The sequence below is a fragment of the Neodiprion virginianus genome, chromosome 4 (genome assembly GCF_021901495.1).
Source record: "Neodiprion virginianus isolate iyNeoVirg1 chromosome 4, iyNeoVirg1.1, whole genome shotgun sequence".
In the NCBI taxonomy this organism is placed as follows: domain Eukaryota; kingdom Metazoa; phylum Arthropoda; class Insecta; order Hymenoptera; family Diprionidae; genus Neodiprion; species Neodiprion virginianus.
This window is the reverse complement of record NC_060880.1, coordinates 1,015,443-1,303,800: the sequence shown is the minus strand read 5'-3', so window position 1 is coordinate 1,303,800 and position 288,358 is coordinate 1,015,443. Positions and strand designations below refer to the sequence as shown.

The 288,358-nt window shown below is 40.0% G+C and overlaps 14 protein-coding genes and 2 long non-coding RNA genes across 44 annotated transcripts; 8 read left to right on the top strand and 8 right to left on the bottom strand.

Annotated features, from left to right (window-relative positions):
- Positions 1-55,967: 55,967 nt before the first annotated feature.
- LOC124303483 (uncharacterized) lies at positions 55,968-71,392 on the bottom strand. The gene is made up of 5 exons (XR_006907921.1): positions 71,259-71,392; positions 70,510-70,809; positions 67,667-68,259; positions 67,276-67,545; positions 55,968-56,402 (listed from the first exon to the last, which is right to left on the bottom strand). It is a non-coding gene; the product is annotated as an uncharacterized LOC124303483 (long non-coding RNA).
- On the top strand, positions 69,596-73,880 carry LOC124303482 (uncharacterized). 4 transcript variants are annotated; one of them, XM_046760735.1, is made up of 5 exons: positions 69,596-70,415; positions 70,534-70,648; positions 71,304-71,576; positions 71,924-72,014; positions 72,092-73,880. In XM_046760735.1, the coding sequence occupies exons 1-3, from the start codon at positions 69,939-69,941 to the stop codon at positions 71,501-71,503; spliced, it is 792 nt and encodes a 263-aa protein (XP_046616691.1). In that variant the 5' UTR covers positions 69,596-69,938; the 3' UTR covers positions 71,504-71,576; positions 71,924-72,014; positions 72,092-73,880. The 4 variants fall into 4 exon arrangements, with proteins under 4 accessions (XP_046616691.1, XP_046616690.1, XP_046616689.1 ...); XM_046760734.1 differs by having other exon boundaries at positions 70,534-70,681; positions 71,304-71,535; XM_046760733.1 differs by having other exon boundaries at positions 70,534-70,681.
- LOC124303484 (uncharacterized) lies at positions 73,069-74,499 on the bottom strand. The gene is made up of 3 exons (XR_006907922.1): positions 74,343-74,499; positions 74,028-74,134; positions 73,069-73,186 (listed from the first exon to the last, which is right to left on the bottom strand). It is a non-coding gene; the product is annotated as an uncharacterized LOC124303484 (long non-coding RNA).
- A 42-nt stretch (positions 74,500-74,541) lies between these two features.
- Positions 74,542-86,513, top strand: LOC124303479 (PAN2-PAN3 deadenylation complex catalytic subunit PAN2). Of its 3 annotated transcripts, none has more exons than XM_046760726.1 (21): positions 74,542-74,745; positions 76,486-76,673; positions 76,796-76,965; positions 77,056-77,176; positions 77,337-77,533; positions 77,707-77,920; positions 78,065-78,201; positions 78,300-78,446; positions 78,577-78,673; positions 80,247-80,483; positions 80,598-80,843; positions 80,935-81,181; positions 82,218-82,400; positions 82,495-82,661; positions 82,832-83,000; positions 83,139-83,658; positions 83,819-84,036; positions 84,133-84,262; positions 84,369-84,590; positions 84,674-84,935; positions 85,007-86,513. In XM_046760726.1, the coding sequence occupies exons 1-21, from the start codon at positions 74,730-74,732 to the stop codon at positions 85,019-85,021; spliced, it is 3,903 nt and encodes a 1,300-aa protein (XP_046616682.1). In that variant the 5' UTR covers positions 74,542-74,729; the 3' UTR covers positions 85,022-86,513. The 3 variants fall into 3 exon arrangements, with proteins under 3 accessions (XP_046616682.1, XP_046616681.1, XP_046616680.1); XM_046760725.1 differs by having other exon boundaries at positions 74,542-75,073; positions 80,935-81,154; XM_046760724.1 differs by having other exon boundaries at positions 74,542-75,073.
- A 1,253-nt stretch (positions 86,514-87,766) lies between these two features.
- Positions 87,767-135,273, bottom strand: LOC124303478 (integrin alpha-PS2). Of its 2 annotated transcripts, XM_046760722.1 has the most exons (12): positions 134,743-135,273; positions 120,905-121,026; positions 116,781-116,890; positions 107,321-107,441; positions 100,704-100,765; positions 95,620-95,668; positions 95,290-95,364; positions 93,802-93,977; positions 93,436-93,686; positions 91,806-93,321; positions 89,238-91,256; positions 87,767-88,896 (listed from the first exon to the last, which is right to left on the bottom strand). In XM_046760722.1, the coding sequence occupies exons 1-12, from the start codon at positions 134,907-134,909 to the stop codon at positions 88,819-88,821; spliced, it is 4,746 nt and encodes a 1,581-aa protein (XP_046616678.1). In that variant the 5' UTR covers positions 134,910-135,273; the 3' UTR covers positions 87,767-88,818. The 2 variants fall into 2 exon arrangements, with proteins under 2 accessions (XP_046616678.1, XP_046616679.1); XM_046760723.1 differs by lacking the exon at positions 95,290-95,364.
- On the top strand, positions 88,779-137,721 carry LOC124303480 (telomerase Cajal body protein 1). Of its 4 annotated transcripts, XM_046760727.1 has the most exons (9): positions 88,779-88,917; positions 95,853-95,983; positions 98,311-99,004; positions 99,561-99,792; positions 128,432-128,591; positions 136,141-136,613; positions 136,704-136,936; positions 137,123-137,356; positions 137,424-137,721. In XM_046760727.1, exons 3-9 carry the CDS (start codon positions 98,980-98,982, stop codon positions 137,654-137,656), a joined length of 1,590 nt encoding a protein of 529 aa, XP_046616683.1. In that variant the 5' UTR covers positions 88,779-88,917; positions 95,853-95,983; positions 98,311-98,979; the 3' UTR covers positions 137,657-137,721. The 4 variants fall into 4 exon arrangements, with proteins under 4 accessions (XP_046616683.1, XP_046616686.1, XP_046616684.1 ...); XM_046760730.1 differs by lacking the exons at positions 88,779-88,917; positions 95,853-95,983; positions 98,311-99,004 and adding an exon at positions 127,972-128,111 and having other exon boundaries at positions 99,679-99,792; positions 128,378-128,591; XM_046760729.1 differs by lacking the exons at positions 88,779-88,917; positions 95,853-95,983; positions 98,311-99,004; positions 99,561-99,792; positions 128,432-128,591 and adding exons at positions 135,637-135,775; positions 135,870-135,990.
- Positions 137,722-138,309: 588 nt separating this feature from the next.
- On the top strand, positions 138,310-146,623 carry LOC124302703 (ribosome biogenesis protein NOP53). Of its 3 annotated transcripts, none has more exons than XM_046759129.1 (4): positions 138,310-139,196; positions 139,360-139,871; positions 140,004-140,114; positions 141,997-146,623. In XM_046759129.1, the coding sequence occupies exons 1-3, from the start codon at positions 138,435-138,437 to the stop codon at positions 140,077-140,079; spliced, it is 1,350 nt and encodes a 449-aa protein (XP_046615085.1). In that variant the 5' UTR covers positions 138,310-138,434; the 3' UTR covers positions 140,080-140,114; positions 141,997-146,623. The 3 variants fall into 3 exon arrangements, with proteins under 3 accessions (XP_046615085.1, XP_046615084.1, XP_046615083.1); XM_046759128.1 differs by having other exon boundaries at positions 141,992-146,623; XM_046759127.1 differs by lacking the exon at positions 141,997-146,623 and having other exon boundaries at positions 140,004-140,192.
- Positions 140,167-142,976, bottom strand: LOC124302008 (uncharacterized). The gene is made up of 7 exons (XM_046757735.1): positions 142,807-142,976; positions 142,441-142,728; positions 141,963-142,142; positions 141,448-141,826; positions 141,211-141,323; positions 140,879-141,071; positions 140,167-140,754 (listed from the first exon to the last, which is right to left on the bottom strand). The coding sequence occupies exons 1-7, from the start codon at positions 142,974-142,976 to the stop codon at positions 140,392-140,394; spliced, it is 1,686 nt and encodes a 561-aa protein (XP_046613691.1). The 3' UTR covers positions 140,167-140,391.
- LOC124302007 (glutamic acid-rich protein) lies at positions 143,261-145,420 on the bottom strand. The gene is made up of 6 exons (XM_046757734.1): positions 145,337-145,420; positions 144,864-145,155; positions 144,624-144,777; positions 143,942-144,491; positions 143,700-143,837; positions 143,261-143,587 (listed from the first exon to the last, which is right to left on the bottom strand). Exons 1-6 carry the CDS (start codon positions 145,418-145,420, stop codon positions 143,261-143,263), a joined length of 1,545 nt encoding a protein of 514 aa, XP_046613690.1.
- LOC124302701 (protein sel-1 homolog 1) lies at positions 145,748-150,677 on the bottom strand. Its single transcript, XM_046759125.1, has 6 exons — positions 149,722-150,677; positions 149,206-149,453; positions 148,579-149,058; positions 147,534-147,762; positions 147,001-147,407; positions 145,748-146,888 (listed from the first exon to the last, which is right to left on the bottom strand). The coding sequence occupies exons 1-6, from the start codon at positions 150,278-150,280 to the stop codon at positions 146,454-146,456; spliced, it is 2,358 nt and encodes a 785-aa protein (XP_046615081.1). The 5' UTR covers positions 150,281-150,677; the 3' UTR covers positions 145,748-146,453.
- Positions 150,678-150,777: 100 nt separating this feature from the next.
- On the top strand, positions 150,778-152,098 carry LOC124302705 (protein max). 6 transcript variants are annotated; one of them, XM_046759131.1, is made up of 4 exons: positions 150,779-150,957; positions 151,047-151,106; positions 151,322-151,574; positions 151,652-152,098. In XM_046759131.1, exons 1-4 carry the CDS (start codon positions 150,919-150,921, stop codon positions 151,831-151,833), a joined length of 534 nt encoding a protein of 177 aa, XP_046615087.1. In that variant the 5' UTR covers positions 150,779-150,918; the 3' UTR covers positions 151,834-152,098. The 6 variants fall into 6 exon arrangements, with proteins under 6 accessions (XP_046615091.1, XP_046615087.1, XP_046615086.1 ...); XM_046759130.1 differs by having other exon boundaries at positions 151,025-151,106; XM_046759134.1 differs by having other exon boundaries at positions 150,781-150,957; positions 151,322-151,556.
- A 1,231-nt stretch (positions 152,099-153,329) lies between these two features.
- Positions 153,330-157,455, top strand: LOC124302702 (adenylosuccinate synthetase). The gene is made up of 6 exons (XM_046759126.1): positions 153,330-153,759; positions 154,990-155,092; positions 155,620-155,983; positions 156,062-156,454; positions 156,654-156,910; positions 157,136-157,455. Exons 1-6 carry the CDS (start codon positions 153,541-153,543, stop codon positions 157,183-157,185), a joined length of 1,386 nt encoding a protein of 461 aa, XP_046615082.1. The 5' UTR covers positions 153,330-153,540; the 3' UTR covers positions 157,186-157,455.
- LOC124302006 (segmentation polarity homeobox protein engrailed) lies at positions 157,238-159,282 on the bottom strand. Its single transcript, XM_046757733.1, has 2 exons — positions 158,776-159,282; positions 157,238-158,374 (listed from the first exon to the last, which is right to left on the bottom strand). The coding sequence occupies exons 1-2, from the start codon at positions 159,280-159,282 to the stop codon at positions 158,267-158,269; spliced, it is 615 nt and encodes a 204-aa protein (XP_046613689.1). The 3' UTR covers positions 157,238-158,266.
- Positions 159,135-175,423, top strand: LOC124301980 (ABC transporter G family member 3-like). Its single transcript, XM_046757654.1, has 25 exons — positions 159,135-161,051; positions 161,851-162,360; positions 163,162-163,387; positions 163,467-163,777; positions 163,980-164,178; positions 164,249-164,387; positions 164,493-164,823; positions 165,058-165,189; positions 165,255-165,483; positions 166,877-166,982; positions 167,077-167,248; positions 167,334-167,423; positions 170,713-170,857; positions 170,950-170,998; positions 171,109-171,158; positions 171,694-171,833; positions 171,955-172,122; positions 172,248-172,486; positions 172,782-173,021; positions 173,225-173,293; positions 173,437-173,542; positions 173,616-173,843; positions 174,049-174,184; positions 174,393-174,725; positions 175,062-175,423. The coding sequence occupies exons 2-25, from the start codon at positions 162,256-162,258 to the stop codon at positions 175,235-175,237; spliced, it is 4,119 nt and encodes a 1,372-aa protein (XP_046613610.1). The 5' UTR covers positions 159,135-161,051; positions 161,851-162,255; the 3' UTR covers positions 175,238-175,423.
- A 1,195-nt stretch (positions 175,424-176,618) lies between these two features.
- Positions 176,619-277,691, top strand: LOC124302699 (rho GTPase-activating protein 21-A). Of its 13 annotated transcripts, none has more exons than XM_046759112.1 (24): positions 176,619-176,936; positions 198,982-199,031; positions 243,693-243,710; positions 248,657-248,821; positions 249,897-250,136; positions 250,981-252,682; positions 253,166-253,252; positions 253,937-254,131; positions 255,169-255,489; positions 256,550-256,624; positions 257,538-257,655; positions 258,613-258,720; positions 261,520-261,634; positions 262,524-262,607; positions 265,925-266,134; positions 266,775-267,131; positions 267,216-267,380; positions 267,466-267,846; positions 267,990-268,134; positions 268,685-268,809; positions 268,968-269,774; positions 269,914-270,046; positions 273,652-273,872; positions 273,988-277,691. In XM_046759112.1, the coding sequence occupies exons 2-24, from the start codon at positions 198,993-198,995 to the stop codon at positions 275,005-275,007; spliced, it is 6,831 nt and encodes a 2,276-aa protein (XP_046615068.1). In that variant the 5' UTR covers positions 176,619-176,936; positions 198,982-198,992; the 3' UTR covers positions 275,008-277,691. The 13 variants fall into 13 exon arrangements, with proteins under 13 accessions (XP_046615068.1, XP_046615070.1, XP_046615067.1 ...); XM_046759114.1 differs by having other exon boundaries at positions 249,894-250,136; positions 268,739-268,809; XM_046759111.1 differs by having other exon boundaries at positions 249,894-250,136.
- Positions 277,692-278,044: 353 nt separating this feature from the next.
- LOC124301976 (SUN domain-containing protein 1-like) lies at positions 278,045-280,188 on the bottom strand. Its single transcript, XM_046757647.1, has 9 exons — positions 280,150-280,188; positions 279,925-280,087; positions 279,644-279,747; positions 279,450-279,570; positions 279,208-279,339; positions 278,962-279,077; positions 278,707-278,874; positions 278,543-278,635; positions 278,045-278,462 (listed from the first exon to the last, which is right to left on the bottom strand). The coding sequence occupies exons 1-9, from the start codon at positions 280,186-280,188 to the stop codon at positions 278,349-278,351; spliced, it is 1,050 nt and encodes a 349-aa protein (XP_046613603.1). The 3' UTR covers positions 278,045-278,348.
- Between the last annotated feature and the right edge of the window lie 8,170 nt (positions 280,189-288,358).

Below are 288,358 nucleotides of genomic sequence, written 5' to 3'. Positions count from 1 at the left end.
TGATTTTCGGCTTTTCTCATTTTTTACACCCACTCGTCGATTAAACTACACTGTGTGTTCGAAATTTTACTCTATCAAAACTTTATTTTTCCGAACTTTATTCTATCGTAACTTTACTTTTCGGAACTTTGCTCTGTCGCAGCATAAATTTTCGAAATTTCGAGCATTCGGCTTTCCGACCATTCGAAACTCTGTTATTTCTTCAAAGTTTTATTTCTCAACTACAAGTTTCGCCAGCAAATAATTCGAAATTAGGCGCCCTCGGAACTTTTCAAATTCGAAACTTCAACCCCGCCCTCGCGTCGGCGTAAAGTCTTGAGGAATTGATAATGACTTGGACATGTACCTATAGATACGCAGAGTCATTCATAACGAGTATCCGTTTGATCGTGTCACAATTACCGGTCGTACAAATTGCCCGTCAATTTCGCAAATTGCAGGTTTGCAGAATGAAATCTCACAATCTGGAGCCTCGTGCAACAGCGGCGGCGGCGGCGGCGATAAGGAGGAAGGAAGCCCCCGTCAATGGTGTATACATGTATATATATATGTACATAACTAAGTATAGAAACGTCGTTATAAAAGGATCCGGAGCTCGGCCATAATCCCGATCGAACGGTAAACCGATGCCCAACTCACTGTGTCTATTTTCCATTTGTATAATCCACACTCGTAAAGCACGTATCCATACGATACAAGAAGCAGGTATTCATTCAGCGAGAAAGGTTGCGCGCTTAGACATCCGCAGGACAAGGCCGTGATGCAATATCGGTGTAACGATCGTTGTATTCTTTCTCATCGTCACCGACGAGCGTGCGATATAACGAGACGAAATAGAAAGGAAAAAAAAACAACAACCAATTCGAATGATTTACTGAAATCGATCGCTGTGAGCATCTACTTTCCATTTCAATGACTAGATTTGAACTTCATTTTTAACCCTTACTCACCAAATTTCTGTAAAATCACTTATTTGAACATTCTTACTTGAAATTTTTTTTAGAACAAATTAAAAGCTTACTTCAAAGTATCAAGTGATGAACGTAGTCAAAAATTAAATTCAAGTATACTAAAAACAATACAATAGAAGAAAAAAAAATGGCTATATATACAAAAAAAAATGTATAATTTTTTTTATTATTCAATATCAGGGGTTTAAATTTTAACTGACCCGTTTAGGTAATTAAAATTAAAGGAAAAAAAGCATGGGGTGGTCTACACCCCTAGGTAGCAAGTAAGGGTTAAGGGCGAAATAATATAATCTTCATAATTCTCAATCAGTAATTGTTGTAAAGCTCTCTAATTTTTTTTTCGGGGGAAGGGTTCTTTTTGTAACTGTAAGAGGCCTGAATTTGACTGAAAAAAATCAGATCTAGAATTGTGGATCATTTTCAACAGAAATTTGATTGTTGAATTGAAATACCATTGAAATGGACAATTGAATTAATTTTTCATCCTCCATCTCTCTCTCTCTCTTTCTTTTGCTTTGAAGACAGCACAAAGACTACAGTCGAAGCGTAACGCGCGATAGATTTCTCTGGGCGATAAATTATAGAGTCAAAAGAAGGGAAAAAAACAGAAAAAAGAAGAAGAAGGATGAGAAAAAACGGAAGCGGCTGAACCAGAAGCCGCGACAAAGATCGTCAATAACGGGGCAACCATCGATTTGGGTTTGGACCGGTGAGATTCTTCTGACAAAAATGAAGACAAGAAGGAACGTAACTCTTCTTTCTTTGCAACTCGATGGCAGATTAACGTTCGGGGAAAAATGATATTGCGTATATTTTTCGACCGTACGCGTACGATTTTAACGCAATTGGTTCGCGTACCTTGTAACTACGTATAACGACGGCCGTCGAGTTATGGACCGCGAACAAGTGTTCGTTAATGGTTTTTCGCTTATGGTTTAACACCTTGTGCCCATACCGGCTCACAGGTATATATTATATATATATATATATGTATACAGGCCATTCCACGCCAACTCAGCAAACGGTTGATCGTGACATTTTTGAATTACCTCAAGAATTTTTTTTACGCTAGTACGTTCACCGAAAAGCTTCTAAAAAATTTTCACATATTTTTAATCACTCGTCTTTACCCTATGATTTTTCAAACCCATCTCAAAAACACCTCGTTTATTTCTAAGTCTTTAATCATTTTTTCTATTTTCATACTTGTTAAAAATTTATTATAAAAATTTGCAAAAAAATCGAGATTGTATTTTAGAACCAGAAAATCAATTGAAAAAAATCAGTAATCAAATCGGAGATGAGGTACGTATTATCATAGATTTTCGACGGGTATGAAACTAAAGAAAACGATTCAAAACTAGAAAAAAAACGAAGTCCCACTCTGAATCTTGCGTAAAAATATTTCGTTTTAGAAACCAAATGTTTATTTTTTTTTTTCTAGTTTCATAACATCAGTTTGGATGTTTTTAAGGTAGGTTTCAAAAAATCATAGGGTTAAGACAAGTGATTAAAAAAATGTGAAATACAAGGTAGGAAAAATCCTTGGTGAAATTAAAAAATGTCGCTGTCAACCGTTTACTGATTCGGGCTGGAATGGCCCATATACGCGCGTTGAATATACTCGGCAAAGTTATACATTTAAACGGTGCGAAGTTGCCGATCAACGTTCGATCGCTGCCCCGCGGTTCGATCGTGCAATTAAAACTTATACGTTATGACCCCTGGCCTACGTTTCTCGCGTTTTATACTTAATTGGCAACTCCCGACGAGATGAACAGAACAGGCATACAGTGTCTGGGTGACTTCGTGGCGATGATTATTCTTCGCGCTGTAAACCCGCATAGAGTGTTCGCAAAAATAATTCACGAACATAACTCAGCCGGAGTATAATATGATCTGTTATTCATCATATCCGGCAAAATGAAAGCGACCGCATGGACATTTCGTCATCGCGGAACGTGTTAAGGATCCAGGGATGTACAGTCAGGTCTAAAGTCTGTCAAAACGAGAACATGCGCAGCTGAACGAAGGTTCGAAATGTGTAACTTACGAAGCTGATCAAGTTTAATATACCTGTAATATAATTGAAATCGTCCCTGCGAAACGGTAAAAAAAATTTGCAACACTAGAAATGTATTACGAATTACTGATTTTGTAATACAGATAAAGAGCCTCACTGTTCTACTATTATTTCATAACAAAAAAAAAAACAATTTTCACTCGAAAATAAATTCGGCCCCGAAAATTATTCCGGACAGATTTTTTACACAGTTTGTAAAAAAACTATTTGTGCAATCGTTATAATTAAGAGAAAATAAATTTTTTATTCGTCAAAAAGAAAAATATAATATTGTTATTCAAAATTTAAGTCTGGCATAATTTCTGACCTGACTGTAAATATGTCTTACATTATACATCCATTAAGTTATAATCTGGGCCATCGTAAAAGTTCAAATTCATCTTCCTTTTCTCCGTACAATTTTTCAATCCTACTACCGTGCAAAAAGGTCCGTTACGCATTAGTCTTAAATGCGTGAAGATCCGAAATCGAAAAACTAGAACTAAAGCGAGGAAGTTTCGGTATATGTAATGATATATATAAAAAAAAAAAAACAACCCAGTCAAATCAGGCAACAATTCTGAGAAAAGATAGCGAGAGAGAGAGAGAGAGAGAGTGAGAAACAACTAGAATCAGGCCAACTATAAAGCGTCCGGACTACCTGTAACAATGATCATCATCATCATCGCATCGTTATTAATACGATGTGACGTATTATTATGACGGATCACGAGCCGGCGGGATCGAGAAGATCCATATGAATTTTTATTATACCATCGTAGCCCCGCAGCTCCGATCGTCGATTATCGGCATACGCAGCCTAGTTACTCTTTGATCGAAGAGGGCAGAGCCGTTCCGATAGATCGATGACTCTGTAGGTACACCAACGCTGGTAAACAGCTGCGAGATCACTCGGTGACCTCTTGACGATCCGAGGTTGATCGATAGCTTAGTACCGAGCGACCCACGGCTGAGATCCAGCGATCACCGATCGCCCATCAACGATAACCGATCTTCGCCGCTCCGATGCCGGGGGATTTTTTCTTTTTTTCCGCTCTTTGAATAGTCTGCGATACACGCTGTACGTGCAATAATTAACCGGTATGTACGACAACGAATCTGATCTCGAAATAAGAGTGGTAGGGGAAAAGAATTGCGAGTCGATTACATGGATCTCTTATTTTTAATGAATCGGATTGAAAAGTGAAAGGATGTATTTTTTTTTAACGCGTTAATGCATCAGAACTATTTATTAATCGTTGAGAAATTTTTTTTTAAACTCACTGTGTTGCAACGCTGCACCTGATCAATTCGAAATGGTGGATTCGAGGCGAGAGAAAAAGAATTTTTTCGATCTCAACGTTACGGTAACAAGGACCTGTGGTATTTACCTGTCACAGAACCCGCAGCAGTTTCGTTCGCGGTGAAATTATTTCGTAAGAATTAACTAACGACCGCGGAACTGTAAAAGGGAGGGAGGGGGGAAGAAGTTGGTGAAAGAAAATAAAGACAAATAAACACAAATATCATTTGGGTAAAATAAGGCTTGTCGCCGACGAGATCGTTTATATATACGGCAAATATTGGTACACATAGAGAGACGTCGACGGCGGAGGTAAATAATTACGCCTACCTGCCGTCGTCGTCGGGGTAAACTTGACTCTGCATCACCGTCGGAAGCTGAACAGGTAGAGTAGAAAATATTTGGTTACATCACCGTTGGGCACATTTTTAATGTGGATTTAACGTAAACAGGTGGCGAGATCGTATACATTGAATAACAAATGTGAAATAAGTAAATATATAAATATGGGTATGTGTAATTACACGCAATGTCAGATACGCGTGATGTTATAACGTATTCCTGTATTTCATGCATAGAAAATGTATACCGCACTGTTAAATGCACACTGCAATCAAATACGCTACATGAATTATTGTACATTCGTTATACATATATAATCATGCACACACCTTCAAGCATTTCCTAAGAATATAAACACCCCCTATATTTTTTTTAAAAACGACAAAATATATAAACAAACAACGAACAGCCCGCGTTGGGCAATCAACGAGCGGTAAATGTTTACGCGTCAAGCTCTCGAGAAGCGTTTATAACACACGACAAATAACGAATAGGATACGTATTTGAAATTTGTTTGCATACAAGTACCTGCGCATAGTTCGCTTGTAGTAATGACGAGAATTTGTTCGATAATCGTAGTGTAACGATTAAAGGTTCAATTTTAAGCAAAGTTGCATTATTCCAATAATCGATATAATACTTCAATTATCCCAACTATTATCCAAATCATTTTTGTCCCTTGATCAATAGTGGCGTGAAATAAAATCGTCCGGATCCGTGAACATTTTTGTACGTTATAAAGTACAGTATTGATTATTGTTTTTTATACGATTTTTGCACATTAAATAATTGTCAAGTATCATGAAATTGGGGCAAAATTTTCTGAAAAATCGATTTCCGCTATTTGTTTTTCACAACTATTCTCACACCGCGGGAAAAATGGAAATTCCGAGAGAAAAAAAGAACAACTCAATTTCTCAAACATGTCCAAAACATTTCAAAACCGTTCAAAAAGTCTGTCTTTACTCAAATAAAGGCGTTTCGAGTCAATATTTTAATTTGGAAGCCTACGGAATGATTTGTTCGCGAATTTGAGATAGCATCCATGTATAAGGAATAAAGGATATCGAAAAGTTGGGATCGTAAATGATGGGGACGAACGAATTCCCAGAGAGCATTTTCTCCACCCTAAATAAATGTATCCTGATCGCTTCGCCGACCGCGGCGAGGCCCAACGACTTTTTACTCCGACAGCCCATGTAGGGAACGAACGACGAGGACGAGACGGGGACCCCGTCAAGTCCGAGGGGCCCGAAAGGGAGTCGAAGAGAAACCAAGCACGTTGAATCAGACCCTCAAATCCTTCCTTCCTTCTTTCCTTCCGTTCTTCGATCGTTCGACTTGATTTCATTCTGAGACCGTATTTGCAGGATATTGCAATTCGTGGAAAAGGATAAACAGAAGGAGAAACAGTACGATTAAAAAATGTGAACCTTGAACCGAACGTCTGCCAAAGTCACGAATAAATTTTGCGAACATTACGTTCCATGAAAATTATACATAACCTAACCTAACCTGACCAACATCATCAAAAATTGGTACTCCCATTTTCCCAGCTTATCCAACCTCCCGTATTCACACTGATCTCTCATTTTGATCTTGATATTCTTTCACATATTACATGATTTTTCATGTAAACCTATAGATCATCCAATTCTTTGAGTCATCAATTTTACCCTCAATTTGTAATGCTTGTCTTTCAGTTTAAAAACGATAAAATCTAATCTGATACATTTTTATAGAGTTAATAATTGCACGAAGTATAATCGGATGGTAAAATTTCTCTCCAGGCAGTAATTTCGAAATCATCCATAAAGACATGTACACACGTAAAGTATGTACCCGATGCCATTCCTCATCGTAGCGCGGAACGTGCTCCAATTTTGTTCAACGGTTAAGCACCGTAGGTAAACCTATAGGTATGTTAGAGCGTCGATTCATCCATCATCTGAAAAAGTGTGTACATAAGTACACAGCGAGGATATAACTATGCATGTATATAAATCTTACCCACTTCTGTGTATAATATACATGTATATAATGCCCTGCATTGACCGAGACGGAACATTAATAACATTACGGTTAACCGAGATTTTCTATACGATGATCGTCCGTCATCGGAACCTCGATGATCCATGAAGTCTTCCTGTTCCTGACGCACCGGTTTGGTGATATAAATTTTCACCTGATTAATTCACCCGGGATCGAGAATAATTTATATTCAAATCTAGCCGTCACAACTTTGGTGCCACGTGCTTATACATGAAGGAAAAACTTTGTAGAAGCTTCGAGGACCCGAATCGTTGTAAGTATAACCGCAGCGTCGGCTCGTTTTGGGTATAAGAAACGGCTCTGTAGAGAGACTTTTAGTACCTGGTAGATAATTTTTTTAAATTCCAATAAACGGTTTGTTGTAGCTGTATTAACCGACAAACGGAGTCTGTAAGCCATAAGCTCGACTCTTCGAACCTACGGCGGCATCGGGCATGATGAGAGCGGGTTTTTTGAGATAGGTGAAAGAATAAGAGAATAAGAAAAAAAAAGTAAAACGCCACTTTTACGAGTCCTCTCGTTACGATATAAGCTAAGCCTGAAAATTTGTCGACAACGTCGTTTTTCTCGGCTAAAACTCGCGGGTTTACTTTGCTTCACAGTAGGATATGATTGTGATGTAAATTGTATTTGGTTTCGTAGTCTCCGAATGTATTAAATACAGCCGTCGAAAGCATACGGAGAAACGACGATCGAGCATTACAATGGACGAACTTGAGTGTAAAATTTTTCAAAAATCTCCAAGAATCCTCTCGTTTCATCCAGGTAATAAGTAGATTTTACACCACTTATGTATTTACACACGTTACAACAAGCTGCATGTGTCAGAAACCACAGATTCGTGGTACCGTTCAACGTACTATCGTAAGCGCCGATTGAAGAGAGCAAAGAGAAGTCGAGACGAACGATGCGAGGTATATTACAGCCAGCGATGACGGTGTAAAAAGTGTAAGAATAACCGCGCAGGCGAGAGCAAAAAAATTGAAGACAAAAAATCAAGAATATCAATGAGAAATAACCCGTAGAAATGGAGAAGAAGAAGATGAGGAAGAAAGTGCGTGAGAAAGGGCTACCAATCACCTGTGAATTACCTGGGAATAATAATCCCCAGAATCTCGAAGAAGTCAGGGTGTGTCTTTGACGATGAGCGTTGATAATAATGCATACGCATTGACTATTATACAAGCAAGCTGGCAGTCGGTTTCGTGTCATGCTTAGATATCCAGATATTAATTGGTCATTTGTAGTAACTAATGGACAATTTCTACGGATAAAGGTCTATAAACCAAATAGACCCGACGAGGCCCTCACTATACAGTCCTAACTTTGACACCGACTTAATGCCCTCCACTATCCTTACCTCATAGCACCCGGCGCTAAAATATTCCTCAAATTATCTAACAGCCGTCATTCAATCGCCGCAAGGTGTCACGATCACGAATACAATTTAGTTAGTTGCGACTGTAAATTAGGTCCAAGATTCAGCTTTTCGCGTTCTGCTACTGATAGTTTCATTTCCACATATCCTTCGGCGAAATTCTTCCTGCATGGAACCAATGAAATACCTACGTTCCCACACTCTCACATCAAACACCGAGTTCCCGGTGTCTCGATAAATTGGACAGTTTTGATTCATTTCCATACTTCATAACAATGAGAACTCTGGTCTATATTTTGAAACTATCAGGACATGATGTGTAAGATATCGACGATTGAGGATGTAAAACCAAGATCGCACAGTGAAGACTGGAAAATGGAAAAAAATGGATAGATGACAAGACAGACACTTCATGCCCTTGGGGTTAGAAAATAGTACAATCACCATGCTGGACCCGATGGTATAGGTGGCATGTCACCTGTCCTGCACCGGACTTTCCACTTCGGTCACAACCTTGACTAGAAAGCAAGGTGCCGCCGAGTGGCGTTAGAGTGGCCGGGAATCGAGGGAGACATTCACGCTAGTTAATATACGGTCTATTCGGGCGCGTGGCGGACTAGGAGCTTGATCGAAGAGCGAGTATTCATCACCGCGTGGTTATCATTCAGTGGAAGATGAAACCAAGGATAGAAGGGGTTATAATACGTATGTCAGGATTTGTGAAAATCGAAAACCTTTTTTAGAGGCACTCCCGGAGATCGACTGCAGCAGCTTTAAAATTCATTACGTTTGCAAATAAAAAAAAAAACAGAATGAAGTTTAATGCTACTCCAATACGTACATGAATTTTTATATTAATAAATTGAAGTATGTCGTCGTGAAATATTCGTGGAAAATTCCTTTTTGCGGCCTCCTGGCTAGGCATAACCCCATGGATGAATTAAGGGAGAAGGATAAATGAATAACGGCTGCCTCATACGTAGGCACATCCGTTCGTTCCCGGTTCGCCTTCGTCATAAATTTGACGTGAGACATCACGGAGTGTACCTTCATACACACGATGCAACTCTGCCACGTATTATACGCAGAAGGTATAATCGTTTTACAATTGTAAATATTTCGTCGACCATATTATGTATATATACGAGTTGCAGGTTGTTGGTTTACCTCCGTCGAAACTCATCGACTGGATCCCGCTGAGTTCTGGACGGGATCGAGACAAAAATGAAAATAAAGAAATATCAAGAGCTGTGTATGTATGTATGTGTAACCCGTAATTAAACTTGCGGGGAAAAAGCTCGGGGCGCCATCAGGCGATTAAAAAATATTCTCCGCATCGCCTTGAATACTGTGAAGAACTGGCACCGTTTTCGTTACTCGTTCTCTGACATTACCCGCACAATTATCGAAACAACGACCACTTTGTCCCAGTAACTTGGACAATTCCGCCTCTACAATGTCAGTTGTTTCAGCAATAACAAACAAGATCGTACCAACTACGATTATGAAAATATTTCTTCAAGTGTATGATCACCGACATTAGTCACGGTCACTCAATGTTCGACTGAATTTAGCCAACGGAACTTGACCCTAGTGATTATGTCAGTTCAGAATTCGCGACCCAAGAGAATGATTGGAGGAGTAGTTTCGTCGGAAAAGGTGATTGGACCATTCAACGACCTTCTCCGACGAAACTCCTCCTGAAAACTTAGTGATTATGCTGACCATTGACCATGAATGTATATTAACGTCTGAATGTGTATACCAACGATGGTAAGTTAAACGCCATATCATACTCCGTGTCGACGAAACGACAGAACATTGGTACATGCTTCGACGAGGAAAGAGTCAAATGAAACTAACGGATCTCTCTTGAATCTATCATCAACGCGAGCATTATTCTCTAACCAGTAATAAACAGAGAGGTGGGAAGAATCAACCATCGTAATAGACGGGACCCAGTAACCTTGCGAAAGGTCCTTCAGGGTTGGGCATGTAATCTTGGATGGCCTCTGTGAGCGCGTCAGAAGGCGAGGAGTAGAAGAAGAAGAAGAAGAAGAAGAAGAAGAAGAAGAATAAGATGAGTAGCAGGAGAAGGAGAGGAAACTGGCTCGGCAGTGGCCGGTGGCCGGTTCGCTCTGCTCGCGTGTTGCCTGCAGCTACCTCAGAGGCAGCTGCAGCCTCCTCTTCGCTCCTTGCCTCGTGGGCTCCTCCGACTCCTTTCGATTCCTCACGGCCTGGGTGCCCCAGGCGCTGCGCTATCCGTGGCCCCAGCCACCCTTCTACCTGACACGGTGCTTCGCCAGTAAGGAAAACTATTGACCCGCACGCCACTGTTTGATTTGTGATCACAGCTCCGAGCCAGCCAGGTTCCTCTCCCAGAACCGCTACTCAATGGCTAAAATACCGGATGGATGAAAAGAATTGTTCGTGAAAATTATATACGTGTTTCCTGTGATATTCGAAATAGTTTTCTTTCATTCGGTTCATCTGAAACGGTTCGGTTGAATTTCTTAACTTGGTCGTCTTGATATTCTTCTTCCTCTACAGATTCCAGTTATTCTCGGTTTAATTAACCAGGACGATGTAATGGAGAGGGTATCGCGTTCACTCGTTGCAGCTGCACGGGCTTCCTGGATGAGAGATCCTGGGGTCACGGAGTCGGAGCAGCGTATATAATAACCTTTCGAAAGAAGCAAGTATGAGCTTATAATCGACGCGATGGTTAGAAGGCGAGCTATAATAAATCCCGTATGGCACGCTGAAAGAAGAAGAGGAAGAAGAAGAAGAGGAAGAAGAGCGGTAGCGGTCAAAATCATCGCGACTGACTCGATCGTCCGGTGTATACCGGGATACCGGTTGCCCGAGGTGCACGACTTTTTAAAATTAAATTCCCCAAGTCAAAGGTCGCCGGCCCGCGCGCACTTCACCGCGCGATCGTGGCCCAAGGCTTATACGCCGCGGCGTATCCTTCAAACGTGCAGCATCTCAGCTAGTATCACATGCATCCGATCCATAGACCAGGCACGGCCGCATCCACACGCTCTGGCTGTCTAGGCGCGACGTGCCGCGGCAGGCATTCCGCCAATTCTCAAGTGCGTAAAAAGTAAACGAATTTCTATACGTTTTTCGAAAATTTATAAGTACGGTTGGATACGTTTACTTGAAGAGGCTACACGCCTGGTATCTCTGAAGCGAAACCTTGAGGTCTTCCGGTCATGCGTTTCATCAAGATTCACATTCCAAAACGTCTGCAAGACTTATATTTCTTTCTAGTTCCTCAAGGAGAGGGGAGAGGGGGGGTTACAGCTTGGCCGTTCTAGAATCGTACGTATATTTGGGAGTTTGTTTTTATAGAAAATGAAAACACTCAGAGAAATTTGAGTTTGAGGGCTCTATTTTTTATAGTTTTAAGAACAATTTCGAATTTTTTCATTGAAATAAATAACAAAATGGCGGCATGGCGCGTACAAGTAGCGAACGACCACGTTTTCAATCCTATGACGGAGATTCCTCGGTCAATTTTTATCCGATCGACTTGACATTTTGACACAATCTTTAAGACTGGTTCATCGATTCGTGATGATGGATAGATTTTTGAATTTTCTACTTATATGCACCATGCCACCTTTTTGTTATTAATTTCAAAGAAGCAATTCCAAAATATTCTTGAAACTATTAATAATAAAGCCCTTAACCTCAAATTGTTCCAAATGTTTTCATTTTCTTCAGAAAAAAACTCTCAGAAACGGGTATGATTTTAGACCGTCCAATCTGTACCCCTCTCCTTAATGCCGAATATACTACATCTTATAACCTGTAAAAGCACAACATTAAAATCGAATACTCGACGTACCTACGGATATGGACTAGGGAGCATAGGACTATAGGCCGTTTCAATACGGCTATCTGTATCTACTGTTGGGCACACGGCATTTCTTGGCGTTAAACGTGCAGTGCCACATCTGTGTACAGTATGTAGATTCGAATAATAAGTTGAGGTAGGTAGGTAGCTATCCCTATCCGTATACCTTGGTTATTTCGCTCTCTTGTACTTTATAAGTGCTGCGCACCTCTCCTCGCGTGCACGTTGACCAGCTGGCGGCTGCATCGCTCTCGGTTATAGGCATCATAATATATACACGTACACGCGCGTTATTCCCTTACGAACCTGCACATTTTTAACCATTCGCTAAACGTTTCTAATTCATTCCTTCACTTTTCACGATTTGGTCTCTGTGTGTGTTCTTTAATTTTGTTAAGTTTTTGTTCTTCTGTATACATGTCTTAATTCGACATTCGTTATCATCGAATCGTATTCCCTTTCATAATTATCATAATAATTCATTTCGCGGGTGATTGAAAATAAGAAAAAATCGCACGTTGGTATTTGAAAATCAGTCAAGAGATCGACCGCGTAACGCATAATATCACGTGTCAGTCACATGCGACTCTATTTTATAATGTTCGTAGAAGGATGTCGGTGGTGCCCACAAGTTTGTACGTCTACCTACCTCATGAATTATACCTTAGCGTCATTCCACTGGAGAACCGCAGCGTTAAACATCTGGCAATCCTCGCATGCGGCGCGGCGGCAGCAGCACCAGAGGCAACTTGTAACGACCCGGCGGGTCGCGAAAGGTCCCTGATTATTATTTACACACATATACCTGCATTGATTCAAGATCTCATATACGTACAAGTAGACGCGCCGCTAGTACCGTGTAATCCCTGAAAGAAGCGGAGAAGCATCGACGCTCTTTCGTTTTCGAATTCACCGCGATATTTATAGAAATATTTATTTATCATCAGGGTAGTAGAATGATTGATAGTCATGTGCAATATATCCTCCAAATGTTTCGTGGTTGTAAGATGATTTTTTGCGACACTGTTCCAACAACAGACGTTCAAAGTTCCGATTTTCACTCCGGGTGAAATTCGAATGTCGAAACTCTTGAGGTTTGGTGATCCAGCGCAAACAGATCCCCAGACACGCGACGCCGGCGTATAAGAGAAGAAGCGAAACAAGAAGTCTGAAGTAAGGACCAAGAAGATGTTGGGATATATCTAGGGCGTGCGGACGAGAGAGCGGCGTCAAGTGGAGTTCCAGTGTTCCACTCGGACGGGTTCAAGTACGCAGAACAGGATAGGTGAAGGTTTCTAGGCGCGCGTCGTTCGGCCGAGGAGTAAGAGGTGGTTAGGAGCAAAGAAATTGACAGGGAGGGCGAGGGGAGGAGAGGCGGAAGAACCGAGAGGAAGGAGCGGGAAAAGGAGAAAAAACGACGTCTCGCGTCGCCTTTGGGTTCTCTTCAATAACCTGTACAGGTACATGAGAAGAGAAGAGACGAGAGGAGAGGAGAGGAGAAGGTGATCGTTCCGATTCCTCTCTCTCTCTCTCTCTCACTCTCTCTCTCTCTCTCTCTCTCTCTCTCTCGATGCGTCGGGTGGGTCGAAGGAAGGATCGTGACGCGAGTACCCTGGCACCTATATCTCCGATCAGTAATTATTGTTGATTAATGATCCAGCCCGGTTCATATCTGGGGTTGCGAGTTATCGCGTACGATGCATAACGCGGCGAAACGACGCTACGCGACGCGACGTCGTTGACCACTCGGTGATTGGGGTACCAGATTAAGTTTTAAGCGCCACCGTTGTACGAGAGACATAGCTTGATATCTCTACCCGGACCATTGACGTCGGAACAGAAACCAGCCGACGTCAGGAATAGGAATTCTTCCTCACTTCGAGAAGCAGTTTTATTGTTAGTTTAAGGTGGCAGAGATCTGAAACGAACCTTTTAGCGCACTGTCGTTTAACCAGCGTCAAGGCTGCGGCAACTGATAAGATCGTCCTGCAAACTGGAATACCTACCTACCCACCAGTTCTAAGGAATTAATTAATTGGATATTAAACGCCAGGCGATGGGCAGAAGGACTACTCGGTAGCCTCGGTAGCCCGGTCGAGATGAAGAAACTGCATGCAGCATAAGGAGGCCCAGGGCGTCGTCTCCTGGGGTCAGTGTATCGGAACCCCACCACTCGCTGATCACCGTAAGCTCTCACCATGCACACCCAGGGATTCGTCCGTCGTAAATAAACCCGTTCCTACAACATTGTGTGTCCCTACATCGACGGTAAATGTTCGCATTTATCGCCATTTCGACGGAGGTTGAAGAAATTCTCAGGTGAAAAAATCTTCTCCGAGTATGTACGACGAATACCATGAATTCGAAATGGTAATATTGATCATCCTTTCACAGGTATATTCCTTCCAAATCAAATTAGAAATCTTAAAAGTTCCGTATTTGGCTCATCGAACATACGGAACCCAAGAGTCGAGAGACTTGGGCGAGGGCAAGGCGCGGCCCTTCACCGAGGCAAAACCGAACCAGCCTGAAGACAAATAGACAAGTCGACAGCGGTGGTGGTAGCCCGGGAAAAGTGCCTCTTACATTGCCCATAGTCGTAGCATGGCTGATTGTGATTCGACACAGCTCTGCTTGATCTGAGAGGATCCATGATAGTGTCGTAGAAAATCTAGAACCTACTTAGATCGATTGAACTGATGAATGGGGATGAAATTTTGGTAACCGAATCGCCCTCGAGATCTGTTCAATGTTGTAAAAGTTGACTGTCGAGCAATTGACGCAAAACGTTTCCTCGTTTACCAACTTTCTATCCAATATGGTTGCGAGTGTAATTCATCATTCTCGTAGTCTTCACAAAAATTTCAGCTTCTGTATATTCTTCTCGTTGTTTATTTTTCTTGTAAACATAACCTGACCGCCGAACAAGACGTGAGGTATCAAGCCCATATATACGTGTATATGAACAGGCAGAGTTGTACGACTGAAATTTCACGTCATCTTCACGTTGATGGCGCGGCGTGTTTGATAGTGATTATATTGAGGACAAAAAGCAAATGAATACGCTCATTTGGTGGCTATCATAAGGTGGGCATGTACCGTAACACAAGGAACGGTATATAATAAGACTAACGCGTGAGTATCTAGTATCTTCTAACAGTTCAGTTCTTGCTGTACGAATGTTACACAGTTTTTGAGGATCTCACATTGACCCGTGCATATAATACGTACCCATTTTATACGCACGTCGTAAATTTTTTGAATTCCTACCCAACCGTGTTACCGACTCGGGTATACAACGTACGTCTGCGTATACGACAAGTCAAACAAAAATCGAGGATCGTAGAAACAGGTACGATCTAACGAACACCGGGAGAAAGGTATACCAATTAAAAAAGTTGTAAAAAATTGTACCGCGATATACCGAAAGAAGATATAGAAATAATGAAATATAGAGTTTTATTCTTTTATGGAATATTATACCCAAAGAAATTTATTACTCCGAGAATTAGGTTGGAGCAACTCGCAGGTATAATATACTAGTAGGTATATCACCTGCTTGTAAAGCGGTTAGAATCTGATAATTGACTCGGTGTTAAAACACCTAAATTACCCAGCTTATAAAACTAGTGATATGAACAGTTACACACAATGCACCCACTCATTCGGTTAGGTGGTAATAAGAAAATCGGGCGAAATACTGTGAGAAAATTAATTCAGAATAAAGAGGTCATCGACAAATTCTAATGTAATATGGAATTGTTACAAGCTACAGTTATAAATAAAAGCATGTCGATTGTGTTACACGTAATGCTCGAAGTGTTTAACAGGAAGGATTGAAAGACTCTCGAGGGGTTTAAGGAGTAGGTAATTGTTGATGGAGGATAACCGTAGAAGCGTGTCAATAATTAATCGGTATAAGATGTAAGATTAATCAATTTAGTTAACACCGCAAGCCCGGCAAGTGTTGTTTCGTATTTGAACGAAGGTGTGCGCAGGTAGAAGAAAGTCGGGGTGGATGGCGTGGGCCTGCCAAGCAGTCTGCATGTTGGCGAGGTGGGTATACGAGATTCCAGTATATCTAACCGAGGTAATTAACCCTATTGAGATCGCAGTTAAGATATCATTGTTCGCGGAGCAATAATTACACATATATATACGAAGCGTCTCCCTCTCTCTCTCTCTCTCCGGCTCTCGAAATAAATAAACAAGTCTCTTTACTCCAACGTCCCCTAATTCCCTTGGCCAATAACCGTTCCACGAAGGGTATACAAACATATGATAACAAAGAAGCGAAGGTATCCTGGTAGGATATATAATATACATAAATTTTCCGATTCCAAGATCACCGAAGCAACAACGAGTCCTTACCTTCCTCCACCCACACTCGTAGGTTATACCTTCAAGCACAACGCGCACCTTCGGTCAGCTCCTACACCGCCTCTCGAATTACCATTAGAAACTAGAATTCGCATTAGCATTAGCATTAACAAGATTAACCCAACCAAGGCCGGAGGTCGAGCGAATGCTATTCGGATCTGCATTTACGTTACTGTGCTCACACTGCGAGTATTAATTGCCGCTGTGTACGTAGGTGCCTTAGAATTTATACATTCGTATACACAAGCGGCACGGTTTTGCATGTTACAAAAACACTTGCGAACAAGTGGAACTTCTTCACGCCGAAAGATTCGATGTAGAAAATTTCCAAACACACGAATGTCCTGGAAACGAGTACATAATATGCGCCCCAAAATTACAGGGTATTCGAAATTGATCTAACCACAATTTGCCGGGCTCGTGATCATGATCCGGCTGCACCAGATTCTCCAGATCAGGTTTTACACCATCGTTATAAACGAGACGGGGGCCGGCAATGGCTATTTGTCAATTACAAGGAGTAGGCATACGGACTCTGCCTACAGCAAGAGCAGAAAATACAATCGAAGAAATTAATTGTGACGGGCTAATAGCGAGATCACAGCTGTGTAAAGCGATATAAATCTTCAAGTAAACAACGAGGATGTCTCCGCGTTGTAAGATTCTTTGGAATTGGATATAAAACTGCGAGCTTTCGCAAGTTCGTGTGAGTCGGCAACCCGAAATGCATGGTAAACGTGAACATTAGTAAATTATTAATTGATAACAAAGGGGCCATTCGAGTATTAACGCTAAAACAGATTTAGGCCATTCGGAGAAACGTTATCAATCGTTACCCGATAGCGGTAGAAATTCCAGGCAAGCGTTGGCTATCAGGAAATTCGAATGCTTGAATATATAATGTATCTAATACTCAATGAATAATGAATTCACGTTTTAGTAAACATGCTAATGTATATCAATAATTAATCGTAATTAATATGTAACAGAGTAGGAAGAAATTGATCAGGATATGATTAAAATAGTCATTTTCAGGTAATGAATCGATTTACCAATAAACTTTTTGAGAAAGCGTTAGCTAACGTTAAAAAACAATAGTCGGCAAAACAAGCAAACGTAATCAATCGTTGTCACTAGGGGGTCGGATGCAAAAGTTACCAAAAAATACATTAGCCAATACTTGAATGGCCACAAAACAGCAAACATCACGCTTGTAGCCAAAATGATCAAACCAACGGGAGGATTAGGTTATACATTACACGATCCTTGTTACGCGGCTAGAGATTCGGAACCTCGTTGACCCGGTGCAGCAGGTGATCGCAATGATTGATTTGATAAATTAAAAAAGAAGAATACAACGCTGGAGTCTAACGATGCTCAGCGAGTGTTAACCGACTGACGGTTACAAGACGTGTAAGAAACACACAATTACGCAACTTTCCAACGGGTGTTAAAAACCCGGTTCGGATCTGAAGTAGAAAAATTTTCAACAACAATACTTCACCTGCAGCCACGTTAGGTATGATGGTTACAGCGAAAAAGTCACGACTCAACTTGGATACTCTTTCAACGATGTTTCGAAACCGCTTCATTCAACTCTTGGCGGTATTGCCGAGGCGAGGCGAGGCGAGGTCACTGCCGGGTAACCAACTGATTCGTTTCTCGATATCACGGTGCTCCAGGCTCCGACTAACTCAGCATCCTCTCTCCTGACCCCAACGACCCGAACGGTGTTGTCTGCAAACCCACCTGCCGCCCACCTCAGTGCCCCGTGACCCAGGGTTTGGAGAATCGAAGACACAAGGAAATGCTTTATCCACTGATCTCTGGACTAACTGGATGGCTGATTAGCGTTCTCGACCTGAGTCGATTAGAAGCAGACAAAATCGACACCAGCGCTTCGATAGCCTCAGTGGAACTAACGAATCACCTGGTTCACTCTGCATGTCATGGCGTTGAAGTGACAGAACCACGTAATTAAAATATGTTTCTCACAGGCTATGTCAGCCACGTGACCCGTTAGTTTATAACTTTGGCCACCGCAGCGCTAGTGTCGGTTTTTGGGACTTGTAGTCATAGGAGTCAGGTATCCAGTCAGTACAGAGATCAGTCGGTTTATCCCTCTTCGTTTCCTTCAACCATCTGTTCTGATAGTGTCATTTCTTTTCTACTCTATACATACCACGAAGTGAGCTGCTAGGCTTGCATATTATGCTTGTCGTTATTCTTGAATGAGACTAACGTTATCGCGTTAGAATAAAGAAAAAATAAATAATACGAGCGTAGCGTAGGATAAGAATTATTAATAATCCCATTCACCTGGTCTTGATATCTCAATTTTACTCCTATCCGAGCCGGGCGACTTGGGTTACAACGTCTTCCTTTGTCCGTGTAAGGTTAAAGTGGACGTGTAAGAACGACGGTGAGATACTCGCCGGTCCGTGTAGGTATAGGTATGCGTTCTCCGGGGTAGAGATACCGAACGGGAACACCTGACAACAACTAATGGTAGCTACCCATCTCACCTGTGCCAGATACAGAATTCGGATACCTATAATACTCCAGCCCCAACCTTCTCTCCAACTGTCCAAGCACACCACCAGAGGATCGATTCCAGTTATAACGAGTCACAAAACAATCGCAAAACGAAGGGTGAGGGTCAAAACTTGGAAGGATCGATATTCGGAGAATGAATTCTGATCAGTGACCCTTTCGAAAGTCAAAATTTCGAACAATTCATCTTTCGTTATTTCATTTTCGCATGTTTGAAATTTCGATATATCAGCCATTCCAAATATCGATGCTTCCAAGTTTTCGACAACCCATCCAAAACGAATCCTGGGCAGAAAATTTCCGAACGACACGTCTGTGCGAAGATTCGTTTCTTAGTTTGATTCATTAATTTTCTACAATCCCATGACACAGCTTATAGGAAGACGTGCCAACCACAATAAGGTAGAAGTCACTAAGCGGATATGAGAAAAATTGTGCAGTTCTACCAGATATGGAATAGGGGGCCAAGTACAGTCACGTAGAGTAAACGACTGCGCACAGTTAGAAACGTGTGGATATTATATGAAACGTGCCCATATCTCGGACTCCGAGAAATAATATAATATGTTGTTCTCACTCATCTGGCCGTTGGTGAAAAAAAAAGCAAAAAGAAACGCGTTCGCAGTGATTTCCGCGCTCCAAGAGTAGCGGCTTAGTATAGTATAGTATATACATTACCCGCGGCCATGTGCCCTGAGTCTCGTTAACATGTATGTGTGTCTGTCTGTACATACACAAGAAGCAGTAAGATCTTAGCTGCAAAGGTCTTTCCTTCAGCGGAAGGGTACTTATATTACCTACCGAGAGAGTTACAACGTCGCCTGGCTATCGACTCGCCTCGAAGAGTTCATAACTTAACTCCTGGTCTAGACTATCCGTTCCCTCTTCAACACTTCTCGACACTGCTGCGGTACCTATTCGTTTTTGTCAAAATCGATGACTCGTTTCTTTTCTGGTAATATATTTTTGAAAAAAAACTCAAGGTCTGATTCGGTCCGAGCTCGTATCAGAAACGCGGTTTTACACAAGCCTGCGAACCCCGGCGTCTTTCCTGCCATGCACTCGAGCACGTTATAAATCAAACATCGAACGATTTACCACAATATATGTATACGGTATGTATAAAGCGTCTGCGACAGTAGGCGATACGTAAGGTACTCTTTCTTACAGAGTACGTACCTACCTATCTAGATCGTAACGCAACGACAAATTGATTGTTAAACGATCTAATGCTGAAATTATGCGGTTGAACTCAATCGCCGCATTACACGCGATGCCAGGCGATCGGCATATTCATTCGATTTAATGATTATGTTCAATGATCTCCGATTATACCGATTATACCCAAGTTATATACCTGAATAGCCATCGATCCTGGCGAGCAGACGTATCGCGCGAAATGAGAAGCAGATTTGTAAAAATGACAGTAATCCGGTTCGATAAATTCCGCCGTTCGTCAGATATGAAATCTGAATCGAACACGGACTATTTGTTCGCAAGAATTATTTCACGACACTGAATTGAAAGAGGTAAAAACTTGAAGAACCAAGTTTCAAACAAGCAGCGATATAATTATTTAAAGTAGAGAATGGAATAATATTAGCGATATTGTTTTCGTCAGCAGTACCTATACATGTATGTACAGTGAGCAGTGAAGTGAAAATTTTCGCAGACTTGGTTTGTAAATCAATCCGATAATCGAGCTGAGAAAAAGATAAGAAATCAGTTGCTCGTAGCGCCTGACAACGGATTATAACTATCTAGATTGATTTTATCTATTTTCATTTAGTTTCGAAAGGTATCTCTGTGCACACGAATGTTGTGCTTACATGTTGCATTATGGGTATAATAACCGTATGACGAGAAGTTACCGCGTCTACCGGCAGAGACAGTTCTCAATGATAATTAATCACAGGTTTAATAACAACGAGGGTTCTCTCACCCGTGTGTGAGTGTCCTTTCATAAAAGTCTCACTCCTATCCATGCGCACGCGATAAAACACACGTGGCATATGCATACATGTATGCGTACGATATCGCACGAACGACACCGATTGGACTCGTGTAACAGTAACGCACGTTCAAGCTTGCCGTGTCTTATGCTACTTATGTATATTCAAATTGATCCCTGCAGGCTGAACGCGTTACAACGACCGATGATGACAAGTTTCGAACGACAATATTGTCCAAATTGCCACGCGCATTAAGGGGTTATATACAGTTAGAAGGCCGAAAAAAGCGAATTTTTCAGATTTTTTTTCTGAGAAAACTTTCAAATTTATTGATCTGAAAATTTGTACACATATTATGCTTTCTTTTAACTGTATTTTAAGACTTACTATTAGTAAAAATATTTATTTGGAAAAGAGCTACAGCTGATCTCCGGGAGCTCCTCTCAAAAAAGACGTTTTGCGGTGATCACTATATCTTTGAACTGGATCCTCAGAAATTAAAAAACCAAACAGATTTCGTTAAAGCAATGTTAAATCTGGTAATTAATCGAAGGAATAAGCAAAATAAATTTTTTTGACAATGTGGCGGTTTCTCAAAAAAAGAATTCGATTTTTGACCAAAATTTCGGCCCTAAATTGTTTATAAAAAAAAATATATTTACCGGTGAGAAAAAATCTTCGATTAATTACTAAAAAATATATTTAAGAAGCTCGTGTTAAAATTTGAGACCAATCGGTTTAGCCGTTTTCGAGTAATGTTGATCACCGACTTTGTAAACACCATTTTGAGAAAAACGCGTTTAAAGTTTGGGGAGAGAAAAATAAAAATTTACCTTTCAGGTATAAAAAAAAACAATAACACACTGTTGCTTTACGCATCTAAATATATTAGAAGGGAACATTTACGATAGGCAGGTGCATAAAAGGGACAGCGTTCCAGGTGAACCCTTTCGCTCCGGCCTTGCACTTTCAAGCACTCTGAAACGCCTTTTCAAATTTGCGTGTAACTTCGGAAATATTCACCGGAACGATATGAAATTTTCTGTGTGTATTCTTAAATATATGTACATTAAGAAAATAAAATAAAAAAAAAATCGATTTTTTGAAAATTCTAACTGTATATAACCCCTTAATGATTACCACCTAAAGTCAGCTTGGACGGTCTAAAATCATACCTATTCTTACGAGTTTTTATTCATTTGGAGCAATTTCAGTTTGAGAGCTTTATTATTCATAATTTCAAGAACGTTTAAGAACTGTTTTCATTAAAATTAATGACAAAAAAAAAAAAAAAACATCGCCCGCATCTCAGATTTTTCTACAAAAACTTTTGTTTCGTTTCGTCAGAAAAATAACATAGCCACCGAAGGATTTAAGGATATGTCAACATTGAAACTCTCAAAAATAGGCTTTTTTCGAAATTTTAACGTTGCCGAGGGAGTATTGAAAAAAAAAAATTCCATCCCAGCCCTTTCGTGCGAGCTGATTTTTTTAGTGAAAAGGTACAATAATCTCGAAAAAGAGGGAAATATAAAGAAGACAATAGCCTTTTTCTGACCCGCCCTAACCTATGTAAAGAAAATGTATTTTTTGAAAATGTTGAAATATAAATTGAACGTCGATATTAGTTATATATATATATTCTGTTTATGTCCATAGGTAAGAGTAGGTATAGTACGTATGTGTGTGTGTGTAGGCTGAGCAATAGCGTACCGGCAGGTAGATCGCCCCAGTGCGTATTGCGGGTTAGCTCTGAACCCAGCGTTTGCTTGACAGCCAATATTTGTATTCAAAGTAATATTAGTAAAGATCCGGGTCTTAATCAAAAATAAACTGCAGTATAAACAAATACCCTGTGTACCTTTTTCATTTTACTTCCACAACCTATATCAGAAAATTTCAATTTTGCCACGCTCCATGAGAGTAGAGTGGGAACCGCCTTGTGCGGTAGAAGAACCAAGTATAAATCATTTAACAATATCGAGGGTGACTAGATTCTGAAATCAAATAAAAATTTAACCGTCGTTTCTTTGTTTTCAAGTAAGAGTATCAGTACACAATGTAAACAAAACTTGTAATCAATGAAATAAAACTTTGTTTTCAGAGCAACGAAATACAGTTGGGCGTAATTTGTCTACCCTAATGAATTAAAAAAAGGGGAAAAAATCTAATCTGTACTCGTATAGTTGTCAAATGAACAGTCGGGTATAGGTATCATACAAATTACGGTCAGTTAGCAGCTTACGTACGTATCTTTACAGTCCGCTAACTTCTTTGGTAGCAACGAAACGCGTGCAGTTTATAAGTAGGTACAAACACATCCTCTACACAGAGAATTGAGGTATCCGAGACATCGACGTATGCGTTTTCTAACCTTACTCAATCACTGCTCTTCACGCGTTATGTATACATGTATATAATGTACTTTGTATATATACACAGTCTATGTAGGTACAAACGGAGTAACGATGATCGTTTTGTAGGCCTCTAAAACCGAGGATCAACAGGTCAGATCCCTTTCTATATGGGATTTCTATTCCATACATTATACGTACACACGAGTATACTGACGTATATAAGTCACGTAGCGATGCTTCAGCTAGCCAGTGACCTGCGCACAAATCCACCTCGTGATGCATATTTTATTTTCAATTTGTACAAATCCAGGCCAGTTGTTTTCTATTGGATTAGCTACGTGTAAGATATTATTCAAGATGCAATATTCGGGTGCGGAAATTTTTCGAAAAAAAAAAAACAATTTTCATCTCTAGCCAAGTATTTGAAAATCAGGACAAACCAATTCATGTCTCGTCACGAGCCATTCTCTCTGAACTTGGTATCTTTTCGCTCTCTCGTACACGCACACAGGAAGATAAAAACGCACTCTCTCTCTCTCTCTTTTCCCCTCACATAGCATCTTTTCCATCAGCAATACGTGCATCTCCGTTTATTTACATCTACCTGTCTTCTCGTTTCATCTCTACAACTACTCGTTAACCGGAGCACGCGAATGACGTCAAGGTAGTCAGTCACCTTCGCGAGCCACTTGAAATAGTCACCGTTTTCTTTCATTATTCTTCTTCTTCTTTTTGTTTTGTCTTTTTTTTCTTTCTCTTGTAGCCTTTCATCCGAAGTATAATATATATATGTGAGAATTTCATACGAGTGATTCGCCTTAATGAATGATTATTACCCTGTCCAACTATTTGGATTAAGCAACAATTATAATAAAGTATAGCAGGTACGAGGATTATCTACGCCGTTGATCGATTTGAATTTTAATTGCCGGATATTCTCATAGAGTGTGAGCATTATACGATCACTAAATAGTCGTGTTTGACCAAACGTTTGATTAAGAATGTTCCTTCTTTTTTTTTCCCCCCGATTTATCATTCCTTTTTTTCCTTCTGCATCTTCTACATGGGATCATCGTACACGCTCGCAGTTTTATTTTCTCGCTTTTTCATGTCAACAATTTTTTTCCCCACTCGTATAACGTATACCTATAATACACACAGAAGAAACCCAGGTGAATTTTCTGTACGCTGATATATGTATACATGTATGTATATTTGTATATGTATAATGTATGTACAGATCTATAATAAATCTATCCGCGATTAGAGTTCGTACAAACTGACTCGTTGCTTTAGCTAGTCTCGAAAGCCTGCAGCCTGCTAGAAAAGAGCAATTTAACCGCGCGATTATTACCGAGTATAACATCTGACGTTAATCGGTTTGCGCTGAAGCGCGGATGTGTAATAGTTCGTGTGGGCTTGAATATAAAAATATACATCATCTAATTGGCCGTTACACTACTATGTATCTATGAGTGAATATCGATATTAATAAATATAAGCTTAAGAAATATTATCTATGGTGCGTAACATCATTGTATATTTATAACAACGGACATGGACAAATTACGTTACTACAATAAAATAAATTTCATGTGCGTATGATTTAGTGATTCGCTAAAGAAAAAAATTCCCCTGCAAATTTCAGCGCGATCCAATAAGATTTAGAAGTGCCGCTTTTGAGTTTTCCTTTTTACAGTGTAATAACGCGTAGAAAAAAAAATGCTTCGCTCAACTCACCGTCAATTTCACGTCGAAATTTAGACGGAAATGAAAAATATCAAGGGACCTTTTTTACAAATTTTTACTTCAACAATTTTTTTGGTCGAAAAATGATATTTTTTTTTTTGCATAATCGTATATATTTGAATTATTTTATTTTTTTAACTGAAAAGGTGTTTTAACTCGCCAAATTTTTTCTCTCTGTTAGAAGTTGGACAGTGATGTCAACAGATGCGGCAACGCAAAAGCCCTCGATTTCGGAGTCGTTCACTACTTATACGCACCATGGCGCTAATTTGTTATTAACTTCAATGAAAAAATTCTAAAATGTTGTTAAAACTATAAACAATAAAGCCCTCATAGTGAGATTGCTTCAAGTGTTTTTTTTTTCTTTAAAAAAAAAACTTCTAAAAATAGATATGATATTAGACCATCCAAGCATTGATAGAGTTGGAACGGAACGCCCCACGCATAATCCGCCCAAATGAATCAAGTAGCAGTCCAGCTGTAGCCTTTCAAAGAATGTGCCGAGCCTCAACCCGGCTAATAATGCCTGCATAGCGACGCACGAATCTCAGCTTGATAGGCACTCGGTATTTGGTTCATCGAGCATCGCTAATGTGCAGAGCGTATTCGTGGGTGTATGAAATACGTAGCTACGAATGTATGGAGGTAGGAGATGAAGCGTATGTATATATATATACATGTATACATATGCATATATACGTATATATATATACACATTATATAGAAATAATCAAACGTTGGTAATAAATAATGGTTTCGCCGAGGCGGCTACCGCCGGTGTCTTATAACTCATCCGAGAGGCCCTCGACCCACGTCTCGTCCTACTGCTCCCGAAGATAGTAATAAATCCGCAAGCGCTGCTATCCGAGGCATTAATTGCATTATAAATTGTCCGTGCCCCCGTATTGAAGAAAAGGCCCCTGCAGAGCACACAATGCCCCCCAAAAAAAGACGCCCCTGATTATGCCCGTATCCACACCGTGCGGACACCAATCGACAACGCGACGGACGAATCAAACTTATTATCTACCGTGCAACGTGTCCTTTTTTATTTCTCGATTTTACTATTACAATTGGTTAATAATGTCCTCTTATGGCAGTGAACTGCAGGTGAAACCGCTTCTACCGTAACGTTCTCAAGCCCGTAATTATATCATAAAATCAAGTGCCGAAAGCAAATAAACTTATGCACCACGTTTCTCAATTATTAATTATATTCGTGTGTATGTAGGTAGCTTTAACGAATCTATCGCCGGGATAAACTAATCTCACAAAAAATATACGATTTGATTATTCCAACCTAAACACCCTCAAGTAAATGTTATTCACGGTTAGAAAAAAAAAATATTCCAGCAGGTCCACTAAAATTTTTGGATTGATTAAAACCATTATTTAATGTATTACTAAGTGAGAAAAAAAAAGTACAAAGTGCAAATTAAATGTTGATGTGACAATTTAAATATTAAAATTACATTAATTGGTGTCAAATTTACCAAGAGAAATGTAACAAATAACATAAATACGTAAGACATTCAGTTTAGTTAAATTTTTCCAACAGTGATATCGAGTAAAGTCTTGGTCAATATGATTGATAAATAAATCATTTCCAATCACGTTGACTTAAAAGTTGAAAAAAAAAAAAAATCTCTTTCCAGTGAGTATCCGATGCACGCATTACCATAATTGTTTAGAAAAAATATTGTAAAATATTTATACAACGTTTCAAAAAACCCGGGTGACATTTATGATAAATATTATGAATCTATTAGGAACCGGATTTCAAATCCGAGCGTACAGTTAGCAAGTATTTTTTCGTTCAATTATATATTGACAAAATACATGAGGATATATCATTTACTAAACAAGTTGTGAAAATTTTTTCTCTCAACATTTTCTATATCTATAGGATAAATTCTAATACAGGTATATTAAAATCAGGTTTTTGAATCCAAGCCAAATATCACTGTTAAAAATGAAACATGAATTTGTCAAAATTTTATATATTCTATTAACGTTTCTGCATTCGCTTTGTTAAATTATGGTTATAATATACAATCATACCCAAGCAAGTTACATCACGCTGAATATATATTTGCTGATTTATAGAAAAATATTAATTGATTAAAACGGTACTGTCAAACGAGATTTTGTAGAACATCTGCAGAATTGCAAATAGAGGAAGTAAGATAAAAAAAACGAAAAGTTGAAACAAGCCAACCGTCAAGAATGAGTTTAAAGATTCAAACCTATAAAAATCTGATTACGAATTCGCTGTTGCAGGTTTACGAAGTCTTCCTGCACTCTGATGTATGCGAGGATCATCAACGACAATATATGTATGCAGGGATACAAGTTGCATAAAATATTGTGTATAATATATGCCGTATAGACGGAGAACACAGGGTATAAAGGATAATCCGTTGCGGAGAGTCGGCGCGGTGAGAAGAGGATGAAGAAAATCAAGGAGCGGCTTGTGGGTTCGAGTTGTAACAATTTGCCGGTAGGTAAATATCCCTCGATCCGAATACATAAAATATCCTACCCAACCCACGAGGAGGATAATTGCAAGATGTATCGAGCATTGAGTAATGCAACGCGTTGGTGGCGGTCTTAAAGAGCGGAGCGGCATGCACGCGGTGCACACGTGGTGCGGGTGCGTGAGTATAAGGAGGAATAAGGCTGACGTAAGGATACATTGGCACAGGCGTAATGTGTGGAACGTACGGTTAGGTATCTATGTATAAAAGACATTACAGCAAGCTATCGAGAGTTCGCGAGGCGCACGAGCTAAGCTGAATGACATCATAATGCCCGTGTAACCTCGGGGCATGAATTCAGCGAGAAGTTCGCTCGCGTACGTGTGTTCAAGAGTTCATTCGATTAGAAGTTATAGCGCGTGAAGCATAGTTGGAAAAACTTCAAGTTCATATAACGCGTTGCCAATGCTAAAATGGGCGTATAAATATTTTTTTTTAATATTTTACTTTATAATCGCCAATCGTTCCGTAGAATTATTTTCAAGCTAAATATTGCAATAAAAAAATACACGTCCTTTTGGTTTTAAATAGCTCTCTAAAGCTAAAAGGGCGGATGAGATTATATAAAAGCTCTTTTGACATTGGCGCCGCGACATATCGACGCGCAAGACATTTCTACTGATCTATGTTTGCGAGCTCGATTGAGAAGATAGATGAATCGAAAATCGATGTATCCCGAGCGGGAATGTTTACCAAACTCAGGGGGTCGATTATGTAATTTCACTTTTGACATTTCCCACCATCCAAGTAATCTGATTGGTTGACTAAGCTTTACAAACTAAGCACAATGCTTGGATGGCCGTAAATGTGAAAAGTAAAATTATATAATCTAGACCCGTACGAGGTCATGCCTGATATTAACCTGACCAGGGCCTGATGACAACCTGACGAGGGCCTCAAACTTCACGTCTTGGTAATTGTAAGGAATGCCTGAGGCCGACCTGACCAGGACCACGTGAGGCACGCCTGATTCCAACTTGATCAGGACCTGATCAAATTTCCACCGGGGATACTTTTTGTTTATGTGATTACGATACGATATAAGCACATTGACTAGGTATTCACCAAATTTCGACACTCGCTCATCAGTTGTAACGGTTTTTCATGTCGGAACGTTCGAAAATATTCAAAAACCTAGGAGAAAGAACATTCGCGAGAGTAACTTAGACATACCGAGGATCAGTGATTCTCACCACATCATCATCATCCATCGCAAAGTATATTTTTCATGAACTGACCCACCAACCTTATCCTTAATCGATGAGGTTCTGCTCTACATGCTCAACTGACGGGAATGAGGAAGTAGAATACGAATATAAGAATAATATGGGAAGAAAAGTATCCTGTAGATACCCAATGCTACGTGCGGAAGAGAATCGTGCGATGCGGTAGTGAGAATAAAACGTCACAGGAATATCACCGTTGGCGTTCATGCATGCGGCAGACTCTAGATTCTGCACTTACGAGATACGCTTCTGGTGCTGCACGCGTTGACCATCCAGCATATAAAGGATACGGAGGACCATCCCTCCTCCTCGTCCTCCCCGTCCTCGCCTGCTTCCAAGTCTCTTTTTCTCCATTACTCTCTTTACTTCGGGCAATATCGTCGAAGAGAAGCTTCTGAGCGACCAGTCGTCCCTCCTCCCTTCGGCTGCAGCATCGCAGACAGCGGGAACTCTGATAAGTTGCGCCATGGCACGGACAAGGATACACGACCGACAGCTCCAACTATCTGGATAAAATGATGAAGTGCTACCGGTACAAACTGCCGACGCTGCCGCATCGCAGGGGCGGCATTATCCTTCTCCACCTCGCTCTTCTTCTTCTTCTTCTTATTCTTATTCTTCTTCGAGCCTTATTGCCGCGCCCGAAAAACGGCTGAGGAATTTCAACCTCGAGTTACAACGCTCAACGAGAAGAGAAAAACTATTCCCCGCAGATCAAGCTACGCAATAATTTCAACGGTGACGGTTAAAAAACACCTCATACAATAACAATTCCTCTACTCTTCAACACTCGCGACGACCTTCAAGTCGTTCTCTACAATATAATTGTACCTATAATTGAAGAGAAGGGTCGGAGCTCCGCGTGGAACGTGGATGAAGAACAAATGGGGCATGGTCGGATTACTACGGATTTTGACACTCACCATTTTGAAGTTTACTTTTGGATACGCGCAGGTGTTCGATTATAGATGTTAGAGGTCGACGACCGCTGCTACTTGTTCCACCCCCGCTGCTCCCAGGGGAGTCTCGCTCCGAACCGTCCGCCAGGTTGTCACGGTTCTGGAAAAGTAAAATGGAATTTCTCGTTTCATCAATGGACCATACTTCACGGACACGACTAACAACGAGGATAAAGTTAGTAAAGTTACCGTAACGATGCACACTGAGAAAAAATCGTTTCGCACTTTGCAACTTTCGGAATATCTGAAATTTAGTAAACGATGATAAACAAAATATACTCTTATTTTGAAAAACGGACTCCTTGAAAGTCATTCTAAAATTGCGCAACAACGATTTGTCCCAGATCTTTCGTTACGTTAACGTTACTAATTTCAGCCTCGTGATTCGCAAGCGTTCAGTTTTCTCTTATCGCCATGCATCGATCTCGAAAAATTGTGGGTATATTTTTCAAGCTCGATATCGACCTGAAATCTTTATTGTTATTTGTATTGTTATTAACGGGTTATATATAACTAGTCAAGAGGCCGAAGAAATCGATTTTTCAAATATTTCTCATCCAGAGACATTTCAATTTATTAATACAAAAATTTATACACATATTGGGGTAACGTTGAACTTCATTCTGATATTTTTTATTTGTAAGACTCATGATTTTTAAAGCGGCTATAGCCGATTTCCGCAAGCACCTCTAAAACAAGGCGTCTTATGATGAGATATTTCTAGACTAGATCATCCGAAATGAAAAAACAAACAATATTTAGCTAATATAAGGTATTACCTAGTCTTCGATCGAAGGAATGAGCAAAATATTAATTTTCAACAAAAAACAGAGTCTTCTCAAAAAAAAAATTCGTTTTTTCATCAAAATTTTAGCCTTAATTTGTCATAAAATACACAATATTTACCAACAAGAAAAAACCTTCGATCAAGGACTGAAAAATATATTCATAAAGCTGGTGTGAAAGTTTGAGACCGATCGGTTCAGCCGTTTTCAAGAAATCTTGTTCACCGACTGTGAAAACATGGTTTTGAGACAAACGCGCGCAAAGTTTCAAAAGCACTTTCAAACACTCCGAGGCGTTTTTCCAAACGTGCGCTTAACTTGGAGAATATTTTCTCGGATCGACATGAAATTTTCTGTGCATATACTCGAATCCATAATACATCCAATACAAAAATGAAATTAAAAAAAAAAATCTGTTTCAAAAAAATCCCGACTAATCGTAAGTATAATAATACCTCTAATGATCCATCGATCCTCGATATAACGTATTCGAATATACGTTCGATCCCGACGCGAAGATGAAATTGAATTTCCTGCCTAGAAGCCGATATGTACCCGTGTCACGTATACCGTAACGTTTATCCGAACACGCGGTTACACGGTCTGTCTCTAACCTAGTAGAGCATCGCTTGGACGAGGAACCCGAAGGCCGCTGCAGCTACCCAACGCACCGCCAGCCCGTCCGCAGCTCGTATAATGCGTGCGTGGCGATAGATAATTTTCCAAGACACCTCCACGGGTAATTACAGCAAATTATACCAACCGATTATGTGCATATTTCACCCGAATAGCTGTAATAAACTTTGGGATTACGCGATTCACGGTTCAGAGGCTCAAGTGACCCGAGATATGAATACGTAATTATATGCGAATCGGCGATACGTCTACCGGGCTTTAACTACTTACCCCGCGGTACATCAATTACATAATACATATATGTATATATATATATATATTTAAAATATTCTACAATTATTCGGAACTTAATTGATCGCCGATAAAACTTTTCCCTGCAATAGCTAATTTTCAACTCGTTCTTTACCACGGTATATGTCAACGGAAGCACACAAGTTGCATCATCGTCAAGAAAATCGAAAGTATACGATCCCAATATTTCTTCTTCCAATTTTTTTCACCTCGTCTCCTCGACGCGAAGAATTCAATTTCACACAATACCGAAGACGGATGGCCCTGCACGTACCGCGAGATAGGTTATACGTACATGTATAACGTTAAGGTGAGTCGGACGAACGAACGGCAGATATATAATTAGAGAGTATAAATCTATACGCTGCGAGCTAGCGGTATATGTATAGTATGTACGCGAGAAGATGTACACAGAAATTGTTATTTATAAGTTTCTATTCACTGCGGGCTAAAAAACAAAACAAATTTATCAGCATACGAGATTGACATACGGATCGTATACCTCGCCACAACCACGGCTGTCACGATAACACCGAGAACGAACTACCGACCGCAACCCCTACGGTACGTAATAATCGTCAAATGCAAGATTATTGAACGAGAGACGAATTCGTCATGGTTACTAAACGAATTCTGCGAAGAGGAAACAACACTAGGTTTTCAATATATCGTCGAGCAAGAAAAGGTGAAAATAGAAAATAAGGTTCTTGTCCAAGGGATTTGATGTACACCTGATTTCAGGATTACAAAGGTTTCAGGAATTTCAATAGATTTATAAAGATTTTAATGATTTCAGACAATTTCAAAAGGTCACAAAAGACCTCGTGGGGTTTCGAAAGATTTCAAAAAATTTCAAAAGATTTCAAGAAATTTCACACGTGATTAATCCCTCGTTCTTATCTAATTAGATAATTGGATACAAGCCGATTCTGAAATTGAAGCTTATAACTTCGAGAACTGTATTTTTCAGGAATTTATCAAGGTACGCTTGTCTTGACTTGAGGAATTTGTCCTGGAATTGTAACAGAATCAACGGTACGACATCGAAGACTCTCCGTATTCGCCGTGGTATAGGAGTAGGTACAACTTAACCTAACCAAACCTAAACTGACGTAAGCCAAACCGAACGAACGAACGACTCTACGAAAAAGAAAAGTGCGAATTATGGGGGGATCGGATCGATTTCCTGTAACACGTAGCGATGTCGTCCAAGGAAGCTTATCGTCTCCTTGCGAGGTCCACCAGCATTGCACTGATTACAGACTGTTATACAGCGTGATGTTAACGTTTAGAATCGTCGGGATTACAAGCACAGCACGAGTATAACGCTACATCTAATACTCGACGAGGCGGTGATCGTGGACTGCAGGATGCTGCAGACCCATACGAACGTGGGCCGCACACTGCAAGACCCCGTTAATAGAATACTTCAATCCATTTCCGAGAGGTCGTTAAGCGGCGTCATTAACGTCGATTACACGCCGCTATACGTATAGGTGACAGATTTTCAATCGAACCGCAACAAGAGTTGGTCATGTCATTGGACGGACATCCCTGCAGCACGCGGATGTCGGACCCAAGGGTTTATCGACTCTGCCGAGGTCATAGAGCTGTAATTACAAACACCATCCAAGAGCCCATCGAGATAGGGTTCAACTCTGCGAGGAACGGAGAACAAGCCAAGCGGCAAAACTGCATCTAGAAGGTATGCTGAAAAAATAACGAGAACTTTCACGTCTTTGGAAATCATTTTTATCACTCGTCTACAACAATATCGTATCCCCTTCAAAACAGTCCCGATTATGCTTATACCGGTAAGATTTCCGTCGAAATGTAGTCGAATAAGAATCTAAAAAAACACACACACAAATATTCTCAACAAGTGACAGAAAGTTTGCACAAAGTTTAAACTAATTCTGAGAGCGTCAGGCTTTTGGTCAGATCAATCCGGCGTGGAATGCCTCATATTCCAACTTTACAGCAGCATTAGGATGTGACCAGTTGACTTGTTCAAAGTTGGTCCGTTGGGACAAATCAGTACCAAGTATGAAAAGCATGCCGAACATTTAAAAAAAATTCCAAATTCCAAAGAGTCCTGAATTGCACGCAGCAACGGTTAATGATTTCAACTTTCAACCACTTCTCCGTCTCGAATGACCATAACTAGATATCCGCGGAGTGATCTTTGACCGGTGACCGTTCACCACTGTAAGTTGCACCGCCGGGTCACGTGGAGAGTTAGCTGGGTCGAGGACATCCGGTGCTGGAGGTATAAATAAATACACACATATAATGCCTACCGCAGAGCGACGCGCGAATAGAGTATAGGTTTGAAGAAACTCCATAGGCATAATAACGTGTATGTATATGTATAGCGTGATATGGTGTATATATCCTTTCATGGCGGCTGCGTATAATATACCTATGTTACACTACGAACTAGTAGCAATTAAAATATCTGCTAATTATGACATGTGCTTACTCGGCACGGGGCAAGGTAGTTACTAATTATTTATGCGCAATTACACATGTGCATCGGGCGTTTTCATTTGTGTGCGCGCATGTGTGTGTATGCGCAAAACTATTGTAACTGCATTAGCATACTATAAAATGCGTACAATAAAAGCAATTTCAACCAATTTATGCAAGTGTGAATATACACGTAGTGGATTGAAATTAAACGACGCTTCACGCGTAATTATTACGTGTATACGGTAGAATTATCTTAATATATATAAATCTCGTGTCACGATGTTTGTCCTCAATGGACTCCTAAACCACTTAACCGATTATAATAAAATACGCACACCATGTGCAGTTCGATCCAACTTGAGAGATAGGATAGTTTAAATCTCAAATTATAGTCGCAATTTTAATTTATTGCTAATTATTTGTCTGTTATTATTCGACAGTCACAATTATCTGTTAACTCCAAATCATTCTAACAGATGTCGATACCTTTCGACTGGGTTGAGTAAGTAATCAATAGATGGCGCTGCTATGGTAAATCTACGAACGTGTCATATAAGCTACATTTTAACAGCATAACTAGCAACCCATCCCGGCTTCGCACGGGCATATAATAATATAATAAAAGAAAATACACAATGTTTACAGTGAGTTTCTAGAAAAATAACATTTATATTATTACTTAATATTATTATATGCCCGTGCGAAGCCGGGATGGGCTGCTAGTGTACATATATATATATATATATGAATACATGAGACAATTTTACGATGAGTAATAAATTGCGCTTTCGACACACAACGTGGCGAGCTGGTACCAATATATTAATTAGCCGGTTGAACGATTTTTTATGTATACATTTGTGTATTGACTAATTGAACTAAACAATCTGTCGTCTAGTCGTACCAGAACAAAATAAAGAGAGAGGGAGAGATGGAACGCAATCGTTCAACGATTCTCTTTATCAAACTTTCACTCTCTTTACGTTCAGTTAATATTCACAACTGGAAAATCCAAGCATCGACTTCCTTCGATTCGATCAAGCCGAGTACAGGAATGTGTAACGTAATATAATATAATATAATATAATGTAATGTAATGTAATGGCGATCAGAGAGAAGAGTAGAGAAAAGCAAAGGAACTCAGGGCTGAATGTACCATAAAAAAGAAAACAAGTCGATGGGTGAGGAAAAACGATGCCAATATCGGCGATCCGCGGTTGCTCGCGGTAATGAGACGATTGGTCACACCTGCGCAGGCACAGAGCTATGCAGGTTACTTCCCCGGTTCGTTCGCGAGTTAGCGCAAATAGGCATAAGTATTATAGATGCACGTGTGTACAACAATATCGTAAGGTGGCTACTACATGCCTAGTTTATACCGCCGCGCCTCTCACCCGACACGATCGACCCGATTCACCTGGAACTATACTATACTATAATATACTCGACGTACTTGCCTACATACAACAATATTTGTACATGCAAGTATACCGATATTCGCGATTACCGCGGCTGCACCATATAAGGGGTTATGCCTGGTCAGGAGACCGAAAATAAGCGATTTTTCAAGGAATTTTCATCAAGAGACACTCCAGTTTATTATTGTAAAAACGTATATGCGTATTGGAGTAGCATTAAACTTCATTATGATACTTTTCATTTGTAAAGATAATAATTTTTAGAGCTGCTATGGCAACTGTACAAAAAGGCGTCTTGTGGTGAGCAAGTTATACGTGGACTGGATCAGCCACCACTGGATCAGTGAGAAAACAAAAAGGGTTTAGTTAATATAAGGTATTATCTGGTCTTTGATCGAAGAAATAAGTGAAATATTAATTTTCAACAAAACGACGGCGTCTCAAAAAAAAAAAAAAAACAATCGATTTCCCATAAAAATTTTCGCCATAGTTTAGTGATAAAATGGAAAACATTTATCAGCGAGAAACAACCTTCAATCAAGCACTGAAAAATATGTTCACAAAGCTCGTGTAAAAATTTGAGCCGATCCTTAAAAAATACCTCAATAATTTTTTTTAGATTTTTAGAACTCATTGTTGAAGCAGGATATCGCTTTTTTGGAGCTGGGGTGAATTTCACCCCGTGTGGCCATTACGCGATTCAACCAAAGTGTGACCAATCATGCTTAATGATTTAACACGCGGATGCACCAAAATTCAATCTGTCACACACCGACTGGAAGAATCGTTAAGCGATCAGCGATCGTGCCGCAACGTAAGGTGAATTTTAATTGGCAAAAATAATAATTGCGAATGATCATGCACTCGAGAAAAGCCATCCGCAATATCGACGTAAAATACAGAATTTGACGGGTATTGGCTGCACCATGTCGTCACGTATTGTTGGCACATTTCTGCTTCTTCCTCTTCTTCTTCTCCTTCCGACAAAAACACGTACCGACATACATACACGTGGCGTGGCGCATGTATGTACGTTTCAAAGAACCAGATGTCGATAATTAACGAGAGGTACCCATTGACGGGTAAGCCTGGACGACGTCTCTGCGTGTCTGATTCTGAGTAGAAAAAGCAAGGCTCAATTACAGCTACTGTTTCTAATAAGTCTCTATTGATGCGGTTCGAGTAGGCACCGCAATATCGACGCTGCAACAACAGTTCCAGGAGCAGTGGCTACACGGTCCACGTGTTCGTTACAGTAACGGTTACGATGTTACGAGGTGAGCTCCGTGGTGTTACTGCCATGGTTACTGGCCGCGAGCGTATAATACCGGCAATTAGATCCTATTCAAAAGCGGCAAAGTCAAGGCTCTTGGCGCTTGCACAATGAAAATTTCTCCGATAAATACATCTTGGCTAGTGCGCGGCTGTATAATGGTGGTCACAAGTATGACCGACCATAATGCTTTTGATTATTACGGGCTCCTAAGTCCTGCCGCCGCAAGAGTCAGCGATATTATATTTTCTTCCGCAACGTTTTATTCACCGCTAATCGTAGGTCTCCAAACATCATCTCATTCACCGGGCCTCCTTGTTTGTTCGGCGATGATCGTGATATGATAAATTAGCTCGCGTACGGTCGTAAATTAAAACGATCTCCGGGCTTCGACAGTTTCATTTCGTTCGTGTTGATTATACCTCTGATTATGCAATATTCAACTTTCAGGTAAAAAATTCAAGATATGCTGCAGACGCTGCTACGTTAATCTCAAAATAACTCGACTACGTTCCAGACGCATCGATGACTTTCTCCTCCCAATTACGCATTCGATCATCCAAAGATATTTAAATTTTTAATTTTTGATATACATACAAAGACATATGTACACAGTTATGTACAAAGTGTTTTTCGGATCAAACGTTATCTCGGCGTCATTTTCTTAAAAAAAAAAAAAGAACTCCTAAAAATAGGTATAATTTCAGACCCTCCAAGCTGTAACCTCTCATTAAATGAAAGGGCACAATGCACAATTAAATGGCTAGCTAAACAATACGAGGAGGCAAAGATATAAGAAAGAGAATATGGAACACGGGCCGAACGATCATATGGGAGGATGGGTTACATCTCTTAGAAATATGATGTTCCAATCAAGTTCCAGCGATGCTGAGCACTAATCACTACCACGCCAGATGCTGGTTGAAACAGTAAAGATTTGTTGATTATTATGAAATCATTAGCCGGTAGGTGGTCCAGCGATTAGTCCGAAACGTGTACGCGGCAGCGCTCTTGTGCCTCGTGTATATAATTAAGGACAGATTACTCTAATACCAAATCGACGAACACACATCCTGCACCTTGAACTTTGCATGCCGAAGAATGCCCGTTAAGTACCATTTAAAATTAGAGAGGATTTTTCTCTCCGACTCATCGAGTCTGCTGAAGCTGGTCAAGGATGCGAATAGAAAGAGGAATAAGATATCGGTGCAAAAGTTAAGAATTGTTTCTCTTACTCCTGCACAAGAACAACAGCTTGAGATAAGGCGAGGATATAACGCAACGGTTTTAGGCACGTAGAATCGACCGCGTGACTTTGCTCTACGTATAAGCATGGAATACACGTTTCATTGAATACTTTACATGAATGTCAAAATGTCAGAGCTGCACACGCTTGGCTAGTTCGCGGAAATATGCAAGTTTATCAGCGCCATACGGAGGGATAGACTCGCGGACATTCTCTCATAAATAATAACACTTTAGCTGTTTTAACCACGCATAGTATACTCATTGCCTCGAGCCTCATTCGTGCTTGAAACCATTCGGATACAGAATGCAACATGCAAGGTAAACGGATTGTTCGGGAGTAATTGACAGTTCCAAGATGGCAAAGAAATATTTCAAGAACGTTTCAAGTCCTTTGGTTCAATTCCCTTTAGCTTGCTAGTTCAATTTCTCTTCAGAAATGAAGGACAGCTTCTATTATTCCCCGATTGACCAACAATACTGAAGAATTAACTTTGCGTAAAGTGAGCTAATTTCTTGAGCTTGGTACATTCATGGTGTCCGGTAAAAAATCCGTAACTAATTCAAGGACATTTCCAGGACCTCAGGGACTTTCAGGAGCACTGGACGCCATGTAGGTACATGGTTGCCACTGAATCGGTTCAAACGCCATTCTTTAAACACGATAAGTTACGTACGACCTGGTGTTACGATATAGTATACCTGCCTATCTGCCTATGTATCGTTTAATTTTTCCTCTCTCGTTTTACTCAATGGTTTCTGTTAAACAGCTGCTCCTGGATACACTCGCGCGGTTGGGAGGAAGTCATACGACTATCCGTATAGGTATGCAACGCCGGTATAAGGGTGGCGAGACCATTAACTCTCTACGGATTCTATTCACAGCCCAGCACATTAATCAAACCACTCTCCACGATCTGTACGACTTATTTGTACCTTCTATTGGTGCTGCTGCTGCCGCTGACTTCCACGGCTACCGTGGTTGAGATTCACTCGTGGATACAGTGCGAAGAAAATGAACGCTCGTTTTCGAAATCCGAATATATGTACAACGTTGAAGTCATGGAGACTACACAAGGAGACCAAACTCAAGTGGGACTTCTCACAGTAATTACACACGTTAGGTTTATTTTTTATACCACCAACGTAGTTAATTTTCCTTTTGCGCCGAAGTGTCATTGGTTGCAGGGATGATCTTCCAATGAGATATTATTGGTACTCAAATTCCTAGCTCCACTGTCTTCGGTGTGTACGGAACGCTAGTGCCATCTTGTTTTAGGCAGATATTTGTTTCCATGGAGTTTGGTCTCCTAGCATGGTTGAAACGTCATAAAGTGATTGTAACTTTTGCCGGGCTTCTGTGTACGTGAATTCAGACAAGCTGTCTGCACGTTCGTGATTGGAAAATGACGCTATCCAACATTGACGAAGATGATACAATCGTCGCTAAATCGCACTGATCTCTTGGCGCGAATGGATGTGCCACAGTAGCCAGGAAGTCGTCGATCTGCGGTGTATTTACGTAAGATCTGAGAGAAATTGATAGAAATAAAGAGAGATGATGCCGCCTAATGTCTGTTCAGCTCAAGTCCACGTGGAAAGAAGGTATATGAAAGCGGCTAAGCTTTGGTCCACATTAATTAACCCGCTCCTCCTAATTGTGCGTCTTATTTATAACATGCTGCGGCCATTTGTCGGTCAGTCCGATCTCTACCCCGAGCTACCATTTCGTATTACCTTTAATGCTGCTGCGGTTGTTTATGCTTAGCGGCTATTATCTGGTCCCGATGCCATGGACGGCGTTTTTATTTATTCCGTTGAACCGAGACGTGCGTATATCAGAAGAAGAGAGAGACTCCAGCAGGGTTTCAGCTAGCTCCAGAAGTCCGGAGCATGCAACCTCCCGCCGAGTTGGCCAATCTCGGAATTCAAACCGATCCATCATATCGTCTATACGTATACCTCTACCTGCAGCTTCATTTTCTCTTAACGCTGATCAAGCCACGTTCGTTACCGTGCTACCGTGCACGCCTAAACTTTTTCTTCTTCAAAGCTTCGACGTGCACCTGATCGGAAAGTGCTATTAAGGGCTTATACCCAGTCGGGATTTTTATATTAATCAATTGAAATGTTTCTTCATGAAAAATCCTTGAATATCGCTTTTTTCCGGCCGCCTGACTGGGTATAACACCTTAAAGTCTTGTACAAACCGAAATCGAAAAATCTGTATTGAATTGAATGACCAGATTTCAGCAATCGTTATACACAGTTCAACGAGACACCGCATCCTACGAATTCGTATAAATATTTCTAGAACCTGATCCGCAGATTTCTCTGTTACCACATCTCACCGTCCACCAAATCTCTATCTTCAAATGAATAGACGCTGAAACTACAGTGTCATACAGGCGCTAAGAAAGAGGTTAAATTTTCTCACTAGTTAGCTAGAATCTCGATCCCTCAAGCATCTGGAGCGTCAAGTAACTCACAGGTACGTACCTGTAAGTTAATCCGGAATAATCCAGTGCTCGGTTGAAGAAATAAAAAAAAAAAAAGAAATGAGAAAAAAAAGTGACGAGCCGTATGGGAGCGAAGAGCGAGCGAAGAGGATAGATAGGATGCAGTGGGCAGGCATCAGGGTCAGCCCTGATGAACCGGCCACGTGAATTACTAATTAGACTCGGTGGCAATTAGTAATTACGGTAGCCCTCCGCTCCTTGGCCTCCCGGCCTCCCGGCACCAATCAGGTGCGCCACGGGAGGGAGGGAGGGGGGGGGGGGGGGGGGGGGAAGGCGCCTCGAGTCGAGCACGGTGTTATCATAAGTCGGGTTTTTCATTGATGGCGAGGTTTGCCCCGTCGCCGCTGAAAGAGGGGAACCGGTCTTATAACACGGGGGCTGAACATTTCTCCGTGCGGCAAGGGCAACGACGGTATAGCTGGAGGTATAAGGTGGGTACAAGTCGGGGAACGAGCCGCTACCGGTCTGCCTCGTACACGCTGCCGCGGAAGCCAATTAAAATGCTAAATATTTAATGCAAACGAGCCATTTTTTGCAATTTTATATTTTAATAAACGGCGTGTTTACAAGCGATCGAGACTGTATTGTAATACGTATATGTATATTCGGTATCTCAGGCTCCGATTTTATTATCATCGTTTTCAACGTCAACATTTTTCATTTTCTTTTTCTTTCTTTATTGTTACGCGGTGTCTAGCGTCAGTGACACGTCAAATTCCATGAGAAAAGTAAACGTTTTCTAAGACTCATTTCAACCTAACATTACCAATAAATTCACTTTTTCATGAAAATTGGTCAAAAAATTTTAAGACATCAAGAGTCTCCTACGTAAGTTAAAATAGTCCAATTTTTCTTTCAGCTCAATTTTGATTAAACTCAATTACCATATATATATATATATATACACACACATATGTGCATGTATCAATGAACACTCCAATCGTATGAAACTAACGGAAGATTAGGATCAGCCATTCTTTCGAAACATGAAGGTAAGAACATCAGTCTGAGGGTATTGACTGTTTTTAGTACTTGTTTCCATTTTTCAATTCTTCATTTCTTAAACACTTCCAAAAATCATATTTTTCGTCGATTATACCCTTTTCACACTAACCCTTGTCTTAAGGAGCGTAATTTTTATGCATTTCAAAGAATCTTACACCAGTGAGGAAGAGAATATGAAAATTCGAGGACACATACATATCCGAATTCCCTGATAATTCCCAGTCTTTCAGATTTCTGTGACAGCTAGACATCCTGGACTTTTACTTCTTCTATTCTAACCTTTTCACATACTTGTACTTTTCTTCAATTTCACGTTTATATTCATCAAAATTTTAGTACGGATCACGAAACGATTCCCCTGCAGCTTGTCAATGTATCTTTATCTTTTTTTTTCTATCTTATTGTAACTCTGACTTCCGTCTTATTACACCGACAACGCAAGAAAAAAAAAAGAAAAGAAAAGTTCGAAATTTTGTCTTAGTTGTTCCGAAAATTCGAGTAAAATTCCCAAGCGTGGATGATACATTTTACACATATGTAATATAATATAAAAATGTATCCGCACGGTAATAACGCGGGATGCAAAAATGAATAAAAGTGATAAATAAAAATCGGGCGAAAGGACGGCAGCAAAAAAAAAGGTACTAAAAAAAAATTGAAAATGAATGAAAAAAAAAAAAATGAATAAATAAAAACAAACTAAAAAATGGCGGTTATTTCAGGGTGCAACAAATGGAGCGGAGGAGAAAGATAGCTCGAGGTGATGCATTGCGGTAAAAGGCGTAAATCAAGCAGCGGCGACTGATTCCAGTGGTTCCAGCCCACGCCTCGCGTTATATCAGGCGAACCGGCATATTTATTACGACCCATACTGGCTAGATTGGAACAGCTACGGAGTACAATTCCCTCTTCTGATCCGCTCTGCGGGCTCGGTTCTCTCTTCCTATACGCCGCATAACGCCGCGGTTTAATCGTAAGCCGAGGCTGCCTAGTGGACCAAGAAATAAAGATTCCGCATCGGGCAGCATGCAGATATCACATACGATCCGTGATCCATGGCCGGATTCACGGTATACGTATGACTATAACGCATATCCCTTGCATTGATAACAGTTATTCGCCTACTACACGGCCTCTCGATACGCAGGAAGAAGAAGGAGAAGAAGAAGAAAAAGAAAAAGCAGGAGGATGATCAATCGCATCGGGAGACCCGTTTGTCGCAAAAAAAGAAAAGACATTCGCGTTTCCATCTATGGATAATTTATTATATAAATCGTGTTACCGTTTCGTTTTTGTTTTTTTCTCTCACTTTTACAACGACACATCGGAGGAGCGATGTCAGAAAAATCCGAACACAGAGGTAACTAAGCACAATAATTATTAGATGCTCTTTGAAAGGTGCTTAATCTAAGTCGAACGAATTTTATCTTTGTTTTATTACAGACAAGTGTGTGAATTGAATTTTAATATTAGCGATTGAAGTAAAGAAGGAATAAGAAAGAAAATAATAATGCAAAGCATCGTTTTATTTTGCTGTCCAACTTTTTTCCATACGATGCAAAATGTCAGATGTAACGATAACATATTGTATGATACAGTATGTACACGTAATTCGTTTATTTTATACATACCAGTCTGCCTAATCGCTGAACCGTATAGACTGACACGATTCAAATTAAAATCGTGTATCAGCCGATATGTTATATACGTAAGGTGCGATATGCGCACGCAAATCCTTGACACTTGGTTTACGTTCGTGAGTTATAATATACATATACGTAAGATTTTGATATCAATAACAATTATAGACAGAGGAAGAAGAAAAACACACACACGCACATCTGACACACAAAGCCAAATTCCAAACGACGAGGATGACAAACATCGGATTATTTCCTTACACAGTCTGTAAGAGTTTAAAATGTCGCGCAAGCTTCAAACTCGTTTCAGGGCAATTATAATCCCCGTTTGTATTATACCTACACTCGACATGTTTTACAGGTAAAAGTTTAGAACGCTTCGGGTCACTCGCACCACTCGACTCGACTTATCGGCTTTTTTGATAACTTATCAAGTATCCTCAATACACATACGTACACCAATACACGCGTCTACGGGTTAGAAATGGTGTCAAACACTCCGCAAACAAACGGGGATAAAAATTCTCGCTACCTACTCTTGCATTCTTCGATCAGTCCGAACTCGAATTTTGTATACTTCGTATACATGCACAATATTATACATGATATAATAACCCGATCGATCAGATCGAGAAAACTCGCAGTGAACGGCAATTATTTATTATGTATTATTATTATTTCAAGTGCACTATATCGGCAGCATTGTTTTTTTTTCTTTCTTTTTGTCGCTTCTGGCTTTTGAGAAAGAAAAATGGGGAAGGGGGGAGATTTTCATGTTTCGGTAGCCGCGTACCGAGTGAGCTCGAACTTGTAACGCGTACACATAGACGTAGGGATCAAGGAAAAGGAAGATCCGAGGGTTTATAAGAGCGGCGCAAATGCGTGTGAAGAAAAATGAGACGGATGAAACGAGAGGGCGCAGAGGGAAGGGCGAGTGAGTTGCGCAATTCGAGCCGGTGACGAGCACTGTTCGAGATAACGAATTGATTGGATGGATTTAATCGTAAAATAGAGGACATGCGAGACACGTGCGTGCAGGTATTCCGGCCTCGACGAGAAAGAAAGACAGAGAGAGAAAGAGAGAGAAAGAGAGGGGGGGGGGCGAGAGCCTTATAGCTCCATTGCCCGAGTAATGAGATACTCCTGGAAATAAACCCGTGCATAGATACACGTGCATAAAAAATAGTCAAAGTAGAAGAAAGACAAAAACAAAATAACAAAAAAAAACCGGATCGCTATATCGTATCTTTATAAATTGTTCGATATAAAATTTTTGGTGGATAAGATTGAATAAATGAAACTTGAGGAATACAATTTACGTACAAAAACAAGAAAGAATTTTCCCGCAAATCATTCTGGCTAAAAGTATGATGTGCAATTTTTCGAACCAATCGAATTTTCAACCTACCACTTTTTCGTGTTGTGATTAAGATTGATAGATCTAACTGTGAAGATACTGATTACCGAATGATTTGTAAAACAATGTCGATTCGTAAGATAGGCTGTATGAAAATACGAATGAGAAATTCACCTATTCGATGGATCGAATTGAGTTTCTTTTTGAGTTTATTTATAGGTTTTGACCCACAATCTTTGCTTATAACTCCAGAAGTGCTAAACCGATTTTGATTCTTGTTTTTTTATGGATAACTCCGACGTTTCGCCAGGTTTTGGACTATATTTGTTTACATGAAGATCAACAGTTTTGAAGATACAACGGTATTCGTGAGCCAAGTGAGAAGGGAGTTACAAACTTTTGCTAACGCTCATTAAACTCTCGAATATAGAGATTGGGTGAAATTAGGTTAGGTTACTTTAGGTCAGGTCACATATCACGATATTCTGCATTCATCTACAACAATATTTTCGGTGAAATGATAATTATTGCAAGTACAAGTTTCAGGTTAACGCGTACTTGTAATACTTAAATACAATATCAGCTGCGCATAATATTCGTAGAGCATAGTGATTAGGAATTAAAATTTGACACCCAGAGAACCCAGACTGAAAATTCGCGTTGACCGGTGTTACATGATGATTTTTAAGATTAGGTACGCTACTCTCGAAGGTCCTGGAATTACTACGGTACGAGGGGGGATGAAAATAGAAATCGTTAAGTGTATAAAGTGCGGGGCATGCAGACAGACAGAGAGAGAGAGAGAGAGAGGCGCAGCCTGCGCCGAGTCGGTAGTCCGGCGTTATTTCGGGAGAGGTCATAGGCTGGGGTCACTCAGCTATCGGCCTGGTCAGCCTCCTACGAATTCTGGCCTCCTGCCAGGGGCTCCGGCCACCACCCACGCCTCGCCGAGCCGCGACCGAATGATCTCTGATATATGCAGCCGGTCAACTATTCAGAACGGTGTATGAGGAAAGAAATGGCGAGAATCTATCTTTCGCGAATTTGGCATTCGCCGGAAGAGAAGACATGTTTTATAACTGCGATGAAAAGGAATTGAATTTCATAAGATCAACGGTTACAACGGTTACACGCAGGTTTGCGATAAAGAAATATTTAGTCTCGGATGCATGGGATGTTTTTGGCGAATGTTATGTTTTCGAGTATGCTGAATCCAAAAATCACTTCCCAGTTTCGGTGAGTAAAAATCGTGTGCAGTTTTTTGGTTCCAGACCTGCGTTAGTAATCTGTAGAATATAAGTTTAAAAATGGGTCCAGGAGTAAGGAAAGAAGAGAGGAAAAGAAGAGATTGTGTCCTGTTCTGAAAAAGAAACGCCACCACTGATGGGTTGTAGGTATAATAATATAAGCACAGGCAGGGCGTACCTACAGAACGTGCCTTTGATCTTTGACAAGTGAGATGAATACCTACGATTCCTGTACCGCACCTACATGTATAACCTGTCTACCTTACGTACACGTGTTAGTTATTTTCGCACACTATGGGCGTTACGGTATAAGTACAGAGCGTAGTGATTAATTATTCGGTATACGTCGACTACGGTGAGGAATAAATAATATAGAGAGAAGCCTCGGAAATGTAGGTCTGATCAAAAGTAAAAATCAATTTTTCGTCAACGTTTCGACCCTTGGTGCGAGCCCGCCTGAGGTCATGTAATTATTCAAACATTTACAGCATAAGCAAAAGAAAATTTCAACGAACATTCTCAAATGGCATTATTAAACCATCAAAAATGCCGTCTCCTTTTTTATTTACTATCGTTTGCGTATTCGTTGAGATTTGCTTTTTACAAATAAATTTTGAAAGATTTCTTTCTGCACACAAGCTTCGAGGTCACGATGATTTTTACATAGGAACAAATGATGTTATAGGTTTCAATTTTCACGAGGATGGTACAAAGTTCGTAAGATTAATGCAGCGAAGCATTTTCTTTTCCTTGTTTGTGAAGAATCGTTATACAACTAACTAGACTCTTTCGAGGTCGTTTTGAAAATGGAAACTAGTGATTTCTCATAACATCGCTAACTTCAACACAGTGAATTTTTATTATCGGTCACAAGTCCACCTTTAACATTATATTGATTTTTCATAACTGGAACAATTAAGATTGAAGAATTTATCATCATTTTCTCGAGCAAGTTTTTTGCGCTTCGCACACCAAAATTTATACAGATATTAATATTGTAAACAAAAAAAAAAAATTCCAACCGCACTGTCATAATATATACAAATTTATACATATATATACATACACACAAACAATGCATCATGTGTGTAACAACGTCTGGTCGAAGTTTGCGCAAAGCAAAGTCAAAGGTAGGTATCGGTGTCGCTTTGGCAAATAGCCATGCAGTGGTGGAAACGGAGGAGGGTGCAGAGGATGAAGGCGGGAGAGGGAGAGACTAAAATGAGCTGAAGATGAAAGAGAGAGAGAGAGAGAGAGAGAGAAGCGTGGGTGACTACGAGCTGACCCGACCTCTCCTCTCTTCTCCCTTTCCGCTCAAAATAGCCCAAACGCCGCCGGAGAAGACGGTTTTCCTTTGACGTCACGATCGTATATGCTAACTATCCGCAAAAACTCCGGCGTGCGGGTTAAATTGGGCATTATCATCAACCTTTTGCTAAGTTTGTCAATGCAAACAAACAAAAAAACAGATATACATATACATATAATATATATATATATGTATGTTCCCTGCGTGGCAAACGAAGGGACAATTTCTTACATCCGTTACTCGATTATCTTTGATATAATTCTGCATTTGAATAATTGCGTTATAAACAAGAGGCTGAATTTAGCAATGTTATCGTAACGGAACATCGAGAAGAAAAATATCATTACTGTAGAATTTTATAACGAAGTTCTAGGAGTTGGATTTTCAAAATATGAGTACGTTTTGCTCGTTATGGCTTGACTAAATTTCGAACGATCATGAAGATGGGAAGTGACGATTTCTTCCCTAAGCATGCATCGTGATAGTAACGTTACTAATTTCAACCTCATTCGTAGATTTCAGTTTCTAATTCTTATCTTGCTAGATGAACATAAATTGATGAAAGAAAGCAACGGTTGCATCATTTCCATCAGTTGTTTCTATACACACTTTATGCATGTAGAGCATTTTGTAATTTTTTTTAAATTTTGTTTATACGAAGAATAAAAGACAGGATGTGAATTTCGATAAACCTAAACGAAAATAACCGGATATAACGTAGAATCTTCAACTTCGTCGATGTGTATTATAGGTGGAAATATACGATGGTATATGTACAAGAAAATATCGTTGACAGTGCAGGCAGCACGAGAATATCGAAAGTCCCGAGGTGCGTTGCACTTGCACTGAATAGGCGAGCATTGCAAATATAAATGGCAAACTTGGTACATGCAGGTGCATGTGTATGTGTATATACATATATATATATGTATTCCTATACCTAGGAAAAATGTTGAAAAGTGGAAATCTTGTCGCGTGCGGCTCTTGGGTATTTAACAACCATCGAATAGGTAATATAGGTATATAGGTATGCGGGTCCGTAAGAAGCTGACGTATTAGGAATTGACTAATTGACTCGGTCTCCTGTCGCAATAGCTGCGTGTCTGTAACCTTATACAACGTAAGACATGCGTGCGCATGTACATATATGCGGCAATCCGCACTGTAACCCCGCAGTACGCGTTTTAATACGGTGGGTGGAAAACTCTTTCCATTGCACAATCCGCGCGGTGTGTATAATAATTAATGTGTAATTAAAACAACACTATATTTGAAATAACCTGCGTTCGCTTTTTTTCTTCTATTTCTCTCAAGTTTTATCAAGCGTATTAAACCAGTTGGCGCAAATTGCAATAGCTGCGTGAAACTTATGAACGATTTGTTGTTAGTTTAGAACGAAATCAAGAAACAGAAGAAGAAGAAGAAGGAAAGGAAAAAGAAGAATCAACTGTCCATCGTCTTGGCAAAAATTCTAGCAGTGTCGCAAAGCTTGATAAAAAGAAAACTCGAGGCAATCGTACAGAGAGAAAGAAATAGTTTGTTTCATCGTTAGAGTAAAAATTCCAGTCTTATTTTCAAAATTCCCCAAGTCTTTTCCGCTATAGTAAATTCCGTGAATTTTCCCGGTTTTCCAGGTTTCTCCCCGTGCGTACGAGCCTTACCGTGTAACGGATAAATTCCTGGCTCACCGGTATCCATTAGAAACGCGTCGCCTCGCTGCACGCGAAGAAGTTGAGAAGATCGAGGAGCATGAGCGGAAGAAGGAAAAGGAAGAGAATAAGAAGAGGATGAGGAAAAGGAGAAAAGAGGAGAGGTCGTCGAGTCCGAGTCCCTCAAAGGCCTCGCCTCACCTATCTATCCATCCATCCATCCATCCATCCATCCAACCATCCATCCATCCATTCATCCATCTATCCATCCATCCGGGCAAGCTTCCTCCCGACGTCCACCAGAGGTATACCAGTAGTGCACCTTTGCACTAGGACGCTAGGCAAGTGAGCATCATTCGAACCAGTTGCGGAGTGTGCATCAGGAGTAAGGCGAGGTCGGGGTGAACGGCCAACGATTTAAAGAGAGGCGATGCGATGCGAGAGCCTCGCCCTTCGCCGCGGAGTCAGGAGTCAGGAGTCCGGACTCCTGATTGCGAGAGTAGCCACCGTCCTCCTCTCGCCCATCTTCCTCGGACTCCGCGCGTCTCGACGCATCGCGTCCACGCGCGTGCAGCACGCACGCATGTTGAACGTCGTCGCGACGTCGTCCCGGATAGATTCATGCGCGAAACTCTAGCCAAGGATGGTGCTGCGTGAAGCGTCGAGTCTTGGAGATCGAACGTTTTTCAGACGACTTGGTGCGTGCTTGAAAAGACTTGCGCGAAGAGTGAGTTGACCCTTTGAGTCAGACGTTATTGCGCTGAAATTTTGTAACGAGATGGTGGTCTGCGGTTCTTGGAATCTGAAATCGGATTTTTTTTAATTCAAGACGGCGGATCCAATACGGTGGACGAAAATTTGCAATTTTATCGAATACGTTCACAGAATGGATTCGCCGTACTGAATTTTCAACATTTGATTTCAGTTTTGTAATCAGCGACCCCGAAAACTTCTGGGCAAAGTTTTTTCTCCGGATTCGATCGAGTTGGAAATTTTCGTCCGCCGTATTGGATCCGCCATCTTGAATTTTTGAAATCCGATTTCAGATTCGTATTCAAGGACACTGTGACTCGAAGGGTTAACGATCGGCAAGTGTAATACTATTCCTTTGTGGATCTTATTACCAAACTAGCAGCTTAAGGTGATAGAATGAAAATTCTATTCGGATGAAAAAATCTCGCTTACAGTTAAGGATATTTGAATGAAGATTGACAATATCTGACCGGACCTGACCTGCCTTAATCTAATCTCTATTTGCAAGAGTTTAGTCAGCTTCCGCACAAGTCTGTGATCCCGTTCCGGCTTGGCTTACAAATATCGTTATATCTCCAAAACTAACAAACGTTGTGGCTGCCCATTGGAGCAAAAGAATCAAATTCGGTCGAAAGTAATACAGACCCATAGTTTTATATGTATGCGTAAAAAAGAAGAAATATAAGGTCGCACATTTGTCACTCGTCAAATTAATGTTAATACTCGTAAGCTGAGATTGATGAAGAATTTCACTTTGCAATTACTCATTTTATTAAAATGAATTTAAAAAGCAACACTCTTCTTTACCACGTTGATGTCATTGAATATTTAATTTTTCACTATTCCACTGATATTGATTTTTTTTTGTTATCTTCCAATGAAACTGTCAATTTGACTATTGCAAGAAAAAGAACATGTTTTGGTTAAATATGTGTAAAAAAAGAAGTTTTTCCGGTAAAACAAACCATCGTGTAATAAATCAAACGCATCTGCTCCAATAAATTGGCATTTTAAAGCGATTTAGATTGAAGAATTCATACGTAAGCTCTTGACTGAGATTGCAGTATTAGTTCTTCAATATTTTTAATTAAGAACATAATAGGAGCTTACCTAGTACGTTAATTTAATAATTAGCTCAACGTTTTACTGTCTCATAATAATTAAATCAACAAAAAGTAATCATTTTTAACTCACCAACTGCCTAAAGTAACGAGTTCTTGAAATTAAGGGTTGTTTGTTTTGATTCGCGTGCGAGAAATTTCATGAATAAATTTGATCTCGTTAAAGTGATTTTGTATAAAAATTTCGAACGATATTACAAGCTTCTCTTATTGAATATTTCAAACACTGGTTTCGAATGATTTCGTATAATGACTTGAAGTGTTATTACGATTATCTGTAACGGTGAATATTAAGATTAAATCGCGATATTACGATTGATTTCACTGAAATATTCCCATTAAAATTTTCATAACAAGGAGACTAATTTCCAAATCGATTACAGTAATTATATCACGCATACCGAAGCTGATCAACAATAAGGATCGATTGAAAAAGCTCCGCGTCGGATTTTTGTCTATGCGACGGAGTTCCTCCACTGAACTTACATTAGTCAAATCTATAACGGGAGGTATATTACATGTTACATCGGTACCTACGAACCTACCGATCGGAAATGCGATCTTTGCGCAAAGAGACAAGCGTACATCTTACGAGAAGCATGAGAAGGTGGAGAGGGAAGGTGAGGCGAGGTGGAGAGAGAAGCAAGGCAAGGTTGAGAAGAGGACGAAGGAAGAAGGTGAAGAGCCTATGTTTTTTTAAAACACGTTTTAAATTCCGCAGCGAATATAATTGAGCAGGTGAACGGTGGGCGGGGAAGAAGCTGGAATTATGCAAATCACGTCAGATCAAAATCATTTCCTCGGGGCGCGCGCGTCTCCTTCTCCTTCTCCTTATCCTCCTTCCACGTCGCAAGAAGGCCGCAAAGCGAGTCGAAAATAAGAAGAAGAAGAAGAAGAAGCCAACCGACTGCAGCCAGCAGCACATACCGATAATACACATGGGCGGATAAGTCTACCGCATACACGGAGACGCAGAAAGACGCAACAAAAAATTGCGTCAAATTTTTTTCGATACTCAGGCAAGACCCGCGATAAGTAGATGTAATAATAAAATAGGTTACGTTATACAACGAAACTGAAACTGCAGGGTGGCCAAAAATGTTTGGGGAAAAACTTTACCTAGTTTTCCCGGATATTTTACCAATTCCAGTAAATTGCTAAAACCTAAATCGTTCAGCTTATTGACTCTGTATTCGTTTCAAATTCAATTCGAATTCGAAAAATAATATAATGTACAAAGAAAAAACGTCAGTTTAAGCAAATTTGTTTACTCGACGAAAAAAATTTAACTTTTGCTACCTTAAAAAATCATTTCTAATTCCCCTGATAAGAATACTGATAATTTTCAGTCGTTTCCGTGACCGAATTAAAAATTCCCAGACAATTCCATTGAATGATGAATTTCCTGACATTTTCAGGTTTCCCAGGACCACCCTGCGAAAATGAAGAAGAAAGAGCGAGGAGGGTTAATTAACTTGTACTCTCCCTTTTCCTCCTACGCAATTGGAAGAAACGTGCGTTGATTTATACAGTGAAAATATAAGATATTCAATTCTGGGGGAAAAATAAAAGAGGTAAGTTGAATTTTGATTTTTTACATCTTAGGTTACATCGTGTGAAAGTTAATTGAATTCCTCGGTAATATGCGAAAGCGTTTGTAACGTTTTTACCTACCGACAAAAAAGAAGTAATGTCAAAAATAAAAATAAACTGAACAATCAACAGCTGTTTTGGCAAATAAGTGACGATACGTGTACTCGGTACACACAGAAATAATACAAGAACGTGAAAAATGCGAATGTCGTGTTTGAGGTGTGCGAGAGACTTGTTCAATAATGTTTTTTTAACAATTTTTTTTTTTTTTTCTTCAAATTTCATCTTTATTTTTCCTCAAGTCGAACGACACGTCGATTACGCGTATGAGAGATAAGTAAATACGACGATACTGCGGCGACGAATGAAGAGAGAAAGAAGATATAACACATATAATGAGTAAGGGAGCATCGGGTTATAATAACTTGTGTCAGCCTAGCCGAGTTTTATCCTGTCTTGAAATATCTGTGACGAGGGCTCTTTGCGAGGATCGGGAAGTCAGAAGAGCGTGTGCCACGCGATTAATAAGACTTGCGAGAAAAGGGAATAAAAAAAAAAAAAAAACGAGATAAAAATAAATGACCGAACTTCGAGAAAGATTCTAGTAAAAAGAAAACGAAAACGAAAAATAGTAACTGTGAAAGATAAAATGGTGAAAGAGAGGAGGAAGAACGAAAAAAAAAAAATCTCTTCGCTTGAATAATCCGCGCGCATTTTTTCAATCGCGCTTCCCTTTTCGTTACTCTTACATGACACATATATATATACACACTTCGCCGACGAGAAATTTAACCAGTGATCGTGTTGGGTTGGCTAACCTGTAATTTTTTTTTTTTTTTTTTTCTTCACTCAAATTAAACGAAACTGTTAAATTCCACGCCGTTGTCTCATTTTCAAACGATGCTGAGATGCCGCTGCACGCAGTACTTTGCGTGCATGCGTGCGTTCGTGCGTGCGTGCCGGAATATTTGAAACAAGATATATAGATAATCTGTGCAAAATTAAGTAAAAAAAACTTTTGGCACGAGCCCTAGCGTGCACTTTCGACCCCTATTAGCCCAAAACGTTTTGCAGATTTTTCATTACAGGTATACGATGCAAGCTGTACACGCAAATTCGTTACGATATATGCATCGACTCTTAATACATACATATGCATATGGGGCATTCCCCACCAACGTCCGACCCTCGCCATTTTTAATGTTGTTTAAAAAATTTTCTGCATTGTCCCAGCTCTGAAATAGTATCCTGAACTTTTTCAGATTTGTTATTCGACTACTCAGTTATTTATAAATGTTTAAACTGATTTTGAAAAGGACCTTTTTTAAAATTCTCAAAAAATTATCGGCAACTGTATTTTCTATTCCAAACAGTTAAAAGATTCAACCCATGATGAGCCAACTTATTCTCACGTTTTTTTTTTTTTTCATCACTTTCAATTTTCTTGGTCAATTGAAACATTGTTCGAACGGTATAAAAATTCCCGAAATATTCTGAAAACTTCTAATTTTCAGTCAAAACATTTCTAGACCGGTTCCATTACGGTACGATTTTTTAGGAATTTTTTGAAAATTTTGATACGGTTTGAGCAATGTTTTAGCTAACCAAAAAAATTCAAAGTGCTAAATAAAAAAACAAAAAAAAATAATAAAAATAATTGAAAAAATAGAAAAAAACTAGGTAGCGCTCTGAATTTTTCGTGAAAATGTTTCATTTCGGAAACCGGTTGTTTTCTTCTCTCGTTTATTAAAAATGAATTTGGGTGTTTTTAAGATGGGTTTAAAAAATGATAGGGTAACGACGAGTGATTGAGAAAATCTGAAAATCTTTTTGAAATCTTTTCAGGTGTCGCACTGACGTGGGATAAATCTTTGATGAAATTAAAAAATGTCACGGTCAACCGTTTACCGATTTGGCGTGGAATGCCCCATGCATACATATGTGTGTATGTATATAGGACCGAGGTACGGTCGACGGTACAGAGGTTAGAGATAAAAGGCCGCGATAAGAAAACGTAGGTGCAGACCCGTATGCCTGTGTGTATAACTCTTAGGTGGGCAGGTGAACCGAAGAGTGCGGAATCGAGTTGTTACCCGTGTTGTACTTATTATCTAATCTTTCGACAGCGCGGAGGAGGAAGGAAGGCAGCGTAGCAGTCGAGTTTGTGGTCGATATGAGCGGAGGCAACGCTGACATAAAAGCCGGATTCTCGGTACTCGATTGCCAGAGTCGTAAAATTAATGATAGTCATTAGGTACCGAATGGATTGATGGCTTATTTATTATGGTAAAAATTAATTCATTTCACCTAACCCGGGGGACGGGTAAAACGGCGCTCCACTCTTGCCAGCGAATCGTCTTTTACTTCCTTCCTGACCACCCTGACCAAGAGTTATACTGCGTTCAAATTACACACTTCCGCAGGAAACGATAATCCGTAATATTCCCTTAGCCTCTTGCGTTTAATTGTTAACAAAGTGCACGTTTTCACTTCGCCTGCGGATCAGTAATTATTACTGAGCTGTGTGAAATCATTTTGCCGTACAAATGCGCGTTCGAAATTATTTCAGCAAGTTGAACGGTAGGGTTGGATTTTATTCGGAAAATATCTAATAACCGGGTGAAAAAAAAACCGCGAGACAAGCATGTAGAAAATTATTAAATATTGATCAATTGGTCAATTTACTAGATTGATTTATCCATTGATAGCTCGAAATTCTTCAATTTTCAAACGATCGATTCGTTCTCTGTATTTTATTATTATACGATGATTCGCCGCACGTGACAACATAAAACAACAGTACACGGATTGAAAATCTAATAGATCATTCTTCCTGATTAATGATATTTTTGTTTTTTTATATTCCCCGCACTAGACGAAATATCGGCAAATGAGAAGATTACACTCAAGTACATTAAATAAACACACTTGGTGGTATAACACCTAGAGGGAATAAGATTAATGATAGGAAATAAAGAGATATTGCTATTCTCCAGTCGTCAATTTTTACCTCTCGTTCGTAATAACGAAAAGTTTTATCGTGTTCCTGGTTTGCAATTCCGAGTGGCAGCAACAAAAAAAAATATGCGAAACTAGATTACGCGCACGTGTAACAATAATTCGACACCGTGTACCTACTTTACCGCACAAGGTGATAAGACGAAGAGATCTCAAACACACGTTACACGTACATATACGGGGTAAATTGCACGATTACACATCGTCGTAAATTCATTGCTAAAGAGCGAGTGAGAACACAATACGTGGACAAGTCGTTAAAATGAATAAGTGCGAGTTTATTTATAAGGATGAAGTTAGCGTAGGTTACCTTAACGATGCATGTTTAGGATACACCGCTAATTCGCATCTTTACAACACTCCGATGATTGGTAAACCATTTTAAACAAGTTATACACTAATTCTGAAAAGCCAGTTGATCCTTGAAAGTAATCCTTAAAAGTGTGCGTACTGAAGTAATAACTTTTTTCACCTGACGTACGCGTTACGTTCACGTTACTAACTTCATCCTCACGATCGTTTCGATCGAGCTTATACCTACTGAAAATATAAAAATAGTGTGAAAACTTACTTATATATGCATTCAGCGTCGAGTTCCGCTATCAGCGCCTGGCACTTCCGCTCTGAGTCGTGTGTTATCTTCCTGACCTCACCGCGACACACATCACTGAACGCGAACGAGCAACGACAAAACGAACCCGACGACTCGCTTTATTGAAAAGCACGTATATTGAAACAAAAAGAAAAAAAGAAAAAAAAAGAAGAAGAAGCACAACACCAAAAAAGGGCACACAAAACCCTCGAAAATATGATTTAATTGTTATCCCGTCGTCGCACTGATTCCTCATCCAAATCGTCGCCTGACGAGCACAGAAACAAACAAAAACCAAAAAAAAAGAATAAAAATAATAAATGTGAAAAAAAAAAAACAACCACTCGCGGTTTAACCCGTCGTCGAGCTTATTCACTGCACTTTCACTGTTAAACGCATACACGCGGCGTGTGAAAAACGCGTGGGGATCGTCGCGTGGAACGAGAGAGACGGACGGATGCCTCGGAGAGAGGGAGAGAGGGAGAGAGGGAGAGAGGGTGAGACGAGACAGGTGTTAAACGGTGTGCGTTGCGTGGCTGGTGCGTGAAGATAGGCAGAGGCGAGCGACACTGCTGACCCGACGACGCGGAACGGAGCGACGCGACGCGACGCGACGCGAGTGATACGCGCTCACCCACCCACCTCTCTGCCTCACCTATGTTTACGCCCGACGACGATGCGATGCCGCTCCTGATCGCGGTGACGATCGTCTATATCCGTCCGACCGCGCACGGGGTGGTTGGAGTCCACGTGTTTCCCTCCCAGCGTCGACATGGAATTCGGCTGGAGTTGACTGAAAAAAAATTATTGCAAATTTAGTGACGCAAGAGTAAGAGTTGTCGAATTACGAAATCAGGTTGCTATTTTGCAAATTTCATCTAGCGACGCAAATTACTATGCATTTGCCTTGTGTTTGGAGTAAAATTTATAAGAAGCATATGCGATACCGTTATTTGAATTTAATACATTTTTTTGTAAATTTGTTGTATTTGTAAATTGAATAAACAGTGAACACGCGGTGAACCGAATAAAACTTTTAATACAGCGTAGGAAGTTCCGTACAGAAATTTTTAACAGTGTTGATAAAACGTTTGGTCACCACGCGTTTTCACAGAACACTTTTGATACTGCAATGTATGTACATACGCCAAAGGTTTTTAGTATCAGCGCTCGGAGGCGATTTGTTTAAACTGTATACTTGGTAGGTAGGGTTATTAATCGGTTTATAAATAAACGCACTCCAGCGTATAATATCGTACACGTTGTCCACGGGCTGAGAGATTTGAGTCGCGTTATACGTATACAATTTTGCAAACGTATATTGTATTTAATTATAGCACTCCAAGTTACAGCCACACGGTATATCCGTTCAACTGATATGCGTTTCATCCAAGGATCGTAAACATTGTTTCCTTTCCTGTTACACATTCCTATTAACGTCCCAGAGAATGAGGATATTTCTCAAGTGAAATCCAACTATATCTATATACCTACTCTGGTATCACTCGAGAATCCAAACGCACAATGTATACATATCATAAAATTCTCTACCTCAAGACTCGATTCCTAGCCGTCGAATTTTCGATCAGGTCTCAGGGTTAATGCGAACGATTAACGGACGACAACTTGTCGCGCATTTTGTATTCGGAGTGAGTAAAAAAAAAATCACTGTGAATTAAGCGTTCCCGGTTCGACGCGGCGCGGCGCTGCTTAACGGCCCGAGGTTGAACTGTCACTGTTTGGGATCGCGGCGTCGATTATAACCTCACATACATATTAGGTATTTTTAGCACAGAGGCGTCGTGCGTGCCGCTCGGTGTCCGCGAAGAGAGCGAACGGCGATAGAAGCGGCAACGGAGAGAGTGAGGGAGGCGGGGGAGGCGAGAAGGGGGCTGATCCCGACGACAAATAAATTCTTCCATCGTTTTATGAGCCTTCGGAATCTAGCTCGCCGACGGAACACGTGTTGTTCCGACGTGAATTCCGGCGATGTTACACGCGCCGCGCCTGGCAAGCGGCAACCCGCGACGCGAAATTATATGGATGCGAAAAAGAACACCTACTTATGGTGACAATTATTTCTACGATTTTGTACGAATTTTTACGAAAATCGGATCATTTCGTACAATTTTTGTACAAAATTCTGAATACGCATAGTTTCTCATTAAAATTTGTAGCTTTTCAGTAAAAATTCGGAGCGGTAGAAATTTTCACTAGAAAATTTGCACCTGGAATTGCAATTTTTACATACCACAATTGTCGTAAGCTAAATTTACAATGGTTAGGCCAGGCTCCGATGCACATGTCAGACACACGAGTATGAAACGTTCTATCTAATAGCCAACCTTCTACTGCCGACGGGTACCGGCGTCAATTCGAAATGGAAAAGCCTGTTATTTATTAATAAATACTATTCGTTGCAATATCAACTCCTGTGGGATTTGATTTGGGCCACACAATTTTGTTCTTCTAATCGTTGTGGAAGGGGGGGAGTCTCTGTATCGCGACCGAAGCTACCGCGGATTTGGATCGAAATTTTAGATTTAAACTACCAATACTCCCCCTCAACGATTATACAAACAAAATTGCGGCAACGAAGATTGTCAACTTCAAATCTTTTACACACATACCTGCAATCTGAACGGACTGTATTGTCGAACGGGTCTTACTCGACGTGAAAACGCGGAAATCTTGACACGATCAAGATGGCGGAGAAAAAACAATTGAATCGGACGTGCCACGTGATCGCGCAGCCATTTTGGATTGCAATTGTTTCTTCGTCCGTTGACCTAATTGTATGACACAGAGTCGAAAAGCGTATTTCAAATTCGACCCCGTACCGGAAATCTAATGCCTTTCGTAACATCCGGTTTCAGTGATTCTGCACTATACGTTTACTCTGCGGAAATCAAATAGAGACAATCGAAGAAAAACAAAGATCACGTTAAGAAAAATTTTGACCAATATACCTTAGCCGGAGCATAATTTCTTACACTGCTAAAATTTACACGTAAATATACGTCAAACAAATAAATATATACACAGGAAAGGATGATTTAGCAAACAGGTATAAACATGCATGCGAGACGCGTACGTATATGTATTGTAAGCATGATATGACACGTATTAAAAGGCACGAGTTTACGGTCGAGTTGTATATATAATAAAAATCACCGCCTACAACCAAGACTTAATTACAAATTAATTCCACCTGATAGATACGCTCCATTAGAGTTAATTCGACGGTACGGGAACTGTCACCATTCGTTAGCGGACACGCGGCAGCCGGCACACCCCGATCTCCGCTTGCTGCCGGGTTCCTTATCTCTCTTTCTCCTACTCAATCTCGTTTTCTTTTCTCACAGTACTCTTTTATTTCTTTTTTCACCCCAGGAGGAAAAATAAGTAATATAAATCTGTGCGGCAGGTTGTCGAAAAAAAGAAGGTTGAAAATCCTCAAGAAGCGATCCAAAAACTAAGGAAAAAAATAAGGCGCGAGGGGGAGGAAGGGGATTGCAAAAAATAACTAGACATCCTTGCTCGACGACTAGCAAACTAGGGAATTGTTTTTTGCAGCGTTTTAAATGTCGTTACAATTTCCCCCCTTCAAGTCCCGGCCCCTCTGGCAAGTAGTAATGGCATAGCCACGGCCAGCCAAGCGTAATGCGCAAAGCGACGAAGACTTGCAGCGTTTTGAAGCTAATTCGCTGCACAATGTCGGAATTGTAATAGTTGTAAATCGCCCCCTGTCTCCCCATTTTTTTTACTCCCAGGCTCGCTCTCTCGGATATTATCGAACACGGACACCGGGTATTTATGCCCATACAGGTCGATGCCGATACGTGGTTTGTACCGCATACGTGCAATCGTCCCTGGCTCTCTGTAGGCCAAGTGACGAGATAACGATGATAGCGCAATCCGACCGCGGCGAAGATTGTGCTCGAAGTTCCATGCGTACATGTGCAACAGGGTGTTCCAAAAAACTAAAAAAAAACCTTGTTTTTCTTACAAACGCGCGTCAAATATGAGCTCTTAATATTGATATTAAAAGATACCTATTTTATTTTTTTCCAATTTCCATTTAAATAACATGTAACACAATATGGGAAAATTTTGGACTCTTTTTCACTCGGTAACGGCTTGACTATCAACTAGCAACGTGTATGACAAAATATTCTCAAATCTTCAGTTTTTTTTTTTTTTTGTTTTTTTACGTGTTATTTATATGAATAGTGGAAATAAATAAAATAAGCTTCTCTAAATACGGGTGCAGGGTGAATTTGCTCGAAATAAATTAAATGGTTGTTTCATTCGTGTTTTGAAAATCAGAGGATCGCCTGAAGCCATGCGGTATTAAATTAGAGCAACCGAAGAAGCAAATGCAAAGAGAAGAATGAGGATTCGAAAACAAAAGTAAAAATTAGCTCCTTGGCCAAATTTATGTTTGTCTACATTCTGACAGTTGAGATTCTTCGGATAAATTAATTTCAATTTCTCTAATTTCCACACACGTGTGTGACCGGTATAGTGTTCGTTTCATTGAAAATACTTCATCCGCACGTTTACGGTACGTATAACCTCGCAAGCTGAACGGGTACGAGGAGTCGTAGCTGCGCAGGGTCGAGTTCTTAATCAAAATGACATGGGAAAGTGTTTGCCTACGGTCACAAGATCACCGTGGGACGTGAGCGATCGATTCATTAACGTCCTGTGGATTGGTTCATATATGATAATTTGTTTAACCGTATACAGACCGGGCCCTATGCCTGTACCTACGTACCCGCAGGTACCTTTATGGGTACGTATAACGATAATATGCGGGGTCCTCGAAACGCTGCAACGAACGAGCCGAGCTGCGCTTCGGCAATCACGAAATATCCGTAATCAAGCAAAAGCGTGTATCGATTTTTTTTTCCAAATCAAAGTAAAAAATAATTTTCCAAATAACGACAAAAAAAAAATGCTTTCAAAGTTTGAGCTCTTAATATTAACGTTAAGAGGTGAATTATCGTGATCTTCTATTTTCCATTTAAATAACATGGTAAAGTTTTTTTTTCCATCTTTGGAAAAATACATAAAAAATACGCAATATTTTTTACTTGAATATTGAAAAAAAAGTATACAAATTTTTTTAATACGGTCCAGTGCGTAGGCCGGAAAGTTTAATAAATATGCAAACTATGCAGCAAGCATGAAAAGCAGAGCGTACGAGAGACCTTTTCCAAATACAAATATCAATGAACATAAGCCTTCCGAGGTTCATAATTTATTTACCCGCACGTTGCATTATATTTTTATAATATGCAGCAAGAGCAATTATTTATGCAATGAATACCTGTAAACGGTGCGAGGATTAATACGTCTGCATAATGCGAGCATTTCTTAAAACCCGTATTAGGCAATTGGAATAATATTAGTTTTCGAAAATTGATCTTACGTATCCGAGCTATATGCCTGTAACAAATTAAGAGAAATAATATTCCTATAATTCATTGATTTTTCATTTGTATGCACATACCTAATTGGGATGGGATTACGAGAAAACCTCATTCCGTTGGACTTGAACGATTATTTTCAGGCTTAATTGTCGTTTTTATTAACGTTGTCGGTTTAACGAAGATTTTGAAACTCGTACAACGATTGCTCAAAAAGCTGCGAGCTGATCGGATGATTCCGTATTTTTTCACCGAATAACTCTGTGAAATAATAAACTTTCTAAAACTTGTTCCCCGATATTTATAATCCCTTCTCTTTAGTTTACCTTTCAATTATATCAAAAATAACGGATATTTCTCGTCGTTCTTTTCACCGGCTAATTGCGGCACGTTGACACACGAATGTAGAATTATTTACCACGAAGTTATTAAGATACCCAATTATCAATTGATCACGAAGCAGATATAAACACACTGTGTATATATATCATACGTCACTGGACGTATACATTATCTGATCGTAACACCTTATATGCGTTGCCGAATCCGCGTTGTGCGAGATTGTAAATTCACCGGGAGGCTGTGCCCACATGGCTACAAATACAACTTGTCAACCGTGTCATATTTAATTTCTTCAAATTAATCGGTTCATCGAGCCGATATAAAAAAATGGACTTCGTCACGAGTGCGTGTGATTTGTATAGGTATAAAATTGCTGCGGTGCATCGGAAAATTCAAGCCATAATTCCTGACAGAGCCGAAATTTTCTGATAGATTTTAAAGCATCGAATTCTCGCATTTGCGGACTAATTTTGATGACAAGAAAATCGCAAAATATATTCACAACAGTGTAAGATATAAACGATGAAAATTTAGGGTAATTCCTGCGTATCATATTTACAATTGGAAAACAAAATCGTCTCAAATGTTTTTGTTTCTTGCATTGAATACAGAAATAATTAGCACGTGTTTTTTTATTTCGCTGTGCAAAATAAGAAAAAAAACCAACGCGTCAATTATATCTGTATTCGATGTAAGAAACAAAAATATTTAAGTCGATTTTTCTGCGATGTAAGTATATTTACTCGTACAATCAAAACGTTCACTCTCTTTAATTCCGTTTCCCGTAATAAAAGCCTCGAACTGGAGAAAATGATCCGAAATGCATGCGTTCGTTACGTCATATATTTACGCTTGCTCGCTGACCGAAAGGTCGCTTGTACGATTGATGTCGAAATAGCAGCAGGTGGATAAAAGGTGCTCATGGCTTTCCTCGGAAACCGAGGCATCCTGTGGAATGGATACGTGAGTGAGTATTTTTCGTACGAGCATCAAGCGGAGGAACGGACGAGCCGAGAGGAGGTCCTGTGTTGTCAAACAGGTTATTCGAAGTGCTTTGGCTGCATATATAAATAAATAATAACCAACGCAGTTGGCCCGATGGAGATGTGAAGATATCGGCTTATCTCAATGTCAATGCTCCTAAGCCTGCTCTGGTTACAGTCATTAGGGTCATTAACATCTGATAGGCGTGGGAGCGGATTCCGGGCCCCTTCGTGGTCCTCCTGCTCTCCTCTTCTCCCCTCTCGGGATCTTACTTCACACAGATTTATCTCTAGGGAGGCGTTCGCCCCCGTGGCTAAGCGGCCGGTATAACTGATCGGGTGCCAAACGTGCGGGAAGTAGTAGAAAAAAAAACAAAAAGTAAAAATACAACCCCGGACAACATATTCAAGGATAATTTCCGTACTCGGCGTTCAGGAGGAATGATGCAGTTGCGTGGAAAAATTTTCATACCGTTTGAATCGGAACCAAATTGAAACTCGACGGATCTGCAGGTTTGGTACATCATTTTAAGGGGTTTTAAGTTTATACCTTGTCAGAAGGCCGAGAGAATCGATTTTTCAAGGATTTTTCATCAAGAAACAGTTCAATTTATGAATATAAAAATTGTTATACGTATAACTCAACGTTGAACTTTATTCTGGTATTTTTTATTTCTATATCATAATGATTTTTAAAACTGCAATAGCCGATCTTCGGGAGCACCCCGAGAAAAAAGCGTCTTGCAGTGAGCGAGATATCTCTAAACTGGATGATACGAAAAAAGTTTCGAAAGCACTTTCAAAATCTCCGGGGCGTCTTTGCAAATGTGCGCGTAACTTCGAGAATATTTGTCGGATCGACATGAAATTTTCTGCGTATATACTTGAATGTAATGTCTACAGTACAAAAATGTAATTAAAAAAAAATTGATCCTTGAAAAATCCTGACATGTATAACCCCGTAAGAAATCACCCAATCTCAACGATTTACGAAATTCACTGTTTACATCGCACAACAGATAAAGAATTTACATACACACGGAATGAAACGAATTGAGATGAAAAATTCTGACCACAGCGCCGGGTTTTCGAACAACTTGAACGTAATGGTGAGAGGCTAAATAAGATAATTAACAGATATAAGTATACACTCAACACCTGAGGTATAAAGTGTAATATTTTAATGCAATAACACCGCAATGAATATCGGTCAGCGATGATTTTTATTAACATACAGATACGATTATTACAGACGTTTATCTATGAACTCACGTTCCGTGTTCTCAGCCATACCGTATTTCACCTCATCGAAAATAATTCGTATATATATATATATATATATATATTCAGCGTAACAACGTAAGATATTTTTGATATCTATATGCATATTCGGTGAGATATCGACAGCTTTATAAACCCAATCGCGTCGCGTTAATTAGAAGGAATGAACGCGGCATGAGACGATTTCACGCATCTCTTATACCCAGATATAATACAAGGCAATACTTTTCGGTTCGATGACCGTGAGTTGAATTTTTCTAACTCTTTCAGATCCTTGGTATTACCGATTAATTATGAGCGAAAGATTACGCGATCAATAACGACTGTTGGACGATCCTAGTTCCGAAAAGAACTTCAATAATTGGCTTCAACTGCTCCGGCACAGGTTTTCAGACGCGTTCGAATCTACGCTGCGATTGCGGAGAGTGTCGAGCTGATCGCGCCAGCTGCTATCGGGTGCGTATAAAAGCGCGAACGCAATTATCAGGATCGTAAATTTCGACGCACCGGAACAGGTTCGAATCACCTTCCAGAGCCGGTGGACTCCTCGATCATCGGCGGGTCCAGCGACCCCTGGAAGAGCGCTCACCGGCTATCGGTGAGATGTGCAAAAACGGGGTTTTCATCGCAAAACCCATTGACGCGTTAATAATATTCGTTTCACGCCGTTAACTTTTACCAATAAAACCGCGCTCATAAATTTCCATTTTATCTTCACGTATATCCGGTACTTGTTACAGTAGTATGTATATACTCCGTTTACAACACATGAATCCTCTGCACCGTTCTCCGTTTTATACTTGCGATGCAAGAAACTGTTCCGCGTCGTTAGGCTATTGGTCGGTTTTTCAAAAGTCTGCCGATACATTTATGATTGTGTGTCAAAAACATATCGACGAAGAAAGATTCGTTGCATAAACATAATTTATGCTTGATTAGGTACACCGGTAAACGTGAATTTCAGTCTTGGTTCTAGAGGTCAAATTTTGATATCTTCTACGTAACTAATAAGTGAAAAAATAGTTGTATTAGATAAAGTTTGTTTTCGTAGAAACTAGAACGGTATTTCAGATTTTAAGAACAGTTACCTATTTTCTCAAACATTTATTGTAAATAACAATTGAACAAACTTCAGTTTTGCATTTAAATCAATGTTATTCAAAAATAATAATTGATAATAGACGACGAATGTAAAGGAATTGATGGACAAAGTTGAAAAATTAATGTTTTTCGTACTTATTCTATATTCGTACGGAATTTCTCGTATCAAACTCGAAACCTAATCTTCCATCACGCTCTCATTAAACCGCCCCTGGAAACGTTAATAGCGACAAAGTCCATCACATCTTGGTGAAAACGTTTTCCTTTTTCTTCCGAATAGGCACCCATACTAGCTATCAACCAAAAACTTCAAGACTTGTTTATCAACGTAAAAAAGACAAAAACAAACTTTATAAGTAACAAATAAAAGTTTTGCTCATTATTCGATGTGTAGAATCAAAATTTAAGAAAACTTTTGTTTTTTTGACCCGTGTTACATATCAAATTGTACAATATTTCCCAGCTGAGGAATCGGATTCCATTATCTTCTAATCCGCAAGCTATCGGATCAATTTTTCAACGCAGTTCAGAAAACTTCCCATCTCGCAATAATAATTGGGATCGTGTCAAGATTGATTTATCACGATCTAGCGAATAGATCGGCAGCGAGTGCGAATTTGACGCGTGCGAATCGGTAAGTCGCGTTACAACGGCAGCTGTTGAGGTCGTGAAGAGTTTAGCGTTTTGCGATACGCATTTCGCATCTCTCGGTTATAGGTGTAACGACTACCAGGCGGTAGCAGGTGCAGCAGTGATTCTTTGCTGCGAGGGAATCCAGCACAGCGGCTGTCAGAATTACGCAAATTGCCGTACAAGAATTCCCGCAGCATTGCAGCGTTGCGGCATTGCAGTGCGTTACAACGGGGGCCGGAGCTTGCAAGCTGCAGCGCCTAAGTGCACCTCGCGCAATTTCAACCTGCCAATATAAGCTGTGCGCAGAGACTGTGGGAGGGGGAGGGGGACGGGCGAGAGGCGGTTGAGCTTCTTGAATCGCTACCGTTTGACGACGCGGTTACGTGATCGCGAAGGCAGGAAGCTGTTGCGGCGCTGCGCCGGCGAACCTGACTGCGGAAAGCATGGAGGCACGGCACGGAAGGCCTTCCGCCTACGTTTTCTTACCACTCCGTGACCGGCGGGGGTCTCGGACTAGTAAACACGGGGAAAGAAAAATATTGTAGATTTTACATAGGTCGCGGTCGATGTATGGACAGCACTTTTTTCGAGATAAATCTTGTACCCACAGCAATTTTGGCAAGATTTACAAATGCAATAATAAGACTTACGAAATCAATAGTAAGTGTCAGAGTGTATGCAACAGGGTGGTTCATTTTGTAACCTTTTATTTTTTTTTAGGTGCCACTCGAATAATTTGTGACAAATACTAGGGAAAAAAATTGTCATAAAACCTGAAGGAGGTAGAAAAATATTTAGAGGCCGCTACCCTATTATTGGAATATTTTTTATTTATTTTCACGCGTACACCTTACGGACTTACATTATATACATTAGTTTATTTATTTTTTTTGATTATCGTCTCTTGGTGCAAGGTGTCCACATAAAAATACATGAAAAATATTTCAGTAATCGGGAGCGTACTCTAAATATTTTCCTACCTCCTTCAGGTTTTACGACAATTTATTTTTCAGTATTTGTCACAAGCTTTTCGAGTAGCAGCTTAACAAAAAAAAAAAAATTAAAAAATGAGTCACCCTAATGTTTGGTTGAATCTACCACAATTGATGTAGCTTTTACTCAAAAAAATTGCTGTACATATATTCACCACAACCGAAGTAGAATCTACATTAGATTTTTTTCCGTGCACTTTACTTCACTTTGATATGCCGAAAGTTGCATTTTCGCAGCTGTTAAGGTTGATGAATTCGTTCATCAGAAGGTCAAGATCTAATTCAACTACATATTGGTGAATAATATGGATTATAGATACATCGTCCAAGTGATCTTGCAGCATCGCGTTAATAATCAAGTAATTGAAGCAAACTTTAATTTTTCGAAACTGAAAATATGCATGAGATGTGGAATTTTGCCCCTACTAAATTTCGAGCACTCTACACCTACCATAGTGATTTTTCCGAGTCCGACGTCGTTGAACAGAAAACGGCCATCTGATAGAGTTATTTAAAGAAAAAAGTCATTCATCTACCAACGCGTCAAAGTATCAGATAAAACATGTTACAGGAGACGCGGATGAAGTGCTTTCAGGTCATAAATTGTTATGGTTGTCAATAATTCTGTGCTATACACACACACGTGCGAAGTGTGGGGATTGTTAACGGTAACCTTATACGTCCATTATACGTGGTCACAAGTTATTGTCGGTTTGTAATACGTTCGTTAGGTACAGAGGTCCACGTGAAGAATGAAGTGCCTCCCTGGCGTGGTGTACTAATTCACGAACCGATGCCTTAATAGAGTTCGTGCCGTGAAAAATTTAGATCGTTATGCGTCAGTGTTATACCGAACCGAGAAACAGGCGTATCATCCTTTTCAGAATAGAATTACCTACCCTCATTTGCGAATATCGTCACTTGAACGGATCTGGATCACACCAAGTTCGGGAGAAACAGGGAGTAACAACTACTGACAATCGGTCCAACGTGGTTGAGATTACAACTGATTCTGGAGGAAGTACAATTGCCCTGTGGTGTACGACTGACGGTGTCCAGTGGTCCTGAAAATATCCTTGAATTTTGCTTGTCCTTCAAGAGTCCTGAAAACTATCCTGGAATTTTTTTTGTCTCCTGGGAACATTCTCTTTTTAACGTCCTTGAATAACCTGAAAATGTTTTGAAAATGTCTTTGAGTTTTTTACTGTAAGCTGGGAAGATTAGAATTGTTAAGTCCGAAAAGAGTGCCTTCAAGGTTTCGAGCAAACCAAAGGTGGTGAACAGACTTACAAATTGGTCAAGAAACTTGATAAATTGGTGAAATTCACGCTCGTCGATGACGAAGGAACGAAGGAGCGATCGAGTGGAGGATGGAAGTGGCTGCGGGTAGGTGTTGAAGAGCGGCGTATGTCACTCGCGGAGTAACTCATGCACCGGCGGACCCTGAGCGTGAGTGCGCGAGTGTGAGCGAATATCGGGTTATGGGTAGAGTCGGCCGGTGTGTTGGTGGCTCTTCGAATGCGAGATCAGCAAATCTAAGATCGTGCAACCGGTGTCCAGTGGCGCGTCCAGGTTCAGGTTGGCGGGGGTACGAGCCACGCCACGCCACGACGACCAAGTGCTGGACCGCGCCGGGTCCAGCGAGTGAAGGATGCTGGGAGGCAGGGGGAAGCGAAAGGTGGAATGCGCGGGTCTCGAAGGAGGAGCTGTCGGCGGTGAAAAATCACACACCGGGGCCACCACTGCCAGCATCTGCTCTACATACGCGGGTTCTCATCCCAAGAAACCTCGAAGACGTGATCTCGAGCACTAGACGCTCCAGAATTCGCATCTCGAACCATTTTCCGTATCTCCTCGATCTCCCCGTTACACGGCCGTGTGTACTGTAAAAAATGACGGTGTTAAAATTGACCAAAACTGGCTGGTGTGGACCACTATATGTAGAACAATTTGTAGTCAATTCAAAATTTCAATGTCAGGTAGTGTCGGATTGATATCAAATAGTCTTGGATCGACACAAAAAAATATTCTATACAAGTCCACACCGCATTTTTTTCTACCGTGTGAATGAAGAGCAGACCAGTCGAGGCCAAATAAAACCTCTTTAAGGGGGTGCTCCAACTCGAACCCGACTCGAAAGGTCAGATGAAAAGCTTCTACCCTCAAGTGGACGAGTTAAAGACGGCGAAGAGCCAGCTGAAGTACAAGACTGTACATGCAGAGGTGCAGGAGGATTGAGAACCTCGAAGAATCGGAGTATGGAGAAGCAGAGCAAGATATATACGTATTCCGGCGGGGCTACCGGTCGGCCTGCAGGTCGGGTCGGTGTTCCCCTGTGTTTCATCTCTACTTTTTATTCGTTTTTGCTGTACCACCGTTTCCTTCCTCCTTTAGCCACCGGCTATTCTCGCGTCCGGCCGATTCGCCTCTCGCTCCCTCGGCTTCGGAGTTGTTGTTCGATTGTTTTATTACTTTTATAAACGACGCCGCCTCGCTCCTCCGACCCGACGCCGCCTCTGCTGAGCAGGCGCTTCCTTTGTTGGCCTGGCCATTGTTGCTCTCGTGGAAAGATGCGAATTTTAATTTGATATTGTCTAATATTATTTATGTATGCACACTAAGGACGGCAGCTTCAAAAGACCCCCTCCTTAAACATACACACACACACACATATCTTTTCGTACACCAAAGGTCCTTCCAAATACTTCTTTACCACCCTTACGGCTGCCCCCGTAATGTCCCATCACTCCCAACGGGTTGCTGGGTACTCAAGACCCATACAGCAACCAAATCTCCCTCTGGCCGAAATAGCTAAGATTTTTTAATTCATGTGGCATTTATCAATTATCCATCAAATCGTCAAACTGTGAATTCCAATTATATGCAAAAACGGTTATCCATTTTCAACGTTCATCATTGAACCTGATCTATTGGACGGAGCTCGGTTCAAATTCGTGCCTTATGGTATATTGTGCTCATTCACTACTCGGATTCAACTCAATCGCACCGTTTTCAATCAGTGGATCGAGTTACTGTTCGTATACCAAGTCAATATCGATCGGTGACAAAACGACGACCATGCATTATCGCCATCGGTGAGGTCACTTTATCAAATTTGAATACTCGACTATCAACGCGTCGAAAGAAATATAATACATGTTCGGAAGATTGGGCGTGCGCAGTAGTGGTCTTCGGGGAATCAATATCAGCCCACATTGCCGAGGAGACCCGCCTCGGCCAGCTGCAGAGTTTGAGGAATAGACGCAACAGTTGTGTTTGAACAACGATGGAAAAGGTGATCGGTGTATTTCGAACAAACGTATCGCGGGCATAAAACGAGCTCGTCTCGCGAAATTGCCGTTCCAGTTTAGTAACAGCGGCTATAACGAGAGCACAACCGTTCGCAGTAACGGCTCATCCATCTCAACAGTGCGATAAAGTCAAGTAAAATTATCCGAAGTGCGCGACTGATGAGGATATTTCGCGAGTGTGTACCTACGCGATATGTAAAATGGAGGGCTGATTAATCACCGGTACCTATTTCGCGATCATTCGGCTAAAGATGATCAGCCGTGTGTCGCTTGGCATAAACGTCGGCATACTCTTAACGCTCTTGATACTTGGCGCGCTGTTTTCACTGCCGCTGAAGCTGCTGCTTGATACGAATCGCGAAACGGGTGGATTTGACGAGCAGGAACGAGGGAGATCCGCTGATGAACTACCGCAAGCGGATTACCGAAGGATGAAGCTCTGCGGGAACCCCGACTACAAATCCCTAGCGAAGTTGGTACACCTCAGCAACTACGATGGAAACTGCACCAAACCAAAGCGTCCTGATGGCGAGAAATCGAGGGGACGATTCGCCGCTGAAAGATACGCCAAAAGATTTGCGGAAGACACGAGCGATCAGCAAAACGTGAGCACTCATCAGAAGAATTCCATCTCCATAGCGGGTCATATCCTCGCTGTCTTGCTGGTCGGTTCGGCGGTTGCTGCGCTGGTCGAAGTTCTGCGAGTTCGTCTTTTTGCGGCAGTCAAGGTGCGCCGGCTGATTTGTCATTATAATTACGATGCAGATCAAAGCAGAGTAAAGAGTAGCAGCAAGTCACGCGACATGTGGCATCCATCCTCACCGTTTTCTTAAATTCCATAACCAGCGTTCCGACGGCGGCGTCGCGACTGTAGCGAGGAAATCATCCCTCGTCGATTTAGCCCAGAGACGAGCCGTTCGCAAGGAGACGGTTCAGGCCCAGAAGTCCTTCGAAATCCAGGGTATGATGCATCGATCCCCGCTTCGTTTGCTCGGTAAATCGCAAGTATAATAGAACGACTATTGCATTAGATATAGTCAACATCCAGTTTCGACCCACTTGTTGCAGAGCGCAGGATACGCTCCGGACGTGCTGAAATATAACTCTCCGAGAAATGAGATTCTGAAACATATTCCGTATCTTCTTATAAACAGTTTGCATAATTGATCAGCAAAAGCTACAGTGGAAAAATAAGAGACATTGACAATCATGTGTTCACTGTTTTTCTAAAACGTGATCCTTCCCGTTTGACCCCAACAAGAGTAAAAAATCTACCGACGTGTTTATAATTACGGCAATGTATTCAACGAATCTTTGACCTCCTTTTGCAATGTGCGGAATATAATATCGTATAGGTGTCATAAATCAGCCACAGTGTATCATTTCGATAGTAATTAAACAAAAAACCAATCGCTTTAACTCCTCGTTCAAGCAGCTCGCCGTTGTATAAATACTTGCGGTGGCATTGAGCAAAGACTGGAATAATACTTCCAGGATTAAAGATATCTTACAGAAAATCGCACCACGTCGTTTTCGTTGGACCAGCGTGACAAAATAACGAACCGATTTACCTGCGCAAACAGCGAAACTCTAGGAACCATAATGTCCTTTTTCAGCTGCCCGGCCACCCCCACTGCTTCGTCGGTCGTCATTTCCAGCTCAGTGCCTGGGTAAGAAGGATCAGGTCCCGATTTCGACAACCGTGAACACGGGCCGGCTGTCTAGAAGACCGTCGTTCGTCATCGACTCGGAAGAGGACGTAACCGTTTTGACGGACACTTCGCGACGTCGTTGTCGTCTGATTAGGCGTCATTGAATTTTTCCGACGTGACGCAGGAAGTCTTCTGTGTGCGTGAGGCCATTGCTGGAGACTATACGCCTTATCGATTGTAATTAATCAGTTCACTTTGCTTACTCGACAGGTTTTGCTATGTAAACAATGTCCGGTTTGATTCTAAAAGTAGGTATACAACGGGGTTTCTGCGTACAGATTTCGAAACCTGCATTTTACAGACATTTTAACCGTTTTATAGCTCAGACACCATTTTCAAACTCCCGTTTCTCTGTTTTCAGAGAGAAAAGAAAATTATGGTAATCACCGCGAAAATGAAAAATTTAGAAGAGCTTGTGTCTGAGCTATAAAGCGGCTGAAATGTCGGCAATATTCCGGTGTTGGAATTTTTACGCAGAATCCCCCTTGTATACCTACTCAGGAAGAAAAAATTGTTCCGTTCAGGATTCCAGCAGACCTTGTTTAGAAGCCCGTATGTACCTACACATCGAGCAAACTACGAGAATTTCAACGCCTGCTTTCTCATCTTGCGCTGGTAAGTGAACAAGGATTTAAACGCCTTTTAAACGGTTCACCATCATTTACGCTTGTACTAACCTCGTCGAGTTTCAGGTGACTAACCACGATTCCCTACATCAAAGACACGCATCATTTACGGACGAAAAACGTTGCTCACGCACAATCAGCCAAGCGGTTGACTCGGAACGATTTCAGGTGAATTATCATGAACGACGAAACAGCTACGGAATCGATTTGTAATTGTCGCTCGTTGGACACGATTTTATCAGTGCTTGTGGTTTAAGTGGTTTTTTTCCTTTCAGAGGATTTACATTATTTTTAAATTGTAACAAATTGTTATTTCTGGCATAATGTAAACCGGATTATGCTATAATCTATTATTTTCAACTAGATGAGAATAGGGAATTAGTGATCTGTTTTTTATACATTGCTGACTCATAGCAACGAATTATCCGTTATCTCTGAATTTGGACTAAGATATGAGCATTGAGGAATCTCGCCAAATTTCGATCCCCGTGTCATAATTTTCGCCATAATTATTCTCGATGTATAAGTGTCTAATATTTGTGTGATACTGCATTGATAGGCAATTACCAAAGTCCACACAAGCCTAGCAAGAATTAAAACAACAGAGGATACTAAAAGAAAAATAGCTGAAAGAAGTACACATTCTGATCGCATTGCGGTTCAATAAACGAGTGCCAATATCCATTAAAACTATGCATAAGAATTTTGCGAGATCAATCTAGAAATATTCATGATATATATGTATGCATAAGTTCTTTTGTGACGCATTTGAATCAACGACTGTACAAACACCGAATAATCTGAAAATTCGTGGTGCTGTTAAAATATACCTTACACAAGTTATACCCATACTTGAACGCGAATGTAGATATAATCAAGGTATTTTCTGATGTAAAATGTTTGTAGCAATTAATGCATCGAACGGAAAGTTCGCTTGCCTTTAAAGCGAACTATCCACAAATAAGTTTATTACTCACTCGACTGTAGGAGTTCGCAGCTGATACGGGAATGGTATACTCGTATTATAGCGAAGATGGTCAGTCCCAAGAGATTTTGAATACGAACAGGCCTGTGTTCGAAATCCGGATGAAAAGAGGATCTCGCAAAGAGTGATACTGATGAGGTCCAGATACAGATGGAGAGAGTGACCAAATCTCGAATCTGTAATGAGTAATGTAGTACATATTATATCGATGTGAAAATGTATTTTATGAGTACTCTAAGTTTCCAACACTCGATATTTACTGTATAATATAAAAATATCTGTTGACATATTATATTTCTACATAGAAGTATACTCTAACTCGACGTATGTACGAAGCTATTTCACGGTTATAACGATGATGAATTTCACCAATGCAGGTACTAGTAACGATTCTTCTGCACATGCAAATGTCCAAAACGCTTTTTACGCAACCTACGACACTATGCTCTAACCATTGTGCGTACGTATATTGTTGTAATCACAACGAAAAGTCAATGTGATGCAGTCCGAATGCCCTGGTGACTACAGACAGCAAATATTACGAGGTTGAAATTAGTAATGTTATCGTAACGAAACATTAGGGAAGCATCACAATTTTCCTTATTTTAGAGTTACTTTGAAGGAACTAAGATTTCGAAATTTGAGAATGTTTTGTTTTATTACGGTTCGATGAATTGCAGACAACTTCAATATCGCTAAATAACCGTTTTTCTCATCATGAACCCATACGATAACGTTACCAACTTCAATATGATCAAATGTTTCCAACTGTAATTTTCTTAAATGTATACATGCTCGTAAACGAATAATATATTACATGAATGTATTTTATCAAGCACGGAATTGAAGAAGACTCTAATTATCCAATAATCGTGAAATGCAAGATCACAATTGTTTGTATTGAGCTGTATAGATACATGTTTTTTTTTCATTCCCGAAAGCAACTGGTTGTACCCGTTCTAAAAGACAAGATTTTCCTTAAATACAAACAATCACCTTACGATTTATTCTACTCACATCGAAACGAGATTTTTCGGTTTCCATTGTTGATCTAACGGCGACTAGTCAAGACCATTTATGAGTGTGTGTTTTGACGAAATAACGACAGCGATTTCATGCATCAGCTTGAAACAAAACAACGCCTTCCTTCTGTACAACCTGACGTTAGGCGCTACACGTGTTGCTCGCGTTGCAAATGTTTAGGAGCAAAGAAACTTAAGAAGCAAAGCTACGTGAAATAAGTACGTGGGCCTGCTTATAACAGACGATGAGAATCGTACGAGGAAGTACGCGTAATCTATTTTCGCGTAAGATCTACTTTTTGTTATTTACCTATCATCCCGTGGCTACATATGAAAGTAAATATTGTCCCTCGACGCGTGCTGAACAAACATCGACAACTTGAAGCACCGAAGTAAATAAGAAATCCAACCGACGCAGGCGCAGTTCGATCGCATGTGAGTCGAGAGGTCGAAGCTAGGTGACGCCACGTACAAGGCTGTACTGCCTGAAGTCGGTTGGCGTTGCCGTTGGTGTTTCTGTAGGTGAAATGAAGGCGCAGAAAAGGTGTTTGTAGCGATGAAGCTGAACGAGAAGAACCAACGGTGAAGAGGGAAACAAACGTCGCGCGTAAAGTGGTCCGAAGTAGGAGAAAAGAGATTGTTAAATAAATGAGAGTGACGTGCGCTAACGAGGTCAAAAACAAACGAAAGATGTGCAATGTCGTGGATAAACTGTAAGCAAGACCATGATCAGTACCGTATTTTAACTATTCCCGTTTAGAAATTATTACCGGAAGTAGGTCGCTCGTTTGTTGCATAGTTGCCAAGGCGACTGACCACCGATGGTGGTCTATTGAATAAATTTAAGTGCGTGCACCGTCAACACCGAAATGTGCTACTGATTCGTTAGCCATTGCGACGAACACGCTTGCCAAACGGGGAGATATCCCCATGATAGAACCTAGAACGCGGCCGAACCGAGGATCGCTATAATGGACTATTCGGTTCTTGGCCACTACGATCCTTCCGTTGAGGTCGTGGCGGGCGACCAGGAGCTGATCTGTGAGTTACGCGCCAATGACGCGGTGTTTTGACAGACGTAGATCCGCACGCACGATTCCAACGACAACATCCACTCTCCGCTTCCCCGATTTCTATCACCCAATTAGCCTCAGCATGCCGCTCTCCGTTACATCCACTCCACTCCACAAATTAGAGACAAGATACTAAATTTTTCTACATTTATACCGAGGTTGAAATTTTCCTCACTCGACGAAGCGATGACAGCGGTCACCTGATCAGCTATTCATTTGTTTTATTCGCTAACTTCACTCAGCTTTGGCTGTGTCACGTACGCGCTCCGGCTTTCTTTTCTAACCGTTTTCATTTTTCTACCCCCGGATGTTCGACCATCTGACCATCTCAGTATCTCACAATAACCTCAAAATGAAGTCTAGCTGGAGCAATTATGTCAATGAACAAACTGTACCTTTAATTCTTAGAGTAAATTGCGTTTTCTCTTGCTCCCATCTTATTGGTTCAATCATATTTCGAAAATTTGGTTTTGGACCGTTTGATTTCGAAATTTGAATCTGTAACGTATTTTTTCATCAGACTGAAGTTTGTAACGGTATTGTAATTATGCATCGTCATATTTCAACTTTAGAGGATTAGAAATTCAGGTAACTGTTAATAGAGCATGAACAAACTCAGATTTCGTAAATTCAACTTCTTCAGTCATTCTAAAGGTACAAAACAGTTATTTTTTGTTTCAACTTTCCGATACGGTAACGTTACTAACTTCAGCCTTGGAACTTTTCACTCTTATTCATTATCTTATTAGATGTTAAGATCTAGCGCTTAATTGACCAGCTTGTACAACTTATATTTGAGAGAAATTTCTCGGTTTAGATACTGTATTGTAATAGGCCCTGGTATTGACTGTTATAAATTTCAATTAATTGCATGCATTATAATATACACGTATTACAAAGATAACAATTCCCTTATTGTAACAAGTATCGTAGACGTAAATGCGTACTGCACAATATCTCCTCCGTTCAATTTCTGTATTTTTTATTCTTTGTTCCTTTGTGAGAGTGATTTATGTAAATTACTGCATGCCGTTTTACAGTGTGTGTGTCATTTACGATTTTATTTATATTTCATTGTTCAGTTCATGGATACTATTTTGTACATAACACTTTTGCATTAAAGAGAAAGGATTTTTTGATCGTTAGTAAGTTAAAAATGACAATACCATTCGCTTTGAGGTTCACTTATCTTTACAGGATAATTCTTACCACAACATTAAACCACAGATAAAGAATTTCACTGATGGCTAGAATTATTGTTAACAAACAATGATGAATCAGATTCATTACTTTCATTTAGAATCATCTTGTTACTTGATAAAATTTAGAAGAATTTCCTCTATTTTGATCTTTGCCAATAACTGTAAACTGAAATTGCAGGGGAAGAATCAAACTATGACTTATCAAGCGAGGGGTTTGTGCCTGCGGCGGAACAGTTTGGCGAGGAATTTGCAGGTGCGGAATTCCAAGAGACTAGAACCTTATTGGCCGATGGAGGTGATAGATTCGGTGTTTCCACCGTCACCTTTGACAATGCCGAAGAACTCATGTGGATGGGAAACCAAGGGGTACAAATTAGTCTGAAGCAATCTATTCTGCCGCAATAAAACGCAGATCTTACACCAATATCCGATTGAATTTCCATGAAGAGAAAAATAATATTAACATATATTTTCAATTACTTATCAAGGGTCACGTGACGTCTTACTATGGGCCTGGCCTCCAGAAATACACGTCGTTTCAAGTGCATGCCTCACAAGAAGTCCGACACATCCATCCGATTGACGAAGGAATCCTTGTGCTCACGCAAAGTATGCTTCGTTGTCAGCTACGGCGTGGCATACCGATATTTACTCACACGTACGTTTACTTTACTGCAATCCTTTGAGCAGCATTTCGGCATTCTTCAGTCTGATCACATTTTTCATTCGAAATGTAATCGTATAACAGGTCCTCAAACATGATAGACATGCAATGCATGCTTCAAACATCACCTGCGAGACTACTTATGGGAGGTCATCAAAAAAAAATTATTGATTTCAATCTCACCAGAGGGAAAGAAACTGGCCTGGTAAGGAAATTTTTGTCAGACGTTTAATAGGCATAGTGGCTTTATCCTCGACAAGTATGCATTTTCTTAGCGTGTGAAGCTTTAAAACTATCCGATATTGACTATGTCTTTTACTTCGGTAGAAAAATTGAATAACGCGAAACTACACTTTGGTTTTTAGGTACACGTCGGCGATCACGGTTGTGCAATATTGAGACAGCACAGCCGTCTTATATGTGCAGGCAATCCTGCTGGGAGAATAGACCTTCGGGATCCAAATACTCTGTCGATAGAACACACTCTAGACACCCACAGTGGCTCACTGAGCGACTTTGATGTACAAGGAAATTATCTAGTTACTTGTGGATTTAGCAATAGGTGAGCCTTTTATTTTCGGAGTAAAGAATCAGTGAAATGTAATTGCATTTCTGCAAGAAGTTAGTTACATAAAAAAAATACGCACTTTACTTCAAGACTAAATACCCCCTTGCATTTCACCAAAGTTGATTCAGAATTTTCACCCACAAATTAATTTTATATTCAATATTTAGCCGCCAGGGTCTCTCGGTAGATAGATTTCTGATGGCTTACGACTTGAGACAAATGCGAGCACTTACTCCCTGCACAACTCTTGTCTATCCTCTCTTACTCAAGTTTCTTCCGAGCTACTCGAGTCGGATTGCTGTTGTGTCGCCCTTGGGACAGATGCAGCTTCTGGATACAATCTACGCCAATGTTCAACCATCCATGACTTGTTTGTACCAAGTAAGTGGGCTAATAGATAGCAACGAATTGTAAAGAAAGAGGCTCGAGGTATTGCAGTTTTATGTGCAAAATATTGCCATGACTGCTAAGAAATGCTTTTTTTTTAGTAGAGAAAAACCCTAAAATTCTATTTCGCGTTTTCAGGTGGCCACTGCCGGTGCTATGGCACTGTCCTTTGACGTGTCATCTACGTCACAATGTCTTTGCTTCGGTGATTCAGCTGGATCGATTCATTTCCTAGCCACCAACACACCTGAACCACAATTCAACACTTTCTCCAGGTGCGTTTGTCACAAATTTATGTGAGATTGAACAATCTGTTGTTCATAACTGTGGTACATCCTGCTTAGCTGCTGTATTTTCATCTTTGCCCGTACAGACCCACCGAGTTTGCTGACCCAGTCGAAACGCTGCAGCCTATCGCATTTGACGACAATGTTACGCCTCTCAGTACGATACCTATGGTGTACTCTGGACAACCTTTGCTAAGCGATTGGTCCGAAGAATATCTCAAAAAAGTTTACAGGTCAGCGTTTAATTATTCTTATAAAAAAAATTGTTTCAGTATCAATTGCCAATTTTTTTATCTTTGCCCTAATAAGGCAACAAATTTGCAAAAATTGTTAACGAGCCTCGTTTTATTTTTTATTTTTCAGAAAAACACCGCCTGTCGATCCAGAAATTTTACGCACAATGAAAATGCAAGGGACTATAGGATACGCGCCGAATCCTCAGGCCTTCCGCAGAAACCAAGTGAGGAAACAATATTCTCCCACACTTCTAAAATATTCTCCTCCATCCGTTGTGAAATTTTCATAAACAAATTCTGACTCCGTAGTTTATATTCTAGACGTCTGTCAATTAAGTTGAAGTTCGCAACTTTCATTAAAGTGATCTCTAATTCCAAAAAATCACTCCAGCACAAATGTGAATGGAAAAAAATACAAGATCGATGAATTACCCTACTGTTCCGAATACAAGCCGAGGTTTTTTCATTGTTGACAGCAGGCGCCAGAATCGTCCTCGTCTTATACGCGGACTCGTCTTATGTGCGAGTAACTCATAAAGACACCCTGAAATACCGTCTCCCAAATGGGGGTCGTCTTATACGTTGAACAATGCAGTATATTGTCGATATTGTGAGGCTGTCGACGTTTTGCTTAGAAAACAAGATTAGTCGGTTTGCTAATGGTCTGGATAGATATTTCCACATTAAAGGAAACTGCAGCCTAAACATTCGGTTTGGTACACTTGAAAGTAGTTAGCCGCTTTTTGCTGAGACAAATGATAAGTATAGGCGATATGAGTGATTTAAACTTTAAGGCTTTATGTTTCAGAATCAATGGTTAGTAGAAATGCTCAAAATCAATACTACTATAAAAATTGAGTAAGACTGATAAGAGTTCGTGATAATTATTATAATAGTTGAGAGCGTGTATTAAAATAGAAACGTGATATTATATTTTCATAAGCTAGTCGATTGCGTTCCACTGACATCAATTCAGTATAAAATTTAATAATTAAATGTAACGATTTATACGCAAAGAGTGAATTTCAAATCACTTTCGATTTCTTGGCAAATCTTGTATTTTTTGTACAATTGCCTTCGATATAATGTAATTATTAATTGACTTTCTCCTTCACACGTCAATACTTATTTACTAATTGTGTGTGACGATTGTGATATTTTTTGTTTCTTTATTGCCTCAGTTGAATTAACATTTTTTTCCCCTTTCTGCACCATGACGTGTACCATGTGTCCAAAGACCATCAATTATTGTTGGTACTCTGCATATAATGCATGATAATTTTCGAATAAATGGGAAAGTTACTTTCCTTGCCAAACGAGAAAAAATGTGAATTACGACAATCATTTATCTTCTCGCATAAGAAACATGAAAAAAAAAAATTGGCATTTAACATGAATGTTCCATACGTGTCTCGTTCCCAGTAATAAATATCTAATTACAAATTACAATACGATCATCCTATAAATTTATAATATATATATTCCATATGTATATATAATGTATATTCAAAGTTGTATTTAATTGAAATAAAGGTTGTATGAGAAACTCATAAAGCCTGATATTAGTAATCTGTCATTGTTAAATTGTTCCCACGTTGTTTTAAAATAAGCGTTATTTATTCTGCATGTAAGGAAAAAATATTGGAAAGAATACATTTCAAAAAGAGATGACAAATTTTGCAACTTTTAGTATACAAAATAACCACGGAGTAATTTCCGTAAACATGAAAGATATATTTTGTTATTGTTAACAAAAGTGAATGGCACTTTGAAAGTAGATAACACCTTTTATTCCAGATCCCCTACAATTTGGAAAAACGACGTGGCGTAGCTAGTAAACTATTCGCAGGGGATTCTCGCGCCAAGGCGGAAGCAGATGGCACGTTTATTGCCATACCTAAACGTTATCGTAAAATTGAAGTGAAATACTCTAGGCTTGGATATGACGAGTTTGATTTTGACCAGTACAATCGCACCAGCTTTTGCGGCTTGGAAGCAACCCTACCAAATAGTTATTGCAATGCTATGCTCCAGGTAAGAGGCTGAAGAATACAAAACAAATTCTTCTGTTTCCTGCTCGTAAATGTTGAAAATATGTACGATTTGTTGAACAATAGATTTGAAGAATATGATTTGTCTCGATTGCAGCTCCTTTACTTCAGCGAACCGGTGAGAATAGCTCTTTTATCGCACTCTTGTCAAAGAGAGTTCTGCCTCTCGTGCGAACTGGGCTTTCTCTTTCACATGTTGGATACGTCTCAGGGCTTTCCTTGTCAGGCTGCAAATTTTCTTAGAGCTTTTAGAACGGTTCCCGAGGCTTCAGCGCTTGGATTGATACTCAGCGATCTGCATCCGGAAGCTAAGAGAAAAACAAGTCTGATACGGCTTATTCAGGTGATCAGAAAGAACCAAGCACAAATGGCTTGGAAACGGTGTACCATTGCCAAAGTCTTTGTGTTTTATAATTTCTTCAATTTTCATCTAGAGCTGGAACAGGTTCATTCTACATCAAATGCACTACGAAATTCTGGAGACACGGAAACGCGTTCAGGAAGAAGAGGAGGCTGCCCGTCTCAAAGCTGGACCTAAAAATCCACCATTTGTTTACAATGAACAGGATTTTCCCAGCATTCTTCAAGATCTGGGTTCTCGATACAGGAGTCATGACGAGGATAGGAAAAAGAGAAGGAAGCAAGAGGAGGATGGTAAATATATGTGGATTACATCGAAAGGTAAACACACAGCTTATGTGTAAACTTTGTCTTTGCACTGGGTAATTTTTGTGTTTATTTTTCTATTATTTCTTCGTTTATTGATTTGAATTTAAATTTATTTTTCTCGAGAATCAAGAATGAGGGAATGTGAGCGATTTAGTTGTATGTAAAAAATACTCTTTTTTAGTCGTGTGTCCATTTATACTAAATTCAGTGCTACCTTCGAATTACACATTGTTATAATTCGAAAATGGAATTGATACTTCTATTATTTGCTACTAATTGGTTTTCCGGTTGCATAATGTATAAAATTCGTCAATCTCATATTTCCTGCATTAATTGTTCATCACATGTAGCATATTTCAAAGATGAATCAAAAGTGAACAGAGAATAAAAACGTCGTATTCATTTTTTTTTATTTTCAAGGTAATTGGACGTGATTATTACGGTGCTTTAGCAATGTGAGAATCCTCTCATAACTGCGTAATTACACATATGTTTACTTCTGTTTTCATAATTTTTTCACTTTGAATGTTAAACTGCTTGTAGTAAACTGATTTCAATTATTTGTACGACAAAATTCACACTCGAGTCAGCTTTTAGATCGTTGTAAAATATTTGCTGAAAGAAATCCCAACTATCCAAGTAAACTTGAATCAGATTTAATTTTCAAATGAGTAAAAACCAATCGATTATTACTTGGAGGTAAGTAAGTTTGCATGCTGTAAAATATATCTGTATGAATACCTGAAACCAAAGTGAGCATATCCTATCTTCAATGCGCTAAAATCAGAGCGGTACGAGGTGCAGTGACTAAAATAATTTGTACTCAAACTGTCTATCTCTTATATCCAGTTTTCGATATCGTCTTGAACACGACTATTTTTCAGCTGCACTTTTCTTCTCATTTTCAAGTACCACATCTGCGAAATCTGTATTTTGTAGCACATTTTATTCTAAATGGTTTCAGAACCTACCTGAGTCACTCTCGATCTACAGTTTCCGAATCAATTTCATTGCGTACGGCTATATTAGTTAAAACTTTTGCGCACAGATACAACGAATTGCAGAAAACCAACAGAAGAAACGGAAATTCGAAACGAAGAAACTGAAATCAGCCAACTATTTGGTTCCGAGCAAATTCATATTCATCGATGCCTAAAGTGCGGACGGGAGGCATCGAAGCGCTCCATCATGCTGTTGTGCAACTTGACTTATCCAGAAATCATAAACCCTCGTAGGTATCTATACTTTACTGGAAAACCCACGTACTGTTCGTTCAGTTATAATATTGCGGTCTTTTCATATCATTGTCATCAATTTTATTGCAGCAGAGGAGATTCCATTCACATCAGTTTTAGGAAGTAGCTTGAGACCGGAGAAAATTACTCCAGCTTGGTGTGACAACTGTCAAAAGTTCACGCCGACGCTGCAAACTAGACAATTGACAAAACTGCCCCAAATTCTGGCTCTTAATTGCGGTTTGGACAGTCAACAGGTGCCTAAATGTTATCATTATAATTTCCCTTGTACATTGAATTCTGAATTGGAATTACTCGTAAGTGATTTGAAAAATCTAAACTCTGTTTATCTGAAAATTTGAATCAACTCTTTTAATACTATCTGATACTAAATATATACTATAAATAAAATACTAAATAATTTCAGGATAAAGCCTTTTGGCAGAACCAAATGGATCTTGTTGTACAGAGAGTCATTAATGGGAAAGATGCTAGCCCAGCTCGCAGTCCGATATCTGTAACCATAAAGCCGTGTCGTTACGGTGCAAACTGTACGAGAATTGGTTGTCGATTCAAACACGCAGGAAAAGATTCAGGTATGTAAAGCAAGATTGAGCAGCATTGACGACTCTCTTATTTATGTTAAAACTACCTTTCCGTCCATTCCTTCTATTTGTAAAATACTCTTTCCACGGCAAAAAACTAATAACGCTTTCCATGTTCTGACTGTGCAGATGCTGTACCACCGCCAGCGACACCACCAACAGCGACAACGCCTGTACCAACGCCACCAAGCCACCTATATTATTCTCACTCATGGGTTCCTCACCATATTGAAATAGCGCTAACTTCAAACGGAGAACTGTCAATAAATAAGCTCGACAAAATAACTACCACTGAACCCAGCCTGACCACCATTAATACTCCTGTACAAAAGTTAGCTGAAAACGGCCAGGGTGACAATGAAGTTGAGACGAGTATACCTGTTTTTGAGAAAACAGTGGAGAGCATGGCGAGCGAGAACCACAAAGCCGAGCTTGAAGGCACCCCGGCTCTCAGCAATAAGTTGGAACCTTCAGCTGTCAGCGGTGTTAAAAAAATACAGTACAGTCTCAGTGCTGTAGTCTGTCACATAGACGACAAAAACGACGAAGACCGAAGAAACATCGTTGCTCTAATACGCGTTGCTCCAAGCTACCACAAACGATCGACTGGCAGTGCAGTGTCTCAGTGGTACATCTTTAATGATTTCTGGTAAGTTGGAGTTATGAATGTTGTATTGTTCGATGCAAGCTTTTTTTCCACAACTCGCGATCTTGATATGAAATGAACTGCTACTTTCCACGCACCTCGTGGCTAATGAATTTGAAGATATTGCATTCTCAGCCGCAGCAACTTTCCTACTACTTTTCAGCATATCTGCAGTGACGCCTCAGGAAGCTGTCTGGTTCAATCTCGATTGGAAAGTACCTTGCGTTCTCCATTACACCACAGAGCCGTTCCCAGAAGTAGCACCCTTTATCAGTCCGCTTACGTCAGACGTGTTTGGTGAGGACAAGTGCATTGCTCGTAGCGGAGGAACGAGGGGTATTACTTTCACACCGTTAACATCAGATGAGATGCCAAAGAAAGGTATGAAGCAGCTGATCCAACAACTATTACTTTTAGTTATAACGGACCGAAAATTCTACCCTACTTACGATTTTAATATGTCATGGTTTCGTTCAGGAGAATTGGTGGCGATAGACGCTGAATTCGTAACTCTAAATCAGGAAGAATCTGAGCTGAGAAGCGACGGGAAAATGTCGACAATCAAACCGAGTCATATGTCCGTTGCACGAATAACTTGTATACGCGGGTACGAACTTATTTTATCTCGATTTTTTCGACTGTTTATGATACTGTTCGATGCTCCATGATTTTGTAATTAAACTTTATTAATCGTTGTTTTTTTTTTCTTCTAGTCAAGGACCATTGGAGGGGACCCCGTTCATAGATGACTACATTAGCACTCAAGAACAAGTAGTTGATTATTTGACAAAGTTCAGTGGAATACAACCGGGAGATTTGGACGCTAATTTCAGCAGTAAGCACTTGACCACGCTGAAATCAACCTATCAAAAATTGCGATTTTTAGTGGACAATGGAATAATATTCGTCGGTCATGGGTTGAAGAACGATTTCAGGTGAGCTGTTGATTCCTAAAATACTTCGAGTTTTATTACAGGTATTGAACGTTCCTGATGAATTAAATAAATACCTTCTACAGGGTAATAAACCTGGTCGTGCCACCGGAACAAGTAATCGACACCGTATTGCTCTTTCATTTACCTCACCATCGTATGGTGTCCCTGCGGTTTCTTACCTGGCATTTCCTTGGTAAGAAAATACAATCGGAAACGCACGATTCAACGGAGGATGCACGCGCTGCCCTAGAGTTGCATCGAAAATATAAAGAGCTTGAGGCACAGGGAAACCTGACGGAAACTCTGAAAGAATTATACAGCGTTGGCACCAAGCTACAATGGAAGGTGAGTTGATCAAATGTATTGATTATTTGCCTCATCTCTCCGATCGGATAATGAACTTGATCGCTGCACAGGTTCCAGATAGCTGATACAGGGATGACGTGATAGACGGGACATGTGAAATCAGACCAAGCAGTGCTCATATCTTTTAACAGTGCGAGACTTTAGGAAAGTCATAAGAAAAAGGGGGAAAAAATATTGTAATTTGGCAAATGCCGAGGTCGTGAATTTTACGTCATTCATTTGTATCCGTTTACTTTTTTTTTTTTAAAAGGGAGTATTTTATTCATAGCCTTGTGCAATTCGGCAATTATTTGTACCAACAATTTTTTTTTTACGGAGATATAAGGTGAGTTTTGAACGAAGTTAAACTTTGTTATTGGTTTTTTTTAGGCATATTGATAATTGACAAATTTTTGAATAGTTTTAATTATACGGGTATTTGATGGTAGTTGCGAACGAGATTGGTTTGCAAAAATGTTCAAACGTAAGTGAATATCCAGGTGTCCATTATTTTTATAACGTATGTGTAGGTATGTAAACGATTTGAACGGAATGAGATTAAAAATTCACGGGAAAACTGCCGTTATTAACAAATTACATAGTCGATACTTCAACTCATCGCTCCTACAATAAAAAGAGAAAAGAAATACATACGATTGTTGTTTAATAATTGGAAGTGAAATAAGTAGTCAAGAAATTCTTGTCAATCGTGGTTGCAAAACATTTCTATAACTGTTAGTTTACTTACCAAATAATACGTGTAATATATTGTCCAATAGCGCCCCAATTTTATTTTGATTTTTTTCAAGAGAAACGCAGTGACATCGTAAAACTGCATTTTAGTACATATATTACATATTTATTTTTGCTTTTGTAATAATGATAATAACTGTTTCGGTTTCAAAACAGTAACGATTAGTAAAATTCCGAAATAGGATTGCAGTAATTGTAAATATATACTTATTACACTGTTTACCAGTTTATTAAAAATACCTAGATCATTTTTTTAATCATAAATTATGTTCCCTAATAGTAAAAATGTTATCGTGAAAACTTCTCTTTTGTTTATCTTTTTCTTTTTTTCAGTTAATTTCGCTCCCTTTAAATTAACCGAATTTTACGTAAACTGTTGTTTATACGCATCTTTATTTCTGGAGTTCAATAATTCGCTCGCTATCCTGTTGAATGTAAAATTACAAGAGCCTGTTTTCTTCGATTGAACAAAGATAAAAATAAGACCAATCAACCGTATCTACAAAAAATAAAAAATGCACATGGTAACGAAATAACATGTATATTTTACAAACTAATGGTATACAAATTGTAGATTACTTTTATAAGAATTTTGACAATGAAAAAAAAAAAACAAAAAATTGGTCAAAGCGTACCTACCATAAAAAACAAAAATACTATACAGTATATTTTCGGATATTTGGATAAATTTACTTATTATTCTTATTCTTATTGTTATTACTATTACGATTTTTACTACCATCATTATTATCATTATTTACCGCTGTGGAACTTACCAATTGTGACAAGTGTGTCACACGTACACTGTGAAGCGACATTTAGAAAGAAAAAAAAAAAAAACCTGTTAATACGTAATGTTAGCGGTAATCGTGCATTTATTTGTTATCGGTATGTCATTATGATTTTCAATAAACAAAAAATCACATTACATCGTGTAATAGATATATATGTATATACCTATATCTTAAAATTATCCGCGTTCTTCCATTTTTTTCGTCAATTGTGGACGAAAACATTGAACGTACAGTATTAAAAGTAAAAATATATAAATAGAGCGAGTTCTGTTGTTCGAACCAACATTTTTGCAACAATTTTCTTCCCATTCGAATAATCGGTTTGTCTATTCATCAAATATTCATCAAAAAATTAGTGGGTGAAAGGTAATGAAACGTGTAATTTTTTTTTTTTGTATTATTAATTATTGTTTTAATAATAACGCTTATTCTGTATTTACATGTATATCTACGGTTCTTTATCGCCAAGAACAAAAACATTGATATTCACTATTATGTGTATATATATATGTATAAGCTATTATTATTGCGTGTAAGTCTAATCATTCCTAATTTTAGTAATGAATTAATAATTTACATACATACACGAGGCGTGTGCCTCTACAGGGTGTCACGTAACTCGCGTATAGGAAGCCCGTAGCAGCGTTTTCCATGAACAATAAGGATAGTAAACTATCAGCGTTCTCAAATAGAGTTTAGCTTAAGCCAAGTAATTTCTTTTCCATTTTTGAACTTCATGTTGGAGTCGTCTTTTTGATTTCCCCAGTTGCATAATCAGCAACGTTAAAAACTACCAACTTTCACACTTTGATTCAATCGGAGGTGAGGAAAAAACGAGTTTTGTTGCATCGTAGAAATTTCAATCAAACTTTACTGTTTTCATTTTTCGTTTAAAACACCGCGACGGGATTACAATACGCGAGTTATACGAGGCACCCTGTATATCTCACAGTAAGTATATCATCATTCGATCATTCGCTATACAAATACGTAATTTTAATAAATTATTATATTATGTTTTATACTCCCCCCAGCTTCTGAGCAAAGGGACTGTGATGCTTTATCAGCAAGACACAATATGTGCGTTCTTATATTTTTAATTTTATTGTTAAGACTTACGAGTATGAGATGCAAAAATAGTGAAATGTTCTTGCCGGTAAATGATACTTAAATTAATACGCGTGCAGAGCGAAATGTCTACAAAATAACAATAATAATAGTAAGTATATACATGTATATTCGATTTCTAAACGTATTTTGATGTTATCTTTTTTCTTTTTAAAAATTTTTAGTTCAATATCCGAGACTACAGCCTGTTTAATAATTACCGAATAATAAAAAAAAACGTTTCTGACTAGAAACTCATATAATATTACATGTAATGAAAAGAGAGCTACAGGAGCTGGAGGGAGTTTCATTGGCAGTACAATAAGTGATTATAAATTGCTACTGAAATTCTCTTTCTCTCATTCTCATCATAGAATTCAAAATTATTTTCGTTCGAATATCAAGGCACTCGTTTCGATTATTGTAAATATCAAAATATATTATTGTAATGTATAAAACAGTCGTTCGTTCGATTAGAGTTCATTGTTTAAAAAAAAAAAATAAGTAAAAAGAACACGATTCACGGTAATTAAATAATAATTTGCAGTGATCAATAGCGGGTGAAATATTCCCTGTGACATTTCATCGTAGTAAAGTGAAACAGTGCGGTATTCAGATCTAGTTCAAAGGCTCGTCGTACGCGTCGACATTAAGTAAAATGACTTGTGAATTGTGTATCCCAGTATTCTAAATTTCGACTCAAGACGGTTCCGAACTCTGCTAAAATTTGAAAATCGACGAATGCGCCATCTCGGAACTTTGGGTTGGCGATCAAATCCGTCAGTGTTGCTCCGACCGGCACGAAGTGACGAACCGTGTTTCTACATATAATGCGTATTTGCGAAAGCTACGGAATTAAAACTACGGGTAAAGGCAAGTGGTGACTGTGATATAGTGTGTCAAGTATCGCGGTGCCAATGGAAGAATGCTTCTCAAAACACGAGTGTAAGATGGGTTGTGTATTGTGAATACCAAGAAGATGCGAGCGTTTGTTTATCCGTAAGAATCGGATTGTTCGCGATTTCTGTTTTGGCCGATCGATCGCGTATTAGTTCACATATTTTACGTGAACTTGAACGGGAACATTCTCCACTTCGCAAGGATGCAAGTGTCGGCGTCACGCGCCGTGTTCCTTGGAAGGCCAAGGACACATATCATCGCAGTTTGGAAAACCATCTTTGGAGGAGTGCTTCGATTAGCGGCGGAGTAAACAATCATTGCTGCGCAGTTTATTGGTCGTAGTTACCGTTTCGCAGCGGCTGCCTCTCGGCTGCGTCGGTCGGCCGGTTTCTCTTGAAGAAGCCACACTGGAAATACACAAATCATAGGTAAGCTCTCATTGCAATAATTATCACGACGATTCTATGTATTTACATAACTGAACTCGGTGTTTCTGCATGCAACTGCAATTTTACTGTACCTAGTTTCGTTATTTATAAACCTTTCAAGATTTCGGGTATCGAGAGAAACTATAAAATATTTCTTACCGTTCACACTACACGCAATTTGAATAGTTTTTAATAGCAATTGTTAAGTTGACGTAGAAAACAAAAAAAAAAAAACGTTTTCACGATTCTTTACTCTGATTACACGATCGAATTAGCTGTTCGAAACGTGACGAGAACGGATTTCGTTGTCATATTCTCACCTTGTAGAGTAGGAAGATGAGTAGCAAGAGAATAATTGCGCCTGCACAAGCCGACAGGACGACAATCCATAATGGTATAACGTCAGGTGCGCTGGGAGAAGCGCTCGGATATACGGTGGTGAATATTTCGTAGCTTTTGTCGATCGGTTTAGCAAGGTCGCCGATGAAGGGTTGACGCGTGACGCGGGCAACGAGCTGAGTGGAGAGTTCGACTTTGTCGTTGAACGCAATTTCCTTGAGCGTTTTAGCCTTGATCCTCGACCGCATGGCGATCCAAACTTCCTCGTTCTTGAGCAACGGCCCAATCGTGCATCGAAGGTTAACGCACTTTGCGGTTTTGCACATCTGAACCCGCCCCTCCTCGATATTCTCAGCTTTGAGCTCAGGCTCGTCGGCCCTGCGATTTCTGCCGGTCCTACGGTGTTCGAATTTCCTGAACTCGGCGATATTCAGGTCGTCAGTCTCCCTCCGGTATCGGCTCCTGATACGTTCGTCGGTTCTGGTGGCGGGGACGTTGTCATCGCTGAATTCACCCTGGTCCTCAAAACCAACTCTCCGCGTTCCGCTAACCACCTTCCGTCCCGAGTCGTAAGTTGACTCGTACGACGACTCCTGTCGCCAGGCGTTACCCTCGGCACCGAAACCTCCACCGTTCCCTGCAGATTCTCCAGTGTGGGTAATCTGCCTCCCGTATGCCCAGTTTCCGGAAACTGATTCCTGCGGGACTCCGCCGCCGATGGTGATGGTCTCCTTTCGCTGGTACGTGTAAGTTCCTGGAATACGGAACTTGCGGCCGTCCGCAAGCACGACGTAGACGAGACCGTCCGTGCCACCTTCCAAGCGACCTTCGCGACTTTGCCACCGGCTATCTTGTTCCTGACTCGAGGTATAGCTCGGGCTTCCACGGCTGTCTAGGAGCTCGAAAACTTCGCCGTTTTTGAACTGGATGTAAGCCTTGCCGTTGGCCACCCTGAACCGACTCTCAAGCTGGACATACTCCATTCCGTTTCTTGTGTTTGTCGCTATAGCCGTGGACTCCCGGTTTATGTTCGAGAAAAACTTTTCCAGTTCCTGGGAAGCCGCGACGTTTGGGATCCTGGAACTCCCCCACTGGCGCTGTTCGCCGTTTTCCGTAATCACTCGTCCCGATGCTCCGGAGAAGTTTTCACGTTCCGAGTTTTCACCGCCCCTTGAATGCTCGCTTCGGTCTTTGTAGGTCGGTGAATATTCCTGTCCGTTGTTCAGATTGATTGTCTCCTCCGTCTCAACCTGTCCTCTGTTTCCACTGTCGTAAATTCCCGTTCTGAAATATCCGTCGCGATTCACGTTTGTCCCGCTAACTTTCTCCTCCGTACCTCGCATGTCGTTCCATCCGTGCTGAAATCCTCCGGAATGGTTGCGCCTAGTGCTGTGACGAGTCTCTGCGTAGGTGATGTCGCCGAATTGATTCCTGTTTTCAATCCCTGGTTCAACAGAGTCCTTGAATCTAGTGCCCTGAATTTGAGTAGCCCCTCCGTTCGACCCCGTGAAAATTTCCATTGACTGACTTCCGCCGCCGGTGACAGAATCGCCTCCAATTGCGAAATTCTTATTGTTACCACTTCCACGAGTTTCCGAGTAAGTAGTTTCGCTCTTGTACTTCTGACCTCTTTCCATTCCCGGTTCCATCGGTTCCTCGAATCTAGTGCCGTGGATCTGAGTCGAACCCTCATTCGACCCCGTGAACACTCCCGTCGACTGACTTCCGCCGCCGTTGAAAGAACGATCTTCAACCGCAAAATTGTTCTGGCCACCGCTTTCGACTTTGTAGTTTTCGGATGCCGTATGGCTCTTCGAGTATCCACCGCTGGTCTGCGTCTGCGAATTCTTCACGACCAGAAGATCGTCGTCAGTCTGACCTTCGTTCTGTTGCCAGCGTCTTTCATCCACCGTAACCTGATTGGTTCTGTCGAAGCTTCCACCGCTCGAGTATCCTCCAACCATACCTGCATACGACTGTCTTCTGCGCTTGTCGTCGAGCTGTGAAGATCGAATTAAAAGCATGACAATCACCTTCGATTTAGGGACGTATAAAAACGTAAAAAGCTTATCCTGTTAACCCTTTCATGCATACATTTTTCCTTGATTGCGATTCACTTGAAAGTTTTCATACATGGGCTTTTGGGATCGTTGATTACGAATCCGAACTCGAAATTTGAAAATTCAAAATAGCGCATCTAATATGGCGGACAAAGAAAAACAACAGGAAGAACAATTTTTTGGTGTGTATTAAGTTTGCGTAAAAATTAGCATTCGGATTTTAATAGTGGATTAGCAGAAAATGCATTTTCTTTTTTTTTTTTTTGTTTACATGTGCTATTTCTTCAGTAAATAAATGAACAAATTTTATATTTTTTGGTGGACTTGGAAATATTTCAGGTACCATGTGGAACGAAAAAAGTAGTCTAATAAATAAAAAGCTGCAAAGAAAAATGTGGCACGTTGAGCGTAATTTAAAGCGTGATTCGAAGGGTTAACCAAACTCCGCAACCCGGCTTACTTCGGTATAATAAGCGAAAGGACACTTACCGTCAGACTAAGGTAATTAGCGTTTGCAGTCGCGCACTCGATCCTTCCAGATGTCTCGGGCTGCTCGAGCAAGTATATGAGTTCTTCACCGGCGAGGGTCTGCGCTGGCCATATCAGGAAGGCCTCCCCCTCAAGAATTTGGGATGGACCGTCGTTTCGTATGGTATAATTGTGCGTAAGAAGCGGTCCGAATTCCAATTCGGTAGTGATGTTTTCCGACGTGTAATTCTCGAAGTTGAAGTACAGGTCCTTGGGCTTGCTCTTACCTTCGATGAAGAGCTCGGTCTGTACCCAAATCGGCATTGTCAAACGGACGGTGTTGTCCGCCCGAGTCCCATCGTCTTCGGGGTTCGTCGTGTTGACGGTCATGTCAAGGTCGTAGCTCAGTTTCATATCCTGAGTGGTTATCGGCTGAAGTATAACTTTGAAGTGGACCAGCTTTTCACTCGGCATTGGGTTACCGATCTCACATTTCAGCGTGTTGTTGTTCTTCAAGTTCGGGGCCGAGCATAGTACCAGTATCTCGTTCTTGTCGATCTGCTCAACTTTAATGTAGTCGATAGCTTTGGGCAACTGCAAATAGTAGGTAGCCTCGAACGCGTCCTCTCCCGTGTTCTGTACCACGATATCGAGTTCGAACCTGTTTCCGGAACCCAGGAGATACTTCTCGACGCTCTTTGTCGCGTACAACTCGAGATTCGGTATGCAGACGTTGTCCTGGCCGCAGCTCTTCATTATCGAGATCGAGTCGGGCTGCGAAGTCGACGCACCGAGCACCGGTCTCAGCTCGGCCAATGGGTTTCGCCTTTCCTCGGCGAAGGTTTGCTGCTCGACTAGGCTGATCCGCATCTCGGCGTCTATCGACGTCAGCTTGTCCCTGATATTCGGAGATACGTAGACGCTGAAATTCTTGCATAACAAATTGTTGCTGCTCAGTTCAAACGACTGATTTATCGAACTCCTCGATTCGTGCTCGATGAAGAAGAGCCGAGGGTTATTCGGCTTCTTCGTGTCTAGGACGTACTCGACGTTGAAACGGAATATCGGTGCCACCCCCCGGCCAGTGTACTTTAGGCAAGCACTTAGCATAAGACAAGACACGGTGGTTCTGTCACTCAGGGTGCATTCTCGATTCTCGAGCGACACGGACTTGGACTGAGAAATGAACTCCACGTAGGCTTCTATCTTGATTACCGGTCGCGAACGGAAAAAGGCTGCGCTGCTGGATTCGTAAGCACCGATGACGATGTCCGGGTAATAGTTGTCGTCCAGGTCCTTACCGCCGGCGATAGAAAACCCGAAGGTCGAGACCGGCCGCTCCATTACCGAGGCGTATATCGCCTGGGAGTACTTCTCCAAAACACCGGTCTTCGAACCGTGATAGATGTAGACCGCACCCCGGCCGTCCGGACCACCGTAAGGAGCGCCAACCGCGAAGTCTTGATAACCGTCGAGATCAATGTCCTTCAGCGAAGCCAGGGATAGTCCGAATCTGCCTCTGTTCTCGACGCCGTCTCTGCGAATTGAGTGAAAATGTTACCGTGCGGTGACAACTGTAGGTGAGGCTGCGCCGTGACTCAAACTCAGACCCGAATAACTTTCAATTCGCGAGGGATTATCTTCTTCTTACCTGGTTTCCGACTCGCTGAACTTCTGAACAGGATCCTCTACCATCCCTTGGTAAAATATGTGAACCCTCCCGGTTTCATAGGTCATCTTCGGGTCGTCTTCTATCGTAAACATAGGCGCTCCGACAACCAGATCGTCCAGGCCGTCTCCGTTTACGTCGCAGGCAATAACCGAGTATCCAAAGTAAGCGCCCATCTGGTCGCCGGTCAAGTTAGCGTGCCAGGTCGTCATATCCGATCTTAGTAGTACAACCTGTGCGCGAAAATCGATTTTAGTCGAAAGATTATTTGAAAGTTTCAATCGGCACGGATCAAGCTGCGGTACCGAGTGTAAAGAAGAACGTCTGAAAATCAACCGTGTATTATACCTTTCCATGTAGATTGTAGCTTCTGGGCATACCAACGGCTGCTCCTTGTTTTCCGTTGCCTTCGAAATCACCCGAAGCGACCGAGTAGCCGAGGTAAGAGTCGTCATCTTCGGGTCCGCTTTCCTTCGTGAATGACACCGGCGGTTCACCTCCCGATCCACTTGAAAATACTTGACCTGGGCAACGATTGTTTCACAGTTATTTTTACATCGGATCACCGTGCTTTTACAGAGTTATTCGCTTTCGTTCGTTGCATAGCCAAGGCAAGCTGACACGAGGCTGAAACTAGCAGTCATAATTATCAGCCAAACGTTCTAACGTTCATTCAAATAAGGTAGTGAAGTCCAACAATCAAAATTTTGTCAAATACCTTGAATTTACGATACTTTAATAGAATTATTAAGGATAAAAGTGAAGCGAATTTTTCTGTTTCCAAACAGCTTAACCCGTTTGGCTGCTAGCTTCAGCTTCGGCGAGCTGACTGCATCTTCGATCGTTTCGCACGTGTTATGTGGCGATTATACCGATCGACGTTGCAGCCTCCAAATTACTGGATAATGTACAAGTGCTCATTCTCATCTAGCATTCAAGCACACTGCACTGCGATTGTATTATAAGCTATATTATGCTCTATAGCTTTTTTAGCCTTCCACGTTTCGCAGCCTCCGAATTCCATTCCACCGCAATCCTTCGTTCCATTTTACTCGAATAGTAAATATAGGTCTAAATGTTGTTGTAGTCGTAATACTACATCGCTCTATGTATATCGGTCAATTTTTAATCGACGGGTGTATTTAATTTCGGAGACTGCGATTTGTCGTCACAACGAGGCAGCCTCTCGTTGCTGTTACAGCCGTACTGATCAGATCACGCTGGAAGCTGTAAAAGCAGCCCGCACCTGTGGGATTGTTATATTTGAACACCCTCGACTCACCTGGCAGTTGTTAAAGAAACAGCGTTTAATAATCTGGTTGAATCGTTAATGAAGTATTAAAAGAACAAAAACTCATTGGGTGGTTAAGAATTAATTTTTTTCAAGTATCCCCCCATCAGCAGGCTTTTCGTTGTTAATATTATATAATAGGCGTGAGTGCGTTATCAATCAATCCCAAATGAAATTTTCGTTATTTCGGTTTTAATAATTATACAATATCTATCGACTTGAGTACTCTGTATTAATTAATCCAAATCACTGCCAAGCAAGTGTCACGGGGACACGTGTTTCGATTGTATCAACATCGTCATAGTAGAGACCGCACCCGGAATAGTTTCGTGTTACTTTCATTTGTTTATACTATTCAAAATTCATCGAGTGTTCATAAGTATGCACAGCTCGTGCGGCGGTCTCCGTTTTGAAGATTTACTGATGCATCGATTCAAGCTGTATAACACGGGTTAATTCGGTTTCAGTATAATTAATATGGCAACTGATTAGGGGCATTGGTGGTAATGCGATTGGGTGGCAGGGCGGCTGGAAGTTCATGGTACCTGCAGATCCGAAGAATCCGCGTCCGGGGGGTAAATATTCAAATTCAGCTTCGCTGGCGATTGAGTACACCTGACCTGAAAATTTTACGTGAAAACATTCTTCAACAATACAATCTGCGCCAGACAATTGCACAAGAATGACACAACATGACAATCAATAGGCAATAATCCCTTCATCTCGATCACAAAAGCCACCGTTATAATGACGATCACCCTTGATACGATTTAAAACGAAATCAAAAAAAAAAAAAACATATTCAGTATGTATCGAGGTGTATGTGTAACATGACCCAACATCCGTGAACACAATTGTTGACAAATCGTATTTACCTTGCCAGTAGTAGCTACCAGGGGCACCAATGAACGCTCTTTTACCATCCTGAAACAGAAGTGAAAAGGACCTCATAAGCTCTGGAATATTACACGCCGATAAACGACTTCCAATTTTTATAGTTTACTAGAATTTTTTACTGGCCATAATGTTTTTGCCCCCCCCTTTTCCTTCAACCGTTTCCAAGCTTCTTATCGTAGAAAGATTTATACTGATTGGATGAGATTTTCAGCTCCGAGGGTCCCCGGTTCACGAGAGATTACGAGAAGACGTGAGGTTACAACGAGGATGGCCGGGGCCAATCGGGTCGAGGGAAGGAAAGATATTGAAAACCGTTCACCCGTAACAATTTCATTACCAAAGGTTAGTTACTCGAATCCTATGACCAAACTATTTTACATCGTTTCGCATTCGGCGTGAGAGAAACACAGTAGACGAGAGTATAGGTATAATTACAAGACTGTGGGGCGATAAGCAGTTTATTTTCTTGAGCATTCACCTATCATTTGTTAAATTTTATTTTCGTTTTTCCTTTTTTCCTTTGTTTTTTCTTCCTTTCTATCGTTGTCTTATTAAATCACGAACGAATCGCTGCGTTCGTTGATGGCCGCCGGTAATGGATCAGTAACGACGCAGTTTCGTCGTTTAGGAAAAATTATCCATTTGTAATGGGCAACAGCTGCCCAAAATTAACCGATAAGTAAACCATTTACTACGCCCTCTTAGTCTTATCGGTAGGCGGCTGAACGATTTAGAAGAAACGAGCCTAGAGTTTCATTTTAAAGGAACATTTCACTTCAAATGATCAATGGTGCGTCATGAACGTACTTTTTTTTTCCAACCGATCAGTCAAAGACTTCTAAATGGTCGATTTAATTGACAAAAAATAAATAAAAAACAAATAATAAACTGCAGTACGCATCTGATACGTATACTCTCGTTTTACATTTTACACACGAATCGTGACAATCATGAGGCCCGTTCAGCGTAATAAAATAATATACGTGAAGAATTTATTGGTCACGCGTCTGGACACAATCGGGCGAATAGTTCTCAGGCTTATTCGGAGCGTAATTCGTATGTGTGTCTAAATACTTACGCAGCCGTGTCTTCGTATACTAGGACGTACGTTAAGGCGCCGGGCGACGTATGAGGGCTTAAATTTATCAGTGTGAGAAAGCGTTCCAAGTGGTGCTAGAAACGGCTGACACGCAGGACAGACCGCAACCCTTTTGCGTTTTTGTCCTCATCGTCGGCGCGGCGGTTTACTAACGTAATTAAACACTGAAATAAGTGTTGCATATACGCGTCGCATGTTGTGCACTGTGTCTATCTCGTCATTGCACGACGTGTGTGCACGTATAGAACGAAGAACACGCAGGTCTGCTACCAAAAAATTGCACAGGTTTTTTTTTACACCGTTTCTTATAGATTTTTACTCACTGAAAGCGGGAAATATACTCAAAAAATTCCATTGCGTTAGGTTTTTTCCTTGAACTCGTGTTTTTAGTTTCGTTTAGCGTGAAACTCCCGTTTAACTCGAAATCTGGTATCCTATTCTCGATTCTAAAAATTCTACGCAAAACCGATTTCTTACTTCCATTTAATACATGTATCAGAGTGAGACTCGAGAATAAATACAAACAGGGAAACGGAAAATGGAAAGCGGAAGCGTCTTCGGAGAAGTATCAAAGAAAAGCAGAAAACGTTTCGTAGGCAAAGAGAACGAACACGAAATGTTAAGTTCACTTCACGAAAAAATTGTCTGTCTAATTTTGTAAGAACTATTGTTTAGTTCATGGTATTGAAACGGTTGTTTATTAATTATTGTTATGCTTTTATACAGTACGCGATGGAGGGAAATGGAAATGATTTTTGGACTCGGCACACTCGAATACATAATTTTTATCCAAAAGATCCCACGCAGCTTAAAATAGAATATTTATTTGCAGACCCGTGAAATTAATCGGACCACGTGTACTTCCAGCATAAGATTGATCGCGATTTTCGCTATACAGATGAGAAAGGAAAAAAAACATTATTACACTCTAGTCGCGGTAGCTCTCGTGGTCTCATGCCTTCGCATCGCTCCTGTCAAACCCTATTCACCGCAAATGTTTCGCGTAGTTTTGTACACGGAAAGGCAGAAGACGTCGTCGTCGCCGTAGGTTGTTGATACCCCACTTGAAGCGAAACAATGAAACGTGGACGCAGGCATAAATTTAGCATGCGCAGCGGCAACAGCCACCAGCAGTCTCTCGAGTATACATATTTGGCTCTGTTATATTTCAATCTGAGTCCCCTTTTTCTCAGATCGGCGCCAGAGTACAACTCACGTGCATGGGTTCGTGCATCTTGTGTATCGCGTACCTTCCACTACTTCTTGCCCACGTATCGTGTATCGTGTATATCGTGTTCCGCGTCTCCTGTTGCTCCGAAGCGCTCACCGAAGACTGGAGCAGACCCGGTGACCGCTATTGTTCCAGTTGCAAATTTTTCTCGTGTAAGCAAGAGGCCCGCAACTCGCCTCCGCGGGGGGTGCAGGTCTTCCCACTCTCGTCCCTCTTCTCCGAGAGTCTACCGTGGCCGCAACGCGTCCCTCTTCAAGTCCGTCGTCCTGATCTCGCCGTTATTCGGACGTCGAAAATATTTTATCTGCGAACGCATTCGAGTCTGCTTCATGATTTCAGGAAACCATCGTCAGCTCTGGGATCCTGCTCCAGTTCCCCTGGATTCCTCCGCTTCGTCCTCTTCTTCTTCTTCTACTTCTCGGTAAGGCCTGGGGTGGATGCATATGCTAAGCGGCGATACCCGAGAAAGAAGAGAATCGGCGCAGCATGAGACGGTTTCATGGCGCCATTTAAGGAGAGGACATTTCGTTCTGTCACCGTTTCGTGTTCCGCTGTGGAGAGACCACCTACGCGCCTCCCGTTTCAGCGTTACGTTCGCCATCTCCAACGGAGGAGACCTTTGTCTCGGTAAGACTGTCCCTCTTTTATCCCTCCTTGTTTCCCTCGGAAACAAAGCGACAATCCAAGCGTCCCGAGGAACCCTTCCTTCCTTCCTTCCCTTACCAGGATGCAACGGAACCAGCTCCTCGGGGTGCACATCGCTGCGATTCGTCACCGGGGTTCGAGGCGAACCTGACTGCGGTCCTCGGCGCGACGTGGCGCAGCAGACACTTTCCCAACGTGCGGCACAAGCTTTGGCGCATATGGCGATGCACCGTGAAAGAACACTTCCGTTATGCCGTGCGGAGAGACGGGTGGCTGGCTGCCTTCCTTATACCCATTACTACGTGGGACTTGGCAAGGGCTTCGGGCTCGTAAATTCCAGTAAATACGACAAGGAGTCTCCGCATGTATCCCGCAATTTCTCCCCGCGGTAGGTATAATGCTTTTCCCTTGCCGTTTCAACTCTCCAATGCGATGTGCATCCGATTGTCTGTATACGTAGGTACACCGACTGCAGTCTCCGACCGTGGTATCACCCATTTGTCGCGAGGCCACGGCGCTGCCATGGATTTCTCGTAAATTCAACCGCCCCCCCGTAACTTTTAAAACCTTGTCGCCGTCCGTACTAGCTGCGCCGGTGCATCTTTATTACCCTGCTTACCGTCACTGAAATTCTACCACGACAATGGTCTCGGCTGATCTCTCCTCGCGGACGTGCCAATCGACTAGTTTCACGTCGGTAGAGGGATTCGCACATCGTGATAAATTATGACTCGATTGCTCGATGCTCTCTCGACGTGACAACCGCGGTAGGTGGGTGTTGGTAAAAATTTTCGGGAAATTCATTTGCAGAGGAACTGTTACTCGTGTCTCATGTTTGACATACTGCCCCGCCAGAAGAAACGATCGAATGGAGTTGGACGTAGTAAGAGAGTCGAATGCTCGTATTAACATTGAATAAGTGTACAGGCCACTGTGTGACTCAGGTGGACGACTTGCCGGACATGCATTAAACATCCCCACTACAACGGACTACTGCAATTCTGAATTATACATCCTCTGTGAGAGATCGCCGGTCCAGGACTCCATTCCTCCCTGCGGATTGCTCCACAACGCAGCTACCGATGGCTTCTTTGGCGGCGGAGATTCTTCGGCAAACGGTCATGGTTACCTCGCCAGGTGCTTGAGCATCCACCACCATCAAATTGGAATTTTAAGGTACTTGGCGACATTTTTTTAGACAAGGTACTGTAACTCTGTACGTGGTGGGAATGACAAGGAAGGTATACCGGTTCGATTTCTCCGATTTGACCCGGGATAACTTCCTTGTGAGTTCAAAAATGAGGAAATTTACGTTGCGAGGAATGAAATTTTGCCGGTTTAATGCCCACGATTTTCTCCACTGCATCTTTGCGCAACACTTCCCAGTGCATGCATCCAACGGATATGAGAATGAAATCGCCGTATCGATCGCGCGGATCGAATCGATCCCGCCGGATAGATCTGTACGGAGATAACCATCCTATCTCTAGCTGCATCGGTAAGCTGCGCACCCTCCAGCTGTAACGCGCTTATGTAAGAGAAGCGAATGAAAAAGTTGATTCTTAGCATATACACTGCAGTACCTACCATGTCTGATCGTTTCACTCGTTTCTCATTTTTTACTCCGTCTCATGCGGTTGCAGCAATCCTCGATTAACCATCGAGTCCTTCTAGATCGTTTTCAAAGCCCAACAGATTTAGCGCTGAATTTCACGGACCTGCATCCTACACGCTCAAAGGAATTGGAATTCCAGTTGCCACTTTTTTTTTTTCCCAAAAATGGAAGAAAAACAAAACCGTTTCGTCAATGTTCGCGATCGAGAAAGAGTGCAGGAAAGTCCCTCGGTCAAAGCCGAGGAGAGTGATAAATTGATGCGTTTAACCGACCAATTAATTGTCCTCTGTCAAACTTGACGTTCTAAACTCGTAGCGACCGTCTTATCGGTTAACAAGGCATTCCCTGATTGATCAAGCGGCGTGTCTAGCCGCTCTAACCCCGCTTCGTCGCGTATTTAACTCGATCGATTTTACCGATCCCCGATCTATGAGGCGATCGTCGAGCGTGTCGCTTCACGTCGTATCCTTACCTTTGAGAGGGCGGCGCCCAATCCAGCTTGACAAGATCCCTGCCTGTGGTAGCCCGTGAGTCCTGTAACGGAAACGGATAATTATTGCATATTATTCCATTAACCGAATTAAGACACGCGCGCACTGAATGCCAGAGTCGGTATTTCACTCCCACGCAATACTGCCTGTGCAGGCGATGTCCTTATCTGACAATGAGAAAAATTTCCCATTTATGAATGATTTTCATTACGTTATAATATTACACCGTTGCCAGTTCGTCGAAATTCACATTCATTGAATTAATTAATCGCTTTCTCTTATCACTCTTGAAAAAAAATTACACAACGTGTAAGTTTTTTCCTGCTGAATGTTTCCTCCTTGATTATAAAACGTAAAGTCGAAGTGATTCGAGACGATGATCTAACTGGTTTTTCTACCGACGTTGCAAACAGGAAGTGGTTTTCCATCCCGAGAAGTCTCAAATTCTGCAATTACTCATTGTCAGTACGGACTTAGCTGCTCGAACGGAAGTCGTGTATTTATTTCCTTTTTCAGTCGACGCACAAGTTACATTTATATTGTAGATATTTATAACAGTACGTTAATGAGGATCGCGTTTCCTTTAGATTTCACTTCACGATTCGCGATTAATTGCCGTTAATTATTAATTACCATTAATACTGCAAGCGTCGAACGTGCCCGAGAATATTACACCTGTAGGGTGTCGTAACTAATATCCCGACATGCAACGTGAGTTATTTAAGCGTTTCAGCGGATTAATGCAGAACATACGATAAGGTGAAAAAATAATTACCCAAATGATTAATTACCGTGATTAGGTAGGTGTATATTTACTTGTGGTATACGGGGTATATTATTACATATACCTATCATACCTCACATACTAAATCCAATGTACGAAACGTGCCCCAGCATCTACCTCCAGTTCTTCACATATATATTTATATATATACCTACTTTTATCTAGGATCTATATTATAAATAGTTCTCTTCTTCCGAAGTGCGCGCTACGGTTTGAAAACAAAATTAATAACCCCTCGAAGCGTGGTCCGAAATACTCGAATTACACAACATTAGGCCAGACAAATTTGATCCTCGATTTTTATCCTCCCCGAAAATTCAAATCATTAAGGCGTTACACCCAGTCAAAAAGCCGAAAAACTGAATTATACAAGAATTTTTCACGAAGAGACGTTACAATTTATTAACATAAAAATTTATATACATATTGGGATAACATTATATATACCTGGACATATATGTACATTATGAAAACGCAATTAAAGAGACAAGAATCGAAGTTTGAAAAATCCGGCAATGGTACGCGTTGTAAATAAATCAAAGTAAAAATTGTAACGTACAAGCGCGTATAACAGAAGCTCCGATCTTGTCACGGACGCCTGAGCAGCTTACAGTGTGTAAGCGTACACGTACGTAAATGCATCCGCGTATTAGGAACCCTCGTATGTGTTATAAACGCGATAGCGTATCCGGTAAGACTGGCCTTTCCGAGCGTGCATAATATGCATTATACACGAGATAAAATATATTTTACACAGCCGCTAACGGATGACCGTGCAGACAGACGTAAAGACGAACGAGCACTCGCAACTCAATGCCGACTCTCTCTGCCTACGGTGCAATAATATCAATCAGAGTGCAGCGTAGAGCACGCTTAATTATTACAAATGTATTAAAAGTCGTGTTTATACTCTAATGCTTCGCCATTGACGCGTCGTGTCTATTATACGGTATAAGAAACGATTGACGTTTATTTTTAGCAATTAGTATGCGTTCCAACGCGTGCATTGATCTTTCTTCGCTTCGATCAATCCCGTTTTCCCCGAGGGAATAATTGATCAGTGTATGTCTGTATATGTATAGCTGGTTTACGGATCGTCCAATGTTTAAAATCTATACTATACATCGATAGAAACGATCTTGGATGGAATATTTGTATGCGTTGAACCGTTTGGTCGGCTGATGATTTTGTCGTATTTAAAACAGATATTGAAAACCTCTCGTCGATTCAATTTCCTTGCTTTTATTTCTGTCTTTAAGTCTTTGAGTCTCCGAAACGAATACACACTTTGATTCCGAGGGAGAAGTTTGAACGCGCAATTAATATAAATCGTTTTATCCCCTTTATATCCGCGGAGCAGCGATTAAACGGTACAAAGTTATTTATAAAAATGTATCTCGTTGCGCCGGGGATAGAATTTCTCGGTGAGAGAAAGAGCTATTCTTGAATTAACGGGACGACAGTAAGGCGATTCCGATTCTGGAACCGGGACGATTCCGTTCCCTCGGGATAAATTTGTTAAACCCCGCGTCTGCAGCAGCCTCGCTCGTAAAGCGCGGTCGAAGTCAGATCAAAGAGTGAGATGGAACTTGCCGTGCAACTCGGAAGTTGCAACTTGACGTTGACCAGAGATTAGCAGGGGGTGAATTACTGCCGCGGCATGCACCTTGCATTACGGCTCGTTTGAGAGATATATCAATCGCGGAAGAAACGCGTGATCCCGAGGGAATGCGAATTATTCACTCAACGCGCGTTTGCCTCGCGATTCGCCATATTCGCGTACAGAGAATAAGAAAGCGGAATGAATGAACTCTCTGATAATTATACGCAGAGGTTCGCGGAGACGACGCGTTAAGTAAAGTTGACTGCGTGAAACGCGAATAAAATTTTCAGGATCGAGATGCACGCGTGTTATTGTATATATAAATATATGCGTCAGTAATATTAATCACTCGAGACGTGGAGTTGCGAAAACGTTGCGTAAGCGGTACAAGTTAAAGGGAGTGCGGGACGAGCTGTGAATTGGTAACCAACACTGATGAATTGTAATTAAAGTACAGGAGCTTGCGCGGTTTTACACTCGCGCGAAAGCTCTGGGTTGAGCCGTTTCAATCGTAATTTTTAAGCGAGATCAAGTGTCTCTGAATGCGACTCCGTAATTAACGCTGTCAACTGTGAAGCGAGAGCTGTCGATCCGACCGCAAGCTCTCGTATTAATTACACGGGCCTGCGAAATGTAACTTTCAATTTCTCCCTTAAATTAATAACGATATTTCTTTACACGGTACGCGAAGATTTATTTTTACGCAAGATATGCATATTTACAGATTTTTTTTTACAACAATTTTTACGAAGAAATAAAATACGATGAATATAAAACTGAATGTTTAGGTTAGGAAGTGAACAGCATTAGTTTTAAACAAGACTTAAGAGACTAGATAAATCAAAAAGAGTTTACGATATCTTTTTTTACTTTCTTCGAAACTCCTGTTCAATATTTTTTTCTTGTATTTTCTATACAAATTAGAAATACAATATTATATTTCAAATATCCTCAACGCGATATGAATTTTTCTTCCGCTTTTACCGTTTTCACACTCATTCGGTTTATTCGTAGAAATTTAATAATCGTAACGACGAATAACTCTCTAAAAATGTCTCTCAACAGATCACTCGGCGGATATTTTTCTCTAGCGATATGTTCGAACCAAAGCCGTGATTTTGATTCGTGCCTCGAGATCAACGCGATATTAATTTTTCGTGACGAAGTAGCGGAAACCGATACCTACGGTGCCTGTATGTAAATAACTCGGAAACTTGTACGGGCTATGAAAGGACAGAAGTGGCGTTACTTTTTTAAATTCATACATAACACAGGCGTAAATCACTGCACACGTGGCATAACGTTGAATTCTACGACCGCGCAAGTCTAGCTTTACCGGATACCGAAGGGATAAAACCAAAGACCGGAAACACGGCTTGCGAACCGTAGTCAAAGGGTGAAAAAAAAAAATTGCACGACTCTGCAGCTTGATCGAAGAAAAAATTGAAAAAATCCTTTTTCCGGACCTCGATGGTTGGAACTTGCGCGAAAAATCTCCGCATCGACGGTGTGCCGATACAGAGACTCGATGCGATGGGTATTCTCCGATTTCCGATTCTCTCTATCGATAGCGATCGAGCCGGATACGCTCGAAGAAAGACGCCAATGCCTATCAATAAGACACACGCATTGAACCGGCGCGTATAATCGTCCGTTCGACCGCACGCAGCGACGCTGAAGGGATCGAGATATTCTTAGTTCTGCAGCATCTTCATCTCCCCATTGTTCCTCGATCCTGGCATCGTTGCGTTATACGTAAACTCTCGGGGGCCGAGTTTAAGTTTCGAAATTGGAATGTTCCGAAAGCGTCTAATTCAGAATTATTTCATATAGGGAAATATGAAGTGAAGGAATCAAATTTTTACGGAGCAACGAAGTTTCGATTGGTCGGAAAGCCGACGGATCAAAGTTCCGGAATGCAAGATTTCGAAAATTCAAGTTTCAATAGAGAAATATTGCGAAAAATAAAGTTTCGATAGAATAAAATTCCGATAATTGAAGTATACCCAGACAGCGTAGTTTACTCAACGCGTGGGCGTAAAAAATCAGGATCGCCAGGATTCCGAACGTAAACGTATCGAAAATCCAAACCAAAGAAAAATCAAAGTGGTGAATATTTCACCAAGCCAGAAATTCACAGAACTGAACATCTTTGATCATTCGGAATTTCGATGTTTCAGATTTTCAAACTTTCTCACTCTCGCACTTTCGGCCAATTCGAAACTTTGATATTTGGTCGCTTCCACGTTTCGCGACAAAAAAAAAATCGGAATTTGCCAATTTCTGAATTTCAACCCCGTACCTAAAACCGCGATCAAAAGCTCCCTACATCGTACGAGGTATCTGGACCATTTCGAGAAGTGACAACGTACCGTGCGTCGTCCGACCCTTCCCAACAAAGAAAACATCCTCCTTCCGCAGCTAGTCCCGAGACTGTTAGAAACAGTCGGCGGTATTAACTCCGGTGTTTTCTGAAGCAGGGTGAAAATTGTGAGGGGGCGGGACGAGGTCGAGTTTCCCGTGACGGTCCCGCGACCTGGGGGGTCCGCGTGGGCCCTGCGTGCAGGGTGAAAGGGCCCGAACGGCTTCCGCGGGGCTGCCGACAGCTGCGGGGCCGCGATCAAAGCCGGAACGGAGTGCCAGGTCCCGATAAGCCGGCGGTCCAGCCTCGTCATCGAAGTGTTTTGACTTCTCTATCGGCGAGCGCGCAGATAGGAAACTATACGGCTCAAATTGTCTGGGGGATCGGAGGGCGGAAAAAGCGTCGTCGCTCAGGCGGTTGGGGAGCCCGATTTTAAGTGGCCCGTACCCTCGAACATGCGGGAAAAAATATCCTCCATCTCTGTTACTCCTTACGCAGCGAGGCTCGGGGCTCTCGAGTACCTTGAAAAGTGCGACGCCGTTCCGTCGCATGGCAGGAAATATTTCGTTACGGTTAACGTTTACGGCATCTTGCTGCGGGGTGCGTCAAACGAGGGTGCCGAATATGCCATATGTGTCGTTTATCCGGAAATTTGAAATTTGGGAAACAGAGTCGAGACCCGTGAACCGTTTGCCTCTTATGAGAAGTATCGTTGGACGGATGTTACCGACCGAAAGTGAGTCTCGGTGAGAATATTGAACGCTTCGCGATGAGATGAAAATTTGAAAGAAATCTATCGCGAACGTCTTGATAAGATAATTCGTTTTCAATAAAAATAATGCCGAAAAGTTGTTAACAAATTGTTTGAACAAAAATTTGTGCAACACATCTCTCGTTCACCGAAATTCCCCCTCCAAATTTCATCGACTTGAAACCCACGGTACCGTGTACAGCGTATTTCAATTTTCCTCCTTCCCTTCCACATTTTAAATACACGCCTTGCGTTAGAAAAAACCTCATATAAAGCTTCTGCCCTGCGTTTTCTCAGGGACGATAAACGGAGTGGTAAGAAAAAGAAATGAAGAAGTAAATAGAGAAAGAGAGAAAGAAAAAAAGATTGTTTAGACGCACCGTGCATCATGTTGGGCTGCTGCACCGGTAGCTAACAGACATATTTACCCGGCAAGGTCAGGGTGAGTATATCCAGACAGAAAATGTTTCTAGTTTGTCTGTCAGCGACGATATAGTTGCTCCTGGTACCTTGTATATAATAAGCTTTATTTTACCTCGGCTAAAACAGGCACGGAATATTTCGTCCTGCGGTTCTCGACGCGCCGGAACCATAATAACCTAACCGTCGGTTTAGCGACTGCACCGGACGTGTCCTTATCTTGAAACGTGGAAACCCTCAAATTGGTTGCAAATTCGTACCCCCAACTTATAGATTAATTCCTAAAAACTAAATTCCCATGAAAGAACAAAAAAAAATGGGAGTTTTGGTTGGTTTTGCGTAAAAGACTTTGTAACACCTCTTCTATTACGAATGTGACCTATTTTTTCACCCTCCGTACGCTAACCCGGTTTGTGATCCGCGGTAAATTGATGTTTAACAAAACGAAGAAAAACAAACAAACAAAAATCGTGCTTGCCGAATGTAAATTATGTCCTAAATACCGAAACGTCGTTATTAAAGCGTCCAAGATTTCACATGTAATTATATCAGAAGCAATATTCTCATTCTGTTCTTTTCTTCTTTTGTTTCTTCCTATTTACCTTTCTCGCGCGAAAAGAAGCTGCTGTGAATACTGTAATTCACCTTAAATTATTGGCGATTTAACTTGATACTCACTCGTTCTGCAGGGTGAGAATTCTTTCGAACCGCTAAAACTGTGGCTGGTAATGTAGCAAGTGCCGACCGGTTCTCGTGCCGCGAAGGAACTGGTGAACCATAAGTACCTCGGTGCACAGGCCTAAAAAATAAATCAAACAAATCTATTATTAACTATTAAGAAACAGTAATAAATTTATCAGCGTTTCGGTATACTAATAACATTTCATACCATTTCTGATACATTTTTACTCAGTGAAACCGGGGAAAATACTCAAAAATGAACACGAAATGTTGAGTACATTGCGTAAAGAAATTGTTTGTCTAATTTTATAAAAAAATACTGTTTAGTTCATCGTAATGAGATGGTGGTGTTTTCTATATCGTTATGCTTTTTCTTTACGCAAACGCCTTGTATTCTGCAAAAATATTGTACACGTGACGGAGGTAAATGGAAGTGATTTTTGAATTCAACACATTCGAAAACATAATATTGTAAAATATTTTGTTGCAGACCTGTGTGATTCACAGTGATTCGATCGGCAGAAAAAAATATCAACCGCAGGCTTATACCGATTTTCACCGTGCGGTAAAAAAAAAATATGAAAAAGAAGGACAACAAAATCGTGTTCAAAGTCGAGCCTCCGGTTTGACCGTGACTCCGAAAAGATGAGAGAGCCAGGCTTTTCGGGTTCAATTACAGTACATTGAAACGAGTTTATACGAGGACCGGCAAGGCTGCCGCGACACTGTGCGATAACTTTTACAACATACACAGTCGAAGCCTAGCGTCGATCCGAGCCAAACACATCACAGGATATATCACTGCCGCATTTAGAACATGCGTTATTAACGTTGACGTAGTCGACCGTGTGTAAATATATATATATATATTTGAATGTGCGCGGGTACGCGATGCCCACACGTATTGTAATAACGCTTGGTTTCTTCAAACGATCGGCTGGACGGGACCCCGAAACCGGGGTTATCGCATTATCCGAATCAGTGTAGCCTGACCGGATCTGAAACCTCCTCGAAGCTCCGTATTAAAGAAGAATTCTCATGCATAGGTGACTATTACCGAGCAGTCCCAACCGCGTCGTTACGATCTGTAATACGACGGCTCAAGAGTTTCGATTTTCGGACCTTTTCTTCCTTCTCCTCCGGGTCAGACGATATTAAATTTGAAGAGCCGAAATTACGACCTACGCAAGCCGAGCTGGTAGTTTATTTTTTTTTCTTTTTTTTTTTTTTTACCTCTACCGAGGCTTACGACATACTCGAAGTTGAACGAAAGCTCAGCATGTGCCGCTACTTGTTGTTGCCAGTTATAAATACGAACGACACCGTATGTTTGCCCGAAAATCTTGAGACTTGAACAACTCGAGGACGATTCTAATCTTTTTTTTTTTTTCCTACTTAACCGGGTCCTGTTTTCAAGCCTCTTCGTCATACGGATGGCAACGTAAAATCCGAGAGGATCTTCGAACCCTCACAATCAGTGCTACCGCAGAATTTCCGAGAAGTTTGCAAGTCCTGGAAAACTCTGACGCTGGAAATTGATCACGGCTTATAAGAGTCTCTATAAACGATGACGATGGCGATGATGATGATGATGATGATGACGATGGAAAGGTCGAGCTGTAAAATGTTTTATTTTCATGCGATAAAACGTCCGGCCGGGAGTGAGAACTTTGCTCCGTAGATAAAAATAGCTTAAAAAGTCGAGATGACGCGAGTTAAACTTCGTGCAACGTACAGCGTGCAAGGAGCCAAATATCGTCGAACGTTACCCGATTGTCCTCCGACTTTATCGCACTCCGAAATCACGTCGTCGTCGTTGCGTCGAAGCCACTTTCACTCCACGCGTGCAATTAGTCTTTGTGCACCATTACACAGAGATCCGCATCCCGGGCAGAAGTCTCTTATCTATCGATAACGCGTCCGTCTTGTCCGTCCGGCTGCTCCTGCCACGAAATCATGTAGCTCAGCTTTTCAACCCACACAGTGAGATACGATTACTCGATGCTGGACACTGGACGTCGCAGTCGGACTGACAATGAAAGAGTTCTAGAAACGCAACGGCGTTTTACGCTTCCTACGCCTTTCCGAACGGCGATAATGTTTTCGGAAGCTCTCGGAACTTTTCAAATTTGAAACCTCGACCCGGTCCCGATATTTGAATAACGAGAGTCGTACGCAGCTGCGGCTTCATAGACAGGGACTCCCAAGTCCCCGTTCCGTGAGGTCGCGCGTCTAATTCTGCAGACAATCAGATAAATTGGCTCAAACGACGACGGACCCGGAGAGCCTCGTTACAATTTATTCCGGCGACGCGGTCCAACCCCGAAGCGAGAGGGAGAGCAAAAACGAGACGAAGAAAGCTGAGAGAGAAAAGTCTGACGAGGGTTTAAAGAAGGACAAAGAAGAACCGCAATTTATCCATCGCGCTCGTCTAAGCTCCCAAGAACCAGAAACGGGTGCGGCTCTGCCAGTCGAACTCCTACCGCAATGAATCATCTCTGTTATACCGTGCCGTATGCTGTTAAATGAGTTTTCGATGCTCTTATTATTATTACTATCATCCTCGTTGTATTAACGTCGTTATTATCTCCGTTGTTCTATGCGAGTCGTTATGGTCCGTTTGTCGTTCTAGTCGCGTGGTGCTTCTCTTCTCGGTCGGCACTGATTAATTAATAAACCAAGAAACTCCGAGTGCCTGGTATCACGTTACGCGCAAAGTCCTCGTACTTGCGTCAAATACTTGTCTGCTGCGCTACGCGTAGAACCTACTCGCTCAACTTTAGTCTGGATAAAGCAGCTGGATTTTCTTCAGAAAAAAAAAGCGAGTAGAAATAAGAGAGGATTGTACGAAAGAAAAAGCGGAAAATCAAACTCACACGGTGCGATCCGGTTTCAATTACGGCGATGATGATTGTAATAATATGATCATCCAAATATATCAGATCGATGTAATATGAAATAACTTCAAGAACTTTCGTGCTTCGATAGTTTCACAACTCTGAACGCCTTGAGAAAAGATTGTTTCTTGAAGCTGGGAATTATTTTGCGGGCTAAAATAAGCCGAATAGAGAGAAGGGATGCGGTAAGAGAAAAAGGAGAATTTCAGTCCGTCCAAACCAGAGCCAGAACCAACAAATAAGCCTCGTTATTTATTGACGGCTATGCGAAGAAGAATCTCGGATAATCTGTCGAAGGAAGAAGAAGAAAAAAAAAGACCTCGTACCAATTTTAGTATCGGTTATTATCAGGTTTGTTTGATATTTTGTTTTCCGATTTTTATGATTTCTTTCCGTCTCTCCTTCTTCTTATTCTTCTTCTTATTTCGGATTTTACGCCACTCGGTTCGAGAGAATAAAATGAATAAACAACGGTGACCCGACGAGAGGAACCACTGAGATGAAGCGCGATGTACCAAAAGGAAGCGAAAGTTATTTCGGTCCGTGAATGAGGTCATCGGTGTCGACTGCACCCATGAGCTTAGGCGTCTTGACTACTAGGTAGCAGGGTTCGATGTTTGAAAATCAACAGAGTTGGCCGTGGGTGTGGGTGGAGCGTACCTTTATTACACCGACGGGGCTATTTCGACCCGTTTCGTTATAAAACACATACGAAGGTTGGCCGTAGCCGCGGCTGCAGGACAATCGATTCGAGAGGTCCTGACACCTCTTCCACGGGGAAATAAACTAACTTCGACGCGAAAAATGTTCGCCTCTCGGGACTCCTGAGTCCCTTGACGCGTTTTTAACCCCGTCTCTCTTTTTCTCCCTCTCTCTTTTCCTCTCTCGCCTGAAAATGGGCTGGTAATGACCGATCGTAAAACGAGTCTCATGCGGCTCAGTTATACCGACTTTACTGACTTACCATGTGCCCTTTTACGGAAGAGGAGTTCGCGTTATTGTTCCATTTCGCAAATAATCGTTGCGTAACAATAGCCGAGATAATTTAACGCCCCGCGCACGGCTCGGAAATTAACCTCGGCTTGTAATTACCGTTATTACACTGGCGAATGATCTTCTCCCAGTTTAGCAATATCTCACGTGTAGGTAAGCGTCGGCTTCTTTTCCTTTTTTATTTTCTCTTGCTTCTCCGCGGCATGAAATTAATAATACATTCGTCACGTGCTCGAGCAGCTCGACGTCGCTGCGAGTGTAAAAAACGAATGATCGTTGTGCCTGACTTCCGGTCGATGGGAATTCCTGACTCACCTGTCACACGGGAATTCCGCTTTTAGCTTCACGAAATCAGGGGCAGCGCGACCCTCGGCCGATAACACGAATCAGGAGGAGAAAAAAGGAAAGAAATTCCGAGTTTCTATTGAAATAAATAAATTTCGACTCTATACATCGAGTAATAACCGAAATCTTTATTTATTACTTATAATTTGTATTATCGATTCTTTTACTTTTATAGTTTGTTATTAATTATTAGTTTCGAATAAAACTAACTTGACTGCAGAACTGAAGTTTGTTTAGTTGTTATTTACAATAAATGTTTGAGAAAATAGGTAATTTTTCTTGAAATCTGAAATATCGTTTTGGTTTCTAAAAAAGCAAATTTTACCTGATAAAACTATTCTTCGACTTATCAGTTACGTGGAAGAAGTCAAAATTTGACATCTAGAAACCCAAACTGAAAACTCGTGTTCATCGGTGTAACCGATCTAACCTCTCGAAGGTTCTTCTTATCTAATTTCCAAAATTTTCCGCCTCACCATCGGCGATATTGTGTTACACCTGTCGCCGTGCCAATTGCCGAAAGTCGAAAGTAAAACGCATCCGTGGTAATTTTCGTATTAGTCCAAGTTTCAAAGTTGAGTCGTTCGCGGTTGAGTCACTCGGCTTCGTCGCGCCGAGAACGGCGGACTCTGAGTCAGGCATTATTTATACCGTAGTTATTCTTCGCGATGTCGGGGTATCAAAAACTCTTTCGCAAAACGGCGCCCTCTTTTTCCTCTTTTTCCGATTTTTGCCGCAATTACGACGTTTCGCAAGTAGGTACATTGCTCGTGAACCACTGCAACCAGCAACCACCTCTTACCGAACCGCAAATTGTTCCTCGTCACGACGATTCCGCAGTCTCCGGTACCGTAATGAAGGAGCACCGACGCCGATCGGGGGAGAAAAACCGACCGTTTAGCGGGCGTCGCAATTTGTCCAGCGAGGACAAAACACACGGAGGGAATGCCCATTGTCTCGGGACGCCAAATTAGCTGCCCGCTGAAATATACAAACATACACGAGCGGCCGATTCGCCGATTCGACAACCTTTTTCGCCAAACCGCAGACTCGCATTGTATGTTTCAAGCAATACGCGTAGACGCTCAGCGGTGCGAATGATTGGGCGTAATCTTTGGCGGGAAGATACAAGGAGAGGGAAGATAAAAGGGGAAGGGAAGGGTTCCGGGTTACAAGACTCTGCTCTCAGAGAGGGTCGCCGGGGTCGCAACGCCGGCGCCGATTGTATCCTTCTATTTTTCACCGCGTTCTTTAATCGATGCGTTTTTGCCGCGCGATACTCCCGGCATACGTCCCTCTTCACCCTCACGGATGTTGGTATCTCCCTGGTCCCGAGGCAGGTATAAGCTTTGCCGCGAACAATTTTATCGCCTGCAAACTTCAGGCTGCCCGCTCCGCGATCCTTGGTTATACATTTATCCTCCCGACGATTGTTCGCCCTTTGAACGCTTCTTCTTATTCGAGCGAAGAGGAGGAGAGGACGACCGTTTTTGTACCGGGGGCCGGTATTCAAGATCGTCCAGAGAGCTCTGCCTGCGACCATGCAGCGATTGTCTCCGCGCTTTCGACCATCCTTGGAATCGATTCCCGATTTCCTCTTTCGTACTTTATCCCCTTGTAACAAACTCCGCCGAACAAAGATTCATCCGATAGCGCGTCAAGGTAGATTCTCTCTCAATTTTTTTTACACCGCACCGATAATTCAGTCTTGATGCACAAGAAGATCCGTGGATCGGGTATAACAAATTAAAAAAAAAAAAAAAATAAGAAAAAAAAAGAAAAAATGCTCCCGTCTTCTCGAAAGTCCAAAATTCTTCTCTGCTCTCCGCGTTGTCCTGTTCCTCTTACATGCGTTACCGCATAAGAAATAGAGTGATTGTGAATTAACCCCCGCCAGTGGTGACAGTCGGGTTAGCGTACGGCGAGCAAGAACTCGTACGTAGAAAGACTGTAAGCAGCACGCTGCAGCTGCGCTGCTCGAGGGTTTCGAAGGCGCGAGAAGAGTGGCCGGCTTATCAAAGGCGATGAAAAAGCACTCCGAGCAGAGCTTGGATTGATAAATTGATAAATTACGAGTGCGATATTATTACACCGTGGCACTGCGGCGGAGGATTAAATGGAAATGAGCGGATAATGGAAGTAGTAATAAAAAAGTAGCAAGTAAAATAAAAAACCAGACTGAAAATTTTTGTTGACCGGTGTAATTGAAATGAGAAGAAAATAAAAAACGTAAAAATAATAAAAAGTCTCAGAACTCGGCGTGCCTGATATGAAATAAATTTTTGAGACAACCTTGCAGAAGCAACGAGTATACATCTACGTATACTTAATATTTAGAAGGCTTAACGCATCCTGACGGCAATGACTCTTCGACACGTGATGCGAATAGCTTCTTTCACGTTCGTTTCACATCGCGCGTCCGCCACGACGATTCGTTGAAAAACTTACCGATCGATCGGTTGATTTTTTTTTTTTTTTCTTGAATTTATTTTTTTCCTTTCTTGTTTCTACAATTTCGTGGAGCTCGAAACGTGAAGCGAAATTAATCACTCAATTATATTATATTATACGCGCATATTTTTCGTCGTTAATAAAACACGGCTACAGTGCGATTGCAATTGATACGGTAGCAGGCTGTAATATATCCGCGGTGCGAGTGTGAGTTTTGCATTTTTTAATTGCACACATCGCACACGCGGGACACGGAGATCTGAATTGCTTGGGAAGATTGCGCCTTATACACACGGAGAAGAATGCCTCGGCACATTCTGATCTAAGTAGATAATTCTAACATTAACCGGGGAATGTTATACTGGTAAACCTGTCAACGGGTCTTACACGGAAAATCACCAGCGAGTCGAGAGAGACTGGAAATAGTGCGAACAAGGTGGTGTGCGCATCCGCGAATGTCAACGGTGTGGTTAACCCATTCGTTTTTTTTTTTTTTTACACCATAGCGTACAATCTTGATTTTGAATTTTTGAATTTTATACGATTTTAATTATGGTAAAAAATAATTGTTAAGTACGCGAAACAGGGATTAGATTTTCTGACGAATCGATTGCCGCTATTTATTTATTTACATTATTATCATATTGCGAGAAAAGCGGAAATTTTGGAGAAGACAACAAAATCCATTTCTGAAACACCCCAATAAACATCTCAATATCGTCGAAAAAGTATTTCTTTACCTAAATAAATGCATTCCGAGTCAATATTTCCGTTTTAAAGTAAACGGGTTAATATCTCATGCGTGTAAAAGTTTGTGAGGCTATAATTCCTACGTCGTAGTTTCCGTCACATAATTATCAATGAATTACACAAAGTTAGGTATACGAAAACATTCGTTGAATCAAAAACCGCTTAAAAAACGACTCTCGACTGATCCCGAACCAATGTTATTACACCCGAAAACTTCAAACATACATTTCGAGGATCACAGACGTTGACGACGCTCGTTCCAAACCATCAAAATTGAAACCACTTAACGTCGCTTGGAAAGAAGATACAAATCGACACTCAACCATATAACGTCATGCGTATGTCCATGTCTTTTTTTTTGTGGTAATTTATCGAGTGCTGACGATTTATTTTCATCGTCTAGCCGCGCAACCAGTCTCTCATCCGCGTTGTAACACGTCCTCCGCGATATCAAGAAGGTTATTTCCACCACGTGTGACAAAATTTTTACCCTGCGTTGAGCAGGCTGCAGCTTATTCCCGATGCATTAATCTTTATCGAATCTTGATACTGAAACGCCGTGAAACGGTTCCAATATTTAACGAAGTGAAAGGCGCTTTCTTACGCGAGGAATTGATCCAGGAAACGTCTCGTGATTGATGCAAGTTCGCCGCTTGCGGACTGTGGTGCTGTGGAACTGTTTTTTTACGCGCGTGACGGGAGTTGTAGGTATAATGTAAATGTTGAACCGCGAAGGGATCATCACGTTGTTGCACATGTGCACGTGCCGACGAACGGATAAGGGCGGTGCTGTTCACATCAGAGGGACCGCTAAGTCTGTCGGTGGAACACGAGCCGAAGGCTAAAAGATCTTCGCGGTGGATTGGTACCGAGGCAGGACGCTAATGAGAAGTATTAGGCGGCTCATCACGGCTACGCGTGTCCATCCTTGCGTGGATTCCGCATTGCGATATTGCGGGAATACCCAGAACAAGATACGGTTCAGATTTGCCGCTGGTCCAGCCAGCCGTGCGAAAGACCAGCGCAGAGTTAGAGGACTCTTTCACGTTTTGCGTAGTCAGGTCCGTAACGATGAGATCTGCGAAAAATGAGGTAACGCAGAAATTGAAACTCAATTTTGAACGCAGGTTTTGGTACAATATTTTTCCGAAAACAAAAGCCTCGCGATTCCGGTAGTTGTGCGAAACGTGAAAACGCAAGCAGTGCACGAACGCCCTGAGCCAAGCCACCGTTTCGACCGTGACGGAAAGCGAAGCACCGGTTGTTTTCGAATCTAGAAATAGAAACCCGCCAAGAAGCGAGAGAGCTCATACTGACCAGGGTTCAGCGGGCTTTAGAATTTCATCATACGGTCATAAAACACACACTCGATCGCGTAAATCCCGTTCAAGCTTTCAGAAAATTGGATAACAGACAGCTGCAGGACTCTCAAAGAAATCGCGTCGATTTCGATGATCAAAATTCTTTATGATAAAAGCACAATTGGGTGAAGAATATTTGAGAGAAATAGATTCGTAAACCGTGAAATAGAAACGTCTCGCAAGCCAGCGGACCGTTAAAGAACCGGTGAACTAAACCTGGACAGGGAGTGAAATAGCGGTTGGAGCCGAGACAAATTATAGTCGGTACCTACCGGCAGACACGGCATCGTCTGTAACCGAGGCCTGATGGTTATTTAGATTACTGATCATTTATTTTTCTTCCTAGTTGGTGCATGAACAGAAGCTCCAGACCACGTAGCGCGGGGGTATCATCGTTATATCCTACACTCTGCCGTGGCTCACGCATGCAACATTTTTGTTTTCACACGCGGATGCTTCTCCCTCCGTTACTGTCGTCCGCACTCGCGTAGTACGATTGCGTGGAGAAGAGTAAAAAGTAATCTCTTTAACGAAACGGTAGCGCGACGGGTCGCCTCAGCTTTGACGTTGCCTTAGCATCCATCTACTCGAGGACCGAAATACCTCTGAAGTTTGTCAGTTTCCTAAACGATTTTTTATAATTGACACCGATGCACTTACCAGTATGGGTCCGTCCACCTCGTCCGTCGTTGAAACTGTCGCTCCGAACCATTGGGCCGTTTTGTTGTCCACTTGGTAGGCCGCCCCTATTTTCGCGTTCCACATGTTCCCTGCAATTATATTAGAATCATCGCATCAGTTGCGCGTACTATCCGATACGACGGGGATAAGTGGATTAAAAACGGTCGAAACAATCGCGATTTCGAAGTAGGTACGAGACTGCCAGGTGCAATATCTGGTTCGGAATTGAGTCTTACTGCACACTCGCTGGTTTCCGCAGGGGAGGCGGTATATCCAGTTGGCAGGGTCGACTCCGCTCCTTCGCGGAGAGTAACCTAATACGTCAATGAACAGGACGAGGCTCTGCTGGTGTAATACCGTATAACCGAGAAAGACGCTATATAAGTATGTATAACGAGACAGGCAACTCTGCGAGAACGTTGCCGGCGAGTTTCCGCAACAGACGCTTATTGCGTATACCAGTACCAGGTGCAGCACCGAGTTACGTATCCTTCAAGTTTCAATCCAATTCCAAACCCGAGCCAGTTGCCGCCGCTTCATTCAAGAGAATCCAATGCTGTTTCTGTCTCCCGTTACGCAGAGTACTTGACTCTGCCTACTTTCCTTTTTTGATTCGACAAAGATGTGACTTTAGGTTATACGCCTCCGATGGCCATTCTACACATCCCGCATGCCAAACTTTTGCCTTTTTGAACCTTTGTTTACCGAAAATCTACGGTTTTAAGCGAAGCGCGATGTGTTTCCAGTAACGTGCAACAAACCGCGATCAAAAACGGATATCCGGAACGCCTGTCCGGAACGAATGGAAACGTCAGATTTTTTCCAAATATAGTTCTTCCAAGAGACTCGGACTCGGACTCGGGTTAAGAGTACGCAGCCGGCGATTTCTTCGGCCTTCGTGTACCTCTGCGGTGAACCCGTTACCCGTATGGGTCATTCGATTTCCGTATAAAGAGAAACGGTGGCTGCACTGTCGAGCTGGGGACACCAGCTGCGGAGACGGTCAACCACGTCCAGAGCCAACACGTTCTCGGCTGTATTAGGCGGTGCTGGTTCTTGCGCCGCGTTTCATGCTTCTCCGTATCTCATCCACTTCATCGTCAGGGTGCAGCATCGCGACGACGAACACCGACGCGGTGGTATCATCGTCACCGAGTGACGCGGCGTAGCCGTATGGGAAGTTAGTGACCTCCGAGGTCATTCCTCGTCGACTCCCATTCGTGGACATCCACGTTGCGCTGCGGGATTTTTTCACCATGGTTTGCCTCGTAGCGAACGAAAGGAAATCAGTGGATCCGGATCAGGGTTACACGGACTGATGTCAGGGTTTATTTTCGAAGATGACTCGGCAAGCCGAGGCTGGTGGGTACTATTTTGAATCTAGACCAGTTTCAACCGGCGCCTCGTAATTAGCCATCGCGGGAATAATCATCGGTCGTTATTACGGGGTTAACTGACTTGACAAAAAGGGTTTTAAGTGGCACGTTAACGTTCTGTAATCCAACAGTTTCACGCGCAATTTGTTTGACGGATTCACTTTGACACATTGAAAATACCCCCAAGGTCCAGACACGCGCGATGTTCTTTAATGATTTTGGTATTCGGATGGTATTTAATTGGACAAGAATCGTTGTTTGTCGAACAACAGGAGGTGGCTAATTATCCTCGGATATATCGACCCACCGTACACGGTCTCTGCTACATACCCGTATATACACGTTTCGCGCCTGCAGGACTAAGTTTGCGAGAGGCAGAAACACACGGCGTATTCTGTACCTACTACCGAATGAGAAAGTTGTAGAAGCCAAGTCGATATACTAATTGGCTCTACACGGATAACAACATAGCCGAACCCGGCGGTGATCGAATCGTTGATCGGTAGCCGCTGCTACTGGTTTCTGCAACGACGATATGCCGCTGCTGGCCATGCATTACAGGTATACCCATCCCGATCACTTACGATCAGAAAATTAAAGATTTTTTAATAGCTACATTTCGCTGCTTGGTTTCGTGTCAATTTCCGGTACGATTCAATTACCAGAAACGGTCGAAGATCGAGTTAAATGTTTGGGTTAACAACTTGGTATCCATCGAGCACAACGCGGTTCTCCGCAAACGTGTCTACATCTGTTATAATATGGTCTCATGTGAACGCCCACGCAGGGTTCACCAGAGCTTTCGTTCTAGGGTCAGGGAGAATGTAGGTCATGCGTTAGATGAAAAGAACACTCCCGAGTCGTGGCATTCTAGTTAGCGGTGCTAAAAGTTTCTCGATTGCATACACTCGAGTCGCGTGTATCGTAGCCAGTGTGGAGGGCTAAAATAGGACCGAGAAATTCAATGGATCCACGCCGCCACCAACATGTGACATGTGTATTCGAATTTGCAACAGACTTTCACAGTCTCAAAACACTCTTTAATCTCATCGCTCGATTGTTAATGAATTTGTTTCTATGATTTTACGAGCCTCTTTGAACCCTGTGATATCATATACCGGGTGTGGCTAAAGAAGCTGGACGGTAAGCGTTTTAAATAAATTAAACGAAATTCTTTGTACTAAAAATTTCTTGCAACATAACGCGGCTCGCAATTCGTTACAGTCAATGTTGATACAGACTTAAAAATACTGCGATGACCGAGTTTTGTTATTAAATTATACGTCTAGGTACGAGTATTCTGAAATTGTACAGTATGTTTCCTGCCACCAGATGGCGTTTCTTTTGTCAGCTCACGAGTTAAGCCCACTTCCTTTACATTGTACAGTGATACATAACGCATATTTTCTCTCCCTCTCTCTCTCTCTCTCTCTCTTTTTGTTTTGTTTTTATATAGAAGTCGCGTCGACACGTAATAAGCCCGTATACTCATGCCCATACAACCTTGCAGAGAGTCGTAGGTAGTTATTTTCGGTCCATGACGGAGCTGTATAGTCGGAAAAAATATGCTGTATGCACTCGGATTTACACGTAGGTACAAGCGTGGAAAACATACATCGAGACAGTTATTTATCGCAAGGTGACGATCAAACGACGTTAAATACTCGAGCGTGTTCCATGGAATGTATGATTTCACCTCGAGCTTCGTTGATGACCGTTAAACTTGGACAGTCATTTTTTCGTTTATCTAGATACGGCGTTAAATACCTCGCCGGACCTTCAGACCTCGTTAAATATTTTCCGTCATTCCTGCCTTATCAATAACTTGCATTCTGTTGGATGCGTGTTGTCTCTTTGTCGCACTTCAACTCAAACTGTCACAGTAACTTGCACGGTTATCAGGTAAACGTTTTCTGTAGTCAGTTGCTTGCGTCGGTATGTTTTTTTTCTTGCTTTATGAAAATTTCACTTCATCTCAATTTCACGCTCAGAGTCCATGCGTCCATCCGCAGGTGGGAAACGGAATTCAAGGCGAATTAGCCGGGAATCGACGACCTTGTCCGGACATCTTCGTAATCAATACGAGAAGTTGTTTGCTGTATAAAGACGCGTGTCCAGAACCGGTTGATCCCAGGAATCGATTCTGCTGTATTTTTACTACCTACTTGCCTTCCGATCATGATTCTTACGAGATAGCTGTGCAGCTCTTATACCGTTCAAATTATTATACCGCAACTGAACTCTGACGAGGATTTTGCTTTTTCTCGGCAGTCCTTTGATCCTTATCTTCGAGGAACGATGCTAAGTACTCAATTTTCCGTCACTTTTACGTATAATCTTTTTGGGTGGGGGTAAAAACATAGGAGAGTCAAAAAATTGAAAGGGCACGATATCGAATTTTTAACGAGGCGAAAACTTGGTCTATAGAATTTAAAAATATTGAAAGTAGGAGGATGGAGGAGTAAAAAAATAGAATCCTCAGAACTCCTTTCGATAATATAGAATCTTTTGAAGGTTTTGACCTTTCTACATTTTATCGATCCGTATTGCGACTTTCTATATTTGCACTTGCCACGTTATTATATTGATATTCTGGTCCTTCTATCAATCGACAATTCTAGTTCTTAATCCCCACCCATCTTTTTCCTTCGTCGCTTGGCTCCGAAATCCTTCGAAATCTACTAGGACTACTGTTGTCTGAAATTAGCACAAGTCAGAACAACTTACCCTCTGGGTCGAAGTTGATCTGCGAACAGTTGTTGTCAGTAGCGAAATGACAGGTGTATACTGCACCTCCTTTTTCCACGCCCTCTTGCCTAGTTTGCGCAGCTGGCGCACCGACTATAACCCTGAAGCACAAAACAGACATACATTAATTAAATATTACTTTATACCAGCTGGTTAGTTTAATATCGGCAATTTTATATCTGCTTACGTATTGCATACGTTTCATAAATGTGCGGTATTCAAGACCGTGTACCTGCGATGGTTGCCCAATCAGATCATTCAACTTTGACATTTAAGCCCCTCCAGAGGCACTCTGGCATTACCTTACCATAAAAGAGCGAACTACTTCCTGAGCTGTGCGAAAAATGTGAATTTCGAAACCTTTCACCGTTGGAAATAAGTCATTTTTATTAATATAACGATGCATGTTTTGCACACGCTTCGAAAGTCGAGTCGGAACGTTTCGTATGTTGATTATTGCAATTCTCTGACAAACAGCCCTGAAGAATTTCATCTCTCTTTCGTGATAAATGGCACATGAATAGGTTGTTGGTGAAAAAAACAAATGTTGGAATTAACGTATAACTTATATCTCACGCCGCAGCGGAAAACAATTCTGAACGAGACATGATTGTGTTATATCCATAAATTCCCAGTCAACAGAAGACCCTCCATCAATAGTTCACGTCATCCGTTTGACTCACCGATTACACGGAACTTTGTTCATCGTATGTCCTGTACTAGTGAAATCGCGCAACGGCTATATATACTCATCGTTGCGGTATGTAATTAATGTTGATTTAGTTTTTAAGCCCGATAAAAAATCAGGCAATACTCAAAACCTCGCTCGGTTACAAACATCCTGACGAAAATAATTACATCGCAGTCTCCAACGCCTTGGATTAAGTGTACTTTGAACCCATATTTCCTCCCCGACTTTCGCAGTGATCGACGAAATTATCAACCGCTGTGGATTACGCAAATACAGGTCAGCAGCGGTCATCGGCGTGCCGAAGATTCGCGTTAATTCAGCGTGTGACGTGATCGCGAATTAGTAGACTAATTCGTCATTTCGTTACCAGGAACATAAAACACGCGCTGCTCGAGAATAATAATTTGTTTGGACTAGGGCTGAATACGAAGTCAGACGGCAGTGTATAAAATGTGCTATATTGAGAATTTCTCAATTATAGTACGTATAAAGTTACTTGCGACAAGAGCTGCTTATGCATTGCGTGGATGACGAATTACGGTTGGCAAGAAAACCGCGGGAGTCTCGTCGTCATTTGCAGTTCTGATATCTTGCATCTAAAACACACCGGTGCATCATACCTTTACATGGGCACGCATAAACGAGCCTGGGTAAAAGATCGCGTACTATTATGATCAGATTCTTTAAGGGAAGGTGTACATCTTGGACGGTCTGAAAATCATACCTATTGTTAGGAGTATTTTGATTTTTTTTTTAAATAAAATGATAACACTTGGAGCAATTTCAGTTTGAGGACTTTATTATTTATAATTTCAAGAACATTTTAGATTTTTTTTATTCAAATTAATAACGAAATAGCGACATGGCGCTTACAAGTAACGAGCGACCACGTTTTCCTTTACTTTGAAAAAAGTGGTTTCATTTACTTAAAAAAAAAAACTCCTAACAATAGATATGATTTTAGACCATCCAGGCTGTACCCCACCCCCTAAAAACTCAGCGTCCAATTTACCACAAAAAAAATTGCCCATTATCTTCATCGGTTCGATAGCCAAGGTTCGCCTTGCGCTTGGCCTTTCATGCAACTCACAACGCCTCGACGCAGATGCTTATGGATCTGGTCTATTACCGAGATTGGATTGATGGACGAGGTGCATCGGCCTGTGTAGTCAGCTGATTCATTACGCGCAGGCTGCATGTGAAAGAATAACATACACGTCCAGCCCACTCTGGTGCACTACGTGAACGCCGCGTTGTTTGTGGACGCAAAATTGGGCTAACACATGCACACCTCTCAGTCCATTATCGGCGGTGCAATTATTACCAGGGAGCGCCCGCCGCGTACCTTATTCCGGAAGTGAGAAAATTGTAGGTGACTACAGCTCCGAGTGAAGCATGGGGTATCATGGTTTTGACAACTAATTGCAAGTGTATTTTTATCGTTACGGTCGGCTTTGCCAGGTTGTAGCGCTTTTTATTTACCGCCACAATTATACCCCGTGCTACGAAACGATCCGTACGTGATTCAACGTTCAATAATAAATTTTTACTATTCGCCGAACGATAATGTTCAACGATGGAACAACCGTCCTGATGCGATTACCGAGAATCGCGCTGCGAGATCATTTCTTAATTTGGAAGCATACGTACGGTACCGAGTACGGCATTGAACATTCATAAACGCAATTTAAAAGGAAGTGCAGGTCTTGGTCGCGATTAGTCATACTCGGCCTTTTTGTATTCCTGCCAAGGTTTGCCGGGAAGAGTTTGAACGATCCGCGGGGACATCCGCCCCTCTCGAATCCAACGACTCTTCGTGTAATCCCCTCACGAAAATGTCAGCTCGCCTGGCATCTTAAGGACACATTTTAATTGCCTGCCCGTCACTTGCACAGTGGCAGGATCTCGGGGCTTCGCGTTCATTTATTATTATCTACCCCGGGCAGTAGAATTCATGAGGATTAATCCTGCGGAGGCACCGAATTATCGCCCGTCTTCGAAAACCGTCTGAATAAATTTAACCGATATGCGTTACAATTTTAAGAGGGCGTAACAATTCGTTCCCTGGCTTAATTCCGGAGCAACGAAATAAGTCATTATCTCGTCACGGGAATGAGCCGTCGAAACGTTGATTCTTCGGTGGCCCTCGGGTGGAAAAAGAATAACTGCCACGCGTTTCGGTAAAACAAACTTAAGGAAGGTTTTAACGGCGTTACGCAGCTAGTCAAAATTCGGTTGCGTAGCGTGTTTGACTGGCCTACCAGGTTTTTGAGAATTTGGCTTTCTCGTCCGTTTCTCCATAAGAACACGTGTGGAATAAGCGAAGACATATTTGCTTACATCTCATAAACAATCCCGTGAATCGGTACAAAATTTTTATCTGGCGATTGAATCACATAAATCTATTGAATTGTCAAATTTTATCAAAAACCGAATGTTAATTCTGGTATGGTTAGAAATCCCTTAAGTGTAAAGCCCATCGAAATTCGGCCCGCAAGCTGAAGCGTAGCTGAAACCCCCTGCCGTTTTATCGGTCATCCTTAATCGTTTTCGGATATTGCTCTCGCTCCGCATGTGTGTTGTTACGATATAAAGAAAATTTCTGACTGACATTGACAAATGAAGTTTCTCGTTCGTAGGATAATTTCCGCCATGTAAGTTATAATTTTTCTTGGAGCCGCTCCTGGATAAATTGTCGATAAGAGTCGCCTTTTTACCATCACGCTGAGGATATCGACGTCGTCGAAACGAGAGACGATTCCCCGAGACACCCGTGAACGTGAACTCGTGAGATTTGCCTAGTAAAGACTCTCCGCAAGGCCTTGACACACTGCCGTTACGTATACGACTTGATAGACGTCGTGGTGGTCTGTGCACGTTACTATAGAACACCGCATAATCGCCTTGAACGAACACCGGGTATAACTCTGAGGTAAAATGCAAAGTATCAGTCTTACTCCGATTGAGTGTGTTAATATGCAAGTACGTGCGCGCGTGTGTATTTATGAGCACGAGTAAAACGCCATAAGCGACTTACGCAATCAGGGCAATTCATTCGGCTTAACGCGTGCTTACATCAGCGGAGAATGATCGCAGACCCTGACACACACGCATGGTCTTTTATACTTATCAAGTGTCCGTTGTCGTTTCATCTGATGTTGCGAACGTCGACTGGCTGATTCTTTTTTCGCCTCGATATCTTTTTCTTCCTTGCAAATGTTTGACTTTCACATTTTTTTACACAAACACTGCGCTTCGAATGGGTGCGAAATTTCATTACCGATGAGAATTTTCATCTTCCAGATAAACGTTCGATTTTGAAAGCTCGTGTAGCGAAATTCTAGACGAGTCATCGCTTGAAATGTCTATTTGCTGTTGGATGATCCTCGAACATAGTACAAAGTCCACTCTAACACCTCGTGAGTAAATTACAGTGTATAGGCGTGTTGTTGTTTCAAAAGTGTCAATCGTCAACTCACATGCCATGCATATACTTATACTGTACCACGTATACTATTCCATATGCACGAATACTTGCGCAATAATGCATCGTTTAAAAATGGAATTGAATCGTCGTCGGTACCATAATAGGCTGGTTTATTTTTTACCTTTTTTTTCAAGGCCCCACTCGAAAAATGAAAAAAAAAAGTTAAAAAATGAACCTCTCTAATGCGATAATCACCTCTGTAAGCACGCTGATTACTGCAAATCTCGTCTTTAGAATACGTATTGTTTTTCACTTTGATCTGGCAAGCGAATGGCGTTATCTTATTCCCAAGAACATTGCGATTACCGTTATCATCTCGCGAGTTCAGTCGCATGTCGAGTTATCATTCGTTGCGTGGGACGGGATGGTTTCGCATCCGCAGGCCGCTCCTCAATCTTTGCTCTGCTCGTTTCTGCCCGTCTTTCATTCGCTTCGCATCGAAGTGGATGTCGTAGAATTTTACTCTGGCCACCGTTATTTGCCGGTGAATCAAACGAACCAACGACTATCGCGTAGCTGCAATTCTTTTACGCGCCGATCAGGTACAGCGGTTCAAATATAGGCATACGATGCCACATAATTCAATTTAGCAATGGTTTCTTTGCACCGTCGAAACTTACGCCAACGCAATCGCGTTTCAGCATCTACCCACGTGCAATCGTTTCATTCATATACTCGGCCATTGGATAGCATGAATATCTCTCTAATTGCAGCGGATTCAATTCTGCACCATATGTCTACCGTTGTTTCGGAAAATTGCGGCTTCGAAGCCGGCCAATTTAATTTATTTCACACTTATTGAACGGTAGCTCAAGTCTCGGAGCGTTACTGATAATCATCTGTCACAACAGCTATGTATGAAAAGAAGAAAACAGGACGACGATGCGTGTAGCAATAAAATAGGTCTGCAACCAAAAAACTGCGCAGATTATTTCATAAACTTTCACTCAGCGAAACTGGGAAATATACTCAAAAATTTTCATAGCGCCAGGTTTTTTCCTCGAACTCGTGTTTGTAGTTTCGTTTAGAGTGAAACTCTCGTTCAACTCGAAATCTGCTATCCTATTCTTGATTCTAAAGATCCAATGGAAAAGTGATTTCTTACTTTCATTTAATATTTATCTGACAATTAGTGAGACTCGAGAATAAACGGAAAATGGAAAGCGGATGTGTATCAAAGAGAAGAAGATATTTCATAGGGAAGAAGAACGAACACGAAATGTTGAGTACATTTCATGAAGAAATTGGTTGTCTAATTTTATAAGAAATATCGTTAAGTTCATTGTAACGAAGGCGGTGGTTTATTCATTATTTTTATGCCTGTATTCTGCAAAAATATTGTATACAGCACACTCGAAAGCATAATATTTACCAACAACATCCCACGCATGGGAGTTGAAATAAAATATTTTTGTTGCAGTCCCGTGCAATTAGAGTGATCTGCCTCATTTTCAGAGGCCATTGTAGTTCCTTACGACCTTAAGTGGCAATTGAAACGTCTCGCATCATTAATTGCGCAATAACACCGCGAGTTCCTGACCTCGTTCTTTTTCGGTATGCGTCGCCTTCTTATCTCTTCGGTTATAATGCAAATTTGCAAGAATCTATCGTTATCATATATATATATATATATACTCGAGTTAATAAGTGGGTTACATCAAACGATGTATAAGAATAGCCACTCAAGTCGAACAACAATTACGAAATCGAGGAGAACGCCTGTCTGAACCATCCAACGAACATCGTGTACGGATTGTTTTCTGCATTATCATGCAGTTCTTGCAAACATACATCGCTGTATATTCGCTGAAGCGAACGCGTCGCGATACCAGAATGTATTCGAGAAACCGCCGCCGCATTGACTTATTACACAATGACACAATGCCGGATAGCTAAACTCGTTTATATTCCCATATTTGGGAAAATCGGACGCCTCGATCTGTCGACGCCGTGGAGGGATAACCCGAGCCAGAGTCACCTCGGCGGCGGATTGCTCAATGCCGGTGCTGCTGATCTATGAGAAATCCCGGGTTCCGCGGCTTCGTCGAGCTTCGGTGTCCAATCTCTCGTTCTAATCTCCAATTCTCAACCCATTTGCCTGGCTTCTCCGAACACGCGGCAGCTCTCTAAGGACACGAGGTACGAACGGTTCTACCGCCTCCGTGACAAATTCCTTCGCCGTCAGCCATCCTCGTTTCTCTCCATCTTCGCGCGCATACATCGGATTCAAACTCGCGCCAAAACGACGACCCACGTCACTGATCTCTGATTTCGATCCTTGATCTTCTCACGACTTTACGATCTTTTCTTTACCTCCTCGTCGTCCTTTCGGCTTCACCATTTTCACAAACAAGACGATGCGTGTGAAATTTCACATCGACAGTCGTAACGCCTTTAAGTAGTAACAGTGCTGTAAGGTTTTGGAAAATTCGATTTTTTTTTATTTACTTTTCTTGTCATTAAATAATATTTTAGGGTCATAGAAACAATATCCAGTTGGTCCTATGGTGAGCAAAATTTTGCTCGTAAAACTTTAAACGCATTTTTCTCGCAACCACTTTTTTCGAAGCGAGAGGACAGATTGCTTGAACACCGTTGCATGGATCGATTTGAAATCTTGACTGTAGCTTCGCAATTTCATTCTCTATGAAAGTCCGTATATACGCCGTTTTTTTTATTTAGCGTAAACTTTCCTTTTTTTTTTATCTTCAACAACTTGCTGTTTTTTTTTTTTTTTTCTTGGCCAAAAGTCGAATAATTTTTTCAAAAGTGCACCATTTCTACAAAATGTGATTTAAAAAACAACCTCTACGTACTTCCATAGGCAATAGTATATTGATTATGAAATTTTTTCGTTTTTTGTTCCAGGTACTACCTATACTTTACGAAGAATCCGTCCTCCCGTGTAGGAATTTGAAAAAAACACGTCGGTTCCAAAGATTAGCTTCATCTTCCCCAGTTTGCATCAAAATGATGATACCTATACGACTTGTACGATATTCTTCGAGGTATGTAGATCGTCTTTTTAGATCGCTCGAAATCATGCCTGCTAATCGGATCGGCACACGCCTAGTGTGTGACATTGTTCAACGTACGTGTATGCGTGCAAAGAACCGCGTGCTGACGTAAGACGCAACGGCGGAGCGCCACGACGCTACTTATAAGGAGCACCGTGCGAACGTCACCTTGACGCCTTCGCGTCTTTCCGCCCATATCGATACGCCCCCCCCCCCCCCCCCTTACCTTTAATACTTTTACACTTACGCCGTTATAGGTAATTTTTCTCGTTTCCGTAACCGCGGGTCGCACCAACTCCACAACTTTCAAGAACTCTTGCGAGTTCTGGAATTTCACGAGAGGCCAAAATACCGCTGCGCAAATTCCGAAAACAACATTTCTTCGGATCGTCCGGTACATTCTCAATTTTCGAGGAGGTGCGTGATCGGTCCAACGATTCATTGTCGTTTCTTTGGTCCTCCAAGATGCAGGTAATTATTTCAGGTATGGATTTCATTGCAGAAGTGGAAACGGAATGGGGTTGTTCATTTATCGCAGTTACGTGGTATTATGTATTGACGTTATATCTTTGCACTTTCGAAATATATTCATCGTTTATACATAATTTTACAATGAAACCACAAGTAGCTTCCAGTCAAACATTTCACTTATTCACAACGAAGCCTCCGTTGATTTATGTTACCATTTTTACCCGAATGTACACGATCGCTGTGAGAATCAGTCTAGATACGATTATTAATCTGAGATATGAGTTTTCGACCTCTGTAAAGTGAAAAAATCTCCATACGTTGCAGCGCAAGACGACTCTGGGATGAATGGAATAATCCTCAAAAAAAAAAAGATAATTTTGGATGGAATGCAAATGCGTAAAGTATTTTATAGATCTAGAGACGCGGAAAATTCGAGGCGATGCAGCTACTCACTAAAAACCTAATGATCTTTGAAATTTTTTCATCTCATTCCATTCTAGTCTTCGCCTGCCAATACGCATCTACGTCCAATCCGTAGATGCGTTTCGCTACTTTTCTCAGGTATGGAAACTCCATTAACGATTAACGACCGGCGGATAGTTTCAGCCAGGGGCGTTTTATGTTTGCCAAGCAATTTGAGGGTACTCGCGGTTATCAGAGGCTGGTGTGGGCATGAGCAGCAGCTGGTCCGTCGGCAGAGCGAGCTCGGCTCTCTCCAAAATAAAAGGTGGGGCCTGCATTCGTGAGTGACGGGTAAGTTTCTTACCGAATCGGAGAAACGGTTTTTGTCCAGGTTCACGTACGTGCCTGACTACCTAAGCGTCCGCACCACATGTAAGTACTCAAGCTTGATTCTCCCGGCTTTCGCAAGGTCTGGTGCCCACGTTGTGCAACGCCTTCGTTGTACCCCGAGTTGAAAAGACACGAAGTGCAGGCTCAAATCTCGACGTGCAACGGTTATGGGAAACATGGAAACCATCCGTTCGCTGAAACTCTGCCATAGAACGATTCCATGGACGAGAAACCGCGGTGAAGAAAAACGAGAGTGGATCGATTTTAACATCTTTTGTAAGCTGTAGTTACAAAATCTCGATCGAGAATCCCGGAAACACGAATCCGGTAAACGGTGAAGAAATTTATACGAACAACTCTCGATTTTGCTGAGAAAACGGGTGGAAAAATATCGCGGTTAAAGTTCAATCCGACATTGATCGTCGGTTAATTCGCTTCGAGCGGTAATCGAGGTTGAGTTCATCTGAAATCTCTGCCAGTCTAACCATCAAATAGATCGTTGTGAATACTAGATGAACACATCTGCGGTGGTCAATTAAAAACGTATCGAGCGCCTTATCAACTAACAAGCTCGATAAATCTCAATCGAATTATATATATCGTACGTGCATACGTACGCACGTTGTCCCAGTTTTTATCACGCATTGTACGACGCGATGCTACATATAGCATTTTATCGAACTGTGATCAGTTGTGTGCAGCGCTGCGATATTCTCTTGCGGCTAATAAACTTGGCCTGTCATATCTCTGCAACGCTACAGCAGTCCGTGTACCGTAAACACGTACGATATGAATTATTTATCGAATTGTTTCCAGATTCTAATCAGATATCGTCGATCCGTGAATCGGTGTGGGACGAAAGAATTCTATTCTCAATGTATCGAACGGTCGTGGAGGGAATGCGAGGATCGTATTGAATCGAAAATACAATTGAGCCTTCGACTTTATAATCTAATGAGACGTACCTAACCATCTGCAACTCATTCGATATATCAAAACGTGATTCCCAAACGGGTTTGTGTACACATACCTAATTGACTTGGAAACAATTGGACTTGTATCTATAGGTACGCGCATAAGCCGACTGGCAAACAAATATCTATTAAGTAATATGTGCGGGTTCCTTTCTACCCACGCCTCATCTCGGCTCGGCGAGGTGGGTTGCCACACATTTTTTCATCACGTTTACGGGGCACCAAGACGAAGCGGCGAACCTCTCGTCCTATGCGTGCCCACATCGACCAGCCAATAAACTTTGCGCCGATACACGAAGGTTTAAACGCCTGCGGCCAAGACAGCGGCAGCAGACTTTGACGGTGGTAAATAAGGAAAACACGTGCTTGACGAGGCGGGGCCCCGGATACTACCTACGTCACCGTCCACCGTCCATCTCGTATTCTCGGCTTTGTTACCGATGGGCATGCACCCACCAAATGACACGGAAATTAGCCAGTCACTCCGCTCGAGACGATCTGCTAACCAGATGTTCGCCTCGTTGTCCTTCTACTTCCTGCATCCTTCGGTATTGGTAGAAGAATTATCACCGCAGCTTGGAAGATTTTTCAGTTATTCCAAGACGCGGTCTAGCGCTATTGTTCTTTCAACTATTCAGCAGTCTTCGGTACCGAACAGACTCCTGGAATTGGTAATTTATTCCGTAATTGAGCCTCTCGCTCGGCGACCAATGTTTTGAGTTAACCCTCCGAACGTTTAATCAGTCAGAATTAAGATTTAACGCCGCGATAACGAATGCTGAGAATTGTACGACAACGATCTGTAATTCCATTACACGTGTATGGTTTTGAGAAAAGAAAAGAAAAAAAAAACTGTTACATTCTTTCACGGCAAATTTTATAATTGCTCTTATCGCACATACTGAAATTCGAAACGTTTAACCGCACGGACTTGACGGTGAGTTCGTTTCGAGTCAGCTTGTCTCTGTGAAATCGAACACCGTCAATGAATTCCACGGAGTCGAATGACCGAGGAAATTGCCTATGCGACTTATGGTGTGGAACGCAACGCGAAAACGGCGTTTCTTCTTCCCCATATTCGAAAGAACGCAACCACCGGGGTAGTGAACGACCACTTTAGACCTCACGTGGCTGGGAGTGAAGAGAGGACCGGGTAGCACTTGGAGATAACGAGGAAAGAGTTTCTAGCCGTAGGCCCCGCAGCCTCGTAACTTGTTTTCTGTCATTGCCAGTGGGCATCTTGGCTTATGGGACCACGTTCTAGCGTTTCGTCGTCAGGACTTGGGCCGCTCCACCGCGTCTAATTATAATGCTCGTTACAATCCGCGCCGGTCAAAACTATACCGAGTGTAAACCTCCAGCTTACGCCGAAACCACTGCGGGTGAGTTGTAATTGGTGTGAAAATATTGTCGGATGGAAAAATTGTACTCGCATATTCATTTAAACGGACGTTTAAGTCCATGGTTTTCCTTGTTTTGCCATCGCGGTAAGAATGGCGATAAACTTTCACCCATGCATACATACATATTCAAGATAGTATGTCCTTTACAGGAGTACCAGAAAAGCCGCTTAACGTTTCTTAGAATTATATTATTGTCGCTTGCCTATATCTCGGAAAGAAAACCCAACGACGGACGCTTGAAGAAACCTGCGATAGATTTTGCGAAATAATTACGGACAATAATTATTTGTGGAAAACTTATCGAAGGAGGATAGGGTGATTGGAAGCGATCGTAAAACTCGAATCGCTGAAGAGTAATTAATTCGTAAGCAGGTGAAATCAACACGCTCAGCATTCTTAGGCACGCCGTGAATTCGAAATGACAGCGATATTTCTTTATCATTGCACAGCGGGCCGGAAATGGGTGAACAAATTCAGGTCGCATCGGAATACAAACAGTCTGCAAAAATTCATATTCGTATCTGGGTAAGAAAATTTGGATGAAAATAATTCGGCCGGATTGAATGGGGTAAAGCTAATGTGTTAGCCGGTAGAAAACAAGATTCCTGATGTTTCCCACGCAAGATTAGAACTAGACCAGGCACCGCGAGGCTGGTGCAACTGACATTTCCGACAATTTATGCATCTCCGATGCAACGACGATTCCTTGTAAGGAGTTTGTGTGAAAAGCCTGATTGTAACGACCATTTTTGTCGTGCGGTTTTCCATACATATTGTTGCGCAGTCGCCTTAAAAGGCAAGTTGAAGAAAAAAATACGGCATCGCGGTGAAAATCACTTCTCAGAAATTGCCTGATAAATGATTGTACACAGTGAAGCAGTGAAACAGCAAAACAACTTGTATGTTACTCGTTGTCAAAGATATCGGTAAACTGATCCAGTTTCGAAGAACACGTGAAGAAAAAGCAGTTTTGAAACTAACCGTGACGACTGAAAACGTTGTGAGTAAATTGCCAGAAGCGATAGGAATGCGGGAAGGCACTTCAAAAGAATTTCAACACTCATACTTACACCGATAGTCGTTAATTGCGGGAATCACGATATGGAAACTCCGTCTATTACACATTTTCCTTGAGTCGATACATATTCTCAGAGACGTGACGAATCGATCTTTATCCTCTGCAGATATTCCACGCTATCATAAATATAGATGGTCATTCATAATTCATTGCACCCAAGGAACTTGTCACCGTGCGTATAGCGTTTCACACTTTATACACATACTTACTTTTACTTTGGGTGGGAAAACCTGATTAGAACGTTTTACGATAGCGGTTAACGGTGACGCCTACGTCGCTGACGCTGGGAGTTTGCAGGAAATGATCGGAATTAGTCGTCTTAATCATCACGAGGATTAGAGAATTTCTCTTTTCGTCTACGATCGTGGTGGTGGTCAGAAAAATTGACTCATATAATTATCATGAACTCTACGCGATAACAGCGTTCGGGATAATCGAAAAAATTTTGAGCCACTGATAAGATTCGGGGTGTCGTTCAACGAGTCATAAATTCCAGGACAATTCCTTTAAGACCTTTCTCCAAAATCGGTACGGACCATACCTACTCCATAAAATTTTATCTCTGCATCTTACTTCGTCTCATACTTGCAAAGAGTGGCAAATCGACCGCACTTGGGCGGCGGATGATGGGATAAAAAAAAAGGAAGGAAGGAACGAACGAAGTGCTGCCTTTCATTCATGAAGCTTGGACGCGACATAGCGTGCGTAAGGATTTTAAGAAGTAATGACTCGATCTTACAAAGTGGAGGATCGCCTAGGCAGCCCACGTCACACGCTGCTGGTCCCGGCGATGACCTAATCTCTTGAATCAAGAAAGAGCCGCTTCCATCACGCGCGCAAATATACACGAAAGGCTGCGTCAGTTGAAAAACGGCGATGTCTCACCAATGCAGGTGATACGAGAAAAAAATGTGCATGAATCAAAGGAGTGGAAGGATATTTGTACTATCGCGTTACATTCGTCGGTGATTTGACTTTTGATAGGACAACCGCGTATTCATCACGCGAATGTATTTTTGCACGTACTCTCTTCATATCCAAGTTTCGTGATGGTTCACGACGACGACGACGGGACTAATCGTGAAAAGTCTTTCATCGAGGCTCAGCTCATTTGTATATACCCGGTATTATGCGGAGCGAGGGCAGACCTTAGCTAACTGCTGGAAATGAAAGTTTATTTGTGGAAACGCGGACGTACCAAATGACGTGAGTCACGTAGAAAGAAGAGACGCTTTTGGTTTCTCTAGACTCCCTCCGAGTCCGTACCTAAAAACGATCGGTGATGTGATGACTTTTATACACTCCTACCAAAAGATTTACACGTTCAATCGTTGTGTATATACTCTAACAACACTGCACGGTGTTCCCGTTTGTTCTTACTACATGTCTACAGAAGCGATAAGAATTCACTCCTGGTACGGTACGGTCATTTAATTACCGCTCTTCGAATTCACCGGCATCGGCACAAGCTTAGACAGTCATTGATTTTTACAGCTGAACGTGATGTTCCGTGTGAAAAAGTTTATGATCTCGCTATGAAACCCAATTCTTGGAAGATACCGTTTCATCCATATTAACCTTCGACGACCGTTTTGCATAAAACATCAATTTCAGGCTCGATGACGAACTCCGACATCTACTACCTCTGGATTACTCAAGTATAAATCAGATGACTACGTCATCGTTCCAAGTCACGTTACTCTTTGCGCTGAAACCATTTAGACCCCCATATGTGCTGGTGTAACCAGACACTGCGCAAAATGTGCAAGGAAGATATAGTCGCGTGTAATTTTAGACAAAGTTACGGCGGATTATGATACTTATGGTACGAAGACGGTATGTACATCGAGTGATGCATTTTACTGTTAAAAATTCAGTATAAAGTATGATTTTCAAATCCTCACCATCCACGATTATATCTATCCACTTGTTCGGAAACTGCAAATCCGAACATGGAATTTTCGGCCCAATTGTAAATTGTGCAGTGTTTAGTCTCAACGTTGAACCCATTAGTCCACGGTATTGTGATGCTTGTAAAAGCGCAAAAAAGCATCACTACGTGGATCTGCATTTTGAACCGTATCACCGCACACTTATTTATATAAATCACTGATCATCGGTTTTTGCAATTCCACTCAAACTAAGAAAACGAAAGCCGGATAGAAGATTAACCGAGTTAGGTATAAAAATACACTAGAAGCAAAAATAGCCAAATATATTGAAATATTGCGACACTATATTTCCATGGTACTGAACTTCGAGAACGGAAAGAAGAAGACTTGTAATTTTAGTAAAGCATCAAACGAAATTAGAATTGTCCTTTACTCTCGGTGCTACCGGCTGCACGTGGTAGCTAACTTTGGCAGCTACTGTCTACGTTGACGAACTCCGCTTGACGGACGATCGCGGACGCACTGAACTCGCAGGCGGTATTCTTTATACTCTCCCTCAACTGCGGACACACTCAACTCTGCGCGCCATGAGCTCTGGCGGCTCCGAAGCTTTGCAGCCCCACCACATCCTGTAAGATCAGTGCATGTATCTCGTGGCTCCGCCTGAGTACAGGCAACCCACGATACACAAATGAAATCATAGTGCCGAGGCTGCGGCGTCGTTGTAGCGATCGTTGGCTGAAGAATTCATACACACATGCAGTCAACGGCAAAGGCCCGTTTTATATTACTGTGTGATAGGTGAAAAGCAGTAAACATAACCAAACGTTAGGTGGAGATTGGGATTAATACTATTTCCTAAAATTCATTACTTAAAAAAGACGAACAGTTATTGAGAGTTGCGTTATGGCTGTTACGACGAGTTTATTTGAGGGTTTGGAGGCGGAATCAGGAGCGTTGTTGCCCGAGAATGACGAAAGTGAGGTTAAGATGACCGGCACAACGTCGTCGTCAGGACAAGGTGAAGGCATGGATTACTCTGAAGGTATATCGGAGGCGAAATCTCCGGTGGAAGGAGACAATCTAGTACTGTCATCGATGACGATCGAATCTGAAACTGTCTCCGAAATAAATTTTAGGCTAAACGAATGCGACCTTGCCGATGATCGGGGCAAAATGTCACCCGATACATCGTCTTTGGATGTAATGACAGAATCACATGACATTGATCAAAGCTTCGACGTTTCACCTTCTGCAATGGTGAGGAGATTTTGTAAACGAACCAACTGTTATAGATTTGATGGAAATTATTTTTCAACACCAAACTCTTATGCAAATAATTTTTTATCAAGCAGTACTTTGCCTCTTTCGTTGACTACTTGCGTGTATTTAATACCGATTCATTTTTAGTTCGCAGAATCGGCAGTCGAGGAACTATCGGTAGCTGACGAAAATACCGAACAAGTACCCAACTGTAATTCGGACCTAAGCTATAAGTGGACAGAAGCTGTTCCTATGCTTCTCTGTAGTGCTACAGAAGAGTACAAGCCTACACCAATATGCGAAAATTTCACAAAAGGGTGCCATTGGTCCCCTGATGGAACTTGTCTCCTTGTACCTGGGGAGGACTTTAGACTTAGGATCTATGAACTCCCTCGAGAATTGTATTCTGGAAAGGTTTCATCCCGTTTGATTTTACACCCACTCAAGGCTGCGCTGACCGTTAAGGAGGGAGGGGTCGTTTATGATAGCTGCTGGTTCCCGATGATGAACTCCTGGGATCCCTCGAGCTGCTGTTTTGCAAGCACAACCAAAGAGAGCCCCGTCCATTTATGGGATGCTTTCACCGGCGAACTTAGAGCAACTTATAGAGCCTACAATCAGTAAATACATGACATTTGTTACCGTTAATTGATCATACTTATTGAAAATCATTCGATTCTCTGTCTAATAATTTTTTCCGATCTTTGTAGAGTCGACGAGGTTGAGGCAGCCATCAGTGTGCAGTTTGTAAATTCAGGTACAGAAGTATGGTGTGGTTTTAAAGGTGCCTTGCACACGTTTGATACTAGCCGCCCTGGACGCCAGGTAAACACAATCTACCTGAAAAAAGACATTCCTAACATAACCGGGATTGTTTCCTGCATTCGGGAAAATCCAACTATGCCTGGCCTAGTGGCATTTGGTACCTACTCCAAGACCATAGGTATTCTTCCTTTCATACAAGTCCTTCTGTTTCCAAATTTCTTGAATCAATAACACACGTTGAACAGATTACTCGATAAGGTATCTGAAATGTTATACTCAACCTTCATATTTGATTGAAAAAGTTGACCCTGTTGCGTATTGTTGAATCAAGTAGGTAACTACGACAATTTTTTCATGAAGGCAGGTTTATACAAAGATGGTCCGCTGTGTGCGCTTAAGACTGCAAGCGGAGTGACACAAATTGAGTTCAGCCCCTGCGGGATGAAACTTTACTCAGCCGTAAGACGTAGCAATGAAATGCTGTGCTGGGATCTTAGAAATCCAGGCGTAGTTCTGTATTCCATTCAAGGACGACAAGCGGACACAAATCAAAGAATACAATTCTCCATATCTCCCGATGGAAATGTGCTTGTTTCAGGTAGGTCAATCAGTTTTAGCTGATTTGCCGTTTACTTTTCTATTACTACTAAGAGCTCTTGATACAGGTGGTACAGATGGGGCTGTAAATATATGGGAACAGGATCCAAACATGGTCAATGGGGAACAATTGGACATAAAGCAGACGATAAAGTTATCGAACGATTGTGTCAACGGTGTTAGCTTGCACAGATATTTGCCAATAATGGCCACAAGTACTGGTCAACGAATTTGCGATGAAGAATTAGAGCGATGCAGAGATAACGGTGTACGATTTTGGTGGTGCGGATCCACAGATTGAAACTATCTGTCGATGAGCGATATAATTTGTAATGTTAAATATAACCAGTTGTTTGAAAATATCTATTGAATGGCGTTTTTCTTGTAGAATCTGCTCCAGATCTTTCTTAGTTGCTGGAATTAGAGATGTCTGGTACCGAAAAGTCAAATTAGTTCCGCTCTTACAATTAAATATATCTATGTGGGACTTTTCATGGATAGTGAACGGTAGAGATATCAATCCAAAACTCCCTGTGTTTTTATTTATTGTAATTAATAATTACTTCCTTGTTCCAACGATTCGACAAAAAAAATCTTACGAATGACTTCATTCATGATAAATTGCTTGCAAATCAAGCCTCAAATTATAATTAATAAATTTTCATGTTCCTTAACTGGTCCAATTTTTCCGCAACTTCATTTATTCACAAGATTAACTTAGTCTTTTTCAAGTAAAGAACCCAATTTCGAGATTACATTGATTGATGTTCCATGAATGTTTCGCAGAATAATTTCTGCACACGAGCAAACTAATTCCTCGTATTTTTCTTCCGTTCAACAAAATGCTTCCAGTCTTCAAATTCTGCGCCAGCTATTCTCGAGTCTCACAAAAAGCCAGTTTGAAGAGAGTATGTTTGAGCGTTTTGGATTGGTATCCCTACCATTGACTATTATGAGCAGTTTTCGTCTTTCGACCGCGTGTCTTGTAAGCCTTAACCTTCAATTTTGTGAAGACAGTGTTACGGAGTAGTGCACCATTTATCTGTAGCGTAAGCGTTATAATAATAAAAAAGCACAAAATGAAGGAAGCATTAAATAAGAAGCGCAAGGTGTCTAAAAAGACAAAAAAATCATGGAGGAAACACGTCGACACGAAAGACGTGGATAACTTCTTGGACGAAAAGAGGTTAGAGGAACGCCTTGGTGCACCGTTTTCGGAAAGATCAGACGGTGAATTGTTCGCCGTTGATAAATCGCCGGAAAAAAAGTCTGAGCTTACTTCTAAACAGCAGCGTAGACTCGCGCTGAAATCTAAGGAACCGGTATGTTTTGCCATACTGAAACCCCATACAGCTATTCCAGATCCAATAGCGAAAAGGAACAGAGTAAAGACTCCGGAGGAACGTAAAAATCCTATAACAAGACGAATTCAGGCGATGAAAAGATTAAACGGGCAATTGAAGCTCAAAGAGATTGATGCAAACAAGAATAAAGCACTCGCTGAAAAGAAGCGAGTGAACAAACCAAAGCTCGGTCAATTTGACAAAGATATATGGATGGAGAAAAAGAAGGTTCACATGGATGTACAGAGCGAGTGGCTCACCTCCGACACAGTTCGTCATACTCTAGCCAACACTGGGCAAAAACAGAAGAGAGTTCCTTTATCCCTTAGCAATAAACCCTCCGTAGTTCCAGCTGTACAAGCACCTCATCCCGGTACGTCTTACAATCCGTCTTACACCGACCATCAGGAGCTGCTGGCAATAGTTGCAAAAAAGGAAATGGAGCTTATGAAGCAAGAGGCACACCTGGACAGGGTTACTACAAAGATGTTTAAAAAAGTAAATCAGTTGTATATTTTACATAAATTTGGGGTAAAGACCTGATCTGCTTTGGAAAGATACTGAGTTTAAGGATTGCTGTAATTAGCATAGTGTTTTATTATTTTTTTTATCTGCTATACGAGATGTCGTTTATTCAGTTCTTGTAATTTGTTTCTCCAAGGTGTCTGCAGACAAGAAAAACGATAGCTGGATGCAAGAAATGTCCGAAGGATTGCCAACAAAATCTAAAACGCCGGATGAAACTTCTGACACCGAGGACCATGATCCAAACGTAAAGTCAGTAAATCCACCATCAAAGAATGAAAAGAAACCACTTGTTAAAAGGCGAAAGCAAAAGGAACAAAGGCAACTTGAGTTGGAGAGGAAACAGGCTAAAGTTGAAAAGAAAAAAGTGGCAGATATTTATAAGATTAAAAAAATCGCCACACAAATTTCTGCTAAAGAAAAGAAGGAGGAATTTTTGAGAAAAATACGAGCGCAAACCAAGGAAAGAAAAATTGCTGAACCCAAGACTCTTAGCAAAGTCAAATTTGAAGCTCCAGAGCCTGATTTTGAACTCGCTGAAGAACTCGTTGGCAACCTGAGAAACTCTAAGACCGTAGGAAACTTGCTTAGGGATCGATACAAGTCTCTTCAACAGAGGAACATTCTTGCACCAGGCACCCGAATGCTGTATGTTCATTTTTGTATTGTTATTAGATCATACTTTGCTCTTTTGTTAAACTAGTTCAATATAAAGCAGAATAAAATGATCATATAATTTAATTTAGTTGTAATAATAATATACGATTCTTTATTTTACAGAAAACTCAACAAGGCTAAAGTTAAGAAATTTGAAAAAGCAAGTCACAAAATGGGCTGGGAAGACACCTTTAAATAGTTGAGCGACCGAGTTTACTTCCACCACTGAAACCCGTAAGTTGCAGCAATTAAGCGAAATTTGGTAAATTAGGTGTACATAATATGAATAAAAGATCATCTTCGAATTAATAATAACGTTTGTATATTTTGATTTAGGAGTTTCCGATACCTTATAATACTTTTTCTTGATTTGGTACAGAATCAGATTAGCACATGTGTTTGACCTATCATGTTTGAAGTTTACAAATTTTGCAAGGAAAGAAGAGCTCAAATGCGTGATAAGAATTTGATTTGAAACGTTACATGGTACATGCAAATAAACAGATCATCGTCACTCCGGCACATCTACTTGATCCGAGGATGCCTCACCAGTTACCGCAATAGCAATTGTTGATTCACTTTTTTCGGTCTTCACTACTACTTCTTGATTTTTAGCAAGTTCATCTTGTTTCACATTATCATTCTCAAGTAACTGCTCTTCTGGTTCTAATTTTATTTCTTCTTCTAACTCTGGTTCATCTTCTCGTTCAACTTCCGTTTCTTCATCATCAACAGCCTCTAGTGCAATAAGTTTTTGCTCTAAATCTTCTTCTTGGCTGCCGAGAGATATGCTCGATTGTTTGCTACTTTTATCTACCTTTTCATTGGTCGAATTTTCGGACTCTTCAGCCTGATCCGAATTTTCTAAATCCTCCTACGTGATAAATAAAATATTTCTCGTCACCAATAAATAATATTGACTCAATATCATCACTCAAAACACACAATTCAGAGGATTTGAGTCAGGAAAAATTGATATTATATGACTTTAAACATACATGTATTATTTTGCTCTTTGTAGAGCTAGTCCTAGACAATTTGACTCCAAGGGATGCCAGTATTTTAAACGTACTGAGCCTTGAAGATTTTCTTTGCCTTGACATTCTAGCTTTACGCAGTTCGATGTGCGACACTTGAATGCCCAGATCACCAATTTTATAAGCTTCTTGAGGGAAATGCACAGTAGCAGATCTGAAATAATAATTGCTTGAGGCTGTTAGGAAACTTGAACAAATTTTGATTATGGTACCACAGAAAATATAAAGCATAAAATGTAATGTGACTCATGCATTACGGAGGTGTTTATATGACAATACGAATTGGCACGTACGAAGGTGTCCTATTTTTCCATCGTTCGGTGACAGCTTTGTTGAGTATATCAAACAAATAAAGCATCAACTGACGGTCCCCCATCTCTAAAATGTCCTTTCCAGTATCATTCATCTATTACGGGACGCAGGGTAGTTTGTTAGTGTGGTCCAATTAATCGTTTAACCATAAGAACAAGCTGAGATTAAACAGGAGTTTATTTGAAATCATATAAACATTATATCAGAAAGATAATCACTTTACATACTCTCAGCGCGCAAGCTACGACATATTTGGTGTCGTAGAAAATATTGGTACACCTTTGTAGTTCAATTTCAGATTTATCTCTGAGATGCCTGAAAATTTTCAGTTGGGTCTCTTGTCGATGAAGACCGGCTTCTAATGCACTAATTCTATACAACATTTCATCTGTTTGGGCTTTTGTTATCCCATAAGTATCATCTACCATTTTCACGTCACTCGCTGTCTGTCTGAATTTCTCGACAAAATCTTTGACTCTTCTGTGTTCCTTTTTTACTGTATTCAAGAGATGCCCTTGAATCTTTGATTTGATGAGGTATTCTACTGTACTCTTCCTCGATACTGCACAATCTCGCGTCTTTGTTTCATCCGTCTGACTGCGCAATGTAAAAATAGTCAGCCGATACCACAACTAGAGCTTTGTATATCTATCAGCTAATATTGATGACAAAGACGATAGTTGTGATTGAAAAATTTTAGTAATCCTAATAGTACTCAGATCGTCGTATGTACTTATTTTCCTTCATCTTTTCTTTTTTCAGTACAGATTCTCTGACAACATCTAACAGTTCGTTTTTAAGGAAAACGTTTTCACGCATCAATCGATGAATTGGTTCAGCTATAGATGTAGCAACTTCTATTTGAAACGTTCCAGCTAATCCTCGGAGGCGCGCGTACATTTCATTCTTCAGTCTATCAAATTATCAAATTACAAAAGTAAGATGTGCCGCTTTAATCAGTAAGGTATATATCAAACGTGATAAGTGAACTAATAAGATATTATTATATTCACTTTTCTCTGCCAATTTTAAATTTTCGGTCTATCTGCTCACAGCGTTGTTCAACATCCTTCTCTCTCTGAGCAATGAGATTATTGCCGGCAATCAATTTGTTACGCAAATCGGTTTTCGCCTCTTTGTACTCCTCCAGGGTATTGATTTTAGAGTCTTAAATAATTTGGTTTTGTGATGAAATTTGCAACAGAATTCACAATATAAATATATTACTCAAGACATTGATTTTTGTTGTAATTTCCAGTCGTGTCCTCTCATATTTTTCATTTGCATATTCCACATTTTTAAGATGTGCCTCCTTTTCTTCGACTATCCAATCCTGAATCATTCGGATCCGTTTTTTCTGTTCTGTTAATTTTTCCACTTCACTGTAGATTTGTCGGTTCAGTTCAGCTATCTGATTTGCTGTATTAATATCAACTTGTGACCGATAAAGTTTCTCTGCGATGCAGGAATCCTCAATCTCTGTATTTCGGTTTTGAAGCCTGAATAGAATTAACTTTGTGTAACTTACCTTACATGTAATCGTCTTTATAAAGAAATATAGTCGAATTGCTATATACCTTTCAATTCGTTTTAAAATATCTGCAATACGTATTTGGTAAAATGCTGTTTGCATATTTAAGATCATGACTTCTTTTGAGTCATCGGTTTCTTCATCATGGACTTCGGGTGATTGAAGTCTCGGAGGTAATGAAATATTGCCTTTATCTGCACCGTAAAGATCCACCATTGTGATTGATACTTGTATATTACCTACTCAAAAGACAATATTAAAGAGCGATAACATATTTTCTAAATCAGATACAACTTTTTTTCTATGATTTTAAACATCAGAAATAATTATCATTTATTATCAAAACAGTTGAATTTGGCCAGCTATGATTACTCTCAAATAAATGATCAGATTGATCCGAGCAACAGTCTATATTTGATTGATACATGAACGTGTATGCTTTTACATTCGACAAAATTAAAACTTTGCGTCGTTCACACAATATTACAGAATTTGAAAAATTACACATCGATATCAGGTTCATGCGATGAAAGTTCCGACGGAGTTTCTTGTGGGCTTGAAACGTTTGAAATTTGAGAATCTGACGTGAGCAGACAAGACGGTATCTTCCTAGGCTCTTCAGTATCGCTCTCTGCCACCGCTTCCTCCTCTACTTCAACTTTATCCTCCAGCCCAGTCGCGATGTTCTCTTCGTCTTCTTTCTCTGACTCATTATCCCCTTCACCGATTTTCTCTTCCCCCGACAATACTTGCTCATTTACAATTTGTCTACTTGGAACAAGGCCCAAGTCGCCAAGTGTATATTGATTATTTTTGATGTGAGTACTCTGTAAAAGTGTAATATACAATGAGTAACTCGTTCAAAAATCAACGGCACAATATTTCCATCACTTATCTCCAATTGTCCCAATGTCAAATGACTGAAATGACTTTACATACTCGCATAGGAGACTGTGACCCTTCCTCGGATGCAGCCAATTCATTGCTCAGAATTTCAAGAAGACTACATAATAGTCTCTCCTTTATATCCGGGTAGCAAGCCGTGCAAATAATCTCATCAGAAGTTGCTGCTTGAATCTAGACATTTGCAAATTTGTCAGTAAAATATAGAATACATATTGAAATATACGCCTGAAAAAAAATGCGTGAAAAGTTTCAATCTGATTATGCGAGGAAAGTACCTTCAACGCCTCAGTAACGCATTTTCTTGCATCGTACAAAATCTTGTTGAGCCTATTAATTTCATCGCAGTTGGCAGATAATTCCTTCATAACTTGAGCCTCGTTGTTCTTCGCTTGTTGCGTATGCTGTTCAAGGATTTTAACTTTGTCTTCTACATATTGGCACTTGTCTTTGTACTCTTGAGTGAGCTGCTCAATGCGATGTACCTTAGCCTCGGTTCTCTGTAACTTTCCGCATTCAAGCGTCATCTTGTAGTGTTCTTTAGCAAGCTTCTCAATGGTTCGATTTTGTTTTAGAGTTTTGTTTAGGGCCATCTTTGCCTCATTTTCATAGAGCGAAGCTTGCAGCTTCAGCGTTCGATTCTTCTCTTTGCATTCTTTCGTTTTCCAATCCAAATCCTTGCAAACTTGAAGCATCGCGTCTAACTCCTTATTTAATGCAATATTTTCCCTGATCGCACGATGCGTTGCATCAGCTATTCGAATATTTGTCGCATCACGAAAGTTTTGAGCCAGCTCCATCAGTCTTTCTTCCATTTCCGTTTTCATTCTAACACGAAACAACTATTTAATTATCCTTTGTTGTGCTACTATCTTACCAATAATTTATTTAAAAAATTCATAATACTCTATTTACATGTAGATTCAATTGTCTGTGTTACACGAGTGCAAAGCTTACTACCTGGCTTTGTTAATTATCAGCTCTTTCTCAGCTTCGTAGAGAAGTCGCTTGTGACGTTCTTCCTGTTCGGTCATCTGCTCCTCCTGTATCTCAAACTTTCGCAAGAGATCAATTCTTGCAGTGCGCCAGTCCTCCAAAGCATTCAATTTTCCAGCTAATGAGAATGTGAATTTATCACAAAGAATCGTTATGTGAAATTCAATTCAAATCCATTTACCTATTTGACGGTTTGATTATTACCAGCTAACTTCACCTCTGCAGATAAAGTATTCTCCATGTTACGATATTCCAGTTCTAAAGCAGCTTCTCGTTTCTTAAATGCTGCCTGTTCCTCTTTACGCAATTCCTCAAGTGCCGCTAGTCGTTCGCTAAGCTCATTTGCCTCCTCTACTTTCTGGCGCAATACTAGTTCGAGATGTGCGACGACATCTGCTCGATCTTCTTCGAGCTGGCGTACCTCTTGCTTTAATACTTCAATCTCGCTTTCCAATTCTTCATTTCGTGTACGCACCCTGCAATCATTCTTCGTCCACTATTAATGCATATTGCATGTGTGAATTATTATGTTATTGTCTTGAGTCAAATGGTCTTAATTTGAAAAAATAATTCTACATTCATACTATTAAAACGTCAAAAACTTTCGACTAAATTTGACATTCCACATACCGTGATAACTGCCTGTTGTTGTCAAGAATTTGTTGTTCATAGAAAACCGTATCTTTTTCATTGAGCACATTTTTTTTCTTTTCCTTTTTCTCCTTCTTGTCTTTCTTATCCTTTTTATCTTTCTTTGGCATTCCGAGATGCCACCATCAAATTATCAAATTAAATTTCTTCACTATAAAATTTTTGGATGTATTTCGTCTCTTGTTACGGCAATTTATTTAAAGTAATATGATTCTTTTATATGAATTGTTTTATTCGAATTGAACTATTCCACTCTTTTGTACTCTTTTGTATGACACTCGCCATAAATTCTACTATCCTGTTCAAGCTGTTGTTAATCAATAATCAGTGTTGTCATGGTTATTTGGTGAGAAATTACGCTAGATCAAATTTTATAATCGCACAGGTAGAATCATTATAATTTACATGTCATAATTTATAATTATCGTTACAATATATTAATTTGTAATTTATTTTTATTCAAGTTCACGTATTCACAGACCATTTCTATATATAAGACAACGTCTTCAAAAGTTTTCAATGTTTTTCAAACACACTGTTTTACATGGTTTAAAGCGTCTTAGTTTGTCCGACTTTCCACTGTGACTCTTAAAGAAAGATTGAATTCGAGTCGCTTGCCGAATTGAACACTTTGCTTTCATTATAATTTTTAATTACATTCCATTAATTTTCTGTTAAATGTAATAACGACGCATTGCATCCAACCAAGCACACAGTCATACTAAATATGAAATTCGTATGAATACGACAAGTAGTACACAGATATAATAAAATATACATCTTAGAGTCCCTCTCCAGTTATTGTAACAATTAATCACAATAAAAGATTCATTCATTTCCAATCAATTCAGTTTTTATAATTTAGAGAAAAAACGTGCTGAATATATCGAGTTCACCTACGGGAATTCTAGGGAATTATTATCGCAGCAGATTTTTCAAATGACGCACTTTTAAACTGCGCCTCACGGCTCTCAATGGTTGAACCATACATTTGTAAATAGTTGATAAAATTTTTATATCCGTTATTTCATATTTAAAATAATACAAAACATCTCGATCGTGTTACTTCACAACTCAATGAACGACCCTGCGCTTGGTGATGATAATTTGTGGTGTTCAAGTGTTCGTATGAGTAAAATAAGACTAGTTAACAGGGGGTGCGGGTCGCGGTGGCGGCGGTTGAGGTCGACGAAAGTAAATGACCAAGCTGAGCATCCCGGTGAGCAATCCGATGAGATATAAGTCCCAATTTTGCCCAAGGAACTGATCCCATTGGTCCCAATACTCCATAACGCTCAATTCTTCAATGTAGTCAAGTCCGAATAAAAAAGACAGCTTGAGGAGGGCTAGGGCTACCGGTATACGGGCGTCTGCGTTGGCTTCAGCCGCTAAATCGTAACAGCGTTTCGCCAAGTGTCGGTCTTTCGCGAGGCCAAGACCGCGCTCGTGCATGTAGCCCAGGTTGAACATTGCTTGAGCATTCTGTTGCTGATCTGAGGCAGACCGATAGTGACTTGCTGCAACTTCATAGTCGACCCGTGTACCTTTGCCATAGTAATGAGCGTCGCCCAGTTTCACCTGTAAGTATTTCAACGAATTATGATCTCTGTGGCAAAGAAAAATATGACTATCTCGAAATGGTGATCAGTGTTGAGATAATTAGGCTTAGTTTGTATTTTGCAAACTTTACCTGAGCGGGAGAATACCCTTGAGCAGCGGCACGTGCCCAAAGAGACAAAGCTCTGACAAGCCCCTCTTCTTCCGACAAAATGGTTGTCTCTGCTCTGTCCAGAATAAAGCCTGCGTTGCTCTGAGCAACCTCGTAACCCATCTCCGCCAGAACTGCATAGGTGACGAATGCTTCGTCTACTCTTCCCTCCCGATACTCGTTGTGAGCCATCATGAGCTGATCGCTCCACTTTCCTCTCTCGGCAACATTTTTTAAGAGCTCTACAGCCGTTGGACAACTTCGCATCATTCCAGTTCCTGTCGCATGCATCTGTGCCAAATTGTACAGTGCCAGTACATGGCCAGATTGACTTGCAAGGTTGAAGTATTTGTTAGCCAGCTTGTAGTCGCGTCTTACACCTGTTCCGCCTGAAAAAATATTGTGACTTTAAATATGGTAGATCGAGGGATAAACACGAGTGTCTGATCGTGAAATTTGAATGTAGGTGATGTTTCTCCTCACTCAGATCAGCAGTAATGTCTGATAATACTTACTGAAGTACATATTTCCTAACTGTAGCTGTCCATCAACCCAGCCTTGATCCGCTGCTTGACTAAAATACTTCAAGGCTTTGGTCGTGTCTCGCTCAACGCCTCTGCCGTACAAGTACATAAGTCCCAAGCCACTCTGGCCAACGGGATTGCCAAGCTCTGCAGCCTTTTTAAAATATTTATAGGCTGTATCATTGTCCTGTTTAACTATGTCACTGCCCTCGAGATAAATCTGCAATATATTTATATTTACACATAAGCTTTTACAAAGTTTTAGGATAGGAAAACTAATAATTACAGGACTAGGGTAAAGGTAGAAGAATATTAAACACCTAATATGTAAATTCATACATACAATAATATTAGTTCTTTGTCTACTTTGCGTGGGTTCTTGGATTGTCGATTATCACAATGATACTGCAGATGCATATTTTATAGATACATGTAAAAGACAAGTAGGTGAAAAATTCAATTCAATATGTTACCCGATAAAACCTATGACGTTACATTTTAAACGAAGTGGCATCATTTTATTTTTTGTTATGTTACCAATGTCAGAAACAGTATTTAACTGTTTGAATGAAAAAAATCTGATTAGGGTCACAACTCGTTCTAATGGCTTAGTTAAAATTACTACAGATCTACAAGCGTTCAAGTCATAGGGTACAGAAACTTTATATACCTGAATTAAGCAAAGTCTTTAGTACCTCAGCCTCCATGATGAATTTTCAACATCCCATCCGCCAAGCTAGAACCCTAAGTACCAGTCGGTATATTTTTTAAGATCCATATTTTCAATTCGAATGATTCATCTTTTTTCATGGTTGATTTTGCATAATCTGGTATTTCAAATCATGACTCACAGATTACATTAGACTAATTTATACCTTTATGAAAAAAGAGGAAGGACCTGAGTGTTCGAAATGCTGTATTAACAGAAACTTTCTAATGACCGACAATCCGAAGAACTCGCTGCAAGTAATTTGAACGATATTGATCTGATATGTTGATCTGATATGTTGCTCTAATAGCAGGTGATTGTCATTACCTTTCCCAGAAAGGCCATAGCCAATGAATTGCCAGCATCAGCCGCATGCTGGAAGTAGTGGAGTGCCTTTTGGTGATCCAAAGGGACGCCTCTCCCGCCTTGATAATGAAGTTGTCCAAGTCCAACCTGGGCCTGAATGTCTCCTTTCTCTGCTAGCAATTGATAATACTCGATCAAATCCTGGTCCAGTATACCGGAAGTATACCCTGGATTTTCGTACTCGTCCAAGAGTCTGACTCGTTGAATGACTGGACCCCCACTCAAGGATACTTCTTCGGCAACCTTGTTAGCTACCTTGCGATAAAAGTCCAACGCCTTCTCGCAAGACGCCGCCGTTGTAACACCAGCCCAGTAGCGATATCCCAGAGACATTTGTGCCCGCGTATCTCCACCTAGAGCCGCTACCGTGTAATGTAACAATGCTTTTCCTTGTGACGCATTCAATCCCCCCAAGCCCGTGGCGTAAAGGAAACCTAGACCCTAAATGAATAGGAATTTTGAAAATGTTAGCAAAAACATCATGGAAATTTTGAACTACATTCCGGATGAGCTTGAAAAAAATAATATTACTCACTATATATTTAATTGTAAGTGAAATGTATATTGTCAGATAAATTTGATGAGTACCATGTGAGCAGAAGGTAATCCAGTCTCAGCAAGTTCCTTGAAAGTCTGTAATGCGGAGGAAATATCCTGCAAGGAAGAACCGGATGATGACGAACTTAGGTGTGTTCCTAGAAGCTGAGCCCAAGCAAGCATCGAACGAGCCTCTCTGTGTCCCAAAGTAGCGGCTGCTGTCAGGAGCTTTTGTGCCTCGGCCTTATTGGAGTGAGTAGCATTCAGAATGGCTTGAGCCTTTTTGAATAATTCCTCGGCTGATGAATTTCAAAATAAATACCGGATGACTGGAGGTGGAACAATTTATACAGCTATTTGCTAAATAAAACTATTTATGCATTTAAGATTATGCAGCGTTTAGTCGAAACTGGTTATGTTACATAAGCATCATAACGGTGAACCAGAGGATGTGAATTTACTTGAGGAAGCCCAAGCAAAAGGATCGCTACAATATACGTCTGCTGCATTTTTCTACACACTTGCTGCTTTGAGGTGAATGATAAAGGAGTTCTGAAATTACCGAACCTTCTTGTTGTTCAGGAGTCAATGGTACGATAATTTCTTCGTCTGGAACATCGGCGATAGATACATCGTTTTCTTCCAAAGAATCGATGCCGATATCATCGTCCAAGTTCCTGTCACGACTTTCTTGTTCTCTTCTTTTTCTTTCTCTTTTCTTTTCAAGTTTCCACTGTTTGGCGTAAGCTATCATTTCTTCCATCCGAATTATTTCCGGATCTTTTGAACCGGATCTAACGACTGTGTAGGACGCTACGTCATCATCGTCATCTTCGTCCTGATCTTGGGAGTCACCCTTGCGTTGTTTATCAACAACATCCCTTAAAAAGGGATTGGATGCTGGTACCAGCTTCAAAATAGTGTCACGCAAAGCTTTGATTTCGCGAAGCTGTTCGAAGGCGTTCTCCATCTCTTCCTCGACGATTTCCTCATCGTGATCATCGCTAGTGCCAGATTTCTTACTACCCCCGGTATCCTCACGTTTTTTCAACCCCTCGTCGAGCTCTGCCTCGGAAAACATAACCAAGAGGAGCAACAAAACTAAAAGTCCTTTTCCGAGCTCCATAGTCACAGTGAATTTTCATTCGCCCGAGTTATATGAAAATTATTCAATTAATTAACGCATCGAATTCAGTCGATGAAGATCGAGAAAAATGCTCGGTTATTTATTTTTATATATCAATCGTAAATAAAGATCGGGACATACGCGTACATTGCGGCAAGTAGTGGCCACGACTGCTACCCTCTCTGCCTCCCTCCCAGCAGACGACACTCTCTACGTCATTAGGACACGTCAATGTTCACACAGCGCGGCATTCGACGATTTTTTTCGTGATAAACAGTTAAATGACACGACACGAGAGCGTTACCTGCTTGAAAGATAATTATTAATCATAGACGGATTGATAAAAATTGTCGTAATTAGAATACTGCCTTGTACGAGATCAGCTGACGCATATACAATTTATGAAAGTAATACACAACGGAACGCAGAGATCGTCTAGGGACGTTTTAACTCCCTAGAAATTTTCGGTGCACCTGGTTGTCAAAAAGTTGTCAATCCTGGCACCAACACACGCTTCGAGACACACGGATGACGGAGTGTCGTTGGAGCCCAGACGTTGTTCATCGTGCATACAAAAAAAATTGATCAGGATATTCGAAGTAGAGGGTAGTTGTTGTGTTTACCAAATACCCGTGGAAATGAGTGACGATGACCGTGATATCGATATCGAGAGCGATGTGAGTGTGATACGTAAATTAAGTTCCAAGTTCGTGTAGCGTAAATACGCAATAAGGTTGGTTAAAGCATTGTTTATATCCCTCCCCAGGAAGGTGATGACTCTGACTCCAGGCAAAGGCACTCTAACAATACCCAGTACTACTCGCAGGTATCGATAAACGCGTCTAAAAATGCCTCGATTTTCGCTCTCAGATAGATTCTATGAACCAGCACAGCACAATGTCGCGCACACAGACACCCATTAGTTAACTTTCAATTCCATATATGCTAATCATTTTATTGTATATACCTTGATCGCTGCACACTTCCAAACAGTTTATTTAATTCAGTGATTATCAAGGTTCGTTTGTGTTTCTCATTTAGGCCGAGAAACGAGCCCATCACAATGCACTGGAGAGAAAACGACGGGATCACATAAAGGATAGCTTCTCGAGTCTTCGAGACTCGGTGCCAGCTTTACAAGGAGAAAAAGTTGCCAGTAGAGCCCAGATACTGAAGAAAGCCGCAGAGTACATACAGTTTATGAGGCGTAAAAACACATCGCATCAACAGGACATCGACGACTTGAAACGCCAGAACACTCTGCTGGAATCTCAGAGTTTGTGTCTTCGCAATTGTAACTAATAATTAATTTTATAGTGAAAATTTCTGAAAGCATATTGAATAACTTTCAAAATTACGTTTCGTTTACAGTTCGAACATTGGAAAAGGCTAAAATAACTGGAAATTATGCCGCCGAGTCCTGCGATGTCTCGAAATCTGATTCTGTTGGAATTGGATCTTACAATGATTCGGAATCCGAATCCTCCGACAGTGAAACTGGTAGGACTATCCGTAATCATAAGAAGCTAAAAGTGGGGGGGATGCATCACTGACGGAAGTCTTAAGATATACAATAAGAAACAAAAAAGGGAAAAAAACTTGAAGAATTAAAATTTTTCCTCCATTATTACCGATTATCAATATTATTTAATACTTTTATTTTGATAAAAACGAACTTTCTGTAAAGTATACGTGTATATACATATATATAGATATATATCTATATACATATATACATAAACATATAGATATATGTAAATGTATTATGTAAACAATTGTAAGGTAGGTACTTATTTAAATAAATCTTAGTCCTGTTTAGCTGTTTTGTATTTATCTGCGATTATTTGCAGAATTATGCAACCTGCAGACACAAGTGGTGCATGTATGACACAAGTGGTCCCGTGATGTTTTGACAGCTTCTCTGAATAGAAATTTTTGCTCGACTTCTAGTTGCATTTCTGCGTGTCCTGGGTCATTTCAGGATCTAAACAAGACCATACGGCGAAAATATTTATGGGAAATCATGTGGTCCAAGGTGTAGTCATATCAATAAAGAAAAGGAGATTACGATCACGGTCTTCTACACAGATCTGGGCACTCCGTCTCTAAAACCGTGACCTAGCAGGGGGAGGCTTTTATTTATTCCTCTTTGTCGCACACCTCGGCCTCCGAGATTGCAACGCGCTATGGTTAGGCTGCGTACCATCGGTGCGTTCCGAAATATACGTGCAGTACTGCCGAACGTGACGTCACGCAGCCGACTGCTTTACTTCAGTGTTTACACCACGACATTACTTATGATGTGAAGGGTAATATATTACTTATGATGTATTGAAGGATATGGCAACCCTCCAAATTGACCACAAGTACGATAAAACACTTTTACAGAGTGGTCGAACGATACGACACGTGTATTTGCCATTGAATTGCATAGCATTTAATTCAAAAGTATAGCCATACGCTCGTCGCGCACTCCAGTGATGGCACGCAAAACTATATAGCCTGGCCGCAGATTTGCGAAACAAATTACTGTATTGGGGAAGCTGTCCCTCCATACCTAGATATATTATACCACTAGTGCCGCTAGTAGTTGTCTGGCAAGCTTGCGCGCGGTCAGCAAGGGCAGCGAGCGTTTCAGAAGTCTACTAGCCCCACGTAGAGGAACTAAAAACGGGGACAAAACGCGTACAATTTTTTACACCCGTATTCATAGTCCTTCCTTGAGGAACAAGGATTCCTTGTTCATGAAACGTGAAATGAGAACAAGGAATCCTTGTTCCTCAAGGAAGGACTATGAATACGGGTGTTAGTATACGAGCAGCGGTGAGTGTCAGGGGACTGACGTTGGCACATGAGCGTTCATTGGCCATAGACCGGAAGCTGCTCTCACGCGCCGATAGGCTTACGGTTGAACTCACTGAAATGTGTACCAGACGTCGAGCGGGGAAAAAAACGGCGAATACGATTGGAAAAAGCGCGGACTGCGCGCAATCAGGGGGAATTACCGGAATACCGTGCGGCTCGCCCTCTTCATTACAATACAGTCGATGTATCATCGCGGGCGCGTGGTTTGCGCCGCCGTGATAGAATAGCGTGGGAGAGGAGAACGATTTCCGTGGTGATTTTCCTCAGGTTCGCGGAACGTTGCCGCTTGCCAGTAGTAGCTGCCAGTAGCGTAGAGAACGTTCGTCACTCGACCGCGGAACGTGCGTGGTTCGTCGGGTAGTTTTAGTCGCGTGTCGCGTGATAGCTGGGCGGAGATGTCTGCGTGTCAAAGGCAGCCCCAGGACACCGTCGTCCCGCCTCAAAACGGGGAGGGCAACGGGAACGTGGTGTCCCCGAGGAAAAAACAGAGAACATCGATACCCGGAGCCACGTCGAAGGTTACCGTCGTCTTGGGAGCGCAATGGGGCGACGAGGGCAAGGGAAAAGTCGTCGACATGCTGGCGACCGACGCCGACGTTGTCTGCAGGTGTCAGGTGCATATTCATAATAATTCATGAGTTAGAGCGCGCTGCCGGAGTCCGGAATTTTCAAACTCTGCTTCTCCTCGGACTGTTTTGAACATTCAAATGGTCCGAAACCCAGCTTTTAGGTACTGTTGGAATAGCGTTGCCTCGGATTTCATTTCTCCCCCTCCCCCGAAGGTCAGGGCTACTAATTTTGGTGACCCGGTATGAGATCACATTGTAATCGACACGGTCCCATTATTTTTATGAATAAAAATAACCTTGCCACGAGGACAAAGCCGCGGTTGAGTTCTCCGCTATTTCTTCGTTTCCCCACGTTTTCACGCCATTACTCGCTTTACTGTATCTATGTGCACTCAACTATATTATAACCGCTTGCCAGTCGGTCTTATGATGCCGTGATGTAATAGGCATAAACCTCATCGGAGTATATTTATTTATCAACACCGGCAGTGCTGGATTGAGGGTCTTAGAGGCCCCCGGCCGTAAAATAGACTTTTTAGAAAACCTTCCCGCCAATGAAAATGCGCGTAACTTTTAATTTGTCAAGGTCAAGTGGAAGGTGATTGAGGAGATTCGATTGAAAATTAAGCTATACAAATTAAATGTGAGAGTCATCTGCTGTTCAAATTCGGACTGGAGTATTATAAATTACAACAAGCGTTGAAAATTGTAGAAATATTTTTTTACTCAATTTTTGTATTATGAATTTCAATTATTTTTACGAAATTTTGATTCCTGGGGGTAATTTTTGTGGCCTATCAGCATTTTCACGTTTTGCAATTTGAAAATCAATTGAGGAAGAAATTTTCAAATTTCAGCCTTTGAAGAATAAATGCTTTGTGCGGCATAATTGCTTACTAAGTTTAGAGCATCTCCTATGGCTGCAGAGCCGATACTTTATTTGATCAGAGTTCTGGGGCCTAAGAAATAAGCTTTCTGCACCTGTGCTTGATTTGTCCTTGAACACCAGCCACCCACTATTTTTGGCAGGAAGCTTATGCTGTGGTTATGCCAAACAGAATCAAGTCAATCTTGCCCTTGGAATAAAGATTCTGAAATTTCTCTGCTACATTATTTTAGGGAGGTGGGCAATACGGTTAATCACTATTTACTTTAAACTAAAATCGAGCACATAAATACAATTGAATAAATAGTGACTATCGTAGTTATCTAATCGACTAACTGGTAACGATTAATTAATTATTAATAAATTAACAAACTTTGTTGATTTTTCAGGGAGGAAACAACGCTGGTCACACTGTGGTCATAGAAGGTGCAGAATATGATTTTCATTTACTGCCAAGTGGAATCATCAATCCAAAATGCAAATCCGTTATCGGTACTAAAATTATACTTATAATAATAATTTCCTCAAGATGTTGATCTTATACATCCGATAATTTCTTGCTGCAAAACAGTGCAGAGACTTTTTCCTGCTTTCAACTTGCCCTATCGGCTCAAAATTTCTGGTATTTGTAGTTGATAGTTAAGCTAGATAGCTCGAGTCAACATTACGAGCCACTTTTATATGCTATCTTGGCATATTTATTACGATCGAGTTTTAGAGCTGGTAATATGACCCTGGACATAAACCACAATTTGCATAAAGTTTTCACATCAGCACATTTAAATGTAGTTATTGATTTAATAAATATCTAACTGGTACGGCTTGTCACCGGATTTCCAGCTGACACTAAATTACGTAGAATGAACCTAGTATCTAATTATGTTGGCTATACATTTTTTGATCGTCGATGTGCAGGAGTAACGGTCATGCTATTTATAAATTCCTTCTACATTAGGTATTATTAGAATTCATTGATTTTACTACATTGGACTCTTGTATCTATCTTATCTTTACCACAGGAAATGGAGTGGTCATTCATCTTCCGGGATTGTTTGAGGAATTGGAAAAGAACGAAGCTAAAGGTTTGACTGACTGGAAAGAAAGACTCATAATATCGGATCGAGCGCATATAGTATTTGACTTTCATCAGCAAGTCGATGGATTGCAAGAATTAGAAAAAGGAAAGCAGTCATTGGGGACAACAAAGAAAGGAATCGGCCCAACTTATTCCAGTAAAGCGACAAGAAATGGGCTTCGCGTCGGTGATCTGCTCGGAGACTTTGAAAAGTTCTCCGACAAATTTCACACGCTTGTTCATTGCTATCAGAGAATGTTTCCTTCCCTTGAAGTGGACATTAAGGCAGAACTGGAACGCTATAAAGGGTACAAAATATCAATGAAATCTATTTTACTATTACTATTTTCGCTATTATTTATTTTCAAGTGAATTCGTTTATTCAGGTTCGCCGAGCACATTCGGCCACTTGTAAAAGAGACTGTATATTTCTTGCACAAAGCCTTGGAGAACGGTGATAAGGTGCTCGTCGAAGGGGCAAATGCCGCGATGCTGGACATTGATTTTGGTACTTATCCCTACGTTACGAGTTCCAACTGCAGTATAGGAGGAGTGTGCACCGGTTTGGGGCTGCCGCCGAGCACTATTGGAGAAGTGATAGGAGTCGTCAAGGCCTATACTACCAGAGTTGGCGATGGACCCTTTCCTACCGAGTTGCTCAATGAAACCGGTGAATTATTGCAGAGCAGAGGCCATGAAATTGGAGTTACAACTAAGCGCAAAAGACGTTGCGGCTGGCTTGACTTGGCGCTGCTGAAGTTCACGGGAATGGTCAATGGGTTAGTTGATATTCGTCAGTAGTTATTAGAGACCGAATATAGCTACTCAATGATACAATAATGCTCCGTAAATTTCTATTGCCAGCCGGTGTAAATTATGTTCGCAGCTTTAAATCAAATACTCAAAATCCAAACTTGTTTATTCCAGGGAAAAAAAAATTCGTTCGACTCAATTTATCTAACGAACAATTCTTGACAGATATACGTCCATATGCTTGACCAAACTGGACATATTGGATACTCTGGAGGAGATCAAGGTCTGTGTTGGGTATCGCTTAAACGGAAAGGACATAGATTACTTCCCAAGTAGCGCGTCTGAGCTGGGCCGTGTTGAAGTAGTCTACGAAACAGTGAAGGGATGGGAGACGATAACTGAAGGTGTACGTTCCTTGGAAAACTTACCGCCTAACGCTCGTAAATATGTGCGACTAATAGAAGAACGTTTGAACGTGCCAGGTAAGTTTTCGCCATTGTAAAAAGTTTTTTACGCATAATTCAGTGAAAAAATAAGATTCAGAAGTAGCGCATTCAGTGCACGGTACGGTGGTTTATATATTCGTAATGGAATAAAGATTGACGCAAAGTGCCGTTGTTGCCAAGAAAAATTGTGAAAACAAATAAAGAACCCGCTTATTTTTTTTTTTTTCTCGCTATTTTAACATTGTCGTTTTGGCATTTCAGTCAAGTGGATTGGCGTGGGAGCAGGCAGGGAGAGTATAATTGCTCTTTGACCAGCTGGTGCTAAACAAGGTTCGTTAGGAGGCAAGTCTTTTCGTGCGTTTGTTCAAGTAATTTTAACGCAGATTTCAAGTGTACTGTTTATAATTGCCAGCTGACACGCACAATAGACGGTGATATAATAATCGGGAAAAATATGCATTCGACGTTAGGCTTGGTTAACAAAACAGCGTAGTAAAGATATCTGCCTATTTATTAAAACTATGTAATAAGCGAGTTATTGAAATTTCCAGTTAAATTAATAATAAATTGTTCAAATCATACGTGCACTCAATTCAATGACAAGTATCGCAGACTGTGGATGTATTACAAATCGTCTATCTTTGAATAGTGAATGTGTAATTCACTATTATATATAGAATAGTTGATATTGAAAAACTGCGGTAGGAACGAATTGTTATAGTCAAATAGCTGCAACGTCGCAAACGCAAGGTCATATTTACAGTTGAACGCAACGGGAACAGTATTTAATTTACGTTACTGGCGGGTTTTTCGTCCTCCATTATTTCTGTATAAGTACTTTTCGTATCAAAACCCGTTACTCGGCTCGTTCTCCTTCAAATTTCAATGAGATCCATTAAGCACAGAAAAGACGAAAATAATTTGCTGAATATGTATCTATAAATAAAAATTGAATTCAAGGGGCAGAAGGCACAAGCTTTGCTTATCCGAAATTGAGAACCAATGAACAATCATGTTGTTGGTTCATGCTACGTTTTATTCGCTATCTCTTCGTAATTCAATTAGTATTGAAGCATCATTTTATTATAAACAATATTAATTGAATTGTAACTATACAAATATTTAATAAGTATTAAGATTAATATTACCAATGTAACATAATTGCGTCGAGTTTATTTATTTTTTCTCTCATATCCACTCCAATCCGCTATTTCCTAAAGATACAGTAATTGAATGATATAAGCTATCTTCAAGCTAATAATAAATATTAATGATACTACAATAAAGTTTACGGGTTCAGCGTATTATTTTCTTTTTTTTTCCGATCGAGTTAGTGTTACCTCAAAATTTGCGTTCGGTTTTGCTTTCCTTATTTTTAAAAAATTTGATTCTTTAGATTTGAACGTTACTCGGACTCTTAGCGGACTTCGGAACGTCGTTCCTCGATTGCAATGATTCTCGTCGTTCTCGTGCACGTCGATTTTGAAACCAAATTTTTACCTGCAAGTAACACAGAATTTAATGCCTATTCTACTGGGACGTTGTACGCTACTTTTTAGGAGGTGACGTGCTCTTTTTCTACCTGTAACTAGTTACGCAACGACCAGAAATTCATACTGATAGCAACTCCAATCCCGGTAAAAATTTTCGCTCATTGTGAGCTAGTTGGAACTTACGTAATGCATGAAGTGCCGTCGCGTCGAGTAGTTGAGGTTGTTATTTTAACGAATATCGTCGAGCATTTCAATTTGCATTACTGTTACGCGAAGGAAAAAAAGTGAGGATCCATTGATTGTTTACAAATTAACCCGATCACACTAATATATTCGCTTTTCACGCACGATTAGGTCCCCGGATCCAATTTTTTCTACCCACTTCAAGAGCCTTCAGGCTGTACTTACTCTACTCTGAGGAAGCCTGAGTACCGTGGAAAGTTGTAGAACGTCTCTTCTGGCGAGGTACGCGCCCTTGCTGTACTTGTCTTCGAGAATTTTTAGTTGGAAGGCGGTGAAAGGTATCCTTGGATGTTTCCCGGGTCGTCTCTTGGACGTTTTCCCGGCCGTCGACCTCTTCGGTAGCCTGGGTGGTCGGTATCTGGTGCAGTGGAGCCAGGGCAGGTCGTTCCTCTCCGAATTATCCTGAGCAACGGCGCCGGCGTTCGTTCCGGAATCTGATGGTCGAGGCGGCGACGGGCATTCCGCACCGGTTTCCCTCTGCTCGGGAACGGCGACGACGAAGGGTGCGGAAAGCGGGGTTGGACAGCAGGGGCAACTACTCGGCAACTGCGGGACGCGGCTACCCCCGGAAGAGGACGACGTCGAGGAGGTGGAGCAGGGTTCGTCGGCGGCGAGGATCCGGGCAATGCTGAAGTCCGTCGACAGCCTCTGGGAACGGCGGGCTTCGCTCATCTTCGAAACGCAAGAAACTAAATCGCCTCACGAGTCCATCCCTCGTTTTATAGACCCCGGCGCTTCCGCCCCGTCGTTCCTGGTTGGTCCTGGGTTCCAGGGTCCTCCAGGATCGGTCTGAATGCGGTATCCATTACCAGAGCGGGCGAATTAGACGCCTAGACGCACACTTGATGGCTATCGCATGAACCGCGAGGGGTCCGACAAAACCAGCGCGTCTTTGGCAAGCGCCGTGTAAATAAAATACCTGCGACCGCGTACCGAGCTCTCATTGTGCATGCTCTTATACCAGTGCATTATCTACGGGCAAATCTCTCCTAGGCCAATAACAACAATGTAATTGATACCACTGCGGGCCCCACAGAGCGGCGGACCGTTTCTATGGGGTGACGGGCAGATGGGGCAGGGCCCAGTGGGCCGTGCTTAATCAAAAAGCCACGGGGGTTGCCACGGGGGTAAATCGGGGCTAGTTTTGGTAATGCCGGCTAATCCGGTAATATACCCATGATGGCTCGATCCTCGATCCTTCCCCCAGAGCTCACTGGCTACAGTGTGGCGATCGCAGGTTTTCTTTTTTGTCTAACTATGTGTATGTACATACATTCTATATACATAATAACATGTTATACAGTATAAGCACAGACTGACTTGCGTGTGCGTTGATCTCCGTCAGAGATATCGGGTGCACGGGGATGACGTGCGGTTGTCATCGGTGTATAATACTCGAGCCGAAGAAAAAAAGATTGACAATAAAATGCTCCGAAAGTAGCGGAGTGTTTCAAACGGCCAAACCGTTGGCCAGCCGACGGGAGTATTAGACTTTGCTAGCTGACGTTCTAATACCGAAACTTATGAAACTTAACAATATAATGTATTATCGAGAAGCCTTAACGCTGCTTGAATTAATAATTCATCTTATCGTCGAACTTTGACTCACTCTTTGTATACCTATAATATTTCTTAACAGCGATCGGCCTCAATTGCAATATATACGAAACTATTGCGATGCTGCAAGTCACGATACCGCAAATGTAATTGAAATCTGCATGTGATACAGGAAACAGACAGTTCTTGTTTCAAATGCTTCGGCAAAATGCTCCGCCGCGTTTCGCATAAATATAATCCACGCACTTCGTACGCATATGAACTTATAGTTATACTTTCCAATAATGCGTGGGCCAACGATTCGCCCTAAAAATTTATACACGCACCGAGATTACCCATAAATAATGTACTTGACGAAATAATTTTGTTACGACATGATTTCACCGTTTTGTAAATACGTGCGTGCCTGTGACAAAAAGATGGGAGTCAAGCTTAATTTTTTATCAGTCAATCAAACAAAGGCGACAGTCACCATCTCACGGGATGACGAACTGACCGACGTGATCGTCGGCATCGAGGAATGGAAATCTCCAGAGAACGACGATGGAGAGGAGCGACTTGGAGAGGGGAGACAGCGAGTGATAGGATGGCTTGAAAGCACCCTTAAGTCAGTCGGTGGTTACGGCCGTTGGGTGTCGTCGCGGTTCCGGAACAGAGTAATTACTAAGAATATCGAAAGGAATCGGAAAACAATTATAAACGCCAATCGCGACTTATGTTTTCGGAGTAGGGTCACGGATACAAAGAATTAAAGGAGTGAACTACTTTTAAACGGGTTATCATTAATCTTGCTCAGCTTGCACGTAAAGTTACAGTGTATTATCACGAATATTCCCGCTTTTTCATTCGGCAGGAATTTACTGATATTCGTTCAATTTCCAACGGTAAGTAATTGTTAATCTTGCATTCTTGGAACAAAAGCGCGTTCTCGCTCTTTTCATCGCTACAGCAAGTCCCTCATTCAATGAATCAATTGAATTCATTGTTAATTTGAATTCGGTTATTGACGACGATTAGAAAATTTTTAGTAAACTTCATCAAAAACTCTGGAAGAACCTCGAATAGTTTTTAGACAAATTTTTTAGTTTTTTTTTTTTTTTTTTATCAATGATATTGAAAACAATTCAAAGATCGAAATGACTATTCAATTTCAATGAGATTAGACAGTAGTATACGTTATTGGATTATTTAGGACGCGAATACTTAATTGTTTTATACCGTAGCATAATATCAGCCACAAGATCTACGGAGTATGTTTGTTTTATTCAAATGGTGTTACGCAAGCGACTTCTTTACGTAAGGTGATGGCGGTCGTAAATGCACGCGTTATGTAGGGTGTTCTAAAAATATGTTGATAAAACTCGTGAGTTTTCGAGTCGGTATAAAACATGTTAAATAATTATTACGGAAGGATCACAAGGTTAGTCAATAAATTGACCTGTAACCATCCACGAATTAGTCGCACATTGAACCGAGAGTATTATTATAAAATAAAAATCTGTCTCATCGGTCATCCCCATACTTGTAAAGTATCCAGACCACAATGTGTCAGCGTTTGTCTCGAGCGACCGGGAATATTTGTACAGCGATAATGAAAAAACAGTGTATACTCGGAAAATAATGTAAACATTACAAACAATGAGAACGAAATTGACTAACTCGGGTTCTAATCTTTTTTTCCAGAGGCATCACGCGCAGTTCACCATGATTAAAATCTGGATACTCGTGTTTCGCGAACATTAACGATAAGTCGCATCCTGAGTCTATGTTGTTTACAGTCCGTACGTGACTCAGTTTGACGAGTTACGGTGTACAAATTTTTTTCCCCGTTAGTCAATAACATGGCAGTCGATGCCATTTTTCGAGCTGACGAGGCTGGCACATCGAGACAATGATACTTTGCACGATTAGTATCGAAGAATTTCAGTACTTGGCAGTCACAGCGGGTCCTCAAGCCGACTCCGCCCTTAAATTTTTCCGAAATTAACTCGAAAGTGAGAAAAATCGATTAAACCAAGATCAGGAAATTGGGCTTGAACTCTTCGGACCGTTGTCTGAAGGACAATTAAGAGAGGAGAAGCATCCAGAATGACCGCCACCGAGGAATCGGAACCGCTCATTCCCTCGGCTAATCCACCGGTGGCTACAACCAGCACAGGGAAATACAGGGTCTCCTACCAGTCTTTGAACAATGTAAGTATTGCTCTGTAAAGTTTATGTAAGACGTGAATTGATGCGATTCCGGCGAATTTGGGATAGTTGGAAAATGAGAGTGAAATTTCAAATTGAATATTGCTGATAGTCATAAATGGTAGTTCAAGGGCTAGTCCGGTCTACTTATTTCCCCAGGAGATGAAAGAATGACAGGGTCGCTGCCTGTTCTAGTCATGGAAGCCCCAACATCGAGCTGGGTCCGCGTTTATACCAGCACGGCTTCCTTCCGGAGCAGATGCAGCGTGTATTAATATCGGCTAAACAATTCCTCTTTAGTCCAAGCTGTTCAGTGCGTGTGTAATTTTATTTCAACAGCGATTGTACGAATGCGGTCCAAGCTCGCATTGGCTTGGTATCATGAATTATTTCGCTAAAATGTAGTCAGCTTAAGAGATCTTCTTGCAAAACGAGTAGAACCGATCCTAACGTGTCGATCTTGATTGATAAAGTATTAACGTGTTATAGGACGTACATTCCCAACCAAAAGTGAGTCTCGGTGAGAATATTCAACACTTCGCGATGAGATGAATATTTGAAAAAAATCAATTTAGTTGATAATATCCGTCCAATACGACCTTAAACAAATATCAATAGATGCGTCGAATCAATTGCGCAGCTACTTTGCCCTTATAAAAAACTTTGTGACGGGGCAGATTTGATATTCAGCAACTGGGCCACTAGACCATATCGAAACTCGACGCTTGTTCGCATTCCGTTGACACCAACGAAACGTATAAGCCGTAGCATAGCGCCAAGCTAAAATTGCGAACATGTTTACAGGAGAAAAATGGCTCATCCGGAACCGAGCGAAATGGATCCTCGAGTCCTGTGGCTGCGGTGCGCTTCGAAAAAATGGGCTCAGGGCCGAGCGCCAACCGTTCATTGGAGAGAATTACCTTCACATGGAGCGACGTGAACGTCTATGTCACCGCAAAGAAGCAGCGACTGTGGGAGCGAATATCTAAGGGGAGAAGGCCCGTCGAGCTGAAGCACATCCTGAAGGACGGTAATACCGGATCCATTATTTTTTGGACGATGAATTTTTTGCGACACCATTTCTAACGATCAATGATTCGATGTTTCAGTCTCCGGCGTCGCTTATCCCGGTGAACTCTTGGTCATCATGGGCTCTTCGGGAGCGGGGAAGACCACGCTTTTGAACACCTTGACCTTCCGCACCGGCCACGGGATAACCGTATCCGGAATAAGGGCGGCCAATGGTCGTCGCTTAACTCCGACCGTTCTCACCTCCAGGTCGGCATACGTCCAGCAGAGCGACCTCTTCATCGGCGTATTGACCGTCAAGGAGCATCTCATATTTCAGGCCCTGGTCCGCATGGACAGACACATTCCGTATTCGCAGCGGATGCAAAGGGTCGAAGAGGTCATAGCCGAGGTAAATTATAAGAATCTGTAAAACGACGAAGTCGTTGGGTTCACTCTCAGGTTTAACGATATTCTTTCCAAATATATAAATAATATATATATATATATATATATATATATATATATCACAGGTCTTTGTTGCAACTTTGCAAGTGTTTCATTATCCGAGAAAAAAATTGATCTCGACGTGTTTTTTCGCTTTTCCGTTCCAGCTAGCGCTGACAAAATGTAAAAACACGGTGATTGGGGTACCCGGCAGAGTGAACGGGATTTCAGGTGGCGAGATGAAGAGACTGTCATTTGCCTCAGAGTATCTTACGAATCCTCCGCTGATGTTTTGCGACGAGCCAACTTCCGGGCTGGATTCTTTCATGGCGCATCAGGTCGTCACAGTTCTGAAGAACTTGACAGGTTTGTGGAATGGTACCGTGACTCGGTAAGTCTCTGCGAGCCTAATTCTGAGGAATGAGCATGCTTTCAGCGAAGGGCAAGACCATCGTTGCTACCCTGCATCAGCCGTCCTCGGAATTGTTCGCAATGTTCGACAGAATCCTCCTGATGGCCGAGGGAAGAGTCGCCTTCATGGGAAGCCCGGATCAAGCTTGCGCTTTCTTTAAAAGGTGTCGTTGTCCTTCGCTTACCGATATAACTTCACGAGCATGCTCGGATATCGAACTGCAAACGACGTAGAAAATATTAAAACGGGACTTTCCTCAACGTCGTAGCGTCGGCGCCGCCTGTCCAAGCAACTACAACCCAGCCGACCACTTCATCCAAGTCTTGGCGGTGGTTCCGGGTCGGGAGGCGGAGTGTCGTCAGGCCATAAACAACGTTTGCGAAAATTTCCAGAAGAGCGAAATTGGAATGAAAATGGCCCTGGAATCTGTCACCGTGGACGGTGAATTCGGGGACTCGGTGGTGGACGCGAACACGGTCGCCAGACGATCTCCCTACAAGGCATCGTCGTGCGAGCAGTTCAGAGCCGTGCTATGGCGGTCGTGGATATCAGTGATCAAGGAACCGATGCTGATAAAAGTCCGCTTGCTACAAACGATCGTACGTTATCAATTTGTGGATGAATTACGTGGTCCTTTCATGGGTCTACATCCCCACTCTCTTAACGTCTCGGAGTGAATATTTCGCTCGAAGTGTTTCGAGTGGAAAAGTTCACTCTTGAATAGTGAATATTCACTCCATCGCATCGTTCTAGTTGCGCATTTTTTGATCCAACGAAATTTAGAGAGTATGTGACCAACTAACGACGATGCCTCATTTTTTTGCGAATTGTAGATGGTGGCGGTGCTGATCGGGGTCATTTATTACGGACAGAAGCTGGATCAGAACGGTGTGATGAACATAAACGGAGCTCTCTTCATTTTCATCACAAACATGACGTTCCAGAACGTGTTCGCGGTGATTTATGTCAGTATGCGATGAGGGGCGGTGGCAAATTTTTGGTTGTGTAACATCGTTAACTTACGTTGCAGGTATTTTCTATGGAATTGCCGATATTCCTGCGAGAGCATCGTAACGGAATGTACAGAACCGACGTCTACTTCATCTGCAAGACATTAGCGGAGGCGCCAGTCTTCATCGCAATTCCGTTCATCTACACCGCGATCGTCTATCCGATGATCGGAATGTACCCTGGACCGGAGCACTTTTTTATAACGGCTGGAATAGTCACGCTAGTTGCCAACGTGGCGACCTCATTCGGTAGGCAGAAGTCAGAAATCTACGTCACGATGATATATATGAGGAGAGAAAATTAGGCGAGTCAAACATATGAAAAAAGTATGCGTTCCATCTCCATGATGGTCGATCGGAGTGCACTTCTATGGTCATAAATCACCATCTAATTTTCGGGCATAGGTATTGATTATCCGGTCGCGATGTCGATGTGACACGTAATAAACGTCACGTGCCGTTAATTCGTTCTTAGTTTGTCCAGATCAAGTGTCTCTGTGTAACCGAATCCGCACGGCGACAAAGCGCTGACTTCGAAATTCGAAGTTAGAGTCTAGTTGAGTGACGTGAACGGGAATCGTAGCCTGAACTCTGTAAGATTTCGGTCAATGTCCTGCGTACACTGTATAAAAAAATGTCGACTATTTTTTTTTTTTTTCACAAAACTCAAGTCAAAAATATTGTGCGAAATTGTGAAAAAAGAATGCTGTCCAAGCTTGAGCTTTTAATATTAATATTTAGAGGTACGTTATCGCGATTTTCTATTTCCGATTTAAATAACATGGAAAATTATCATCTTGTGACAAATCTACTCTTTCAAAAGTTATTTAAGGTCGTTTGTTGACCTTCGACCTACTAGTTTCGACTTTGAATTTCGAAAAAGAAACAGTCGTTTTTTTATACAGACCGGGTCCTACCCACGAAAAATCAAGTCGTGAGCCTATTCTTAAGTTATGTAAAGAACGACTCGAATCAAGTTTAAAGTGCGAACGGAAAATTTATATGAATTGTTATCAGTGAACTGTTTCGCTGCAGTACAGATGTAGGCGTATTTCTTGTGCTAGGAAGTATATATACGTATATACTTATAGAAGCCAAATACGTTATGCAAGCCGAATAATCCTCGACTAAGAAGGTATCGATATTTTTCTCACATAATTATTTACTCGCACGTGATAGAATTACCAAGCACCGATCGTGTGACACTTCTTAGGCGAGACTACATCACAGAAATTATACCCAATCCATCCGACATGTAATACATGATACGAATGTTCATATGCAACTCATATGTACATCGAGAGTTTGGATGTTGTAGAAGATTATTTTATTTCTCGCACGTGTCTTGACCGGGTTCGATACTGTTTGAAGAAAAAAAAATAGAAAAAAAAATAACTTGTATTATATCGCGTCGACAGGATTTCTATCGTACCGAAATTCTCATCCATATACTGAAGCGCGTTTTTGAGGGACGGAGTTTAATTGCTCCCCGTTTTGGAAATTCCAGTTCAGAATATAATGTATTCCAAAACCATTGTCATTCCACCGTAAAATTTTTCTCCATCTTTTCCCAATTTCGTCATCTCAACTTTCCGCAACGAGTCGTGGTGTCCATGAGCTACAACTAAATTCTAATTCACAGGGTATCTCATCTCCTGCGTGAGCTCAAGCGTATCGATGGCTTCAGCGATAGCGCCGCCGTTGATAATTCCTTTCCTGTTATTCGGAGGATTCTTTCTAAACAAAGCGTCAGTCTCACGTTTTATCCAAATCTTTACACACGTCAGACGTCTGATGAAACTTCCTCCTGTAATTATCGTGAAAATTTTCTATACTATACAGGTCCGTCCCGTTTTACTTCGTCTGGTTCTCGTATCTGTCCTGGTTCCGTTACGGAAACGAAGCCTTGCTCGTGAACCAGTGGAGCGAAGTCGACTACATCAGCTGCACCCGGAGCAACGAAACCTGCCCGAAAAACGGCCGCGTCGTTCTCCAGACCTTGAACTTCAGTGAGGTAGGCTTAATGAGTGATAAGTTGAAATTCCAAGTTACCGTATCAACCGAGCATTTGTACTAATGGACGCTTTTATCGAACGCAGGACAACTTTTTGATGGACATCGTTTGTCTGTTGGCCCTGATCGTTGTCTTCAGGTTGTTCGCCTTATTTGCCATCCTCTTCAGGGCTTATCGGACGAAATAATGGTCGTACCACAGCGGTTTCTTGACCTGCACATTTTACGAACTCGCACCGAAGACGAGGTCAGCGGTACGATCAACCGACGTTGTAGATTTGCACTGGAAGCGTGCAGAAATGCGGTATTGCGAGCATATTTATGTAAAAATCAACAACAGTGCTACTCCGTCCGGTCCGAAGAAGCAATTAAACAAATAAACGAGCAAAAGTCATGCTCGTAATATATTTTAACGAATAAATATAATTTCCTTCAAATACCTGTAAATATACCTGATATATCTGTAATTTTACATACGCATGCAACATAATCAATATATAATACGAGATGTTAAGTTATAAGATATCTATTGAATACAAGTGACGGACAATTTTGTTGATAAGGCCGGTACATGGAATAATTATTCAAGTCTGATCTTGACCCACGACTCTCGCACGCAAAATTACACCGAATTATTCCTGCGAAACGTGTTCTAAGGTCAACTAATTACACAGGCCTGCAAAATACAACCTTCAATTTCCCCCTTAAGTAACAATGCTTTTTTTTTCGGTATTTGGGAATGTTGAATTAAAATGCAGCTCTAGTTTTTTTTACAGCTCACCGAGATTCACTTTTATGCAAGACACGCAGATTTACAGATTTCTGGAAAAATCTTGTGACAAAAACGAATATACTGAATATAAAACTGTTTGCTTAGGTTTAAAATGAACGGCTTTAGTTTTAAACAAGACTTAAGAGACTAGATAAATAAAAAAGACTTGCGATACCATTTTCTACTTTCTTCAAAACTCCTGTTCAATCTTTTTCTCTTGTATTTACTTACGTAGCTCTAAATACGCTTAAGATTACCATAATCTAAGCTGAGAAGACAGACAAGAAAAAAATTCTCAGGAAATTTACATAACAGAATTTTTTAAATACCTTTCTCATATATTCATACCTAATACCTACCGAAATTACTAGTCAATTTTGTCAGGGGTAAAAGCATCGCAGGCCAATGTTATTACTAAAATTCATTCCATGATCCGTGACGAGTATTTTCCTCCTACAGATCCAGGGACCGGGGGGTGGTTTTTATTGCATGAAACCAGTTGCCCGAGCTGTGTTGCGTTGCAACTCGTGGGAAAAATAAGAAAAGCAAAAAGTATGACACTGCCCCGAGAAGCCGCAACCGACCAAATGATTCTCTCGAGTATAATCTTGCAGCGACATCGCGTGCGATGTATCGAGATCCACTGCAACAAATTATGCACAAATATAAAGGTGTAAAAAGATTGGCGTAAGCTGGAAAGAATGAAAAAGAAAGCAAAAGCAAACACGAGGTAAATGAAATTTCTTAAAAAAATGTTTCCCCTTTTAAATTTGACTTCTTTTTATCACCAGATGCCGTTCTACGACATTTTTTACATGCAGTTTTTTCCACGCCTTCTCGCCAGCCAGGCAGGTACGTGTAAGTTACAGACTTTACACATGGCTTGGAGCTATGGTACCGTAAGAGTACCGTGCATGAGGAACGCGGGGCCCGCAAATCTAGGGTTTCAGTCTTCGATTACAATAATCCGATACCCAGAGACACGAACCTAACTGCCAGAAGGAAAACACGTTTGTGTTAACATCGTACGTGTTTTACACGCTTCTCGGTTCGCACAGTGAATGCCGTCATCGATGATTAACATTAACGCGAGTTTCCGCCGAGGAAGACGTAACAGTCAAGAATTTGGATATATTTTCCTTGGAATTTTTCATCGCGACCTTCGACTCCATTTGAGGACGTGATAAGGTAAGTCTACCAGTTACGAACCCTTTTGTTTTTCATAATTATAAATTTATGTCGCAAATTGTGAATATTTCTCGATGATCAAGACCAATCGCTGGATTACAGTTAGACACGGGAAATTTATTTTTTCGTTATTTCAGTAACCAAAGGTCAAACAAATATAACAAAAAAAAAAGGTCAATAACCGGTACACTTTGTTATACATTATCAGTTAATTCAAAAGTCTACGTAAATTCGGGAAATGTCAGGGAAACAAAACTGTCAAAAGCTAATTTCCGATCTTCCGAATGTCTTTTGATGATAAAAAAAAAAAAAAAGTCGCCTGAGAAACACTTCCATCCTCGTCAAATCTACGACTGACACGTCGGTCGATCGGCTTGACGACCCTAATCCCACCGCTGTATGGTTTCTTTCTCTTTTTAATTTTTTTTTTTTTTTTCTAGTCACACGAGGAGCCTTCGGCGGTATCAGAGGGTCCGAAATATGGAGGGCATATCGGGGTCCGTCGATTCGGATCACGTAGTTTGAAGAGGCTGAAGACTTTTCCTAGAACCGATCGTAAGGCTAAAGTGTGTAACACGAGTCCGGAGGATTGATTTTGTCATGCGGAGGACATTCGAGAGCTCCTCGACCATTCGTTAACCGCGACTCGTTCAAACCTTTCGAGTCATGTCCCACCAAGAGTGAGGAAGAGAGTTTTATTCTTCCCAGTCGAGTGAAGCGCACGTGGCCTGCAGTCGATCGGTGGATCTGCAGAGATAAACGTCACCGATTTCAATCTCCGGTAAAATGTAAGAACTGTGAAGAACCGCCTCCTATATGGTACTTTGTTTTCGAATTCGTGAAGTGGAATTTGTCTATCGCACGGTCTGCATTGACCAATTACACCGGTAAACGCGAATTTTGGGTCTGGTTTCCGGATGTCAAATTTTGATTTCTTTTACGTAACTTGTAAATGAAAAAACAGTTTTTTTAGATAAAGTTTGTTTTTTGTAGAAACCGGAACGATGTTTCGGATTTTAAGAAATATTACTTATTTTCTCAATCATTAATTGTAAATAATGATTAAACAAACTTCAGTTTTTCATTTAAATCACTATTATTGAAAAATAATAATTGGTAATAGACTACAAATGCAAAGGAATTGATGAACAAAATTCAAAAATTAATATTCTTTGTACTTCTTTTATTTTCGTACGGACTTTCTCGTATCGAATCACAAACGTAGTCTCCCATCGTGATTTCATTGTACTACCCCTGATAACGTTGTTAACGATAAAGTCCATCGCATCTTGGTGAAAACGTTTTGCTTGTTCTTCCGAACAGGCAACCATATTAGCTATCAACGTCAAAAATACAAAAACAAACTTTATGAGTAACAAATAAGGGTTTTTCTTATTATCCGATGCATAGAATCGAAATTTATTTATCTGAATAGAAACTCGTGATAAAAATAATTCTTTTTTTTCTTAACCTGTGTTATTTTTCACCTCTCGAATCATCGACAGATGGTCCTCACCTCGAGGGGCTTTTTGGCCCCCAGAAACGAGGATGCAACCCAGTGTGAAAAAGGCGTTACCATATCCTGGCGCGATTTATCAGTCTACGCAACCACCAAGGACAACAGGATTTGCAAACAGCTGATAAACAACGGTAACTGTATCGAGTTCTTACATATAAGTATACCTATATCCATTGGTGTAAATATATAAAAACTTTTCAACGTCTTTCTTCTTACTAATTAGTGCGTGGCGCCGTAAAGTCGGGAACACTCGTTGCGATAATGGGAGGAAGGTGAGTAGATTACGCGAGGCTCTAAATCCTCGACATTATCTAAGTCGCTTTATTTACCAGCTGATGAAAAGCAACAAAGCAAATGATTAAGCGTAATAATTCCTCTCTAGCGGTGCTGGAAAGAGTTCACTGATGACAGCCCTCGCATATCGCTCCCCGCGTGAGTTAATGTTATTTGAATACCGAATATGTCGGCTCCAGTCAAACAAGATCATCCCAAAAATTACACATACGAATTGACCCTTTCAGTCACAGAAGTCACTTAAAGTGGAACTCCTTTTTTTTCTTTATTTTTGTCAATTAAAAAAATACCTAAACCTTGAAGTGATGGAGATTTTTCATGAGATGATACTTGTTTACAATTGTCACAAGTAAATATGTGTAAAGAAAAAAATAAAAAAGCAACGTATTTTCGTGAACGTAATTAGTCAGCGGAGACATTTGATAACAAACGCGCGCTTAAAACGTTTGGAATTCATTGGTTGACAAAAATCCATTTCAGGAATTGTTTTTAGTATTACTAAATTTTTGACACTAGATTCGCATTCAGCGTCGAAATGTACTTAGGTAACGTATAATTGCAAAAAAAAGAAAAAAAACAAAAAAATAATACACTAATTGCTTGACTAAAAGGGTTAAAAGAGTTAATTGTACAAAGTACAAAGTACGTTTATGGAAGTTCCTCATTTATCCAGCCGGCGTCATCGTCCATGGCGACATATTGGTGCAGGGACATCCTGTCCGTCCGTCCTACATGCGGCTTCATACCGGATTCATGCATCAGGAAGATCTTTTCGTTGGTTCGATGACGGTGATGGAGCATCTGATGTTCATGGTACGGCGTTTTGATCCGCAAACTTTTTATACCTGCATATTATACCTTGCACGTTCTCTAGAACCATTCTATCCATTTGATTAAATTATTAAACGATTTTTACGCCGAATCTACGACTCAGGCCAGGATGAAGCTGGACCGGAGAACGGAACTTCGGCAGATCAGGATTAGGATAAATCGTCTCCTTCAGGAAATCGGACTGGCCCATAGGTCTGGGACCCAGATTGAGACCAGCGGTGAGAAGGTTCTCTCTGGCGGTGAGAAAAAGCGACTCGCATTTGCCACCGAAGTAAGTACAGGTTTTTTTATAACTTTTTTTTTCTTCCTATTTTCGATTTTTATTTCTTGTGCTTTATCTTTGGGGACAGTAATTATTCTATACTTCCGACTAGTTAAATTTATTTTCCCTGTCAGCTGATATCCGATCCGAAGATCCTTTTTCTTGACGAACCGACGACAGGACTCGACGCCCATTCGGCCGGAGTTTTGATCGCTCATCTGAAAGCCGTCGCTTCTCAAGGTCGCACCGTACTCTGTACGATCCATCAACCGAGCTCGTCGATATTCAACGCCTTTCAGCAGATCATCCTGATCGCCGAGGGTAGAATCGCGTTTATCGGCACCGGCGTGCAGGCGGTCCAGTTTTTCGCCAGGTAATAAGAACAACTCAATTCCCTGGTGAAAATTCCTACTACTCTACGAATTTTGACGGAAATTGAAACGTTTCGTATTAATTCTTACAAAATTTTAAACACACGTATAGTTTTTTCGTAAAGAATTGTTAATTTGAGATAAAAATTTTCGTATCTCGTAGATCTTTTGCCGATAAGATGGAATATTTCATAAAAATCTACGTATATTTTGTAAAAAAACAATTTCTTGCAGTAAAATCATTTTCATGAGGGAAACTACGATTCTGCAACAGGGTTTGTAATTCTTGCGTTTCAGCGAAGGTCACCACTGTCCTCCCGCCTACAACCCGGCCGATTTCCTTATAGCAACCCTTGCTACAGCACCGCGGGACGAAGACGCCAGCAGGCGAAACGCTCAGAGAATATGCGACGCCTTTCTTGTCAGCGACGCCAGTAAGGAGAACGACCTGATCACACAGCTGGAGCTTCACATTTCAAATTCTTACAACGTGAGGAAATTCCTTAACGTCTTAACGAAACTAAGCTTTACGTTGAGGTACGTTAGGGTGGTCCTTGTTCAGTGTATTGATGACTTTTTTCCGCGCCGCCCCCAAATCAATTTCAAATATTTCGAAACCATTTGCCGAATTTTTTCAGTTTTTTACGTCAACTCTGAGACAGTCCGAGATAAAGATCTGAAAAATTAAGCAATTGTCAATACCGTAAATAAGGATCACCCTGAGGTACATGTTTCATCAGGTTGTCATCCAACTTTATTTTTCTTTATTCGTTTCAGTGGACGGGAGAAACTGAAGAGACTTACAAATTGTAAGTCATGCACCCATCTGTATGTATATTAAGTAATCGATCATCCAGATTTATAATCGAAAGCAATTACATTAAGAATTATCGGTTTTACTGCGAATTTATTCAGCAATATAAATAAATGCACAACATCTCTGCAATCACAGCAAGGAGCCTTGGTGGTGGACGAAACTTTACTTGTTGATCAATCGCGGTACGATTCAAGTGATCAGGGATCCAAATGTCCAACTTCTACGCATCCTCTTGAAACTGGTAGACGGAAATTAATTGCATCGGATCCTACGAAGCTTATTTAAAAAGTGTATTAATCGATGATTTCTTCCAGTGTCTCGCCATCCTGGTGTCCCTTTGCTTCTTCGGAGCGATAAAGTTGGATCAGCTCGGTATCCAGGCGGTTCAAGGAGTTCTATTCATCTTGGTAACCGAGAATACGTTTTTACCGATGTACGCCACCCTGGCGACTCTTCCGCAGGAGATGCCGCTGTTCCTGAGAGAGCATCGGGCTGGACTTTACACGCCGCATTTGTACTACTTGGCGAGGGTTATTTCATTGGTGAGGATAACGAATGGATAGAAAAAATTTTCCTGTCACGGTAGAATAATTCACCGTCTCTCTTTATTTATCACGAGGTAAGAGAAAAGGAGTATATCAGGAGTAATGGGTTATTAGGAAAAACGCGAAATGATTAGGTGTCCGAAACCAAACCAGAAATGGCGCCCAGTCTTACGGGAAACGATTTATACCAGACATCTTGCAGATTCCCGGTCTGATCATCGAGCCAATTATATTCGTGATGATCGTCTACTGGGTCGTTGGACTCAGAAATAGCATCGAGGCCTTCGCTCTGAGCGTGATCGTCGTCATCTTCACCATGAACGTTTCCACCGCGTGCGGTAGGTCTAATGAAAGTTAGGGAAATGAAAAGGATTTTCAATTTTACTCCTTCTTATTTCTTAACTCGGTAACATTCCTGACAGATGAAAAGTAATGAAAGTCTGCGAGGGATTCGGAACGCGAAAGAATACATAATTCCATCACATATCTTTCCAATGCAACAAAACAGCACTTTATCGACGTGTACGTGTTTCATTAATTTCACAGGCTGCTTCTTCGCCGCTGCTTTTGACTCCGTGCCCCTCGCAATGGCGTATTTGGTCCCCTTCGACTACATACTGATGGTAACCATGGGCCCCTTCATCAAGCTCGGGTATACTAAGCACGGAGATTTACTTTGGCGCATGCCTAGATGTACTTACCAGCCTAGAGTGGACGAGTGGGTGGCATCTTACTGTTTATACGAAACACATTCCTTAACTAGATCTAATCTTTTCAGTACCCTGCCGGCTTACGTGCAGTGGGTAAAATACATCTCGTGGCTTCTTCATTCCACCGAGGCGTTAACCATCGTTCAGTGGGACGGAGTGCACAACATTTGTAAGCACGGTTATATTTCTTTTACGATAGTTTGGTAGAATGTAATGTAATCATTGATGAACAACCATACAAATCGTGACGAAGGGAAAAATGACCTGCGCAATGTTGGAGGACCAAAACGTTATCTGTGAAAGGCGATGAAAGGAAATTGTCGAAATAAGTAAATCGAGCAGATGTCATATTTGTAGTCAAACGAAAATATAACATATTCTTAATGCGTGACTGCATGTGTTTCCGAAGATAAGGCTGACCAAGGAAGTGACGATTCTCCGTCAGTTGAATATTGCAAGTCTTCTATTATCGGCTGCAGTAATTCTTCTTCGTAATTCCTTTCAGCTTGTGAAGTTGAAGATCCGGAACTACCCTGCATGACGGATGGGTCGGAGGTTTTGGACAGGTACGATTTTGACGCTGATAATTACTGGACAGACATTTCTTTCATGGCTGTATCGTACGTGGTGTTTCATTGCATGGGATACGCTTGTCTCTGGAATCGAGCTAGATACAAATAAAGATTTACTCTTATCGATCTTTGGATTCAGCAGCTTCGAACAATCGACGACATAATTCGCTAACCGTGTACAAGACAACAACAACAATAATAATAATAATACGAAGAAAAACACGTATTTTTTCACTCGTTGTCAGCAGTTAAATTATTGTATCGAGTATTATCGGAATAAAATGTAGTGTTTTTACTTTTGTATTTCGCGTAATTGAGACACTCTTCCTTTTGTTCTCAAGGCAATCTGAATTATATTTTCATCAGGTTCTACCGTGTATTTGAATAAATTTTTAAACTAGGTTTTCAATTTTTCATGCGAAAAAGTATTCAACAAACTTGCAATTTATCATAGTTTAGTAGTGAATCCCAATCGCAAAATGAATTTTACCTACTGAATATTTGGAAATGAGAAAGTATTCTTCAAATATTTTGTGAAAAAAACATCTTTCTAGGGCAGCTAAGAACATTCCACCTGAAATAAGTCGTTTGAAAATTGTCGAATTCGCGGGAATTGAAAAAAAAACAATTGAGGCCTCGAAACAATTGACAGACGGATTCGATTGCTGACGTACAATCAAAATGGCCGCGGTTGAACGCGCTTGTGAGTTGTAATTTCGTCTCGGCTCTGCGGTAATTTGCTGCGTTTATCAATAACCATCAATGTTCAACGTTAATCAGAAATAGTCCCGAGAAGTCGAAGAAAGATTTTGCTTTGAAAGCTGAGATTAATGCAGTCGGCAAAATGACATTGTAAGCATGTGAATGCAATCACGTCGCAAGGTAAATTAAAATTTGCAGTTTTCCCCGATGCTACTATTTTCCTTCTGATCATCGGTCACAGTGCAATGTAAATCTAGAATTTTGATGCAAATTCCAATTTCAGTGCGAATTTTTTCAAGTCAAATAGCTCGCCCATTTTCAACTTTTGCAAACATTTCATTCCTTTTGCTTCTTACAAAAATGTTTCTTGTGGACCATAAATTGAAAGAATGCCATAATCACCGTTGAGTAATATACTTCAATAGATTCATTTAAAATGCAAATTGTCATTTACATTTTAAATGCCCATTTTAAGTGAAAACATTTTAAATATTACCCAGCAGTGCCTGTAATTACATAAGGCCGTTACAGCGAAATACTGTATATAAAGAGAGGCCGTATAGAGAGATACAGGTGTAAGAGAATGAGAGTTGGAAATAACGCCTGACGCCTCTCTACTCGACATGCGTCGTCGCGTCGCAAGGTGAGAGACACAGACGAGTGCGTATTTCGACCGCAAGATGACGCGGGCGCTGAAACCACCGTGAACCGTGTTTCTCGAGGATTATCGGTAGATGGCGAGTCGATCGTCGATTATTTTTTGCCCGCCGTCAGTCGGGCAGCCGCCATGTTACCGTGCAGCGAGTAGGACGTGTCGTCGCGCGATGATCGCTGTTGGCCGTGCGTCGAGTAAGTTTTCAGCCGAGTTCGGTTCGCGGCATTATGTGTAGTAACGAGCCGGTGCGCAACGATAACTGTGGCCGGAAATTATGCTACGAGTGTCGCTATTGCGAAGCAGTGATAAGGTGAAGTGCGTCGATATCGCGGAGAGACAGCGATAGCCGAGAAGCCCCGCGGACCAGCTGAGAGACGAGAAAGGGAGAGAGAGGGAGACAAAGATATACACACGCAGAGAGAGAGGAAGCGAAAGAGAAAAGCCCGCCGAGGTGAGTCACGTTGTTGTAGAAATTCTGTGTCTCGTTCCTTGGCGCTCTCCTCGTGCGCTCGAGGAATGCGTTTCGTCTCCTGCGGCTCGACTCCTCGTCTCCTCCCCCCAGGAAGCATCGGAAGCTGGATGGAGCAGCGACGGCGTCTCGGGCACGATTCGAATTTCGAGATCGTCGATTGTTCTCTTCGGCCTCGGATGGCTTCAGTTGCGATGCTCGGTTGTTCGGCACGCGACGCGTCTTTGTTTGTAAATAATGAACGTCGCCGAGTCCGGCGATACGTAACATAAATACGTATCACGTACGTATGCAACGTATACGGTATGTACTTGGGCTCTCGTGTTTCATCGTTACGATCGAAAGAACAACGATGTTTGTCGCGTTGATTAAACCGCGTGAGCGCGACGCGATGCGACGCTGCACGCGACACGCTCTTCTCGGATCAAAATAATCAGGCTGAAGTTAGTAACGTTGAAACTAAAATTACTATTTTTGCGTCGAAGAAGTTGAATTTTCAATATATTTGCTTGCATTAACGGTTTACTAGATTTCAACTGATCCTAAAGTTGCTAAGTAACTATTTTTTTCCAAAAATGCATCGTATACAATACCGTTGCAAACTTCAGCCCGATAGATCACGACGTCGCAGTTAGTAACGACTCGTGCCGAGGAAAAACCGTTAGGAACAGTTTGAAATTCAGTACTAAACCGTGATGAAACAAAACATACTCATTATTCAGCAATCTTACAATTAGTTCCTTAACAAATCATTTGTTTGTTAATATTAAAAAAATAGTGATTTTCTTCCCAGCGTGTCGTTGCGAAAACGTTACTAACTTCAATCCCGTCTTCTCAGACTCCTCGTCGCGTGCTTCGTTTCAAATCGTAACGGCTGCATGCCTCCTGTGTCAATCAGGATCCCCGAGGACGTTCATCGGACCACCTCTCGTCTCTCGTGAAGCGCGTACTCACCGCGTATAATATGTGTAAGATGCATCTACGTATGTACGAGGCATTCTGGTTCGTTAGCCTTGCCAAGGACGTTCGGTCTCACGTTTTCTCTCCCCCTTCTTATCCCCCTCTTCCACCTCTCTTCTCTTTTCTTTTTCTTCTTCTTCTTCTCCTCCTTCTTCTTCCTCCACCTTCGGCCGTTACGAATCGTAGATGTGATCTCGCTTCTCTTCCGCCTCCTTGCCTTCTTTTTCCTCTTCTTCTTCTTCTTCTTCTTCTTCTTCTTCTTCTTCTTCTTTTTCTTCTTCTTCTTCTTCTTCTTCTTCTTCTTCTTGATATACGGGTTCTATTTCCTCTCGCGAACGACAATCTTCCTCTTTCCTCTCGGTCAGATAAGAAAACCTTTGTTGGAGATTATCGAGGAATCGTTTCTTTTTCGAATATACCTACGCATACAGGTACGTGTAACATCAAACGTTCGTTATTATGTTACGTTGTTATTTATCGAAGATTTGTTCCTTGTGCTGAGGAAGAAAGGGTCTTAAACGACGCAATGACAACATCGTTTCGGTGAGAAAATTATTTTTACCTACACGCCGTCAAAGTTGGGAGTGAAAAACAAGTAATGAAAAGCTTCACGGTGAAAAAAATAAATCTGTTACTTCACACGCCTCACTAATTTCAATCATTATCATCCCGTGTCTGATGGAACAAATTAATCTTCCGGTAAATGGTTGCTTGCAGTCGTCGATTTTATGTACGAATCTTCGTCAGCGTCTCGTTACACTTTCTTAACCCACTCGCGAGCTTAACGAAGAAAAACGACAAACATTTTCGTGCCGATTTCTCTTCTTTGAGTTCTTCTACCCTTAATCGTACAAGTCTGGATAAATTTTATCTCATGAGTAAACTATGTTACGTTACCGTATCTCGGAATCAAATATACGTTAAAAAAATCTCTCGTTTCTTACTTTACGTTTCTTCTCTTATTCCGGTATCACACGACGATGCGATACATTTGTAAAGAGATTGGAAAAACTCGACGCCGTGCTTCTCGAGTTAAATTTTCACTCTTGTTCACCCATCATGCGTGCAGTTAAATTCCTGTGCATGGGGCTGACCAACAGGGTTAATAAAACAATTTATTCTCCACTCCGCTCTGCACTCGTTTTATTCAACGCCGCAATTTCCAACCCACATAGACGTATGCATACATGTGTAAAATATGTTGCTATAAAGCTGTTACACAATTTTACAACGCTTTATACTTACGTTTTCATTCTGCCGTTTCAAAGCGTCATCGTCGTTGTTGCGTCACGCGCCGTTGTGTGTGGTATTACATACGTATTGTTACACATATCTACATCTATATGCGATAAGGTGTGCATTGTACGATAGACGTACTCGTTGAACGCGAAGCAGCGTAAATCTAACGGCTGATCAGCGATCGGTGAAAACCGTTGTTCTTTTTCTCTGCCTGCGTCGTCGTTTTTCGCACGTAATCTTTTTATCCTCTTTCATGTTCTACTTTTTCACTCGTAACTTCTTCTTCTTCTTCTTCGTCGTCAGTCAATATATATAAAAACACGAAATGCGGTGGGTGGCGTGATGCAGCAATCTCTCTATTCGGACCTGCTTCGCACACTGCAGCAGGTAAAAAAGGGCCCCAACAGCCGTTGGAGGTTCTTCGTTTCGTTTAGTTTCACTTTGGGTCGGGTCGAGTTACCCGGCTACTTTTCACCCGATCCGCGACGTTCAAAGTAGTCCCAAAAAGCACTTAAAAAAAAAAAATAATAAATAAATAAACGAACAACGAAACCGATGATAAATACGTGCGGCGTAGCGAATAGGTGAAGACCAATTTAACGGGAGGAAGCAGAAAATTAAGAGAAACTCGTAGAAATATCTGATTGTATTCAAAAACTGATGACTGTTTCGAATTTGAAACGTTTTTGAAAATTTATACCTTCTTCGTCACCCCCCCCCCCCCCCCCCCCACACACACACGACTATAATTGAGTTAGGTTTACTCAAAGAGGTACAAAAATTGCATCGTGCGCATGATTTTTTTTTTTTTTTTTTTCTGCGCTACTCGTTTTGCTTCAACGTTTGCGATACGGATATTTGGAGAGAATATTTGTTTTCAAATTCAACAAATACATGGAAATTTCCTCGATAAGAATCGAGTTCTATTATATCTTGGGTAGCATAGTTTTAACCGAGAAAACTACTCTGCTCACAAGCTGCTGCACTGCGGGGTTAAATACGGCAATTAACGCTTCTCTGCTGCTGCTGCTGCTGCTGCTTCTTCTTCTCTCACACGCGTTCTATATGCAGACGTATACAATGTTGGTATATGTATAACGCTGCAAGAGTAACGCAATTGCTGCCTCGAACAGAAGTCAGTTCTCAACGTCATTGCTGCCTGACCGGCAGCAGCACGGCGTGCTTCTGAACCTTTAAGACGAGTGTTTGGAACTGGTTTGTAACCCAGAGGTTCAGACGAGGATGATGATCGCGAACCGCAAATACCGTTCACAGGATCCGCGCGATTCCGTTCCGTTCGTTGATTTTCGTAGGGATCGATCGTATCGATTCATTTACTCCCGATCTATTGCAGATTGATGCATACGTAATCTCGTTATTATATTGTTACGTAAATTTTTGTTTAAACAATTCGTCAACAACTTTCCGGCATTATTATTATTCAAAACGAACCATGAAACTTTAATTCCAAACATTTTTCTCTCAAACGCGTCGTTCACAAGATATTTTGCCGTGTCAACTCAAGTGGTACACCCCGTATTACATTATACACGCAACAAGATTCGCGCGCGAGTGTGAATTCGGCCTTTTGCATCATGGTTCAGTTCGTGTTCGCTGGTTCTTCTTTTCTTCTTCTCGACATCTCGCGGGAATAAGAATAAGAATAAGAAACAGAACGAACGGTTGCAGCCAGTCAGGTAGAATGGAATATTTACTGTTATTCGCGCGGTTGAACGTGACTTCTTCTTCTTCCTCTTCTTATTCTTTTCAGTCGTCGCTTATGCTGTCGGATCGGCCAGCGGTCGAAACGCGATTTAAGGTCTCGTCGAGTGTAACGCGTAAGATACAACAACAATAATAACAGTTTGAACAAAGAAAATCCACACAAATTTAAGACCCAAGTTGCATGTTGTGCCCTGATTTACAATCACGCGATATCGAAGTGTAGAAACTTGTTTGGATTTCAACATGTGTCAGAAATTTTTACTTCCGAACAGAAAAAAGAAAACATCAGCGTATTATTCAAAATTCACTTCAAACAATTTTAGAGGAGAGAAGGAAAAACTCTGTTGATTAAATAGAATTTTAACCTCTGATCGATGTTTATTAAAATGGATATTCTATACGATTTCTGGTGTTGAAAGAAAAAAAATACGGAACGATAATGGATATGGATACTTTTCAAAACTATCAAAAACTGGACCTCTTTGTTCGTCATTTGACTGATTTTTTTATTCGTTCATACATTAAGTACGGAATCAATTTTTGCTTCTATAAAATTGAATTCAAATTTTCGGTTGTTATACATAATACACTTTTTAAACCGTAATTACATCGTTTTCTTTTTATTTAATTACTGTTTTTTTTTTCGGACAAACATCTCTCAATATTTGAATGAACTCGGTGCAGCTTTCGAAAAACCTTGTTAGTCGGAAAATTTTCTTCTTGCAATTCAATTGCAACTGGTGCGTGCAGAAAACTTTCCCCAATGGTTGCGTGCACATTTTATTTAAATATAAATATATATATATATATATTAAAAAAAAATAATAGAAGAATGAATCTATTATTGTTTATTAATTCAACAATAAATGTCGTATTTTACGTACCTCGGATGTACCATTTTCTTTCGATGCTGCGGATCGACTGTCGACAGTCACAGAGTGCAAGACAGCGATAATGGCGATGCCCGCTGTTGCGTATAAGCTGCTTCTTATCGTCGATGTATAAATGGAATATTTGGTCTGCAGATACAGCTTACGCGTCATGTATACGAATTGCTAAAGAAACGAAATATACGCGTTCATTCGTACTACTCGGCAGAAAAAAACTTGGAGCTTTTCTTTTTTCTTTACCAATTCGATTAACCCCTCAAAGAACTTTAAAAAAAAATTATATCCGTGTTTCTTTTTTACGTCAATGCAACTTGGGTCGCAAATTATATGTTTATAATTAATTGTGCAGAATATTTCAACCGTAATTTTTAGAAAAAGTTCTCCTTTCTTCAAATATTCTGCTTTCAGTAATAATAATTCTGATTATCCGTCTTTTCAATTTCGGAACGTTAAAACAAATGTCTCAGTATTTTCGACATTGTGAAAAGGGAAAGAATGAGTTGATTTCTCAGGGTTGGAAAAATATTTAATAATAAATTTCGATTTAAAATCGAGGCGTCGCGTCGAGACAAATGAATTTTATGCATCCCTCGTATTATAAATGTTGACCGATTCGGTACGGAATGCCTTATTCATCCTATAGCGATATTGATAAGATTTTGATTATTTAGTATTTTCCAATAATATTTTTTAATTATATTCTTATAACCGAGCGCGATTAGCCTTTATTATCGCGTCTCATTTTCTTATGTATAATATTTACGTGCACGTGGCCACTGCAATTGTGCAAGAGTAATTAAAAGAAAAAAAAAATGATATAATTCGATGATCTCGTCTTCGTTTTTTTTTTTTTTTTTTATTTTTTGTTTCATCCCCAATTTTGTGCGATTATATCAAAATTCATGGCCAAATCGCTCTATTCCCATGCTCTAAAAATAATTCTCAAATATGCTTCTCGCATGAATTCATCGTTCTTTATTTTCATCAGGTCTTATCTTTGCGATTTAACATTTTACACGATTAATCTACCCTAATTATTATTTATCTTGCGTGTGCAGCCTGCATCTTGCAACGCGATGATGAAAAAATTGTAATTATTGCGTTACACAATTTCTTATTTATTTAATCTTATAATTATAAGCATTCCGATCGCTTAGTCATGCTCAAACGAACTCGCAGAACGTTGTACAAACAATTGTGTCGAAGGAAAATTTTATGCTCCCTTTATGCACATGTGATATGTATCAATGTAATCGTTCCAATGAACTCTTTCCACAGTGAGTTTCACAATTAATATCGCTTTGACCCGCCTCCACGTCGTCTCAGATAGGCGTCTGGTGTTTATTGTAAAAAAGCATTATGTAGTTACAGCGTGGAAATTTTTATATGCGACGATAAACGAGCCTGAAGATCCGAACTTAATTCGATCGAACTAATTAACTAATTTTCTGATCAACACCGCTCAGCAAAAATTTCTTTTCATTTCCGTGCCTCGGTTGAGTTGATTATTTTTTTATTTCTCACGCATCAAAACAATGAAAAAATATGTACGTACACCACCGTTAAAGTTTGCTTTTGTAGCCTTGGGAGAAATAACTATTTAATAATTTCGCTAAGCACAAGTCTGCAGAGATTTTGTGCCTGGGATTTGTCTACGTGATTGTTACATGCTGAGTGATATTAGAGACGTAAAAAATACTATTTCGCGAAAAAAGTTTGATTTTTCAGTCAGGAAAGTGTTGTTTCAAAATGGAAGAAAATGTATGATTTCAATTATTCAGCTGATAAAAAAACCGAAACAATATTATTATTTAACAAAAGCGATTTAAATGCAAAACTGCAGTTTGTTTAATTGTTAACTGCAGTAAATGTTTGAGAAAATAGGTAATTTTACTTAAAATCCGAAACATTGTTCCGGTTTTTAAAACAGCAAACTTTATCTGATGAAACTATTTTTATTTATTTTTTTTTTCTTGTAATAATTACGCGGAGGAAAGAAAAATTTCACACCTAGAGAACCCGGACTGAAAATTCGCGTTGACCTGTGAAAATCTACCAACGAATACCGACTATCAAAAATTTATTAACGCCAGTACAAATTTCTAGAAAAAGAAAGTTATCTCTGAATTCGACGCAGTTTATCATATATTTTCGCTGGAATTAACGTACATACGCAGGTTGGACAATCAAAATAATTGGGGCGACGCGACGATGCCTGATAGATTTCTCGATTCATCTGTCGTTTCTTTTTTCAAACATTATCATATCCACGAAACGAATGAAATTTAACGAAGTGAGACGATAACCCCTTGGGATCAACTCTGGGCGATACGACGATGGTTAACAAACAACACGCGAGTGCTTGCATAATGATAATCTCGGTATAAATGCCGGCCGTCCGAGCCTCTGTCGGTATAACTAAACTTGCTCGCATCTCTGAAGCAGCAGCAGCAGCAGCAGCGCGTTATTTTGTTAAACCAGGTAATAAGAGAGGAGTTGTATACGTATATATTGTTATTCAACATGAAGATTATCGCCTACGTCTTATTCGCCGTGTTGGTCATCTGCCAACTCTACACTTTCGTCCAGGCTCAGGAGCACCGTAAGTGTTTTTACCCATATATGGTGTAATGTATGCATATAGTTATAATTATGGAAAATTTGTTTCTTCTTCGTTGGAGGTTATAATTTTTTCACTACATTTACTCCGTTTTAATTTTTTATTTACTTATTTTTTCAAATCATTTTCATCGATATTAGATTCATTTGAAACTCACTTCCGTTCGCTTGTCGCTTAGAATAATTTGACATCTCAACGATTATTTTACAATTTTTCCATGAAACTGACGAGTTTTGGTAATATATCGTATTTTAACGTAACGTTTTGTTCAATCGTTTCGGGTTGACGATATTTACGTTTATTCATTGCTTTATTTAAACTAGACTTTGATAAAAAAAAAAGTGTTGAATTTCATTCAAACCATTTTCTCATACGTCGCGCGCGCGCTTTTTTTTTTTTATTTTCATTGAAACTAACGCGTCATTTTTTCCGTAGCTCGAATTAATTTCATCGCAATTCTATTTCCGTAAAATTTCACACCCACAATTTTATAGAGAATTATTTTCCCTCGACTAAAATGCGATGTGAATTAATTATTCGACCGTTGAAATCTCCTGTTTTTTTTTTTTTTCTTCTCTTTATTTTTAAACTTTCTACCCTCGTACCAATTTATTCAACCTTTCGACCAATTTTCCAGCCAACGAAGATCACCACCACGGGCACGATGACCACTCCCACGATCACGCGGGTCACGCGGGTCACGCGGGTCACCAAAATCACGCGGGTCACCATCACTAATCTTTTATTTCGACAATCTGCGATGTGAAAAGTAATAAAGTTAGAGGCTTTGCCTTTTTATAGTTTTGTCTCTGTCGTGTTTTTTCTTCCCTTTTCTATTCCGAACTTTCAACTTCCTTCGATACAATTTACAACTTTGTTACCTGTACTCGCAACGTATAATTTACTTGATAAACTTTACTGCAATTTACGATATTACGTTATGTCCACTTCGGTATCTCCATTAGGTACAATATACATATAATATTATATATACAAATTTTTTTAACTTTGGAATTCTGAAGCGTGTTGCAGTCCGCATAATAATAAACAACGGACAATTAACCGTAGCTGCAGCATATTAATTGTAATTTTATATAACAATGCACGTGCGTAACGCGCAACGATTATAACAATTCAAGGACTACTTGGAGGCCATGGTGTTTACGTTTCTAATGCATTATCATGCCTTTCGTAGCCAACTTCACTTTCGTTACATGTACGCAAACAATTACTTATAATATTGTTATCGCGATACAAATAGTTGAGAGGGAATTTATTGATAATCTTTCGGAAATAATCGCGTTAAAATAAAACTTGATCTCTTTTTCCATTCTCCGTTCCTTTTTCTTTCCTCCGTCTATACCTATATTATTCTCTTTTCTCAAAGTTTCCACGCTATAATATTATATCCAAAGGAATTTTAAACATGTATATCTTGGGGTGGTTTTTCGTTTTTTACCCATTCGACCACTGGATTGATTATAAATAAATGGCAAAAATATAAAATTTGTACAAAATTTGAGCGTCCCAGATTAAATCGGAGGGGTCCCCGTAAATACGAAAACTTTTTTCCACGTGTTTGAGTAACGTGAAGTTTTGTCATACGTTCGGTCATTATTTTTCTGCAAGTGTAATTAACGCCTAAAAAATCGATGATTCTCTTGATCTGATCCATATTGTTCCTGCCATTTGTGACAAAATTCACAGACATCCAACAACATTTTGCTTGTACTTCTGTGGATCGATGAAGTTGGAGCAAAATTTGTTGTTTTTTTTCTTCTCTTCTTTGAATATATTGCATTTTATTAACCAATTTGGGTTGAAACTTTTTTTCCCCTTATTTTTCATGCGCTTCGTAAGAATGGAAAAAAAAACGAGTCGGATTCATGTATGCATGTACGTGCATGCATGGTCAGATACGTTTTAAATTCATCATTAGGGATGAAGGACGTCTCCTTGTCTCCCGTATTTTCTGCAATCTCCGCCAATCTTTCCGAGGGTCGAATTGGCGCGGTATAAAATTTGCGTCAAGGTCACAACTACCGTTTTTTCTTTTATTTATTTATTTTTCTTTTTACCCCCTCCCTTCCTTTATTTCTCTTTTCTCTCCGCTCTGCAGCTCCGAGGATAATTAGAGATACGCTTAACGCGACTTTCTGCATCGAATTCTGGAATTCCTGCTATTTCGACGTTATTATTTATCACCGGCACGACGTTTCGTCGATAATTTATAATTATTATGCCACATAGCATTGGTAAGAGAGAAAGGAGAAAAGAAATTTGAGAAGTTGAACCTATTACGTTGGATTATGGTACTCGACGCTCGGGAATAAATCAATCGCTGAGGCTTGATCAAGATTTATCGATCTTTATTACATCTGTAATCTGTTCAACGCGGCAGCCTGCGGTCGTGGTGGCTTGATATTTATTAGAGACGCTTCCTTAATCGCACGACTAATGGGATTAATTGACGTCTAAATCTCGGAGCGAAAAAAAAAAAAACCAAATTACCGTCGTTTGTCTCGCGGCTCGAACCAAAGATCGACGTGAATTATAAACAATAATTTACACGGATAATTAATCAACCACCGTCTTAGAGATGGAGAAAAGGAACAAGTTTCGTTGTTCATTGATTTTCGGTCGGTTCTACGACCTTTTAAACAATTTCTGTATTTCGTGCAACCGGCTTACATCTGTATTTATTGAATATATATGTGTATTGGTACACCGGGTTTATACTGTTTCCGGTTTTGTTTGTTATACCTTTTATATTCGTTACACAGCCGGTGCGGTATTGAAAAGTTTGAACGTGAATTAATATTTGGTCGAAGAAGTTACGCAAGTATATTTTTAATCGTTTATCAATGTTTAACGAGTTTCGTTGAATGAGAAACGGCGTGTCTATAATGTATTTATTTTACACAATATTTTGCACGTTTATTTAATAATCGTTGAATTATAGTTTGTATTGCTTTTTTCATTCGTCATTCGAGCTCGATTTCATTCGTATCTCTATTTTTATTTTTTTGTTTATTTATTTTTGCGTGGTTGTCAGTTACTGATTATTGTATTTCGTAACAATCGCGATGTTCCTCCGTTTTACATTAATACAAATCCATTTTCTCTTCTCAACTTTAACGCGACTCTGAGCTTATCATTCACGAGTTGTCTTGAATCTGAAACGTGTTTTTTTTTTTTTTTTTTTTTTTTTTACTCAAATAAATTCCCGCGGTGATGAAGAAGAATTGGATAGTTTTTCGATTCTTGAAAAAACGCGTTCGTGCGACGGTAGCAGCGATAAAAATGATTTATTAGCGTTATGTATAATATCACGCGCAATGAACGAAGAAGATGAAATTTGGCCATTAAATAAAACCTGATAATGGGAAAATATAATTTATCCAATATATATATATATATATATATATATATATATATACAAATATATATATATATATATATTTGTAATATTAGATGGTGATAAATGCCCGAGATTAAATATAGATCATTTTAAACTTTTTTCTCTTTGGTTCCTTTCAGTTAGTTATTCAAGTTGGATTTTTTAATCGTTATCATACCAATCCTACGCACAGGTTGTTGTAACTTCCTGCAGGTTTTTTAGATTCGTAATTTTCTTGCTGGCAAACTGTTAAATAAATAAACAAATTATTATTATTATTATAAATGATTTTTCGTATCTCGAAATCTCGATAAAATTCTTATTATATTAAAGAGTGTATAATCTGTAGAATGTTCGATATCTTCGGAACAGATCTTTGCTCGTTCGCGAATCGAACCTTGAAATTGATGTCTGACCTAATTCGGTCATTCGCGAGTCAATTGCAGTTTATGGAATATCGATTGACACCGATTTAACACGTGCGACGATAATCATATAGTACGTCAGGATACGTTGTAGAAAAGTGGAAAATTTTTTGCAAAAGAAAAAAAAAAAAATGATCCACGATTCAATAATACTATATATTTCTTACTCCTCTTATTTGTTACATATATATATATATATATATATATATATATATATATATATATATATATATATATATATATATATATATATATATATATATATATATATATATATATATATATATATATATATATATTCAAATTGTTGTGTGCGAGTAAAATTAATTAATAATTTACGCGGTATCATTATTACCGACGTAGGTACGTATTTCGTTGCGTTGCAGCCAACGAGTTTCGTGGTTGAAGGATTTTCATGGTTATTAGGAAATTTGCCAGGAGATTTACATTTAGTAACGATAATGATAACGATAATGATAATTAAACTGCATTACGTGCATCGTCATCTTATGCCAAGGATTGCCTGAATGTCTGCGAATTTGCTTCCTCTTCCTCATCCTCTTCTTCTTGTTCTTATTATTGTTATTGTTATTACACGCGCACAATTGATTATTTTATTATAAATTGTTATGTTATTATAATCATTTTGTGATCCGGACACGAATTGGTCTTCGGTAAAAAAATAATTGAATCGTTTTTTACGCATTGAACGTTGAAGAAAATATTACACGTTTTTTTTTTTTTTTTCTTCCAAATATTGCATTAAATGCAAAATTCTGCGCGTTTAGGGGAATAAAGGGAGAATATTTTTTTTCCAGTTATTGCACGATGTTCTTGGTATGATGATATAAAATTCAAGAACCGCGTAAATGTTTGTAAAAGGCTGGAAAAAAAAATAAAAAAATATTTAGAAAACGGAGAAATTGCGTTGGCCTTTTTCCAAAATCGTTGGCACCGATCACCTGCTTCACGTCGCGACGAATTCTCAACTCGTAATCGTTCAATCATGTGCAGAACGCTTCAAGCTGACGGAGAAAAATTGATTTTCGTTTAGGCAATATAACCGAGAAGTGGTTGCCTCGCTTTTATTTATTTCTTTACTCTCGATCAACGAAATTATTAATGATTATATATCGTCGATCGGTTTCACGTGACCATTTCAATTTGTCGGATCGACGAATAGCTATTATTTATATACGTGTGTGATTCAAGTGATTTAGTACTAAGGCTAGATAACGATAAAATATAGATTTATATTGTATTGTTATAATGTGTGTATAATTTATGGGGCAGGGTTGAAGTTCCGAATTTAATAAATTCCGAAAGCGCCTAATTCCGAATTATTTGATGGCGAAAGATGAAGTTATGAAATTAAACGTTGAAGAAACAACAAATTTTTTTCAAATTTTAAGTTTTCCTATTTTCACACTTTCGGAATTTTGAGCAACGGGTTTCGGCCAATTCGAAGTTTTGATTTCTTCAAGTTTCGTAACTTTTCAAATTCGGAATTCCAACCCCGCCCCTGACGTATGATGAAAGTAAGTCATTTATTTAAAAATGCCGCGCCCGAATTCCGGCGTCAATCGCTTTTCCCGGCCGTTCTTACATTTGTATATTTATTTTTTCTCCATCCTCAAATACTCTAATTATCTTTCTCCACCTCCGCGTGCTTTGCGGTTTATAAATAATCGAATGACTAACAGCTCGTCTCTGTCAGTTGACCCGGAGCAGCTCAAGGAGCGTTAATTTTAACTGTTTTTCTTCTGTGAAAATATTTCATTTCGCTTTTTTCCATTTTCTTTTCATCTATCTCAAAGTCTTTAACATTGTATTTATTATTATTTTTCTTCTTCCTTTTTCAAAACATTTTTTCGACACTTTCACGAAGAAATTTGTACATTTCGTAGCGTGATTAATCATTTGGCTTGCGATCATTCGGCTGAGAAAATAAACTCCATAAATTTTCAATATCATCGCGGTTTTAATTGCAAATTGCTAATCTTCTTAATCTTACTTATAAAGTCGAATGAAATTATTTTTCAGGTCTTTCTTCGTTAATGCATATATACAATTGTTGTCTTAGCCGTTTTCTTTGCAATGTTAATTTGTGCTCTTTCGTGCCAAATTTCACGAACAAGTTGTCAATTTGGTTCGGCGCCAGGTTCGATTTATCCTCGCAGAAAAAAAAAAAGAAAAAAATTTACGCTCTGCGATTCCTCAAAAAATTATACTTCTATTTTTTTTTTTTTTTTGTTTTCCCTATCTACATATATAAAACTATTATAAATGCGTAATGATTTTAAATCGTTATTTAAATTTCAATTACGTTATTATATATTCTAAGTATAAAATTGAGAAAAAAAAATAAACTCTTCGTTCGCTGCTGCTGTTCAAATTTTCTGACGGCGGAAGCTAACAGATTGAAATGTGATAACGAGACGCTAAGAAGAAGAAGAAGAAGACGAGGATGAGGATGTGGGAGAAAAAGTTGAGAGATGATCTCGACTGTGTAGGATAGTCGTTAACTTCAGGAAACTGCAAGTAAACCCGTTTGCGATCCTAATACGATAATTATAATTAGACCTCGTCGTCGTCTCTTATACGAACAATATTCCTTACCACTAATTCCTAGATTTTGGTAACGATTCGCAGCTCGTCCACGCATTCAAAGTCCCGCATACCTGTATGCATAGAAAACTTTTCCTCCTAGACGCTGGTCTATTTTAAGTTTCATTCAAGTATTTCGAAGAGACGCTTCATTTTCATTTTCTTTCTTTTTCTTTTTTCGTCTGTTTTTCCCCCTTTCGTATCTCGTATTATAGGTATCTGTAACACTTTCGTGCTTATTCTCTTCTGTTTTTCATTCTTTTACAAATTCCTTGGATCCCTAGCACGCTTCTACATTTTTACTCACTCCGAAGGGTTATATACGTGTCCCCGTTGTATAATTTATAGCTGGGTATCGATGCGTTTTTCTGTACAATTATACCGAAACTGTTGAATCGGAAATAAATATGGACAGTAGTAAATGGCTTGAGGGGGATAGAATTTTACCAAAATATATTCCACCGCGTGTAAAGTGAGGAAAACATTTTTTTTTCTTCGTCGGGTTGAAGTTCGTAACGATTATGATCTCACGATGCAGACTTTTCAAAATGTCTGGGTCCTCCTTCAGAAATCTTCGTCCGTACGATGTTTCTCTTACTTTGTATTGGGGGGAAAGAAAAAGAGATTGAAATTAAAAAATCGTTATTTTATAATTTCCGGATTGTCCGTGATAACGTTTTGCAAATTCGCAACCTTGAAAATTATTCCAAAGTTGTATAATGGTAATTTTTTTCAACAGTGTTCGTTTTCCTCTCGCAACTACCTTCGCTTCTTCTTCTTCTTTTTGTCTATAACGAAACATCCCCTGTATCTATTAACAGATCTTCTCTTTCACCGGTTTCCGACGAACGTTCAGCGTCTGGTGTAATTTTCACCACCCAGATTCTCTCCGATTCGGTATCACGTCGGATCGATGATTTTGCCTGAAAATTACATTTTCTAATCTTTTCAAGTAAAAGCCTGTTCCTTTCAACATATATATTATGTATACATATACATAAAACTTCGACGCACGCGCCACGTGGCGATTCGCTTTTTCTTACAATCTTCTTACCCACTCTCATTTTTTTTCTCGAGGCGACGAAGATTAATGTAATATTTAGAAGGGTGAGAAAAATCTGTGTAGTAAGGGTTGTGAAAGAAAAAAAAATAGCAAAAAAAAAAATTCACGGACCGACGAACAAATCTGGAGCAGCAAACGCACCGCCGCTTTGCCTTATACATAAATATATTACGGATCCAACAAAATATTGATATAGCACGGTATATTATACATGTAGAATATATTTCACGCGAGAAAAACTTGTACGTTGTAAATCTGGTACGAACCGTAGGCCGAATGATGATGTTGAAAAACAACGCGCCGTGCAAATATTTCTTGATTACACTCGTGTGCTTTTCACCTCTCATCGTCTCTGCCCGAGCCAGCTATCCACTCTACACTTTTATTTTCCATCATACGTGTATTCGTATAATATATGTACGTGTGCATTTATATAATTTACGGTGTGAAATAATCTCACACGGTGCGTTTAAATATTTATTATATTCAGCCTTTCGTGCGTTCGAAACATTTTATAATTGATTGTCGAAATTTTCGTCGACGTTTCTCTCACGCTCAGCAGCTGGTACACATCGTTGTACATAATATGTATGAATTAATTCTTGACTTGCAATGATTCCTTTATATTTTTTAATTTTACAGTAATCCATGTTTTTCGTATCTAGCTGGCATTATATATATATGTGTGTGTGTGCGTGTGTGTGTGTCCCGAGTTTGAAGTTGGCGATGTTAACGTAACGAGACGTTGAGGCCAAAAAAAATGGCCAAGTTACAATTTTTAGAATAAATATACAGGCTTTGAGTTCGGACTTTGCGAAATATGAAAATGTATTGTTTTATTACGGTTTACGAAATTTTGGACAATGTTCAAATTGCGAAAATAAATTTTTTTCCAAGAACGGACCGTTACTTCACAACCTTTCGAATTTCAAACTCACCATACATCGCCCTCCTTTATCCTCATTCAATTATCTCTCTCCGTCTCTCTTTCTCATTCGTAATAATTTGTAAAATTACATCAATCCGCGAAGCGAAGCGCCGTGATAATAAACTTTGCTACATAAATTTTTCCTAGGAATTTTGTCCAACGGTCAAAACTTATCTCACACGTAGCTTTGCATAATATACTCATACCCATATCTTATCGCAAGGAAACCGTCGAGTTGGTTTAATGCGATGGGTCGACTGGCTCTGGACACGATCCTTTAATGACGTGTGTTTTCTGCGACTAAGCCAATGTTTTGCCTAGGTTTGTGTGCAAGCGCCCAATGCCGGGGCATAAAAGTGGTGTAAAAGGTGTAAAAGATGTTTGTATGCAGAAATATTCCGACGAGGAGATAAGACGACATTGTACACGTATCTTAACCCGTCATGCCTCGAGCTGACGGTGGTGAATCATTTTACTTATATACACGATTCCCAACGCAGGGAGGGCGAGGAGGAATCTTGTCGAGAATTTGCGAAAACGCACTCGAATCGTCGATTAGCGCGATTCTCGTTGCTCTGACGCATCCATCGGTTTCTCTAATAATGTCCTGCACGTACGTCATTGTAGGTGTATATATATATATATATATGAATGAAACTATCCGTGAACGTTAAAAAATGGTACGACTCAATCAGCGTCAATCTATCGAATGGTTTTCTTGCAATTTTGGGAGATACTTTTGAACGAAAAGCAATCGTGCAATTGGAAATGCATCGGAAAATTGAAGGAATAATTCATTTCCGAGAAAGTTAAACCTCTACACGTATACATGTTTTAGGTAAATTACAAGTTTTTTGGTTTGCCAATTACGAATCTGAAATCAAATTTTGAAAATTCAGCACGGCGAATCCAATCGGAGACCCCGAAAATCCCTGCACAGAGTTTTTTTCACCGTATTCGATCAAATTTGAAATTTTCCTCCCGCCATATCGGATTCGCTATCTTGAATTTTTGAAACCTGATTTCAGATTCGTAATCAGCGATTCCGAAAACTACAGAGAAGGAAAATCGTACGAATTGACAAAATTTTCGTACTGTTTGTACCCAGGAGTTTGCTTATCATCGCCGTATTGAGGGAGGGTGGGAGGGTTGGATTCAGTTCTTCCATAGGCGTCGTTTCCGTTATTCCGCAAACTTACAATTAGTCACACTCCGCAGTCGACTTCAATCTCTCGGCCAGACGTAAGTCACGAAAAATTTTCAAGAGCAAATCTAGATCGATCAGAGTTGAAAAGAAAGTTTTCTCAAACGATTACAAGTGAGACTGTTCGGCGAATCATTATTTTAATTCAAACACCGACCGAGTCCAAAATAGTGAAAATTATTTATTTTTGTACAAGTTCTTTTTTGAAAAATTACGGAGATTGGTGAGAAAAATCTGTTTTTTCCCCAAGTACTTTGATCACTTGCGATCGGTCAGTGAATATAAATAACACAGTCTTTACGCGGTTGTAAAATTCACCTAATGTTAATAAAATAAAGTGAGATCGAGGTGAGAAATTCAGAGAAGAAGATAACCATCGTTAATTATAGTTTAACAAATATTAAATTTTTATTTTTTATTTTAGTTTATTATAATTATATGTCAATTGAAATCTACGAAATTCCGTCACTTTTTTTTTCTTTTCTTTTCTTTTTTTTTCAATGATTATTATTTTTCTACTTCGCGATAGAAAATTTTTGTAAAATCACCAACCGAAAATACGTCGGTCAAACGTCTGTTCGATACGCACGTACCTGTGCAATATGTTGCGTAATACGTACACACGTAACGCGTTGAATTAGGTTTTAAGATTATACTCGCGAATCGAAGAGCGAACTCGTGCGTAGCAAAAATCTGTGTTAAAACGATCGAACACAATACGGTTAAACTTACGTAACCTGTAACCTATTATCGTATATACCTCTAGGTGTACGAATAATTACTGTACCTAATTCGAAAAACTCGTTTCGTAATAATTGCGTTATTTCGGAGGGCCTAAGGTGGTCCTTTTCTTGAGTGACAGGCGGCGGTACCTTGATACGTTAACAGTTTTAATACAAGGCCTCGTCAAATCTATGGTAGGATGTGATGCTCTTATATACACACATATATAATAAGAGAGAGAGTAAGCGAGTCAAGTGGTTTGCGGGATAAACTAGGCCGTGCTGTACGATGCAGAAACGGCCAACGATTGATTCGAAATTCTGATCCCATATGATCAGTGCTTTGTACCTCATCATCTCTCCCCCTAAATTTAAAGGCGATTATTTTCCCTTGTTATTTATTTATTTATTTTTTTTTCCATTCTCTCTTTCTCTCCATTTATTATACAACTTAACAGGATAAACTGCACGTACAATGTTGAGATAGTAAGTAATAACAAAGAAACAAACATGTTTATACATATTTTGAAGAGTCAACTTCTTTTAAAATTGCACAATAACTGTTTTGCTGACGTTACGATGCCGATGTAAAAGATAAAAAAATGTAAAAAAAAAGGAGCATAAGCGCGTTGCTTAGTTTTAGTCCGCTATAACGTGTTACAAAAAAGAAATCAAGTCCGAGATATCGATCCGGGCTCTCGTACCTTCCTCGTTTCGAAAACGTTCGGATCGCTTTCGCTAATTTCGTTTCGTCGAAGCGTTTTTTCTTCCTCTCCGGCAAGCAGGTTCGTCTCCTCGTCGCCTTTTCGTCTTGACGCAGCTACCTTTATAGAATCACAGCTTCGCGCCGCCACCCCGGGTCGTTGACTTCCGTCCGATCCGTCTATTTCATCTCTCTTTATCACCTCCGCCTCCCTTCTTCGGTCTCACACGCCAGCTAGCTAAGGGTCAAGTCGTTGAGACTGAGCGATCGTCGTCTCTTAATTCTAAAAAAGAATCGGGAATTGAAAATAATAAAAGAATGTAAAGAATGTTCCCTCCTTTCACCGGATATCATAAATTTCTATTTACTTTTACCTAGTTTTCTTTTTTAAACTATCTATTTAGTACAATCTGTGTATGAAAAATATGGATTTTCGGTATCCAACCATTTTACGATTTATGCTATTCAACGAATAATAATGCGACGTCGATTTATTATTTACATTTTATAATATACGTACGTAGGTGCGGAATTTGAACAAATTTTTTTCAATCTTGTATAATATTTATACGATAAATCTTTACGTGTATATGTATATGTATATATTGGGCTGTTAAAAAAAAAAAAAAAAAATTCCAAAAGTGCCATTTAGGTATAAAAATACGTCTGTGAAAATTTGAACTTTTAATATTTACATTAAGAGGTTGCGCATCGCAATATTTTATTTATCGTGATAATAACACGCGAAAAATAGTTTTTGTTCCTTCTGATTTTTATAACTGGCCAACGATGCGTCGGACAGAAAATTGACAGACATATTTGTTGAGAGAATTGAACGTTCTTAAGGTTCTTAAATAGCTTTTGAATTTTTTTTTTTTTGCAACAAAGAGGAACAAAACATTCTACGCGATTATTTATTATAGAACGATACGATATTACATCGATTATCAATCATCAGCGCATTTTATTTTCGCCGTTCGTTTCTCGACGATTTTCAACCTGTCGAGTTGGTAACGAGAGGAAAATTTTTGTTTCTCTTATTTTTCCACCGCTGGTTTTTTTCTGTAAAACATACCTATACGTCCGGCGTTACATTGTACGCGGGTGTGTATAATAATACCGAAGTATACAGGGATACTTTGATTTTATCGCGGTACTGATTTACTACTCAGCAGCGCGGCGAAGCGGCAGAAATTCCCGCGAAACAGCTGTCACGATATTCTTACGCGTGGAATTTCTCTCTTCTTTTTCCTTTTCATTTTCATTTTCATTTTCCTTCTCATTCTCCTTTTTCCCCCCAACACACCACAGCCAGCCAGGAATGTTTCTGGTGGGTTTAGAATTTCGCGCCAAAAATATCTCGCACCTATAACACTGCGCGTATACATTTTATTTATCAGTATTTCATACAAATATACATAGGTATGATATGTTGACGAATTTTCGGAAAGAAATTAGTGCATTTTTAGGGGCAGCCGCGGTGGAAAGCCGTAAATTATTTTTTTCCGAAATACCCTGATACATCTTATTGTACAAACGCGCGCACGCACACATGTGTAAATAAATACTTGCTGTCCCGCAGGATTAATTATTTATCCGTATCATTTTTTTTTTTTTTTTTTTTTTCAACGCAGCTTTGCATCCGCCGTGTTCGTTTATTGATTAAAAATGATTACGAGTGAATTATTAATGCCTAAAGTTTATAATACTTGGAAGGAAGGGTGATTATAAATAACGTACAAATCGACACGGCTTATTTATAACGTATAATAATATACGACGTAATTTAAGAGACAGAAGTTTGCAAAGTTCGTCGCGGACCGGCTGTGGCTGAAAATTTTTGGCCACTTACCAATAACGTATATAACATCGTTATAGACGTAGGTACATCCGTACGTGCATACGTAAGTATGGATTATTGCACAATAATTCACACATAGGTTAATACAGGTCTAACAACGTATACGAAACGTGAATACATTCACTTCCCTGACATCCAAAAAAGTTTTCTACCCTTGCTAATTCTTGTTCAAAAAATTTCTTTTTTCTCCACAACGGTAATTCGTTACAATATATATCTAGTACGTACAGACTCGACTCAGCGAGTGCGTATTTTTTACTGCAGTTGACCAAGATTTTTCAAAAATACTTGAGCTTACTGTAGTTATAGTCTACGTAAAACTCAATACGTAAAGACACGCGGTCATCAGACGCGTATAATTCGCGCATACCGGTTTAACAGGGAATCAGGCGGATTTTCACGACAACATTGCGGTCATCTGCCAACAGCGGTTAACCGCTCGATCCACCCTCGACGTCTGGCTCTCTGATGTATCGGTGGATTTATTATAAACCGAAGAAAAAGGGTATATCGTTGTGTTTCGAAGGAAAGAGAACTCGACTTTTCTACGCGCGGTTTCAACGAATTTATAAATCTTTCTCGAGTACAAATTGGGTGTCTTGGATATCGTATGTTGAAATTTTCACACGACGATACTTGCCGTGAATGATCGTTGACGAAAATTCCGTAAGTCGCAACGAGACGAATTGGCAAAGTATGATTCGGAAACTGTGAACAAAGAAAAAAGTATACCGATACAGTCGTACAACAATTAGTCGAATCGAAATTCTAATATCGGGTTACTTCTTGTTATTATCTATTATCGTATTTATTATATAAATTATTATTGCATATAAATTGACCGATACGGTGTGATCGTGATTGAAAAATTCATCAGCAGGTCAACGATCCTCCAGGTCAATTACATGAAAATGCAAGATCTGAAATGCGTAAAACACGCATGAGTAAATAAATATCGCGAATTATTATAAACGGAGGGAGACGATAAATCCTCCTCCCTGTTCAATTTATATAATGTCAGAGCGCCGCGGTGGCGAATCGGGTGGTGAAAATGTCACGAAGGCGAGTTCGACCTTTCGTAATACGATATACGTACAGAGAAGGTCCGAAACCGCCCACGTAATCCGTGACGTCATGCCCCGATAACGTACGTATTCATACGCGTAACGTCGACGAATGCAGGGTGAAAATTATGCGTAGGGTGTATTCCACGGAAAATTAGCGGTCCACGCGTACCTCACCATTTTCGATTTTCATCATCATTCGGTACGTCTGTTGTTACCGATTCAAGGAAAAGGGTCTCGGAATTTTTTTACAAACTTTTTTCTCAGCCACCGGTGAAATTTGGGAACAAAATCGAAAAATCGATTCCGACAACGCCGTGTTTTAAAATGTGAAACAAATTCGCACAGATTCCATCATTTGAAATGTGATTTTCTAAGCGCCACGCGATAATGAGATCTCAATATTTAGCAATTTTTGTTTTTCGCAAGCTTTTATTTTTCCATGTCAGACTGGATTTTTTTTTTTTTTTCTACACACATCATTTTTATTTATATGTGTATTTCATACATATTGCGTATACATAACTTGTGTCTTAATTAATTACCATTGTTATACATTAATCGATTGCAACAAGGATTGTTTTGATAATATTTGTATTTATTCTTATTTTCACAGATCGAGGTACAATGGCGGACAATCCGAACGCTTCTCCGCAGGTGCACGTGGTGAGTGAAAATAATAACAATAACAACAACAACAACAACAACAATAATAATAATAATAATAATACAAAGTAAACAAAAACTCTAACCAAAAGCTGAAAAAAAAAAACAACAGCGATGTATAATCTGTCATGTGGAAAAAAGTGCAAGCGTGTGTGACAGGATGCGAATGAATAATGACTTGTAATTATTTCAACAAAATTTTAAATAATCATCCCCCCCTCCCCTCGGTAAGGAATAGATAATGGGAAGGCGGGAAATTTATATAATCGTCGTTAAATTCGTGGGGGATTTATCGTACATGTAGTGTAGTATACGTGTACTTGGTTATTTATAAGGCGTGTGTGTGTGTGTGTGTGTGAGACTGCCATGAATAAGGGAGATGCGAAGACAGAAATCCTTGTCGCGTTGTACGGTTCAAACTTCCCTCTCTATCTCTCTCTCTTTCTCTTCCGAAACGGCTTGCGGCAGTGCAGCAGGTCTTCTCCGTTCCATCGGACAGATATAAACGTAATTATCCGTTAGTTCCCACCTACTTGCTACTTACCTACTTCTTCTTCTTCGCTTTGCCGTCTCTCTATATTATACCTATAAATATACGTATGCAGACACGACGTTGTTATACATCTCGACACTCACTTTATTATATCAAACCGTTTTACACGACGTGCGTCGTTTGATCCGCGCCTCGTTATAATTCTCGTTATATTTCCACATCGTCTATCATATTACATGCATTATACGTATACGTCTATAATCTATCGTACTAAAAAATTATAAAAATCGAAGGGGGTGAGGTGCGTGGGTTGCAAATTTCACGTGGAATGCCCCATATACGTATATACGTATATGTGTATGTATATAAATTATACGCTCTCTGCAAACTGGCGAAAGTTGTAAATGATTCGACTTTTACTTCGACTGCGATTATATGCGAGCAATTATTGTACGATCTATATTATTTGAAACTAGTCAATTGCGTTTCCGTTTCAGGCTTATCGTAGACGATCGGTACGTCATCGTGTTACGAAAAACAAAACCAAACGAGATGGAAATCGTGTGAAATACGATATATTTACTATTTACCTTGGTAAACGTTTGATTGTATCGTTTTTATAGAAAAGGTCAAAGTCTTGGTTTGTTTTTTAAACTAATTGGAAACTCGGTAACTCGGGAATGAAAAAATACGTAACGTGACCATCTCGGCTTCATCGACTCTTTGTTATCAAACGCAAGATATTCCCCAAGATATTCTTCGATTTGGTAGATCTAATTAGGGAAAAAGAAAAAGAAACAAATGAAGTAAAAAATCGTTCACGATAATCTCTCGAGGCGGAAACGTGCGATTTCCAATTATTGACGTCGGAGTTGAATCGTGGAAGGGCTGAAGGGGTGTGAAAAAATTCGTCAGAATTGCCCTATAAGCGATGGTTTCGGTTATTCGAGTCGAAGGTGCGTTACTTCGTCGCCTAGACGAGACGAGGTGATAAAAACTCGTTGGAAAGTTGCGAGCAAGGGAAAGTTTGCACACGTATAAATTCAATCATGTTACATTATGGTGGTTCACGTATACAGGCATGACAATGAAATGATAACTTGGCGATGATATTGTCAGATTTAATTCCGGTGTAAGGGAAATAAATGGTCGTATCGTTGAAGTAGTTGCGGGTTATTGTGAAAGTCAATGTTTTAATAAATAATCATCGTTTGCTTTTTTGGGATTATCGAAGATGAAGTAAAACCTGACGAAGCAAAACGTTGTATTTCGTCACGATACAACACGGATCAGCAAAAAAATATTTTATTTCAGCTGCACGGGATGGTTTTGGTAAATATTTATGTTTCCGTCTAAAATGACTTACAATTTCCTACATCACGTACGGTCTTTTGCAGAACACGAGGTGTTTGTGTGAAAAAAAGCATAACACAATGAAAAAACCATCAGTTCGTTACAACGAATTAAACAGCAGTTCTTATAAAATCAGACCAATAGTATCTTCACGAAATGTACTCAGCATTCCGTTTCTATTCTTTTTTGCTTATGAAGCCTCTTCTTCTTCTCTTTGATCGAGAATAGGATAACTAGATTTCGAGTCAAAAACGGGGGGCTTCACTCTAAATGAAACTACAAACACGAGTTTGAGAAAAAAACCTGGCGCGATGAAAATTATTGAGTATATTTCCCAGTTTCGGTGAGTAAAAGTTTATGAAATAATCTCTGCAGTTTTTTGGTTGCAGACCTATGTAACAAGTAATTCGTTGCAATAGTCGAGCTCGCGATAAATTGATCGACGTCAGAGTTGTTTTTTTCTTTTTACTTTACACCGATCAATTCTCTTGGTTCTTTAAATCCTCCTCAAGATAAATCTGCGAAGGGCACTTGAACTCGAGATGCTGCTGCTGCTGTTGCTGCTGTTGCCGCTGCACTGAGATGCTTGAGACGTGCATCAGAGATGACGCGACGCGACGCCGCCCGGATCGATAAAACTAGTGCAGCAGACTTGCTGCAGCCGCTGCTGCAGCATCGTCTTGAAATCCGTTTACGTATGCGCCGATAACTGCTCGAGCAGAAATTAAAGTCGAAAAAATTCGCAAAAATTCGCATTTCAGTTTCTGTATATATGTGTATGTATATTTTAATGATTATTTATCGCGAGACTTATGTTAGAAGCGTTATTTTAACGAAATATTCGGAAAAAGATTAACGATTTACCGATTTTTGGATTACTTCAAAGGAACTAAATTTTTGAACTATAAGAAATATTTTGTTTTGCTTTACGGTTTGATGAATTTCATAAAATTTAAAATTTTTGCGATATTACGATTTTTCGCTTAGCAAATATCGTTGTAATAACGTTACTAACGACAGAGGGAAAGCAATTCTCGAACCGACGAAACGGATTTTTTTGAAGTCCATCTAACTTCAATCTGGTATCCCTTATTGGTTCCAAATACGGTAACTTCAATTCACCAATTTCGAATTAGACAGTCTGTCAAAATGATTTACAATTAGTCTAACGAATTATTTGACTCAACCGAAGCCTTTCTCGTCGCGATCGAGTCAAGCATCGATTATTGAAGTTTATGCGTTGAACCTCCAAGTCGCAGGTTCGTTGACAGAAACGATTAGGTACTTCGATTAAAACGAATCTAGCCAACGAAACGTTCACATCGATCGAATGCCGTACTTTGTTGATCTGACCGGAGCTTCTTTGACGTAAATAATTCTTTCCTGAGGTGAACCTGAGGTTCTAGTGAGCGTTAGTGCTACTATCTGAGAAAAAATTCACATCGTCATACCAGGTAGGTGATACAGACAATCGCATTTCTTACAAATAAAAAGAAAAGGTCAAATTTCTAGGGTTTGCAATTCGTCGAGATTGGTTGGTACGATGATGTGAATTTTTTCTCAGACAGTAGCGCCAATACTCACTGAATCTTCGCAGTTACAGATGGATTCGAACATCGTCACGCTTGCAATAAAATATATGCTGAGAGTGTGTCCGAAACTCGTGTATTTTAAATGGTGATATCCATCCGTTTACAGGCACGGGTTAGAATTGATATAAAAATTTGAAAGAATCAGAAAATTGTTTTTTAATTATTTATAGTTGATTTGGGGGATGGTCTGAAAAAAAATCATCAACACTCACCCCAATATACACGCATATAATATAAGAGCTTTGAAGAGGCGAAGACGGAAGGAGGAAAACGAATCTGGGCGATCCTCGCGTCTGACGAGACGCACTCGACAAGCAGCAGCAACGTCGCAAGAAGAATAATAAGAAAAATACGTGACTGATCTAACCCTAAAGCCAGCGAACCCAACCTCGGTGGTCCGACCCGACAACCGATCGCGGCAAGTCTGACGGTTCTCCGGAATTTATCACCGTAGAGTTCGCCGCTTCTTCTATATTTCCCCGACTCTACGGTTACGACCGACCGCATCACTCCGACTGCTGTTACGCATCACCCAGCCTCGTATAACGGGCTTTACGTACGTACGTACCGTACCTACGTTACGTTACGTTACGTTACGTGTCTAGATCTATATATATATTACTTATCGCGTTTGCAGTTCTCCGCTGCCAACTACCGCCAACTCGTATGAACGCGTATGAAACAAGAATCACCGAAAATAATAATCTATTTTTGAATAATTCGATTATTCTTTCCCGATTAATTGAGTATAATCGATTGTTTTTCAAATTCGACCTTACTCGACTATCATCACTCCCTTAGGTACTGAATAACTATTTGATATAAAAGTAAAAGATTAATGAATATTTTTACCTGAAATTGAAATATATTTTTAATGAAACTGTCAATTATAAACAAACTTTTCCACCATTAAGATTGCGTACTCAAATTTATGATATTTTGATTTCAAATGCACAGTGTCGCAAAAATACAAAATAATCTATTAATCGATTCATTTTTATCGATTCAATCGAGTCGTGTTAGTTTATTTTTTCTTGACTCGATCAATCGATGCATCGATTATTTTTAGTTTAGTGGCCATCGTTAATCTGAAATTTTCGTGTGCAGGACTTGAGAATTTTTTTTTTTTACTTCATTACTTGTTAAATGAAAAATTAAACGAATCCGAATAGAACAATTGAAACGGTCAATTTTTCTCTTTATTTTATTTCAAATATTGTCGCGGTGAAGCTTTAATTGTCGAAATAAATTATAATAATTACGACTATACGAACATGACGTTGTTGACCCATTTGCATACTTATTTAAAAATTGAAAATGGCAGAGCAAACTTGACTTTTTTGCGATTTTTATACAGTATACCACGTAACGTAATTTTCTACAGTATTTCAGAACTTTTTTTTTCTCTCTTTTATCTGCGGGAATTGCGTATTATATTATTTTATGATCAACGTAGTCTGCACGTTCCATTTGTGTATTTTTGTATTACATGAAATTTTAAACTCGATTTCGAAATTACATTTGTGCCATTGAACAGTATGCAGGAGTTGCTTCGAGCCTGCAAGTTTTTCTACTTTTTTTTTTTGTTTTAAAGCGGTTTATCTTGCCTCATTTCCGTCTTTACAACTTGTGTAATAAATGCTCGCGGTACGCGGCGTTGCGGAAATCTTCTTGCGTCTTTTTTTTTTTTTTTTTTTTTTTTTTTTTTTAATGCCTGAAACGAGTTTTTTTTTCACCTTCGCTGATTCTGGAATCAGGACCGCTTTTTATCGCCTCTCGCCGCTTTGTTCTTCGTTTCTTTCAGCTCTTGCGCGCGGCTGTTCGTTAGAACACGACGTATTATCATTATTATTATTTGTATAAATAATGATTTCAAGTTTTTATACGGGGAGTAGAACGACTTGGAAAAAAAATGGATTTTCGACAATACAGAATTTCCGCGTCATTGGATACCGAGAATTTTTACCGTTCGGCGAGTTTGTTATTAACAAAAAATCTTTCATCGTCGATAAATATTTGAAATTTGACTTGCTTCATCTGTCTCATCGTCATCTACTCTATCATTGTCGGTGACAACATTTTTTTTATCTTCGATTTTTCGCCCTCTTCTCCTACCTCTATGGAATTTATACCCATTATCATCGTATACGCGCAATAATTTAAGTTACCTTGTTTTCATTTATAAAATGTATTATATTTGATACTTTTTCGTACAATCGATTTCTGTAAAAAGATACGCTTGTCGCGCATTAAGCGGGACATTTTTATGATATATATGTATACATATGTATATTTGCCGGGTCGTTTGGAGGATTGAAATTCTTGGCTCAATTTAAAGTTATTGCTTTATACACCACGACCACCATCACCGCCGGCTCTACTTCTGCGGGTTTGTTACGGTCGAATTCCGTCAATCACGCGTGTAAATCATACCGACTCTAAATATCCAATTTATTTCTAAGTCAAACTCCAATTGTACGACGACCCTCAAAATACGTCGCCATTTCTCACACAGTGTCGTGTGTAATTCAATCTCTGTCGCAATTTACGGGCATTAAAAAAGTACCACGATTTTAAATGGACTCGACACGACTTTCTCATTTTTTTATCATCATTTAGGTATCTTATAATTCGGTTCTTTCTGCGATAGAGACAAAAAATTCTCGATTCGTCTTTGTTCTCGTCTAAAAGCCAAGCGCCTGGCATCAGGCAACGTCTGTTGCAGCGCCGTAAAATCGGTTGCCATCGAGCAGGCGGTCGTCGAAACATCTCAATGTTGATATTGAAGAAATCTTATTTATCTATAAATCTTCTCGCCGATCGGATGTCTCCCACAAATTCATTACACTTACGTATAATTTCTATTCATCGTCAGGGTTTCGGCGAAATATAGATCTCAATAGGTGATTAATGCTCGTATAAATGCGAATGGACATTTTCTTTCATCTCAATTCTTAATCGTCAAACAAGCTTGCCGAATATTTTCTGTAAGTATAATGATAAATTGTTTGCATTTATCGCGATTCTGTTTATTAGATTTTGTTTCCTTCTTTCTTCTCCTGTTTTTTTTTTAGACAATTATGTTATAAATAACACAGAATGATTGAATGAGAAAAAACTGGTGTTGCAGTTCTTTTATTTTCTTTCCTTCTTTCTTTGCTTATATTTTTTCTCAGTCACTAACCGCGAGTTGGTTATAATTTTCGCTAACTGCAGGATGTTTCCTCGAGTAGGCTTGCGGTGATTTTTCGCAAACAAAAGTCGCGAGCTTGCACTCAAGCTCGATGGAAATGTATAATGCGGTTTACCGCAAGTTAAGAGGAAAATTACGCCTTTAGCACGAATCATTTCATTCGTGTACGATGCGTACGTATGTCTGTACATTAGGATGTTCCAAAGAAAAAAAAAATATTTTTTTATCTTCCAAACGCGCATCAAATTTTTGTTAGAGCTTCTCAAACAGAATATCTCAACCAAATTAATATGAGCTCTTAATATTGATATTCAGAGGTATCTATTTTATTTTTTTTCATTTTCCATTTAAATAACACACGACAAAAGATGGGAAAATTTTTGATTTTCTTCTTTTCGTAAACGGTTTGACTTGTAAACTATCTATAAATACAGATTCTTTCAGCAAACTTCACGCAATATAAAATAATACTGAGATAGAGAATTTTCCCAACTCCAACCGATTAAGCTATATTTAAGAAGACTCAATATTTGTAGACGAATATCTCTAAATCGCTTATAGTTGGGAAAATCCTATCTCACTACTATTTTATAAGGCGTGAAATTTCCTGTAAGACTTTGTATTCAGATGGTTTATAAGTCATGCGGTTTACGATCAGAATAAAAAAATTAAAATCTTTCCGTTTCTTTTTCCACGTATTATTTGAATGAAAGATTGATAAAATAAAACAGACACCGTTGCGTATCAATATCAAGAGCTTATATTTTGACGAGATAATAAATTTGAGAAGCTCTAGCGGAATTTTTACGCGCGTAGGAAGAATAAAAGTAATTTTTTTTTTTCATGCAAAGTACGCCGATGCCTGTTGCTGGCTTTTCGCTTCGCCCTAGTTGAAATGATTCGGAAACTCGTGCGATGCGTGATGTATATTGTACAAGTACCTAACTCGTACACCCGCCATTCCACCCCGAATACATACGTTGGTCGTATTATAAATAGATACGGCTTGGCAAGCCCCGCGGTATTTTACCCGTCGTTAAAACCCGGAAATAAGTTGTTTAATTCAAACAAACATTTATTATATTTGTATGCACAGTGTTACGTATTATAGGTTCATGCATATTTTCTCAGCGTCGGCGGACAGTTTATTACACTCCGATATGCGATGATGATGAGGATGATCCTGATGATTTATCGGGGAATATAATATCTCTGACATGTTGTTGAAATTTTTCATTTAAAACATTTATCATTTGTCGGAATGACTAATGTGATTTTTTACGCTTGCGCCTTTACGGCGTATACAATATTGGGAATAGGAAAGAAAGATCGTGTTGTGAATTTCGCAAAACATCAGGCCGAAGTTTGTAAGGTTGTCGTATAGGATGCATCTTTGGAAAAAGTCGTCATTTTGCAACATTGGGATTACTTGAAATTTACAAACTCAGATTTAGTAAATTCAACTTTTATCAGGTATTCTAAAGTTGAATGATAGTCATTTTTGTTGAAACGTTTCGAATACGTTAACGTTACTAACTTCAGCACCGTCATAAAACACCATCTCCGTGTTGCTGTACGTGCGTAATGTTCTTAAAATTCAATCATTACATATCTGAACTTACATAAACTTCTGTAAACTAACATTATACACATAATATATCCAGCACATGACACAAACTTGTGTAATTCATTAAGGTTTATTATTTTGATAAGAAAATAAACAACTACGTAATATTTATATTTTAAACGAACAGATTATTATGTTACACATTCGTTTTAAATACTAGCGACAAGGTTTTCAATCTGTCGAATAAAATTAGTTTGTATCGTATTTTATTCCTTTTTCCAATCAACATTTTCTTTGGATTTTTACAAGACGAATTTTTTTCGATCCGATTAAAAAAATAATACCGTTCTATGGGATATTAGGTGCGGTATGAAATCGTCGTCGCCTTTTCTTCCTGCAGCAGCTGCATCGGTGATATTTACTTTCGTACAAGATTGAACGTTTGTCGTAATGACGGATGATGCATCGGTGTGTGATGCACGTATATGCGTATGTACGTAACGTGTAAAGGTAAACGAATGAAACGGCTCTGTTAACACAGTGTTCAAGGCTGCTCGACGACTCGACGGGGAAAATAAACGAGGTATAGGTCAAGGAATCCCATCACGTTGTTGCAAACGCTTGTGTACATATATACATACACATACATACGTCTATGGTAAAAATGTAATTCGCTTCCGGCGGTTTTCTCATTATACATATGTATACCTGATATCCTATTTTTCTTCTATTTCGTCAAGCATCAACGTGTCTGTACGAAAACCTTTTATTTTGCATGTAGAATATCAATATCGATCGCATTATTTACTACGATTCTCGTTCCATACGTCGATCAGCATGGAAAACCTGAAAAACCAGTAAATGTCAGGGTGTATTTAAAAGGGGTCATGGAAAACTTGGAATTTTTTATTTGGTCGTGGGAAAAAATTGAAAATATCAGTTTTCTATCATGGGAATTAGAGATGATTTTTAGCGTTAGGAAAAGTTTACTCTCTTTTTTTTTTAACTCGCTTTTTTTTTGTACATTATTTTTATTGATACATAAAAATATTAATACCATTTTATGTAACGATCGTTATTTTTTTCTTCTGTTTCAGGTAAGTGACGATCGTGCATATTCTATCTTGTTCCACATCCACGCTTCTATGCTTACGGTCAGATATGATTACGATAATTTGAATATATGTTTTACGCAACGATCTGTGGAGAATTTACACGTTTCACGTAAAAATAACAATGTCGAAAGGTGAAGAATAGCGGATTCCCCTTTCTACATCTCTCCGAATTCTTATCGATTCTACCATTTTGCGAACGGAAGCGAGTCTGACAACGAGACCGACCATGCGCTTGCTATATGCACGAGTTTTCTTTCTTCTTCCCTTGAGGGTTCCATCGGTAAGGTGCGGTACAGGGTGTGCATACGAGACTGGATTACGTCGACGTCGACGTCGACGCGAGTGAGTCACGATCGAGAAACGTCGCGGCGCGGGCGTCGCTTTGGGACGACGAGCTGATTCACCCGGTGACAACCCTCAGGCTCTAAAGGGGAGACCCTGAACCCTACTTCGTATAACGAATTTATTTTTCGACCTGGGTATCTTGTCTCTCCTCCGTAACGTACCCGATATATTGAAATTACAGCGCGTGCCTCACGATTCTTGGACGATGTTGTCTGTTATCCACGTTCCGCTGCATACCGTATATGTATATTAGGGTGATCCTTACTTAGGGTGTTGATGATTTTTTTTTTCACACCACCCCCCAAATCGACTACAAATAATTAAAAAACAATTTCCTGATTATTTCAGATTTTTATGTCAATTCTAACCCGTGCCTGTAAACGGATGGATATCACCATTTAAAATACACGAGTTTCGGACACACTCTCAGCATATATTTTATTGCAAGCGTGACGATGTTCGAATCCATCTGTAACTGCGAAGATTCAGTGAGTATTGGCGCTACTGCCTGAGAAAAAATTCACATCATCGTACCAACCAATCTCGACGAATTGCACACCCTAGAAATTTGACCTTTTCTTTTTATTTGTAAGAAATGCAATTGTCTGTATCACCTACCTGGTATGACGATGTGAATTTTTTCTCAGATAGTAGCACCCATGCTCACTAGAACCTCACGTTCATGGATTTTTTCGAGCATTATCGCTCTTACAGTAAAATATATACTAAGAACGTGTCCGAAACTCGTGTGTTTTAAATTGGGAAATCCTTCCTCTTACAGACACGGGTTACGGTTGATATAAAAATCTGAAAAAAATTGTGAATTGTTTTTCAATTATTTACAGTTGATTTGGTGGGGTGATCCGGAATAAATTCGTCATCAATCTAAACGAGGACCACCCTAATATATGTGTATGTATGCGACGTTATAATTATCGCGCAGTTATTTGATACTCTGCGGAAGAAGGCGAAGAACGTGCAAGGAACGATAATGTCTCGAAGATTGTAAAAATCAGACCGAACGTTGGAATAAAAAGAAACGCTCTATGTTATATACATATCAACGTAAATTCAGGATTCAAAAGTGCAGGATTGGTTTAAACTTTTGAGACGCACGTTACTGTGCTGAGTCAATTTTTATAACAACGTATTCTATGGATTTTTGGCTCGGTGATTACGAATCTGAAGTCGGATTTAAAAAATTCAAGACGGCGATGACAACACGACCGACGAAAATTTTAAACTCCGTCAAATATGGTACGAAAAATTCTAAGCACGAGTTTTCAGGTTCGCTGATTCGTTTCGCTATCCTGAATATTGACAATCTGATTTCAGATTCGTAATCAGCGACGCCAAAAACTCATAATTGACGTAAAACATGCAACTTTCTCGGAAACGAATAATTCCTTCAATTTTCACGCTGTTTTTCAATCAATTTATTTCTAAAAATACGTAATATAAATTATATCGCAACGAGTTACTCTCGATTTTTGCAAATCTATCGGTATACCACCAGCGATAGGAAAAGAAAGAAGAAAGGGCAAAATATTTGACTGACAATGAGTGACAATGAGAGCCAGTATAAGTTTGCGTCAAGACCATTCCGTAAGGCACGGCAGCTGGTCTGCCGTAAACCCGTAAAGAAATCACGAACCGTGGTTCCGGCGTGTCTGTATCCTTCTCTTCTTTCTCCCTTTAATTTCCCTCTTGCCTGCAATGCGTGCGTGCCTGAAAGTATACTTTTATATCACCGTTGAGTAAAAGGGAACTACGCTCGCTACTCGGTGACGGCGCGTAGAGTTTATTAGCTACGTTGCGTATTACGGTATGGACCTTATACGCACACATACGTATATAAATAATATCACGCGTTGAATGTGTCATGCTTTTAATACAGCGCGATTCGACGAGTAATTAATAGCGGATAATTAAATTCTTTTCCGTTGGAAGTGGGAGTTGCGTTTATTTTTAAATCGTTGGAAATTAGTCTGAGGAATGAGTTTCTTTATTTTTATTTTTATTTTTCTTTTCAAAATGTTCGAAATGTTTTTCGCCGATGTTGAACCGAGATTTTACAGCATATAAGCGATTTCGGAAAAATTGTAACTCGGAAGTCGTGAGACCGCAGCTGGGAATTCCTGCTAACAATAAAACCGAATAAAGGCTGGAAGTGATCGTTAAAGTTGGCCGAAGAACCGCGGGCGAGACTCGGAAGTGCGTTTTACGTTCGCCCAACATATACGTAGTACGTAGTACACGTAAGCCTTGGTTAACGAGTTTATATTCCTGCGGGAAAGCCGATCCTTCCTTTCTCCTTAATTCGTTTCATTCCATTCGTTGTTGTTATAATAATATAATAGGACTTTAAGTAATTCTTATACGTACCTACGGTAGGTTTTTTTTTGTCGTGTCGCGGTCGAATTAATCGTTCACCAATCAACAGAAAACTGCGACTAACAATTCCGCGGTTTTATCCGAAAGATTAATCCTCTCGGAGAAATTTTAATTTTTCAAATTCGCTACAGATTGAGGGAAAAATATTGGCGCAACTTCTCTTTTTCTCGAAATAAATTCTTCTGAAATTAGATAACGTGTTTGTCGATTTTTCGTTCCTTCTTTATTCCGGTTATTCGTCATGTTCATCTTCATATTTACACTCCTCCGTATAGCTAGCCTCCGGATTAAATAATGTCTCTAACAGTCTCAAGCTTTAGACGTCCCGCTTCTTCGCCTAACGTGAAGTTTAACCGAACCAACAAACAGATCATTGTGTAAACGACGGACACGGAAATATCTTCTCGCCGTTCGTTTTACTCTGTTTTATTTATTATATCACGACTCGAGACAAAACCGCCCTACGATTCTTCTTTTAGTGTGTCTCTGTGTGTGTGTGTGTGTGTGACGCGTCAGAGAAACATTGATGTCACTGGCAAAATCAGGAGATGAAAGGTTATACGGCGATGCGGTCACTGCGTGCGATATAACTGATATAACAAATAATTATAATCGTTATTCGCTCTAAGATATTTATGTGTTGTGTTAATTAATATTCATTTTATACACGGAATACATCTTGTATCGATTTGGACGGGCATTCCGTTTGCTTGGATTGGAACATATTTTACCTCTCGTATGTACGTTATAATTTAATTATAATTGAGATACATCGGCATTTTCCGTCACGTAATAACATCGCGACGTCAAACCTCTCACAGCGTATCGTATTTCCATAGGGTGAATGACCCGCCACGTTTCGACCCCACGAATTTTCACATTGACTGATCTCCCTCCCTTTCATTCGCCGTGCCATGCACCCTGCTTTTCGCCTCGGGATCATCGGTCGACGTTGGTTAAATAATCCGCACGCGGGACGATGGGGAGAATGTGATAAATTTATTGGAAATTGATGCCGATGACAAGTTTTTACTTTCACTCTTTTATTTTCCATTTTCCCTTGGAAATTGACAGATTGTTAAGAATTTCAAGTTTGGTTCAGATCACTTTTTTTCTTTTTTTTTTTCCTTGCAAGAAGGTGGCGAAAGTTGGATTTTGATTATTACATCGGGATTTTTATTTATTATGGGTAGAGATTAAGTTGCATTTTTTGAAAATAATATTATTCGATGACCGTTGAAATGTTACAGAATATTCTGCCTCGTCTCTGTCTGTTTCCTCGACGAAAATCTTGCCGAATTTTTTTATACAGTTGAATTATTTGACAGTATCCAAGATACAAATGAACAACTACGAGTGAGTTGTACATGTTACACGGTTAGAAAAAAAAAGTGTGCCAGCAGGTTCAGCAAAATTTTTGGACTGATTTAACCATCGACAAATTATTTTTTTATTTATTGTCAAGTGAAAGAAAAATGTCCGAAGTACAAATTAAACGTCGATATGACGGTTTAAATGATAACAATTCCGATAACTTGTGTCATATTTATCAACAAAATTGTAACAAACAATTCAAACATAAAGTGGATCTGCCGGGACATTATTGTTATATGTATTTCACGATTTTATTGTACAAATTTTAATCATCTACTAATAATCCAGCGATTGCTTGCACGGACAGCTTGTTGCGTAAATCTTTGCAACTCCCCCAAAAGCTCGTCGAATTGTAAAAGCAAAAAGAGGTACGAGATGAAAGAGCGAAAAAAAGAAAAACAGTAAAAAAATAAACATAAAACGGGAATACTCTGTACACTTCTACCCCTGGAGGAGCTCCGCAAAATCAACCCTTCGTCATGCTAAGTTATGTTTTATTTATCGTCGGTATTCCACCCTTATGTACCGGTACTTGCAGCTATGTATTTCCCAAAGGGAGACATTGTATTATGCCTATGTGCATCGCGGTACGTATATACGTATGCATGTAATGTATAGATCATCGTGTATTAGCGACGGAATGAACCTGACAACGTGGTTTACTCGTTCAGTTTGCGAAACTTTAATAATAATCGGTTATACGTATAACATACACGAGTTTTACAATATGAATATTAAATCCCCTGTTAAGTTTCACGTTTTTAAGTATGTAAAACATTTATAGAGCTTTTGCCCAATTAAATAAGCCTTTATAATTATTTGTAACACACTCGCTGTTGTTTCTTTTTTCCTTTATTCTTTTTTTTCTTCCTCTTTTGTAACAAGCACCTTAATTGTTACAGCAACGCCGTATCTTACAAATTGTAATATGCGACGAGGAGCCTGACTCTCACAATGTCTTGAAGAGAAAATACGGTTTTAGAAATTTGTTTTTGAGAATACTCTTTCAGAGTTGAGACAATTGCAGAAATTTTTTTTAAGAAAATCAAAAATGGATCCGGCGTTGGCTGGATTCGCATGGAATTCCCCATATATTTAGTATTCCTCCGCACACGCACATTGGCTCTGTATTACGATGAGGCGCGTCCAAAGGTGGCGGTGGTGGTGGTGGTCGCCTGGAGGGATCGAGGGTGCGCCGCCCCTTGTTTTAATATTACACCGTCGTATATATACATATTACATAATTGAAGGAACGCTAATTGGGGACGGCTTAGCGTATAAGTTCCCGGTCGAGAGGGAGAGAAGCTCCGAGACAAAGCTTTTAATTGTTCTCTCTCCCGATGCTTTTCCTCCCTCCTTCCCCTTCTTCGTCAATTTTTCTTTTTCCTACCTTCCACCTTCCGGCGATTGTATCTCCCGCTCAATTTTCCATCCAATGCGGACATCAAAGCCAGCCAGCGTAACACTTTTCTCGCAATTTGTTGAACCCATAAATTTATATACCATTATACACCCGGCATACCATTTTTATTTTTTCGCTTGCGGAATTTTTTTTTTTATATTTTCTTTCTTTCCGCTTCTCTTGTAACTTGTTAGGTTGGAAAATCTGAACCGTCGAGTTATGGGATTTCTTTTAATATATATTCTCGGTAATATTTCCTAAAAATTTATTTCAATGCAAGGCAAAGTTTTGACGATATTCATATCACGGTTGTATGTATCGCACGTGGAGTGTAAAGCTATCGGAGAAGAGAGGAGCAGCAAGGAGATATTTCGTGGTAAAGTAAACGATTTTTTTTTTTAAATGTAGCGCACTCAGCCGCGTTGGAACGCGTTCGATGTATGTTTTTACATGCAATGATAAAGCAAACTGTAAACATAAAACATGGTACGTACATACAACTGATTCTTTAGGTGTGAAAAATGCATTTCTATATCCTGTGAGATTATTTGTCTCTCTTGTGAATCGGATTCTCAAACAGTTGTCGGATCGATATGAAATTTTTTGTGCATGTACTTGAATCTGTATGTACGTTACGATAATGAAATGAATAAAAAAACATCGATTTTCGAAAAATCCTGACCAGGTATAACCCCATAATACAGAGATGAGACAGCTGTCGTTTTAACTGCCATGTAAATACAGATAGAAATTTGGAAGAAAACAAAGAATATCATCCGTCTATAATATAATACGTGTGCTGGCAATAAATAATAATCGAACGGAAAGCCGGTTTAGCCAGTCAGTCGGTCGGTTAGTCGGTTAGTTAAGTTTTACATTCGCCGGCGAAGCGGTGGATTTATTGGGCCCAATGAATTGTTTTATCGCCGCTTTAGCGGGGATTGACTTTGATAATAAATAGAAACGAAACGCTGCAGCGGCGTTGGCAGTGAACCGATCATGCCCGAGGCGATTTCCGGTGATTGTTGAATATGATTGCGATAAATAAATTCTGAAACCGTGCAGAACGTTGGGTGCTTTATCGTGTTTTTATATATATGCAGGAATTATAATAATTGCAGTTTAGCAATGATGAGTTCGACTTTGTTATCGTTCTTGTTGTTACTATTGTAATACAACGTGTTTCTAATCGTAATCCGCTGATCAAACACCACCGTTTTCCCACAATCTATGGTGTATGCCGTACCATAATTACTGTGCAATATCTTTCAAGCACATACCGGGAGAATCTCTTGAAATTTGTATTCGAACCGCGCATGCGCGAGTTTTATCGGATGTTCGCGCAGGCTGGCCATCCCGAGTTTCAGTTGTCAAACTGTTTCTGTCGGCGATGTGATTGATACGAGTTTTCAAGGTTAGAATCTCAGATAATCGAGGTAGCGACTCGGAAAGGTTTGGGAAGCATTTGTTATCGGGTGGGAAAGTTGATTCTTCGAAGAACGGTCGGAATTCAATGCTTACGCTCTTTGAAGATTCAAACGCAGAAATTTTGCGTGGGTTGGCTCGCCTGCATCGCGGACAAGAATATCGCTGGCGGAACATTTCGCCGACCAATGAGATTCAATTATTTGGCGCATGCGTATACCGGGTATAACATCGCAGGTGTGACGTCGTATAAACTAGCCGTGAACCGCAAAACGGTGCCTTGCGTTTCCGCTCTAGAAAACAACGATATAGCGGTTATATTCCGAAGCGAAACGGAGCAAGAAGTTGGGAACGGATGAAAAACTTGACGGATCTATCGCTTGGCTGAATCTCCGGACGCGGATCCTGGGATATTTTGCGGGACGAGGTGGAGCCGATGCCGAATGTCGTTTGTTTTTTCAGGTGTGTAAGTGTAAACTTCACAGTGTTGGACGCGAGGCCGCGGTGTCTATAACTAAATACCCATGATACCCTGCGCGCATCGTCACCGCCGTTGTGATTTATCAAGTGATTTATCACGTGTTCACGATGTCGACGACAGCGTCAAATGCCGGATTACGCAACTACGCGTATACCTTTTCTTTCACGCGTCAGCTGGCTTCCGATAAATTGGTGGATCGAGCTAAACACGGCGTATTGATCAACGACGTCGTGACGGAGAGAAGAATCGGTGACGTTTTAACCAAACGATATTACAAAATATATTTTTTTTCGGGAGGTATAGGTCACCTTCTACGTGCAGCGGGGAATTATTTTGATCGATCGTCAATTTCGTATAAACAAAATTGTTTATCGCTGATCGTGTTCTCCGTAAAACGAGGGAAAAAAAAAGAGAGAGAGCGTACCTACGTAATATAGGAAAAGAAAATGAAAATTCTCGATCTCCGCTTTTGTTCGATTATTATTATCATCATCGAAGTTTCTTCCGATGCGAAATTATTAACAGCAATTTGTACCGTAGGTAAATATATATGTGTGTATGTATACGTGTATACACCGATGCAGTTTGAAGAGTCGAGAGAGAAAACGGTGGTTCAATTCCGATAACGGATTTTTTTTTTTTTTTTTTCTTTTTGCTCCAGGTGTTCTTTTCTTTACGGTTAGACGGCGAACCGTGCGCATGCTATACGCGGTCGGTCTCTACGTCGACTTCCGCTTCCGGGATAGAGACGAAAACAAGAAACAAAAAAATAAAAAAGTACAAAAACAAAAACAAAAAAAAAAAAAAAAACAAAAAAAAAAAACGACACGTTTGTAGCGAACTTGATTTTATGCCTGAAAAAGACTTAAAAAATGTCGACCCGATGAACCCGTCAATAAATTTACCGCTGTTCGAAAATATGAAATAATTCACTTCTTCGTGCTTTTCTGTGTTTTAACATTTAGGGGGCGGGCATTTTTTACTTGAAACTCGATATTTCTTTTTTTTTTTAGAGTTATTATTTATGTATGTAAATAGTCAAAACGTCCGGTGGAGTTTCCGAGTTATTTTCTGACTACTGAAAAAAGCAGGCCGGGCAGCACTCTGAAGGTTAAAACAGTTCAAAGTTCCATACCGCTGTTGTATCATATACGATGAGGTTAATTAAAAAAGATTCTAAGCGCCATTTTTTATTCATTTATTTTCTTCAAAAAGTACGTACGCGCCGAGGCCAAAGTTTTCCGAAGCATAAAATTTGTTCGAAATAACAACGTCGACAACAAATGGCACGTACAGCCTCTTTCCATTTTTCTCATCGCATTTTATCAACTTTATTCGATTTCCGAGAGAAACGAGATTGCTCTACGGTTTATCAAAAAAAAAACCGTCAATCCGTGTCCGTATTGGAGTTAAAGAAAGGCATAATGTTGCCGATCTATTCAAATTCACCGCTTCAGGTGCTTCTGAATAATTCATACTTTGATCGAAACCGCGCCGACTGCGCTTGCCTGCTTGCCTGTTTGTCGTGCGGAAACTCATTCGTTCTGCCTCGAGCAAATTTGGTGCGCAAATTACACCGCCTGGTTTATACATAATATATTTACCGGTGAAAATCCGCACGGAGTTTGTATGTTTAAACGGCTTTTACGGTATCTAACCTACTCCAAGCTGCCTCGATGCGTAAAATCGGCGAAGAAATTGTTGCAAACGCTCGACGAAGGAAATTAAACTTATGTACGGCGGATTCCATGCGAACCCGACCAACGTCAGATCTTCGCAGTTTCTGATTTTGTTTAAAAAAAAGAAATTCCGCACTTTTACCAACTAGGAAAAAGTAGCTTGAATTTTTCAAGATTTTTTATACAATCTGAAAGCCGCAGGTGTTGTAGCAACTGAATTTATTAACTAATCGTAAGTTTATTCGCGAACATAATTTTCGTCGCTTTCTTTTTTTTTTTTTTTTTTTTCACGCATATATTATGTATAACGTACACGCAGATTCATTTGTTAATTAACCTGTTTTACTATTGCGTTGTTGTATTCCTAATTTCGTCACAATGTGCTGAGACAAAAATTTCAAATTTTACAGAATAATAAAATAACGTCTTTTCACCTCGTATCTCGAATATCTTTGCGATTCAATTTTTGTTCCGGTATGAATTGATAATGTATGAATAAATATGCGGAGGGAGGCTTAATTGCGAATTTGCGATTCGATTGAAACGGGCGAAAAGTCGAAAAGTAAAATGTAATCCATTTTTCCGTTCATGTTCGCTCGATACACAGGGTGTCCACTTTTTCACGGTCATTCGATCGTTCGAAACACGTCTTTCTTGTTTATCGTCTTATTCTTCATTCCTCTTGTTATTGACCACTGACGTAAATAGCAAAGATTAACTCTTACGACAATATAACGTAATGCCTGATAAAGATGCGCAATCCCTGAACGCCGTTTCAGCAATTCTTAGTTGGATGAGGCTGCGGCCTGTGCCTTTCAGCCATGAGAAGAGAATATAACGTTGAAGGTATACTCACGCACCTATTTTGTACGTGCAATGTGAACTTTAATCCTTCGCGAAGGACGCGCGGAATATAAACGGTACAAGAGAAGAGGAGTTTAATCTACGTATAAGCGCGAAACGAAACTGGCAAAGTTTGTACAATTCTCACAATCAGTCACAGTCCGAATGCCACGATAATTAGTCGTGGGTGTAAGACTTGAAGGCGCTTACGATACACGCATGAATACAAAAAATTACGCGTTTCTTTATTTTTTTATTTTTTTTTTTAAAGCGAGAATCGGAGATACGACAAAATAAATCGACATCAATTTTTTACCGTGACAAGTTTTTGCGCATTTTGTTGTAATACATGCAACGTGGGTATGTAATGAGATACCGGTCATCTGAAATTCAACGTATAAAAAGTATGTACAAAAAGAAGAGGAAAAAAAGATGTCGGATAAAATTGCACATGTGTTTGTTATTATAATTATGTTTGTATTATAAAACACGTGTTCATAGTCCGCGAGAAAAAGTGCCAATTGGTTTATTTTTCAAATCATCCGGGCTGCTGTGCGCGATTATTGAAATTTCGGCAAATGCAAATGTCCATACGTATATGCGATAATTGATCGTCTCGTATAATGTAGCATGCGAGATAAAGATGGACAATCAATTTTTAAATGATCAATAATGTTATAAATTTTAACGTTGTGATAATCCCGTTTTGAAACACTTCCGTAGTTGTATTTATATCACTCTTCGATCGAAACTGTACAACATTATGCTTATCGGTATTTATTCAAGTTGCATTTTACACCTTTAACATCAGCCTTTCTTTTTTCCTCCATAATATTTTCCTTGCATCACTGTCTTATCATCTTCCCTACCTACTTCCGGCAGTTACGCGTATTATTATGCATTAACAATTCCGCGATACAATTTGTATATATTGAATTACATGATAATATTATAATAATACTCCACGTCTATCTTATCACGACAATTAGCCGCGGCGTTACGCCACCTTATCGCATATCCTCTCGCTTCTGATTTGACTTCGTGTAAACATTCAAGCTTTTTATCGCTCGTAACTTACAAGGCTGCAACAAATCTCGTAGAGTTGGAAAATTGCGAGTTGATAATGTACTCGTACATATACATAACGTATGAATACTTGCACAATGATCAATGAATTTATATTTACGGGTAACGAATAATTAACCAGTCGTACGAAGCTGAAGTCTGTAGGGTAGAATATTCATTTTATCGAAATGAAAGACTGAATAAAGAATAATTGGCAATCTATTTTTGGAGCACCTAAGGATAACGATCCGGAAGAATCGTTTTTACGTCAACGATGATGCAGATTTTGCACAAGCACCTACTCCGGACTGCGGTGGAATAACAAGGCAAAAGCCCACGCGTTGCGGTGCCGACGCTTCCGATCCGTGGAACGTTAGCCTACTACATACATCAATTTACCCATAGAGTGTAGGTTATAGGTATAATAGGACGCGAGTCGGAGAGCAAGTTTTACCGTTTCACTCATCTTATGGGCGGGGAGAATAAGAACAGCGAGAATATTAAGAATATTAAGAATAATAAGAACAGAGAGCTAAAAGCATCGTGTAACGTATCGTACTGTCCGTTTCGGATCGGCGGCAGTGTGTTCACGACTGACGATGAGGGACGAGTGGTGGGTGGACCAAGAGTTACAGGACCGAGTACAGCGAGAAGGATAGAAAGGGAGAAAGAGAGCATCGGTACGATATATACGTAGGTATACCATGCAGATCTCATTACCATACCGACAATGGTTTTCTCTCGTCGGCTTGTGTGTGCGTGTGTGTGTGTGTGTCGGGAGTCAGGAAGTCACTGGATAAATCTTCTCATCTTCGAGAAGAGTTTATAAAGCCAGCCACAGCCAGTCGAGTGCAAGTGCGGATTCGTTGGGAACGCTCCGCGGGCAACTCGAATTAATCGTGCGGCCGATTCTCATTTTCGTCGTTAATTATTATATTCATTGTTATACGCAATATGGCATTTAGGTAGTTTATTCCTGTACTTTACTATTGAATTACGCGATAATTAAAGACGGACAGTGACGATTCACCGAAGAGAATCGTTCGTTACCGATTGTATCGTCCTTGTCGTTTATAATCCTTTCTCAGCCGTTTTTCGCGAGATATATTTTTAAACTTACGAACACGGAAGGCAGTCGAAAGTTTCGTCGAAGTTTCATTTATTCACTTTACGTTTAGCGAGGGAAAAAGTTTCGGAATCTACGAGATTCGGAATTTTAACCCCGCCGCAAGCGAAACAATTACAGTAAAATTGAGATTGGTATATGCGATATGAAATTATTCCACCTTGCTCCGAGTAAAATCGTTCACGACGATCTGGCTAATCCGAGATGCAGACCTGTGCAGATCCAGATAGGTATCTACCCACATCCTAACCTAACCTGACCTGACCTGACCTATAGTATCTGGCCGCCTAGCCTCGACTTGAATGAACGAACTTTCTACCTTGTGATAAAGAGCACGGTAGTGTAATTTATTATACCTATAGCGTTGCCTCACTCACTGACTCGGTTTTACACCTAACCCTGTCGTTGTTAAACTTGTATCGTACACACTTGGCGTATACGAGTGCAATCGCTCGACCATCTTTAAGCCTGAGTATGCATGTAGAACGGCAGCGGTAAGAAAGTGTCTCCCTCCTCTTGTACGTTTTATCGTCTTATCGGTAATTGTACACCCGGAAGATGCTGCGGGCGGATCTTTTTTTGTAGCGTTACGTATCGATTCGGTGCAAATATAACAGAGACGCAATTTATGGTTTATTCGTTTTTCCAATCATATTTGTTTTTACGTCACGATCGTTTGAGAATGTAACGTAAATACGGGAATGAGAAGAATAAGTACGATTGTAAAAATAAGTTTAACGCGGACTGATTGAACGACTTTGATATTATGTGTATGAACAGCGAGCCGATTAGAGGCACCGCGTGTTTTTCATCTATCGTGCGTAACGCGAGAAATTTAAAAGAAAAAAAAAAAAAGCAAAAAAAGAACTAACTCTGCGTCAAGATTGTAGGTATGGGTACACAATCTATATAACTTTACGTGTGTAAATACACGCGTACGTCCGAAACGTTTTGTCAAAAATTTGCCGTCTTTTTCTTCTTTTTTCATCCTTCTTTTCACTACTTTTATATCAATCGCCGAATAAACAAATGAAGCGATGAATATAAGAGAAGAAGAAAAAGTAGATTTTGTTTGAAAAAAAAAAAGAAAGAAAGAAATATAAAACAGTTAATTTGAAGAATGATTCACCATTGCTTTGAAATATTCTTTACGATGAAAGACTAAAAGTATGCTTCAAAAGATTCGTTTTTTTTTTTTTGCTTTTATTTTATTTTATTATTTTTTCTCATTGTTCACTTTCACGTCCCCGTTTCTATTGTTATTACATTCATGTCGCCGATTGCAACAATTCGATAGAAAAAACAACAGTTGCGAAACGGTATTAAAAGGAAAAAGAAAAAGTGATTAGAATCATTGCCAGTAGTCACGTTTACTTACTTGTGCGAAGAAGCGAAGCAAACGCAAAGAGATATGGAAAATGAAATAGAAACGTTTTTTTCTCATAATAATATCGCGTCTCATCCCGTCAATGTTAGGCATACGTCGATCGGCTGATTTCACATTTCCATTAACAACGATAAATCATTTCATCACAGCTTACAGAGATAAAAGAAATCGATCGATTTTTTTTTGCGAATAAACACGTATCGTTCAGGCAATTATTTCTCCAGTGCAAAGGATGAATCGGCGATAAACTTTGCCGAATTTCCGTTATTCTCAGATCTATCCGGGTTTCGCGGTGAAAAGAAGAATAATTGAAAAATTAAGAATAACGTTCAAACACCAGCTAGTGTATCACCGACGTGTTATCGCATCGTCTTCGCATTACGGACAGATCAATTTGTTCGCCGATGAATGAAAGACGTACGTGTAACACGTACGCACGTAACGCGTATCGTATCGCCTACCGAATGGTGGTGGTTTTTTTTTTTCTTTTTCTTTTTTTTCATTTTCTTTCCGAAAGACGTGCCTGCGTACGTGTTATATTTTGCTTGGGCAGACTTGAATCATCGACTGTTTCTTTTCCATATATCAGACGAAAAGAAGAAGTGCCGCTGTAACGAGTAGCGGCAACACCACCACCGGCGAAACTCTAGCTGGCTTATGTCAAAGTCGATTAGTTTACGCCTTTATTTCTCTCGTGTGTTCAGAAGCGTGCGATTGAACGTCGTTGTGTAAAATTAGATCAACCTTCGAATAATCGAGAAAGAGCGAGAGAGAAAGAGCGCAAACTCTTTGATCGAGTATTTTATTCGGCTATCCTTCTCTTTTAAGTACGCACATTACAGACTGACAACGATCAGCAAACTCCGAGTCTTTTTATACTCTATCAAAGGTATAAAAAATCACTCGTCGTCAAACAGAGGGTAGAAAATTGGAACGGTGATAATTAAAAAAAAAAAAAACAACGAAAATTGTTTTATTTTTTTATTTTAACAGAAACCCTTTATTGCATTGTTGTATAAGTGGTTGGAAATTTGATTTCGTTACGTTGGTTTTTTTAATAATTTATTTAAATTTAGAAATCATTTTTAATGCTGGGAAGAATTTTTGGTTTCTTGGCTAATTTCTGTTTTTCGAACATCGGTGTTTAACTTGTCCAAACGAAAGAACGAATCGTACAACTTGTGTTATAATAACAACGAGAATTGACAGCTGGATATTAACAGTACGAGTGCTGACCTCGCCTTGCGCGATACCTACTCGTATAATACGTACGATAAATATCGTAAGTAAGTAAGTATACGTATGTAGGTCCGTTCGTTGCGTCAATAATTAAGAGACCGTGTGCAGATCACGCAACGCCAAATATCATCACGCACGTTTTATTATTCTAGGTATATATATATATTAAGATATATATATATACATACATACACATATATATGGAGCAGTCCGTACCGTTTCCAACTGGGCCTGACCCTTGACCTCTCGGATCGGGCCCGCAATTTTTCACGTAATTATTCTCACTTTGAAAGTCATTCGGTTTTTTTTTATACAGATTTTTCGGGCTCGATTTGAATTTTCGAAGAAAAAATCGAAAACCTTTCAAAGCGAGAAGAATCTTATAAAAAATCGCGGGCCAAATTCGAGAGGTCAAGGGTCAGATCCAGGTCGAAACGGTATGAACTGCAATTTTATATGCAATTATTTTTCTCCAAATTATTTCCTCGCTGTTTTCCTTTTTTGTGTGGATAAGATGATGGCCACTCTCATTTTATTTCTCATTCTCTTTCTCTCTTCTTCTTTATTTATCTTCGAATTTGCCAAACGCGCCTTTTAACGGTTTATCGGTTTATCCTTCGCTGCACTCGTGAATTATATTCCTGATCCTTGAGCGCGTTCCGCAGACGCGATACGTAAAAATATACATCAAAGGCGTTGTTTTAACGCGAAGAACTGTAGCGAAGGTTTGCGCGAAAATTTCATCAATGATTCTCTGTTTCTCGCATTCTCGTTTCTTTCATTACACGTAGTATGCATGTAGGTAAGGTGTTTCAGAAAAATTTAATTCACCATTTTCCATCGTGGCAACCTTTAAAAAGTTTGTTTGGATTAAGAGAATGATTCTGTGATAAGATGAGCGTTCTACGTTATATGGAAGATCGCGATCATTTGATTTTGCACTTTTATTCGCATTTTTTTGAATTAGTCAAGAAACACGTTGTAGCACTTTAATTATTATTTCTTTCCTGACATTTGTACGCGATCGAAAAATCGCGATCCATAACGCAACGACAAATCAGCCGGAAATCTTATTATCCTAAATCAAAAGTTCACATTGAATTGTAACTATTTTATGAGATTGAACAAATGATTAAAAAGTCGTCAGATCCACTTATCATATTACAAGTGGTGGGTCTTGTTTGTGCTGTAAATTGATATTACGATCGACGCAGGCAACGGAGAAAAAAATTCATTCGCGATACTTCGTAAATTTAAAAAATTATATAAAAATAAGAATTCAACCGAGCGCCATTTTCCATATAACGTAGAACGCTCATCTTTTCACAGAATCTTTTTTTTATCCCGACCAAGCTTTTTCGGGGACGTCACGGTGTAAAATCGCTGATTGTTTATTCCCGAAACACCCCAACATATTTGTCACAAGTATACTTTGCTCTTCTTTTCTTTGTAAAAATTATTTACAAAAAGCGGGTTAAATTTTTAGCCAATCTCTGCGTACGTAAGTAATTTACCGCAGCGATGTTTTACGCCTTGGGCATCACGCGACTCTTCACCGATTTACCGATTTACCGATTTACCGATTTACCGACCGACCGACTGACTCATCGGAATTGCGTTACGTGGCCGAGAGTGTATAACGACGCAACGACGATGTCGAGTCGCCTCGCTCTCAATGATTACACGATTTAGAACAATAAAATTGTGCAGATTCGCCTGGAAAATTGACCAAGGCGGAGGTCACGATTTATCCACGCGAGCCGGAAGTTGTGCGTTGAGCTTAACCCTCGGTAAGCTGACAAGGTGCGTGTAAAACTAAGAGCTTTCGCATTCGGTATTACGGAGAGAAAGAGAAACGATCGTAGAATGAAATCGTTGTAATTAAATAACGATCACTGTAAAATCTCGCATATTAATAACGATGAGTTACGGTTTTAATTTTAGTCTTAGGATGAGAGAGAGAGAGACAGAGAATTTGTAAAGAAGTCGAAGGAGGAATATCGCTAGGCGCGAGAAGCGAGAGGAAAAATAAGGAGGCGGCTGATCTCTCTTCTCTCGCTCGCTTCTATAGAATTTACGTCAGCGTCCAAAATTAGTCCGTACTAGTCATTGTCCGCAGGTATAGACGTAAGGCGGCTGCGGTGTCGGGTTTAGGTAATTTCGTAATAAGATACTAATTAGAAATGATCGGAAGTTGCGGCCGGCGAGTTACGGTCTGTAATGCATACGTACGTGTATATACGTACAGCGTACGAACCGCGTATAACTGTAACCGAATAACCCAAATAAACTCCCGAGTCTGGGACGTTATACTCGATTCTTTATCCTTCGGCAATTCGTTTCGTTGACACGTGAAGATGTGTGCGGACGACGTAGGTTTTTACGTAGCTACGCGTCTCTCGGATAACAATACGAATACATGTTCAAATATTGTACCGAATTTCAACCTCGAAACGAATCTCATCTATAAACTCGATTTTTACCTCGACGATGAAACGAAAACCGTGTATTCGGATGTTTTATGCAATGGGATCAGATTTCTGGCTTTGTATTGTATTGAATATTGTATAAATAAATTCATCACGGTTTTTTTATTCGTTGATACCGCTGTATTGTAGGATTACACTGACAATTAATTTTATACGTATCTACTTTTTTTTTTTTTTTTTTATTTAAGTGGACTAAAAATCCTTCACGCACACGCGTGTGTCGAAGAAAAATTTCACTTGCATTGGTATATTTTTGGAAGAAAACGGATGTGTCCAGAAATCGTTGGGGTGGAGTTTGAAGTTCCGAAAGCGCCTAGTTTCGAATTATTTGACGGCGAAATTCGAAGTTGAGAGATCAAAGTTGACGAAACAACAAAGTTTCGAACGGTCGGAAAGTCGGCTACTCAAAGTTCCGAGATGCGAGATCTCGAAAATTCAAGTTACGATGGAGCAAAGTTACGAAAAGTAAAGTTTCGGTGCAGAAAAATTAAGAAAGTTAAAATATACTCACACAGCGTGGTTTTTAATCAACGAGTGCGGAACTAAAAATCTTGGATCATTCGGAATTTCGATGTTTCAGATTTTTAATTTTTCTCATTTTATACTTTCGGAACTGTGAACGTCGGTTTTCCGACCATTCGAAACTTTTTTGTTTCGTCAAAGTTTGATTTCTATACTTTAAAAGTTTCGCCAGAAGAAAAAATTGAAATTTGGCACTTTCGCAACTTTTCATATTCGGAACTTCAACCCCGTCCCGAATCGTTTGGTTTCGTTTCACAAAACTCGGGAGCTTTCGACGAGCTTCCGATGATCATCTGGTGCGGAGTGCTTGCAGTTCCTTGCCGATATGTCCGTAGTGGTTTATCTCTTGAAAATATATACCGTGCACGTAACGCGTGTCTTCCGCCAACAGATATAGAAAGACGGACGGATCGTTAGACGCTGTGACGTAGGATCGTTTCTGCGCTGCCAATCCGTGACGTATGTATGTACACATATACGTACGAACACCTCGTGATCATTTTCTCTTTTTAACTCGGTACAGAGGTTGGTTGTTCGAAGAATTTCGTTAACCTTTTTCCTCTTTCATCACCTTTCGGGACATTTTTGCTCACGGTGCAACAACGGATGGCGTTAGTGAAAGATTTCACGAATCAAATCGTTCCATTTAGGGGTGTTGGGTTCGATTTAATTCTTGCCAAATTATTCGCACAGCTTACACTTAGTCTTATTCGTCTTCTTACACTGCGGATAATATAATCTTGACAACCGCACGAGGGAATCGATTTGTGTTAAAAATTTGTTCCGCATGTGTAATATAGCGTAGAACAAGACAAGGTTTCGAATCGTCGTTGAAAATTCTCCTACTCGTTTCTTCGCAATTTTGTCTTCCACTCCCAGATTGTTCGCGTCATCGATCGTTTTTGGCATTGGGTGATTCTTGTAAGCGTGCATACGTAGAAAGTGCGAAGAAGCACGCGTTTAGTTTGGACCGTGTGTGCTTAATGCTCGTCCAACAGCCGGCAGGCAGTCAAGCACGTGTATCGTCAGGCACCCCAAACTCTGAACCCTTATAGCTCTCTAACTTTTCGAGGCCGGAAAATCGATCGGTCCGTTTCCTTTTCTCGGTTTCGCAAAGTTCTTGACCATTTGAGTGACACGTTGTTGCGATGTGTAAACTTTTGTGACATGGTTTTTGGGGTTCGCCGATTACGAATCTGAAATCAGATTTGGAAAATTCAAGATGGTGGATTCAATATTGTCGACGGAAATTTCAAATTTTATAGAGTTCGGTTGTAAAATTCTGTGCAGAGGTTTTCGGGGTCGCTGATATTGGATTCGCTATTTTGAATTTTTTAAATCTGATTTCAGATCCGTGATCAGCTACCCCGAAAAACCCCTGGACAGAGTTCTTTTTTTTTTCGTATTCGATCGAATAATCAGCGACGCGAAAAACTTATAATTTACGTAAAACACGCGTATGCGAGGAGGAGTAACCTTCTCGGAAATGAATCATTCCTTCAATTTTCACGATTTTTTTCAATCAATTTGTTTCCAACGATAATAAATTACATTATATCGCAACAATTACTCTCGAATAGTTCTCTAAATATACAAAAAATGGATATAAAATAGGTGGTAAGAATACTCCAACCATCATGACTCAAAGGGTTGTCCTGAAATAAAGTCAATCCGGTAGTGAACAGTCTTATAAATCGGTCTCGTTTCCCTCGTATATCTATCGATCTATTCGTCCATCCGTTCATCTATCTTCGTTTCCGAATAGTCAAACCACGCGCGTGTTTCGAAAGGTCAAAAGATTGTACATTTATACTATGTTTGTGTGTATATATATACTCGGTCGCTATGGAATATATATTCTCGTGAAACAGGGATCGTGGAATATCAGGTGAACGGTCAACTCGGAGTAACTTGGTTATAATAGTTAACGCGTCCAAACATGCGTATATAGAATAAATTGTAACAAAATTGCATCAGCTGAGGGTGAAATTTCAAACGGCAATTCAAAAATCACCGAAACTATTCGTCGACTGGGCGAGAATTCAATCGGGTAAATGGGTATACGGTTTACATTTAAGAATTCGTCAAAAGTTATTCTTTATACGTACCTTATTGTATACAGTGAGAAAATAGTTTATTTATTATTAACAAACGTATTATTTGTGTGTAACGAAATAAATGTTTCTTTATGATCGTCAAATTTTTCGTCGAGCCAAAGTATGATTTGTTAACCGTTGACAAATCTCCATCGATCATTGTTTGACTCGGTTAAAATTTTATAACAATGAAAACAAAATAATGCCCGGCGATGTTCAGAAAATAATCGATATTCGAAATTAAAAATCTACCATACGAATCGATGCTGTTAAAAAAAAAAAAAAAGGTAAAAAAAATTGACAATCGACGAATCGACACGAAAATATAAGTTTTACATATATTTGCAAGAAAAATTTTCTGTTTATTCTGTTAGCTCGTTACAAAAAAATTTTTTTGTTTTTTAAGAAGAATTGAAATGAAAGCGTGAACGAGTATCGTTATGACTTTATTTAAACGAATTTTTTTTGTCTACAATCTTGATATTTTTATTTTTTTTTAAGGATATTCTCGAGATATATCGGAAAAAGTAAATAATTGTCAAGTACGTATGAAATAGAGATAAAAATTTTCCGACAAATCAATTCCTGTTGTTTTTTTTTTTTGTTTTCTTCTAATAATTATTCCCATATTGCTGGAACGACGCTAATTTTGAAAGTAGAAGAAGAAAGAAAAAAAAAAAACAAACTCAATTTCTGCACACATTTCCCAAGAGACATTTCAGAATCGTTGAACAATTACAATTTCTTTACTCAAACAAAGACATTTTTTGGGGGTGAATGTTTTCATTTTAAAGAAAGAGAAAAAGAAGAAGAAAAAAAATATGTACACACATACGCGGTATATACTTTTCAACGAGAACGAGACGATTTTTCAGTTTAACGGTTCGAATCCAATTCATCGACAAATATATCAAAAATATGAAGATTATAGTTAGGAGGTGGAATCACAGGACACCGTAATCCTCGCAGATAACCCGAATCCTGCGGCGTATCGACTTACTCAACGGCATTTGACACCTTCTGGATGAAGGAAAGAAAGAAAAAAACAAAAAAAGAAATAGAAAAAGAAAAAGCGACGAAGAAGCGAGGGTGGGGAAGGGATTGGAGTAGGAGAGGGGGGAGGATGTGGGTGCCGGCCGAGGAATCGACGACACACCGACTCCGGCCAGTGCCGCTTCGTCTGTCGGACCGACTCGGCGATTCTCCTCGTCGGTTTTGCGATACGTTACGTAAACGCGAATTCGAATTTTTTCACTTATCGCCGATGATTATGCCTGTGCGGTACCGTGATACGAAGTTGTTGTAACAATTGGTGCAGGTACGAAGTGAAAAGGTGCGACGATTATGGATGAATAATTTAAAATAATAAAAATTGAACGATTTTAATGAATTTATTGATGATAATAACAATAACAACAGTGAAATAAAATTGGGCATCGAAGACGCTGGGGGTTGAATACGAAGAAAAATCAATAAACTTCTTTCTCATTTTTTTTTTTTTTTTTTTAATTCGGACAAATATTTAACCAGTTACTGGTACGTATTAATGTTGCAAGAAACATTCGCACAGGGTTGAAATCCGTAGATTCAGATTATAATGTATACATATATGTATATACTCAATTATAAACTCGCGCAATTATTATTTAATTGGGTTTAATACAACTTATACACGTATGTATGTAAATCCTTCCGAGTTTGGATTTTATTTTAATTAGTGGTGTTATTGTTGCAAGGTACGGTTTTATTTTGAAAATTTCACTCTTAGACATTTTGTATATATAACAGAGGTGGAGTGCAGATTGCAGTGCGTCCAAGTTTTTGTGGTTTTCTGTAAAAGGACAGATATATTTCTAGTTTGTCGAGGCGTGATTTGTGCCGGTTCGTTCGTTCGTTCGTTCGTTCGTTGGTTGGTTGGTTCATCCCGGCATCCGCACCTGCAAAATCTAATACGTACAACGCACGTCGCGGTAAATCATTAAATATTATTTATATATACAGTTGTGTGAGAATTTTTGGCAGCGACACTGATTTGTGTCGTCCGGCGAAGTGTCCTGAGGTATAAAATAACATACCGATGTTACACGCGAGTCACGAATCTCGATATTTTAAACAATTGTACACGCATACACCGGATTTTTCATCTAAATCCTAGAATTTACCGCGTGTGAAGGAAAAATTTGATACTCATCGACATTGTCGCTGGATTATTTAAATATTCATCTATCCGCGCAGACCTTCAAGCTTGAACACGTGATTGCTTCGAGAGGTAAATAATTTGTGAAATATTTATTCATATGTTTTTGGATTCGAGTAAATTGTTTGATTTTTTTTTTCCCCCCCTACTTTGGATAATTCACTCAAATTCAAGTCTCCCTGTAAGATTATCCTCACGTTGCAAAAACCCACGCATGAATTATTTGAGTGTGTGTGTACTTGAAGAGCGTGTCCGCTCATCGCTTTATCTGCAGATCGTGAAACACGGTCGAATACGATTAATGTTCACTCACCTTCCCGTTAGGTTCTACCCGTTTCCCGCTCTCGTGACTCGCTTCACTTTTTTTTTTTTTTTTTTTTTTTGCCATGTTACGTATGAGTATTTCATTTACCAGTCTTTACGATATGCAATTTTTACGAACAATTTTCGAGGCACATAATAAACTCTGTAACAGCTTCATTGCGGATTGTTTAAACCTTTGAGTCGTAGTGGTATAAGAATTCTTACCACATATTTTTTAGAGAACTTTGAAGGCATATTTCTTGGTGGTTTTTTGCTACATCTGACAGTATACTGATAGATTTTCAATACCCGAGAGTAATTGTTGCGATATGATGTAAGTTATTATTGTGGGAAACAAATTGATTGATAAAAAACGTGAAAATTGACTTTAATTGCATAAATTATGAATTTTCCGGATCGCTGATTACGAATCTGAAATTAGATTCTTAATATTCAGCACGGCGAATCCAATCAGCGACCCCGAAAACTCCTGAATTGGGTTTTTTGGCCATATTCGATCCGCCATCTTGAATTTTTCTAATCTGCTTCGAGATTCGTAATCACCGGGCTCAAAAACAACAGAATACTACGGCATAAGAATTGACTCGGTACAACAACGTGTGATTGAAATGGTTAAAACGTTTGTACGGTATTTGAAAATAAAATGAAGAATTTGCAAATTATTACATACATCTAGCACTGATTGTACGAGGTTATTCTCATCATTCGGAGAGATTAAAACCCGTCCGAAGCTCACAGCCGAACTTGTTTTTTGGTCATTAGCCGTGCGATATCTGGTATTTTACACGTAAAGTTTAATTTCCGGTAGAGACTGTACCTACCGGTTTCTACCTTACACACAATAAGATAATACGTCAATAGCTGAATCGTACTTTTGACGTAATCGATCCGGGCAAAAAAAAAACGAAGAAAAACAAAAAAACCAGAATGGGAACAAAAAGCATCGGAGAGAATGTGCACAGAATGACTCTGATCGTGAATGAATGGGAAGGAAACCTTACGTAACGACAACTTGGAGTTCGCCTCGTGGTGAAACACGTTGTCGTTCGGTTTGAAGAATTTTTTTTTATACGTATATCTTATATACATGTAATACAAGTTGGATAATTTTCGCGATTCGATCGTTGATCCGCAATTCCGCCGTTTCGACAAATCGCCGCTTGTCAGATATTATAACCATAGTACGTATATCATTCACACGTGTATTACACTGTGCAACTGATGTTTGAAATTTATGCTTAGGATTTGTTTTTTAGGTTTATTTATAAATCTACATAGATATACGCGATTTGCATAAACGGCGATAATGTCTCATTATCCTTTTTCTTGATCTAGTTACAAATTAACGAAAGAAAAAAAATTATCCCACTCGTCGGCGTAATTAATATAATTGATACGTTATAACTTTCGATGAAGTTTATTTTATCTTGTAGTCTTTTTTTTTTCTCTTTACTACCTTCTTCTTCTTTTTCACGAAAGATCATTTTTACATCCGATACGTTACTTATGTATCCGTTCGAGTTTTATTTCATACTATCTGCCTCCAAGCTTAGATCACAGGCGTTCGATTTTATTTTTATTTTTACGATCGATCGTTTCGTACAGTTTGCCGATATCGATCGTTGCGCCGATCAACCTGGAGCAACGCCGTCAAAATGTTCAATTCTCCATTTTCTCCTCTTCTCTTCATCCGTAATCAAAATAATATTGTAACGCCGATACGGAACTCGCGAAAATTGGCGACGAAAGGAGAAAAAAAAATTATTTTACGCTGAAAGAAGAACAAACAATAAATAAATAAAATCCAATCCTTGTGTAAAAATTACAAAAACATATCGGCGGAAAATTTGCTGCCATTCGCGGATGAAGAGGATGAACGAATTCAGGTCATTTTTTTCGCGACCGTCAAGGACGCAGACCTCGAATATATCATCCGTAATGTTGATATAATACAGCCTATCCGAAGCTCGGAAGTAATGTAAGATTTCCCCCATTGTTATCCACATATATATATTATACGTTATACACAAAATATATGTATATTTCTTTTCTTTTTTTTTGCTACCCATTTTTTCAAATTCTTTCCTTTTTTTTTTATCTTTTCGATAGATTCGCAGACGAGTTGTGCGTCGATTAATTACAACGTCAACCCCGCTCTCATACCGCACGATTAATGAGAAATGCCTCAATGAAATTGAATTTTATAAGAAATTTGAGCATTTAATATGCAATAATTTATTTTTTTTTATAATTAATACACCCATCTTATGAATGAACTTTTACGAAATTGAGTACGCGTTATACAACAACAAATTTATACGGTATGTGTTCAGATATTATGCACGTGGTTCAAGAGCACGTAATATATATCTAACTGTGCATATATACGTATAATATATCGTAACAGTCGTTGTATTCTATTATCGATCACCACGTGTATGTGCATACTACATATACATGGTATGTACACATAGTACATATGTAAACCTGTATGACATGCACGTATCATCCAACAGCTCATGGTGCGTGACCTGGTTCACTTCTTCTAGGCTTTCAATTTATTCCCTTCCGCTTTATTCGCCTCCGATCCACGCTGCATGCGTAATATATACAAATTATCTGAAGTGCAGACGCGTGTACATCAAAAGTTGGATATCATCTGTTTACACATACGTATAATATGGATGTAATACCTGATGCACGTATGTTTTCTGCAGTTTTAATTTTTTTTTTGTTTAGTTTCGCTTGTGTACGACAAAATGTTTGATATGAAACAATTACTTTTACGTTAGACAAAAATATTTAAAATAAGAAGAAAAAAACAAAATGCTTTCTGTTTACTATTTCGACGTGTGTATTTAAATGTAATCATAGCAAGAACAATAACGACGATAATGATGATGACGATGATGATTATAGGTTTAGGCGGGCATTGTTTCATCACTTGAGAAACAATGGCAACGATATGCGCACGATAAGATTGGTGAAAATTTTTGAACTTTGCTGCTGCAAATAGCGTTTCCCCCTTTTTGTATACACGTATACATGTGTACACTGGTGTACGTATTGCGCGCGTGTGTGTGTGATATATAAAAAAAAACTATATAAACTGCACCGAGAATGAGAGAGAGAGAGAGAGAGAGAGAGAGAGAAGAATTGTGAAAGTTTTCAGTGCCAGGTTGTTAAGGTCCAGGGGATAAATATAACGCGTTTCGAAGAGACAAAAGGAGGCGTGGAAAGTTGAGTTAAAAGAAAAAGAACACGATACAGATATGTATAAAAATTAATCGTTATAGCAATTACGTTTGTATCTGTGCAAAGTATTATACCTATATTATATGCTTCGACTAGGCGTTAATTTTTTTTTACATTTTATCTATTTTTCTTCGACGATCGTTCGGACGTGAAAATCGAATGTGCGAGATTAAAAATGAAGGGGAAAAATGAAATTGAGTCGTGTGGAAATGAAAAGAGATAGGGTGCGTGAAAAAAAGGGGGGGGGGGGCGAAAATACGATGTAGAAGCGAACGCAGAGGGACGTGGCAAATGTTTTACACAAGAGCGGTGTTCCGGTAGAAATGCCGGTTAAAACTACGAGTGGGGAGGAAGCAGATGTCACGCTTCGCAGAGCATTTCTGCTGCTGTTGCAGGTGCCGGGCATCCATCGCTCGTACGTACGTACCTGTACATACATCGCGTACGGCAAGGTTCGTTTGTCATTATACATATGTCCGTACGTATACAGATGTACGGGGCATTCCACGTCGACGGAGTAAACGGTCGACCGTGACATTTTCTTTTTTATTTCATCAGGGATTTTTCCCTTTACGCTGGTTACTAACCCTGAAAATAATATCAATATTTTCTTCGATCGTCAGTCTTTACCCTGTGAATTTTTAAACTTATCTCGGAAATATCCAGAATTGATTTTTATGAGACGAGGAGAAAAAGAAACCTTTGGCTTTCGAGACAAAACATTTTAAAAAATCTTTGGATAAAGGCGAGTGATTGAACAAAGTACAACATTTTTTTGGAACCTTGTCAGGGTTCGGAAATTACGTAGGAAAAATCCTTGGTGATATTAAAAAATGTCAGGGTGAAGCGTTTGCTGAGTTGGCGTGGAATGCTCCGTATGTACACGTACACAGACACTCGTGAATTTCCAGAGCTTGCGCAATTCCGTCAATTCTGCACGTTGATGTATTAGAAATATGTATAAGGTATTATAACGTACGTTAAAAATCCGTTCAAAGGTTCGGTATTTTGTTCATCCTTTTTTTTTTTTAAATTCACATCTATTATTATGCTTGATTACAACCGTTTTCCGAACAGTGTTTGAAACAACAAAATTTTGTACGTATATGTGTACAACAATATACATGTAGGAATTTTCCGAACGATGCACCGATGAACCGTAATAAAGTAATTGGCATATCTAATCATATTTTGGATAAGCAACTCTTGAAGACATTATAAAAATCAATGTGTATTTTTTTGTTTTGTCCCTCTCAACGCTTCGTTACGTGGTTCAAAATTTATTTTACGAACTTTGAACTTTGAATTGTTACCATTGTGAAACAGGTATACACGCAGATGTTGAAAAATCGAAATGTAATCGTAGTATAATAATGTCTCGGCACAAAATGAGTAATACAAATAACGAGACCAAATAGAAAATGGAAATAATATATATTTATTTGGAATCAATGGGTATTACGACGAAGGAAATTGATCCATTGTTCATGTATAATGAAATGTAATTTATCAATTCGTGCGTTGAATTATAACAATCATCTACGTGCACGGTCTGCCGATAATATCTCGATGACGACGGGATATTTTTATTGTTTTTCTTTTATTTTGTGTGTGTGTGTGTGTGTATCCTTTGGAGGATTTAAATCGTGCACGCCTTCAGGTTCCCGAGGTCGCCAGGTTTTCGACGGTTCCCTCGAGCGACACGGAATCCGGTCGTTCGTTCGCCGGCTTGCGGACTTCCGGGACAATAAATCGAGCCGGTCTGCCCGCCATGCCGTGCCGAGCCAACGCACGGATTCTGCAGGGCTGCAATGCAAACCGAATTGTCGTCACGAGGCTTTACGCTCCACTTTTTCGATTTTTTAATAAGAACTGAGAGAAACAATAACGCTTCCTTTTTTTTTTAAACTTTTTTTTCTCCAAACAAATCAACGTCAAGATTAACAATCTTGCAAATCTTGGATTTCAGAGCTTTAAGCCGTCCATTCGATACTTCGTAGTTTCGTAAAAAAAACTCGAATTTCTAAACTTCAAGTTTTCGAAACTTGTCAATTTTCGTCCATCAAACTTTACCGCCCGCTTCTTACACGCGTCGTCTTTCGAAACTGATTGTGAATTACACTCGCGGCTCGTCTGTTACGCCGTATTGTTTAAACAAGGTATATGAATTAAGGGCGTTTCGTGCGCCGAATATCGAGGTCGAATTACCGTCTGCACCCTTATTCCTATCGCTACGTAATATATGTTGGTAACCAACCGTCTGTCGCCGATACGTGTAGCGCCTCATTTACCGCTTCGGGTATACATAAAGCTGTATGTACCTATGCATATGGCTATGTTGTATGTATTCAAGTGTGAAAATAGGCGGTAGGCGTATGATCACGTGCGGCGCGTGCCGAGAATCGCGAAACACCTGCCCAAATTCTTAACTCCATCGATGTTTTATACTTGTCTACGTATAATTTGACCATTTTATATAAAAAAAAAAATAAGAGGTGAGCAGTTTTTAAACGTCGGTTTAATCAGTCGCCAAATTCACGTGCTTCGATGAACAAAACAATTTTCTTCAGTCATTTATAATTAATTAACGAACGATTTATCGATGCATTTGTTCACTTACTCGCGGTGTAATTGTATACCTAGAGGTATAAATATTTGTCAGAAAATGACTTTAATGCCGTTGATTTCGGATTTGAAAATAAATAAACCGAAATCATTAAACGTATGCATGGCTTTTGGAAAGTTTGTTGATAATCTGGGAATGTATTATACATGTATGTATACGTATATTATACAGAGTGAATTTCTAACGACTGTACGGTTCGTTGTATGTTAAAATTTAACGCGCACGCGCACCGTTCTGATATCAACTGTTTGCCAGGGCGACCAACCGTCGCAAGTGTAACATAATTGTAAAACAATTTTACGAGGTTGAAAGTTAGTGACGTTATCGCAATGAAACGTCAGGGGAAAAATCATTATTGTGCAATTTCCGAACGACTTTCAAGGTATTAACTTTTCGAAGTACACGAGTTGGTACGTTTTGTTTATCATGGTTTACTAAATTTCAGATAGCTAATCTTCGATGTAGGCGAAGTAACGCGATTTTTGCAAAAACATGCATCGTTTTACCGTAACGTTGCTAATTAACTTCACACTCGTGAAATTTTGACAGTCGAAAGTTGAGCGTAGTTGCCAACCTACAACTGTCAAAATTTGTTAGGTTACATTTACGAAGGTTGGTCACCTTGGCAGACTGTTGGTATCGGAATGTGGCGCGTGCGCGTTAAATTTCAGCAGACGACGTACCGTGCAGTCGTTAGCGATTCACTCCGTATATCTATACACACACATATGCACATTATACGTGCAACGTACGTTACACGCGCCAATTAGTCAAGTACAGAGCTACTCGCAATCAGCTCGGCGCACATGAAAAATAATTCGGTACGATTCATTCGTCACAATTAAAGTCTCGTTAAGTCGAGTGACCGCGGCCAGTCAAGGCTGTGCCTAAAGAGAGCTATAAGCCTATCCTAAATGACGAGGAAAGCCGTTCATATATACCTACCTTACGTACGTACGTACATACATACGTATATTTATGTAAACTACGGTGCGATCCGATATTAGCTTCCAGCGCTGTCAACAATATTTTATTCGCGAGTAGCTCTGACTCCGTTCTAGGGAGTTTTTAGCGTTAAAATAGGTCTGAATTGAAAATATTCGGGATATGGCTGCATTTTTTGTCTACAGGGATTTTTTACCCTCAGGAACTTAAATCTGAAGCCATTTTTGAGCTGCATAGCCGGTGTTTCGATAAAATAAAAAAAAATGTGACGTTTTGTGCGTTTTCCTGAAAAACTGCTATCGATAAGTGAAAAATGACCTGACCCAACGCTTATTGTTTGAGCGGAAAATTCTACGTCGAATTATGTGAAGATATGTCGGAAACGGAATCTGATCAACAAATTGAGAATAAAGAAATTCTACTTATCGACGGTATCTGGGGAATTTTGACGAGATGATTTCTTCTCTCTTAATTTGTTAATCCGATTCCATTTCCGACATATTTTGACGTAATTCGATGTAAAATTTTTCGCTCCACACGATCGTCGAGTCATTTTTAATCTATCGACAGCAGTTTTCGAGGGAAACGCAAAAAACGTCAACTTTTGCTGTTCTCTCGGAACGCCGTTTATCCAACTCAAAAACGACTTCGGATTTGAGTCTCTGACGGTCGAAATCTCCTGTAAACAAAAACGAAGCCATGTTCCGAATATTTTTAATTTTTTTTTTTTTTATTGCGTGACAACAGACTCGGTGCAAACGATGTTCGTGTACCTGGAGGCCTACGGTAGCACCGATGTCTGTCCGATTGTAGGCTAATTGCGGTCACTTCCGTCACGTTGCGTGTCACCTATAATGCGGTACGAATAAGGAAGGTTCGGTTCGGACAAACAAGCCAGCCAGCTTGCTCGTATCAGTGGTAGACGTATCGCGTTTATTTATGATAATATTTTTCCAAATATATTATCATTTACGAACGGCAGTCTCCTTATACCATACGTATAATACGTCTATGGGGCATTTAGTTACAAATCTAACGGGTTTTCGTTAACTTCATTTTCATTTGGTTGGATATTCTTCAGACTATAATAAATCAGTCCTGGAAGTCTCGAATTTTTATTACACAAGGTAAGTGTACCAGTCATCGACACGCTTAGACACAATTATTGACTCACTTATTTTACAAAATTATTAATTTATGGGAGAAATTGTGGAATTTCTCGATAGCTAAAACAATTGCTAGAGATTCGAGTCAGTCGCTAAATATTTATTTTTTGGTTATTTTAAAACCGAAGATCGAACAGATACAACTAAAAAAGGATGAATAACTGTGGAACGGGGATTGAGTTACGGATATTCGACAATTATTAATACAAACTTTCATCTTTTTCGAATTCTCGATCAATTGTCAGAAATTTAATTTTCTTCACCTTTATTTCTTATTTGAGTAATTTCACAATTTTAAATATTCAAAATTCAATGTTCAATCGTTTGAAACATTTTGCAAAAAATCCAGAAATTTTCTCAGTCCTTAAGAATCACATGCTAAAATTATTTGGAAAAAATATGAAATTAATTTTGAAGAAAACTTTTCATAAGTCGTGTGCTTTTTTTTTAAGAAATATATTGAATTTCGTTGGAAAAGAAACAGGCATTAGAAAATATGTAATAGTTAAATACGATCCTCTAGCGGTTTACCAAAGTTTCTTCTGATCTATTCCGTAACTTTGCTTTGCCTCGAAGCTGAAACTTTCCCTCCTTGGAATAATTCTATCTCTCTCTCTCTTTCTTTCTGACGCTCGATCCTCGTTCGCGAATCAAATATCCGTAATATACATGCACGTATACCTGCATTATACATAAACGTATGTTGGACAAAAATTATTGTTCCCGCGGCTAAAGCGAATCGGATCTGAGAGAGTTCCAGTTGTCTCTTGAAGCTGTCGTCTCGAATACGAGAAAAACGGGGCTTGGTTTTGACCACTGATTATTTTCGTGGTTTCTATACCTCCTCAGTTCCACAGACAGACTCGGCTACTTGGGGTTTTCCGTGTAATATTACACCTTTCCAGTTACACGTTACACACAAATAAATACACACACCTTACATAAAATTTGTCCGCGCATTTAACCACCACCACCACCATCATCATCATCATCATCATCATCATTATACGCGGTATATGTACGAGTCGCTCTGCTTTCCCTCGTAGAGCCTCGATCCGATGGAGATAATAATATAATAATTCCTCATCGCGTAGCTGCCTCCGGTTTCGAATAAACTTGGTAAAAAAAAGTGTCGTCTTTTTTTCAGATACTTTTCGTTCAGACACCTTGTATATTGTATAAAATAGTTTTCTTTTTACTTACTTTCATTGTCAACGAGAAGAAAATTAGGTTTGTTTGAGGACGAGTGTAACAACAGCTACTGCATTAGTTGGATAATTCCACGTTTCTTACTCGTCAAAATTTATCGAGTAAAAGTAAGGTACGATATCATACGCTTGTTGAAAAGAAAACTTGGATCGATTCAATTCAATTTCGTCGCTGTATCCACTGAAGATAATCAAATATAGCAATAAATAAAAAGGCTGCGATTAAAAGTTGAATAAAATTTTATTAAAATTCATCCTGTGGCAGGGCAATGTGTGTTAAATACGGTATAATGTAGGTAGGTATGCTCCAGTATGTATATATATAACGATTCTATTATCGAATCGTTAATGTTTATGTTTAAGGTGGCTATTTATTACATAATATATCCACACACGACGCAGGTACCGTAAAACCTTTTAATATGTATATATTCCGAATGACGCCGGTGTACGATTAAAGTTTCGCGAAGTTGGTCGAACACACAAAACGATTCGAACTTATCGCTGACCTAGGCATGACTAAACCTTACGGTATATACGCTTTAATTTATATTGTCTTTAAATTTAGAATTTGAGGTCGGCGTGATTCGCGGCTGGCGAGCAAGGAAGTGGTAAAAAAAAAAATAAAAAAATAAAAATACAAATTCAGAGGATAAAAAAAGAAAAAGAAAGGATTGAAAAAGAAAAAAAACGACAACAAAGAATACGACCAGAGAAAACGGCGATTCGTCGCGAAATACAAACGATGCTGTATTTATTGTCTCAGAATTGCATATATATATATATATATATATATATATATATATATATATATGTATAGACGCGAGCGAGAAGAACGCGACAACGAAAATTAGACGATTATTTTATCGTCGCGTGGGGGTTGAGCTTCGGTTTTATCCTCTGTAATTATATATATATCGCCGCTTAATTTACACAAACGTCGATCAGTCGGGTCATATTCGACCGCAGCTGGGTTTTTTTTTCTTTTTTCTTTTTTTTTTTCTCTCTTTCAGTTCAAGCGTCGCTGCGTTTTAACGAAAATTGATAAAATGAAGACGGAAAGAAACAGAAAAATAATTAGAATTTGAAGTGAAAACGAAGCATGACGGTTGAACTTACGGAATCATTCATACGTTATAGGTCAACGCAACTTTGCTACAACGCATGGTCATTAACGCAGTCTCGTTTGTCACGTGAATAAGAAAAGAAAAAAAATTTTATCGATCAACGGTAAAATTTAATCATCTGGCCTAGCTACATATTTGTTTTAGACTTATTATTACCGTTTCTTCCTCCTAATCGTGGGCAGTACCGGCAGATCTATTACATTATATATACATATATATACATATATATGTATGTATGTATGCATGTATGTATACGTGTATAATACGAGGGAGTGAGTTAGCTTTTGCCACGGAGAATACATACTCGATGGATTATTTTTGGATCGATATTGCAAACGCCTCCTGGTTTTTTTTCTTTCTTTACTTTTTTTACCATTTACATTTTTACTTTTTTTCTCTTCTCTTTATTCCGTATCGCGTGTTTGTCTCGTACGCTTCATTTATGTATAACAATAACAGTGTCGATTATATAACCGAACTGATTCATTCATCGTTCTGTTCGCAACCGAAGAATCGCAATCGTTATGCATGAAAAATTACTAAAGCAACGTTACTCCTCATAGGAAATATGTAATACAATATACATATATTACGATATTCTCAGTTGGTTTGATTTTTACTCTTTCTTTTTTCCTTTGCTTCGCTATTCTTGTCGCACGATATTGACACGTAAGAACCGGAGACGTTCTAAAAGTGTAATAACTCGACGGGAAAACATTCCGCTTTCTAAAATTCATCTAAATCGGAAATAATTTATATTAATATCTGCATGTATATATGCACGAATTGTTTATAATCATCGATACACGTCTTAATATAAATTATTTCTGATTTAGATGAATTTTTTACTGAGTCTTTAACGATTTGTTGAATTGCTTGTTTTATTTGATAAATTATCTCTGCGACGTATACATCGTATATACGTATATTATAAGTATGTTTATAATACGATAGTAATGATAATGTGATACAAATGCATCGGAAAGAGTGATTAATTATACTCTTTTCTTTTCTTCCGATCTTTCGGACATAGAGTATTTATATTATTATATCTATACCACACGTCGCGGAAGAATGACGTTGGAATTCATAGCAAAAATGGTGAATAGAAAGTAAATAAAAGTAAGAGACAAGAAACGAGCCGCGGCGACTAATGAATCCGAAGACAATGGCCGACGACGACGTCACGGCTACGAGTTGCGAATATGTCATTAGTGGATATTATACGCGTATATTTATATATTGTGCGCAACATCCCTTACATTACTATCGCAATATTTAATCACGCGTATCCGTATGTAATTAATGCATGCGGAGACGAAAAGACGAAGCGCACGTCAGCTGTGCCGAATACCAAAATGGAATTTATACGCAGTTGATTCATCGGTTGATTATTTTTAAGTTATTCATTTGTCAATTCGATTTATTCGTTCGAGCTATTACGGACGGAACGAAAATACACACGCCTAATACCGAATTATTTTCCGGCGAAACCTTCGAGTAAAGAAATTAAACTTTGAAGAAACAACAAAGTTTCGATTGGTCGGAAAGCCGACGTCTCAAAGTTCCGAAAATTCAAGTTACGATGGAGCAAAGTTACGGAGAGTAAAGTTTCGATAGGGGAAAATTTGGAAAATTAAAATATACTCGGGCAGCGTGGTTTACCGAACGAGTGGGTGGAAAAAATTGGCAAATCCGAAAATCAGAGTGACCAGGATTACGAACGTAAAAATATCGAAAATCCAAAACACAGAACGATCAAAGAAGTAAAATTTCATCGAGTCAGAAATTCACGGGACTGAAAATCTTGGATCATTCGGAATTTCCATGTTTCATACTTAAAAATTTTCTCATTCTCACACTTTCGGAACTTTGACACGTCCTTTCTGCATTTTGTACTTTCGGAACTTTGAGCGTGGGTTTTCCGATCATTCGAACCATCGTTCTTTCGTCAAAGTTTAAGTTCCGAACATTTTAAAATTCGGAATTACAACCCCGCTCCAAATTAAGCGCTTGGAGAAAAAATCACTTCGTTTGCAGGAGTTGTCAACAAATAATATCATCATCGTCAACAAATATTCCGTTCGCAACGTTGATGTATCGCAAATTGGGAATGTTCGGCTTACCGATAATTTTCCGTATCTTATATATTACATTGCGATCGAATCGCGCTGCTGCTGAGAAAATCTCGAAGCACGAAACGTCGATCGGTTCATCTGCGCCTCGAGATGCTGGTGTTGGCGCGTACGAGCGAGATAACCTTTTGCTCGAATCTTCTCACGCATGCCGCCTTGGCAGCTAGCGGGGCAGTCTGATCGAAAACAGAAGGCTTTGGATTCGATCCGTGGCAGACGCGATCATCGGAGTATAAAATATGTGTGTGTGTGTGATGATGAATGAAAAGATGAGAAGATATATATATATCTGCGGGACGAAAACCGCACGAATAACGCACCACAAAACGCACCGTGATTTCTTTTTTCTTTCACGATCGAATCGTAATCGATTGGTCAAGTATTTGCCAATTTTTCTGGTCACGTTCGAGCAATTAATCCCTCGTTTCATCATCCGCCATGCGAAATAGATCATCGATCAATCGACTAATGATTGCGATTTTCTTTTCTTTGTCGCAGGGACCGAGTCCGTTATTGGTACGTTGCAACGAACGAGTATCCTGACTCATAAGTAGACACTTCTTTACACAGTATCTTGTTCGTTACGTTATTACTGTATATTCTAAATCGAAAGAATTTACTGTACCAATAACTGACAAATCTTTTATCGTTGTACGTTTGGAGACTAATTTGACTATATGTACCGATGATACGTATGTACACACACACACACACACACACACATAAATATACACACACACCTACATATATATATATATATATATATATATATATATATATATATATATATGTGCAGAGAGAGAGAGATAAAATTCCGCTAGGAGATGTTTACCGGCGTAATTACCACGCTGCTGACGAACGAAAACAAATTAGTCATTAGTGGTTCTGGGCAGTTTGGACTTAGGAATACTATACCACCGCTGCTAGCACCGATATGAGGTCTCGACCCTGAAATTTTGAAACGGCGAATCTTGACCTCAAAACGTTGTCTGTGTCGTTGTGTCGTACCTACCTATACAATAACGATGTAATCGCAGCCTCAAACCTAATCGCGATAAGGAGAGTGGTTAGCAGCTGAACGATGCAATAATTTATACGGCAAATCGTTGAACCGAACGATAACCGACGTCAAGGATAAACCGTATAATAATAAAGAGGAGGTCAGAAATGGGAGGAAATGTATTTGAAACAGTAAAAAAGAGAACGTACGTCAGTCATTCGTTCGCAGGTGATTCAAGACGAGGTTTCAGTCTGCTGCTGCAGAGTGCGACAATAATGAAATACCGGCGTGCAATTTGACGACGCAACTCGAAGAAGAAACAACGACGAGAGTGTATAATGGGAAAATGATACACACGCGCGGTTCGCGTTTGGAAATTTGTCAGGAAAATTGCTACCTGCAGGCATAACGCGTGACGACGCGTGATGACGGTTGTAGAGAATCCTCAACGGTAGAAGATTTTTGTCCTTTGCCACGTCTCCGTTCTTGTATATAAAACGAGTTCCGATTCGTCCGGCATGCGTAGAGTGAGTCGGTCGATGAAGGACGCAACAAAGCGATCCGCGCCCAAAGGGAAAAAGGAGAAAAAGATTGACGAATTTATTACGTATATTTTTCATATCGTTGAAGAAAATAGAGAAACTTGTCTCGATAGGCAGTTTTTACAGGCGGAAAGCCTAAGTTTGCCCTAGATATTAAGAACTCGCGATCGGCACTCAAAGTCGGAACTTTACAAAGTTATCTGTACGAGTGTCGATGAACCGAAATAACCTTATTTTACTCTCCGGTGGTTATAATATAATATCACCGCACGATGCTTTTGGTAATTTATAAACAAGCACGCGTTGTGACGAATGTCTCTGTAAGAATGGCGTCGTCGTGCCTTTAGCAAAATTTTGTCACGTTCCGATTTTTTCTTACTTCTTTATTTATATTTCTATTTAGCAATTACACTTCAACACCGGACTAGATGTTTGATACAAAAAAGGCATCGGTATTCAATTTTTCTTCGTTTTCTTCTTCCGTTATCTTTACTTACATACATATATGTATACATGCAACATACCAGTCCGAAATCTAGGACGTAAACATCACGCCCTTTACGATCACAATGACAACAACAACAACAATAATAATAACAACAACAACAACAACAACAACAACAACAACAACAAAAAATATCTTGGGTAGGTGTAAATTGAAAATTAGACATAATTCGTTCGTTGCGTGTCGATTGTACCTATGCACGTATGTATGTACCTACCTACAACGTTGTATACATATACGCGTGACGTATAAAGTGCCAGCAATTTGTTAATCTTGCGTTATCGTTATTTATCATCGTCTTTGTCGTCGCGTTTACTTGCCGTATATATATACGTATGTATATACGTTCGTTGCCTCCATACCCACCGTAAACATACATGTAACACAAGCATAAGGTTATATCTAGCAACTCTCGTTCCGCGGATAGTCTCGCGGTTGTAATTCTCGCGTGTTGAACCGTTTCTTTCGCATCGCGTTATACAGATGCGTGATAAAAGAAGTAAGGCGAAAAAGAAACAAAATAGATGGAAAAACTGCCGGAGAGCTAACTGGTTTTAAGACCATCTCTTTCTCTCTTATTCTTTTTCTCGGCGTGCACCATATGTATACATATATATTCCAAGGCGTAAAGTATTTGTAAATTGCGAACTTAACTAGCACGGATCAAGGACCACGTTCACAGATCATCTCATAGGTTTCGTGAGTACGATACGCATGTATCACATGTAGTACAATGCACGTTGTACGTACAAATGGCATTTACGCACGCTTCTGCGTATCGTATGTAAGACGGGCAAACTCGAGATGATGATGATGACGATCGTGACGATATAAATTGTACCGTCATTTAGGAGAATTAAGTTAGCGATGCGACTTGTTCGCCATTCATTGGCTAGCCGGTGTTATCCAAGAGTCGAAGCATATGCCTTATTTCATTAGGTTACCCGTATCACCGGCAGCGTGTAGAGCGATACGAAAGACAATTGTAACGTATCGCTAGCTTCACCTCGTCGTGTGTGACTGATTAAAATTCGCGAGTGTAATCGCGAATTGTTTTTTTTTTACTTGTTTAGCTTCCGTTAACCCTGCCAGTCACAGTGAGATGCTTAGCCAGTTTTTCTTTTATAAAAAAATAAAAAAAAAAATAAAAAATTGAAATTTGCATTTTTTTCGACATTTGTTTAGCTCGCGAGACAAAAACTCGTGATTATCCTAGTTGTGCTTTTTCAGACATCACGTAACATTAGGTTATATTCAATATTTCGGCTCGACAAAAGTTCACAAAGTTAGTTTGAATGTCGATAAATCTGATGTGAAAATTGTAAGAAACTTTATTTCAACGGTTTGTCTTAAAAAATAACAAAAAAAAAACAGCCATCAGACTAGGCGACCACCTTAACCCGTTGTGACTTGGGTTCGATGTCGATTATCTTGTGACTCCATCGACGGCACTTCCGTTGAGGTAGGCCATAGTTATAACCGGACTGCCTCCGAAGTTTCTCGTACAATATGTACGATACACCTCGCATGCAAATCTTGTTGCATATAATTGCAATATATCTTCCACACGGATTACCAGCAGCTGCAGCCGCTGCTATTCGATGCATCGAACCTTAAGGTACGAACTTTTACGCCTCTCGAAGATTGCGACGAAGAAGGCGGCTCTCAACTTCCCTTTAATTTTAAATAACAGATAAACAAGGGGCGATATTACGATCCGACATCGTTTTTTCTCCACAATTTTCGCACTCACGTGAATTGGATCAAGTATTTCAATATAATTCGAAAAAGAATCTAAAAGCGAAAAGAAGAGAAGAGAAAAGTGAAGGCGGAAAAGAAGGCTGGACGGGTGATTTTCTTCCTCGGGTCTAAAGATACGACGAGAAGAGGGAATGAAAAATTATTTACCCAATTGCAACGCGTCACGGACCGTCGGATATAATTTCGGCACACGTGGTTTAATACACACGCGGAGTCGAGGTTTATAACAACTGCATCAACTTGACGCGCTTGTACGTGCACCACCGCTATCAGGGGATGGCCTAGAGGGGGATTCGAGGAGGCTGAAAACCGGCTTGATTACCGCGCTGGTAACACCTACGCGAATCGGTGTATGTCGGACATGCATATTCTGCATGGCCAGCCGGTGCTATATTTAGAAACAACACAACGCGCCGCCGTTGAGAAGCTCCGAGCTCTCCTTTACTTGTCCCACCGTCACTTACGTTCGTACCGCGGACTGCCGCAGGTATCGGACCATTATTTAAACATTTTTTCACCAATCGTTGCCGTAATCATCGTTTTCCGAACTTGTACCCACTTCGCTCGTGAAGCTGAAACCGTCAGCCAGACGCGTTAAATTTTTTAGAAATTGAAACACGCAGCTCAGTTTTATCCTCGTAATTGTACAAAGGTATTGGCGGTTCGAGGTATTTCACATAATTCGTCACGCTCGTTATTCACTGCCTTATTTGAACGAACTTTGGAATCTTTGCTGATAATTCTGGCTCTCAGCTTCAGCCTCGTCTTGCACTCCGACAAAGCTTATACGTTAAAGTTTTGTATTCTCCTCAATTTGGTCGGATCAGTGGACAATGAACAAATACTCCGTCGTTCGTCCCAATCACATTCTTCAAAACAATGTATTATAACCCATCAATCGCGTGCCGATGAAAGATGTCCGAAACCTGATGAAACCTTTTGTTCAACAACGAACGTCCGTCCGTTACGGTCAAGCACTTTGTCAAATCAAAAATACACGTCTTTGGCTTCTCTTGAATGAAAATTTTGCCCACTATCCGTGGGACGGGTTCCCGGGAGTCACTGGGTTAAAAAAATAGAAAAAAAAAAAGAAGGAACGTATCCTGGGGACGCGTTTTTTAACACGTGACGACCGTTAACGCCGGGCAATCGAGTCGCTAATCAGCTGGCTGGTCCACCTCGTACATCGTGCACGTCGGCTTTGCGGACTGCAATTCGTTACCGTTCCGAACCCCTCGCGTTCGGTTATAGACCTGCGGATATGCGGTCGATGTATCCTGCCCATGACTAGCATTCTGCCGCGGTCTATAAATGACTCGTATTTTCGATCATTAATCGTACGAATGATTTTTAAAAAACCTTTCCACTTTAAAGAATGTTAAAATTGATTGGAATAATTTTGAGAATCCAATGAAAGAAATATCATAATTCGTGTATCTGGTCACGTACAAGATGATTCATCGTCGCGTCTCCGATTTTCTTTCGAAGAGATCGTCGCAGTCGCGAATCAACAATCACGTTTTTCACGTGGCATTGCGCGGACCGTTTCATCGGTACGAAGAGAAATCTTTCCGCTTGGTTTAAGATCTCCTATTTCAGCCACCTAATATACGCTTGGCGATTCTGTTATTGGTAATTAATCGTTGTTTTTCAGGTTGGCCACGCATCGCCACCTCCGCCAGCACCGAATAACGCCAACCAACGAGAAAGCTTGCCGGCTCCGTCCCGTGGACCGAGAACTCTTCTTCTTCGACGTGGTGAAAATGGCTTCGGATTCACTCTGCGACACTTCATCGTCTACCCGCCCGAGTCCTGCTACGTAAGTCGGATAAAAACAAATTTACTCGGTAACCGCGCGGTCGTCGTTTTCTACCCAAATTAAATCGTTTATCACGAACGATCGACACTGGACGGAAAAAAAATTCGAGAAAGTCGATCGAGGCTGCTGCTCAAGGGGGGGGGGGGGGAGGGGGGTTCATTTTCTTTAAAAAAAAAAAGCAAAAACTATGGTTTTAGACCGTCCGAGATGTACACCTCACCCCCTTAATGGGGGTTTAAAACTGCAGTTCTCACGTCGAAAATGACTAAACGCGGTTGCTCCAATGATATACGGTTTAATTAACGATCGTCCTTGGCTCTCCCTTATTACACTCGTGCCTGTATATCTGTGTACAAGAGTTACACGTATCGGCAAGTTGAGAACCGGACGAATTGCGTATCGGTAGCCGATCGTATCGGAAGACCACGTTCTTAATTGTCAGTGGCCATCGGGCTGTGCCCGTTGTACCTCGATCCCTTGCCATCACCTTCTACCACTGCAAGGTCTTGCAGGCTATTCGAGTACGCGCGTATAAGACGCATAAATTTTTGTCTACCTACCTCATACGTCTCTGCCTTCGTGTATTTTACTCCCCCTCTCCTCCTGCCCGCATCCTCTTCTGGTGTAATATGCCGTTCCCCATATACCTTTTGGGGAGATAATTAATACTCGAATGACCTGAAATGTTTTTCTGCACGGTACAAAGTTGCACCGAGTAGGCATACGCGCGAGTGAATACCTACGCGTGTGTGTGTGTGTGTGTATATATGTATACACATGGTACACCGTACCTACGCTCTTTATTTCCATTTAACGAAGGCTGCAGAAGTCTTTGGTAGCGTTTCGCGTATTCGCATCTCTCCCTATATTGTCTCGTTGTTGTTTCGAAAACATATAACGCGTAACCCGCAGGCTGCCGAGTGAAATCGAAGGACGCGTTTCGCAATCATTTCGCGAAACAAACTATTATAGGATTCGGTAACGTTGTCCTGACGGATGATGAAAAATGTGCGACAGATACGGAAATGAAAATAAAAAATTAGTAACCGTCGACTTTTTTCCAATTAATCAGCAGATGTTACCGGGACACGAGCGGGCCAGGATTGACGAGCCGATGGACACGATCTTCGTGAAACAGGTACGCGCCAATTCTCCGGCATCGGAAGCCGGGCTTCGGACAGGGGATCGAGTCGCGTCCGTCGACGGGGTGCCGACGAGGGGCGAGCAGTACGCTCGCGTGGTCCAGAGGATACAGCAGGCGGGTCCTTGGCTACGTCTAATCGTCGTTTCCAAGGACGACGACATCTTGCAACGGGTGAGAATTCCTTTTTCACGCATTTACTTCTGCATTCGTACAATGGAGAGATCTTCCGACCTTTGATAGATTTCGGGGTAGCCACCTGGAATACTTGGAAAACGCGAAAGTGTCGGGGTATTTTTAATTTGCTCATGGAATAAACTGAAAATATCAGTTTTGCGGTCATGGGAGTTGGATATGATTTTTTTGAGGTACGGCAAGGTTACTTTGTTTTCGTTGAGAAAACGCAAATTTAATTCGATTTGAATTTGAAACGAATAAGCTCAACGATTTCGGCTTTGGTGACTTACCAGAATTGGGGAAATGTCGGAGGAAACTTGGTCTTGGATCGTGGAAAAAATCTCATAATGTCGTGGAATTTTGTTCCCGAAAATTTGTGGCTACCCTGAGTTTTCTCGGCGCGGTGTAACCTACGTTAAGAAATATCTCCGGGGACTTATTTTTCTCTTTGAACCTTCACCTCTCGGTGATAACGAAATGTTTGTAATGCGTACAGAATGGTTAGGAGGGCATAATTGGATCCGGTTCGTCGCACCGTGATATTCGCAGCCTGTGTTTGATCGGCTTAGCGCTACTATTGCCGTAATGAATCCTTACGTCCGACAGACTGAGGAGAGGCAGGGTATCGATTCAATTATAGAATCCGGAGTAAATTCAATTCCCCTGCCATTGCAACAACGCGATTCGTTTTTAATTGGCTTGTACGCGGTGTTTCTGTGGGGGGAAAAAATACGAATTCGACTCGGGCGATATTTCTGTCTTCTGATGTAAAAAATTTTCTCGAGATATTACGATCAAGTGTAACGTATTTGTTTAACCGATTATTTGTTTCATCGCACAGTATTTTGGTGAAACGGCACACAATCCCGAAACGAATCAACGACCTCGACTTCGCTCGCCGGACAGAACGTCGCAGAAGCAAAGGAGATCGACGAGCATGATACCAGGTCCGACACCCAGGAGCCGACAATCCTGGGTCTGTTCTCCACCGGGTTCCGAAAACCAGGGTACAACCCTTCATCCGTACAAACAACAGAGAGAAGAAGTCTACAAGGATACTAAAATGCTAGCACCGACCCAGCGGAGGCCTCTGGAGGCTCACAATCAGGAGACGCTCTACGACCATCCGGAGCGACCGCAGAGACGGCAGAAAGAACAGCAAAATCAAATTCCCCAGCCGTTCAGGCAGCCGCCGGATTCGAGATTTGACTTGTACGACAGAACGAGGCCCGAGTCGATATACTCGAGGCCGTCGAACACCGAGCAAATCTACGACAGGATAAAGGACCCGATTTACGAGAGGGTCCGACCCTCGGACGTGATCAGCAAATCGCTCGATCAGTATCCAATGTCCAGGGCTGAACCTCAGGTGCCGATTTACAGACCTGGAAGAAGGGTCGTCAGTCGGAGGGCCAGCGAAGGCAGCGGAATGGCCAGCGAAGTCGAGTCTCAGGCCTACGGTAGCATGGACGCCCTCAAGTCCAGCACTCCTGGTTCCCGGCTGAGCATGGAGTCCAGGAGGGATTCGAGCCCTGCCAGCAAGGAGAGTCTCTCCTCGTACGACTCGAATTCAACCCTGACCGGCAACGAGTACTCCGACGATTCTGTTATCATGAACAGATTGAGGCGGAGCTTTGAACAGAAAGAGGAGTTTCTCAGGCGACCGAGTCAGCCGATCGGATGGCTCACACCCGAGGAGGAGTCGAAGCGTATTCAAAGGGAGTTTTACGCAAGGCCGCAAAAACTTCAACGACAAGTATGGCCTCCCAACGAACAGCAGGCCAGTAGACGGCAACATTCTCCGACGAGAAACTCCGTTGAGAGAAATACCAGGGCTCCCAAACCTACGAATCAAAGTTTGCAGAGAGTTAGAGGTGATTTGGACAGCGAAACTGAGTATTCTAATCAGCTTGACGGAGAGAACGACGACGACGTCGACGACAACGACGATGACGACGAAGATGACGGAGATCAGCCTGGCATAGAGGAGATTCAGGCGAAACGTGACCAGTTTTATTCCTCTCTTTACGACAGCAACGGTCAGTTCGTTAAAGAAAATCATTTCAAGTACGGACCGCCTGTCGCAGGAAACAATGGCAATAAGATTAACAACGACGCGCAGTTCAGATCTTCGAATACGAGGAGCGGCAACAAGGCTGCCTTTGTAACGACGCTGTCGAGGATACACGAGAATGTCACGTCGAACCAGCAGGGTGGTGGTCAGGATTTGAGGAACGGAACTTCGTCTCTTCCCTCCTCGCCCGGACCGGAAAAGAAAAATAACGATAAATTTTCCGTACCGCCTCAAGGATTACAGATTGTGTCTCGCAGGGCTAAGCAGTTTGAGTCGGGACGACTGCTCAGCGACGATGACGAGCCGACTAGTGATAGAACTAATTTGTACAAAAGTGAATTATCTAGGTTATCAAGTAAACGAAGTGTTCCTAATGTGGCTGTTAGAAAAAGAGAATTTGAATCCAAAGCTGAGGCCAGAGAACCAAGGAGAATACCAGCTCATCGAGAGAGCAAATCACTCGAGTCCGGTATGTTATAATGTTATCACATTTGTTGTTTTCTGTTATCAAAACTTTGCGATTAGCTTGCGTTTTTTCTTCTTATCTATTTGCTCAGTTTATTGTCTCCTATCACAGGCCTTGAATTGAAGTGGCTAAAAATAATCTGGGTCAGTTTTTTTCATTCAAACACACAAGGTCACTGGAAGTTACTTTTCGGGTGAAAAAATATCTCTGTGAAAAAAAAAAAAAAAAATCAAGATTTTGATAATCTGGTCGCTGATGTAATATCGTTCACTATTTTTTTTCAAACAATAGACGAGTGGAAAGCTTTGATTAACTCTTACCAGTTCGAAATGGAATTTTCACAGACAGATATTTTCAGGGCGACGCGGTTGACCGTGACAAAATTAGGTTAACCGTTATCTCTACTTTGTAATTACAGTAAATATAAAGTATTTACGTATAATATAATATATGAATAACAAAACATTGTGGTCTATATGCATATAGGGAGAGAATTGTCGGGGAATAGAGTTATTCCTGTAGGCAGCAAGTACATCCATTGCGAACCGCCGGCTGGATATAGGGAAATAAGAGGTAGATGAACGTGTCAAGTTCAGACCTGTATTGTCGATGTATTTAATAGTGTGTTTATCGTGGCAGTTTATGTAACATGTGTCCGTATCATTAACTCGTCTTTCATACTTGATGAACGTTTGACGTTCGTAAAACGTCAGGAAGACACTACGAAGCATATCATCGCAGAGCATGTCTCATCGTTCCTTTTCTCATGCTTTGTAATGTATATCTATCTCGTCAGTTAACGTGTCAACACTGTATTCTCACAGTGATCATAAAATTTCCCATTATCGGAAATCATTCGAAACCCAGGGGTAAATCACTTTGAAAAATTAGAGAGAAAGATGGATTTCGCACGACTTCAAACAACAAACGTCAAAGAGTGATTAACCCCTCGGTAAAAACCATAAATCTTTACTCGAAAATTCATCCGAAATTCTATTCATCCATTTCATTAATTCTATCCACTTATCGGCAGAAGTTTTCTAGACATTTTCGCGTCTTGAACGAGCAGCAGTCATCCACGTACTTCTCTGTCTGTCAGAAACTCCTGCCTTTGAAATTAGAGTTTGTGGATTTTCTTGTAATTATGTGTAGTTGTTTCTACAATGGGTGTTATAAACTCGCTGTATATCTCGCCTTGTAGTTATGTAATTTCAAACTCATTTAGAATCGTCGAAATATATTATAAATTTTTCGCAGAAATGCCCGCGATGGAAACTGAATCCATGCATCTAAGGGCACGAAGTAACAGCGCGGAGTCTTGGGAGGCAGCGAATAGCACGTCGCGACGAAATGCAAGGCACACTTGGCAGACGGAAGTCGAAGAGGAAGATGCGAAAAGAAACAAGGCTAAGCGTCAAGACAGTTACTTACAGGCGGTTAAAGCCCAGCTTGGTGAGTCATACTTGTAACATTTGCAAATATATTTTTGTCTGTAACCCTTATTTTTAGAGAGACACTGCACCATCATTCCCAGTATGTTTTAACTAGATCATTTCTATATACCTAAATGCCAAGATATTTGGCAGTACGTCATTATTTGTTGTTTGTAGCTAATTTTTTTCAAACCCACTTCGTGTTGTACCTAAAAATGGGTAGTTTTTGATTTAGAAAACCGGCAATTAAGTATTTTTCAAATTCTCTTCATCATCACACTTCACCGTCGCCATCTTTGATTGAAACATTTGAATTTATCTTTTATTATTGATCAACGATGGTGATTTTTATTCGAACTGATTTTTTAATCCATTTTTGAGGGCTCAGCTATAGTTGAACCTCGTTGATTTGATTTTCTGGATTTTTGTTATTTTCATCCATTTCGCATGATGATTGTTTAAGAAGTGGATAAATTTTGTTTTCTTTTCTATCCGAATTATTATTGACGAGAATAAAAGCATGAATTGATAGAAAAACGTGTGGGGTTACTGATTGTGAATGTAAAAATGAAATAACAGTCTGCGTAGTTTATTTGCACAGATAAAATATTTTGCGTACGGGTATACCGTATAAAATTTTTATTCGTTTTTCTTTTTCTTTACTTTCTTTTCTGTTTTTTTTTTTTTTTTTTTTTTTTTTTTTTCAATCAAATTTCACGAAATTGCCCGCTTTTGAATATAACTGTAAATGTTCGAAGGAGTATGAAAATATTGATCGAAAGAACTTGATTAAAAAAAAAAAAAAAAAAAACGCGACTTTTCTCCGAAGACGAATCACCTTTACTGTTTGACTTGAATATTTTTGTAATGGAATAATTTGTCACATTTGTTTCACGCTCACCACAAATATTTGTCATTTATCGTTGGTCAATTGCAAGTTGAAAAATCGTCGACCGCATCTACAAAAATGAAATTGCAAAATTATTCATTTCACGTGTATATTTTCCACATTAATTTCATCGATTGTTGGGATATGTGTGTGTGTGCAAACGACAGAGCGAGCACCCCAGCAAAGTCTGATGCGACGTCAAGACGCGATCCGCGAGGGTAACGCCGACGTCGACGGTCAACAAGTGTCTAAAACCGAGGATCCAAACGACCCGCTATTTCCCACGCCAATATTAGACCTGAATCAGAATTCCGAGACAAATAAGACAACCCCGAATATAATCGTTAGCTCGCCTCAGCCAGTCAGGCCCAATCAACTTTCCATCTCGAATCCTCTGAGACCCTCGGAAAGCCCAGAGAACGGCTCTGGCTTCCTTACACCTGCTGATACTGACGTGGAGACCCCAGAAGGCATTTCTCAGATCCTAGGTCAGGATTTATTTTTTATCTTTTCGTTTATCGACAGTCTTTTTTCGTCTGTTCCTCAACCTTTCGTTTCTCTTTCGTTTTTATTTTATCGTCTCGTTGTTCTTGTCCACCTTTTTCTTTCGTTTTAACAATTTTAACACACGATTTTTTTTATTTTTTTTATTTTTGGTTTTTCTTACACGTTATAATTACACTCGTAACAATCTCTCGTCAAAACGATATTTGTTTGTTACAACGCTTGCCGTATTAATCATAACAACTGCCGGTGTTACAGGGTGATAGAAGGTGAAGAGCGATTGAAGTTATGTTACATGCTTTGAATTTGTTTCAATGTTCGTTTTATGTATGAACCGAGTTAAACCTATTACCAATTTTCCGGCTCGATATAAACAAAACTAACATTCTCACCTATGTTCAAATCGAATTTAAACCAAAAACTTTACATAATTGACATCGGCCAGAGCTAAGAGGAAACAGAAAGAATGTGCATGACGAAAAAAAAAAAAAAAAAATGATTTATTCGATCGTAAAATTTTTCATCGCATTGCTTGTGGTAATTTTTATCTGCTAAACGTAGTAACATTTATTAATGCTGTCGCATTTTTAATCGCATGATCAGATAACTAATAATACAATAATATTCACTTGACATTCCAATATATCTACATGCATGTGTTTGTTTCTCATTATATTGTTTAGATATAATTGTATTCTTTTTTGCGGCAAGTATATGTTTATACAGCAAATTTAAAATTAAGAAAATGTTTGATTGGTTTTGATGTATAGGTATGCTGGTATAACGTTTAAATATTTGTAACGATAGTCTGATAATTCTTGTGCGTCGATGTAATCGCAAAATAATGTGAAAATCGGAGAAGGGCGTTCGAATACGTGCGCATACCATCGACTGCACAAATCACGCATACCTGGGAGATGTTGACGTCGAAGTTGATGTTAATTTTTTATTTTTTTTTTTTTGTTTTTTAATGTTAATAACGTTTGTTTGCGAGTGTGCGCGCTTTAACGCTGATATACACGTTTCCGCGTCCGCTTTTTACAGTTCCTGCACCAGTCCCATCGCCGACGAACGGCGTGGTTATCAGGCGACAGAAGTGCTCTAAGGCCCAGCAGAACAGTAAGTTATTAATAATACATGTGTCTAACATCGATGCAGCATTTCGAACGACTCGAGGTGACAAAGAAAAAATCAGTATTTTACATCGACTCGTGCCCATTGTCCAAGAAACAAAGCTTTTTTTGTTCTTCGGTTTGTTCGTTGCCGCCGCTGCTGCTGCCGCTGCTGCTGTTGCTGCAATTAGTGATAATGTTTTTCTCATCGCTTTGTCATCGCAAGTCAATTCTCGTAATCGGCGAACATCACACGCACAATATTACATACAATATTATACTGTACGAATATGATGTGTCATCGTATGTTTTTGTTTACCCAATGACTAACTTCCCATTTCTTCACGTCGAGGTTTCGTTTCTCGTTATCGTATTCGTACCTACCTATCTTAGTCCGGCCTGCATAATTCCATTCGGTAGTTTTCCACACATACTACGGATAAAAATGTATGGGTACGAATTGTGGCGAAAACCGGCTCGGTGTGGCAATTAGTAATTATCTTGAATTTCGTTATCCGTGAACGCGTTTATCTACGATTATGGCGGTTCGGTATGGGAAACATTGAACAGTCTCGATACAGGATATCACTTCTTTACGTATTACCGCTTGTAAGGCGCAAGAGTGCGTCAGTCGCGTTTTTACCTTCTTTCTTTCTTTCTGCCGTTGCGGAAATTCATTTTTCAATATCAAAATCTTACATATATATATATATTTCTATGCATAAATTGTGAACTTTGTGGACTGTGTTTGCGGTTGTGCACGGTTTATTCTTCAGTGTTCGTTTTATTTTACTAATTTTAGTTTTGTCTTTGTTCTTTATTTTTTTCTAACTAACCGTGTTAGTCAAACAAACATGTTATATCCTGTTACAACCATTGACGTTTCTTTTTTTTTTTTTTTATTATCTTCTATCTATCAGATGACGAGGATCGAGCGACCAGGAGAGTTTCCTACCTGAAAGCTACGTGGAGTGAACGCATGCACGTCGACAGTGATCTTGAGCTCTCAGACTCCGAGCCAGTTCTCGCTTTAAGAAGGTAAGAAAGAAACGGTCCTTACAGCTGTCTATATATTTTTTTTTTTCTTATGTTCATTTTATATACGATTTTTGTATCTAACCGCAGGTAAATAATGTCGCGCGATTTTCCACACCCAGAGAAATGTTTTTTTTTTCTTTCTTTTTGTTGAAATTGGTTTTTTTATATTCACGTAAACATACGATACTACGAAGCTCGATAATCAATGAAGGAAACGTTGATGAGATAGATTTTCTCTGGGTGTGCACACTCATAATTTTTTGCTAATCGATATACATATTGCGATTTTCTGTAACGACGATGTTCTGTTTGCAAACGTGAATCTCTGCAATTATCCATGTTCAGCAGCGCCCTGTTTCTTCTTCTTCTTCTTGTGTTTTTACCACTTATATTATTATTCTTTACCCTCGCAATTAATTTGCAAATGTTTTTTTCTTCCAAACACGCACGTATACACTGCACATCCGACACGCGTTTTTTGATCTTTGATAACTAACGGGGGATATACCGCTGAACCTCTGATTAATCAATCATGTCGCCTTTAATCGTGTTTGAAAAAAAAATCGTGTTAATCTTCGTTCGTTTTTTTTTTTTTTTTTCCTTGTCGCTGTTTCCTGCATCTCCGAAAATCTATCGTCGTGTTTAACCCCTTGAGTCACACATTATTGTGGTGAGTCAAACTTTATAACAAGACAGTATTTGAAGATTTTTGGGGTGGCTGATTGCGAAATTGAAATCAGATTTCAAAAATTCAAAATTGCGGATCCAGTATCCTGGATCCAACATGGCGGATGAGAATTAAAAATTTGATTTGATACTGTCAAAAAACTTTCGATAATGAGACTGGGAAAGAAAGGGAGAAAAAAGATAGAAATAAACGTGAAATGAAGTGTATAAAAAAAATGAATAAACAAACGAGGAGCATGCACATGGACATGACAATGAGCCCGGTTCCAGCGCCCACAGGCGATGGCGTCCGCCCCTCTTTCCCGGGGACATAACACCCCTACGACGCATCTTCGAGGATGTAACACAGGCGGCGTCGCTCCATCGTCACTCGCATCGGTGAGACCCCGCCTGTCCACCTGTGTCTGCTTACTTCACATCCACCTGCGTATATATGTATATATATGGGCCAGTTCGTACCATTTCGACAAGGCTTGTCTGACCATTTCGCTTTTTTTTTTTCTTTTTTTGAGATTTTCCCGACACCGTTTTTATTTTAAACAACTTTTTAAAACCGTGTTGTTGTTCGACACAATTTAAAAATCTGTAACAATTCCAAAGAGTCGCGTATTAGGTATCAAAATGTTTAAGCTTAGAACCGAAATGGATAATTGTTACTGTTCAAAAAAAAAAGAAAAACTGCAAATGTTATAATGGTTACGAAAAAATTGAAAATTTTTCAAAATATGATGTCACGTATGAAAATATGCCAGCAGCAATCCATGGTAAAGTGACTGCCGCTTCTAATTTTTTTAACGCGGTAATTTGTTCGGGCAAAGCTTGAAAACAGTAAGAGGGAGGAAATTTTTCACTTCGGCTATAAGGCTTAAAAATTTTAATATCTGACACATGAATTTTCAGAATTTTGTCAGATCTACAAATTGTGTCTATCAATAACATGGTTTTGAAAAATTGTAGAGAATCAAAACCACGTCTAAAGAATCTTGAAAAAGAAAAACCGAGTGCCTTTCAAAGTGAGAACAATCATGTGAAAAATTGCGAGCCAAATCCGAGAAGTCAAGGCTCAGACCCAGGTTGAAATGGTACGGAATGCCCTAAATATATATTTTCATTAACTTTGACTACCTTGCAGCCTTCTATAGTAGAAACTATTCGTAAATCATATGTATAATATATATGCCTAGGAATGATCTATACGTGTGTATATATGCCTATATCGATCTCTGCACGATTGGCGATGATATAGTGTACATGTATAATAAACTATACCACAGCAAGTGTACCGTGTAACGTATATATTGTGCAATTAATGATTGAATGAATCGCTTACGAGATCAGCACTATGCATACAATTTTGAACGTGACGTATTTTACCTGTACTTATTACGTGCGAGCTACGTGCCGCACTGTTTTACTATTCTATTATTTTTATTTTCGTTCTCTTGAAATGCCATTTCTAACATTCATCCACTTTTACGTCTGTCCGTCCGTCCATATTCGTTCGTTCGTTTCTTCGTTCGTCGTCCGTTCATCTGGCTGCTGCTGCGTGTGTGTGTCTGTACGTGTTTTTCATATGCATATATCGCATATGTTGTGTACAAAGTTTATATTCACACATTATGTAGTAGAATACATTGTTGGAAAAATTGTTTTCTCTCGTTCCCAATGTATCAGTGAGTTATTTCGATCAGATATCAGAGTCTTGACATTTTCAAAGTGTGGAAATCCAGCGACACTTGAATTTATGCAAATTTCCATGAAAGTTTACCCGAAATTTTTACATAAAACTATTTCCAACGGTGTATATATGCCTACTCTGCATTATATAATATGTATTTTACAGTAACGAGAGTAAGATTGACAATCTTCGTTATCGTGCTGGAATATAACAAGCGTAAACATTTTTGCTTTCTTAAACTTTTCTTCAATGACGGGAAAAATTGGTTCGTAATTTTCTAACAGACAAGCATAATTTCGTTCAACGGGTTCATCAATTTGAATGATTTTTTAAAAGTAATTTAAACGGAATTTTTTTTTGCATTCTACACCAGTGAGATGGGAATCATTTTCACAATATTTCGACATTTCGATATGCGGTGACGTGACTTTTGGATGAATGAGTGATTTCAACGACGAGACATTTTTTATCCGCGTGTGTAAACGTTGAATATGAATATGACTTAAGCCGTATTTCGAAAGTTGAAAGGATACAGTTTTGAACACGTTTTTGGATTAAACTACAAAAAACAAAAAAGAAAAGAATACTAGCGTTATACCTATAAGTATGTTTTAAGAGCTTTTGCAGTAATAAAATTGTGATGGACAACCTTGCGTATGTAACATCTACACGTACATGTACGCATATGTATATTGTAATCTGCCGCATACGTTGTGTTGTTTACCAAGTTTGTCAAATTTCCGATGTACGTAGACATAATATAACTGTGCATTATAACGCGAAGGGTGATCATATTAGAGGATAAACTAGCGCCCGCATTCAGGCAACCGAGCTTACGTCCTGACAATTATTTGACTTGGGTAAAGCCGGGCTGCCTGCCATCAGGCGCTGTTTTACTTCCCAGATAATAATCTCCCGTGTACCCAACTATTGCCTGGGTATATATAATATACTTTCATCGTACGTGTGTAGTGAAATATCTAACGTACACAGTTACACATATACATTGCCCAAACAATCATCTATACACACACTTGGAATGTCGATGGTATTTTTTATTAAAGGAAGTAATTGTCCGATCGAGGAAAATCAAGACAACAATAACCTTATGTGATTATTTCACTTTCGAAGTCGCACATCCTTCATTTATTATAATTTCGATTCGACTTTTTGCATACAATAAATATCCGAATATAGTCCAAGAAACAATGTTGTTTATGATTGGAAAAAGGTCGTTACACATGGTCGAATAAAATGCTCGAAATCATAGTGCACGAGTTTTCACGAAGTCCTTACACCAGAGAATATTTATCATCTACACACACAGACACACATTCACATGGAACACATACAGTTGTACTACTGGTTTCGTCTTTGATTAAAATTGAATGATATAACGCTTTGTCGACTAGTTTGTCACGCGTTCTCGCAGAACAAATAATTCCCAAAATGTGTAAAAAATATGCACGCGTGTATTAAGCTTGCGGTGAATTTTACAGCAACAGCATCGCTGGGGGTCACAGCAACTCGAGTGGCACCGTGAGTCTGAAAGACGCTGAACCCGTCGAGAGAGAAGGACCTCTTCACGTCAAATACACCGTCCTCGAAGGAAAGGTAGGAAAGATAGGCGATCCTCCGCTATTTTTTCTATCGAACGACCTTGCCACGTACACGCGTGATCAAGGATTGCGACACGGAAAGTCATCTCAGATTGATTTCACGGATTTGATTTCTTTTGTAATAAGTTATAGCAGAATACGAGCTAAGCGACACGCATCTTTTTTCATCTGCCCATTAAACCACTTTAGGGGGGTGAAACCACCCTCCAAAGTAAGGCATGTTGAGCGGCGATTTGGCAGTTATTTTTTTTTTCATCTTCTTTAATTGAGAAAATTATATTTTTCATTTGTCGTTACGAGAAAACTTGGATCTAGTCGGATCAGTTTACAAATATTATGTTCTTTTGGTTGAAACTGCCAAATCGCCCCTTGACATATTGCCTTAGTTTGGAAGGTGGTATCACCCCCTTGAAATGTTTAATGGCAGCGGAAAAGTAAAATACGTGTCGCTTAGTTTTTAGTCTACTATAACGTATTACAAAAGAAATCAAATTCGAGAGATAGACTAGGATACCCAAGGTTTGAATCTGCATTGCCAACGTAACAGACTTGTTCTAAAAATTAGCCGTCTCATAATCAGAATCCGCGACGGCATGTGTACACTTTCACACTATAACTCGACAAATTTCAACGATATAATAAAAATATTTTACGATAGTTGTCGATCCTCGTATACAATATTCAACAGCTTTACGATACGAGTAAAACGGCTTCGGGTTAATCCTCGAAACTTTCATAACGCCGATAATTTTGTGATTCTTTATCGTAAAATTTTCAGCGTTATTCTCCAGTATTTTTCACCCCTTTATAGGAGTATTCAAATGTATTCAATTTCAAGCTCCTCACGCCTTTTAGGCTTGAATTTTCTTTATTTTTTGTTTCAGCGATCCACAGATCGTTCATGGAAACAAGTCTGGGGAGTACTGCGAGGTCCGATTCTTTACTTTTACAAGGATCGTCACAGTCAGGTTAGTTCTTTCGGCACGGTCCGGACATTGCCATCTTCTCAAATAAACCATCTCGGCGAGCGAATTTCGATAAAAATTATTCCCGGTTAGATTCTGGATGTTTTTTTCCCCTCTACAAACCGACGACGTTGCTTTGACGGTCGATTGGTACCTTGTTCATCGACTTGTTACCTCCTCTCCGTGCATCGGAAATCGCGCGAAGGTATGCGTCAGAGTTAGCCTCGCTTACGTAGTTTATTATTTCAATTAATTCGCACCTGCAGCTCCTGCCTATCCGTTTAATTGACCGCCAAACTCATGCAATAGTAATCGCCGGACGTCGGCTTTGCACTCCGTAAAACTTGTTGCAGATAACTTGAAAGTCAAAGGCTGATTAGTATGGCGAACGACGAAGTCGCGTCGCTATATCGAGTTACAATCATATCGCAATATCCTCTTGCGGAGGCCGTCTTACATACTAATCGAAATTCGACATTTCATTCAATCTTCTCCTTACTCAGACTGTCTATGTGTGTTACTGACACGGTTATCGGAATTCCTGTATCGTTGATCCGCTTTGACCCCAGTTCCTTTTACTTTTTTTTTTTTTTTTTTTTACGAATTTACACGGGCCGTGAAGCGAGCAAGAAGTTAATCAAAAATTTTCAACATTCGTACGAGTAATGCTTTCAACTTGATACCGGACGCTAATTCAGCGCTTAAACTCTCAAGGACCAAAGCTGTTAATTGGACCGAGAAAATGTAGAAAGCTACGTATATAATCGGCCGGAAGTTTACACATTTTGGGACTATTGCCTTTGTTGAAATAATCACACATGCTTGGGCACGTGCGCAATAAGTTTCTCTGTAAATTGAATAGGAATACGAGGAGGTAAGATTCGAGTGTATAAAAATATACTATAACAATAATAATCGCACCGTGATCAGGTCCGAATAGAAGGCCGTTTTGGCATCAACTTCAATCGCGACGATTTTCTTTTTTTTTTTTATTTTCACTCTCTTTCGTCGCTGTTACAGGTAAACAGATTCAAAATATAGATTTAGCATGGATAAAAATGAGACAAGAACAACTCTACATTGTACAATAGCATTTTTCACACGTTGAATGATTCTCATTTATGACTCACGAATTAAACCGTGATTGCATGATTACGTGTAATCAGCGCCGTTTATTTCAACTGGAATACATTCAACGGGGCATAATTAATGCCGCGTGAATGAAAACAGGCGATTTAAACTCGCGATACGATGACCAGGCGACGGAAACACATGTCTCTCTATGTATCGCGAGCTGGTTATTCCGACCGCAAAATGAGATAGACGAAACCAGACTGGACTCGTTTTTCTTCACGTTGCGGTAATATTCAGTTGACATTAAGGTTCCGCAACTTGTAGCTGCGCGGTTCTGCTAATGATCGTTCACGTTCTGTTTCACCGTTTTCAACTCTCAACTACGCGGACAAGTGAACGAAATTTTCATCACGCTGTCTGTGCAGTAGTTCGTTTAAACGTTGCAGCTCTGCTGCGGAACGGGTCGCGAAAACTTTTTTCCCCGCCAGTTTGACACGAGTGAAAGGTTCGCCAGTTGTCGTCGCTTATCCCCCGTTTTCATTCGGTGCCTACTTGACGTGGTCGCCAGTCTGTCATTCGCGTCTGATGCTTCCTTGTCTCTTGGTTCACAATATACCAACTTACACCGCGGTTATTCTCCTTGTCTCGGTTGAAACATACACTCCCCGATATGATCTCTGATTTACTCCGGTGAAACGAATCAATTGTTCGGTTTCTTTTTTTTTTTTTTTTTTGTCATCAGATTCGTGGAGTTTGTTGAGTAATATAAAGTGACAATGGGATACTACGGAAATTTAAGAAGTGCCGATATTCATTTGCGTCTGCTGTGTAGTGAAAAGAATCGTGTCTTCTGGTGTCGTTGAATTTATATGAAAAATTTGAATAAAACGTGATAAGAAATAAAGTTGGTAGAATACCGTCGGTGATAATTATTTACAAATTATACACAACTCGCGAAATGCTGGGAACAAGTGGCAGCGGTTCGCAATCTTCTATTCCGCTTCATGTCAATAGCCACGGTCTCTTTGGCAGAAGATTGCTGAGACGATGGAGCATCACGGCCCCTTGGGTAAAAAATAAAATAAAATAAAATAAAATAAAATCAAAGCACACGTCTATTTTCATCGATTTTAAATTATACGATTTGAATCGAGCCAAAATTTCGAAGACAAAATATATTGTATGAATCTTACCGAGACAACGACGACAAAATATTTCCTTAAGAATCTATCAATGGTAATCAATTTGATAATAATTAATTAAGATACAAGCGCGTAGAAGGAAGCTCGAGTGATTTTCTGATCGTATCTTTGGCATACGCGTGAATCTGTGGAGGAGAGGGAGCCTGTGCTTTAGGGACAAAGTTAAGCTCTCGAGGAGTTAATTCGGAGGCGGACGAAAAGCGTGTATATATGCTTATATGTGTACGTGTTACATCTATACGAAAGCTCCGCATGGTTACGCAATGGTTGCGGCGCGTGGTAGTAAGTTGACGTGTTAAAAATAAGTCTTTAGTTTTGTGGAGACCACGCTAAGAAAAAGGTGCTTTTTAAGTGTGTGTCTCGGTTCGCGGGCACTTTTCGTTAGCTGCGCGCTTCGGCGCCTGCCTTTTCATACAATAATTTTCCTACCCTGTTATTCGCCTTCCCACGTATCGCATTCAATGTATCATACCCGAATAATCGAACAACGATAATTCGCCGTTTTCTACTACGTTTGTAGATATTATTCATTGCATAATATACACATGTAAACAGTTGCGTCTCCCGTAACACGGGCTTATGTACGGATTATTACAATCGGAAGGTATGAACAAGGTACGAGACGAATATTCCAAGTCCAGTTTTAATGTGCAAAATGAGAGAGAAAATCTAACAGGCGGTATAGAATCCATGGTAATTTATAATGATCGCTGCATTAACCAATACCCTCGATTATTACAGTCAGATTTAGTATATTTATTGTAATTTAATTCTTCGACGACTCGGCCATAAGAGCGATAAATATCACAGCAAATACGCCTTATAACCGCACACAGGTTGTATATTATACACATACCTCTATCCAATGACGACGAAAATAAATGCGATAGAGAGAAACTAGTGACGCAAATAATGAAACTAATATATACACATGGATATATACGTGCATACATATATACGTGGAGCGACGAGCGTGTACAGTAATGTTATAACAACAATAAGCATTATACGTGTCTAATAATCGTTTTCGTCGAATTTTCGCAGAGTCCGTCGTCGACGGGCGACGGCGATGCCGGACAAAACGTCGACGTACGATGTTCTCTGGTCGACGTTGCCGAGGATTATACAAAGAGAAAACACGTCCTCAGGGTCGCCAATCCAGCCGCCGAAGTTTTGCTTCAATCCGAGGATGCCGCCTCCATGGCTCTCTGGCTTCGCGCCCTCCACAAACACGCGGCGACCGAGAAATCATCCGTTAGTAGACGATTTTTTTTCATAGAAAAATACACTTGTCACACACAATTGTACATTATATATAACGAAAAAAATTTTATCCCGTACTTTTCGAGGTTTCATGATTTAGTTGCGACTATGCGAATCCGACGTGAAAGGAATTTATCCTCTGATGGAATCTTTATAACTATTTTAAATACGCGAGAGAATTTTTTCCGCGCGATGATTTATCGCGTCAAGAAATCGCTTGAATTTCTCTCCTAAATTGGTATCGAATGCCACGAATTATACCCGCTGACATATTGATGAAGCTCGCGCGCTTTATAAAGGTGTCGTCGTGAATTGTACCTTGTGAATTTTAAACGGCGCATACTTGTGTATATCAACGTCGATTTTCGAATGATTCAATTCTCTGCTCACGATGATAAATATATAAATAATAATGATGATGGGTTCTTTTGTAACAGCGCGAGATACCGGGAAACTAAGAAAAATACATAAGTTCAGTTTTCGTACATCCTGATAAAGATAACGAATGTACATTCAATAATTATCAAGTTTTGCGGTGAAAACGTAGATACACTCTTCAAGAAAATTATAACTCCTTTCGACGAATTGTTATTGCGGTAAAGAATATTGCAAATTACCGTTTACATAACAGGACACTGCCACAAGTACGTCCAAACAGCAAGCGGTTCCTCAAACTCCGGGACCAACGACACCAAGTGCGACGGCTCAAGGCAGTCAGCGGTCGAGTCCATTGCCAAGTCACAAGGGAATCAGGAAATTCACGTCGTTCAGGAATCGATCTCCGACCGGGCAATCTCCTGTTAACAAAACGAGGAAGCCCAGTCAAACTATGGAAAACTTACCGTCGCCAAAAAGTAAAACTTGGAAGGGCAGGGTCGCCAAACAACTTAGGCGAATGCATGGCCAGGCTGAATCTCCGTCTTCTCCGACCTCTCAGCTGCCCCCCGAAGGCGCCACATTCAAGATTCCGCTGGAGCTGTGCCGACCAGTGAGTTAAAGTTGGAAACAGTCCGTTGTAACGGTATCGTCAATTTTTCGGCCGTTTTTAACACCATATGGTTTCTCGTTACAGTCCACATTCTCCGAGTATGTACCGCTGATTGTGGAAATGTGTACCAGAATAGTTGAAGAGCGAGGACTTGAGGTTATTGGAATATACAGAGTACCAGGCAACACAGCTGCTATATCCCAACTGACTGAAAGTGTGAACAAGGGATTTCAGAATATCAATTTACAGGTAATTCTGACTTTATGAGAACGGCAGCGGTATCTACGAGATATGTAGAAGTTCGTCACTTGTTATACACGATTCGTTTTTTCAGGATCCAAGGTGGAGCGACGTCAACGTGATATCATCGCTGCTGAAATCGTTTTTCCGTCAGCTTCCGGATTCTCTATTAACCGCCGATCTTTATCCAATGTTTATAGACGCGGATAAGATAGAGGATCCTCAAAGGAGGATGGCGACGATAAGAAAATTATTGCGTGATTTGCCAGAACACCATTTTGAGACATTGAAGTATTTACTGTTTCATTTAAAGAAGATCGTTGAGCACAGTGAAGTGAATAAAATGGAGGCTAAAAACTTGGCTATTGTATTCGGACCGACTTTAGTTAGGGCCAGCGGTTCCAGGGACAACATGGTCACCATGGTTACCGACATGTCCCACCAATGCCGAATTGTTGAGAGCTTGTTGAATAACGTGAGTCGTCAATGTCATCCCTACATTTCTAAACTCAGTTATTTCAATTATTATAATTACGGAACGCAATAATCCAACCAGACTTTTAACAAACAAGGAACCGGAATTACACAGTCGCTCTTTTTTTGTTTTCGTCTTTAAAGGTCGATTGGTTCTTTTCTGAAGAGGATTTGGACGATCTGAGCAGATTGAGCGTCAATCTGAGCCTTCCAGCAGATGGAAGTGAAGTTGAACCGACATCCATCATAAATCACAATCTCCTCCTGAACAATATCCATAAAGTTGAAGGTAGGTATGAGGAAAGATTAAGCAAGATGAAATGTGTTGTTAATCGGCGGCAATGAGCCAGGGATTTCGATTTCAAAAAATTATTGCGCAAGGCTGAAAACTATGAAAACCAAAACTTGGTTGAAATGAATCAGGATTTAGCATGCTTCGATAGTTTCTTTCTGCCTAATTTGTAATTCGTTTCAAATGATTAGAAATTAAAACCACTGACGAAGTTTACTCGCTTACTTGTCTTTCTTTTCTTTTTTTTTTTTTTGTTGTTCTCGCAGTAAACACCAGAAACAGCTTAATGAGATTGAAAATTCTTGCAAATGTAATTTCACCCTATTATTGTAAGAGTGGATTTTAATTTGCTTCCTATCGTTCAGTTTGGTTGGCACATTTGCACTCACTAACTCTAAATCATATAATGTATTTGAATCATCTGATTTCGATTTTATGTTTTCCCCGAATTACGTTACTCATGCTATTCGTTATGATTTTTTTTTTTTTGTTTGCCTCCTTATGTTTATTTATTTATTTTGCTTGCTCTTATTTTGCTATGACACAGGCATGCGCGAAATGGTCTCAGCTAGGGATATTGTATCCTCAATCATATCCGCAGCTAACAGGAAAATTCAGAGGAGACGAAAGGGACAGGATGAACCAGACAACGAAGAACATGACGACGATAAGGTTGGTTCAACTGTAAAAAAATAGTGATTTTTTGAAAGTATAATCATTGAGGCGTCACACCAACGAAACGTTCGAAATCACATTCAATTTAGAGTAGAGTAGAGTTTTTTTTAATTATCATACGGTACTTATTCGTTCATTTTCCATTTTCATCCTAGTCAAGAACGCAACAACAAGTTGAAAACTCCGCCGCATCAAGACAAAGCATGGCAATGGCCGAACGTCAATGTACAGTGAGCGAAATGGTGTCGATGCACGAGAATAAGAGTCAATCGAATCAGTCGGCAAGTTCTAGTGGCAGTAACACTAATTTTTCGGGAAATAGTAGCGCGACAAATTCTACCTTGACTCAACCTCAGTACTCGACGAGCCAGCAAATCGGTACTACGACATCGTCCGAATCTCCCAGAATCTCAGACGACGTTAGTCAGAGTACTTTCGATACGATATCAAATATATCTAATTTTTCGAACGATACGAAGCAAAGTAACGACGAAGTTGCCATAAGAACGTACGCCGGATTGAGCGCTACTACGCAAGAAAGAATAAGGAAATTTGAACAGGAGACTAAGGCGATGTTGCAAAGGGACCAACCTCGGCAGAGACGCGAGGCGGAAAAACGTGAGGAGGAAAGAAAAAGAATTGAAATGGAATGGCAGTTGGCAAAACAAGAAATGGAGAATGACGACCTTTTGGACAATATTGTCGTTGGAGCCGTGACGCCCACTTTTTTTACCGAAAGATTGTCCAGCTCCAATACCAGACTTTCTGGTAGATCGATAGATGTCAACGATAGCTGTAACCAGTCAAGAACTACAGCTACGGCGCGAATACTGCCGATATCAGTTGCCGTGCAACAGCAACCAACGTCACAACAAAAAGCTCAGGCAAGCAGCCAGCTTTCTAGCATATTAGGGGAGAAGATGAATAACGGGGTCGTTAAAAAATTCAAGACTGACAAGGAGGTAATGCTTGATGATATTCATTATTGCTTCAAAGAATAATAACAACGAACCGTATACCATTTGCAAATCGACTTGGACATTTTTTTTTTTCAACTCCTCCGAAGAGCCAGTAAGAAACGGTTTTTTTATATGATTTTAGCCATCAATGGATTCTTTGTACCTTCCGCCGGCACGTTACGGCAGCCTCGACTCCCTGCACGAAGTTCACTCGCATACATCACTTTCGCCATCGCATCAGCATCGCGGTTTACCCGGAGACGTTTCTGACGATGGTTAGTACCGAATGATTGTTCTTATATTCCATATACTCGACAATTATACTCCATATACCCGACAATTATACTACATCGTGAAAAAAGATGTTACCGTTTCCTGTAAAGTGTTCATGTTTAAGATTGTGACAAACTAAAAACTTCTAACACTGTTCTCACACGTTTTAAAATTTCTAATTTGATTTATCAATAAATTGGTATAGTTATTTTTTATAATTGAATTTTCTTATTCTTCAAATCTATGTTTTTCATAAATTAAATGGGTACTAAATAATATATTGCTGTATTCCTTGCAATTGCATAAAAATTAGAATTTAGCTAGTAATTGGAGCATTTCCCACACGTAAACGTACATACTCTTACATTAGCACTTTACACGCTACATACATACCTATTTTAAATGTTGTATAGTTTCGTATTTCTGTCATACGTCAACAATTATCAAGTTATTTTGATTCCACGATAACGGATCGCTATTAATTCATACATAGGAAAATTCTGGGGGTTATTGGTTATTTATAGAATGCTTCTTCATCGCAGATTTCATTTCAAATGTTGTTTGATAGTCGATTGTTATTGAGCGAGATACCCACCTGACCTCTAGTATTTTCCAGCATTCATTGTACATTTTACAAGTTCTATACGTGCGTTGGATTTATTTACGTTACTTTAAATAACATAATAAAATAATTTTGTCTTGTGTAACATGTGTCTACGTCGTAATTAAGATGCGCAGGGAAACACGTGTTCCGTAATTTTGCTAAATTTCATTTTTCGTATAATATATTTGAGCACAATTGGTATACGTAATTCATTATCGACATTACTATTTATTATTTATGTGTATTTTGTTTGAAAATATCCAAGTCAGTGTTTTTATAATCTAAATTATTGTAACTATGTATACGTTTCATAATGAATAGGCTAGATTTTATTCGACACTTGCGTAATATAAAATATTACGCAGGCATAAGCATATCTACTTTCTTCATTCACGCATACTAACGAATTTAATCGTACTTGTAATATCTCTTCATTTTTTTTTTTTTTTTTTTTTTTTTTATTCATTGATTTTATCATTACTTTCTCAACACCATTTTTCTTTCGAATCAAGAATAATATCATAAATTACGCATTTGTGAAGACTGCCAAATGTCAATTTATTCTCTCTGTGTATTTTTCTCTCTGTAATTTGCTTCTGATGGTCGGTGAGTGTAGCTGGATCTTGTTTCCTACACTGGACTCAGAAGATTCTCACTATTAACAAAAAGCTTTCTAGGTACTTTTTTCTACATTTCAAAACAAAAAATTACAATCATTCCTTTTTTCACGCATAATATATTTATTACCATGGTTCTTACGTATTCGTAAATATTTTCTTTTTCGTATTCAAATTTAGTTTAAAATTGCAGAACGTCTTTTTTTCTTGTAAAATGCTGTATGCTTACTTTATTTTCCTCACCGAGCATGCAGTACCACAAATTCATTACTCTTCAATGATTATTTTTATATTGAATGATACCGCAAATAATACTCGGTATAATCGAAACGCTTCTCTAATTCAAACGTACTTTGACTATACCTGTAATGTCAAGTTTAACGTTGAATTGGAGGAAACTGTAAAAAAAATTGTTGTCGATCATTCTCTGTAGATAACTTTTGACCACCGACTTGCATGTTAGGCTTTTGATATTTTATATCTTTTTGTATATTTTGTATATATAACACTACTTCAAACAAAATTCAGTTCAATTGTTGATGCTGAGTGACATGAAAGAAAAAGCCTTGCTGCCAATGTGCTTCACTGGCTTGCACGCTGAATAGAATCAGGGTATTGTTAATGCGTGTAATTAATACTATTTATGCATAATTCTCGACTATAAGTTGTCACTGTGAAATATCGAATATGTGAAAAGTAGGGAGGAAGAAAAATCAGAACCGCACAATGTGAAATTTTATTACAATTTTCACACGAGATGAAATTGAGGAAAGTCTTCAACAGTATCTCCTATTTTATTTCTCGCTTGAAAACTGCTTATTTTGATTTTAGTAATTCTTGCACCATTAAGTACAATAATAGATTTTACAGTAGGACTTTAATCGGTTCATACTAATAGTGTAAAAAAACGAATCAAGTCATTGGGAATTGTAGAGAGAAATCGTTGTTATTGTAAATGAATTGCCACTGTGCCCACTAACATTCCTCAGCAGCTTATAAATGTGCTTCTGATATCTACGTTCAGTCTTTTAACTGGTCCTACTGTATCAGCTTCCTCTCTAAAATGACTTTCGATTGAAAAATAAGTTATAAATGCGCAAATTCTACATAGCAAAAAACGTATATAATACATACTCTCAAGAAACTTTCAAGCAAACAAGTTGCGTAAATTTAAGAAATGATACTATCAAAGGTTGTTGAACTTTTACTTACATTAAAATGTTGCATGTTTGAAAGTCCATTTTGAATTGAAACTGGGACGATAAATCAGCAATGTTTGAGTAGATATATTACGAACTATTCTGATTAAACATTAGAAACGTTCAAAAGCTATGTGATAGCGTGCTAAGCTTGTGATTGAAAATAAAAATGAACTCTGATCTTTTTTCCTTTGTACTATTCATATGAAATTACATAGGCATACACCAAGCCCGGGTTTTTGGTGCTACATATCGACCCATCTACACGGTGCTCCAGGGGCCAGTGGCCCCCCCTCGAAGACACCGCCCCCATCCCCAGCCCCCACAGGCCCCAATTCAGCCCCAGCATCATCAACCCCAGGGGCAGGGGCATCATCCAAGACTTTAAACAAATTCCTTAGAGGTAAATCAGACCAGAGGTGTCTGAGGAGCAGACGGCTGTCTCATCTGAATGGCTTAAATTTTTTCAATCGTTTACACACGTTTGCTCGTTGTTTTTCTTTATGCGATAGAAAAAAAAAAAAGAAAAAAAAAGGTTCATCGGATTTTTCATCATGCGATATGTATTCCTGCATTTCTCAAATTCATATATCTGTGCTCCAAATCCAGAATTCGATCGAGAATGCCAGAGTATTATATTCGTACATGTGGCGGATGAAAATTCCTACTCATCATTGACTAATTAGCGTTTTATGTTTTATACTTGCAGCTCATCAGCTTTAAAAAAAAAAAAAAGCCAATTCGTCATTTTTACATTTCATACCGCCAGGCAACTCACATTTTGACCTGTCATGTCGCACGCAAGCCATTCTTAACACGTTTGCACATCACAATTCATCTTTGTTGTTGAGAATTATGTTTGCCGATTATGTGTTATTATTCTTATTTTTATACTATTATTATTATTATTGTTATCGTTATTATCGGCATTATTGTTACCGTTATTATTTCAGGAATGTTCACTTGGCAATATCCATAGCTGCAACAACACTACCACCTGTCTACCTGTTAGCATTATTTATTATCGTCATATAATTATAACTAGTGTATTTTTTGTGCTCAAATAATAATTATTGTACGTTGTCCAAAAGAAAATATGCTTTATGTGTTAGATCATAAATGAATACGTATACGAGTTATTCATACGCTGTTGAGTGTAATGAGAATATTTTCTTTTTCGTTTACAGGTAGCGATCTTTTGACTAGCCTCACGTCGACCTTTGACAGAAAATGGAAATCACTTGTGAATCCACCGAGTCAGTTGACGCCGTCCGATCCACCCCCAAACAAACGAGATAGCAGCTGCAATAATTGTTCTACGAATCATCAACCTGCGGAGGTCTATCGAGATCCCAGCCTCCACAAAACCTCTACAGGAGACAAGATACGTCCCCCACACACCAAAAATGTAAGACCTTGGACAAATTGTGACGTTGACGATTTTCTTACATGTTCTTCGCCGCGTAAGTCTTCTCATTCATTCATATTTCTATAACTCTCATTTTTCTATCTGTATTCACCAGGATATTCCAGAAAAAGACACGGACTCCAGTGTTATTTCTGACCCGACTACGCCCGATAACGACCGAACCATTCGTAATAAATTACCGGAAACAAATATAACTGTAAATTTATTATCGGAAAATAATACGGTGATAGATGCTGCAGAAAAAGATGAAAATCCAAAGAAAAGCAACTCAAAGACTGATGTATCCGATCTGCCTTACAGTTCAAAAGTAAAACGTTTTGAATCCATAAGTAAAGTTGAAAAACCTAAAATTCAAAGCGGGAACGCCGGTTTGGCGTGCAGCAGCGATACCAAATTAGATGAAGCAAAATGTCCGGATACAGACGATGTTGATACTTCGTATTCCAACAAGTTACAAAAGTTTGAAAGCCTCAGTAAAAGCAACTCGGACACGAGATCGAGATTAAAGAGGTCAGAATCCTTGAATAAGAAATCGGACAACGTTACGTCGAAGTTGAAGCGATCGGAGAGCCTGAACAAACATTCGGATCGATTAGCTTCTCCTACCAATAGCAAATTAAAACGTTCGGAAAGCTTGAACAAACACTCTGACAGATCCGAATCGCCGAATAGTAAATTGAAGCGTTCGGAATCTCTAACTAAAACTGAGAAAACGGAATGTAATATAAGCAAGCGCAGACAGTCGGTGAGAAAAGAAGGTGCTACGAAGTTGAAGAGAAAAAACGGAATGCCTGAACGATCCATAAAGAGGAGACACACGGTTGGCGGAACCAAGGATTTCGACAAAGTTCATTGGCTAGACAATAAGCTGCAAACGGAGGCTGAAAAAGTCATAAAAAACGACAGCAAGCCAACGAAGAGTCAACTTCGGACCAGCTCACCGGATTTGAGCAGTAATCGCGTCAACGTTGCCGATACCAGCTTTTTAATCGAAGTCAGCTTCCGAGGACCCAGCAATGTTGTTTTCAATGTTACTAATGCACGCCCGCAATCGCTACCGGACGCTAATCTTGCTTCGAAAGTATTTAAGGTTCCTCTTGAGAGCCATGTTTAATAAATAAGTGACGACAGATATGTTTGCTTATAAAACTGCAAAGGTATGTGAGGCGGACAAATATTCTTTATTACTTCAAAATTCAAGAAACCATTCGAAGATTCTTTCTATGAATTTTTTGCAAATCAGGAAGACATTTATCTATTCGTACACTTTGTGTATTCCTAAAGAGCCGTATCAATTTATACATTACAACCGATTTAATAACGGTCGAATACCCGATTAACTTCATATCATATAAATATATATCAGTCATTCATCTATTTTACTCTTACACCGAAATGATCTATCAAAACAATACATGGACTCGTGAAATTATACACTTCACTTGAACATACAGTTATCATGAACTAAGTATTGTACATACATACATACATGCATGCATGGTGCGTATAATTGTTGTTTCGAATACATATTACTACAAAAGTGATAAAATGTACCTTTCAAATACCAGATCTTCAATAAGTCTTCCTGATTAGTCTTACTTTCGAGCTATGATATGACATACCCTTTACCCAAAATGGGTAACATACTTTCGTTTGAGTTTCTTATTTTGTCAAATCGCAAACTCTTTTTAAAATTGACGTTATTCGATTGTTCAATTTATCAGTTACGAGCTAAACATGTTATTATTATTGTTAATAATATTAATATGGAAAATATGTAAAGTGTAGAGCGAGAGAGTGTGTGTGTGTGAGAGAGAGAGAGAGAGAGAGTGAGAGAGTATAAATTATAATGCTAAACGCTGTATGGAGGTATACCACTGCTGATAAATCTACACCGTGTCAATTATTTACACATATTAGTAAATTGTGATTGTGCAATTTGTATATACATATATATGTGTGTATGTATAAAAAAAAAAAAAAAGAAACAGTTTTATTAAACTATATGCTTTAGAGCGGGTCGTGATAGTCTTGTATAACGTACGATATCTAATTTTAAATTTATATTTTAATAATAATTCTACATTGTCTTATCGGCAAGCTTCCTTTGTAGTAGCACTAGTAGTAGTAATAGAAGTAGTTATTGGTCAATCCTTGAAAACTATTACCTGACCTTAAGCTACATGATTCATAATTATTGTTTATTTTTGAGTGTATTGAACTTTATTATTATTAATATTATTATCCTAACCAAACTAGATCGCACCCTCACGTATGCCCAACGTATTGCTGTTTATATATACAATATATCCTGATATATGCACATATGAAAAATAATGACTTACTAATGATTAATCAGTAAAAGACAATGTCATAAATTATCACCGGTATACGCGTCACCGTTTTTATTCTAAATCATTATTCTTGCATTAATTAGCAAAGTTTTGTACATTTGTTGAATCATTCCGCTCTCTCCATTATTGTGGAGTCGGAAATTTTTATCATCATTTCACCGGAGAAGTAAAATGAAAACATAATGTAATGAAATCTTTAGGAAATGTATATATATATATATATATATATGTGCGTGTGTATGTATATATACATCTCTCTCTCTCCATATATATATATATATATATATATAGGTATATATCATGTGATAAAAATGTGTCTCTCTATATAAGGTATACAACATATATACAAAATCGTTATGTTTTATTGCTTAAATGCAAATCGAAAAAGGAAATGATAAAAATTTAATAAACATTGAATATCCGTGCTGAGCTGCTGCTGCTGCCAATAATATAGTGTAGTGATTGAAAACGTTTAAAAATCGGGTGTATTAGTGAGCATCGCATAATAATGTTATTAACTAACGTGGCAATTTCGGTGTTATCTTTTAAATATTATCCCTCGCATACTAGAGAAGAACGATATTGCGCAGACATTGCTGTTTTAAAAAATAATTTTACAAATACATATAGTTGTACCGATCAATATCAGACCGTCGTGATTCTGCGTATAAATAGTTTTAATTTAAAAAATTAACATATATAGAATACATAGGTTTATGGTTGACGTCCCGGACTCGATACGACCTGAATCTACATGATATAGTTTACCGTTGCATATTATCATCTTACGAATACTAGAAATTACATAATTATCTACGAATTCTACGACGCGTTTTCCATCAATACGAATGCATGTAAGATTCTGGAGATGAGATCGTGTTAAGAATATTCGCGTAATCATAGTTAAATATAATGAAGAATAGCAAAATAATGTTGAATCAGTGAAAATTAAATCGATGTATTATACGTATTAACAAGTTTGTGCGATAATAGGTGGAAAATTGTTTTTCATTCTAATGTTTGAGATATAACATTTGGCAATTTTAAAAAAATTCCGGTTTGCATACCAAAAGTTGATTCGGACTCGGTATTTAATGTTATTGTATAGACGCTCTGCTATTTGTACGAAGTCTGAGCTTTGCGTAAAGAAATTATCAATTATCTTGCCAAATGCACTATTGACGATTAATAATTATCGTAATGTTAATAAAATGGTTAATAAAAATTTGAGGGAAAACGAAGAAAAAATACGAGACAAAAAACGGATTCTTTTTGCCTATTCTGTAAATATCAACTGAAATCTTGAATGATGATAAGTATTTATTTCAAAATGATATGATAATAATATTAATATTTATTAAGTCACATGTTAAGTATATTGTTTAAGAATTCTGTAATATTGTACGGAAAATTGAATTTGTAAATAAATATATGATTGTAAGAAGACAGGTGAGTTATTCTGTATTCTCACGCATAAAACATGTTCAGTCGTTCAAGCGAATAGTGCAGTTAGGTCTAGCTGTAATTCCTTCTCTTCAACAAGGAAGCAAGCACGTATTTCGAGATTGAGAAATAACCACGATTGAGGACAATGGAAGAGAGTACAGTGAACAAAATGCCTGCGTCTTTTTCTGCCTTTATTATTTCAAAGCTTGTTTTCCTAAAAACTATTGCACATACGATATGGGAGGCATTTCAATATTCTTTGAGAAATTTGTACAAAATGTATTCAAAATTGTAAAGGATTTTTCGCACTTTCGCATGTTACAATGATACCTGTAAAAGATTTATAAATGTGGATTGCATACGCACGTTGATTACGTGCTAGTATGTCAAAATGAAGTCTCTGTTCCACAGGAATCCAAAAATAATTATTTTCAATTGAAAATCAGCAACAGTTTTAGAATCTTGAAATTGTGCAAGCTCATATCGAGCCCGCAAGATCTGAATTGTATTTTCAAATATGTGAGCGTCGATTACTGGCCAATTTCTGCCTCCATTCGTTATTTCTATCAAAGGTTTTTATTTCGTAATAGCCAGAGGCGTAGATATTCTTTGCAATTTCACTTCCAGACATCAAAGCAAAAAGTCTCGCTGCGCCTCATCGGTTCAACGACCCGTGTACTCGGATTCGGTAAATACAGGTGTACTCGTGGTTACCACTGTTCGAATGCACTTTCAATTCGACGATATCGTAGTATCGCTTGGGCTTGTGCTGCGAAGAAGAAAAATGCAATTTTGTGTCACGGTGTAACGTACGTATCACGCTCTTTCTTATCTGCACTCCTTTCTTACCTGCACTTCGAAATATTGCACAGCCGATCCGCTATTGTCGTACGTAAATTCGCCAAACAGAAACCCTTCCCTGTCGTCCACGTCGTGTAAGCCCTGTTAAATAAAGTTTCCCTTGATGCTTAAGCAAACGTTTCTTTTCTCGCGTTATCAGCCTGTCGCTATACCCAAACTGAAAAATCCTTCGGAGCTGTGGTTGTTTCACCTGTTGGTGATATCGATGGGGAAATGTGCTCCAAGCTGACTCCCGATACAAACACTGGCCCCAAAAGCTGGATCACTACCGAACCGCTGGTTCCCTTGAACGCCCAGCATTCGCCCGGCAGAACGCCCGACTAAATTGCAATAACTTGTAAACCTGGCGGGTATACATTTTTTCGAAAAATTCAAACGTCTTACGAGTACTTCTCCCGTTTTATCACCTGTATTACAGCACGCGGTGTATTTTGCTGCTGGCATAATGGCATTCCGAATAGAGTTAAAACCGGCGCTCCAGCTGAGTAAGTTTCCGTGTTTCTTGTGGAAAGAATCGCACCACCTGTAAAAAACAATTTACTACTTCGCGGCTCGCATCGATATCATTTCGCCATCGTAAATTTTGCAGCGAGTTGCATCTCGGTGAAATTCATGTTATGTATGTGTCATTCGACAATTGCATTGAAACTGACCCGACGTCTCCAAAGCGTAATCTGTCATCCCAGTTTTATCAGCGTCGTATGTTTCTATTTCGCATCTTACCATGTCTCGGACATTTTCGGGGGATAAGGCTTTCAGTAATGTTTTCGTATGCAATCCCATCTCTAGAATGCGGGGAAAAATCGATGACAGTATTTTTTGTGATCATTCGACGCCTGATAGTGTTTCAATACTGCATTCGACGTAGCAGAACGAAAGAATGTACAGGTCATACCTTCCGAGACGTCGTTTCTTAGCTTCAAAATCGCTTCCGACATCTTCGGTATGACTATTCCCAGTTCTTTTAACTTGTACTTGAGATTATCACGCGTATCTATTACGCCTTTGACTTCCATCTGACGTTTATGGGAAATTATCAAGTTGATTGCCATTAATGATTGAAGAAATACTACAATGAGGTCGAGTTACCGAAAGTGTGCTCATGTGTGATCTCAAGTTTCCTAAATCCGCTTTGATAGCTCTGAAAGAATTACTTGCTGAGTATTTGTCGCAGAGATGAGAGACTGACATTGCTGAAAAAAGATGTAGTTTGTGGTAAATAAGTTTCGATCTGGCTCGCAGAATATCAATTTGTCATGTGATATTGTAAGTCGACGCTCGGATGAATGAAAACGTAATGAACTAAGATGACTGTGATTACATTGCGGCGTAAAATCACGAAAGTCGACTAATTGGTACGTTAAAAATACCTAGCATCGCTGTGATGAGGCAAAATGCGAATGGCTTGATCAGTTTGCAGTACCAAGCGGATCGATTTCCTGATACACAACTTCCTGAATTATAACAGCAGTAGGCATTCTGAACACTCATCAGGTTATTCACATATTTGGCAACGAGACGAAAGATGAAGCACTGTTGATGGAAATAGTTTCAGTCTTCATCGTCAGAATTGAAATAACTGAATGATTTGTCACATTCAGGTCGATGTTGAATTCACGTGACGGCTGTGACATGACAAGTCACGTCATTCTGTTTCTGTGTTCAATGCGGTGCGTACATCCACAGCGAGGGAGAATCGTCGCGTAGGAACGGGTGAACCATTTGAATTGGTAACGGAATGATAGCCTTAAATGAAACTAGCTTCGAAATTGAACTACGCGTATGAATGCTACGAACTAAGTTATTAGTACCTGAACACATCGTATGACCGACAGCTCAAGAAATACAAGCTGAATATAGGGACCACAGAAAAGGCAAAAAAGGCATCCCGGATGCCGTGGGATCCATAGCTGGAGGAACATGGGGTTATTTCTTCGTTGCTTTAATTGTGAATCATGATACGCGATTTTAGACTGCGCACAGAAAATACTCTTGGAGACGTACGTCAAAATTGTGCCACTCACAATTGTTTCCAGCTAGTTTGAAAATCACGAAAATTTTAGCCAAAATTGCAAAGGGTTTAGCCTTACTTTTTTGCCAGATTTTCGACCGGAAATTTTTCGTCTCGGATTCGATTTGTATGATCCTTTCCTGACTAATTGGATCCCCAGGAACTCAGAAGAAGCAGCAAAAGTAGCCTGGGATCAACAGCGACGGAGTTACGATGGAAAAAGCACCAGCTGAAAACTGTCGAAAACTCAGGTTTTCGTTTTTTGGCTGTAACTTTCGATGCGTTGATCGCAGCGTATTGGGACTGCGCCCAATCGATTACTCTCGCAAAATTACGTCGGAATAGTGCCACAATTGATTGATTCCAGCACTTTTGAAAATCACGAGAATTTTCGCCAAAAATACAAAGGGGTTAACCTTCCTTTTTTTTTGACCAAAAAATTGTTCGTCTCAGAATTGATTCGTATGACTCTTTCCCGACCAATTGGACCCCAAGGAACTCAGAAAACGCAGCAAAAGTAGCCTGGGATCAACAGCAACGAAGTTACGATGAAAAAAGCACCAGCTGAAAACTGTCGAAAACTCAGGTTTCCGTTTGTTGGCTGTAACTTTCGATGCGTTGATCGCAGCGTATTGGGACTGCGCCCAATCGATTTCTCTCGCAAAATTACGTCGGAATAGTGCCACAATTAATTTATTCCAGCACTTTTGAAAATCGCGAAAATTTTCGCCACAAATACAAAGGGGTTACCTTCCTTTTTTTTTGACCAAAAAATTTTTCGTCTCAGAATTGATTCGTATGACTCTTTCCCGACCAATTGGACCCCAAGGAACTCAGAAAACGCAGCAAAAGGAGCGTCGAATCAACGGGAGAGAAGATACGAGGAAAAAGCACCTGCTGAAAAATGTCGAAAATTCAGGTTTTCGTTTTCTGGCTGTAACTTTCGATGCGTTGATCGCACCGTAGTGGGACTGCGCCCAATCGATTTCTCTCGCAAAATTACGTCGGAATAGTGCCACAATTGATTGATTCCAGCACTTTTGAAAATCGCGAAAATTTTCGCCAAAAATACAAAGCGGTTAACCTTCCTTTTTTTTTGACCAAAAAATTTTTCGTCTCAGAATTGATTCGTATGACTCTTTGCCGAACAATTGGACCCCAAGGAACTCAGAAAACGCAGCAAAAGTAGCCTGGGATCAGCAGCGACGAAGTTACGATGAAAAAAGCACCAGCTGAAAACTGTCGAAAACTCAGGTTTTCGTTTTTTGGCTGTAACTTTTGATGCGTTGATCGCAGCCTATTTGAACTGCGCCCAATCGATTTCTCTCGCAAAATTACGTCGGAATAGTGCCACAATTGATTGATTCCAGCACTTTTGAAAATCGCGAAAATTTTCGCCAAAAATACAAAGCGGTTAACCTTCCTTTTTTTTTGACCAAAAAATTTTCCGTCTCAGAATTGATTCGTATGACTCTTTCCCGACCAATTGGACCCCAAGGAACTCAGAAAACGCAGCAAAAGGAGCGTCGAATCAACGGGAGAGAAGATACGAGGAAAAAGCACCTGCTGTAAAATGTCGAAAATTCAGGTTTTCGTTTTTTGGCTATAACTTTCGATGCGTTGATCGCACCGTATTGGGACTGCGCCCAATCGATTTCTCTCGCAAAATCACGTTGGAATAGTGCCACTATTAATTTATTCCAGCACTTTTGAAAATCGCGAAAATTTTCGCCAAAAATAGAAAGGGGTTAACCTTCCTTTTTTTTTGACCAAAAAATTTTTCGTCTCAGAATTGATTCGTATGACTCTTTGCCGAACAATTGGACCCCAAGGAACTCAGAAAACGCAGCAAAAGTAGCCTGGGATCAGCAGCGACGAAGTTACGATGAAAAAAGCACCAGCTGAAAACTGTCGAAAACTCAGGTTTTCGTTTTTTGGCTGTAACTTTTGATGCGTTGATCGCAGCCTATTTGGACTGCGCCCAATCGATTTCTCTCGCAAAATTACGTCGGAATAGTGCCACAATTAATTTATTCCGGCACTTTTAAAAATCGCGAAAATTTTCGCCAAAAGTACAAAGGGGTTAACCTTCCTTTTTTTTTGACCAAAAAATTTTTCGTCTCAGAATTGATTCGTATGACTCTTTCCCGACCAATTGGACCCCAAGGAACTCAGAAAACGCAGCGAAAGTAGCCTGGGATCAGCAGCGACGAAGTTACGATGAAAAAAGCACCAGCTGAAAACTGTCGAAAACTCAGGTTTTCGTTTTTTGGCTGTAACTTTTGATGCGTTGATCACAGCGTATTGGGACTGCGCCCAATCGATTACTCTCGCAAAATTACGTCGAAATAGTGCCACAATTAATTGATTCCAGCACTTTTGAAAATCGCGAAAATTTTCGCCTAAAATAGAAAGGGGTTAACCTTCTTTTTTTTTTGACCAAAAAATTTTTCGTCTCAGAATTGATTCGTATGACTCTTTCCCGACCAATTGGACCCCAAGGAACTCAGAAAACGCAGCAAAAGGAGCGTTGGATCAACGGGAGAGAAGATACGAGGAAAAAAGCACCCGCTGAAAAATGTCGAAAACTCAGGTTTTAATTTTTTGGCTGTAACTTTCGATGCGTTGATCGCAGCGTATTGGGACTGCGCCCAATCGATTTCCCTCGCAAAATTACGTCGGAATAGTGCCACAATTAATTTATTCCAGCACTTTTGAAAATCAGGAAAATTTTCGCCACAAATACAAAGGGGTTAACCTTCCTTTTTTTTTGACCAAAAAATTTTTCGTCTCAGAATTGATTCGTATGACTCTTTGCCGAACAATTGGACCCCAAGGAACTCAGAAAACGCAGCAAAAGTAGCCTGGGATCAGCAGCGACGAAGTTACGATGAAAAAAGCACCAGCTGAAAACTGTCGAAAACTCAGGTTTTCGTTTTTTGGCTGTAACTTTTGATGCGTTGATCGCAGCCTATTTGAACTGCGCCCAATCGATTACTCTCGCAAAATTACGTCGAAATAGTGCCACAATTAATTGATTCCAGCACTTTTGAAAATCGCGAAAATTTTCGCCTAAAATAGAAAGGGGTTAACCTTCTTTTTTTTTGACCAAAAAATTTTTCGTCTCAGAATTGATTCGTATGACTCTTTCCCGACCAATTGGACCCCAAGGAACTCAGAAAACGCAGCAAAAGGAGCGTTGGATCAACGGGAGAGAAGATAAGAGGAAAAAAGCACCCGCTGAAAAATGTCGAAAACTCAGGTTTTCGTTTTTTGGCTGTAACTTTCGATGCGTTGATCGCAGCGTATTCAGACTGCGCCCAATCGATTTCTCTCGCAAAATTACGTCGGAATAGTGCCACAATTAATTTATTCCAGCACTTTTGAGAATCAGGAAAATTTTCGCCACAAATACAAAGGGGTTAACCTTCCTTTTTTTTTGACCAAAATATTTTTCGTCTCAGAATTGATTCGTATGACTCTTTGCCGAACAATTGGACCCCAAGGAACTCAGGAAACGCAGCAAAAGTAGCCTGGGATCAACAGCGACGAAGTTACGATGAAAAAAGTACCAGCTGAAAACTGTCGAAAACTCAGGTTCTCGTTTTTCTGCTGTGACTTTTGATGCGTTGATCGCAGCGTATTAAGACTGCGCCAAATCGATTTCCCTCGCAAAATTACGTCGGAATAGTGCCACAATTTATTGATTCCAGCACATTTGAAAATCGCGGAAATTGTCGCCAAAAGTACAAAGGGGTTAACCTTCCTTTTTTTTTGACCAAAAAATTTTTCGTCTCAGAATTGATTCGTATGACTCTTTCCCGACCAATTGGACCCCAAGGAACTCAGGAAACGCAGCAAAAGGAGCGTCAAATCAACGGGAGAGAAGATACGAGGAAAAAGCACCTGCTGAAAAATGTCGAAAATTCAGGTTTTCGTTTTCTGGCTGTAACTTTCGATGCGTTGATCGCACCGTATTGGGACTGCGCCCAATCGATTTCTCTCGCAAAATTACGTCGGAATAGTGCCACAATTGATTGATTCCAGCACTTTTGAGAATCGCGAAAATTTTCGCCAAAAATAGAAAGGGGTTAACCTTCCTTTTTTTTTGACCAAAGAATTTTCCGTCTCAGAATTGATTCGTACGACTCTTTCCCGACCAATTGGACCCCAAGGAACTCAGAAAACGCAGCAAAAGGAGCGTGGGATCAACGGGAGAGAAGATACGAGGCAAAAAGCTCCCGCTGAAAAATGTCGAAAACTGAGGTTTTCGTTTTTTGGCTGTAACTTTCGATGCGTTGATCGCAGCGTATTGGGACTGCGCCCAATCGATTTCTCTCGCAAAATAACGTCGGAATAGTGCCACAATTGATTGATTCCAGCACTTTTGAGAATCGCAAAAATTTTCGCCAAAAATAGAAAGGGGTTAACCTTCCTTTTTTTTTGACCAAAAAATTTTCCGTCTCAGAATTGATTCGTATGACTCTTTCCCGACCAATTGGACCCCAAGGAACTCAGAAAACGCAGCAAAAGGAGCGTGGGATCAACGGGAGAGAAGATACGAGGAAAAAAGCACCTGCTGAAAAATGTCGAAAATTCAGGTTTTCGTTTTCTGGCTGTAACTTTCGATGCGTTGATCGCACCGTATTGGGACTGCGCCCAATCGATTTCTCTCGCAAAATTACGTCGGAATAGTGCCACAATTGATTGATTCCAGCACTTTTGAGAATCGCGAAAATTTTCGCCAAAAATAGAAAGGGGTTAACCTTCCTTTTTTTTTGACCAAAGAATTTTCCGTCTCAGAATTGATTCGTACGACTCTTTCCCGACCAATTGGACCCCAAGGAACTCAGAAAACGCAGCAAAAGGAGCGTGGGATCAACGGGAGAGAAGATACGAGGCAAAAAGCACCCGCTGAAAAATGTCGAAAACTGAGGTTTTCGTTTTTTGGCTGTAACTTTCGATGCGTTGATCGCAGCGTATTGGGACTGCGCCCAATCGATTTCTCTCGCAAAATTACGTCGGAATAGTGCCACAATTGATTGATTCCAGCACTTTTGAGAATCGCGAAAATTTTCGCCAAAAATAGAAAGGGGTTAACCTTCCTTTTTTTTTGACCAAAAAATTTTTCGTCTCAGAATTGATCCGTATGACTCTTTCCCGAACAATTGGACCCCAAGGAACTCAGAAAACGCAGCAGAAGTAGCCTGGGATCAACAGCGACGAAGTTACGATGAAAAAAGCACCAGCTGAAAACTTTCGAAAACTCAGGTTCTCGTTTTTCGGCTCTAACTCTTCATACGTTGATCGCAGCGTATTGGGACTGCGCCCAATCGATTTCTCTCGCAAAATTACGTCGGAAAAGTGCCACAATTGATTGATTCCAGCACTTTCGAAAATCGCGAAAATTTTCGCCAAAAATAGAAAGGGGTTAACCTTCCTTTTTTTTTGACCAAAAAATTTTTCGTCTCAGAATTGATTCGTACGACTCTTTGCCGAACAATTGGACCCCAAGGAACTCAGAAAACGCAGCAAAAGGAGCGTGGGATCAACGGGAGAGAAGATACGAGGCAAAAAGCACCCGCTGAAAAATGCCGAAAACTGAGGTTTTCGTTTTTTGGCTGTAACTTTCGATGCGTTGATCGCAGCGTATTGGGACTGCGCCCAATCGATTTCTCTTGCGCAATTACGTCGGAATAGTGCCACAACTGATTGATTTCAGCACTTTTGAAAATCGCGAAAATTTTCGCCAAAAATACGAAGGGGTTAACCTTCCTTTTTTTTTGACCAAAAAACTTTCCGCCTCAGAATTGATTCGTATGACTCTTTCCCGACCAATTGGACCCCAAGGAACTCAGAAAACGCAGCAAAAGGAGCGTCGAATCAACGGGAGAGAAGATACGAGGCAAAAAGCACCCGCTGAAAAATGTCGAAAACTGAGGTTTTCGTTTTTTGGCTGTAACTTTCGATGCGTTGATCGCAGCGTATTGGGACTGCGCCCAATCGATTTCTCTCGCAAAATTACGTCGAAATAGTGCCACAATCGATTGATTCCAGCACTTTTGAGAATCGCGAAAATTTTCGCCAAAAATAGAAAGGGGTTAACCTTCCTTTTTTTTTGACCAAAAAATTTTCCGTCTCAGAATTGATTCGTACGACTCTTTGCCGAACAATTGGACCCCAAGGAACTCAGAAAACGCAGCAAAAGGAGCGTGGGATCAACGGGAGAGAAGATACGAGGCAAAAAGCACCCGCTGAAAAATGTCGAAAACTGAGGTTTTCGTTTTTTGGCTGTAACTTTCGATGCGTTGATCGCAGCGTATTGGGACTGCGCCCAATCGATTCCTCTAGCAAAATTACGTCGAAATAGTGCCACAATTGATTGATTCCAGCACTTTTGAGAATCGCGAAAATTTTCGCCAAAAATAGAAAGGGGTTAACCTTCCTTTTTTTTTGACCAAAAAATTTTTCGTCTCAGAATTGATTCGTATGACTCTTTGCCGAACAATTGGACCCCAAGGAACTCAGAAAACGCAGCAAAAGTAGCCTGGGATCAACAGCGACGAAGTTACGATGAAAAAAGTACCAGCTGAAAACTGTCGAAAACTCAGGTTTTCGTTTTTTGGCTGTAACTTTCGATGCGTTGGTCGCAGCGTATTGGGACTGCGCCCAATCAATTTCTCCCGCAAAATTACGTCGGAATAGTGCCACAATTAATTTATTCCAGCACTTTTGAAAATCGCGAAAATTTTCGCCAAAAATAGAAAGGGGTTAACCTTCCTTTGTTTTTGACCAAAAAATTTTCCGTCTCAGAATTGATTCCTACGACTCTTTCCCGACCAATTGGACCCCAAGGAACTCAGAAAACGCAGCAAAAGGAGCGTGGGATCAACGGGAGAGAAGATACGAGGCAAAAAGCACCCGCTGAAAAATGCCGAAAACTGAGGTTTTCGTTTTTTGGCTGTAACTTTCGATGCGTTGATCGCAGCGTATTGGGACTGCGCCCAATCGATTTCTCTTGCGCAATTACGTCGGAATAGTGCCACAACTGATTGATTTCAGCACTTTTGAAAATCGCGAAAATTTTCGCCAAAAATACGAAGGGGTTAACCTTCCTTTTTTTTTGACCAAAAAACTTTCCGCCTCAGAATTGATTCGTATGACTCTTTTCCGACCAATTGGACCCCAAGGAACTCAGAAAACGCAGCAAAAGGAGCGTCGAATCAACGGGAGAGAAGATACGAGGCAAAAAGCACCCGCTGAAAAATGTCGAAAACTGAGGTTTTCGTTTTTTGGCTGTAACTTTCGATGCGTTGATCGCAGCGTATTGGGACTGCGCCCAATCGATTTCTCTCGCAAAATTACGTCGAAATAGTGCCACAATCGATTGATTCCAGCACTTTTGAGAATCGCGAAAATTTTCGCCAAAAATAGAAAGGGGTTAACCTTCCTTTTTTTTTGACCAAAAAATTTTCCGTCTCAGAATTGATTCGTACGACTCTTTGCCGAACAATTGGACCCCAAGGAACTCAGAAAACGCAGCAAAAGGAGCGTGGGATCAACGGGAGAGAAGATACGAGGCAAAAAACACCCGCTGAAAAATGTCGAAAACTGAGGTTTTCGTTTTTTGGCTGTAACTTTCGATGCGTTGATCGCAGCGTATTGGGACTGCGCCCAATCGATTCCTCTAGCAAAATTACGTCGAAATAGTGCCACAATTGATTGATTTCAGCACTTTTGAGAATCGCGAAAATTTTCGCCAAAAATAGAAAGGGGTTAACCTTCCTTTTTTT

What these genes read in the sequence shown, in the direction of transcription:
- LOC124303482 (XM_046760734.1), top strand. Translation starts at nt 69,939, where the DNA reads ATGATCAGCCGTGTGTCGCTTGGCATAAACGTCGGCATACTCTTAACG. An exon ending in GTCTTTTTGCGGCAGTCAAG is followed by an intron (nt 70,416 to 70,533) that starts GTGCGCCGGCTG and finishes TTCCATAACCAG; the next exon opens with CGTTCCGACGGCGGCGTCGC. An exon ending in ATCCCCGCTTCGTTTGCTCG is followed by an intron (nt 70,682 to 71,303) that starts GTAAATCGCAAG and finishes GTCCTTTTTCAG; the next exon opens with CTGCCCGGCCACCCCCACTG.
- LOC124303479 (XM_046760724.1), top strand. Translation starts at nt 75,004, where the DNA reads ATGGACTATTCGGTTCTTGGCCACTACGATCCTTCCGTTGAGGTCGTG. An exon ending in CCATGACTTGTTTGTACCAA is followed by an intron (nt 77,921 to 78,064) that starts GTAAGTGGGCTA and finishes TCGCGTTTTCAG; the next exon opens with GTGGCCACTGCCGGTGCTAT. An exon ending in AGATGAGATGCCAAAGAAAG is followed by an intron (nt 84,037 to 84,132) that starts GTATGAAGCAGC and finishes GGTTTCGTTCAG; the next exon opens with GAGAATTGGTGGCGATAGAC.
- LOC124303480 (XM_046760727.1), top strand. Translation starts at nt 98,980, where the DNA reads ATGTATCCCGCAATTTCTCCCCGCG. An exon ending in CATCAAATTGGAATTTTAAG is followed by an intron (nt 99,793 to 128,431) that starts GTACTTGGCGAC and finishes ACAACTTTCAAG; the next exon opens with AACTCTTGCGAGTTCTGGAA. An exon ending in TACCTACTCCAAGACCATAG is followed by an intron (nt 136,937 to 137,122) that starts GTATTCTTCCTT and finishes TCATGAAGGCAG; the next exon opens with GTTTATACAAAGATGGTCCG.
- LOC124303478 (XM_046760722.1), bottom strand. Translation starts at nt 134,909, where the DNA reads ATGCAGATCCACGTAGTGATGCTTTTTTGCGCTTTTACAAGCATCACA. An exon ending in TGGGCGCCGCCCTCTCAAAG is followed by an intron (nt 95,669 to 100,703) that starts GTAAGGATACGA and finishes CTTCTGTTTCAG; the next exon opens with GATGGTAAAAGAGCGTTCAT. An exon ending in TCATCTTCCTACTCTACAAG is followed by an intron (nt 88,897 to 89,237) that starts GTGAGAATATGA and finishes GTGTATTTCCAG; the next exon opens with TGTGGCTTCTTCAAGAGAAA.
- LOC124302703 (XM_046759129.1), top strand. Translation starts at nt 138,435, where the DNA reads ATGAAGGAAGCATTAAATAAGAAGCGCAAGGTGTCTAAAAAGACAAAA. An exon ending in CTACAAAGATGTTTAAAAAA is followed by an intron (nt 139,197 to 139,359) that starts GTAAATCAGTTG and finishes TGTTTCTCCAAG; the next exon opens with GTGTCTGCAGACAAGAAAAA. An exon ending in GCACCAGGCACCCGAATGCT is followed by an intron (nt 139,872 to 140,003) that starts GTATGTTCATTT and finishes TTTATTTTACAG; the next exon opens with AAAACTCAACAAGGCTAAAG.
- LOC124302008 (XM_046757735.1), bottom strand. Translation starts at nt 142,976, where the DNA reads ATGGTGGATCTTTACGGTGCAGATAAAGGCAATATTTCATTACCTCCG. An exon ending in GCGCGCTGAGAGTATGTAAA is followed by an intron (nt 141,324 to 141,447) that starts GTGATTATCTTT and finishes GTCCCGTAATAG; the next exon opens with ATGAATGATACTGGAAAGGA. An exon ending in CAAAGAGCAAAATAATACAT is followed by an intron (nt 140,755 to 140,878) that starts GTATGTTTAAAG and finishes TTTATCACGTAG; the next exon opens with GAGGATTTAGAAAATTCGGA.
- LOC124302007 (XM_046757734.1), bottom strand. Translation starts at nt 145,420, where the DNA reads ATGCCAAAGAAAGATAAAAAGGATAAGAAAGACAAGAAGGAGAAAAAG. An exon ending in TGCTCAATGAAAAAGATACG is followed by an intron (nt 145,156 to 145,336) that starts GTTTTCTATGAA and finishes ATGCATTAATAG; the next exon opens with TGGACGAAGAATGATTGCAG. An exon ending in GGTCACAGTCTCCTATGCGA is followed by an intron (nt 143,588 to 143,699) that starts GTATGTAAAGTC and finishes ACACTTTTACAG; the next exon opens with AGTACTCACATCAAAAATAA.
- LOC124302701 (XM_046759125.1), bottom strand. Translation starts at nt 150,280, where the DNA reads ATGGAGCTCGGAAAAGGACTTTTAGTTTTGTTGCTCCTCTTGGTTATG. An exon ending in GATTACCTTCTGCTCACATG is followed by an intron (nt 149,059 to 149,205) that starts GTACTCATCAAA and finishes CTATTCATTTAG; the next exon opens with GGTCTAGGTTTCCTTTACGC. An exon ending in AAGGGTATTCTCCCGCTCAG is followed by an intron (nt 146,889 to 147,000) that starts GTAAAGTTTGCA and finishes AAATACTTACAG; the next exon opens with GTGAAACTGGGCGACGCTCA.
- LOC124302705 (XM_046759130.1), top strand. Translation starts at nt 150,929, where the DNA reads ATGACCGTGATATCGATATCGAGAGCGAT. An exon ending in ATATCGATATCGAGAGCGAT is followed by an intron (nt 150,958 to 151,024) that starts GTGAGTGTGATA and finishes GGTTGGTTAAAG; the next exon opens with CATTGTTTATATCCCTCCCC. An exon ending in GAGTTTGTGTCTTCGCAATT is followed by an intron (nt 151,575 to 151,651) that starts GTAACTAATAAT and finishes TTTCGTTTACAG; the next exon opens with TTCGAACATTGGAAAAGGCT.
- LOC124302702 (XM_046759126.1), top strand. Translation starts at nt 153,541, where the DNA reads ATGTCTGCGTGTCAAAGGCAGCCCCAGGACACCGTCGTCCCGCCTCAA. An exon ending in ACGTTGTCTGCAGGTGTCAG is followed by an intron (nt 153,760 to 154,989) that starts GTGCATATTCAT and finishes TTGATTTTTCAG; the next exon opens with GGAGGAAACAACGCTGGTCA. An exon ending in AAAATGCAAATCCGTTATCG is followed by an intron (nt 155,093 to 155,619) that starts GTACTAAAATTA and finishes TCTTTACCACAG; the next exon opens with GAAATGGAGTGGTCATTCAT.
- LOC124302006 (XM_046757733.1), bottom strand. Translation starts at nt 159,282, where the DNA reads ATGAGCGAAGCCCGCCGTTCCCAGAGGCTGTCGACGGACTTCAGCATT. An exon ending in TCAGGCTTCCTCAGAGTAGA is followed by an intron (nt 158,375 to 158,775) that starts GTAAGTACAGCC and finishes TGTTACTTGCAG; the next exon opens with GTAAAAATTTGGTTTCAAAA.
- LOC124301980 (XM_046757654.1), top strand. Translation starts at nt 162,256, where the DNA reads ATGACCGCCACCGAGGAATCGGAACCGCTCATTCCCTCGGCTAATCCA. An exon ending in CCATCCTCTTCAGGGCTTAT is followed by an intron (nt 167,424 to 170,712) that starts CGGACGAAATAA and finishes AATCATCGACAG; the next exon opens with ATGGTCCTCACCTCGAGGGG. An exon ending in GAACGTTTCCACCGCGTGCG is followed by an intron (nt 174,185 to 174,392) that starts GTAGGTCTAATG and finishes TTAATTTCACAG; the next exon opens with GCTGCTTCTTCGCCGCTGCT.
- LOC124302699 (XM_046759111.1), top strand. Translation starts at nt 198,993, where the DNA reads ATGGCGGACAATCCGAACGCTTCTCCGCAGGTGCACGTG. An exon ending in ACCCGCCCGAGTCCTGCTAC is followed by an intron (nt 248,822 to 249,893) that starts GTAAGTCGGATA and finishes CCAATTAATCAG; the next exon opens with CAGATGTTACCGGGACACGA. An exon ending in AATTCAAGACTGACAAGGAG is followed by an intron (nt 269,775 to 269,913) that starts GTAATGCTTGAT and finishes ATATGATTTTAG; the next exon opens with CCATCAATGGATTCTTTGTA.
- LOC124301976 (XM_046757647.1), bottom strand. Translation starts at nt 280,188, where the DNA reads ATGTCACAGCCGTCACGTGAATTCAACATCGACCTGAAT. An exon ending in AATTCAACATCGACCTGAAT is followed by an intron (nt 280,088 to 280,149) that starts GTGACAAATCAT and finishes TTCCATCAACAG; the next exon opens with TGCTTCATCTTTCGTCTCGT. An exon ending in CCTCATCACAGCGATGCTAG is followed by an intron (nt 279,748 to 279,924) that starts GTATTTTTAACG and finishes ATCTTTTTTCAG; the next exon opens with CAATGTCAGTCTCTCATCTC.